This window comes from Colius striatus, chromosome 12 (assembly GCF_028858725.1).
Source record: "Colius striatus isolate bColStr4 chromosome 12, bColStr4.1.hap1, whole genome shotgun sequence".
NCBI lineage: Eukaryota > Metazoa > Chordata > Aves > Coliiformes > Coliidae > Colius > Colius striatus.
The window spans coordinates 27,582,703-27,857,240 of NC_084770.1; the positions used below are offsets into that span (position 1 = coordinate 27,582,703).

The window sequence follows — 274,538 nt, forward strand, 5'->3', positions numbered from 1 at the left end:
ACATTTGCTTCTGGAGAGCGAGCGGGTGGCGGCGGCCAGAGCTCGGCCAGATGGTGTAGGGAGAGGGCTGCATCCCCCCGTGCTCCTCCCAGCCTTCCCAGCACGGAGCTCGGCTTCACACCGGCTCCAGCTCCTGGCCCAGAGGAAATGGCTGCTGGCCGGGGCCCACAGCTGCTTTCCCCGCTTGCTTTGCTGCTTTCAATTTAACGTCCTAAGGAGCAGGGGGAGCGTTGTGGTGCTTTCCCGTGCGAAGCCTGCCTGGAAGCAAACCCTTCCCTCACACTCGGGATGGCTGCTGCCTCCCGTCCTGCCCGTCTCCAGAGGGAAAACCCTCCAGCAGAAACCCGGGATGGGTGGGCAGCAGGTCGGTCGGTGCCACCACGTCCCCGTGTCCCTCGGGAGCCGCGCCGGCAGCGGCGCCTGTCACGGCACAGCGGGGGCGGCCAACGGGACTTTCGGGAGCACGGGGCACGAGGCGGGCGCAGCCCCCGCCGCGGGAGCCCCCCGGTGCCAGGCGGTGGATGCCCGGCCCGGGAGCTGGCGGAGGAGCCGGGCGGGAGCCGGCGGCCGCAGAAGGGCTGCGGGGAGGGGAGGGGACGGGAGGGGAGGGGGCGGCCGTGCCCCGCTGCGCCCCCCCCGCGCCGTCCCGCGGGCCAGGCGAGGGGCGAGCAGCCTAATGCCTTCCAGAAGATCAGCTGTAAGTGGCCGAGGGGGTAGCTCATATCAAACTCATAAAGCCTTTATTGGTTTCCCGGGGGAGAAATCCGGATGTGGCCGTTTATTTATTTTGGATTTTCCTTTTTTTTTTTTTCCTCTTTTTTTTTTTTTTCTCCTCTCTTTTCCTTTTAACATTTTCTTCCAGGAGATTTTTAAAGGGACAGGGACTCCTGGCCGTGCTCGGCAGCAGGGCTCGGCAGGGCACGGCTGCACGCAGGCAGGGGTCCAGCCGAAGGTGCCCTGGCATCTCAGGGGGTTTGGCAGACGCCAGGGTCCGGCTTCGGGGCCGCCCCGAGGGGGCACAGGTCCTGGCACTGCCAGGGGCCAGGGCTGTGTTCCGGAGCCCCGGAGCGTTGCCCTGGGTGCTGCATCGTGCTGCCGCCAGCCCGTCCCCGAGCCCGGCCAGCCCTCGGCCCTCGCTCCCTCCCGCGCCTCAGTTTCCCCCTCGGCAGCGGCGGCCGCGGCTGTGCCAGCGCTGCTTTGGGAGCACCCTCGCACGGATGGCAGCGCAGGGCCCCCGATGAGGCAGACTTTCCACGGCAGCCTCCGCGGCTGGTCCTAACCCAGTCCTGCTGTTGTTTGCTCCTTCGTTTCGCTCTTTACATAATTTGTTCCTTGGCCCTTTTTCAAACGTACCTCGCCATCGTTACAGCAGAGGATATTTATTCAGCGGGGGTGTGGAATAACACGGAGAACCTCTGGAGCCGGGGACCGGATTCCTGCACCATCCCGGCACCGGGGGCAGGCGACAGCCCTCCCCAGTTTTGCCGGGACCCTGGACGGCTGGATGGGGGTTGTCCCGCGCATCCCCTCCCGCTGCACCCAGGCACCCGGGTGCCGGTGCCGTGGGACGGGCTGGGCAGAGCCGTGGGCGGGGGACGGGGGCTCACGGCCCCGCTTCCAGTCCTGTCACTTGCCCCAGCACCTGCGCCGTGGCGGCACAGGTAGCGCCCAGCTCTCGGTTAACTATCACAACTCACCGGTGCGTTGCAGAGGGGTCTCCTGGGGGCAGCCCCGCCGGCGTTCGGGGGGACTCATTTGCTGATGATAAACGGAGGGTGGGTGTGGGGTTTATTTTTTTTTCCCTCCGGTGAAGACAAAGAGGCTCTTGAGCCCAAAGCGTAACTTAAAACATGGCATTCCTGAAAAGAATTTCCTGATAATATTTTTAGCACCTGAAAAAAAAGGGGGGGGAAGGAAAAAAAAGCAAATAACACAATTTTTTCTATTCCAGTTCTTTTTTTTTCCCTTCAGCCCTCTGTTTTAAAGGAGCAGAGGGGACCCGCTGCTGAATTGCAGCTGAGGGACGGCGGAGCCGCGGCTGCCTCCGAGAGGGGCTCTGCACCCACGCGTGTCCCTGGGTGGCGGCTAGCTGGGGAGCAGGGGGCGGCCCGAGGTTGCTCCGTGGGGGGCTCGGGAGGCAAGGAAGCGGCTGCGAACCCCGCGCCGGGACCCCACAGCCCCCGCTCCCCGGTGAGGGGACCAGGCACCGGGACCCCATCGCTCCCCATGAGGGGACCCCGCGCCGGGACCGCACCGCCCCTCCTGGGGGGGACCCCCACCGCCCCCTCGCGCCCCGCCCCCGCTTCATTTGCATGTCCCCGCCCCCGCCCCCGCCCTCCCGGCGCGCCGGGCGCCCATTGGCTGCCCGCCCCTGCGCTATGCAAATGCAGGCGGCGGGGCGGGGCTGGCGGGGTGAAGGCGTCCCGCGCGGCGGCAGCGCTCTCCCGTTCCGCGCCGCCCGCCCCGGCTCCGTCGCGCTCCCGGCCGCGCTCCCGGCCGCGCTCCCGATCCGCCCCGGCCCCGCTCCCGGCCCCGCTCCCGATCCGCCCCGGCCCCGCTCCCGATCCGCCCCGGCCCCGCTCCGCGTGCCCACTCGCGGGCGTCCTTGCCGCGCCATGCCGCGGTGGCCGGTGCCGGCGTGAGAGGCGAGCGGCGGGTCGCAGCGGCCATGCGGCGCCTGGCGGGCTGGGCCGTGCTGGTGGCCCTGGGCGAGTGGCTGTGGGCCGGCGGCGTGGTGCCGCTGGCGGATTTCTACCCCTTCGGGCCCACGCAGGGCGACGCCGCCACGCGGAAGCAGGACGACGGCGGCTCCGAGCTGCGGCCCCTCTCTGTCCCCTTCCCGTTCTTCGGCGCGGGGCACACCGGCCTCTATGTGAGTACCGGGGGCAGCGGGGCCGCCCCAGCTTGTTTGCTTCCTGCGGTGTGTTTGGGTCAGTTTCGGTTTGTTTGGGTTTGTAAGCGCTGTTCTGCTCGGAAGGAGCCGAGCGCGTCCGGGTTTCCACGGGGGCTGTCGCCTGGTGCCCGTTTGACTCGGAGCATCGCGGCGATAACGATGCGCTGAGGGCAGCGGCAGAGCCCGCGGGGCCACGGCTCGGGGAGCGCTTGGAGGGGCCGGGGCCGCCGCGGGGGTCTTGCCGGCACGGCTGGACGAGGCCCTCCCCCCGCAGAGGGGAGCCCCGGGCTTAGCCCCGCCTGGAGCTGAGATCCCCCGTGGGACCAGTCCCCGCAGCGCTGTGCCGCGGGGGTCCCGGCGTCAGGGAGCCGGGCAGGGCTGGTGAGTGGTGAGAGATGGGAGCAGGCACGCTGCGGCTCCTGGATGGTGGCCCTTGCCGGGAAGGAGGCGGCAGCAGGCTCTGGGTGCGATGCAGAATAAACACAGCTGCCCTTTGGGCTGTGTTGCAGCTGGCTGGGCTGGCCGTTTGGCACCATCCTCTTCTTTCTGGTCCCTGCACCCGCTGAGGCGGCCGGGCTACCGGGACCCCTGCTGACATGCTCGCTTGCAGCCCTCCAGCCCCACGGAGGGGACCGTGGCTGAACCCTCAGTCATGCTTGGCCCGTCCTGTCCCTCAACGGTTGTGGCCATCGGGCAGAGGAGCAGCCTGGAGTGCCCCGTTGTTTCTGGAGCCTTTTGGGCAGCTCCGCCCCCAGATGCCTGCCCTGTGTCCTGGGGTGAGGTCTGTGCTCCCCACTCCAGCTCCTGCCTGGAGCACTGAATCCTCCAGCATACTGGTCCCTTCTCCCTGGTTTGCTCTGGGCTGACCGGTGATCTGGAGCTGCCTGGCAAAGGAGATGGCTGAGCATTGCTTCGATGCCTGCTTGGGCATCGTCCCACCACTTCAGCTAAGTGCAGGATGTCCTTGGTCCCCACTGGTGGGTTTTTTTCCCCCCCTGATAAAAGCACCAGCCCTGCCATCAGGCTGGAGGGACCAGGGCTTGGGGCTTGAGCCGCCATGGGAGGAGGCTGGGAGAAGCCAGGTGACATGATGGGTGTTCCATATGAAATCTGGGGCTTGAAGGGGCTGTGGGGGTCAGAGGAAGGTGCGTCCCCCTCTCCTGAACCGAGATGAGCCCCCATGGCTCTGCAGGGCCAGCTCGGCTTTCCCCCAGCGCCGGGGTTTGTGGCAGGGCTGCTCCTCCCCAGGGAGCTGCTGTCCCTGGGAGCTGGCTTGGGGCTTTGCTCACCTGGAAACCTCTGTCCTCGAGCGCTGCCTCCAGCCACCCCCTCCTCCTTCGCAAAAACCAGCAACAACAACAAAAAGCCCTTCTTGGCTCCAGCTCTCTCCCATCTTGCTTTAATCAGGGGAAGAATGTTCCTCTGCGGACACCGCGGGGTTACAGAGGCTTTGAGAAACAGGAATCCTCTTCCCTTTAGTCACAGCAAGGACTGCCCTGTGTTCACATGAGGGGCTGGGGACCCTTCTCTGGGACTGGGGACCCTCGATGCCATCACAGCCCAGCCTATTACTGCCTGGGCCTGCGAGTAGCCATGGTGCAGGCATCGGCTTCATCCCGGCTCCCGGTGGCACAGTGACTCCCAGTTCCTTGCCGGCACACGAGCGTGGCACTGCTGCTGGCCCCTGTATGCCAGGGCTGCTCTGTGCCAGGGCAGCTCTCTGCTCAGGAGCCTCCTGCCTGCTCTGTGCCCCTCCTTTCCCACCCTGCAGCCCGGGTGCTGCAGGACTGAGGTGTTGTGTGCTGGGGATCTCAGCTGGGGAGCTGCGTGCTCCTGCCTGTGCTGCTGCTGCTGCCGGGCAGGGAAACGGAGCGCCTGGGAGCTGCCCACCCTGCCAGGGTCTCCTACCGGGGAATTCGGGGCTGAGGGCAAGAGTGTTTCACTTTGATCCCTGTCCCCTTGTTGCTGGCTCTGCAGCAGAGCAGGCAGAGGTTCTCTTCCCTTCCCTCACTCCTGCTGTGTCCCCTGGCCAGGAGGCAGCACTCCAGGCAGCAGCATCCACATCTCCAGCTTCCTTCCCTGGGCTGAAGGCTGCCTCTGCCATGCACGCCTTGGCTGAGCATCCCAGGACTGCAGTTATCCCAGTTAATTAGTGCTGGGGCAAGGCTTGGAGCGTGCAGTGCCTTGCCCTGAGTGTCTGGCATCTCCTAGCTTAACGAGAGCAGTGTGCTGAGGCCCAGCCAGCACTGGGGGCTTTGCATGGAGCAGTGACATTGGTCACCTGGGGACCATATGTCCATCAGCTCACTCGGAGCACTGTGTGTGCTAGCGGATGGACTGCTGCCCAGCGAAATCCCCCTCCTGGCATGGGCACAACGTAGCCCCAAGGTGTAAGAGAGCGAGGAGTGACCGGCACAGCCCCTGTCCCCACCAAGAGCGCGGCTGCGAGCTGGCCAGGCTCGCTGGGCGCTGTTTGTTTAAAGCACCGGGGCCGCTGCAGTTTTCTCAGCTGTTCCACTTCCCCCGGCCCGGCTGCGGCGGAGAACAGGGCTGGGTTTGTTCAGGCAGCTGCCGCCTCACAGCCACACTCCGGCTGGGCTGGGGGGCTGCAGGCGCTGGGGCACGTCTCCGTGGCCAGGGCAGGGAGCAGAAGCGCTCCAGTGTTTGTGGAAAGGGGGGCGGGAAGGTGAGACGGGAGAGTGCGGCTGAAGCGCGGCTTCCTGATGGTGCAGGGGGACCAATGGTAGCCCCTTGTTTCTCCCCCTCTGCAGGTGAACAACAATGGGATCATCTCGTTCCTGAGGGAGGTCTCCCAGTTCACGCCCGTGGCCTTCCCCATCTCCAAGGACCGGCGCGTGGTGGCCGCGTTCTGGGCAGACGTGGATAACCGGCGGGCGGGCGACGTGTATTACCGGGAGAGCACGGAGCAGCCCATCCTGGAGCGCGCCAGCAGGGACATCGCGCAGTACTTCCCCGAGTTCCCGGCCTTCTCCGCGCAGTGGGTCTTCATCGCCACCTGGTACCGAGTGACCTTCTTCGGGGGCAGTTCGTTGTCGCCGGTGAGTGGCCGTGGCAAAGCAAAGTCAGGGGGTACCACTTCTCTCCAAGGAGCACCCCACCAAAGCCTCGGTGCCTCCTGCGTGCAGCGCGGCGCTGGCGGCAGGGCTCACTGAGCCCCGCGCCTCTGATGCGATGCCGTGCTGGGACACAGCAGCTCTGGGCTGGCAAAAACAAACTCTTCCCTTTGTGGAGGCTGCGAATCACCAGTGGCACCCCCCCCCAGGCAGCCTCTGCCCAGCCTCTGCCCAGCCTCTGCCCAGCCTCTGCCGAGCGTTTGCCAGCCTACCTGTGGCCCTGCTGAGGAGCTGGTTGCAAATGGGGTTTGATACCTTTCTCCCAGAGGCCTGATAGCCACATTTCTCCCCATTCTTTTGCCTCCCCCTGGGAGGAGAAGCAAGCTGTTCCGCTGGCTGTGGTGCTGGGCAGGGGGATCACAACACCTTAGGGTTAAAAGTAATTAAACCCAACTACCTTTTCTAGCAGAGGAGAACGGCAGGTCGAGGAAACACCCCTTTGCTAAATGCTCCTTCTGTCATTTTGTTTCCTGGCCAGTTTTTGGGTGGCTCTCCTGCCCGCTCACTGCTTTCTCCCCGTCCCCGCTGCAGGTAAACACCTTCCAGATTGTCCTCATCACGGACGGCAAGCTCTCCTTCACCATCTTCAACTATGAGTCCATCACCTGGACCACGGGTATGCACGCCAGCAGTGGGGGGGACATTGCCGGGCTCGGCGGCATCGCAGCGCAGGTAAGCGGCGGCCGCGGCCTCCGGGGCGCCCAGGGAGCGCATCTGCCCCGCCAGCCCCTGCTCTGGGGGTTCTGGAGGTGGAAAGCTTCCCCCTGCTCTGACTTCTTCTTTTAAGGTTCTTAAATATCCATGTGTGCTCTGGCTCCCAGAGCTGAGACCGTACAGGGGGGGCTTTGTTATTCCAAACCCACAGGTCTTTGCCTTGGCTGCTGCCTCCTTGTCCCTTTTCCTTCCTAACCTCGGCCTTTAAGAGCAGCTGCCGCAGCCAGCGCAGCTTTCGCTCGTGTTTGGATTTCGTCCTTGTGTGCGCTGTTGTGTTTAAGGGAGAAAAAGCCAACACCCACACCTGCCAAAGCCCCAGTGCCCGTTTGGATGTGTGAATTTACCGGCAGTTGATCCGTGCTTGGCTCGCTGCCGCGGGCAGGGTGCCGCAGGTGGAGGGGAAGCCGATGGGCTCTGAAGCCCGGAGGGGGCTGGGCTGGGCAGACGCTTCGCCCCGTCGTGTCTGAGAGGAGCCGTCGCGCCGCAGCCGCTTCCCCTGCGCTCTAGTGACGTCTCTCCACGCTCTGCCCTTGTCGTTCCAGGCAGGTTTTAACGCCGGTGATGGAAAGCGCTACTTCAACATCCCCGGATCCCGCACCGATGACATCGCTGACGTGGAGATGACGACAAATGTGGGTATCCCCGGGCGCTGGGTGTTCAGAATCGATGATGCCCAGGTGCAAGTGGGGGGCTGCAGCAATACAAGTAAGAGGACAGCAGTTAGGTTTATTTAACTCCCAACCCGACCCCACACTGTTCTCCAGCCCCGTCTTTCCCTGCCTCAACCCCCACGGAGACGGCTCAGAGGGCATGGGGAGGGAGGGGAGGCAGGGGAAAGTCCTTTGGCCTGCTGCGGCTGGGGACGGCACCCATGGGCGCCCTGGGGCCCAGAGAGCAAATGGGGAGGGGGAGGAAGACTTTGGAGATGAAAAGAGCCTGTGGGGAGCAATGAGGGAGGCTGGGGAGGAGGCGACGGCGCGCAGGCAGGACCCCACTGCCCTGCTGCTGGGCAGGGCACGAGGGGCTGGCACCCTCGGGGCATGCACATGTGTGCGAGCCCCAGGAGGCCGGGGCGAGCCGTGCCGGGGGCTGCTGAGTGCCAGGCTGCCCTGTGGGGCTTGGGCACCAGGACTGGGCCACACTCCCCATGCCAGGGGCCCTGACACATCCCCCACAGAGCCAACGGCCTCCCATACCTCATCCCCACTCCTTCCCGGCCGTGTTCTCCTGCCCGTGACCTGCGTGTGTCTTGTGTTACGGGTGCATTTACTGTACAGGGGCTCTCTCCGCTCCCCTCTGCCCTAGCTGATTACACGAGGGCACCCACAGGCTGGCAGGGCCGACCCCGTGCGGCTTCTCCGCCTGGCACAGGAGGGATGAAGCCACTGCCCTGTCCCAGGGGAGCCCGGGAGGAGCAAGCCGTGCCCCCTGTGAGGCAGGCAGCCCCCGTGGGCTTCCGGAGCAGCCGCGGGAGCCGGGCGGGCGCGGGGTTGGCGGCGGGTGAGCGCTGCCGGGGCGCGGGCTGAGCGCAGCACCGCTGTGCTCACAGCCTCCGTCTGCCTGACACTGCGGCCCTGCCTCAACGGGGGGAAGTGTATCGAGGACTGCATCACAGGGAACCCCTCCTACACCTGCTCCTGCCTGGCCGGCTTCACTGGGAAGAGGTGCCACATCGGTGAGTGCCGGCGCCGCGGGGAGCGGGTCTGGCCGCCGGCACTGCCGTGGTGTGCAGGCAGCCCGGCCACCCCTGCCGCCGCCCTGGCCCTGAGCTCCTGCCCCAACACGGGGGCTCTGTTTCAGATGTGGATGAGTGTCTCTCCCACCCGTGTCAGAATGGAGCCACCTGTCTCAATGGTGACGGCAGCTTCAGCTGCAGGTGCCCGCCGGGCTTCAGAGGCACCACCTGTGAGACTGGTGAGCACGGGGCCGCCGCGGCGGGGATGGCTCTTGGCCACGCTTGGAAGGGGGGAGGCCTTGGAGGCTCTGCTGCTCCTGGAGGGAGAGAGAGACTTTGAGACCAGGGCTCCTGCAGCAACTGCTGGGCCCGAGCGGTTTGCAGCAGCTGGCTTGGACTTCAGCCTGCTGCAGGCAAAGGGAACTTGCGCTCTGGCCACGAGCCCTTCCTGCCGGCAGCCGGCTTGGCCGAGGGCTCTGCTGAGCGCCGCCGCCAGCACCGCGCTCTGCCACCACTCCCGTAGCGAGAGAACTTGGCGGTTGGTGCTTGAACACGAGTCTCAGAGGCCCTGCTTTGCAGGTGATGCTCTGGTCCCGAGCCCCAGGAAGCCAGCGGGGACTCTCCCAGGCCCTGGCAGGGGACGTGGTGGCCAATTCCCTCCCCACTGGCCTCTGCCGGCCAGTGCCAGTGCTGCCAAAGCAGTTGGCTCCCAGGGAGCCTTTGCACCAGTGGAGAAGGCGAGCAGGGAGTTGATGTTCAGGGAAGGAAGCGAGGCAGAAACGCCCAGCGCGGCACGCTGGCACCCCAGAGGTGCTGGGGAACGAGAGGGCTGAGCTGCCCGAGGAGGGTTTTTGGGAGGGACGTGGCTGCTGTCTGCCACGGGGGAGGGTGCATTGGTGGCTCCAAGCCGTGCTGCCTGCTCCCAGCATCGCCATGTGTGCAGAGGATGCCACGTGCTGGTCCTGTGCCTAGGTTGATCCCAGCCTCTTTTTTTCGGTGTCCCGCTGCAGAAGAGTCGCCATGTGAGAGCAGAGAGTGCCAGAACGGCGGGAGCTGCCAGGCACTGAATGGGACGGCGGTGTGCATGTGCCAGCCGGGGTACACGGGGACAGACTGCCAGGCAGGTGGGTGGCAGGAGCAGTGCCATGGCGGGAGACGGTGCCCGCTCTGCTTCACCCCGGCTGTTGCTTTGGGAGGGGAGCACTCGGTGTTGCTGGTGGTGGCGCTGACCTTTTCTCCAGCCGTGCCTTCCCCCTCCTGAGCGAGGTCCCTCATGGGGAACTGGCAGCGCCTGACTGCCCCTGGCCTTCCCTTGCAGAGGTGGATGAGTGTGAGTCCAGCCCGTGCCTGAATGGTGGGCGCTGCATGGACATGGTGGGTAACTACAGCTGCGTGTGCCCGGAGCCCTTCGTGGGACAGCGCTGTGAGACAGGTGCCCGCTCTGCCTGGGGCCGCGTCCCTGCTGCCCATCATGGCCCCTCTCCCAGGCCCCCTGCTCATCGCTGCCTGGCCTTCCCCTGCAGACTCATCTTCCTGCGAGGACCGCAGCTGCCGCAACCGGCAGACGTGCAACTACATCCGCCCCGGCCGCTACATCTGCACCTGCTCCCCGGGTTATTACGGCAACAACTGCCAGTATGGTGAGTGGGGATGTACCCAGCAGGGTGCTGGCGCCGGGCAGCCGGGGGGAAGGAGCAGCGGCTAAAGAAGGGCTGGTCAGCTGCAGGTGATGCTGAGAGGCGGGGGGCAGCGTGCGGGGGGCTGCCGGGAGGGAGCCGCTTCCATCGGGGCTGCACGGTTGCAGTGGGGTCTCGGTGCGAGGCAGGGCTGGGCCAGCTGTGCCCCACAGGGCTCCCTGGGTGTCCTGCTGGGATGGCTCTGGATCAGCCCCCTGGATGTCCCACAGGCGGCCCCCGTGTGCCTGGCGCCTGCCTCTCCCACCCGTGCCAGAACGCAGGCAGCTGCCTGGAGACGGAGCAGGGATACGTCTGCGAGTGCCAGGAGGGCTACACCGGGCAGGACTGTCGTGACAGTGAGTACCGGGGTTCTCTGGTGGGTGCCATGGCTCTAGGGGAGCCCTAGGGAGAAGCAGCTGTACTGCAGAGCTTGCTTGGGGTTGCTGGGCTGAACAGTGTGCAGCCCACTGAAGGAGGCTGTGCCTGGGTGTCAGGGGGATTGTAGCTGCTGCCCACCCTGAGTTCCCCTCACATCTGGCAAGGCTGTGTGGGCTGTCCCAGCCCCACAGGCAGGAGGGGTCCTGGGAAACTCCCGTCTTCTCTCTTGCAGAGCTCTCGGAGGGCTGCGAGTGTCGCAACGGGGGCAGTTGCCTGGAGGGGAACGTCACCGTCTGCCAGTGCCCACCTGGGTTTTTTGGTCTCCTCTGTGAATTCGGTAGGTGAAGCTTTCTCGTGCACTGGCTTTTCTCCCTGGGATGCTTAAGCCAGGCAGTCTGTGGGGCAAGCAAGGAGGCAGCCTGCCTGTGCCTGAGCCCGGCACGGCAGCAGTGGCACACACTCCATTGGAGCCTGAAAATACTGTCCTTTGGTGAGGAGGCAACACTTCCACCTCCGTTTGCTTCCCCTTGAGGGGTACCTGCCCCAGCCCTCGACTCTCGGCCCCAGCCTCTGGCCTCAGCTCGTCTCTCTAGTGGAGGGAACCGCAGCCTCTCGCTCCACTCCACAGCTCTGTAGGGAGGGGTACAGAGTGTCCTGTCTCATCAGACCCTGAAAAGTTAGGAGCCCCTTGCTAGGTGCCCTCCAGCCGCTGGCTGACAGAGGCTGGTGCTGGCCCTGTGTTTGCAGAAGTCACCACCACGCCGTGCAACGTGAACACGCAGTGCCCGGATGGCGGGTACTGCATGGAGTACGGCGGGAGCTACCTCTGCGTCTGCCACACCGACTACGGCACCAACCACAGTGAGTGGGGCTGTGGGACCAGGGCTGTGCAGGGACACGGCCATCCCCGGGGAGCAGCCCCTGCTCCCCTGCCCGTCCATCCCCGCTGACGCCCTGTGTCTGGCTCCTCAGCGATGCCGTCCCCCTGCGACTCAGAGCCCTGCCTGAACGGGGGCTCCTGTGAGGCTCACGACGACTCATACACCTGCGAGTGTCCTCGAGGCTTCCTGGGCAGGCACTGCGAGAAAGGTACCCGCAGGGAGCTCCTGACAGCCCCAGGGCCTGGCGGGGTGGGGGGAGAAAGGCTTGGACCCTTGTGGGAGATGAGCAACTGCTTGCTGGGCTGTGGCTGGAGGTGGGTGCAGGTCATCCCATCCCATCCCATCCCATCCCATCCCATCCCATCCCATCGCATCCCATCCTGCAGGGTGGAGGGGTGGTTGTGTGGCTCCTGTCACACTCCCTGAGGGTTGCAACAGCCAATGCAGCAGCTGTGTTTGCTGCACACCACCATCAGCATCAAAGGTGTTTTCCATGCCTGAGTTTCTGGCCACACGGTGTGCCTGGGACCCTGGCAGGCGCCTGCAGGGCAGATGCATGGTGGTGCTGCCGAGCCCAGGGCTGTGCAGCCCCGGTGTGCTCGGCTTTGCCGCGGTGCAGGGGTTTGGGGGGCGCTGGCGGGAGATGCTGGCTCTCAGGGCACAGCAGCAGCGTGTGCGTGACCCCCCACTCCCGGTGCTGTCTCCGCAGCTAAGCCACGGCTCTGCAGCACGGGGCTCTGTCGCAACGGGGGCACCTGCAGGGAGGCGGACGGCGAGTACCACTGCTCCTGCCCCTACCGCTTCACGGGCAAGCACTGCGAGATCGGTACGTCCCCCTCCGGTGCTGGCCGCGCGGGACAGGCGGCAGCCACCCCGCTCGCCGCTCAGCCCCGCTGCCCTCTGCCCGCAGGTAAGCCGGACCCCTGCGCCTCGGGGCCCTGCCAGAACGGGGGCACCTGCTTCCACTACATCGGCAAGTACAAGTGCGACTGTCCCCCGGGCTACAGCGGCCGGCACTGTGAGATCGGTGGGTGTGAGCGGGGTGTGCCGGGCCAGGGGAGGCGGGGGGCTGCTGGGGAGGCGCGGCAGCAGCAAGTGAGCCTCGCTGGTTGCTTTGGACCCTCCTCCCTGTAATCCAAAGCGCTTTGGCTCTTCCTCGTGCTCTGCTGCAGGGGGATGGGGGGTGGCCGCCCTGGTTTGTGGGCTCTGCCAGCTGCACAGACGCTATTCTTTGCTCCGCTCTCCTTGCAGTGCCCTCCCCGTGCTTCCTTAGCCCCTGCGAGAACGGTGCTACCTGTGAGGACCTCAGTGGGGGCTACGCTTGTGTGTGCCCCGTGGGCTACGTGGGGAAGCACTGCCAGTCTGGTAAGGGCCTCGCACTGCCCCTGCCAGCTGGGGCCTCGAGCCATTGCTGTGGGCCCTGCTCACCCCCTGGTCTCTCCCCAGAGGTCGATTGTGGTGTCCCCAGTGAGGTGAAGCACGCCCAGGCCTCATTCAACTCCACCAAGGTGGGCTCGCTGGCTGAATACCAGTGTGAGCTGGGCTACACCCTCAGCCAGCACAACCACCCCCGCATCTGCCACTCGCTGGGTGTCTGGAGCGACCCCCCTGAATGCCACGGTGAGGAGTGCCGGGGAGCAGCCGAGCCCTGGGGCACCGTCCCAGCGGTCACAACCACAGCCAGGGGACGCCGGGGCACGCACTCCAGTCCTCCCCTGCCTGTGGTGGACAGAGCCCCCCCGCCCCGGGGACCCCTGCCCCGTGCTCACATCTCTTGCCTTGTCTCTTCCCTGCCCTGGCGCCTGCAGAGATCGACGAGTGCCGGTCCCAGCCCTGCCTGAACGGCGGCCAGTGCAAGGACCACGTGGCCCAGTTCCTGTGCCTGTGTGAGCCGGGCTTCACCGGCCGCCACTGCGAGTCAGGTACGGGGCTGCACCGGGCGCGCTCCCTGGCTGCTGCACACAGAGCCCTCCTCACCCCCAGCCCCACGGAGCAACGGCGGCTGTAAGCCCCACAGCCCCCGGCTGGAGCTGTGCCACTGGCCTCAGCGGCGAGCGCTCCTCTGCCCGGCGAGGGCACAGCCACCGCTCCTGGTCCCGCAGGGGCCGCTGCGTGGGCACCTCCGTCACGGATGGGGCAATGACCTCCCGGCGCCCGTTAAGCCCTGGACCTCGGGATCTGGGTGGGAAGCGATGTGGGGAGGGTCTGTGCTCTGTGGGAGAAGCCTCTGCCTGCTGCTGCCAGCCCAGCTGCTGTGCTGAGGCAGTGCTGCTCCTCCTGCCACCCCACAGATGTCGACGAGTGCCAGTCAGAGCCGTGTAAGAACGGTGGGACCTGCCGGGACCTGCCTGGATCCTTCATCTGCTACTGCCCCGAAGGCTTTGTGGGGACCCAGTGCAAGACAGGTAGAGACTTACCCTTATTATGGGGGTGGTGGGAGGCTGGGCCGTGGGCACTGGGCCGTGGCCAGGGCTGGCACTGAGTCTCGTGGTTCGTCACCCTCTTGAGCACCTTGACTCGAGCACTCACCCTGGGCAGGTGCTGCCTGTCCTTGCCTGCGGTGTCAGGGGCAGAGCTGAAACTGCTCCGGTGGGGATGCGGGAAGGAACAAGGTGTGTCTGGTGACAAATCCCCTTTGGAAGGCATCCACCCCTGCCAGGGGATGTGGCTGCTGCAGGGCTTGCGGGGGATTCCAGGTCTGGAGTGGCTGTGCCAAGCCCCAGGCTGCCCATCCATCCTGCTGCTGCTCGGGGGGTCATACCCATGCTGGGCGTGGGTGGGATTCTGGGTCTGGAGCCCCAGGCTGCCCATCCATCCTGCTGCCCCTCGGGGGATCATACCCATGCTGGGCGTGGGTGGGATTCCGGGTCTGGAGCAGCTGTGCTGAGCCCCAGGCTGCCCATCCATTCTGCTGCTGCTCGGGGGTCGTACTCACGTTAGAGTCAGGTGGGATTCCGGGTCTGGAGCAGCTGTGCCGAGCCCCAGGCTGCCCATCCATCCTGCTGCCCCCCGGGGGTCGTACCCGTGCTGGGCTGCGGGTGCTCACCGCCGGTCTCCCCCTGCCTGCAGAGGTGGATGCCTGTGAGTCAGATCCGTGCCGGAACGGAGGCGAGTGCGAGAGCTACAGGGGCTCCTACCTCTGCGTGTGCCCAGAGGGTTTCTTTGGCTACCACTGTGAGACAGGTGAGGCGGGCAGGACGGCTCGGTGCGGGACGGCCCCTCGGCCAGCCAGCACGGCTAACGCTGCCGGGCCCGGCGTCTCCCGCAGCCAGCGACCCCTGCTTCTCCAGCCCCTGCGGGAGCAGAGGCTACTGCCTGCCCGGCAACGGCACCCACAGCTGCACCTGCAAAGTCAGCTACACAGGCAAGAGCTGCGAAAAAGGTAAAGGCCCTCAGCAGAGGCAGCGGGACGTGGCGTGGGGCTCGACTGCAGCCTGGCGGCGGCCGCCACGCGCCTCGACGCCGTCCGGGACCAGCAGCTCTCCGTGAGGCAGGCAGGGCTGGGGCCTCGGCTCCGCAGGGCAGCCCCAGCGTGGCGGGCGGGCACTGGGCCGAGCCGCTGCTGCGCCGTCTGGGCTCAGCACGAGGACGCCGGGGACGGGTTCCCGTGGCCCCCTGCAGCCATCCAGGCGATCCCTGGGATGCCCTCTGGAGGGGAGGCCGAGGCGTCCGAGGGAAGCCTCTCACCGCTGGCGCTGGCCTCCCCGGGGCCGCGGCTCGCCGGTGCCCTGGGCCCGGTGGGCAACAGCGAGCGCTCGGTCGCCGGCGCTGCCGGGCAGCGGTGTCCGGGAGCACTCCCCGGCTGCTCCTGCGCTGCCTGCGAGGTCCCGGCCGGGCGCGCCGAGGGAGAGAGCCAGGGCCCCATCCTCCATCGCTGCCGCTCTGCCTCTTGCTGCCGGGGTCTGTTCTCTAAAGATTCATGGCGTTACCTCTCCCCTTTGCTTTTGCCCACACCCTGAAGAATTGCTGCCACCAACCTCATTAAAGGTGGAAAGGGTGGAGGACACTGGTGTGTTGATTTCTTGGCACCCACCTGAGGACGCAGCCGCCAGGCAACTCATTGACGGCTACGCCGTGACGTACGTATCCCTCGACGGCTCTTACCGCAGGACAGATTTTGTGGACCGAAGTCGTTCTGCCCACCAATTGCGGGCACTAGCCTCCGGCAGAGCCTACAATATTTCTGTCTTTTCAGTCAAACGCAACGTGAACAACAAGAATGATATCAGCAGGCCCGTCATGCTCACCACGCGCACTAGTGAGTAGCGTCCCTGGGGGGATGGCGGTCGCGAGCGCGCGCGGCCCCAGGGCTGCTGCCGCCGCCGTCCCACCGCTGGCTCCAGCCACGGCCCGGCCCCGCTGCCTCTGGCCTCGTGGATCCTAAAAGCCAGCCAGGGGCCTTTGGAAAGCGCTCGGCACAGAGAATTGCTGTTCTCTTTGCTGTGAGTAAGGGGGAGCTGGAGCTGCCGTGGCTCACCTGGCCCATGCCCAGGGGCGGGTAAGAGAGCCCGTAGTGGGGTTCAGAGCTCAGCGGGGCCGGGCTGTGCCCGACACACCACCCTGTCACGGGACCCAGCATAGCGCGGGTCCCCAATGCCGCGGGGCTGGGCCACAGAAGCCCCCCGGCAGCTGGGCAGCAGGGCTGGGGGAGCTCTGCCAGCCGGGAGCTGTGTGGTGAGTTGCCCCACCGTCCCGCCGGGCTCAGCAGGGAGAGGGCAGAGGCTGGCAGGGACCCGTGCTCTGCGGGCAGAGGAACGGGGCACAGCGGTGCCTCTGCGGGGATGTGGGCAGGCAGAGCAGCTGCCTCCTGAGGCAGGAGGATGTACAAATCAAGTACAAACTGAGGATGGAGAGGATTAGACCTAGAAAAGCTGCCCTCTAACAAAACTGGCACGGTGGCAGGTAAGCCCACAGGCAACATCCCCGCCAGTAGGCTGAGACTGAGCGAAGCGCAGGGCAGAAGGCAGGCACGGTGCTGGCACAGCCGCCTGCGCCCTGGGCCAGGGCGTCTGGGGAAGCCACAAACCAGGGCTGGATGCCGAGGGCAGCGAGAGCCGGGCTCGTGATGACTGCCTGGGCTGCGTGGTGGGCTAAGGGCCAGATCCAGGCACCACAGCCCCTCTGGAGCTGGAGGTAGGGCGCTGGAGCCAGAGGACAACCCCCGGGACTGGCACGAGGCCTTGTGGGTGGGCGGCTCGGAGCTGCTCCTGCGGGACCCCCGGCGTGGGGACACGGGCAAGGGCCGGCGCAACCCGCCGTGAGCCCTGACTGACCGCAGCCCTCTCCGCTTGCTCCGGCCAGGACCGCGTCCGGTGGAAGGCTTTGAGATCACGAACGTGACGGCCAGCGCCATCACGGTGCAGTGGGCTCTCCACCGGCTCAAGCACTCCACTGTCAGTAGGGTGCGGGTGTCCATCCGGCAGCCGGGGGACCTGGCGGCCCGCACCGTGGAGCTGAACAGCAGCGTGGCCAAGTACACCTTCCTGTGAGTGGGGCGGGTGGGCGCCGGGCCAGGCGGCCCCCAGCCTGCCCACGACGCCCGTCACACCCTGCCTTCCTCCTCCCCAGGGACCTGCAGCCAGGAGAGAGGTACATCGTCCACGTCACGACGCTCAGCGGTCTGGGGACGGAAGACCACCCCTCTGAGAGCCTGGCCACGGCCCCCTTCCACGTGTGGACCAGTGAGTGGGGCTGCTGCCACCATGCTGGGGCTGGGCAGGGGAGGGGAAGGGGTGAGAGCCGTCAGGCTGCTGGGGCAGCGCGGTGGGCAGGAGGCACACGGGCAGCTCGGGAAGGGCGGTGGGCTGCCCCTGCCAGAGGCCACCGGCCACCCGAGGCCGGCGTGAGCTCAGCCCTGCATGGCACCGGGTCAGGCCCGTGTGACAGCCAGAGAGTGAGTGTGCCAGCCAGACACGGGTGCCAGGGTGTGGCGGGGCCCTGCCTTGGCGAGGAGCTGGCACTGAGCATCTCCCCGGCTGGAGCCATGCCAAGGGCTGCCCGGGGCACGGCCCGAGGCGGCGTGTGAGCGAGTGGGGCAGCTGCAGCCCAACGATGCCAGCGCCAACCCCTCTTCCTTCCCTCCTCCCACCTGCCCCAGGGCCTCTTCCCCCCCAGAACCTCACGGCGTCCCGCGTGGGCGCCAGCTCGGTGTCCATGGCGTGGGAGCAGCCACCCGGCAGCGCCGCGGACGGGTACATCATCAACGTCACGACGGCGCAGAGCGTCAAGAGCCGCTACGTGCCCAACGGGAAGCTGGCGGCATACACGGTGCGGGAGCTGCTGCCGGCGCAGCGGTACCGCCTGTCCGTCACGGCCGTGCAGAACACCGAGCAGGGCCAGCTGCACAGCGAGCCCATCCACCTCTACGTCAGCACCCGTGAGTGCCCCTCAGGGCAACCCACGCGGCGGGGGGAAGCCAAGGGAGCAAGAGAGCAATGAGCGGCTGGGGACTTGCTGTCCCCGGGCTGTGGGGACAGGGCACAGGCGGGGTGGGGGGCTGCAGGGCGCTGCCTCCGTTAGGGAGCTGCGGCTCCGTGGGTGTTTGATGAGGATGGGCACTCGCAGCCCAGGCGTGTGGCGAGCGTGCAGAGTCCCTCAGAGGGCCCTAAACAGCAGCCTGAGGGCGGGGGACCGGCTGGGAGCTTGGGTCGCTGTGCTGACCCAACCCTTTGGTCTGCAGTGCAGAGGGACGGGGCTCTGGAGAGACGGTGGAACCAGGCCGGGCACCCCCGGGTGCTACGCAACAGGCTGCCGCCAGCTTTCCTGCCCGAGCTCCGCTTGCTGGCGGATCGAGACACAGCCGAGGAGCCCTCGCCAGCCCCCAGGTAGGCAGGCACTGCCCCAGCACTCCGGCCTCTCCCCAATGCAGTGGGCCAAGCACAGCCCCTTCTCACAGCCCCTGACTGCAGTGTGCACGGGCTCAGGCCACGCTCCCGCTGCGCTGGCGGCCCCTTGCCCACCTGCGGAGGTCCGGGCCAGGCAGCCCCTTGCCCACCCATGGGGGTCCGGGCCAGGCAGCCCCTTGCCCACCCATGGAGGTCCGGGCCAGGCAGCCCTTGCCTTGTGAGCAGCCTTCCCCCTGCTGCCTGCAGCTGAGCCCATGGGACTTGCCCCGAGCCTGCAAGTGCTTTGTCCCGCTGCCCCCCAGCCCTGGGTCAGGGGGTGGCCACGGCCTGAGGGACTCGTGCTCGGTGCCCTCACGGCTCTCCTGCCCTAGGTTCACCGAGCTGGTGGATGGCAGAGGCAGGATCAGCGCCAGGTTCGGCCCTGCGCTGGGCAGATCTGTCACTGTGAAGACACGTAAGTGCTCTGCTGCCTTTCTACCTCCCTCCTGTCACCCACTGCCATCTCCGTGCCTCCCCCCAGGACATGGTGGCAGCCAGGCAGGCTGCTGGGGCCAAGCCCTCCCACTTCTCCCTGGACAGGCTAACCCCTGCCCTTCTTGCTAGACTCCTCTCCAGGGAGAGGGGTGATGCACAGCCAGTCACAGGGCCCACAGCAGTGCTGGCTGGGACATGAGCTGCCCTTCTCCCCTGCCTGCAGCAGTGGGTGCCTGGGCAGGGACCCCACAGCCCTCCAGCACAGCCCCTGCCTGCCCAGCAGCCTGAGCCCCCCCCTGCCAACCACAGCAAAGAACCGGGGCAAGAAGCCCTTCACTAGCCAGGACCATCCTCCCTGCATTTGCCATCCCCAGACACCAAGGATACAAGTGCCAGCACAGAGTATCCTACCAGACCAGGGATGCCACGGGGTGGGGAAGGGGCCTGGCACACCTGATTGCAGCCCTGGCCTTGCTGCAGATCTCAGCTCTGCCCCTGCCTCCCCCGAGCCCATATCCCACAGCCCTCAGGAGGGGTGAGGTAGTCACCTTAATTGCAAGGGTGCCAACGGGGCAGGCTGGCTCCTATAAGAGTTGCCTTTGGGTCTGGCCTTGGCTGGAACTGACGTTTGATCCTCTTGTTGCCCAGAGCCAGAGGCTCCAGTGAAGCTGGAGAACGTGGAGGTTTCCAGCCGGGGCAGCCTGGCACTGCAGCTGCGGGAAGCAAAGAGCAAGAGTAAGTCTGGGTACAGAGGGATGAGGGGGAGCTGGGACACACACAAGGGGGCACAGCGTGGGCTCCTGCCCCATCATTACTCCTGGCTCTCCTTTGGGGTGTTGCAGCGTGCTGGGAGCGGTGCAGGGCTGTGCTGGGAGCCGGGCAGGGCTGTGCTGGGAGCTGGGCAGTGCTGTTGGGAGCCGGGCAGGGCTGTGCTGGGAGCCGGGCAGCGCTGTTGGGAGCCGGGCAGGGCTGTGCTGGGGGTGGGTTGCACTGTTGGGAGCCGGGCAGGGTTGTGCTGGGAGCTGGGCAGGGCTGTTGGGAGCTGGGCAGCATTGTTGGGAGCCGGGCAGGGCTGTGCTGGGAGCTGGGCAGGGCTGTTGGGAGCCGGGCAGGGCTGTGCTGGGAGCTGGGCAGTGCTGTTGGGAGCCGGGCAGGGCTGTGCTGGGAGCCAGGCAGGGCTGTGCTGGGAGCCGGGCAGGGCTGTGCTGGGAGCGGTGCAGGGCTGTGCTGGGAGCCGGGCAGGGCTGTGCTGGGAGCCGGGCAGGGTTGTGCTGGGAGCCGGGCAGGGCTGTTGGGAGCCAGGCAGGGCTGTTGGGAGCTGGGCAGTGCTGTTGGGAGCCGGGCAGGGCTGTGCTGGGAGCCGGGCAGGGCTGTTGGGAGCCGGGCAGGGCTGTTGGGAGCCGGGCAGGGCTGTGCTGGGAGCTGGGCAGCATTGTTGGGAGCTGGGCAGCGCTGTTGGGAGCCGGGCAGTGCTGTGCTGGGAGCCGGGCAGTGCTGTGCTGGGAGCTGGGCAGGGCTGTTGGGAGCTGGGCAGGGCTGTTGGGAGCCGGGCAGGGCTGTGCTGGGAGCTGGGCAGCGCTGTTGGGAGCTGGGCAGGGCTGTGCTGGGAGCCAGGCAGGGCTGTTGGGAGCCGGGCAGGGCTGTGCTGGGAGCCGGGCAGGGCTGTTGGGAGCCGGGCAGGGCTGTGCTGGGAGCTGGGCAGGGCTGTGCTGGGAGCCAGGCAGTGCTGTTGGGAGCTGGGCAGGGCTGTGCTGGGAGCCAGGCAGGGCTGTTGGGAGCCGGGCAGGGCTGTGCTGGGAGCCGGGCAGGGCTGTGCTGGGAGCCAGGCAGGGCTGTTGGGAGCCGGGCAGGGCTGTTGGGAGCCGGGCAGGGCTGTGCTGGGAGCCGGGCAGGGCTGTTGGGAGCCGGGCAAGGCTGTTGGGAGCTGGGCAGCATTGTTGGGAGCTGGGCAGCGCTGTTGGGAGCCGGGCAGGGTTGTGCTGGGAGCTGGGCAGGGCTGTGCTGGGAGCTGGGCAGGGCTGTTGGGAGCTGGGCAGCGCTGTTGGGAGCCGGGCAGGGTTGTGCTGGGAGCTGGGCAGGGCTGTGCTGGGAGCTGGGCAGGGCTGTTGGGAGCCGGGCAGGGCTGTGCTGGGAGCCGGGCAGGGCTGTTGGGAGCCAGGCAGGGTTGTGCTGGGAGCCGGGCAGGGCTGTTGGGAGCCGGGCAGGGCTGTGCTGGGAGCCGGGCAGGGCTGTTGGGAGCCGGGCAAGGCTGTTGGGAGCTGGGCAGCATTGTTGGGAGCCGGGCAGGGCTGTGCTGGGAGCTGGGCAGCACTGTTGGGAGCTGGGCAGGGCTGTTGGGAGCCAGGCAGGGCTGTTGGGAGCTGGGCAGCATTGTTGGGAGCTGGGCAGCGCTGTTGGGAGCCGGGCAGTGCTGTGCTGGGAGCCGGGCAGTGCTGTGCTGGGAGCTGGGCAGCGCTGTTGGGAGCCGGGCAGGGTTGTGCTGGGAGCTGGGCAGGGCTGTGCTGGGAGCTGGGCAGTGCTGTTGGGAGCTGGGCAGGGCTGTTGGGAGCCGGGCAGGGCTGTGCTGGGAGCCGGGCAGCACTGTTGGGAGCTGGGCAGGGCTGTGCTGGGAGCTGGGCAGCACTGTTGGGAGCTGGGCAGCGCTGTTGGGAGCCGGGCAGCGCTGTTGGGAGCCGGGCAGGGCTGTTGGGAGCCGGGCAGGGCTGTGCTGGGAGCCGGGCAGCGCTGTTGGGAGCCGGGCAGCGCTGTTGGGAGCCGGGCAGGGCTGTTGGGAGCCGGGCAGTGCTGTTGGGTGCCGGGCAGGGCTGTTGGGAGCCGGGCAGGGCTGTGCTGGGAGCCGGGCAGGGCTGTTGGGAGCCGGGCAGGGCTGCTGGGAGCCGGGCAGGGCTGTGCTGGGAGCCGGGCAGGGCTGTTGGGAGCCGGGCAGGGCTGTTGGGAGCCGGGGAGGGCTGTGCTGGGAGCCGGGCAGGGCTGTGCTGGCAGCCGGGCAGCGCTGTTGGGAGCCGGGCAGGGCTGTGCTGGGAGCCGGGCAGGGCTGTGCTGGGGGTGGGTTGCACTGTTGGGAGCCGGGCAGGGTTGTGCTGGGAGCTGGGCAGGGCTGTTGGGAGCCAGGCAGGGCTGTTGGGAGCTGGGCAGCATTGTTGGGAGCTGGGCAGGGCTGCTGGGAGCCGGGCAGTGCTGTGCTGGGAGCCGGGCAGTGCTGTGCTGGGAGCCGGGCAGCGCTGTTGGGAGCTGGGCAGGCCTGTGCTGGGAGCCGGGCAGGGCTGTTGGGAGCTGGGCAGGGCTGTGCTGGGAGCCAGGCAGTGCTGTTGGGAGCCGGGCAGGGCTGTGCTGGGAGCCAGGCAGTGCTGTTGGGAGCCGGGCAGGGCTGTGCTGGGAGCTGGGCAGGGCTGTTGGGAGCCGGGCAGGGCTGTTGGGAGCCGGGCAGGGCTGTGCTGGGAGCCGGGCAGAGCTGTGCTGGGAGCCGGGCAGTGCTGTTGGGAGCCGGGCAGTGCTGTTGGGAGCCGGGCAGGGCTGTGCTGGGAGCCGGGCAGGGCTGTGCTGGGAGCTGGGGAGGGTTGTGCCATGGCCCCAGGGACTGACAGCCCTACGTGTTGTGCAGGTGAGGGGCAGAACTGCTCCACGAACCCCTGCAGGAACGGAGGCACCTGTGCCAGGGAGGCCGAGTCCTACCACTGCGACTGCCGCCCGGGCTTCAAGGGCCGGCTCTGTGAGCTGGGTGAGTGCCCCAGGGCCCTGCTCCCTCCTGCCCTGCGCCCAGCCTGGCAGCACCCGGCCGCAGGGCGCCCAGCACACCCCGGCAGCACCCGGCCCTCCCCACTCAGCGCTCCCAGCGTGCCCAGGCTCTGCTAGAGAGGGCAGACGGGCTCCTGCCCTGCCCACCTCGCGCTCCGGGTACCATGAGCACGCGAGCTCTGGCTCCTCAGCTCTGTGGAGCCCGGCGCTCCAGGACAGCGGAGGGGAAGGCGAGGAGGCCTCCCCGACCCCAGCCACAGGGCACAGGCAGGCAGGGCCAGAGACGGGCTCGTTGATAGCTCCCCTCTCCTGTTCCCAAGCAGCCTGCAAGAAGGTGCCACACTCGTGCACGCGGCTGTACTCGGAAGCCAAGTCATTCCCTGTGTGGGAGGGAGGCACCTGCCGCTACCTGTGAGTACTGCCTGCGGCTGTGCTCCCCGCTGGGAAGGGACAGAGGGCCAGGCTGCCCCCTCCCCAGGACAGCCTCAGCCCCCAGGACAGCCTCAATGGCCTCCTGTGCCCCCAGGGCCACCTCAGCGGCTGCACTCCAGGGCAGCGTGTTGCTGCAGCGTGTCACCCCCCTCCCCGTGGCGGAGGCTGGATTTGGTGTGTGCCTCCCACACCGCGGCAGCCCCCTGCCCGTGCAGCCCCTGCCCACCTTCCCCCCCTACAAGCGGAGGGCTGGGGCAGTCCTGACACAGGGCCAGGGCACGGGGGGCTCTGCTTGCCCCCTGCCCACTCAGCCCTGTTCCCTGCCAGGGATGTGCAGCCTGCACAGATCGAGAGAGACCCCCCCGAGACTCTCCCCTCGCCCTCATAAAAGCAGACCCAGCCCTGTTATTCCCTACAACTCGCCCCTCTGCTGCCTGCAGGTACAGGAGAGTTTACAAGGTACACCAGGACGTCTGCTACAAGGAGAGCTGTGAGAGCACCGGTTCCCAGAAGCCAGACAGCAGGTAGGGCCAGTGGCACACACTGAGTGCCACCGCCAGCCCAGGGCCTGGGACAGGAGCCCGCAGCCAGTGTCCCCCTCTCAGTGTGTGCAGGGTGCCCAGGCTGGGGGTGGGCTTGGAGAGGGGCATGAGCACCCCGAGCAGAGCACAGCGATGGCTCCATCCTCAGCTCTGCATGTCCTCCCTGCGAGCAACAGCTCAACAGCACTCTCCTCCCTTCTCTTCCAGAAAACCAAGCAACAGTCACACACTGAAGGAGCCATAGTGTAAGTACCTGCTGCAGGCCCTTGGCATGTCCCTGCACGGGGGGCTGGGGTGGTGGAGGGGACAGCACAGACTCCCCATGGCAAGGGCTGTGAGGGATGGATGGCTGCTGGGCAAGGGGCTGGTACCTTGCACAGGTGAGGGTGGGGGCTGGGGTGGAGGTGTGGAAGGCAATGCTGTGCTTCCCTGCAGCTCTGTAGCCTCATGGCAAAGGGATTCCTGCACAGAAAGGAATTCCTGGGCACTGCCTGCCTGTGCAAGGCAAAAGCTGGAGCTCTGGAGGGGAGAGGTTCCCTTCTCCAAGCCAGAATAGGTGCAGAAGGTGGGAAGAGGCAGCTGTGGGGCTTCGGGGGGGACTCTGCCCACCAGCTCATTCTCCTTCTGTTTCTTCACAGAGTTCAAAGCAGTAGAAGCTTCGTCTTTCCTCATCCAAGGGCTTTTTGAAACACCAGGAAGATCAGATACGCTCGCTGGACTGAACACAGCAGGCAAACCTTCCTGCCTGGCACCAGCCTCTCCCTCTCCTCCAGCCCATCAGGGTCACACAGCCTGACCCGCACGCCCAGCCGCGCTCCCTTCCCTCTGCTGGACCAGCACGGCCCTGGCTCGGGCTTGCCTCGCTCCGGCCACCTCTCTGCCCGCAGCTGAGCACCAGACCACCGGGGCTGGCTGCCCACCCCTGAGGGGACCAGCCCCTCCTCAGCCCCCCAGCAGCTCTGCCTGGGCCACAGGCTTCTGGCTCTGCTCAGGCATCAGTGAGGCTGAGCCCAGCGCCCCGCCAACAGCATCTGCACCAACCTGTTTTCATAACCTAAGGTTATAAGTTACCTATAACCCCCAAATAAAACAGTTTAATGCAGACCAACAAGCCTCAGCCATCACCTGAAACGTGACCCACAACGATCTGGCTGGAGGAGACTAGGTGAGCAGCTTCCCTGAGCAGCGAGGCGAGCGTGGGCGCTGGAGCCAAAGCCCTGGGCCCTGCTGGAGGAAACGGAGGCAGCTTCTCCTGCCTGCCTTTCTCCTTGGGACACAACCCCTGGCTTTAAACAAATTTCCATCTCAGAAAGCAATGTAAGGCCTGGAAACAATTTGAGAAGTGACCTATAGGGTGAAGTTTGCCACCTGTGTATCACCACCCCTGCTGTGAGGCTGCCAACCTCCCAGCCCCTGCAGGGCACCATCTGCTCTTGGTGCCCAGTGAACTCCCTCAGCCTTTGCCTTCCCCAAGGCAGAAGCCCAGGCCTGGCTGCTGGTGTGGGGCTGGAGAGGGGGGTCTCACACAGCAGCTGCCCCCCTAGCTGTGCCAGGGCAAGGAACAAGTGTAGCTTAGAAACATTCCTAGTTTGTGTGAGCTTGTACAGCAACACTAGTTAAACATAGGTTTGTGTATTACTGTACACAGTGTATATTATAAATTAATACATACCAGAGAGATATCATAGCTATGGCATAGAGTGTTATTTCCTCAGCAGGGTGGGGAGCAGCCCTGGGGCCACCCTCCCCTCCCACAGACGTGTGTACAGCTGCAGCCCAGGAGACCCTCTCAGAGTAGAACAAGCCCCAGAGTTTGGGTGCTCCTGGCACCCGCCTCTCCCTCCTGCAGCAGCACCGGAGCACGGGGTCATCAGGCAGCAGCCGGGGAGCGGCAGGGACCATGTCAAGCCATGACCTGACCCGCTGGCCAGTGTGCTGCTCCCTTCTTGCATGGCCTCTAGCTCTGCTCCCGGGCGACAATCAGAATCAGATGGACTTGCCTTGTCTTCCTCCAAGGCTGCCTGCTCCTGCTCCAGCCTCCCTGCTGTACATGGGGAGAAGCCAGCCTGGAAGAGCAGGGCCAGAGCAACAGCACAACAGCCTCTGCTGTCCACCGAGGAGGGGAGTTTGGGGCTGCAGACAGAAAGCGTTTGCACCCTCCCTGCTCAGCAGCTGCAGCCAGCCCTGACGTGGGTCAGTCCCTGCAGCCCTGGGCTGTGTGGCCCCCTCGAGCCAGCCCCGCAGCCAGCCCACCATGTAACGCAACCAGCAGGTTTAACCTAACCTTGGAAAGGAACCAGTCCCTCGGGTTTGCCTTTTTTTCTCAAAAATAAACACCTTTTCCAGACCCCGCCTGTGTGTTCTGGCCGTGGGTGAAGCTGGAGGAAGAGGGGTTACTCCGCGTTCAGGAAGATGGATTTATTGCTGCCCCGCACACGGAGCCCTGCAGTGGGAGCCCAGAGCACCCATGGGCGCAGCGGGGCCGGGGCGCGCAGCCGCGGGGCAGAGCTCACGCCCTGCAGCCTCAACGCCGCTCAGCTCCCCTCGCCGTCCGAGTCTTCATCGCTGTCCGACTCTTGTTCCTCCTTCTCCTCCTCTTCCTCCTCTCGGGCCAGCAGCTTCTTGAAGACCTCGTACTCCTCGGGGCTGGCGCAGGCCATGCTGGCCAGGAAGTCTTTCTCCGGGAGCCGAAGGACGTCCTTCAGCTTTGGGTTACTGCTTTGGGTCTGGCCTTTGTACGGGGTCTGGTAGAGCCCCCGGCGCTCCAGGAAGATGTGCCGGTTCCTCAGCTCGCCGAAAGGCACTTGGAAGAGACGAGCCTTCACCATCTCCTTCTGCCGGACCCCCATCCTGAAGTACGCGTACTGCGGGCGGGACACGCTGCTGCAGGCGCGGCGCGGGCGGCAGCCCCCGCCCCAGCCCGAGCCCGAGCCCCAGCCCTCACCTGGAAGTGCAGGTGGAGGCACCGCGGCTCCTCCAGCAGCACGGCGGGGCACGTCGCCAGCACCTCCCGCAGCTGCTCCGCCGTGAACAGGCACCGCTCCCGCAGCAGCCGCTCGGCCGCCGCCAGCCTCCGCCGGGGCGCGGTGAGGAGCTGCGGCAAACGGCCCAGCGCCCGCTGCAGCGGGGCTGCGCCCGGCGGGTGAGCGGCCCGGCCAGGCGCCGGCCGCTTCCCCCCGCCCCGCTCCCCCGGCCCTCGCCCTACCTCCGTCCAGCCCCAGGCGCCGCAGCTCCCCGGCGCGCTCCCGCAGCCGCGCCGCCGGCATCCGCAGCAGCGCGGGGCTCCGCTCCAGCAGCGCCAGCGCGGCGCCGGCGCTCAGCCCCAGCAGCAGCAGCTCCGCGGCCGCCGCCTCGCCGCGCCCCGGCTCGGGCTGCAGCGCCAGGAGCCGCCGCGCCTGCTCCTCGCCGAAGCCCATGGCCCGCAGCCGCGCCGCCTCCTCGCCGGAGCCCGGGGCCCGCGGCCGCGCCGCCTCCTCGCCGGAGCCCGGGGCCCGCGGCCGCGCCGCCTCCTCGCCGGAGCCCGGGGCCCGCAGCCCCGCCGCCGCCCCGCAGCCGCCGCGAGGGCCCGGGCCGGGAAGGCCGCGGGGCGCCGGGGCCCAGCCCGCCGCTGCCGCCCGCCCGGCGCCGCGCAGCAGCCGCCCCGCCATGGCCCGGCCGCGTGGGGAGGAGCCGCCGCGGCCCCGCCCCGGCTGACGCGACTTCAGCCCCGGGCGAGCGGCCCCGGCCCCGGGCTGGCACAGGGAGCAGGGCAGGACGGAGCGCCCTCCCAACACATTCTATAGAGAATGTTCGCACGGGGATACTCACGAGGAAAGCTGGAACGCAAGAGCTCAAGGACTCACCCCCGGGATGCTGCTGCTGCTCCCCAGAGCTGCTCTCTGAACGCTACCCTCCCTTTCCCACCCCTGCTTCTTACCCAAGGCACAGGCAGGGGGAGTTAGGTAAAGTCATCCTTCTGGAAGCTAGCTTTTCTCTCCACAGTCCCTGTTTCACCCAACTCAAGGACTGTTTTCCAGGGTTGAGGACCGATTGACTCAACCCAACTTGGGGGGAAGACCCATAGGCCCTGGCCCCTGGAGTTGTGTGTCTGGGTGGTGAGGTGCAGCTTGTCCCCTCACCACCCCGAGAGCATTGCACCCAGCAACAGCTGTTGATTCATTCACCTCCCACTGTGTGAAACTGCATCTACACGAGTGAAAACAGACAATAAAAATATATTCTGAGTTATAAACAACTTAAACAAGACACCAAGCTGCTGGCCTCACAGCTTCACATCCTGTATAAGAACCGATGCTTGGCAGCGGCCCGTCCTCACACAGCACAGCTGGAGCTCACTGCGAGGCTGTGCCTGTGTGCTGGGTGCTCAGGGCAGCATCTCCCCTGCCCCAGCACAGCTGTACACCTCTGCCCAGGAGTAATCACCCAGGTTCACGGGCTGCCTCAGCCAGGGGTGCTGTGCCAAGGCCGCCAGGGTCATGCGCTGCTCCGGGACGGGGTGCAGGAGCGCGGCCGTGAGCCCCAGGAGAGCTGGGGAGAGAAGGGCACAGAGAGCAAGGTCTGTGTATCTTTGTTCTGAGGTCAAGCCATACAATTCACTCAGAAATTACCAGCTGACACATTATCACCTGTCTCCCCCTCCCCAGAGCAACGTGGCAGTGCCTGGCAGTGGTGCAAGTGAGGCAGAACGTGTGTGTGTGTGAGATGAGTGCCCTTATGGGGCTGGAAGTCAGCTCCTGGAGGGAGCCTTCCCATCAGGTCTCCTGCTTTTCTCAGGTATAAACCTCCCTGAAGCTCAACACGCTGACAGGTTGAGTCACCAGAATAAATGGGAGGCCTGGGCTCTGAAGCTGAGAACAGCCACAGCCAAGAGCTGCATTCATTGTGGGCAGGAAGAACTGCAGAGCGCACCTGGGAAGGACACCCTGGGTCACAGGGAGCAGCCCCTAGACTCACTGCTGAGCACACCTGGGAGCCTTTTTCAGCCCTACCCTTTATCTCCAGTGAATAATCACTTCTCAGACCTCCCCAAGAGCTCTGCTCCTTTAGGAAAGCGAGTGGGAGGAGCTCACCTTTCGAGGCAGGGCGAGGAGGACGCAGCACAGCCGCCAGGGCCTCCTCCAGCTCACAGAAAGGGTTCTCTCCGAACACCAGGGTGTAAAGGGTGACACCAAGCGACCACATCTCCAGCTCAGGGCCACGGTACCTGTGCAGAGACACACTCCATCAGCTCAGGCTGCAAACACCCAGCCGTGGGCTAGAGAAAGGCAAAACCACACAAGCAGGGCAGTTGACAGGCCATGCTCCCAGCTTTTGACACGGGGAGACGTTTGTGAGAGCTGCAGTATGGTTCCTGCATGATTTGCCTGTGTTACGTCCTTCCCCGTGAGGGAAAAGCAGCCACCAACTGACAGTCAGGGCACGACACAACTCATCTATCAGGCTGGAAGCTAAAATCCTGGGCCTGTTCTTGCACTTGGTGCTGCAGCAGGACAGATACTAGCACAAGGCTTTGCAAAACACCTGACTGGGATAAGAAAGCCTGTCCCCACACAGTCAGAAACAACTGTGCCTCTACTCAGCCCTTTACTAGTGAATCTGTCACTGCAGGGCCGTGCTTTACACCTAACTTCACCCCAACCTCCACGAGCAACTTGTGTCACTGCAGCCCCTGCAGTTGCTGTGCTTGGGTGCTCCAGCAAAGCACCAGGGCAGCTTGGCTCCAGCTGCTCCAGCCCCACACACACGTCTTTTCGGTGCGACAGGCACAGGAAAACGAGAGCTGGGAGGGTGACGTACGGTTTGCCAGACAGCACTTCTGGAGAGCAGTACTCTATCGTGCCACAGAAGGTATAGAACAGTTTCCCAGGCTCCAGGTAGGCAGCTGAACCAAAGTCCACTAATTTAATTGTGAAATCTTCAGCAATGACAATATTTTCATCCTTGATATCCCTGTGCAGGATGTTTCTGCAGTGGAGATACCCGACAGCTGACACAAGCTGAAAGGGAAGGAAAGAGCTGGGTGTTACCACACAGAGCTGTGCTTCTGGGTCATCCTGCTGGCACCACGAGGTCCCCACAGCCACACTCTGGCTTGTTTTGGCGCTACAGACACAAGACAAAGATCCTAATTACGGGGAGTGGGAGCTCAGTGCCTGCCAGCATCGCTGCTGTGGGTGTTGCGTCCCACAGTCACGACGCGCTCAGCTTCTTTGTTTAGAAGCGTCAGAGCTCGCTGCCACAACCCTGCAGGTTACTCTATTCTTATCCCAGCTTCATTTGGAGGGTCCTTTGATTTCTCCAGGAGGCTGTAACCCCGTGCCTCCGCTGCTGCAGGATGACAAAGCACCTGAGGGTGAAGTTTGCCATCACCCCTCGATTCCATTCTTCTCTCTGCACGATCCACGCTCCGGTGCCATAATTAAGCACGGCATCAGCATTGTGTCACCCTGGAGACAGTCGTGATCGCTGCCACAACACACGTGAGCGAGAAACACGGGTGGCTGAGGGAGAAAGGCTGCTATTTAGAACACCAAGCTCCCTGTGCAGAGAGATACTGCACAGGGGCAGAAGTACCCAAGCACCCCGAGGCACTCAGGGCTGGCTTGTGCAGCCCCGCGGGCTGCACAGCACACAGACAAGGTGCATCGCTTGGGCTGCCCTCCCCACCAGCAGCCCAGGCGAGGCAGTGTGGGCACAGGGCTGGGTTACCACCTGCAAAGTGGTAACCTCAGAGCAAGGAATCTGCTCCAGAACACGAGGGGGAGTTTCCTGGGGGCTGCTGTTGCCGTTAACTCGGTGAGCAAAGGGCCATGCAGCTCTCAGGCAGGCTCCTGACTTACAGCAAACTGCCTTGAGTTATTTTGCATGGTGTCATGTCAAGACCCAAGATGACTTCTTAAGTTCCTTTTTACCCCTGTAACCAACCTGAACCAAGCACTGGCCCCAGGGAAAGCGTGGCTCTTGCTGCAGGCTGGAGCAGCTTCCCCCCAGCAGAGGAGGTGTGGTGCTACACCAACGGGCATCCTGGTGCCAGGGGGTGAGGGCTGCTGCACTGGCAGGCCCTACAGGACACCCTCACACAAAGCAAGGCCTTGTAAAGGTTTCTCTGCTACAGGGTTCTAAGTAAACCTTGAGAAGGTGTCTGCAGGTTAGCTATCAATCAGCCCTGTGGAACAGCGAGGTCCTGCAGTATGGTGGCTCCAATTCGGCATGTCTGCTCATGAGCTAGGAAATCCTTGGAGGGAAATAGGGTCCTGGTTCTTATCCCAACCAAACCTTACCTGCAGGTAGCAACTGTACACCCCCAGCTCTCACCTGTCGGAATATATAGCTCGCTAAGGGCTCATCCAGGTTGGGCTGATTGTCAATGAACGTGAAGAGATCCAGACCAGAGCCATGCTTCTCCATCACCAGCTGGAAGAAGTGTTCATTTTCAAAGACATCCAGCACCTATAAATAGCAGGCTTTCAAAATCATGTGCTTCATCCTCAAACTGCCTCCTTCCTGCTTTTATTTTAAACAATCACTGCTCTTCTTCTCTTGGAGATGTAATCAAGGTTTATTGTAACATCCGAAGCCTCATTTCACTGAGCACAAATGTTTCTTGAGAAGAGAGCATAATGTAAACTGAGAGCAGAGTCAAAATCAAGAGGAATTCTCTTTCTGGGGGAAAAAAAAACCCCAAAACCCAAACCAACAAACCAAACCCAACAGCCCCAAAACAAAGAGGAGGAATCAAGGCAAGTAGCCAGATGAGTTACTGAACGTGCAGGTGTTCAGATGTGACACCACACTTCCAAGACATGCACCCTGTCACCTTGAAGTAACGTACAGGCCTTTTTCTGTTCAGATTCACACCATCAGATCAGCTGTCTGGGGTGAAAGTGTCAAAGCAAAGCGATACTCTGCTGTAACACAGCCTCCTAAAGAAAGCAGGATAGGTAGGTTCCCTTCTGCCCTGAACAGGTGGGTTTAACACAGGACACGTCCTCGCTCCCGAAGAGGAACACGAGACACCAAGTATTCAAAGGAAGCAGTTCAAACTATCCTGGTTCACTGTACCTTAATGATACTGGGGTGCTGCAGCTTCAGAAGGATGGCAATTTCTTGAGTAACTCTCCCCAGAAGAGGATCATCGACCCAGCAGTCCTCGAGCACCCTCTCCTTCCAGATGAACTTGACGACGACCTACACAGACAACAGCACTCAGCATCACCTGCAAACATCTGCCTTTAAGTGCAGGGGAGGTGAGCTTCCAGGAAAAACATCAGTGAACTGTACCACCAGAAGGAACCCAGTGTGAAGTGCTTATAGTCCCCTTAAACACGTTTCAGCTGATTGTGTCCTGAAAGCCAAATGAGTTCCAAAGGCTTCGACAGGCCACTTCTCTCATCACTCCAGTTACTGCAGTGGGGACTTCTGGCACAGGGTGGAGGGAAACAAGGGCTTCACATCCATGCAGGGAAACACCACAGCTTGCCTCTCAGCGCCCAAAATGCTTCTGCTGGACTTCAACAGGTCAGTTCCACATTCTTGAGCCGTGAGAGGCTTTAGAGTCTGTCACTGTCTGTACTGATGTGAGCCTAATGCCTCTAATTCTGCTCAGCCCAACGAGCAGTCTCATTCTGTGCCTGTTGTCTCAGGCATTGCTCACATCCCACAGCAGTGTGGGCATTTTGCTGTCCTCTTTCCACAAGGTTAGTGACTTTAGGTTTCTGTTTGAACAGAGGAAACCCCCAAATCACCAAACAGCAGCTTTTAATAGTGCAGCACTGACAGAACCTGAACACTCTGACCCTTTAGTTTTCATCCTCAGTGATTACTGCAATAAGAGCTAAAACAAATACTTCACCTCCCGAGGGTCTTCCTTGCTCCTTGCAGTCCAGACAAAGCCAAAAGATCCTTTGCCAATCAGACTGAGAGTGGTGTAGTTTTCTGCATACTCTCCCTCACACGCCCCCAGTCCCTCCAGCTCTTCAGCTCTTCGGGAACTCTCAAAAAGCGAAGTCGATCTGATGGCCTAGAGACAGATTAAGGAAACAGAGAAGGAGGAATAAAAAAAGCAAGCCATGGGATCTTGTTTATAAAATGGTGTAAGTACTTAAAAGGAAATACACAGCTGCAGGAGTAGCTCAAAGGAGTGACCTTTGGGTTTGACTGCAAGAACTGTGTGTCGATGCAGCTCGTCTCCTAGGGCGGTGGTTAAGCCAGCAGTCAGCTCTCCTCAGCTACAAAATGCTGTGTGATCACAGAAAGGTAAAGAACACAGGAGCATCTGCACCTTGGGTACCAGCACAAAGCTCTCTGTGTGAGTAGAAAGGTAAATTCGTTGGTGCCACTGTGGTCACATGACTTTCAAATCCATCTGACTGCGCTGGTGCAAACCTTTGTTGCAGATGCACTTAAAGCAGCCCAAGGGCAAAGGTGAAACTAGGAAAAAGCCTTTAGACTTCAGCTTAAAGCGGGATCCTACAGGGCTGGGATTTCTTACTTCTCCCAGACTGTGCGTGGAGAGGTCTGCAGCAGGCTGGGCAGAGCTTGCTAGACTGGAGAGCAAAAGCTGGGCCTTTGCTGCAGCTTCCTTCTGGCTCCGTAGAAGGTCTTTCACCACCCAGACACAGAAGAGCACGGCGGGGTCCTGCAGTTCCACGCGCTTCACCTCCAAGAGTACCCCTGCAGAAACAGGCGAGGCAGCTAAAACAGCACAACCAGAGCAGCAGGGAATGAGCACACAGGCGCCTGGGGACACCATTCTGAGCTCTTCAGGTGAATTCCCCGGTGGGGAATCATCAGAGGGGCTGACAGAAGCACAGCCGTTCTGGAGACACTGGCGGCTCCCCCCACAGCTCCCACCCCCAGCAGAAAGTTTGGGCAGTGCCCAGTTGTGATTGTTTTCACATTGCTCTTCTCAACCACAGCAAATGGGGGTTTTATACGAGGAAGGCACAAAATCCAGGTGAAGACTCCTTCACACTCCACCACACAGTTTCAACACAGGTCTTACAACAGGGTTTCTGCTTTCTGCTCAGAAGCTCTCTGGTTCAACTCGTGTAACTGTGCTGTAAGAGCATCACTGCCTATTCAGTCTGGGTTAGCTTCTTAGTGCCTGTGTGTGTTACCCCACCTGCTCCTCCAATACCCTCTGAGTAGACTTAAAAACCTTTCTTTTTAACTCCAGATGGTAGAGCCTTGTCCTTGCTCTCCAGTGAGAGCTTCTAAGCAGAACTGCCTGCTCCAGCAAAAATGTGGGTGAAAAAGAGCATCCCAACAGGAGCCCTGGGATGGGGAGAAACAGGTTTCACTTACTTAACTGCGAACCATCTCTGTGACAGCAGTTCCCAGTGTAGCTGCCTTCCAGAATCTCCAAGGCCACAGGAGCTGCTGGATTCAGCCTTTCTTGTTTCACTGGGGTCGATGTTACTTTTATCTCCATGTTTTGCTGCCCATGCCACCGCCAGTCTTCTTCAGGACTACCTCTGCTTTTCAGTGGGTTGCTGTTGATGTTGTCCCCCACATCCTCAGCGGGAGTTCCAGACTTCTCAGCAAGTGCTTTGCAGGATCCTTCAGAGTTTTCTGAAGGCCTTTGGGAGGCCAGCCACCCTGAACCATCTTCTGTGGCAGCACCATTCGATGGCTGCTTTTCCTGCCCAGCTGAGAGGCCACTGTTCTCCACACTTAGCACATTGCCTGCAGCCAATGCATGAGGGGAGGATGATCCCACAGGAGCTGCAGTAATACCTAAAGAATTGTCCAAGTTGCCCTCCACACCAATATTCAGGGCCAATGCCTCAAGACCTGAGCAAACACCGCTCAGCTCAGCCTCTGATGCTCCAACACCTCCAGAGGCTGAGACGACTCCTGGTGCAGAAGCACTGCAGCACGCTTTGTCTCCCCAGCAAACACCACAAATGGCATTTCTTCCCTGTGCAGAGGCAGATGAAGCACCGTGTGGCAGGCAGGTTCCAGCCACCGCGCGCTCAGGGCGGCAGCGTTCCGCATCACACGGCCCGTTTGGTTTCCCCACCTGCCCTGTAGCCACGGGGCTCTGGCAGCCTTGTCTGTGGCCTGGAGCTGTCCCAGGCCATGGCTCATCTACTGTTGGTGTTCCAGGTGAGTCAGGAGTAATGCCAGAGGATGTGGTTTCTAGATTGTCTTGTAGCCCAGAACAAAGAGGCAACTGAGCAGCACTGGCCGCAGCGGCTTGTCCCTGGGCATCAGTGGAGTGCTGCTGCTTCAGCATTGCACACGGTAACCTGCAGATCTGCTGGCTGGTTGCTTCCCTGAGGTCTTGATGATGAACTTGCAATTGGTTAGGCAAGACACTAGTCTTGCTGGCCTTTCCAGCCTCAGGAGCACCGGGTGCTGCACCATCGCTGCTTCTGCCTGGAGGCTCTGTGTTCTGACCCGAATCCAGCTGTTCTGCATCAGAGGATGTGGCAGAGAGCTTTGGGGAGAGTATCTTTTGAGGATAATCTGATCCTTCAGTTTCCACTGCTCCAGTTCTGCCAAGCCAGGCCTCGGGGTGAGGCTCTCCAGGGTGGGCTGGCAGCCCGCCGCTGCCAACGCTGCCCTCCCTGCAAGGATCCAAAGTTATTTGTTGACAAAAGAAGCAGAAAGCTGCTGTGCTGTGTACCACCCACTCCTCTGCTGCAATGGCCACTGTCTAAAACCTGCACCAATTGTTTTATTTTTAAGAGGAAAAGGCAGAAAGCTGTTGGCACAGGCAGCCAACATCTTAACAAACTCCATCTTGACCAAAGGGGAGCAGGTGCACTGGAACAGCAGCTCCTCCCTCTGCATTCCTCCCTTCTCTAAGCTTAATCTCTAAATATACAACCTAGATCATTTACCAGAACAAAAAGCCAGTACTTCCAGTCCTGAGAAAAGATCCCTTGTCTGGCCAACAGCAGATGGATGTCCCCATCCATCCATCTAACCGTGGCTCACAGCACAAGGTATTTCATCTCTAAATGCAGAGAGGAAAAACAAGCCAGGCAGCAGAGCATCTACAATCCAAGTATGACACAAAAGACACAAACCCAGGAGAGTGGAAGGGAACAATGAGACTGTCAGGCTCTTTAAAAAGCATCAAGAATTGTGGTGCAATAGGCTATGTATTAAGCAAGGCACTAAATCCTTTCTGAGGGTTAGAACCATCAATGTAGAGGGCTTAAGGTTTGACTGAAGAGAAACCACGTTGCATCACACAGGTGCTTGTGCAGAGTGTGTAACCTTGCAACAGGACAGAGACCTGGAAAGATGCAATGAAAAAGGCTGGACTTAAGTAACACAATACCCTGCTATAAGGACCTGGCAGTTCCACCAAGCACCAGCAGGAATCACATCCAGGATTCATTCAGGTAACCTGGCCTCAGAGCAACACCAGCTGGGAGATAAAGACCCGCCATTCCTGAGCTAGCAAAGACAGAGCCTGACTCCCTTCCCTAGCCTGGGTGATGCATTTGGTCCCCTTTAGAGGTGGAACTCCTTCACAATTGTAGTTGAACAAAAATCTAAGGCAGGCCAAACTCAACCTGTCTAGCAGAGGGCACTCAGAGAGCCAAGCAGGAAGGCTCTTGTCACACCTTCCCACTGAGAAGACAGGGGTAACAAAAAGGGGTTTTGCTAGTGATTGCCACCACAATTCTTCATTTTTGTAAGTGAATATGTAGCCCATGAGGTGCCTACCTATTGGAGGGTGTGGATGCCACTTCAGGAGGTGAGGAGGCAGAAAGCAGACTGGTCCCATTCTTTTGTTTAGTCTCATCAGGTACTTTTCTGTGTCTTTGTTCCAAGTTCTGCTCTTCATCTCTTGACAGAAGGCTTGCTGAAGATGCTGCCAGGAGGCTGCTGTCTGTACCAAACGAGAAACAAACCCACACCAACATAACCTACAGGCTTCAGAGACCACAGTGATTAAAAACAATCTTGGGACTGCTTTGGTCCATCTCATCCCAAAGGAACTGAGCACAAAAGACTTGATAAAGGCAAAGTGGTCAAGTTAAGAGCACCCCCTTCTGCTTTGGCCTGAGAAGTCATCACATGCAGGAATCTAAATGTTTCAGGGCTGCTGAAATTTGCCTTTCTATCCAAGCTCAGGGACAGATATCAGCCTCCTGGGTCAGCTGCATGGGTTGAAGTTCAAAGACCTAAGCCAAGGCCAATGACAACACGACATCTGGAAATACAGCAGTCATACAAATAGCAGCAGCAGCAGCACAAGATGCCCCAAATACCCTCCCTGTTCCAAGCACTGCAAATAAAAAGGTTTAGCCTGCATTTATATACCTCTCAGAAATTGCAGGATAAAAAGCATGCAGTGTGAACATGGCTAAGAGGGAGAATAAAGACAAAACCTTTGATTCCCCAGAGACAACAGAGCAAAAGAGAAGAATGGGAGTTTGCAAGATGAAGTGACCAAATCTGGACTCAAATCTAGAACAATCCTTCCATTTAGTAAGGGTTGAGTGCCACCAACATCTCCTCACTGAAGAACTGAGTTACTTCTGAGGCATCACTCCATCAAAGAATCACCCAAGAAATTGCACTGTCTACTAACTGTTCTTTGTTCCAGAGGAGAGGAAGATGGAGAGGGAGAGGGACCAAAACAAACAAACCAGGAAGAGAAACAAAAAGAAAACAGGAAAAAGACCCGCCCCACAACAGAGAAAATCAGCCTAAGAAATCTCCTGTGAGACAGATGCAATTTGTATTTGGTGGTGTTCTCTGTTTCAGGTGGAGCGAGCTGCAGAGAGATGGCTTCTGTTCATTCCTGTTGTGTTCTGAGAAATAAAGTTGTGATAACTTCTTTGCAAATGCTGCATCAGGAGAGTAAGCGATGCCACCAAACTGAAAGAACACAGCAAGGTAACACCCAATCTTAGCCACCAACATGAGCCAACTTGGAAGAAGATCAGCATTTGAAACCTTAGTCCCCAGTCCCCGCAGCTCTGCTGCACTTCCTGCTGTATTTCACATGTGGTAAAACATCCATAGATCCTGACAGGGAAGGGAGGGAAGCAAAGTGCTCATTAAGTCCAACACATTCTCTATTAACATTGTAATTTGCAACTTGGATATTCAGCTTCATCTTCTTAGCAACAAGGAGGGAAGCACAACCTCAGCTGAACACTCCTGTTCACCTTTGGTTATGGTAGAAGTCCCATTTCAACCCTGCAGGGAGGTGCACTGCTTTCACATGTCCACAAGCAAATGTCCTGTCTCTGTGCATTTTACCTGTGCTCCAGCAGGCAGAGGTAGTGCAGGCAGCAGCACCTCCAAAGACACACTCACCCTGTGTCCCCACGGAGCCGTCAAGAGGAGGGAACAGCAAAGAACAGTCGCTGCTGCTCTCCATGTTGTTATAGAAACCAGGGATCAGGAACGTGATGTTCTACAACACAGAGTGAAACCTCAGCAAGCCAAGCTGCCTCTCACAGACCACACAATTGTTTCAGTTGGAAAGGACCTTTAAGACCATGGAGAGCAGCCTCTGTCCCAGCCCCATCACCCACCAGCCCCTTGCCCTCAGTACAGCACCCACCCGGCTTTGAAACCCCTCCAGGGACAGTGACTCCAGCACCACCCTGGGCAGCCACTTCAAATGGCTGACAGCTCTGTCAGCAAAGAAATTCCGCCTCACATCCAGCCTGAACCTCCCCTGGTGCAACTTGAGGCCGTTTCCTCTTGTTCTATTGCTTGTCACCAGGGAGAACAGACCGACCTCACCTGGCTCCAGCTTCCTTTCAGGTAGTTGCAGAGAGTGAGAAGGTCTCCCCTGAGCCTTCTTTCCTCCAGGCTCAACAGCCCGAGATCCCTCAGCCCTTCCTCATCTGATATGTGCTCCAAATCCTTTCCCAGCTTTGTAGCTGCCTCTGGAGCCTCTCCAGCACTGTCCTTCTTGTAGAGAGGGGCTCAGAACTGGGCACAGTATTGGAGGTGCAGCCTCAGCAAAGCCAGGTGCAGGGGCACACGCTAATGACCCACGTTTGTGGGCTTGATTCTGATGCACAGGCAGGCAAAAGTGACCCACAGGACCAATAGAGAATATGTACTTGAAATCCACACTGGCTCCTCAGCACAGCAGTTATGGCACCAGAACCTGTGTGTCAGAAGCACAAGGAACACATCTTGACCAGCTTGAGAGCTGGGCAGAAAGGAACCTCATGAGGTTCAACAAGGACAAGTGCAGAGTCCTTGCACCAGGACAGGCTGGGGGTGACCAGCTCTGAAAAGGGAGACCTGGGAGTCCTGACTGATAATAAACTGACCACGAGCCAGCAATGTGCCCTCGTGGACAAGAAGCCAATGGCAGCCTGGGGGCATCAAGAAGAGTGTGGGCAGCAGGTCAAGGGAGGTTCTTCTCCCCCTCTACTCTGCCCTGATGAGGCCTCATCTGGAGTCCTGTGTCCAGTTCTGGGCTCCTCAGCTCAAGAGGGACAGGGAAGTGCTGCAGAGAGGCCAGTGCAGGGACACCAAGATGATCAGGGGACTGGAGCATCTTCATAGGAGGAAAGGCTGCGGGAACTGGGGCTGTTTAGTCTGGAGGAGACTGAGGGGGGATCTTATTAACATGTATAAATATCTAAAGGGTGGATGTCAGGAGGTTGGGACATCCCTCTTCTATAATAGCCAGCAACAGGACAAGGGGTGATGGGATGAAGCTGGAACACAAACAGTTCCACTTAAACATAAGAAGAAACTGTTTCAGTGTTTGAGTGAGGGAGCCCTGGCACAGGCTGCCCAGAGGGGTTGTGGAGGCTCCTTCCTTGGAGGGCTTCAAGACCCACCTGGATATGTTCCTGTGTGACCTGATCTAGGTGACCCTGCTTCTGCAGGGGGTTGGACTGGATGATCTCTAAAGGTCCCTTCCAACCCCACCATTCTGTGATTCTATGATCCTGCAGCTCCCTCACCCGCCCCAGGGAACACAGAGGTTTTGTGACAGACCCAAGCAAGGGAGTGTAAGAGTCAGCTTTCCAAGTCCAATGGATGTGCTGCCAGAATGAGCAGTTGTTTGGAAGGGATTCCATCTCCTATCTTACCTTTCCCAACAGCTCGTTCTTCTCGTAGCCAAAGAGCATTAAAGCAAAACTGTCCTTGATGCCGCAGATGGTTCCATCTGACTGGACAGTAATAAGGCCACTGATGGTGGAGAAGACCAGGACTGTGGCAGAGTACTGACAGCCTGTGAAGGAGCCTTCTCTTTCAGCCTGCAGCATACTGCCTTCCTGCACTGCCACTCCATCCTCCTCCAGAAGGCTTACTTGCAGCTTTAAACTGAGAGGAAAGCTGTCACCCTCTCTGGATCGGCCTACAGCTCGCTGCACCCTGAGACTCTAAGTTAAAAGGGAAGAAAAACACAACACAAAGCAGAAACACATCAGAAAACCTCTAGTTAACCAGGTGTTTTGGTTTTGTTCATGTAAAAACTACAGAGGAAAACGAGGCAGGAAAAGAAAACCAGACTTATCCTGTGAACAAAGGCTGGTTTTCTAAGGATTGGGAGCCCAGTGGACTCCTGAAAGCCAGGAAAGCCTCTGCTGCAGCCTTTCAGCAAGAGAGGCATTAATAAGGCTTCTTTCAACTATCTAGCAGCCTGTCTTCACGTATTCTTTAGACTTTCACTGCTCAGGCAGACTGAAAGCAGCTAAAGAACCCAAAGGAATGTTAAGGAGCTGTCAGGCACAGCGTGGCTTCTTAAAAAGCCAGGACTGGAGAGAAGCATCTTTCACCAGGACAGACTCCACAGAGAGAGGTCAGGTCTCAGTCCTAGTTAGGAAGTTTTCAGGCAGCAGCTCTTTTTCAGAGGACTTAGCTCTGAAAAGCCAACTGCCACACAAGGAGGGAAAACACTGTGTCCCATATGGAAGGGCGTGGAAGAACACGGTTGGTGCTTATACTATACCTTGGGGATCTTTTTGCCTAGAGGAGGGATCTGCACAGAAGGGATCAGGTCCTTTATGTGGAGCCCAACTACTTCTTCCAAAGTTGGGTAGCCATGGAGATGGGCAAACAGGAGGTCACATGATGTAATCTCTCCCTTGGGAAGGAAACGTACAGGACGGTTTTAATTTGAGCGTTTTAGCCACAGTGCAGCCAATCCTCTAACAACAGCTTCTGGAGTACCAAAGCCAAGCTTCACCCTGCAGCCTCTCTGTGGACACAGCTCCCTCAGGAAAAGCAGAGAGAGCACGGTGCCAGGCCTGCCCCACACGATGGTGCAGAGAGCCTGCCCTTTGCCTCTGGGGAGAAGCAGAGGAGTCCAACTCTCCGCACAGGACTTCTCCCCAGGAAGCTGACTCCTTCCTGGGACCATGAATAACCAACCCCTGCTCAGCTGCCACTGTTGGAGTCCCTGACATCCCCAGAGGGGAGATGGTGCAGCATTAAGGTGAGCTGCATGGGAGAAATCCGTGCAGGGCCACTTCAGCACACCCTTGGTGCCCACAGGCAGTATCGGGCTGACTCTGGCACAAAACAGCTTTCAGGCACATTCCATTTGCACATCAGCTCTCACAACCCACGGCCTCACAGGACGAGCACTCACATCAACCCTGAAGGAAACAGAAGCTGAAAGTCTCTCCACAGGTTCCAGCACAACCACACAACAGGGGTTGTCCTCGCTTCTTACTCGCCTCAGCCAGACCGAGACAGAGATCTTCTCTCCCAGGCGGCCCCGAACATCCACCTTGCCACAGGATTCACAGATGGTTACTGAGCAAGAATAAGACACTGAGCCAAGGCATCTCCCTGCCACTGCTAGAAGGACACTGTTTCTTGACCACTGGTGTCTCACTAAGTTTCTTATTGCAAGAAACCCCGTTTTAATAGAGATGAAACAGTTTTCAAACAAGTCCATAATCATACACAAAGGGTCTTTGCTGCTGTTGTGACTTCTCCCCCCTCCTCAGTAAGACATTTCCTTCAGCACAATCAGTGTGTTAATAATAAGCAATAAATGTTCAGAGAGAAAGTGCTTTCCAGAGATGCCTTATTTAGGGGATGTCCCACGGTGCTAATGAACCCTCCACACTGGTAACACAGTTGTCAGCTCCAGCTGCAAAAGCAGCAGTTTAATGTCTTGTGGGAGAAGATTCTTCTCAAATGAGAACATTTTACCTTATATCCTGCAGTGTTCATATCGAGCCTGTCCTCATCTTGACAGAAGGGGTTTATGGATTACACAGGGACTCCCAGCAAAGCACTCAGGGTGGCTGTAGCTTACAATTAGTGTCTCTGCCTGACAGTTCATTTCAATCCTGGATTTCACCCAGTCAAAGCCTGGATGTTCCTTTTCCCCCACGTTCAGTTGAGGATTTGGGAAGATCCGAGGTGTTGACAACCTCAGTACAAAAATAATACACCAGCAAGAGCTTGATCTCATTTTCCAAGAGAAAAATCCTTGTCAGGCATTTTTCACACAGTTCCCTTATAAGCAACCCCACTAGAGGCAAAAGAGCAACGTTCCCCTTTTGCAGGGGCTCGGGTGCCTTGGCACAGGCATCTCACAACACCCGAGGGACCTGCAGCTTTGTAACACGCAGGACGCAGCTTGGGATCATTGGAAAGGCATTTGTTTAAAAGCAGACACTTGGGAGCTTTGGCACAACTGGGATTTCCAGGTGAAGCAATGACACTGATTTTAAGAAGCCAAATAAACCTGGCACCCTTTGAGTTCTGGTTTGGCAGCTGCGGGCTCTCACGGGTGCCTCCCGAACCCCCTTTGTGCCTTTCGAATCCCCATGCCTGCAAACCTTTAAACCAGAGAGTCCTACGAGTGATGGAACTGCCAAATGCCCAATGATCCATCAGAAAATTGTACTGAAAGTGTTACCAAAAAAACCCCAAACCCCCCTGAGCCTACACAAATGCTGTGTGTGGTGGGGAGTGTTTTCTGGAACAAGTCACATACCACAGTTCCTGAAACCAAGGAGGAACGTGCATCAGTTCCTATGTACTCCTCATCCCCTGCTTCCCACACCTCCTGGCTGGGCTGGGATATCCATTGAGACAGCTTCTGACCAATGAGTTCCTGGCTCCTGCATCCAAGCAGCTTGCAGGCTTTGTCATTAGCTACCAGGATCTAGAGAAGCGGGAAAACGCAAACAAAACGACCAAAAGAGAAGAGGAAAAGCTGTAAGCTTTGTTAACAGATCATCACCTCCTCAGGGTGGTTGTTTTCATGTCTTATCGTGTCCCTTCCTCTTGGGGAAAAGGCAGTGTGAGTACTCAATTTTAGATTAATGTTTAATCTCAGGGCAGAACCAGAGAAATTCTCTCGCTCTCAAGGCAAAAGGTGCATTTACTGGGGCAGATAAGAGACCTTGTGCTACCACCAACCCTTCCCAAGGTTGGCACTTAACAGACAGAGGCTTCAAGCACATAAAAGGGCAACAGGTACAAGCTGGAACAGAAGAGGTTCCAAAGAAACACAAGGAAAAGCTTCTTCCCTGTTGAGGTGAGGGAGCACTGGCAGGGGCTGCCCAGATGGGCTGTGGAGGCTCCTTCTCTGGAGACGTTCCAACCCAGCTGGGCAAGTTCCTGTGTGCCCTGCTCTAGGTGGTACTGCTCTGGCAGGGGGGTTGCACTGGATGAGCTTTCCAGGTCCCTTCTAGTCCTTGAGATTGTGTGATTCTGTGTTTCTGACATTGTCTGGGATACTTTGCTAACCACAACCCGCAATGGAAATGAATGTCAGTCTTTAGAATGCTTTGGAAGACCTTTATGTAGAAGACCACTGACCTTGAGCAGGCTAAAATGCCTTCAGGCCACCCTGCAGATACGCCTAAGAGTAACAGACATTTGTTACTGGTGTCACACCCCCTGTACCAGTTACAGGCTGCCGAGTTAACAGTCGCTGCTGCAAGTACCTCTGTGGTGCTGGCATCCACGGTGAAGACGGCTTTGTTTGGGTTGCGTGTGGCAGTCGGGAGCTGCTGGCTGGGCTCCTCCCCAGCGAGGGCACACAGGAAGGAGCAAGAAGCAGAAGTTCCCATGGAAGTGGAGAGAGAGGCAGAATCCCACCGAGCCCAGGAGTTACCAGTTTTGCTGGTACAAATGTTATGAGCCGCCAGCGAAGACAAACAGTAAGAGCTCCATTTCTCCCCTGTGAGAAGACAAAAGAGCGGCTCTGTGGCTGTAACAGCCTGAAACAACTGCCAAGCAATCCCAAAGTACAATGCTTCTGGATCTTTACAGAAGTTACAAGAAGACAAAGCCTATGGCACCAACGAAAACAGAAACTATTCTAGTAAACACATCTCTTTGAATCCCAGCCACTGGACCGATGGGTTCCACCAGCTGCCACCATCCATAACATTCAGCCAGACTAGTTAGCTTGTGGTTTTCACTTTAGAGCTTAAAAGGTTTGGAAATCTGGAGTTAAAATTGAAGCTGTTATTAAACATAATTACAGGTAAGCGTTGAAGCTCTCATTGAACACGGCATTAGTCAGAAGCCAGCTAATTAACTGCTCACAAGGCGTGACACTGAGATACCTGTGCCCACACCAGTGCTGTGTGTCACACTGCCAAAAGTTTTCCAAGGCTCTGCCTGTAAAAAACATTTCCCTGGGAAGTGGCATCAGCAGTCAAATGCCATCACTCATCACTCCCCGAACAGTGAGCAGCTCTGAGGGTTGAGCAGCACTGGAAGAAGTATCATGACCAACTCATCAGAAGGACAAGGCTGCATTGTCACAGGATCTCAAGGGTTGGAAGGGACCTGGAAAGCTCATCCAGTGCAACCCCCCTGCCAGAGCAGCACCACCTAGAGTAGGGCACACAGGAACTCGTCCAGCTGGGTCTGAATGTCTCCAGAGAAAGAGACTCCACAGCCCCTCTGGGCAGCCCCTTCCAGTTATGCACCACATACCTGTGTCTGGATGTCTTGAAAACTGCCAAGCTCTTCCCCTCCTACCCACCAGGACCCAGTATAGCAATGAGTTTTTTCTCCTCATTTGGATTTTTGTTGTGTTTTACATAACAGAGCAAGATGGCAGTGCAGTCCAGGCTGCCAGTCAGGGTTGCCCGGAGACAAGTGCAGGGCACCTATCCAGCAACCCTTTGAAGTCTCCCAGACTGCAGTAACTGCTGGCTCTGATGCTTATGGAGCCACTGCTGTCGGGCTGCTACTCGCTGCCACTGATTCTAGGTTTGGGGGAAAGGAGGAGGAAGATCTGAAACCATTTGAAATACGTGCCCTTCACTGACAAACACATCTCCAGATACTCTGTGCTCACCAGACAGGGATGCTCTAAGTCGGCAGAGGTCAGAGAGCTGGCTTTTCCTGCTTTTGTTGACCCAAGGGTAAGATTTACTTAGCTTATCAGAGTCATTCAAGTGAGCAAGGTCTAAATCCACTGATGAAGGCAGAAGAGCCCCTTCAGAGGGGCTACAAGCCTCGGCTGCCATGTCCAGGCTCTGGCCGCCACGCCGCGCCTAAGGAGCCACCATCTGCAACAGAAACAAGGAACGCGGTCTGTCCTACGCTCAGGCGCCAAGGCTCGGCTGCGGGCGGGCAGCGCCGCCTTCCAGCCCGAAGCCTGCACCCAGGAGCCACGACAAGGCTCGCTGCGGCGCGCCCCGGCGCCCGGGACACCTCAGGCCCGGAGGGAGCGGCCGCCGCCGGGGCCGCCGCCGGGCCCGCCGCGCACATCGCCGGCACCGCCGCGATGGGAAGCGACTCCCAGGCTCGGCTCAGCGAGCGGCACAGCCCCCCTCTGCCCGCCGCTCCCCGCGCCCCGGCGGGGCCCCGCCGAGCCTCCGCCTCCGCCTCACCGGGCCGGCCGCGGCCTCGGGGCGCGCTCCGCGGCGCCGGCGCCCGCCAGCAGCCGGGGGGCGGGACTTGCGAGCCACGCCGCCCAATCCGAGAGGGCGCTGGGAGGATGGGCACGGAGAACAGCCAATGGCGAGCCGGCGCGGGAAGAGGCAAAACTGATCTGGCGACAAGGAGGCCGCGGCCCGCTCCGGCCGGTCCTTCCCCGCCGCCGCCGCTCCGCCGCTCCGCAGCCCGGCAGCCGCCTCCCGGAGGCTCTGCGGGTGGCAACACCGGGCCCGAGGCGCAGGGGACTCCGTGTCCCGGCAGGCCGCGGCGCGCTGCCCCGCCCCCTGAGCGCGCCCCCCAGCGGCGGCCGTTGGCTGCGGCGCGGCGGGGGCGGCTTCCGGGCCGGGCGGGGGGCGGAGAGGCAACATGGCGGCGGAGAGCGAGGAGGGGCCGCAGGAGATGATGGAGGGTGAGAGCGCGGCGCGGCCGCTGGCGGGAGGGGGCCGGGAGCGGGCCGGCCCGGCGCTCAGGCGCCGCCGCGGAGGCTGCCGGCCGCACGCCCGGGCGTCTGCGAGCGCTCCGCTGCTGGGCAGTCCCCGGCGCCCGGCGCCCGCCCCCGGCCGGGACGGGGCAGCGGCAGCGAGCGGCCGCAGGGCCGGGCCCCGGGGAGCGGCGGCGCGGCACCTCCTCCTCGGCAGCTCCGCCAGCTGGAAGCAGCGAGTTTGTGGAGATGCCCGTGACGTAAAGAAAGATGATAAGGGCGCAACCCGCGGGCACCGACCCGCTTCTCCGTAGCCGTGACACCGGAGCAGGTCCCTGGGAGCGGGAGGGCAGCCGCGGGTTGCCAGACAGGGCCGGCCCCTGGGCAGGGAGCCCACGGGCTGTGTGGGGACACCGTGGCTTTTATCTCCAGGGAGGGATTTTTTGATGCCTTCCCTCCCTTGTGTCAGCGGTGCTGTGGTACACGAGAGTCGGGTTTTTTCCCCTAAGAGCTTTTAAAATGCAGCAGTTGCGATCCCGGCTCCGTAACCTTTGGAATTGCACTTCATTGATCTAAGAAATCTCCTTTTTCCTCCAGTCTTCTTCCCAGATTGTTGGTTTTAGGAAGATGTGAGGGGAGGAAAAAGTGCATCCAAAATCAAAGTAGAAACGAGGGGTAAGAGGCCTTTTATTTAAGACTAAACCTTTCATTTAGTTAACTTAGGTTTGTGTACTAACTGCCCGGTGGTACGTGTGAGCCCTGGTTGTCGCACCACCGGCTGCTGCTTCCCCACCCCGCTGCTGGGAGCCGCCTAACGCTGCCCTCCCGTGTCTCGTGCAGTTGATAAGCGCATCGAGTCCGAGGAGTCGGGAGACGAGGAAGGGAAGAAGCAAGCGGTTTGCCTGGTGACAGACCTGAGCCAGCAGAGCCTGAGGGATGAGCAGAACGGCGAGAGCTCCACAGGTACCGCCGTGGGGGCTGGTCCCACAGCCCGGGCAGCAGCACGGGGCTGCAGGGTGCTTGGGGTGGCATCTGTGTCTCCTCTGGCTACAGGGTGCTTGGGGTGGCCTCTGTGTCTCCTCTGCCTATGGGGTGCTTGGGTTGGCCTCTGTGTCTCCTCTGGCTACAGGGTGCTTGGGGTGGCATCTATGTCTCCTCTGCCTATGGGGTGCTTGGGGTGGCCTCTGTGTCTCCTCTGGCTATGAGTGCTTGGGGTGGCCTCTGTGTCTGCTCTGACTACAGGGTGCTTGAGGTGGCATCTGTGTCTCCTCTGGCTATGAATGCTTGGGGTGTCATCAGGGTCTCTTCTGACTATGGGATGCTTGGGGTGGCCTCTGTGTCTCTTCTGGCTATGAGTTGATTGGGGTGGCATCTGTGTCTCCTCTGGCTACGAGGTGCTTGGGGTAGCATCTGTGTCTGCTCTGCTACAGGGTGCTTGAGGTGGCATCTGTGTCTCCTCTGGCTACGGGGTGCTTGGGGTGGCATCTGTGTCTCCTCTGGCTACAGGGTGCTTGAGGTGGCCTCTGTGTCTCCTCTGGCTACGGAGTGCTTTGGGTGGCATCTGTGTCTCCTCTGGCTACAGGGTGCTTGGGGTGGCATCTGTGTCTCCTCTGGCTATGAGTGCTTGGGGTGGCCTCTGTGTCTGCTCTGACTACAGGGTGCTTGAGGTGGCATCTGTGTCTCCTCTGGCTACGAGGTGCTTGGGGTGGCATCTGTGTATCTTCTGACTATGGGGTCCTTGGGTTGGCCTCTGTGTCGCCTCTGGCTATGAGTGCTTCTGGTGGCATTGTTGTCTCCTCTGGCTACAGGGTACTTGGGGTGGCATCTGTGTCTCCTCTGGCTACGAGGTGCTTGGGGTGGCATCTGTGTCTCCTCTGCTATAGGGTGCTTGAGGTGGCATCTGTGTTTTCTCTGGCCACGGGGTGCTTGGGGTGGCATCTGTGTCTCCTCTGGCTACGGGGTGCTTGGGGTGGCATCTGTGTCTCCTCTGGCTACAGGGTGCTTGGGGTGGTATCTGTGTCTCCTCTGCCTATGGGGTGCTTGGGGTGGCCTCTGTGTCTGCTCTGGTTGAGGGGTGCTTGGGGTGGCCTCTGTGTCTCCTCTGGCTACAGGGTGCTTGGGGTGGCCTCTGTGTCTCCTCTGGCTACAGGGTGCTTGAGGTGGCATCTGTGTCTCCTCTGGCTACAGGGTGCTTGGGGTGGCATCTGTGTCTCCTCTGGCTACAGGGTGCTTGGGGTGGCATCTGTGTCTCCTCTGGTTGTGGGGTGCTTGGGGTGGCATCGTTGTCTGCTCTGGTTGTGGGGTGCTTGGGGTGGCATCTGTGTCTCCTCTGGCTACGAGGTGCTTGGGGTGGCCTCTGTGTCTCCTGTGACCATGTGTGGCAGCATGAGCTGGGCTTTTGGTGCTAGCTGACAGCCTGAGCTGTGGTCACATCCCTTCGACAGAGGTGTTTGTGTCATTGTTATGGGTCTGCAAGGGAAAGAGCACAGCAGGCCTTACTCCTTTCTGACTGTATATCAGGTTCTTCTGAACCTTAACCTTGCCCCTCAGAGTTTGCAAAAGTGTTTTCCAAACTAATAAGCTACTGTGAGAATTTAAAAGCCCATCTCCTAAGTAAATGAACCCCATCAAGGTCTAATTCATGGCTGGTTGTAAACCCCCACCATGCGTTTCCAGCTGCTGTGGTGGTACCTGTCGCTGCGTGTGAGCAGCCCCCACAAACTGTGTGTGCAACACTGAGTGTTCCTCAGCTGATGCAGCTCAGCTCTGCTCTCAAGCTTTTATTTTGTATGTGGTTCCCCTGGGAATTATAGTGCTGGGGAAAGATTGGTGAGTGATGGACTTTTTTTCCAGTGGAAGCAAGAAAACCATGATGAGATGTGGTCGCTGGATACCGCCCGATGTAGTGACCGTGCTGTTAGGGCTTCTGCTCCCTGACTGTTGGGCTTCAGAAAACTTCTGCTGGGGTAGCAACCAAGCAGAGGGATCATCTTGGAACCTTTGAGTCAGTTTCTGCAGACAGCTTTGAGTTTCTCCCCTGAAAGGGAAATGAAGAGTTTTCCATGTTCTTCCACAGAGGGTCATAAACAGAAAGAGCAGAGGCAGCTGCAGTTTCAGGTTCACCGTTGAGCTGATGCTCTGAGGAACAGCCCCTCTGCTTAGGGAGCTTCTGCCTTTGCTGTTTGTGATCATTTCCATGCATATACACTTTGGAAGAGTAGTTAGGCATTCTGTTGCTCGGAGCGCTCGTGGCGCCGTGAGCTTACGTAACTCAGCAACTGCCACTGCGGGATCTGGCTTCCCTGGTGGCAGGGTTTCCTTACCCCTGCAGGGCTGTGCAGCTGCCTGGCACAGCTCACACAAACTTGCTTTGGTAACTTCCCTGCCACAGCAACGTTTTTTCCCCCTTGAGAAACCTGCTGCACTAAAGATTGTGGATCCAAGCACCTTGTACAGTTACTGTGTGCAAGTGAAACTGCAGTTCTGTGACTGTGGGTCTGTTGAGGGTGTTTTGTGTCCACTCAGCCCATAAATAAAATGTTGGCTGACAGTTCATAGGGCTGTCAGTTTGCTAGAACCATTTTTGTTTCTTTTCCTTGAGAGAAAACCCACTTTCAGGTTCTCACACTGGCTTATCAGTGTTGGCACACAGCGCTCAGGCTGCTCTGTGGAGTGTTTCAGACACAGTGCATAAGCTCTAAGTGAATTGGCCTTAATTGCATAAGTGCTGCTTCCTCTGTGTTCAGTTTTCAGTTGCTTTTAGTCCAGTGAACTCGATACCTGTACCCTGTGGTGTTTGGTTTTTGCACCTTTGGCCTGGAGTGCTGTTTCTTCTGCCCTGGCTCTTGGAGGGCTGGTCACACAAAGCCGTGTGGCAAAAATAGGAGGAGCTACCCTTTGACAGATGCCAGAACAGAGTGTTTAACTCACTGACAAAACACAATGCGTGTAAATAGTCTGGAATGGGTGCTGTGGTGAAACAACGTCATTTTCTAGAGAAGCCTGCCACCAGGCAAGGGCAAAGAGGGTTTTTTAATGGACTTTTTTGGTTGTTGTTGGAGACTTGTTTGCTCTTTTTACTGAGCACACGACTGGCTTGACTCTTGAACAACTTTAGAGTCTCAAAAGAAGAAGTGCCTTTGCTGTGAGCACTAACTTGCTGCTAGCACAGCTTAATACAAAGGGAACAGTTTGGGTTTTCATGTGATGTCTCAAATAACCGTTGTTCTGAACTCGGACTGTGCTCCTGTGGGCTGCAGATTCGACTTGTTTGGCTTGGAGAGCTTTGTGCTGGCAGCCTTTGCACCCTAGAAATAGGTCAAAGAGATGCAGCCTCAGCAGTGGCAGCGTAGGGTATCCCACTCCCCTGGCCAAGCACACAGCTCTTCAGCTGGGAGGAGGGAAAGAAGAGGGTTGCAGTGAGTCCTACTGCTGCAAGGCTGACAGGCAAACCTGTGGCTGTCAGCTTTGGTGACGTTTCTGTGCCGCTGCTCAACGCCGTGTCTTCGTGTCCCCAAAATATCACTTGTGCTCCCTGCTAACTCATGCTGTGAAGAACATGAAAAGGTGAGGGGCAGGTGATTGCTTTTCAGTCCTGATTCCAGCAGTCAGCTGAGGGAGTGCTCTTTCCTGTCTGAATGCCCCGGAAGGAGGCAGCGGCCCAAGCCCAGCCAAGTACTGGATGGCACATGGAGCAATCAAACCCTTGGTGTTTTGGGGTAGTATTACCAATTGTAGTGCTTGTGCTGTTCATCTTCACAGTGCCAAGCATCAAGAAGAACAACACTCCTCGTGTATAGGGGAATGTTTGGCATCTACATGGATGTTATAACTGTGCTGGGCCATAAAAATAGTCATCACCTGCGGGTTAACAAAGGGAGCTTGTGTGCAGCAGTTAATGCAGAGCCTGTGGGACTTGACTGTAGTTGAAGTTCCTTGGGTTTTTTGGCAGCAGGAGTTGTGCTGTGTGTCTGTCTTGCAGAGCTGAACTAGACTTGCTTTGGCAATTGCTGCAAGCAGCACACCAGGAACTGGACATGAATTATTCATCACTGGTTTACCCAGCAAACTCCGCTCCCTCTTGTGCTGTGACAGAGGCACAGCAAATGTAGGTAGTGTTGGGCTGTCCTCCAGAGCTATAAAGGCAGTTCCCAAGAAAATAAAGGTGGTGCCATAAACAATGTCTTCAAGCACATTAGTGAGTTCAAACAGAAGAAGCGAGATGGCTGAAAAGCGTGCACAGCGTTGATGGAAGCTGGCAGCTTATGAAAGAAAAACTGAAGGGTGAGGTTGCTGAGATGCTTGGCCATTCCTGGCACTGTCACTGGACAGTTTAGGTTCCTTCCTGGCAGTGTTGTATGAGATTGTCAGAGGAGCATAAACGCTTTGGATGAGGTATCTTCAGAGGGATGACAGTCCTCTGTGTCGGCCCCTTCAGAGGGATGACAGCCCTCTGTGTAGAGAAAAGGAATCCTGGCCAGACCAGTCTCAAGCCAGCATTACTGAGTGGCCACACAGGCAGGCTGGGGAAGGTGCTGCTCTTTCTTTCTCTTGGATCTAGGCATGAGATTCTGTTGCTCAGAAAGCTTTCCTCCGTGCCTGGCTCTCACCATGAAAGCCAAACAGGTGAAGTGTGTTTGTCACGCAGCGGAATGTCTGAGCTGTGCTTCTTCTGAGGAGCCTTTGTTCCTCCAGGTGTTAGTTGCTGTTGTCTTGCCTTTCGCTGTCAGGAAGCAGAAGTTTACAATGTGTTTGTTTCTGCTGCAGGAGAAGCAGAGACACCAGTGGACATGGAGACGATTAGCCTGGAACCAGAAGCTGAGGTAAAGGCAGATTTTTGTCCTTATGAGCCTTATACAAAGGCAAGTACTGAAACCTGGGTAAAAGGTCTAATTCTTCTGAAGGTACTGGCTGCCATGATCCTCTCCAGGATCCATTCAGAGACTTTACACTGGAAGTAGAGGTGGTTTTTTCTTAACCAGTAGCTGAAACAGTCTGTTGGTAGCCTAGAGCGTCACGTGAAGGCTGGAGGCTGTGAAGCTGGGGCTGTGCTGCAGGCATCATGGATGGGAGAGAGCTGCTGTGAGGATACCTGTGATGAACTGGTTGCTGCTGGCAGACCCCTGCTTTGTAATGGGCACAGTTACTTAAGCAGCCTTGTGCCTTGGCAGCCTCGGGGGCCTGGAGAGATGTTGAGCTTGGGTGGTGAAGGGCTGTTTCTCTTTGACTGACCTACAAAACTGGAACGTCTGGGGCTGACCAGGGTAGATGTGAAGTGCATCATCTGATGGCCAGTGCAGAGCTGATGTTCACAGGGCCACCAGGTTATCTGAGCTGTCAGTAGCTCCTGCTGAACCCCCCTGTTTCTCTTTCAGGATGTTGACTTGAACCATTTCCGAATTGGGAAGATTGAAGGATTTGAGGTGCTCAAGAAAGTGAAGGTAACAGTCCTAAGGAGCAAAGAGTGACCCTTGGAACTGGAGAGTTTGCATGTCTAGCCCATGAGAGGACAGACACAGGAGTGTCTCCTTGACTGAGGTCTCGCTCCACGTTTCTCTGGAGGATGTGGTGTTTGCACATTTGTCAAGTTGTAACAAAAAGCTGGAGGTTCAGCTTGTGAGTGGATGAGGGACAGAGCACCAGGGCTCGTCCCAGGAGGTCCAGCCTGTACTTGCACAGAAGCCTGAGCGTAGAATGGTGTGGATTAGAAAGGACCTCTGGAAGCCTCTGGTAAACCCCTGCTCAAAGCAGCTCCAGTTAAAACATGTTGCTTAAAGCCTTCTCCAGCTCTTGAGTTTTTCCAAGGATGGCACTTACACGGCCTCTCTGGGCTGCTGTTAAATTTCCCTCACCATCTGCATGGTAAAAACCTTTCCTTCTGCGGAGCTGGGATCAAACAAGAACCCAGCACAGCTCAGTGGGGAAGAAGCCCACCGCAGCCTCCCTGTGTGTGTGCCAGAAGGCATTGTGTGCCGTGGCTCTGACCCCTTTCCCTCTTTGTTCCTCCCTGTTAGACCCTGTGTCTGCGCCAGAACTTGATCAAGTGCATTGAGAACCTGGAGCAGCTGCAGACCCTGCGGGAGCTGGATCTCTACGACAATCAGATCCGGAAGATCGAGAACTTGGAGTCTCTGGTGGAACTTGAGTGAGTCCAGGGGAATCAGACTGAGGGTGGTTTGCCTCTCGCCCAGCTACTCGTGCTTGTCCTTCAGTATTTATACCCAGGCCTTTCTCATGATGCATTTGGGCTGCTCTGGGGATTCTAATGGCTGTTCTCCACTGGCATTTAACCTGGGCAGTAGTTTCATTGTCCTGAAGCTCACGAGGGATGGAAACAAAATGCGCTCCCGAGGCAGCGAGACCGGGGCTGCGGCCCCCGCAGGTGCAGGAGCACTCAGGCACCTCTGGCTCTTGGCAGCAGGAGCTCCACAGAGCAGCTTTTGATTCTTGCAAAAAGCAGCAAGAGGTTTCTGGTGAGATTGGTGCCTGATCCCCGCAGAGAATGAGGTTCCACACTGTCGTCGTTTGCCCAGCCAGCACAGCAGCACCACGACAGTCTCTCGCTCGGTGCCCCCATCCACCCCCACCCTCGTTAGGATGCAGAGGCCCCAGCGAAATGGGAGTAAAAAGATCAGCAAGGCTGTTGTGGATGGAGACAAGGGCAGGGAGGGCTGGCTGCCAGGTACGGTTCTGGGCAAAGCAGACTCCAGTGCTCGGCTGAGAGAGGAAAGCAGGAAAGTTTATTCTACAAGAAACAGAACAGAATAAAAGCAAAAAGGGAGCAGGATGATGAGAATTACAACAGGCACTTTAAGATCTCCCTCCCCAGCCCTCCTTTCTTCCCAGGCCCAGCTCGCTGCTCCCCAGATCTCTCCCTCCTCCCCCCTCAGTGGCTCAGGGGGGCAGGTAATGGGGGATGTGCTCAGTCTCTCACAGATGGGCTCTGCTGCTTCTCTCTTATCAGATGAGGACGACTCCTGGCATTCTTCCCCTGCTCCAACACAGGGTTCACGGGACACAGCCCTTAACGAAATGCTCTGGTGTGGATTCTTCACCACGACTGCATTTTCTGCAGCTACAGGGTCCCTCTCTCGGGACAAGGCCTCTTCTGGGCATAAGTTTAATGAACTGCTTTGTTGTGGGTTCCTCCCCATAGTTACAGCTGTAGATATTGGGTCCCTTCCTCAGGACACGGCCTCTTCCATCCATAGTTTTAAAGAAGAAAATCCCTGCCCCTGGCTCGGGGTCTGCAGTGAAGTGGTTGGGTCCCCACCATGGGACACTCCTCCAGCCATAGGCACTGTCCCTGGCTCGGGGCCTTTAATGAAGTGAATCACTGCCCCTGGTCCAGGGTCAGCTTTAGCAACATGAGTCTCTGCCCCTGATACGGACTCAGTATCAAAATGAGTCTCTGCCCCTGATGTGGGGTCTTTAAAGAAATGCAAACAAACCTCAGCTTCACCAGGTCTCTCCATAGAATGCAGGGGAGTCTCTGCTCCAGCACACCTCCTCCTCTCTTTCATCACTGACCTTGGAGCCCACATGGTTGTTTCTCTCACTGTTCCTACTCCTTGCACCACCACCAGACAGAAGGAAAAGAAAAGGGCAGAAGAAGGAAGAAGATGGAGGAAGAAAGCTCCTCTTCCAGCTTCTTCTTACAAAGTGATGGTGGAGGTGTCTCATTGACTCAGCCCCAGCAGTGGGTCTGTCTCAGAGCTGGGAGAGTTGAGAGCAACTTCTTACAGGAGCCATCTTTACAACCCCTTCCCCCTTACCAGAAAAGGCTGTCATGGCAAACCATGGCACACACCAATTTACAGGTGCCTTTTCCAGAGCCGTCTGTGCCTGCTGGACTGAAGGGACCTCTGTTTTGTTTTACCTCAGGGTCCTGGACATCTCCTTCAACGTTCTGCGACACATTGAAGGACTAGATCGGCTCACCCAGCTGAAAAAACTCTTCCTTGTCAACAACAAAATCAGCAAAATCGAGAACTTGAGCAACTTGCAGATGCTACAGATGTTGGAGCTGGGATCCAATCGAATTCGGGTAGGCTTGCCCTGCAGGGTGTTGGCTGGGCTGTTTGCAGCTCTGTGGCTTGGGATGAGAGTGCACTTCACTGACTTCAACTTGCAATTTTGTTGGTTTTGTCCTTGCAGGGTTTAATGTGTAACAGCTTTTTGCTGGGTGCGCTGGATCCTTTCAGTAGTGCTTGGCTACTAAGTTACTACTCATGAATATCATGTCTGCATTGGACTGGGCATCCCCTGTGTGCTGCCTTTTGCAGAGGGTTTCCTCCTGCTGAGAGCCAAGCTTAGCAAAACTAGAGGTTATTCTTTTCTCTTGCCTTCCCAGAGGCTGGCACTGCGTCCATAAAACCTGTTGAATGCACATGCAGTCCTGGTTTGCCTGTGTAACTGATAACCACGTCAGGCAGTCACGCTCGGGCACAGGGCTTTCCCGAGGCTTTGCTCTGGGATACCTCAGACCCTGTGAGTGTGCTGCTTGGGTTTATTGTTGGGCAGCTTGTGGCTTGTTCAATTGAGGTGATGCAGCCCCGTGCCACCTAAAGGGAAGCAGCTCTGAGCAGTGTCTCCTGCCCTGAAGGTGTGCTCCTCTGCATGGTGCCCCTGTTCTAAGAGAGCTGGTGAAACAGGCAACACGAAACGGTTGCAACCTGCAGTGTCAAGTGTTAGTTCTTGAGGAAGCTTTTTCAGGTATATGTGCTTCAGGACCGTTTGTGCCACATGGGTGCACCTCAGTCTGGAAGCTGTCAGTGTCCCCATGTACAGTCTCTGAAGAGAACTGCTTGAGGTACCTCTGTACTCCAAGCCTCGTGGAAGCACACTCCTAGAGCAGGGCAACGCTTCACAAACAGCCTTTTCAGGCAGGAGTTTGTGCTGCTGTTATGAACAGGGAAAAAAAACCCCACTTAATGTGCTCCTAAAGCTAAACTGGATTGAGTTCTTTTTTCTCCAAAGGAGTTTCTGCTTACCCTGGAGTCCACCATGACTTAGGAAGCACTGGTAGTTCTGTTCCTTCTGTGTCGGGGGGGGAGGCTGCACCTTGTGCTTCAGCTGACACATTTCAGGCTTTCTTTCTGAGGCAACTCTAAGGCAAGCAGGGCCTGTCACTCTGTGTGCTTCCCTGAGCTTTTGTCTTCCCTGCTATTACTGCCTGGGCAGCAGCCAGGAAGCAGCAGTGCCACGAGGCGGCCGTGCCCGGGCCGAGCTGTGCCATTGCCACCACGGCCTGAGCTTGCTCTGCCCTCAGGTCCCAGGGGAGGCCCTTCCTCCTGTGTGGGGTGTGTGGCAGTGGCAGGAGTGTGTTTCCTGGCAGCTCTGTGGGTCAGGGCTGCAGAGTGCCACCCACAGCTCCAGACAGGCTGGAGTTCACTCCGTCTCCGTTGGTCGTTTTGCAGGTGATTGAGAACATCGACGCCTTGTCTAATCTTGACAGTCTGTTCCTCGGGAAGAATAAAATCACCAAGCTCCAGAACCTGGATGCCTTGACAAACTTGACTGTGCTCAGTATACAGGTATTGATTCTGCTTTGTGCTGGTGTGTTTTGAACAGCTGTGGTTACCTGACCCCCCTGTGTCAGTCGGGATAAGCTCTCCAGAATCGACAGGTCCTTGGTGTGAGTCAAACTCCCGTGCAGGAGGGAAGTGTGATATTCTCTGTGCTGTCCCTTCTCATCCTTCCATAGCAAATGAGATTGACAGACACTGCTCAGTGCTTGATTTCTGTGGAAGGGAGGACAAGAAATGAATGTTGTTCTCCTTTTCCTCTTCCCATTTATTCCCACTCATCCCCACTGATGAGTGTTATTTCCCTGAGATACTGTTTCCAGCACCATTACTTCTTACACCCAGTAACAAGTGCAAAACTTGAAGGCTATGACTTCTGATGGGAAGGTCAGAGTCTGGTTCTTCTAAACATGGAGGCTTTGGCTCCCATGGAACTCCCTGCTGGGACAGGGACCACAAGAGCTGAGCTCAGGAGGTCAGCGTGGACCCGAGCAGGCTGCTTCCCCTTCCCCTCCGTACCTCGGAGCCCTGTTGTTTCTCCAGGGGCTCCCTTGGGGTTTGCTTTCTTCCAAGTGGCCTGACACAGCTGCTGTTGCCCTTGCAGAACAACCGCCTGACCAAGATGGAGGGGCTACAGAGCCTGGTGAACCTGCGCGAGCTGTACCTCAGCCACAACGGCATCGAGGTCATCGAGGGGCTGGAGAACAACGTGAGCAGCAGCCTGGGGACTGTGGCCTGGAGTCGTGGCCCTCGGCCGCCCTGTTAGCGGCGGTGCTTGTGTGGAGCCTTTGGTTGCTCAGCTCCCCCGCTTACACATGGGGGGTCCTGGGTGTCTTGACAAGACCACCAAGATCCAAGCAGTTGTTATGTTAAAATATCCTGCACAGGTGAAGCTCCTCCAGATTTTCTGGAGTAGATTTGTTGTCATGACCCCGGGGAGGGGAAGCAGTTAATGCAGCACCCTGTGTGACCTTCAGCAGGAGGCAGCCACAGCTGGGCAGCTCTGGTGCAGCCTTGCAGACAGCTCTTTGTAGGTAACCCACAAGCCCTTTTCAGTGAGACAGCAGCTGGAGCTGTGGCCTGTGACTTGCCTGTGTGTCAGTGGGTGTTTCTGGGTAGGACTGAGGCGTTTCTATCCTGGCTGGGCAGCAGGTGGCTTGCCAGTGAGCAGGGACAGTCTGGGACCTCCCTGGCTGTGTGCAAGGCAGGAGAAAAAAACTTTTTGAAACTCTGTTGAGTTTCCTGCCTGAAAAAGTTTGTTCAACTGCCTGAGAGCACTTGTGATCTAACTTTTAATGGCTTACTCTTCTTACCCTAGCACAAGGAGAGCTCTCTTCTCAGGAGCCTTTGGCTCTCAGTTGCCATCTGGCCAGTAGTTGCTTTTATTTTGGTCACAGGGCTTCTGGGAGATCAGGAAGCCAACATACTTCAAAGCAGCTTCCCTGGCTGTATTTATGCAGTTTGAGTCCTTGTGCTGGCTGTGAGCAGCTGGCAGGAGCTTGTCCCTGCTCCTGGCCATGCCTAGCTCCGGGCCTGAAAGACGTGTGACGGGGAAGATGAAAGGGAATCTGGGCTCATGTGTTTGTGTTTGCTTGTGCAGAACAAACTGACAATGCTGGACATTGCATCCAACAAAATCAAGAAGATTGAAAATATCAGTCACCTGACAGAGCTGCAGGAGTTCTGGGTAAGTGCTGCTGGAGCCGTGTGCTGAGCCCTCTGTGCCACGGGGCAGGAAGCTCCTCTGCTGGGGAGTGAAGTGAGCGTGTGTCTTGGACTGAACTCATCTGGTTCTGCTGAGCAACTTTAGGATCTTGGCAGCCTGCACAGATAGAGCATGTGGTGGTTTCTTCTAAGGAAAGAGTTGAGCTTAACAAATTCTTTGTGGGGTTTTGCTTGGTGGCAACAGCCCTGTCCCTCCCTGGGAAATAGGCCCTGCCTTCCCCTCTGGGGTTGTGAAACAGCCCTGCTCTGTTCCTGTGCTGCACATCTCTTTCTTTAAGTGAGCAGGACAGTGCAATGGGGGAGCTGAGCCTGTCCCACCAGAGCACAGTACCTGTTCAGAGCAGAGTCAATACATTCCATCTGGTTGCAGATAGGAAGAAAATGAAACCATCCTCTGTTTGACCTCCACCCCTGCGCAGCAGAGAGCTGTTCAGGGCTGCATCTGTTGACCTCCACCCCTGTGCAGCAGAGAGCTGTTCAGGGCTGCATCTGTTGACCTCCACCCCTGTGCAGCAGAGAGCTGTTCAGGGCTGCATCTGTTGACCTCCACCCCTGTGCAGCAGAGAGCTGTTCAGGGCTGCACAGCAGAGGAAGCCCTTTGTCACCCATAGCTCTGGCCAGAAATACACAGCAACTCCTGAACCCTGCAAATGAAACCAAGCTAGAGCTTGGGATCCAGGCTGCTTGGGCTTTTCCCTCGTCCTGCAGTGTGGCTGAGCAGCTGCCTGGTGCAGTTAGCTGGCTGAGCCTGGTCCCAAAGGAACCCTTTCAAGTGACGGGCTGAGAAGCTCATATACCACAGCGGCTTTGGGAGGTGGAAATGAGGCAGTGCCCTGTGGCTGGTGTGGAGTCTGTTGGGATCCTTTGCAATTTCCTCCAGCTCACCCCCTTTGCTGTTGCTCAGCCCACAGAAGGTGACATTGCACAGCTGCTGCCGCTCACTCAACAGAATTGGAGGGAATAGCCCAACCCCACTGGGCTTCCTGTGCCAAAACACTTGAGGGTTTAAAGAGTCCCCTTGACAAAGCAGAGCACTGGCCAAGATCTGAGCCTGGAAAATGCCCTCTGGGCTTTTCCCCACTTTAACACTGCTTATAAAGAACAGATGATGTACTTTTTGATAGCAGAATCTTCTTTGCTGGATGAGCGGGGTGTGGGCTGGGATGCTGTGGCAACAGACCGCCTCAGTGTGTCTTGTTGGGTCTTTCCTAGTGGACTGATTGGCCTGGACGTGGTGTCTGAAGGGCACAGCACCTGACCACAGCCTTGGGACACGTGGGGAAGCAGGGGGAGGGTCAGCAAAGCCCGTGGTGTGAGACAGGAGAGCACATCTCCGAGGTCCCAGGAGCAGGAGGGGTCGTGTGGGCAGCGGTAGGTGCGTGGGGCCCCGTCCTCCCTGGCAGCTCTGCCAGCCCGTGCTCTGTGCTCCGCAGATGAACGACAACCTCGTCGAGAGCTGGAGCGACCTGGATGAGCTGAAGGGAGCAAAGAACCTGGAGACTGTGTACCTGGAGCGAAACCCCCTGCAGAAGGACCCGCAGTACCGGCGCAAGATCGTGCTGGCCCTCCCCAGCGTCCGGCAGATCGACGCCACGTTCGTTCGGTTCTGAGCCTGCCATTGCCCTCTCTGTCCTGCCCTCCTCAGAGAAACGTCCCACATGGGTTTTTTATCCACTTCCCACTCCCCAGGTCTTCAGTACACTGACACTTGCAGAGCCAATGGTCAATAAAGCACTGGGTACCAGACCTTGTGTACAATGCACTCGTTGTTTTTGGAACGTTGTTGTTATTATTATAATTATTATTATTAAATCTTAACACGAGAGGCTGCTGGCTGCCTGTGTCTGTTGTTTGTGGGGGAGCTTTCCCCAGGAAGGCTTTGCAAAAGCCTGCAGGTGCTTAGAGACGCTTTGCTGCTTCTCTCTGTACCACACAGGTCAGGCACGTCCTTGCAAACGTCATTTCCACGTCCGGGCTCAACACGCCAAGGTGGTGGCAGTGCTGGGAGGAAGCTGGTGGAAGTGCCCAGCCAGGACATCCACGGGCTCAGGGTCAGTGCTAAGTGTCTGAGATGAGGAGCTGTGGGTTCAGCTTGAGGAAGGTGAGGGGTCCGGTCCAGGCTCGTGGTTCTTCAGGAGTCCTGGTGGAGTTTGCCTCCTGCCCTCCCAGGTTTGTTGCTGCTCTTCCCTGGGCTGGAGCCAAGGCCACTTCCCATTCCCTTCCAGGGTGGTGCTGGTGCTGGCCTGTGGCTGCAGCTCCTCTGTGATCATGTTTGAACATCTCCACCTGAAGGGAGGCTGAAGGGGCCCCATGGATCTGCTCTGGAGGGAGCTGTTGGTCCAATGCGACTTCAAACATCATTCCCAAGCCCACGCGCCTGCAGCAGCGTTTGGGCAGCGTGACAAGAGGAGGGAGCCCTGTCCCTCAGTGAGGGGCTCAGAGGGGACTCTGTCCCTCAGTGAGGGGCTCAGAGGGGGCCCTGTCCCTCAGTGAGGGGCTCAGTGCTGCTGCCCCCAGGGGCAGGGAGGTTACGGGGTGCAGGGGGAGCTGCTGCGTGTTCGGCTGCTGTGGCCCTGCCTGGTGTGGGCGGTGTGATCCCTGCTGAGCCACAGCCCTCGGGCTGGGGGGTGCCTGTGGGAGCAGTTCTGGGCTCTTCAACTCAGGAAAGACAGGGAACTGCTGGAGAGAGGCCAGCACAGGGCTACCAAGATACAAGGCTACCATCTCTGTGAGGAGAGAAGGAATTGGGGCTGTTCAGCCTGGAGAAGGCTGAGAGGGGACCTCATCAATGCTGATAAATCCCTAAAGGGTGGGTGTCAGGAGGATGGGGCCAGTCTTTGTTGTGTAGTGGCCAGTGCCAGGACACAAACAATTCCCCTGGCACAGGAGGAGAAAGTGCTTTGGTGCTGAGGGGAGGGAGCCCTGGCCCAGGCTGCCCAGGGAGGGTGTGGAGGCTCCTTCTCGGGAGGTTCCCAAACCCACCTGGACACGTTCCTGTGCCCCCTGAGCCAGGGGAACCTGCTTGAGCAGGGGCTGGGGCTGCTCTGCAGGGCACTTCCAACCTCCACCATTCTGGGATCCTGTAATGCTGCTGGTCAGCAAGTGAAGGGTTGGGTGGCAATTACTGAAGTTGTTTATGCTCTGGAAACAGTATGAACCATGTCCTGCATCTGCTAAATACAGCCCTGTGGCACTGCCCTCCCTCTGCACCCCTGTTTGAGCCAGGGAGCAGCTGCTGCCCTGGCTGCTGTGGGATGCTCCTATCTGTCCTGTTGTGTGGTTTATCCCCAGACAGCAGCTCAGCCAGAAGACATCAGCTTGGGGGTTGGCCATGGGCACAGGGACAGGTTCCACATGTGCCAGCCTTTAGGGGCTTTCTGCTCCATGAGCCCAGGGGGTACCGGGGAGATGTTTCCCAGGAGTCCACAGAGGAACCTGGCAATGAAACAACAGGAAAGCTGCTCAAGGGACACGTAGATCTGCAAGTTCTCTGGCAAAAGCAAAATTAAACTCAAGCTGCTTTTTAAGGAAGCAGATCCCTCCCCTCTGCCAGGGCTTGGGCTGGAGCTGGCAGCCATGGGGTGTCAGTGGTGGCAGGACACGTGCTGGTCACTGCACGTCAGCTGGGAGGTTTTGCTGGGCTGTTGCACATCAGAGCTGCAGTCCACCCTGCTGCCCTGGCAAATGACACAGAAAAATGGGAGGAGTGTTGGAAGAATTGCTCTTGGTGGTATTTTGAGTAGTGCTGATCTGGGGTGGGTTTGGATCTTTGAAAGAGTGGGGTGATTCCCTTTTCTTCTTCAGCAGGAGACTGGTGGCATTAAGCAGAACAGAGTGGCCCAGTGGAAGCTTTTAGAGGCTCCCATCATGAGCTGTGCTCCCTTTGCTCACAGTTCCTTTTGCCTCACTTGGCCAGGCACCAGACCCTCGGTGCAGGGAGGGCTGCAGCCCCTCACTGCCTCTCAGTGACGAGTTGCACGTGTGGCCCCAAGCGCTGATGAACCCCGTTTGATCAGGGCCGTTGGAGTCCCCACCTTCAGCTCAAAGGCAGAACCTCTTCTCCAGGCTGCTCTGAGGAAGGTGCTTGCAACCCCCTTCTCCTCTCCTCCTCCTCGCCAAGCCCTGTCCCTGTCACGGGGAGCCCGTGGCGTTTCACAAGACGGGAAGCGCCGTTAGTGCCGAGCCCGAGCTGGGCTGCCACGTCCCGCCCTCCCCGCCCGGGAGCCGCAGGGGAAGGGTCCCGGCTGCCAGCTGCCTGGGGCTGCTCCGGGCAGCAGCAGGAGGGGCTGTGCAGCTGGGCTGTGCAGCTCTGCCATGCAGCACAGGAGCGCCACGGACGACCCCCGCTGCAGCCTGGTGAGACCCGACGGCTGCAGCTCCCACTGTGGCTACGGCACACTGCACGGTGCAGCTGCCCAGGTGCCACGGGTGGGTGGCTGCGGGACGTCCCCTTGCAGCTGAGCTGCTTGGGGACAGGCAGCTCTCATCACCCCGTGTGCCTCCCTTCCAGCCCAGCAGCACAGCTCGGGACAGGAACAGCACAGCCAACGTCTTCAGCGACGGCTGTACGAGGATAGGTGAGGGACAAAGGCGGTTCTCTGAGGTCGGCTCTTTTCCACCCGGGGCCTGGATGGGGTCTGCTGGGTGGAGGAGGATGGGTAGAGCCCCGGGGCTCCACGGCTGGGGCGGGTGACAGCAGGTACCGCTGACCACAGCTGGTGTACACGGCACGTCCAGCGGGCACCAGCCCTCCTGCAAGCCTGGCAGGCACTGCCCTGCCAGGGCACTCCAGCCTTTCCCTTCTGCAGGATGTCTTATCCTCAGCCTCCTACCTCCCATGCTAGAAACACTCGGGGGAGGGGGCTGGCAGCCCCTTGCAGACCAGGCACGTCCTTCCCTCGGTGCTGTGTTTTACCGACAGGACAGCACCCGCTCCCATGAGAGCTCCGAGTCCTGCAGCAGAGGGGCCCGCGGGACAGGGGCAGCTCTGGGCTCTGCTGCCCTTCCTGGCCCTGGAGTGGGCACGAGCCCCCTTTCCTTGCCACAGATTTTGTCCTGGTGTGGGAAACCGTCCCCTGTGAGCTGAGCAGGCAGCAGCACAGCCCTGAGGCCGGCGCGGTGCAGGGGGGATCGGCCGCCATCCACAGCACCTGGAGGAAGAAGTTTCTGGACGAGCTTCATGCCGCCGGGATCCACATGGAAAAGGTACCCGCGGAGCTCGCTGCAATGTTGTACCTCGCTGGGTCGGGACGGGGGGCACCGAGCGTGGGGGCTCCGGGGCAGGACGGGACCCCGGGCTCGCAGGAGAGTGGGGCGGGACGCGGGTGCCCGGCTGCAGCGCGGAGCCAGCGCGGTGCCTCGGGTGCCGCTGGCAGCAGCCCCATGGCCGCTGGGCTCCCTCCTCCCCCCGCAGCACGTCACCCACGGCGGGAGGAAGCTGGTGCATTACGCGCTGCTGAGCGCGCCCTGGCCGCTGCTCTGCCGCTCCGCCGAGGAGCTGCGGCTCCGTGTGCCGCTGCAGGTGAGGGGCCGGAGCCCGGGGCGTGCTGCGGGGCTCCGCTGCCGTTTGCAGCCTCCCCGCTTTCCACCGGGCTCGGAATCCGCCGGCCTCAGCCCGTGCACCGTTACGGGATGGCATCTCATCCAGCGCCGCGGCCCCTCCTCCCCGGCCCCCGAGGAGCCCGTTCCGGCCCCGGCGCAGCCCCGGAGCTGCTCCTGCCCGGCGCCGCTGCCCCGGCCCCCGCCGCCTCCCCTGAGCGCTGTGCGCTGCCCGACAGGCGCTGCCCCGGGAGGGCTCCGGCCGCTCGGCGCCGGTGCCGCGGCGGCTGCGCATCCCCAGCCCCACGGCCCAGGAGCTGCCCGACCCGCCGCCGGACTTCTACACCTGCCCCTTCAAGGCCAGCAAGCTGAGCTGGTGAGCAGCCCGTGCCGTGCCGGGCCGTGCCGGGAGCTGGCCCCGGCTGCCGCGGGGTGCGGTGCCCGCGCCCCTTGCTCTGCCCAGCTGCCCCTCCGTGCCCTTCCAGCTTCCTGGGGAGTGATGAGCACGACACCTTCTTCTCTGCAACGCAGCGGCACCAAATTGTGAGCACAGGGGCCGCCGTGGCTTCTGCTCCCCGGCCCGGGTGGGCTGCGGGGTCTGGGGGCGCGGGAGCTGAGATCGGGTGCGTTGTCACGGGCCATCACGGGCGAAGACCGCGTGCTGGCAACTCCAGAGGGGATTCAAAGGCTTGGGTAGAAATCTTCATCTTCGTCGGGCAGCAGAAAAGCAGGCCGGTGGTGGGGATCCCCATCACGGGAGCGGCCGTGTCCCCCCTCACCGCTCCTGGCGTTGCAGCTCTACGAGATCCTGTCCACGACCCAGTACGGCCCCTCCAGGGAGCGGGAGGTGGGGCTGGACCGGCTCCTGAGCCAGAACGTCTTCAGCGCCGCCTTCCCGCTGCACGAGGCAAGACCCCTGTGCCCCAGCCAGCCCCCCGCCACAGCCCCATGCTCCCAGACAGCCCCCAATGCTCCCAGCCAGCCCCCTGCCACAGCCCCATGCTCCCAGCCAGCCCCCAGTGCCCCAGCCAGCCCCCAGCACCCCAGCCCCATGCCCCCACCCAGCCCCTCACTGCCCCAGCCAGCCCCCACCGCCCCGGCCCCATGCCCCCAGCCAGCCCCCACCACCCTGGCCCCATGCTCCCAGCCAGCCCCCCTGCCACAGCCCCATGCTCCCAGACAGCCCCTCACCGCCCCAGCCAGCCTCCACCGCCCCGGCCCCATGCTCCCAGCCAGCCCCCCTGCCACAGCCCCATGCTCCCAGACAGCCCCTCACCGCCCCCAGTGCCCCAGCCCCATGGTCCCAGCCAGCCCCTCACTGCCCTCAGCCAGCCCCCACCGCCCCAGCCCCATGCTCCCAGCCAGCCCCATGCTCCCAGCCAGCCCCCAGCGCCCCAGCCAGCCCCCAGCTCCGCAGCCCCATGGTCCCACCCAGCCCCTCACCGCCCCAGTCAGCCCCCAGTGCCCCAGCCCCATGCCCCCAGCCAGCCCCTCACCGCCCCAGTCAGCCCCCAGCGCCCCAGCCCCATGGTCCCAGCCAGCCCCCAGTGCCCCGGCCCCATGCTCCCAGCCAGCTCCCAGTGACCCAGCTCCATGCTCCCAGCCAGCCCCATGCTCCCAGCCAGCCCCTCACCACCCCAGCCAGCCCCCAGCGCCCCGGCCCCATGCTCCCAGCCAGCCCCTAACTCCCCAGCCCCATGCTCCCAGCCAGCCCCTCACCGCCCCAGCCCCATGCTCCCAGCCAGCCCCCAGTGCCCCAGTCCCCACCGTCCCAGCCAACCCCCAGCTCCCCGGCCCCATGCTCCCAGCCAGCCCCCAGTGCCCCCGGCCAGCCCCCAGCGCCCCAGCCCCATGCTCCCAGCCAGCCCCTCACCACCCCAGCCAGCCCCCCTGCCACAGCCCCATGCTCCCAGCCAGCCCCCAGCGCCCCAGCCCCATGCCCCCAGCCAGCCCCCAGTGCCCCGGCTGTCCCCGCAGGGTCCCTGCGAGCCACGGCCGGAGGAGCTGGCTGCCGGCAGCCTCAGCCAGCGACAAGTGCTGTTCCAGTACTGGGCCAGCTGGAGCAAGTGGAGCAAGTACCAGCCGCTGGATCACATCCGCCAGTACTTCGGGGAGAAAGTCGCCTTCTACTTCGCCTGGCTGGGTGAGTCCTGCCCTGGGCAGGGGGCGAGGGGCAGCCGGCAGCAGCTCCCGGCTCAGGCCCTGGGGTGCTCTCCGGTGGCACCACGAGCCGTGCTCCGTGTGCCCTGAAGGACGAGCTGCGCCCGGTGAGTGCATTGCAGCCCCAGGCCCATGTCCAGCCCAGCTGGTTTCAGGCTGGTGCTGTGCAGGCACCATCCCCAGTGCCCGCAGCCGCTCCTGGCTCAGTGGCCGTGGGGGAGGCCGGCAGGACCCACGCTCCCATGCCCCTGTGCACAGGCTTCTACACGGGGTGGCTGCTGCCCGCTGCGCTGCTGGGGATGGGGGTGTTCATCACAGGCGTTTTCCTGGCCTTCCATGACGTGCCCTCGTAAGTGCTGCAGCCTCCCTGCCGGCTGCCTCCGTGCCTGGGGCAGTGGGAGCGGGGCTGGGGGTGCCCGTGCCCTGATGTGCTGCTGCTGCTGACCCTGGGGCTCGTGACCCTGGGGCTCAACTGCGGCACCTGGGGCAAAACCACGGGCGAAAGGTGCAGCGGTGGGAAAGGCTGAGCCCCAGCAGGCTGCTGGCTGCTCCTTCCTTGCCCACAGGCAGGAGATCTGTTCCAGCAGAGAGCAGATGTGTCCCCTCTGCAAAACCTGTCCATACTGGCAGCTCTCCCAAGCCTGTGGCATGTTCATGGTGAGGTCCTGGCGGGCAGCTCGAGGCTGGGGTGATCTCCATCCCAATGCCAGCCACTGCCATCCCAGTCTGACCCCTAGCCTTGGCCCCTCCTGCCCCCCGGCTTCCTCTCCCACCCATCCTCCCTCTGGCAAAGGCTCCTAACTAGCCCCTTCTACCTTCCCCCATGGCTCAGGGACACCAAGGATGTTGTGCTTGCCATGGCAGCTGCCCTGCCCAGCCTCCTGCCCATGGCTCAGCCCTGCTCTGCCCTGCCTGGCCTCCTGCCCATCCTCAGCCCCATTCTGCCCTGCCTGGCCTCCTGCCCATCCTCAGCCCCATTCTGCCCTGCCTGGCCTCCTGCCCATGGCTCAGCCCTGCTCTGCCCACAGGCTGGACGTCTCTTTGACCACGGCGGGACCATCTTCTTCAGCATGTTCATGTCCCTGTGGGCAGTGCTGTTCCTGGAGTTCTGGAAGCGGACCAGCGCGTCCCTGGCTCACCACTGGACCTGCTCTGAGCTCGAGGACATCGAGGTGAGGTCTGGCTCCCTGCAGCACCTTACAAACCCACACAGCCCAGAGCCCCCGTGCACCCCTGGCGCCTCTGCCTGCCTTCCCCAGGAGCGGCCACGGCCGCAGTTCAGGGCCACAGCCCCCATGACGACGCTGAGCCCCGTGACGGGGCTGGAGGAGCCGCACTTCCCCCCGCGCAGCCGCCTCCGCCGCAGCTTGGCCGCTTCCCTGGCCGTCGTGATGATGGTAACGGCTCTGGGGGCTGCAGCAGCGTCTGCCCAGCGTCCGTCCCGGGGTAGTGGGACGTGGTGGGAAGGGGTTGGTTTGGGGTAAGAGAGCGTGGGTCAAGCTGGGGATGAACCCGGGTGCCCCTGGCCCAGGCTCAGCTGCTCACCCCAGGGCTCCCCTCGTGTTGCCCTGGCCCGATGGTGTTTTCCTTTCCCCCCACCCACTGCTCACACCCCTCTTGCTGCGCCTGCAGATTGCCGTGGTGCTGATGTTCCTGGTCTCCGGCATCCTCTACCGGGCTGTGGTCGCCGTCCTGCTCTCCAGCTCGCGGCACTTGTGGTTCCTGGCTTGGGTAAGAGGCGGCCGGAGCCGCTGCGGGCGCCGCGGGGCTGGCCGGGCTCGCTCCCACCCCGCAGCTCTGCCTCCGCCTCCTCCCGCAGCCCTCCCGCATCGCCAGCCTCACCGGCTCCGTGCTCAACCTCATCTTCGTCCTCATCCTCTCCAAGATCTACATTTCCCTGGCTCATTTCCTCACCCAGTGGGGTAAGAGGCTGAACCCCAGGGCGGTGGGAGGGAGCAGCAGCAAGGGCAGAGCCCGCACTCAGTGAGCTGGCTGCCGGGACAGGCTCTGGCTGCAGCCCCCGGGAACACCAGCCAGGGCCCGGGGGGACGGTGGCTTTATGGAGGAGAGAAGAGCTGAGACAATAACAACATCAGTGGAAAGCGTTTGGGCAGCATTAATAAAACCCAGCCACTAGAGTGTGGGGTTCAACTCCTGCTGCTCGGGCTCCTCTGGGGGTTTTGATGACAATATTCACGTTGACTTCTGGTGTCTGGGGGAGAAAAGCATGCAGAATGGTTGTGCTGCACTTAATGCTGGGCAGTGGAAGATCATTTTTGGTGCCAAGCAGACAGGGAGGGTGTGCAGACAGGCACCTGCACAGCAGCAGGGCGTGGGGACCCCGGGCTGCGGGGGGAGCCGAGCGATGGGGGTGACTCCTGCTGTGGCAGAGCATCCTGCAGCCGTGCAGGGCCACATCCCCACGCTTCCCCGTCAGAGATGCATCGCACCCAGACCGAGCACGAGGACGCCTTCACCTTCAAAGTGTTCATCTTGCAGTTTGTCATCTTCTACTCCTCTCCCATTTACATCGCCTTCTTCAAGGGCAAGTAAGGCCTTTGAGGGGAGCAGGGGTGTTCCCCACCTCCTGCAGCCCCCACAGCCTCTGGGCTTTGCTGCTGTTTGGTGCTGCTGCCAGCAGGGGCGAGGGGCAGCACGGCAGGGGATGGCCCCACCAGGCAGCGGGAGCCCCCAGGGCCATGGGCAGGTGGCCAGGAGGGCAGAGCCAGGCTGCTGTGGGCAGCTGGTACAAGCTGGGGCTGGGGGTCCCTCTCCATCAGAGGCACCCAGCGCCAGCCCTTTGGTGAGGGAAAAGAGAGCTCTGGGGGGACCGGAGAAAGCTCCTCCTTCCCTAAGGGCTGCTCTGGGCACATCCCTGTGCTCCCTGCCTGGGGTCCCTGCTCACGGCTCGGCTCTGCAGGTTCGTCGGTTACCCTGGGCACTACCTGAGCTTCCTGGGGGTCCGCAATGAGCAGGTGAGTGTGGGGTGGGACAGACCCCGGCCCCTCCATCCCCGCGTGCCGGCCATGGCTGAGCCCAGGCCCCTCCGCCCCGCAGTGCGGCTCAGGCGGCTGCTTCATCGAGCTGGCACAGGAGCTGCTGGTCGTCATGGTGGGGAAGCAGATGATCAACAACGTGCAGGAGGTGGCCGTCCCGTGAGTGTGCTGCCAGTGCCCCGCGCCGAGCGGTGTCACGGCTGCAGCGGGGTCACGCCGGCCCCTCTGTGTCCCCAGGAAGCTGAAGTGCTGGTGGCACAAGCACAAGCTCCTCTCCAGCAAGCAGGCGAGCGAGGAGGAGGGGTCAGCCCTGGTGAAGCAACCACCCTGGGTGATGGACCACCAGCTGCTGGCGTTTGAGGGGCTGTTTGACGAGTACCTGGAGATGGGTAGGGACTGGCCTCAGCACGGGGAGGGGCGAGGACCTCCCCAGAGGAAGGGACCAGACCCGGGAGCTTTTGCCCCAAGCAGCCCGTGGGCGCTGGAGGGGGACAGCCGCTGCCGCTGCCCCCCAGCCCGTTCTGCCTCCCAGTCCTGCAGTTTGGCTTCATCACCCTCTTCGCGGCGGCCTGTCCCCTGGCACCCCTCTTCGCCCTGCTCAACAACTGCCTGGAGATCCGCGTGGACGCGCGCAAGCTGGTCCGTGACCGCCGGCGGCCGGTGGCGCAGCGTGCGCGGGGCATCGGTGCGTGGCTGCGCGTCCTGGAGGCCACCGCTCGCCTGGCCGCCGTCAGCAACGTACGCGGGCGGGGGGGCTGCGGCGGGACCCCCGCGCCGCGGGGCTGCGGGGAGCCGTCACCCCCCGGACACCCCCTGCGCCGAAGCCCCGGCGCCACGCTGCGGTTTGGCCGCGGGGTGAGAGCAGGACACGGCGCATAAGCCGGGGGGTGCTGAGGCCGAGCAGCGCTTGGGGCTGGGGCGGGGGGAGGCGCCGGGCAGCCGAGGGACACGGAGATGCTGCTGCAGCTCCGCTCCCTGCCCCAGGCCCTGCTCATCGCCTTCACCTCCGACACCCTGCCCCGGCTGTACTACGCGTACGCGCAGGACCACAGCCTGCGCGGCTTCGTGAGCTTCACCCTGGCACCGGCGCCGCGGGACTTTGTCCTGCAGAGCAACAGCACCTGCAGGTGGGAGCCCCGTCCCCCGCCTCCTCCCCACCCGCCACAGCGAACGTCTCACGCGGTGGCGCTCAGCCAGCTCCAGGCTGCCCGCTCCTGCTCCTCGGGGCTTTGCTCGCCCCAGGGCTGCCGGGCTGGACGCACCCGGGGCTGGGTTAAATGGGAGGTGGTTGCCCAGCCTGGCCCAGCGCTGCAGCAAAAGCTCCTCCCGTCGTGGAGGGAGGAGAAGAGGCCCCAGGGCTGGGCTACCTCCAGCCACTCAAATCCCAGCTGAGTCTGGGAAGGGCTAGTTTTACGAGTCACAGAATCATTCCGGTTGTTAAAGCCCTTGGAGCTGCTGCAGTCCCAGCCCTGCCCAGCCCAGCACTAACCCCTGGCCCTCAGCACCTCGGCTTTGTGATCCCTCCAGGGCTGGGCACTCCCTGGGCAGCCTGGCACAGGGGCTGACACCCCTCTCAGGGAAACAGTTCTGCCTCAGCTCCAGCCTCAACCTCCCCTGGGGCAGCTCCAGCCCCTTTCCTCTTGTCACTGGGGAGCAGTGACCAACCCCCAGCTCCCTGCAGCCTCCTATCAGGGAGTGTCACAGAGTGCTCCTGGCTCCCCTCAGCCTCTTCTCCAGCCTCAACACCCCCATTCCCTCAGCTGCTCACACTTGAGCCCATTTCCTCGTGTCCCATCCCTGTCTTCTGCAGCTACAGCACAGCAAGACCTTCCCAGCTCTGTGTGGCAGTTTGCACAAGCAGCTTGGAATCATTTGGGTTGGAAAAGAGCTTGAAGGGCATCAAATCCAAGCCTCACCCTGCCCAGCCCAGCACTGACCCCTCAGCAGCTCAGCTCCAGGGCTTTGGGATCCCTCCAGGGCTGGGCACTGCCCCAGCTCCCTGGGCAGCCTGGCACAGGGGCTGACACCCCTCTCAGGGAAGCAATTCTGCCTCAGCTCCAACCTCAACCTCCCCTGGGGCGACTTGAGCCCGTTTCCTCTTATCATTGGTGGAGAGAAGGACCTCACCTCACTGCAGCCTCCTAAATTACATACCTCAGTGCTACTAAACGTTAATAACTTACCTCCTTCAGGTAGAAAATGCTCCTGTCTCTCCTCAGCCTCCTCTTCTCCAGGCTCAACACCCCCATTCCCTCAGCCCCTCCCCAGCCCCCTTGTGCTCCAGCCCCTTCCCCAGCTCTGTGCCCGGCTCTGGCCACGCTGCAGCCCCTCAGTGTCCCTGTGGCAGTGAGTGAGGGGCCCAGCACTGACACAGCCCTGGAGCTGCAGCCTCCCCAGGGCCCAGCACAGGGGACAATCCCTGCTCCTGCTGCCACCCCACTGCTGAGCCCAGCCAGGATCTATCAGCCTCCTTGGCCAGCTGGGCATGCTGCTGAGTCATGTTCAGCTGCTGTCCATTAACATCCCCCCGGCTCCTTTCAGCTCCAAATGCTTTGCCCTGGCCTGGAGCAGTGATCAGAGGCAGGTGCAGCGATGGTGATGCCCATACTGGAGACAGTAACAGCAGCCCTCTGCTCCCACAGATACCGAGCATTCCGGGACCGGGACGGTAACCTGACCGTGACCTTCTGGCAGCTGCTGGCCGTACGCTTGGGCTTCATCATCGTGTTTGAGGTACCACCAGCAGAGGCTGTGGGGTGGCCCAGGGCAGGGGCTGGGGCAGAGGTGACTGGCTGCCCTGGCAACCTGCACACACTGGCTCCCTGCAGCACGTGGTGCTCTGTGCCAGCCGTGGCATCGCGTGGCTGGTACCCGACGTCCCCGAGGCCCTGCAGCTCAAGGTGAAGCGTGAGCGGTACCTGGCCAAGGAGGCCCTGGCTGAGAACAAGGTGGGCTGCTCTGCCTCCTCCTTTGCAGCCTGTTTTGCTTTAAACCTGCACAGGGGCAGGTGAGGAGCCCTGTGAGGAGCCGTGGCAGCTCCTGCCCATGCCAGCACCATCAGCCTTTTTCTGTGCTTCAGGTCGTGTTGGAGAGCCGGGAGACACGGAGCAAGGCCGGTGTCCTGGGCCTGGCTGCAGCTGGGGGCTGGGACAGCGAGCGGTTTGCCAGCAGCTGAGCTCCGTGGTGAGCCCCAGGCCCACGGCACTGCGCTGGCACCAAGGGCTGTGGCCTGCAGCTCCCTGGGGCAGCCTGGAGCCGTGGGGCAGCCTGCAGCTCCCTGGTGCAGCCTGGAGCCGTGGGGTAGCCTGCAGCTCCCTGGAGCCGTGGGGCAGCCTGCAGCTCCCCAGGGCAGCCTGGAGCTATGGGGCAGCCTGCAGCTCCCCAGGGCAGCCTGGAGCCGTGGGGCAGCCTGCAGCTCCCTGGTGCAGCCTGGAGCCGTGGGGTAGCCTGCAGCTCCCTGGTGCAGCCTGGAGCTGTGGGGTAGCCTGCAGCTCCCTGGTGCAGCCTGGAGCTGTGGGGTAGCCTGCAGCTCCCTGGAGCCGTGGGGCAGCCTGCAGCTCCCCAGGGCAGCATGGAGCTATGGGGCAGCCTGCAGCTCCCCAGAGCAGGCTGCAGCTCCCTTGGGGCAGCCTGGAGCCATGGGGCAGCCTGCAGCTCCCTTGGAGCACTCTGCAGCTCCCTTGGGGCAGCCTGGAGCCATGGGGCAGCCTGCAGCTCCCTTGGAGCACTCTGCAGCTCCCTTGGGGCAGCTGCAGCTCCCTTGGGGCAGCCTGGAGCCATGGGGCAGCCTGCAGCTCCCTTGGAGCACTCTGCAGCTCCCTTGGGGCAGCCTGGAGCCGTGGGGCAGCCTGCAGCTCCCTTGGAGCACTCTGCAGCTCCCTTGGGGCAGCCTGGAGCCGTGGGGCAGCCTGGAATCCCGCAGGTCAGGGCAGCTGCAGCTCCGGCAGCCGCTTGGGCCGAGTGAAGGGAGGGCTCTGGCCTCCAGCCCTGGCTCTCGCTCCTCCTGCCTTGCCCTGGTGCTGGCTGAAGCCGCAGCCGGAGGGTTTGGAGCTGCCAGTGCCCACCAGTACCCCGGGCCAGGCTCTGCTGATGGACTGGGGGGAGCAGGAGGGACGGTGGCTGGTGCCTCCCTCTCCTGCCCTGCGCCAGCAGCAGCCGCTTGCCCCGCACGTCCCTCGGCCCTCACCCCTCCCCTGAAATAACACCCGTGACACTGGCGGCTGTTTCAGGTTTTATTTTAGAACTTATAAAATTCCAGTGTCATCCATACTCATGAAGCCTTTGTACATGTTTGCATATAGTCTCCAGATTCCAAAGTTAAGGCCAAGGGATCATTGCTATGGAAACGTACAATATGGAAGACGTCAGAGAGGGGAAATGGACACATGCCACAGTCTGCTGCGGGAGGAGGGTGGTGGGGGGACAGTACTGGGTACAATCACTTCATGACCTTCTCGAGAGTGGAGGGCTGGGTGAGGGGCACGAGCCCGGGCAGCGGTGCCCCCGCTGGAACTCAAGCCTAGCTGTGCGACTGGTGAGGGATGGGGGCACGAGGGGGTGACGGTGTGGTGACGAGGGACAGGCCGAAGCTACAGGGGAATAACCATCATCCGAGGGGGCTCCTGGCCCTGTCTGAGCCACCCTGTCCCTCGGGGTGCCGGGGCCCTGCGCTGGGCACGGCCCTTTGCAGGCTGCAGAGCACCGTGAGGTTTCGGTTCAACTTCTGCATAGCAGCCTCTTGCAAGAAGAGCTGGCAGGGGAAGGAGAAGTGTCCGTGTGTGAGGGCTGCCGGGCAGCGGGGAAGCAGGAGGGGGGCTCAGCCTGCCACAGCCTTGGGCCTGTGCTCTGTAAGCAGCACTGGGGAGGCTGGGGCCTGCTGCTCGTCCATGGGCTGAGGCGGCTGGGATGGAGGAACGGCTCAGACTACAGGGCTGGGGCAGGGGAGAGAGGGACCACAGACACCCCACAAAGATCTGCCTTCCTCTGCAGCAGGGCACAGCTCATCCTCCACCACTCAGACGATGGCGGCCTCGCGGAGGGCTCAGCATGCCACAGCCAGAGCAGGAGCCCGGCCCCGGCCCTGCTGTAGCTCTGGAAGCTGCCTGTGGATCCGCCTCACCGGCACCGCGCTCCGAGACTACAGCCTCACCTCTGCTCCCTGCTTCTGCTCTGGCTGCCAGGGCGAGAGCTGCACCAGCTGCTCCCCCTGGCAGAGAGGCCACTGCCGTACCATGTGAGGTAGAAAGAAGGCACCAGCAACAGGGCTCGCGGCCGCCGGTGCCCGGCCGAGCTCCCGGGGGCTGCTGCCCTCGGCTCCTCCTGGGCCGTGCCCTGGCGCTGGTGGGGGGCTGCCAGGGGCGTTTGCCTGCCCAGGGCAGCCAGACCTTGTCCTGGTCCCTTCCACCTCTGCTGCCTCTACAGCCCACTGAAGGTTTTGTTCCTTTAAGAAGCAAGTTTCTGACCTTGAGGTGGTTTCTTGGAGCTCTCCCCACAGCCAGCCATCAGCACAAACGACTTTTTGGCAGTTAAAAGGGGGGGGAAAAAAAGAACAAAGAGGTTGACTGCAGTCTAGGAAGGTGAGGCCTGGGGTAAACACAAAGGAAAGAGGGCAAACGTTTTGGCTTTAGAAAGTCAAGGAAATTTATTTCCTGAGGTCATGAGACAGGAAGTAGATTCCTAGCCACAGTAAAGGAGGTCTCCTAATGAGGGCCAGAACGCCTAGTCGGACATGCTCAAGAGAGCAGGTTGCTCTGCTAGCGCTGGGGGAGCTGCGAATCTAAGCCACTTGGAGTCAATTATGAAGTTTCTAACAAAAACACACACATTTAGTGTTTGAATCTGAGTGGAAGTCTCGTTCCAAAGGAGGAAAGAATATCCATCGAGAGATGAGGGTGGGTCCTAGCCACGGTGATAGCTGAGGGGAGCAGGATGGGCTCTAGCACTCCAGACACCATTAGGAGACCTCTTGGGGGCAACTGACTTGTGCTCCAGCCGCTGGGTCAGATTTCAGACAGGAAGTATTTGTGGCAGGTTAGTGTCAGATCAGCGGGCTGGAAGAGTTTCTGCTTCCAGGTCATTATCGTTTGGGTCCCCAGGGAAGAGTCTTGGGGGCCACTTGAGCCCCAAAGCTGGGGAAGTCTTCAGAACTGCTCATATCAGGGGCCTAGAGCAAACAAAAAGGGAACAAGTTAAGCTCCTGGCCTGCTGTGAGCCTGCACGGTGCTCCCTGAGCTGACGGGGGGCTGTGTCTCAGAGTGGGTGCTGAACCCATGGAGAGATGCCATTCTGGGGGACCAGGGGGTCAAGAGCTCCGAGGGCACTGGCTGGGCTGGGCCAGTCCTTGGGCAGAGCTGGCGTGGGGGCTGCACTGGGCGCTGCCCCAGCACACCCCTGCCCACAGGACGGCCCTGGCATGGGCCCCTCGCCCCCCAGCTGTGGTCACTGTGGGCAGGAGCCAGCAGTGCTCAGGGGGCTGGGCAGGCAGAGCCCAGGCCTGCTCCCACCCACGGAGCACGAGGGCCCTCCACCACCACGGGAGGGTGCCCTGGCCGGCCCCGCAGCGCCGCCCTCGGCCGAGGCTGCCCACGGCCCAAGCCCCCAGGCCCTCAGCACACCCAGCACTCACCTTCTCGTTGTTGACGGTGGCCCAGGGGGCGTCTCTCACCACGAAGCCCTTGGAAGGAGCTTTGGACTCTTCATGTGATGAGGGTTTCATGTACACCTGCATTGCCTCGTTGTCCACCACATCTGCGAGCTGCAGCGACACGGCCCAGTTAGGGGGGATCCTGGCAGCTCCTAACGCTGGAATGAGCCCCCACCCCATCTCACCTCACTGCAACACAACCAAGGCCACCAGCCTGTTGCACAGTGACCAAACACAGTGTTTCTGCACTACTCTGAGGGCCACCAACTCCTAACGCAGGCAAGCTGCAGCAAGGCAAGCCGATGTGTGTACCAGGGGGGTCCCGGCAGCCAGACTGTCCTCTCAGGGGCAGGCCCTGCAGTGCTGGGGGACAGCTGCACAGGGCTGACTCGCACCTGCACAGGCCTCGACTTCCCCAGTGCAGTGGGAGAAAATACCACATGGGAGTAGTTGAGCCACCCAGCTCTGTGGCAGGGGAGCTGCTCGCCGAGCCCGCTCACAGGGGTGTGGAACACTCACGTATTCCTCCTCCAGGTTCAGGATGTGGTCGATAGCTTCCTCCACGTTCTCAGGGAGCCCTGTCACAGTCACACAGTTGGGGTCAGGAGCTCCGCTCTGGGGAAAGCGAATATCCACCTGCAACACAAGGGAGGGGATGGGACTCAGGTCTCACAGACTCCTCACGCCCCTCCTCATTAGATTCACAGGAAAGACCTGATCTGTTCACCGACACGAGTCTGCTCCAGACCCCCCATGCTGGGGACATGCTGGAATGACTGGGCCTGGCCCTGAGGGAAGGCAGAGTCTGCAGTCATGACCCATCTTTCAGCAGCCCCTGCTCTTCCCACTGCCCAGAGCTCTACTGCTTTCTGTGCAGCACCTGCAGCAGAGGGCTCACGCTGCTGCAAGCATCTTCCCCACCAAACCATCAGCACGAGCTTTCTGTCTGCTCCACAGAGTAATCCTGCCTGACAATCACTTCATGGATCGGGCTTAGTGCAGCCACCAAGCCCACCCATGGCTTGCCCTCCAGATGGGCACAGGGAAGCCACTCAAGACAGGACCAAAGGCTGCTTGGGAACTCACAGCTTGTTTTGACACCTGAGCCCAGCCAAGACACAAGTCTTCAAAACCTCCTCACTCTGGATTCATGTTCACTGTTGTCCCTGTAGTACAGCACAATGCCATGGCCACATGCTGTCAGGGGCAAAGGCCGTTGCCCCTCCCAGAGACTGACTTTGCCAGATTTGGAGTCCTGGAGTTCAGTCGAGGGACTGAACAGTGGCCCAGAAGGACAAAGAAATCCAGAGGATTTCCTTGAGGTAAGTTCAAAATGAGGGAGGCCTGGGCACAGTCTCCTACCGGCACCAGCCCTGGCTGTTCACTCCCTGTAACGGCAGCAGCTGACACAACCATGTGCACAACCCTTTGAGCATCAGCTGGGACTCTGTCTGCACAAAACCCACTAAAAGGGCTGCACACAGGGTCAGTGCTGTGTGCAGGGCCAACCCAGAGCATCAACAAAGAATTAAAGAAGCATTTCCAAGTTCCTCTTCTGGCTGGGTTCCAGCCAGGCAGAGCTCAGCCTCCTTCCTGCCCAGCTCCACAGCTGAGGTACCGTGGGGATGCTTCAGCTGGTGTCTGGGTGCAGTGCCCAGAGTTCACCAGGGTGGCCTGGCCCAGGGATTCTGACCACACGCCTGTGGTGACTGAGCTGCAGGTGAGCAGGACAGCGCTGGCTTTCCTTGTGCTCCTGTTCCAACGGACACAGGACACCAGGGCCACAAGACGAGCCTCACGCTCCCGAATGCAGCCCCTAGCACCCAGAGCTCGCCCAGGAGCCCGCAGCAGCCCCAGGCCGCGCCGCCGCTCACCTTGAACTCGTCCATGATCTTGCGGATGGCTTTGCCGCGGGCGCCGATGATGCGCGCGTGCACGCGGTGGTCCAGAGTCACGTCCTCCGACACCATCTGCTCCAGCTCCACCACAATCTTCATGATGGCGTCCCGGGCGGCCTCAGCGTTCTTCTCGTAGCCAGTGATGGTGATCTGGTCTTGGGCCTGGGGTGCAGGGGAATGTGTGAGGCCACATGTGTAAGCAGCTGAGCAAGCTTCACCTTCTCCCGGCTCATCCCTTCCACCCTCCCCCTTCCCACCGGCAGTGCAGGGAGTTCGGAGCCCTAGAGTAGCTGCTGAGCTTCCCGTGCTCAGAGACAACCAGCAGCCCTCCTTGCACCCCCTCTGGCCTCTCACCTGGCTTTCGTCGTCCTTGTCAGGGAACTGGATGTTGACCTCGTGCTCTGTGCGAATCTGGGTGATCACGGCTCCCTTGCGCCCGATGATCTTGGGGTGGTACTTGGGATCCACAGTGACCGTCAGCTTGAAGCTTCGCAGGGCCTGGAAGGGGGGAAGCAGAGTGAGACACAACACCAGGGAACGCAGTGTGGCTGCTCCAGGGTTCTGGCTTCAGAGATGTGTGTGGAGCAGACTCTGCAGGGTCACGCCTGAGCGTATGTGGCTACAGCAGAGGGATCCATCCATCCACTGAGGCCTTGTGCCTTCCTCAAGTTCAGCAGGAAATGGCAAGTACCAAATACCATCTAATTCACTTGGAGAGGTTCAAGACCTGCCTGGACACATTCCTGTGTGACCTGATCTAGGTTGACCTGCTTCTGCAGGGGCACTGGACTAGATGATCTCTAAAGGTCCCTTCCAACCCCCACCATTCTGTGATTCACCCCTCACCTATTTATTCAGAGCTATGACAAGGATTCAATGAGAACAGGTGCAGACAGACTGCTAGCACACTGAGGCTCCCACCTGGCAGTGTCTGCAAGGTGCAGGAAGGTGCAAGAGCCCTGGACAATCCGGTTACTTAAAGCAGAATGCCAAAACTCCCCTGTCAGCTCACACTAGACGAGCTAAATTTGGGTAACCCACTTATGAGCACCTCACACCCACAGTGCACCTAAAGGTGCTCTTAAAAGGCAAGGAGTCTGCACAGCTTCTAAAAGGAACACCCAAGGCTGACACTTTGCTTGGATGGAAGGAGGAAGGGCAGGCACAGGCCTTACCCGATCCTCTTGTTCAGCCTGCAGCTCCTTCACTCTTTCAAGCAGCCCGGCCTTGGCACGGTCCAGGTTGGTAGCCAGCCCAGTGATGGTGATGATATCTGACTGCAGCTCAGGAGCAGGGACCTGGATGTTCACCTGAGGACCAAGCAGTGATTGTTACCCTGTGACACGGCTCGTTTCGTGTCCCCTGTGATGCCCATTGCTGCAGGCTGGCGCCTCACCCGCCTCCCCTGCCACCCAGACCAGCTCCCACCCACACAGCCCAAACTGCAGCAACACAGGAGGCTCCGGGCTGGCCTGCCTTGGACCTTGGGAGGGCACCTGGGCCAGCTCCCTGCTCACACAGCCAGCTGCCTGGGACCGTATCTAGACAGTTTTTGACCAGAACCTTGTTTTTCCAGCTATTATCAGATGGCTTTGCTGTGGAGGGACTATGAGACAAACACACGTTCACTAGTGCTGTCTGCAGCCAAGCTGCCTCGGCCCTGAGTCCCTGGGGGCAACACTCACAGTATCAACACTGATCACCCAGCTCCAGCACACAGCCCAAGCCCCAGGCTCAGGGACTAAATCACACAGATCTCGTTTTCTTACTACAGAGCCTGTATTCCATGGCCAAGCCATGACAGTCCTGAGCTTGTTGCAACCAATTGCCACCATCACAAACGTGGTCACTTGCAGGTTCTCCAGGGCAGAGGAGGTGGGAGCAGGGGCAGTAACTTACTTCAAACTCATCCATCATTTTGCGGATCCCACTTCCCTTCTGGCCAATGATGTAACGGTGAAGGTCGAAGGGAACTTCCACCTCAATGGTGACAGGAACCAGAGCCTGCAGGGAGGGAGCACAGGTTACCAGCTGCAAGACTTCTGTCTGGCATCCCTACATCCCAGGGCTCAAAGCCACCCACCTGCAGTGCCTCCTTGGCTGCCTCACACTTCTCCCTGCGGCCAGAGATGACGATGATGTCGCACTTCTTTGGAGAGCTGGGATCTGTATCCTTCCCCTCCTTGCCTTCCCCACCTTCCTCGCCATTCTCCTGCACAACTGGCTCTGCAACAGGGGCTGGAAAGATGGAAAGCCTTGTGTTAAAAGCAAAGAGCCTCCTTCTTGCTCATCATCTCCCCCCTCCAGATCCTCAGGCTCAGCCTGGGTGGTGCCACAAGAGATCAGACACCACACAGTGCCGTGGAGGCCGCTCCTGGCACAGGCAGCTTGCCACAGCTGAGCCTGGAATGCCCAGAACAAGGACAGCCCCGACAGCTGGCTCCAGCTCTCTGTACAGCATTGACACTGCCTCTGCCTGCTCAGAAAGGACCTGCAGCTGCACTGTGGAGGAGGAGGCTGCACTCCCACCTGAGCATGAGACAACCAGTAAAGGCTGTCAGTTTCTTCCCCAAGAGGGAAGTTCACCAGCACAGGAGTGGCTGTCAGAGCAGGGTGGCTGGTGCTAGGCCAGAGCATCCAGCAGTGCTGAACTCAGTACACCCAGCAAGGAGAGCTCAGGGAGACCCTGGTAAGCCTGAAGAGCCCTTTGTGTCAGGGTAAGACCTTGCTCTCCCTGTGCTCTGCAGCGAGAACACGTTCAGTACACCTGGGCCTGTGGTTTTACCTCCTAAAACTGTCCCCTCTTGCCAAGAGACACTGCAGGGAACACCTAGGGGCAGTTCTCCACAGATCTGAAGCGGACTGTCTTCACTGAGACGGAGTGTAGGCTCCCCTCCACTCCTGTGATCAGCCCAACCACCACCTGAACGTGCATCCACAGCTATACCTGGGTTCTCCTCCCTGTCAGGGAATTTGATCTGGACACCATAGTCCCGGGTGATCTGCTGGATCCGGGATCCCTTGGGGCCCATAATGGAGCGGTGGAACTTTTGTGGGATGGTGCATTCGATTGTCACTTGAGCTTCCTGTGGGAAAGCAGAGTGGCTCTATTGGGGTGCAGCCTCTTTCACACCAGAAAACAGGGTGCTTGTGCACAGTGAAATCCAGAACAGACACAGAGAGGAGTCAGAAAAGGTAACAGCTGCTGACAAGGGAAGAACTGAAAGTTTGCTAGAATCTTTCCTCTCTCAGAGAAGTTAGCAGAGGATTTCTTAATGAGGGCTGCCTCCAACCCATGATGTCAAAGGCTCCTGAGACCAAAGCTCAAGCTCTCTATTGCCCTGAAGGAGAGGAAGCATTAGAAGAAAGGAAAAAGATAAAGAAGATAAGAGGTTTGACAGTTGTCTGCTTCCAAAAGCCAATACTAACAAGCACAGGAAACCCAGAGAGCAACCACTGCCCAAGGTCAGGCACGGAGAGGCACAAGGCAGCTCTAATCTTTGAATGTCTAGAAGTGCACTGAGGAGGTGTCTCCTGTTTTCACTCCTAAAAACCAAGAAGTGGTCAGAGAAGGTGACTCCTTCATACAACACTGTCATTTTGGAGCCAGGTGCCAATCCCCAGGCTGGGATCTAAAGCCCACTGACCCTGTACGTTGGCAGAAAAGCTTCAGATCCCAGACCAACTGTGGGACTTGTTCACATGAACAGCAGATTCAAGGAAGGCTCTGCTGAAGCAACAAGTGCAGAAGAAACAGTTTCCCTGTGACATACCAGGTCTTCAATGATCTCCTGGATGCGTTTCTTGGCTGCCTCCACACAGTCCTTGGCTCCCTTGAGTGTGACTTTGTCGCTCTGGGTGCCAGAGCGCGGGAAGCTGACCATCACCCCACCGTACTCATCCGCGATCTCGCGCAGAACTTGCCCTCTCCGGATGACAAAGTGCCGGTGGTGCTTGGGGTCAACCACCATGGAGTCTTCAACCACATTATCCTGCCAACAGATGAATGCCAGTCAACCCCAGCTGTCCTGATGATTGGCACAAGTCTGCTGTACTCAACAGCAATCAGCTTACAACCTCACCCCAACGAGTGACAGCAAGGAGGATCCTCCTGAGCTCCCACCAAGGGCGGCGGACGGGTCCCCCACGCTGACCCATTACATCATGCAACAATGACAGGCAAGAAAGCAGAAGAAGTAGTTCATACCAGGTTCTTGATGAGGGCCTCCAGCTCCTTCTGTGCCTCTTTGACAGCCTCCTCAGTTCCCATGATGGTGATCAGCTCCTGATCCTTGTCCTCAGAGGTTGGGAAGATGATGCGGGCCCCGGTGTTGTCGCGCACCTTACGGATGTTGCCGCCACCTTTTCCAATCAGGAACTTGTGGTACTCTGGCTTTGCACGGAGGTCCACGGTGTAACTCTTTGTTTGCTGAAAGGAGACAGACCCCCATGGAACACATCAGTGTACAGAAAACACACATCAGTGTCAGAAGCAGGCACAGTTGAGGTGCAAGAGCAAGGCAGATGCAGTGTGCTGGCCAAGTCAAAAAGGCATACAACAGTTTAAGTTAAAACCACTACCGAAAAGATGTCCCCAGGGCTGGAAAGATAACTCTCTGCTCTGCACAGCTGGTGAGAGTGTGAGCACAAAAGATTTCCCTAGGAGAAGGGTCTGACACTCACACAAGGTGGTGTAACCATTTTCTAAGTGCAAGGCACGCAGCAGAGGCAACCAACCAGCCAGGAGAACACGTTCACATGCTGACACCAGAAAAGGTTTTTTGTTGCTATTAAAATGATCAGTCAGTCAGCCACAAGCCAGAGCAAGCAAGGGCTTGCAACCCAAACTTCTCCAGTATGCATATAGGCAGTGCAATGGAAGAACTGGAGCTGGCCTTCAGAGATCAAGAACAAAGTAAATGAGACAGGGAAGTCTTGACACCTGACAGCGCTCAAACCACAGGAGTGGTGAGCCTGAACTCTTTGAGTATGTCCCCAGCCTGGGAGAAGCATTAAGCCAGTTCTACTCACGGGGAAAGAACGTGCTATCACAAGGATGGAAGCACAGCTTTCTTCTGATCACCTAAACTACTCAAATCCCTCACAGGAAGATCAGGCTGGCTGATGCCAGAGGCTTCCCAGCAGGCAGAGGGGATCCCTTCAACTCCCAAAAAGAAGCAGCTGGCCAATCTGCCCCTTCCCCTGGGAGGCAAGGCTCACCTTCTCCTCTGCCAGGTGCAGCAGCTGTTTCTTGGCTTTCTCCACATCCTGGGCCGGGCCCCTGATGGTCACTGTGTCACTGCCAGAGCCCTCGGTGGGGAAGTGGATGTGGACCCCACCACACTCCTCCATGATGGAGCGGATGAAGCGGCCTTTGGCGCCAATGAGGGAGTTGTGCAGTTTGGAAGGAATGGAGACCTCCACCTCTGTGATGTTGGCCTAAGAGAGGACAGTACCAGGCCATCAAGCAAGCTGCAGAAACGTGTTTGTGCTCCCTCTGCTCACCCACCAACCCCCACGCTGCAGGGCAGCTTCTCAGAGCTGTGTGGGAGAAATGCCTGGCCAGAGGGGTTTGAGACCGGCCACTCCTGACACACAAGAGTTTAAGAGTCAAGGACAGACTGACATGTTTGTGTCCTCCCCCACTACCAGCATTTCTGTGTTTAAGTCTCCCAGCAACACCTTCCAGGCCCTCGGGCAGGAAGATCTCACTCACCAGCTCCTTCTGGATGGCAAGGATTCTGTGGCGAGCAGCCTCACAGTTTGCTCTCTTGCCTGTGATAACAATTGTCTCTGAGTTGCTGTTCTCTGCTGGGAGATCAATTTTGGTGTTGCTCTCTTCACGGATCTGACACAAAGGGAAAAAAACACCATCTCAGAGGTGTCCCACGTCAGAAAAGAAAGCTCTTGGAGGCTGTGGGATTTAGCTGCAGGCAGTGGCCACAGTGAGCACCAGAGGTAGGAAAGGTATCTCACCTTCTTGATGTTGGCACCTCCTTTCCCTATGATGTTCTTGTGGAATTGTTTGAAGATGGGGACAGAAATAGAAAAGCTGTTTTCAACCTAAAATGAGAAAGGAAGGGAGAACTGAAGACTGCACTGTCATGGCAAGGGAGGCCCCGTCCCACGAGCTTTATGAACAAGCTTTTGGCAATAGGCTTAGACCCAAAACAAGTGCTCTACATGAGACCTGCACTAAGCAAAGGCAACTACCTTCCCTTATAGCCCTTAAAACATGTGTTAGATCCCTGTCCCGAGCCAGCCAGAACAGTGCCCACAGGCCCCTCATCTTGAGGTATTTGAGCCCTAGCCCAGCCAGTTCACTCTGCTTTATTCCAAGGTTATCCAGGCACACAGGAGAGAACAGCAGACACGAGTCCCCCTTACCAGGTCTGCCACCATCTTCTGCATGTACTTGGTGCACTTCTCCACCTCATTTTTGGGACCTCTAAGCTGGACGATGTCACTCTTGTGCGCAGGGTCAGGGAAGTTGATGATAACCTGCAAGAGGTGTCAAACCAAGTAAATGCAACAACTGCTGTGTCAGCACACACAAAGCTTGGGGGATCCTACGCATCTTCTTTCCCGTCTGAGAAAAGGGAAACCATGTCAGCAGCCTCTGGCCAGATGAACTACCTTCTCATAGCTACAGAGCCACTGAACGCATGTACTCGGCAACGATGAGTCTGCCACCCCAGCAGAGGAATGCAAAGGGGATGTTTCCACCTCCTGGGAAGCCTCACCTCTGGGAACTTCTCCCGGATCTCCCGGATCCGCTCGCCCTTCTGCCCGATGATGGTCCGGTGGAACTTCTGCTCGATGATTAGGTCCTTGGTGCGTTCGTTTTCCTGATGGGAACACAGTTTGCACTGAGTGTCCAGCACCAGAGCCACGCACCTCTGCTCTTGCTGCCTGACAGTTTACTTGCCACCACTGTCCCTCTTTTCTCCTCTAGACAAAACTCACTCTGGGTTGACAGAGAAGGGGTGTCCAAGGGAACAGGGCAACACACCCGTGAAGAGGCACTTGCACTTGTCACGAGACCCCTTGGGGCACACATTTACACCAGAAGGTCACGAGGGAAGCTAAGAGCCCAAAGTCTGTGGCCTCCCAAGGGCAGCATCCTACTCACCATACGGGAAGCGAGTTCCAGCAGCTCTTTCTTGGCCTGTTGGACCCCCTGTGGGTCTCCTTCAATTCTGATCAGGTTGCTCTTCTCGTTGTCCGGGGGAATGCGCACAGACACCTTGTAGAGGTCCTTAATTCTGTTAACTTCAAGGCAAGGACTGTGGTGACACAGGCTGCTAAGGCCAACACTTGGAAGCAAAGCACCTTGATTATCACTGTCTAGAGGCTGTTCAAGAAGAAAGCCAGCCTCTGAAAAGGGGTCATTGGGAAGAGCTGAAACAGGGGAAAGTGCCTCTTCACCCTGGAGCTCAGTGAGAGCAGATCTGTGCCACACAAGAACCTGTACAGGTAAACACCGTGGCATTGACAGAGCCAAACACTGGCTTGCCAGAGCAAGGCATTTGGTTTTGTCCCCAGACATTTAGGTTAGAAAATGATCATTCATTTCTTGTCCCAGACTCCTTTCTGGGAAGAAATCCATCAAGCAGATTTCTACCAACCCCAACTGGATGCTAAAAGGTAAGTCATATAGAGCAAATGAAGAAAAAAAAACCACAAAGAAATAAGACAGTTCCCCAACCTTAAAGAAAATTTCCTCTGGGACACGGCAAAGTAATCCCACCGCCGTTCAACCTCCCAGGACACCTCTGCACGTTCAAGCCACCCAAAGGCCTCACTGTCCATTTCTGTCCTTCTGCCAACACCACTCCAGAAGAGCAGAGAAGACGTGATGGGGACAGGAGGCCAGATGAGCTTCAGAGCCCCTGGTATGACCCAGTGAACATGGAGAGGCCGAGCACAGGCAGCATCAGGAAGGCACCCCACTTACTGTTCGCTCCGTTCTTGCCAATGAGGTGTCGGTGGAATTTGTGGTCAACGTTGATTTCTGCATAATCCATCCGGTTGATCTGTGACAAGGTGCAGAGGGTTAGGGGAGGGGAGGTCACCACTTCTCCCCTCTTGTGCCCTCAGTAGCCGTCTACTGCCAGTACTGCCACTGACTCCCCACTAGTCAGTTGCAGCACTCCTATTCAACAGAGCAGAAGCACTCCTCTGGCTCGAGCTGAGAGCACTACACTTGTGAAATATTAAGAAGGACTTGTATGCCTCTCCAGCTACAACTGAAAGAGAATCCTTCCTTCTCTCCATCAGAAGATTTAAGACCTGCTGTTGATCTTTCAAGAATGCTATGGGCAAGCTTCACCAGCAAGGGTTTCACTCATCTGCCAGACAACTTGTCTTCTCCAAGTTCTGTTAAGTGTGTCAAGATATCCCATGGACGTGACACACCTCAACATCTCTGCTCTCTTGCCCCTTCTTCCCCTGCTTTCTTCTTATATACTGGAACTAGCACTATCAACTTACCAGATCCTTGACCATGACTTCAATCTGTTCCTGGGCCACATTCACATCTTCTGTAGGTCCTTCCAAAGTGATTTTGTCCTCTCCTTCAGTGAATTCGATGTGAACCTTGAGGCACAAGGCAATGAATCCAGGAAAAATTTGAGAAAACACAAGTCAGGCCCTACCCCACAAAGTACATCCACAGCACTCCCACGGCTTCAGACTGGGTAAACCAACAATTCTGGCCATACCACAGTGTCTAGAGCCCAAGGCTTTGTTGCTGCTCTGGAGTTACTCCAGGGTTTTGGGAAAGTTCTTCACCTCACTCCAGTGCCCTGGCTTTGGCTGAACAGCTCTAACTCTCCCCAGGCGCTGCCAGGGGCCATGCCCAGGCTGTTCCATCCCATGTGAGTCATGCTCAGGCTCCCAGGGCAGCGGCTGAGTGTGGGGCTGTGGGACTGTGGAGCAGTGACACTAGGCAGTGCTCGTGTTTCTGTGTCCCTTGGCCATCATTGTAACTGCCTACTCTTTGTGGTGCTATATTAAATTGTCCTTATCTCAACCCACAAAGTTCTAGAACTCTCTTGATTCTCCTCCCCGTGCTGCTAAGGTGGGCAGGAGCGATTAACTGTGTGGTTTGGTTATTGTTCAGCCAGAGCTGAACCACCACATCACATCCAAGTGTCATCTGATTTGCCAGGGAGAAGCCCTGTTGAAGTCAGCACTTGCCAGTACCCTACCACATCGATTCTCAAAGCAATATCACCTTTCCAGGAGAGTAACACAGGATGAGTGCTGTCTGCCACAGGAACACAGGCTCCCCTTAGCATTAACATCTGTGACATTTCCTCCCTGGTTTTGCCTGTGCTAAAATATGTTTGTCTCTTCTACAAAGAGTGATGTGGACTAAACTTTATGCTACCTCAGAAGGTGCTACACTGACCAGCTCATCCATACCTTTGGCATTTGCTGAGTTATTTTGGCCAGGTTTTGTCCTTTCTTTCCAATAATGAAACGATGAAGCCAGGAGGGGGCAGAGACCGAGGAGACGGTAAAACTGTTGGCCTGAGAGACAGAGAAAAGCTGTTTGACGCACAGACAGGAAGAGATCTTTGCAAAAATCCAGTTCCAGTTCCCATGCTGCACCCTCAGCATTGCCTTCTAAGCCTCCTGTCTACCAGCCCAACGGAGACCACCCTCCCACACACCCGTCAGAGTGTATCATGGATGCATCTTTAAGGAACTTCCAAAGAGGGCCCAGTTCATCTTTGTCAGTACCTTTGCATAGACCTCAGTCAGTGCTTGCCCAAGCTTTTCAGGCTCGCCTCGCAGTATCACCGTCTCCGAGCTGCTGTCAGTGGGTGGGATCTCGACAGAGACTCCAGTTTTCTCCAAGATCTCCTGCAGGGAATTCCCTTTGGGGCCGATGACATACTTGTGCTGGGACTTCTTCACCTCCACTGCAATGGTAGTAGTCTTCTTTTTCTGTAGGGGCAGAGGCACTGGGGCATCAATCACAAGGGGGCAGGAAAGGACAAGAGCAAAAGGAAGAGGCACAAGATGCAGTGAAACTTCACCCAGGAAAGAGCAAAGGAAAGCTGAGCACGGTGCTTCTGCGGTACCTTGGCACCCTTTGGGGCCCTGCCTACAGGAAACCTCACACTCAAAAATTCTCAGGTGAAGTACAAAACTGGTATTCTGTGTCAAGCTCTCCAGGACACTCCATGGAAGAGACTCCTTGAACAACAGGGCTCAGTGCCCAGCTGTCCCCCAGGCAGTGCTGAGTGCAACACCATGGAGGCTACTGGGCTGTAAACTGATTAGCTCTGTTGAAATCCAGACTGCTACAAACACAGGCCTAACCATGAAGAAAAACAGCCCAACTACCCACAACAAGGATACTCACAGCAATGTTGGCTGTGGAAAATAAACTGGAGTGAAATTCACTCTTCAGCAACTTCTATTTATGCAGCAACTCGATACTGTAAGCTGGTCACCACTGTAGACTTCACCCTTCCTTCACAGCACCTGGGTGACCAAGAGCCAGGGGAGCTCTTTGTGGTCTGGTAATTCCCATGACACAGAAAAAACCTCCCTGGTAGTGTCACCCCAAGTCCCACTCTGCTGAGGAAGGAAAGGGTAAGATCCAGGACCATGTACTGCAAGGGCTGCTGAGCCAGAGCTATCATGAGGATGCACAACAGAGGAATGCACAGAAAAACAGGAAGGGAAGAGGGGTTATGAGCAGCTGGAGGGAATGTGGGAAGCTTCATTGACCATCTATACCTTCTCCTCGTAGATCTTCTTAACACGAGCCACGGCCTGGGCCAGCTGCTCCTTTTCTCCTGTGAAGACTATCTCTGTCTTGTTAACGCTGGGTGGAGGGATGTTGATGCGTGTCCCCGTGTCCTGCATGAGCTCGCTCACCAGCTTGTTGTAGGGGCCAGCAATGAAGGGGTGATACACCTTCTCCACGTCCAGCCGCTCCACGGCACGCTTGTCCTGCAAGAGCCCACACGGACCTCGCTGGGAACTGCCCTCTGCCAGACACAGCCAACTTCCCAGTGCTATGCACATCCTTGGCCCAAACATCCTGTTCAGTTTGCAGGCTCGTAGATCTGCATCCATCTACAGATGCTGTTGCTGATCTACGACATTCACCTCTAATCTCCTGCCTCATCTCAGCTGGCCCCTAATATGGTTCACTTCAAATACAAAACATGCTCATCTGACTTCAGAAATGGACAAAATGGAAGCTGCAGAACTTGGCAGCAGTGCTCACACAGCCAGTGGCACAACACATATCTCTGCTCAGACTAACACATTACCCACTGACTGGCTGCAAACATCTCCTTCTACCACAGAGAAGCAAAATGTCTGTCCAGCTAATGCCACGACAGAGATGACGGCACAGAAGTACCTGCTCAGCAGAGATAAGCAAGATCTCATGTCGGGCCTTCTCAATCCCTTCTTTAGTGCCAGTGATCTTGATTTGGTTGCTGGGGTCGTCTGGGCGGGGGATCTGGATTTTAGTTGCAGTTTTGAGCTCCAGGTCCTGCAGCTTCTCGCCGTTCTTTCCGATGACAAAACGATGGTGCTCCTTGGGGATGGCAACTGTCGCCGAAGCCTGCAATGCAGGAACCAAGCCTCTGTGAGAACCCTTGTCTGCACTGGTGGATGCACAGCAACAGGGACAGGGAAAGCATGTTAGATGCTGCTTAGTGGTACCACTGAGGAGCAAACACGACGCCTTCCCAGCGCATTCTATCTGAGAACTGATACTGCAGCCAAACAATTGACCTACAGTGCCTGTGTGCCAGAAGCCTAAACCCCACCTTTCCCTCAAAACCCTTCTGTTTGCACAGGAGCAGTACTCTGAATCAGCAAAGGCCCTTAGGCACGGATGACGAGGTGCCTGTCCTCCAGTGTGAGAGCCTGGAGCAGTACCAGACAGCAACTGAGATGATGGCTTGCGGGTGGAATTTATCTGAACTCTGACATCTGCTGCCAAGACTACAGAGAACAAGACAGTCTGACTCCTAGGAAACAGAAACTCAACACCAGAAACCTATTCAGCAGGCAGGCAGCAAGGAGATGCTCAATGCTACCAAGTACTAGGTTATCTTCAATGTAGCACATGCTGTTCCTGGGACGGCTTCTAGGAGGCCCTGCTTGGAAAAGGGGTCCCAAAAGCTGCTCTTACTCCACCACTGAAGTGGTGGAGGAACACCTGCTTTGGAACAGGGGTTCCTGACTTCTTCCCTTCTCACTGGGTTTTTACTGACCTGGTGGCTCACGATTGCTGCCATGCTCTCAGTGCCTGTGAATATGTAACTCATCACAGCAATTACACCCTTTAAGATGTCAAGTTACAATGGACAAACAAGATAATAAAGAAAAGATCTGTTGCTGTGACTCTTCAGCTCTGTGTCCCTGTACTGAAGCCAGCCAAGCCTAGGAGAATCTGGCAACACAGACACACCTTTCAGACCCGGGACCAGGGCAGTAGGAGGTATATTTGAAGACAGTGGGTCACAGATCTGTGGTAACATCACCTGAGCTATTTTTTCAGATGCAGATTACATAGGGCTTGTCCCTTTCTCTTCCCTCTAGCAGGGTATGACACATGAGCTAAGTAGCACTAAGCAGACACGGTATTAACTATTGCACTAACTACCTTTGACATTACACCCTAAAACATGCTATAAGACCTGGCTGTGACATACACTAATGAGAGCTCCACCTTGGTTAGGAACTCGAGAATATGAAAGCAAGGAATCAAAACCTAGAGAACTGAAAGGAGAAGCAACTGAAACAACAGGGCTGTGGCTCCTTACCAGTGTGGCTTGAGTTACACAATACAGAATCCTGACCTGAAGCTTTCAGCTTTTGGAAGAACTTCTCTACTTTCTCACCCCTTCACATTCTCCTCTGAAAGACTTCAGAGAAAGCACAGTCCCATTCTCACACACCACTAGCTTTGTCTGAGGGGCTGGCACCCCCCTGGCACCAGCACCTCGGCACAAAGTCACTGTTTGCAATTCAAGTGTTCAGAGACTGCAGCAGACTCCACCCTTCATGCAACACCATGGCCTGTAATTAGCTCTGAACCCTATTTTAAGCCTCATTTCCATTCCAAATTGCCAATTGCTTGCTTTGAAAGTATATGGCAAAGCTGAGTTAGTCACCTAATAACACCTCTTTGGGCTTGTATGCACACACGCCCAAGGGTCTCAAAGTATTTGCCAGTCTTGAGGAAGAGCAAAGATGAAGTGAGAAACAGTTAGATGTCCTCACCTGAGTCTGCAGCCGAGCGACAATCTCCTTCCGAGCCTTCATGACTGCTTCCAGCTTGCCAGAGACCATGATGGAGAGGCCCTGGTCCTTCGCGAGAGACAGCTCCAGGTGAGCTCCCGTCTTCTGCATGATGTCAAGGCAGATCTTGGCCTGCTCTCCTTCTCCAAACTGATTCATGTCCTTGTATTTCCTCTCCTCCAGTGGCACGTGAAACACCTGCTCAGCCACAGGACACACAAAAGAAGGGGCACAGCAAACAGTCAGTGTGCTTTTGACTGACAGTGCCCCCCTCTTACTGCCACACAGGACTTCCTTGGCATCCTGAGCTCCCAGGTCTCTGCAGCCCATCAGCCCCAGCCGCGTGCTGCGAGAGCTCTGCAGCAACAGCCTGTCCCACACCAGGGGACTTCACATAGTAAGTGCCATGGGAGGATACTGCAATGGATCAATGCTTACTACTTGACTTCTGCAATGCTCCCTTCAGGCCTGCTCCTGGTGTTTGTGGAACAGGGATACGGAGCGTTTCTGGAGTGTTCCAACACATCCCTCCTCTGCAGAGCAGCCTCCCTGCTCTTAGCTGCAGTCCTCCGTGTGCCCCAGGGCACAGCACAGCACAGAGGCTGTCAATCCGACACACTCGGATCTCATACTCCAGGGAAAAGCCTCACTTCACCCACTTTTTGGAGGGAGGAAAAGAAGGGAGATAAGACACCCACTCCCACCAACCTGAGTGATGACAGAAGCCTTTATTGGTCGGATTTTGCTCCAGGGCCCAGCAGGTTCCTGGGCAGCTTCCAAACATGGTGCTTTCTCAGGGAGCGGAGGGAAGGCTTCCTTGTAGGTTGGAGGATCATTCTCTTCTTCAGAGTTTAAAGCTGTAACTGGGGTAAAAGCAAACAGGGTAAAGAGGATGCTCTTCCTGCAGAAATGCCCCTGTTCATAGGCAGTGCAACTGTATTTAGGCACCACTAACAAGGGAGAGCAAATGACATGTGCACTGCTATTAATCCTGTTACAGTTATGCTTGTGGAGCAGTCAAGTCTGGAGCACAACTGACCTCAGCCCAGCTCAGCCTGCAGTAGATGCCACGAACAACCAGCCTTGTCTGAGCTGGCACACAGATGGAGGAAGTGAATGTGGAAGAGAATGGTGGCAGCAAACAGCAGATTACTGCCAGCTTTGTCAAGAGATGCCTAATTTGGGGAGATTCGACTGAGCAGAAAGAAGTGAAAGGGACAGAGCAAGGCTGCAGGTTAGACAAACACAGATCCAGAAGGAAGGCAGAAAGAAGCACTATAGCTGGGGCAGAGACCAGGGAAGGCCTGCACCTTACACTGGACTCGGCTGTGCGCTGAGCTGTGCCAAGAGGGCCAGCTCACAGCTGCAGGGTGGGCACCCAAACACATCAGTGAGTCACTTAACACAGTTAGACTGACTTTCCCCAGCAGCTGGCTGAGTAAAGGAAGGAAATGGCAGCCCAACACACTGATGCCATGAGGATCTCTTGTATGTGCCTTGTCCCACAGCTGACAGCAGTGCTAGCCAGAGCTCTGTGAAGATCTGAGGCCTTGCACTGCACTGCTTTTGGTGCAAAGCCAGAGTTTGGCAAGCCATCAGTCTGAAAATGGAGAATGCAATGGCTGCACATTTGTGGGGAAGCAGATGCATGGAGTGAGCTCGGGTAACAGCAGGAAACCTTGCCCATGCAGTCTGTATGTAGAGACACGTCACAGGAACTCACCTTTCACCTGCTGCTGAGCCAGGCCGCTGCGGTGTTCAGCGAAGCTCTCCTGGGTCAAAACTGCCACGGAGCTCATTGTCGACTTCCCACCCACACACAATCCGGGTATGCCACTGGCAGAGACAGAGGCAGCAACACTATTACCAGCACAATTCAGGAAGCACAAAAGTCACTACAGGAAGGCAGAGTATGTATTACTGAGCACTTTTCCAGTCAGCCTCTAGAAAAGCACCTACAGTGCCAGTCAGCTGCCCAGGTCTCTTGCTTAACCAGACAGGAACTCAGGGTGATATTTCCTCACAGCACAGTGGTCACCAAAACCAGAACACATCATTAAGAAGGCAGAGGATGTGCAACCTAAGAAGGTCACTGGAAAGGGGGACACCAGAAGTTGTTGAGGTGTACTCTAATTAATCTATCAATTATTAACAGTGTGCAATTTTTAAATGAGTATCCAAAGGCCTGGATAGTCAAGTCCAGGACCATTGTATAACCCCAGACAGAAAGCAAAAAGGGCCCAGGATGCTGCCTCTTCCTGAAAAAGTCTTATTTAGAGGTGCACAAGCTCCCTGTGACTCAGGAGTACACTCAGAAAGCCACTCTGGTAAGCAAACTCAGCAACAGCAATATCTTTTGGCTCTCCCAAAACAAGAACTTACCAGCTAAATGGTCAGTAGCCAGAGAGTCCGTCCTGTAAGCTGCCCGTCTGTCAGCCTGCCAGCTTTTGCTTTAAAAAGGAATAAATAGTGTGAGTGCTCCAAGACAACAAGAAAAGATGACACCCCCGTTACTGTACGCTTCAGAAGAGCACCACCTGCACTGCAGTTCAGACTTGCACCCTATCCAAAATGTTCTCATGTGTAGGCACATCTCATCGTACTTCACCTGATGTGTTTTACTACAGCTACAGGCAACAGCACTATGTACCAAAATCTCACAATGGTAAGACCAGAGAAGCTACTCTTGTCATCACACAAGAGCAACCACCCAGTATCAGGCAAAAATACAGCCCATTTGTAACAAATGTGCAAGATAGACATGAAATTTCAGGGTTGCAAGTAAGAGTCTCAACATCTAGTCAGAGGAGAGTAACAACCTGAAAACCTGCCAACAGCACTGCCACCAGTCAGACGTTAGGAATGTAGCTTCGTGGAGCCTGGGTGAATCAACACAGACATCCTCAGAAACTAAGGCAAACACTCAGGGCTATCCACACACAGCTGCTGTCAGTCCACCTCTTCCTTTTTTATTGCAATAAGATCACGTACCAAGCACTAAACTCTGTCTCCAGGCCTAAGTCTGCAAGAAGGCCACATGGGTTTACACAGGCTATTTTAAGCACATACACAAGATGGAACCAGGGAAAAAACCATACACTGTTGGTGGGAGCTTTACATCTCCTGTATCTGGATCTGCAGATTTACTGAAAAAGTGTTTTGGAATGCCAGAAAAACCACAGAAGCTGTTGCAGTACAGACCCTCTGCCAGAGGTACAGCCCGGGGTCCTCTCCAGCAGGGACACGTGCTCTCGCAGGGCTGGCGCTCTCCTAACACCCAGCTCGTGGGACAAGAGGCCCCTCTCCCACACAAGCCCTGTAATGCTGCTTGGACTCTCCTCTGCACACCAAACTCAGACGCTTTTCAGTTGACAGTTGCCATTTCTGACCTCTCAGTGAGCCAGACAAGGCTCCCAAAACCACGGCATGGCTGATGTGGCAGCTCACATCGTGCTTTATGCGAGGGAAGGTGACAGCAGCAAGAGGAAAGGAGGGAAGAACGAGGGAAGCAGCAATGCCACTGGGCTATTAAGGCCCAATCTGAACCTCAAGGATGGCCAGAGAGTTTTCCCCTACTTCAATGCCCCTCTTACCAGTCTCAAGGCAACACCACCTGTGTGTGCTGTTAAAGCCATAGAGTGAAGGTTGCCATTCATCCTCTCGCGAGCCCTGGCTGTGAGTGGGCAGCTGCTGGGACAGGCAGTCGGCCTCAGGCTGCTGCAACACGCATAGACTCTGTGAGGTGTGTGGCTGGTGATCTGATCTCACAGAAACACCTGAGCTCTCCTCCTCCTCCCTGCTTGCGCTATGACTTGACACACGGTTGGGCTGCACGGCCCTAGCTGCTGCAGAACCGAGGGCATTGGCAGCACAGCACCTGGCAAAGCCTGCAGACCACAGCAGCGGCTCCTCCAGCCCGTTGGGTCGCTGCCGAGCCGCCACTGCCTCACGGCAAGCTGCAAACAGGAATGAGGGCAGGAGCAAGAAACATCCCAGACATGATGAGCAGCTGCCAAGGTCTGGCTAGAGCCTTGCTAATGGCACGGATGTGCTTATAACCGCCACTGCTTCAGGACAGCCCCACCTGGCTCATCCTGCACACGCTCTGCTCCTTAGAGCAGGATGAAAAAGATGAGAAGTCAATGAACGACACTCAATATAGCGCCTGCCTGAGAGCCACAACCTCAAGGCACAGCTGCTGGTTTCACTGTGTCCACACCAGCTGCAGAGATCGTCCTCACAGCCTCCACCTCAGAAAACAGACATTCAGAGGGAAATCCAAGGGCAGCATTTAGGCATATGAATTTCAGTTTCATCACCCATACAGCAAGCTAAGGACAAGCGCTCTTCATTTCCAGTAACCCCAAACACCTGGTATCTCGTAGGCCTCAGGGATTCTTCTCTGGTGAAAACCAGAGGCAGCCATCACAACGGCATTTTAAATGTGAGTTCAAACCCAGCAGCTCAGGCTGCTTGAAGCCTGCACAACCCAGACTTCCCACCTTAGGTTTTGAAACTAGGCTCTGTCACACCACCACATCGACTGGGTCAGCAAGTTTTAGACTGCCTAGTTTATGCATCGTCTGTAGTGCTGGCTTTGGGCACCAAAAGACACTTCAAAAAGTCATGAGCGTGCTTAAGGCGAAGAGAATGAAACCATCCTAAAAATACCTGCAGCAAGGGCCAGGACTAACCACAAGGGAAATGTTTGTGAGGAGAGAAACAAAAGCAAAGTCATGAGTTATGCTGCCTATAAAGTCAGTATTGTGGACAGAGACATCATGTACATGTTATTTAAAACTATATTTAATGACAATATGAGCATTTTATTAGTGGAGGTAGCTGAAAATCAGATGCAGCAGACAGGAAGAGGGCTGGGCTGGTTGTGGCAGCCACTGTCCTCTGGCAGATGTGCACTCAGGGGAAGGTGATCTCTTGGCAGATGAATGGCCACACACAAAAACAGTTGCTGTTGAGAGGCCCCAGGCTCCGTGTGTTTGGGGGCTCATACAGGCAGACAGCTTCTGTGCAGCATGATGGTTTCCTTCCCTTCACACCCATTCCCAACTTAGGACACCTGAGAGCACGGCAGGACCGGCGCCTCAGATGTAGCAGGACTTATCCCGGTCTGGCTCCCCCTATTTACATCCCACTAACAGCAACACTTGCCCGTCCTCGGCCCGGAGCCGTCCAGTGCCAGCCCGGCCGCGAACCAGGGCCCACCCTGCGAGTGCACCGACCCGCCCGCGTCCTGACGCGGGTCTGGAGCAGGACAGGCCGTGGCGGTGCTTCTCACCAAGGCCGGGGGAGGGCTCCCAACGACCGCGCAGGGAGCGGGGCCCGTCCCGCAGCCCGCCGGGGCCCTCACCGTTACCGCGCCTGCTTTGCTCGGGGAAGCGGCCCGGGCAGCGCGGCAGCGGGCAAGCCGCCGGGGCCAGGCGGAGCGGCGTCCCTCCGCTTGCGTTCGCGGGCCCCGGACGAGGCGGGGCTAGGGAACCGCCGGGCCCCGCGGCCCAGGCCAGGCCAGGCCGGGGCGGGCGGCGCCGCCAGCGCCACCTCAGCACTGCCGGCACCGGGGGCGGGGCGGCGGGGCGGGGCGGCGGCCTGAAAGGGCCCGTCCGGGCCCCGCTGTCACCTGCGAGGGGCCGACGGACGCGGGGGTGGGGGGGGATGTCCCCACGCATCGCCCGTGAGAGAAGGGGCAGCGGCAGGGCCAGCCCGACGTGGCCCCCAGGCTGCAGGCCGGCGGTGGACGCGTCACGCAAGCGGCGGGAGGTGCTCGCCCGCAGGCCCGGTGACAGCCCCGCGCACCACTCCGCGGCCGCCGGAAAGCTGCCGCTGCCGGCTGGGAGGCGGGCGCGTGGCTCAGCGGGCACGGCCTGGCCCCACGTCCAGCGTTAGCAGCTTCCCGACGCCCGCTCGCCTCCGCCGGTGACCCCGAGGTCGGGAAGTCACCCCTCTGGTCACGACACGAGCGGAGCCCCTCGGACCCCGCGACCCGGGGAAAGGCCGCCCGCCGCCGGCGCTCCGCGGCCCGATCCGGCGCTGGAAGAGCGTCCGCCGCCGACCGCTTTGGCTCGCACTAGGCACAAACCTTCCGACCGCCGGGGACGACGTGGAGCCGCCTCTCCTCGCGGCGGGACACCGCGCCGCGCCCTGGCCAGGGCCGCCCCGTCCCCGCGGGGCCCACCGTCCCCAGCAGCCCGGCCCCGGACGGCGCCGCACCACAGCTGCTGCCGGCCGGCACGGCCGCGCCGCCGGGAGCCTTCGCCCTCCCGCCGCCCCGAGAGGCCCTCGCCGGACTTTGCCCGGCCCGGCCGGCGGGAAGTTGGCCCAGAGTTTCCTGTCGGCGCCGACACGCCGGTGGCCCGGGGGAGGCCTCGCCGCGCCAGGCCGCCACCCCCCGCCAGCCTCCACGTCGGCGCCGCGGCCGCGGGGCCGCCCCCTCCCCCCCGTCCCCCGTGACTCACTCCGGCCGGTGCCCGCTCGCTCGCCCTGCTGGAGAACCGGAGCGCTCCTGGGAGAGCGGCGCGGCGCCCGCCCAGCGCCTATATAGGCCGCGCCGCTGCCAATCCGCGGCCCGCACGTCAGCGGGACCTGCCCCTTCCCGGCGGGGCGGCCGCCACGCGCCACCGGGGGCGCCCCAACCGCCCGCCGCGGAGCGCAGCGGCCCGGCCCGGCTGCCCGCGCGGCGGGGACGGAGCCGGCACGGCGGGAGCCGAGTCCCCGCCTGCCCTCCCTTAGCGGAGGCACGTACAGAGCGCGCCTCCCGGCCGCGGCAGGCGAGGGCTGGAGCTGGTGCAGAAGCGAGCCCCCTGCGCTGGCCGTCCCCCCGAGGCCGTTCAGCTCTCCAGAGCTCAGCGTTCCCACGTCGGTTGGGCTAAGGCCCGTGTCCCCCGGGGTAGCGAGCTGCGGCGGCTCAGCAGGGCTCTGAGCGCAGCCTTAAACGCACGGCTGGCCCTAGAGAGCAGCGGCTGCTTCCTTGGGCAGAGCCCGGGCCCACGACGGGAGGGGGGATGCGGAGCTCCAGCCCCTGAGGGCCTGGTGTTGTTTATCCTGCTCCAGCAGAGCCCCGTGTCAAAGCAGCAGCTCTCCCAGGCTGAGACTGCAGCCCGGAGACGGGGCAAGGCAAGAGCACGATGGAAGGAAAAGAAAATAAAATAGAAGTCCCCCCACCACACATCCAAGCTCCAATCGCTAATTTGGAAGTGGGGAAGGATGATAGAGGTGAAAGGCAAGCCAGCAAGCACGGTACCTTCCTGTCCTGCAGAGAGGATGTTTGTTAAATGAAGTTTGTGCAATGTCGATGTTTTTAATTATTAGCCCTGCACCCTCAGGGAACTGAAGGGGAACATCAGTATAAAAACACATGGAATCTGAACTGATTTTTGCTTTAGCTCACTCTGCCCATTTTCCTACACACAATTAATTTTCCTCATCATTCCTAAGTTGCACTCAGTGACCAGTTTTCCCATTCATGCCTCGCTCTCTCCCAGACCCCGACAAACTGAACACAAGAACCTGCTCTGAAGCAGAAATTTGAGGTCTCTGGAATAACTGCTTTTGATAACATGCAAGTATTCCTGTATTTATGGGAACATGGATGGTATTGAGTCTTCAGTAAAATTACCATTAGGTATTGTTATTGAACAAGAGATTTCTCTGGTTTTCCTCTTCTAATCCTGTGGCTTGGAGGACATCATTAAAGCACTTGAACTTTTGGACACAAATAATTGATCACTGTAAACAATACTCTTGTGGGTGAAATGGGGGGGCCGAGTACGTTAAGGCGAGGAGGCAAACGAGTTGTCACGAGTTGACACCCTGCCCAGGCACCACAAGGATCCATCTCCCCCTGCCCCGGCCCCTCCTCAGAAAGGCTGTCGGTCTGTGCCGAGGCAGGGACACGGCTCCGAGCACAGGGCTGCCGCTCAGAAACCGCTGCTGCCACGTCACAGACACTCCGGGAGCTGGCTCGGGTTCCTCTGACAAAAACCCGCCTGGGCTGTGGATGCCAGCAGCACCCCGTAGCACAGGCGAGCAGGCTGGTGCCTACCGAGACCGAGGTGAGACAGGCAACAGCAGAGCTCTGGGGAGCTGGGCAAACCACAGCACCCCCAGACTTGAGGCACTTCTGCTTCCCAGCAGCAGCTGGGGGTGCGGGGGAGGTTGTATATCTAGGACTTGGAGGCCAGCACTCTGAACCTCATGCCAGGTGCACATTGCTTTTCTGGTGCTTTCACTCCCTTGTGTTCGTCTCCCCAGCTCAAAGCAAGCAGCTTCCTCTCAATGCTCTAACTTTGCTGCCACATCCAATTAACTCTCACATGGGCAAGTACTGCAATCCCCACTGCCACAGAACCAGAGGAGCCTCACAGCCCCCAGACGAGAACATCTTACCAAAACATCAACATCCTTCTCTCTCAGCTCATCTCATTATCTGGTTCAGCAGGGCCCCTCTGTGGGGACTTGACACCTTGTGCCCGTGGGACAACTGCATGCCCCTCTCCTGCTCTGTCTCTCGTGTTGCTGCAGCTGCTGGGGTTGCTAGGGCATCATGGATTTCTGGCTTTAATCACAGATTCCTCTCTGGGACTGTTTGAGAGGGTATCTTCCCCATGTGTTTCTGTAGCCCTTCCTTTATCTACAGCTGCAAGTGGCAGGAGGGAAGCCTGCCAGGCTCAGAAGATACTGGAAGGCCTAGAGCATCTCACTGTGTGCCACCCTCAAATAAGGGTTTCTGTGGAAGGAAACCCATCACAGGCTGTTCTCTTTCAGGAAGGATCTTCCACAAGAGAAGAGGATAGTGGGGGGGGACGGGGAGAGCTCACCCCTCCTCTCACAGTCAGTAAGTACAGCAGTGTCCTGCATGTGGACACTATGCTAGGAGGCCCCTTTCAACCTGTCAGCACATGGACCATCTGCTTCCCACCCTGTCCCTCTTCTCCCGTAAGGGTATAGGCAGAAGGGAGCCTGCAGGGCTGCATGGTGCCTTTTCTTGTTTCCTTGCCTGTAAGTCCCATCTCACATTAAACAAGAACCAAAACACACCACCCAAACCAAGAAAGTATGTGCTTCACATTTGTAAGTCGGGCACAGGGATTTTTGGTAGCTGACAGAAAAGCAGACAGAAGGTGGCCAACCCCCTGACAAACTCTAACCTGCCCCTGTCCTTCTAGTGTCACATATTTTGGCAGCATTACAACAGGCCTTCATGACTTGTGAGAAAACTGAAAAGGAAGCCTTCCAAGGAGAGCACCAAGGTGCAAAAGAAGGGGTGAAGGACTGGGCAATACACAGTTCTCATGGCTTATCAAACTGGCAGCTCCTATCAGCAGTCTGAGGGAGGAGGACATGGAAGGAGGACATCAGAAACATGAAACACATACAGAGATAAAACGAATACTGAACAAGTTTGGGGTTTGGGTTTTTGGAACACATGTTCCGAAAGTGTGAAAGCAAAGGTTGAGAAGGTAAGAAGCTTTCCACAATCATGCCACCCCAGGACTCTTAGGGAAGGGAGAGGAAACTTTCAGTCCCTTAAACCACAGGAACAAAGACCACAAAAAGGTTGGTCTTTCCTGGCACATTCACCCTCAGCTGAGCTGGGATTTTGCAAAGGATTTCTTCTAGCCTGTTCTTATTTTCTGTTGTTATAAGAGATCCCTACTTCTCCTGCCAGCAACTGCAAGCCTTATTTGGAAGGCAAGCCAAGTATGCTCCAAAGAGTGTGTGCTGTGACTTTATTTCCTGTTAAATATAACTCCACATTTCTAAAACTGCACAAATAAGTACCCTTTTTGTACACTGACTGAAGAAAAGTGGGAGGGGATTTGGGATGCAGGACACTCATATGCCACACAGTACTGGGGTTCTCAGCCAGAGCAAGCAAGATACATCTCTTGGCTGTAAACCTATCGCTGTAGCTGGCCATGGGATCTTCCAACAGAGTATTCTTATTTCCACAGGAAAACCTCTCTGACATTGAAATGAAGTGACTGAATGCAAGTCCACCCTGCGTATGTCTCAGTGGCTCTGAGAACAGGTTGTCTTTATTTGCCACAAGGGAGGGAAGTCTCAGAGACATGCAAGTCAGAGCCCTCTCTTCTCCATTCACACATCAATACCAGGAAGAAATGCTCCTGTAAGGCTCAGTTCTGCCACTCTGTACGTAATGCAACCTCCCCATATTCAGAGACCAACTGTAAGGACCCCAGGTGAGAACTGCTGGTAGAAAGTGAAAAGCCTACCCAAGCCTAGAGACTAATCCCAACTCCAGCCACTTAGTCACCTTGAGAAGAAGGCAGATCAGTGAGTGCAGGTGTTTGAGTCACACGGGAGCCAGGTGGAGCACAAGGAGCACAGGGGAATGCAACACCACTTGCATTTCTCCTGTTAAATCTACGTTGTTTCTCTCTCACACAGGCAGAAGAGCTGGCCAGACGTTGAAGGAAGGTGACTAACCTCAGGAGGCCCTTCAGGCCAAAATGTCTGTTTAAAAAACCTTATTTCCTGGGCATCCTGACAAGAAAATTATGCAATCATCAACCAGCAAAAAATACATACCCTGCCATTCCTAGACTGGGTGCTCTATCAAAAGGGGCAAGCAAAACAGGTGGGAAGAACAGGAGCAAGTTACAGATGTGGACAGAGTTCTAGTATGAACAAGTAGCTTCAATCCCTCTAGAATGCAGAGAGAGGAAAAGCTACCAGTTAAGGGGTAGATATCCACATTGTTTTACAAGGGGATGCTGTGAGAAAATGAGGCACAGTGGATAATGCAGGCAAACCAGCCACAAGACTCAAGCTCTGCTCTTTGTTTTGCCATGGATTTGGTGAACTGACAGGTGAAATTGCCTCAGCTGGCCTGGCTGCACACACAGAGCGGGCTCCAGTTACTCTGTAGACTCATCATTTCATTGCAGGTTGTTCTGAACACTGTGATCCTTGGATGCCAGGTGCTATCACCAAACAAACGCCACTACAGAGGTGAGCAAGAAAGTTCAACGGACAGTTTAATAAAATCAGTGCAAAAGCAAAGCAAAAGGAAGCCACAGAGTCCATCCTTCCACTTGCACTGGGAGAAAAATCTGATTATTTAACACAAATGTGGCTTTCAGAAGAAGTTGGGATTTCAAATAACTAAGATAAAACAGAACAGGTAAAATGGAAAGAGAGGGGAACAGAAGCAACACTTTCACAGACCAAGAATGACTGAGGTGAATTTCTCATCTGTACTTTGGAGATTGTTACAGGAACTGACAAGGTTGTCAAAGCAGAAGCAGATTTGAGGTTCTTGGCACTGGGGAGTCAATAAACACTTTGAAGAGGAATATTTTTTGAACACGAGGGACAAAGTGAAATAAATGATCTTCCTGCGTTGCTTTACAGCTTCACAGTAAAGCAAAACACTGACTGAAGGATGGGAAAAGAGATTCAGAAAACAAAATACATTGCCTGGAAAGTGGCAATAGCACAGAGTAGCAAAAGTCGAAGAAATCACAGAAATGTGAACATGTGGCAAAAGGCTGATGGTCCCAGTCTCTGGACCAACATCCTGCTCAAAGCAGCATCAGACCAGGGCATTCAGGGCTTTCACTGGACTGGTCTTGAAAACCTTCAAAGCTTGCACAAACTTTCTTGGCAACCTGTTCCTATCCCAACGGTGAAAAAGGTTTCTTACTTCAGTCAGAATACTTAATTCCAATTTTGGTGCTTGATGCCGATCTGAACTTGGCTTTTTAATGTAAATTACCAGCTCACTGTGTGCTCATCACACACAGCGGTGCTGCAGCACTGCTCTGTTCAACCTGCACTGCAAAACAAAAGTCTTCCACAAATAATTAGCTGAGAGCTACTTCCATAAGCCTGCTGATAACGTGGTTACCCAAGAAGTGAGTATTGTGGAGGTGCTGCAGAACAAAGTGCACACTATTTCCTTTCTGCTCTTCAAAAGGAAACTTTCACTTGGTCCTACTTTGGCTACTGGGTTGGAGTTCTTTGGTTTACCTTTCCAGTGTCTCGTGTTCCCTCTCCCTTGGCAACTGTGTTAGAAAATGAACACGTGGCAGGTTTTTTTTTTTGTTAAGAGATGCTGCCAGCAGCTCTCTTGTCCTACACTGAGCACAGCTTAGGAAGGCAAAGAAGTCAAAGCCCTAAACTCTTAGGTACTCTTAGAACGATATTTGCAAGGCAGAATTTAAGGATCTACTTACAGCACAGAGACTCAATTAGGTAAAAATACACAGCAAACCAACAAACAAAAGTGGCAAATCAAATGAAACGTCCCAAATAACATATTTTCCGGAGGGGCAGGTGGACAACTTGGAACTCACGCATGCAAACTCTAATCAGACATTTATTTTTCTCTGTTTTGCTTTTTGCTTAGCTAGTTTGATTCAAGGCATTGCACAGAAAATCCTAAGCAAGGTTGTTCACAGCCCCTGAAAGATTTCAATTGGATAACAAAGGCCTGAGAGAATGCCTGAGCTCCACTTTTATAAACTTTCTTCGTGCTCTGGTATGCCAAGTCAAACTCCTCCACAAGACTCTCCAATTCTGTATTTTTTTTCCTTCACTTCCATTTTTCAGTTACAATAAGCAGTTTGAAAATATGACCCAGAAAAGTTAGCATTATAGTGACAAATCAAATCCTCGAGAGAATAAAGCACTAAACTTGTTTGGAGAGAAAAGGAACAATTTTAAATTAAAGTCTTCAGATTAGAAGTGATTCCTCTGAAAAGACATTAAAGTAAGTACCTGATTCCAACTGCTACTCTCTAAACATGATGCTAGGACTCTATTTAAGCGCAGCCTTCCCTTTGTCCTATTCATAGCACATGCAACAGGGCTCAACATATCCACAGACAAGCACTAATTCCTAATCTCTACTAGGACAAGCAAAAGGCTCTTCATGTGTTAGACAGAATTACATCACGATGATCTAAACTGACAGTGAAAAAAACAGTCTTCTCTTCCAAATCTGCAGGGCCAATCTAAGCCTGGTATGAAAGACCAGAGAGAGAGAGAGAGAGACAGCAAGAACTCAGAGTAAAACTGTTTCCACTAATTGTTACAAACAATATTATTTTACCCTTAGAACCTCTTTTCATAGCTGAACCATTTACAGTCCCACCCTGCTCATCTTTGTGCTGAACTAGGAAGGTGCATGTGCCATTTTAGGTGCAAACTTTTTGCTCTGTGCTGTCCAGTCCTCCACCCACACGCTGTTATTGTCTCTTGGATTAACAGCATAGTGCCCTAAGCAACAGGAGTTTTCAAATAAAATGGAGGGGTTAACATTTCTTAAACTTCCAAGAACCTCTAAATTTCTCTCAGTACTCACTGCTTGCTCACCTTTTTGCCCACAACTCTGCTGCAACCGAAGCCATCAACTCGGCATTTTGATTTCTTTACTCTAGGAGCTGGAGTAGAACTTTTAAATTTCCACCACGATAACCAGTTCTACTTCCAAGCAACAGTCACGTATCTACAATTCTCCACAGATGTCAAGGGTCCTGGCAAGACCAGGCACCTGAATCTCAGCAGGCTACACCAACTGCTGAAGTGTTCATATGCAGCGACAAGCCAAACACAACATATTTCTGTTCATACACTCACCCTGCCTTCTCTCTGAGTTGTTCCTCTCAGCTTTCCTTTCAACTGCTCCAACACAAGTTTATATTCAGCTTTATCACTTAAACAGAGATAACAGCAAACTTACTTTCAACCATGCAATGGAAACAGCTGGTGCATGGTTTGCCAACAGCAGAGGCCGTCTCTCCTGTCTGGGGAGTGTAGGGAGGTCAGACGGCCCACGCTGTCTCCAGTGCCTACTGGAGACACACAAACACCCCCAACTCCTCACCCACGGCTAGGGCAAGTAGCAACAAGTCCATTCCCCTCACTCCTGGCCTCTTGCTTTGCTGGGGCTTTGCCTCTGTCCCTGACAGTGGGGAAATCTTCCTTGCATTAACTCTAACCCTTATGCTGTTCCTTTTTCCCCCAAAGTGAACCGTATACTCGTTGGTGCTCAGCGTCCCTGCTCCTGCCTAGGTTGTGTTTGTTGCTCATCTTTGCCAAATATCCAGTTTATTTTGTGAAATGTCCAGTTTAATGCCCAGTGCCAGAAATGCAGGGATAGACAGAAGCACAGTCCCAGAAGCAACAAGGAGAGAACCAGCTAGGGGTAGAGCTGCAGGTGGTACCCACTCTGAAACATCAGTCGACCAAAACTAGTGATGGTGGGGGGAAAAGAGCCAGGGGAGTGTTGTCCATGCTATGTGTCAATGCCCTAAACCATGCCCAACATTTGAATGACGCAAGAAAATGATCATTCCACCTGTCCACTCTGACAAAAGATATGCTGAAGGTTAGCTCTGCCAGTCATACCTGCCTCTTGACATTTACTCTGATACCACACCTGTAATCTTCCCTCAAAACCACAGTCCTGAAACACACCTTCTCAACTGGCCCATGTCAGACTACTTCATGGGCTTTGAGAGACCCCCATAAGCAGTTTTCAGCTTAAGAACAGTGGGAAAGGCTGGGTCCCACCACCTCCCAGCTGAATGGAAATAGAAAAACAGGCCGGGGTTCCAAGTCTTTCCACCTTAAAACCCAGGCAGCTGCTGAGAAATCAGACCACAACATGCACAGCTACAGCACACAAGTACCAACTGCCATGGTATCTGCACTCACTTCCAGGTTTGTTCAGTCTCAGGTATTTCTTCTGCAGATTAGAGGTATGCTGTACACACAAATTACATGCATGGATGCTTTTATCAGAATCCCCCCAATTTGTGAGATGTGTTTATGTACTAGTCCCTTGGGGAATTCTGTTTGTTGGGTTTGGGGTTGGTTTGGTTGGTTGGTCGGTTTTCTTCCATTAATGCTAAATAACTCTATCAGTTACCATATCAGACTTTTCCCCAATGGTTCTTTCTCATGAGTGAAAAATCCTTCATAAAGACAAAACTGTTGCTGGAGAACAGTTCCAGACACTGAGGGGCTGAGGGTAAGAGAACCTGGTCCTGCATCAACAAGAAAACCCGTTTAATTTTACAATGAAATTAAACAGTGTCATATAGGAGGTCACAGCAATATTACTGTGCTCTTCAGTCCTCTCAAAGGCAAAACTCTTCCTGTGAATCATCATTTCTTGGTGTCTTACAGCTACTGAACCAATCTCTTCTTCCAGGGCTGTTTTTCCATTCATGTTAAACTCATTACGATTTCCTCTAACCCAGCCTTTTGTGGTCCATCTTTTCTCTCAGGTTTGTCCCTGTTTTTTTTCTGCCAGCTGCTTTGCAAGTGCCTATTTTGTGACTCTAGCTGGACATAGCTCCTTGCCTCAACCCCTGCTCCTCACAAAAGAGCGACGTGCCTCTGTCGCTGCCTCAGCAACACCACCAGCTCCAGTGGCACGGCAGCTGGGCCTGGGGCTGCCCTGCTCCCACCCACCCACCTGACCCTTCAGCTCTGCTCAGGGGGGCAGCGGTTTCCTCCCAAAAGTGCAACCGAAGAGACTTCACTGGGGCAAGAGCATTCCTAGGACTGTAAATATAATACCAAGTTCCACCCCTCCCCAACACCGCTACCATGGGCTTTATTTAGAGTGGTAAGCAGAGATCCAGCTGCCTTTCTCATTTATGCAGAGTCAGGTACATAAGTGCACACCCTCTGCCTTTGCAGAAGCCACCTATTTAGCCCTCCCCAAAAGACAGGAATGCACTGACACAAACCAAAGTGACAGTACACCAAGATTAAATCAAGTGTCGTCTGGTTGGGTTTTTATTAACCAGCTGAAGAAATTAACTCTGTGAAGAATAACACACCCAGGTTATTTACATGCTAATATATCAACTAGTGATTGGCAAAATACACCTTCAAAAACCTGCCAGATGCAAGATTCATCTCTCATGACCAGTTCTGTTAAGTGACATCTACCATCAAGTTCAGAGAAAAGTGTGTGTATGGTATGGTAGCTGCTGGAGAGGATACTCCTGTTTCTGAGAGACTTCTGGGAAAATATCAGAGCTTGTGTAGCACCTTCAGATCATCTGAATGATGGAAAAAAGAACCTCTTTGCCTTTAATATACATTAGTTTCTTATTAAATGAAATAAACCTGCAACACTGGACACAGCCTGACTACCTTTCCTTGTTAGAACTGAAACTCTCAACACACAAATCTTGTAGCGACACAAAGTCTTCCATACACACAAAAGATTCTGAACAAGGAAGCTTTTCCCTCTGGCTTTGGATAGGACTTTTTGTCCTTCTTTAAGTGATACATCTTTCTTCAATCTGGCTCCCTGATTCTCCTCACACCATGAGAGATATGGGGCAATGTGAGTTCACAGAAGGAAGGTGGGGAAAAGAGCCACTAGAATTGTTAGGCATGTAGGATTTTTCCACTTTAGATGGTAAATGTAAATCACAAGATTTTAATAGCAGATTTTTAGCACATAAACAGTCTTTATTTTAAAGCTAAAGGACAGCTAAATATAAAGCCTGATGCTGAATTCTCTCAGGTATAATCCCACACCCAGGAAAAGTCTGTAACTCCAAACTATCCTCCTAAACCTAGGGATTTCTGAAGTGAAAAAAATCTCTTGAAACAAGCCCTGAACTCAGGATACTAGACTCTTGCTCTTGCCTGGCACGAGCTCCTGGGGTCCAGAGATCAGCTCTTGTGTCTCTTGAGCACAATCCTTCCCCAAAGAGCCCTACTGACCAGGACCCTCCCTCCCACTCCAAATGCAGCCACAGCCCACAGTAAATACCAGATTCTGCTGGAAGAGCTTCTAGACCAAAGCCTCAGAAAAACCAGCAAGCAAAACAAAAAGCCACCAGCAAATGCCACCACACTACACAGCACAGCCTGACGCCCTCTTCCTTCAAGGTTAGACTAAATAGGAAGAGGAACAGAGGTCTAAACCCACAGTTGGGTTTTTCTTTCCTATCTCTTCTTTATCAGTTTTTGTATTTGAATACATGTAACACCCACTTAACTCTTGCACAGATCCCTGTTGCAAAAGCTTTAGAGGCTCTGGGCCTCTCAGGAAGGACAAGTCAGACTCGTTATGTCCAGGGTGAACATGCCTTTCTCAGCCTACTTGGAAAAAACCCTGTTGCAAACTTCTGCAATAGTGCATGTCTGCATCAAGACTCTTAACAGCTTTTCCATAAGGCCAGTGCTACAGAGAGGAGGCCACTATTGTGCTCCATCTCCCCAGAAGGCTTGTACCTCTCCTTAGGGCTGTGCCTACTCTTCCTCCTGAGGACAAGCACCACTGAATTGCAACTTCTCTTTTTCTGGTGCCAAGGAAAGCGCAAAGGCCCTTTCCAGACCCCGTCTCTCCTGTTTGCCAGTTTCACAACACTCATGAGGATGCTTGCCAAAGTCTTGCTGTGTTGCTTTATGGTTCATTTTATAAGCTCTGCACAGCACAGGCCTGAGGATTTCCTTTTGTAGAATTCTCAAAGGTGAAACATTGTTGAGGGACTTTTTTGAGAACCAAATACATCACATCAATCTGATGTTCTACAGAAACTCATGTTTCAGGTTGGCAGACACTCTCCCAGTTGTGGTTACCACGCAAAAGAAAGGGTATGTTTTGGGAAAGGTATTATCAGCTGAAATATTGTAACCAGTTTTCTTTGAAAAGGTGTAAACATCACAGGCTGGCTTGTCTGGGATGGCTCTCTGCTCTGATAGCAGCTGCCAAACCCAAACTTACAGATCTTTCTTCTAATAGACCACACTGTCTTCACAAGAAGCTTAATGTGATCTGGAAAAGACCAGATACTTGCCTAAGAACAACTGCCCTTATCCTACACAAAGTAAGTTATTACTGTCACCAAAATTCTAATGTTATGATCCAATTCCAGACCAAGAGGAAACCTCTTCCCTGATCACCCCATGCTAGAGAAGAGAGGTCCATGAAAACGTGGGGAACGTTAATGAACTGGAACACCTACAAAGTTGCATCACAAACTTGGACACGTACAAAGCAGCATCACAAACTTTAACATGTAGCATCACCTTTTCAGGTAGAACTGGGGGAGAGGAAGGAAAGATGACAACAAGAAGTCAGTTGACTTGCCAGGAAGGAGACAGAAGCAGAACACCTAAACAATTTCTATGGGACAGACACAAAGCAATCTTTCTTATCTGCTTCTTAGAAGTCACTTCAGAAAACTGGCTTCTGAGAATGACTGAGGCTTACTATATCTTGCCGCAGTGGAAGAGCTCAGGCTAGATGGGTATGCTGCCTGTTCCACCTTATGCTTACAAGCCTTCAGATCTTGTTACCTCCTGATCTAGCAAGATCTTTTCCTGCACCTGTCATTCTGATCTGTGAAAAACTATACTACTGGGGGCTTCTCTGGAAGGAGGAGGTTGGGACTTTTTTTGCAGTTGGAGCGTGTAGGTGGCCTTGCCTATGGTTTGGGCCATGGTGCATGAAAAATCACACATAAACAGGATGACTATTTTCTAACAGGCCAGATCTACACGGGTGAATTGTTACAGATCCAGAGTTTTCAGCAGAAACATGACTACAAATTGTGTTTCTGCTTCCTTTCCTGCCTTGCCTCTAACAGGGGAGCCAACCCCACACATGGGATAATATCTGAAGCACCTTCCAGGCTGGTTCAGGCAGAAAAAAAACAAGCAGGAAAAAAGCCATTATAGTTTCCGCTAAATTATCTTCTAGTGGGAAAAACAGAGACCAAATCAGCAGGCAGCAGCCTCACTCAACAGAACACAGGCAATAAAGCAACACAGCACCTATCTGTGTGCAGAATTTTTTCTGGCATTACACAACAGTATGGGAAAAGAAGCGACTCCAACTCCTCGAGACTTAACGTCTCTGATCTTCACTTCCTAGACACAGCGCTGCAAATTTGGATTCAAATTCTAAACTAGAGCTGTGAATTCGGGGGCCTGGGCTCATCTCATCAGTTATGAGTGAACTGTTGTTGCCATTACTTACATTCCCAGCACGACCTACTCTTTTGCTGCTCTTGCATCTCATCTTTCAGTGGAAGAGATCGCTCTTGCCAGCTGGGAATCCTTCCTACTCTTTGGGGAAGGCCATCATGACAAGTGCCACTTATCATGTGTCAGGCCACTTCAGCTACCGCCAAGCTGGGCCCGAGAACCATGAGCTCCCCACACTTAATCCTCTTCAGGTCTGCTTGGTGGCTGGGTCACCCAGCTCTAGAAATCCCCTGCAGCAAAGCCGCACCACAGGACCAGCGAGCGGTTCAGTGAGGATGCAGAATTTCGGGGCCGGCTCTGCCTCTCGAGCCACAGCTGAGGCAAAAACCCCTCCTCCGGAGTGACCTGTGACAAGAGGCCTCTCTCAAGAGGAGAGCGTGACACAGGCGCTGCAGCCGTGAGCCCGAGGCAGGGCGGGCCCCGGGGCGGGAGGCGGCCGCAGCGGCACGGTCGAGGCGTGCGAGCCCCCGCGGCCCCGGCCCCGCAGCCCCGGCCCGCGGGGCGAAGGGCAGCCGCGGCGCAGAGGGAAGCGCGGCATGACTCATCCGTTTTGTCCGCAGCCCGGCCGGCACCCGAGCGCTCCCCGACGCAGCGGGCAGCGGCCTCAGCCTGAGGGAGCGGCGGCGGCACCCTCCGCCGGGCCCACTCTCCCGTCTCGCTGCTCGAGGGGGTGGGCGGGCGGGGGGAGGTGTGGGGGGGAACGACGCCCCGGCGGCACGTGGCCCACCCCGCGCCAATCGGAAAGGCCGGGACCATAGAGCCGAGCCGGGCGCTCGCTAGATGTTCCGCCTGACGAGCCCGTCTCTCTGCTGCCGCCATCTTGTCGGAGGCAGCGGAACCCGCCCGGCCGCAGAGCCGGCCTTCGCGCCCTCCCCGCCGCTCACCCGGGGCGCCCCTCGCCACGCGTCCCCCTCTCGCGCGCCTGGCGCTACGGGCCGCCAGCGCCGGCCTTACCTCTAGTAGGCCCGCGGCGAAGCCTATGCTGGGTACGAGGCCGAGGGGCCGGCCGCCATCTTGGTGAAGAAGAGGGATGTGCGTGACCTACCAGCACACGGGCGGCCCCTCCCACCCCTGCCCGTGCCCGGCCGGTTGCTGTGGGAACGGGCCTGGCGCATGCGCGGCGGCCCCCGCGTGGCCCGGCCCCACCCGCTGGCCCGTAGCTCCGCCCCGGGGCGGGCCCTGCCGGGCGCGGCGCCTCGGCCCCTCCCCTTCCCGTGTGGGAGCGCGCGGGAGCGGCGCTGCTGGTCGCTGGGTGCTGAGGCGCGGGCCGCCAGGTGAGGGCCGGGCCGGGGCCGAAACCGGGGCCGAAACCGGGGCCGGCAGCGTGGCCCGGGCCGTCGCCGCTTCCGCAGCCCCTCTGCGGCGCAGCGGTAAAGGCCAGCCCCTTCCTCCTCTCTCCGGGGACTCTCCGGGAAGCCCCTCGGGCCCTTCCCGCCGGCCGCGCGCGTTGCCTGCGGCTGGAGGAGGGAGGGAGGGGGGCTGAGGGAAGGCGGCGAGCGGCCCGGCCGGAGGGGTGCTGTGGAGATGCCGCTGAGGAGGAAGCGGGCCGGAGGGGCTGCGGGCGGGGCGGCGGCCGGCTGTGCGGCCGGGTCAGGCAGCGCTGGTCCTCGCGGGCGCGGGGCCATGGCGGCGGCCTGGGGCGCCTGGGCCTCACTGCCGGCAGGGCATCGCACACCGCGGTTCCCCCTCTCCGGAGCGGGTGAGGTGGTTGGTCCCGTGCTTCGGCAAGGCGCTGCTCTTAGAAAGCTCCAGCCGTGTTGTTGAAACCGGAGGGTGAGGAACATGATCGACCAGCTCCAGAGGAAGGTGTGGGCTGCTCCTGCCTGTGTGGGAGCTCTCAGCCGCTGCCCTGCGGGGATGCTGCCGGAAGGATCTGCCGTGAACGATCTGTGCTTGGTCCATATGTAAAAACAGTGTAGCTGCAGCTGACGGCATAAGTAGCTGTCCTTCGTTTCTTGGTAGCTGTGAGAAACTTTCCTCGGCTCTTGGCCCGCCTCTGAGGAATAGCTATGTGAGAGACAAGCCTCGTGAGTTGAAAGAATGTCCTTCTGTGTTCTAGTGGGATCTGGTTTTGTTTGGCATTGCAAATATTTCTTGGAGAATGATGAAGCAGGGATCAATGACATCACTCAGCAGGAAACACTCTGGGAAAGAAGAGTTGCTATCAGAGCAATCTTGCATGATGATTAAAGTCTCACAGATAACCTATCTGTAGTTTAATGCTTGAGAAGTCATAGACCAGCTTATTGACTCAAGCATGGGCCCTGCAGATACTGGATTGCATTTATAACATGGAATTTCACTTGAGAAGTATGTTATCTGGATTTTATTCTGGATGTCACCAGAATCCCAGGTTTTTGTCATCAAGTTTAGCTTCATGTGAAACGACACCAAATTGCTTTAAGGTTTAGCACTTTTAATCTGTCCCTCCTGTCAGAAAGCCTTCCTCAGAGCTGACCTGTTCCTTACCATGAGCAGAGGGGGAAAACAGCTTCGTAACTCTTCACAGTAGAGCAATCAAAGTTGCATCTTAAAGGACCTAAAGGCAGATTCAGTTGTATATATACGTCTATCCAGGAGCTTTGAGGAGCAAACACTGTAGCTGCCAGAAATCATCACCAATTTAAAAACAGCTTTGCTGTCTGCCTAGCACAACAGAGAAACTTGGGCTCTTGACTTTCTGACATAGAGCAGGTTGCTTTGCCTTCCAGATGGGTTTTTGGTGGCAGGGACAGGCTGTAGGGTGCTGTACTCTGAAGCGAATTGGTGTCGTTACACATGAAGTTTGTGCTTGGAAGACGGAAAGAATTGGTTGGTGGTTTCCAATCTGTAGAACAAAAGTGGGAGAGAGCTTGAGAGATAATAGGTGGTTATGGTATATTGGCTTTGAGTGGGAACAGATACCCTTTTGGTTAGACAGCCAGCCAGGGGAGGGACTAGAAAGGGGCCTCGGAACACTCCTGACTTGAAGATACAGCATAGGCTGATAGCTTTATATAGCCAGTAAACGATACAATCTCTTGAAGTCACCCAGTTAGCATGAAAAGGTGTTGGCAGGTCTTTGTTTACCAAGAGACCTTTTTGCTTAGAGGTGTTAGATGGCAGATTTTTGATTGATTGTTTTTCCTGTCTGCTTCATATCTCAAAGTGATGCAGCTGCATGTGGAAACGTTATCTTGGCCTCAGAAGGTTCAAATGACTAAGTTTTGCAAGCATCCAGACAAAGAGAGCAGAAACTGTTTCATTTGGAAGCTGTCAGCTCTTTACAGTACACTCGAGGGCGAGAGGAAATGTTGAGGGCAAGGAGGTTTAACAAGAAAAAATAATACACAAGTTGGGGTTTTTTTAGCTTTGAAAAAACCCTGTTTCCTGTAAAAGTAAGATGCCTTCAAGCAGCGTGTTTGGTTTGCCTGGTTTCCGGAAAGGATGTGATCTGGTATTTTTCAAGCTGGTTTGTCGTGTATCTGCTGCCTTTTGCATCCCACGGTCATGTTAATTGAACTTGGGGCCCAATGGTGGCAACAGGAGCAATGGCTGCTGAAAGTTCTGCCCCTTGTCACATGTTTCTCCTCTGCTAAGCAACTGATAGTGTGTCAAAGTCTGGACATCCAACCAAGAGTGCTCCTTTTTAATCTTGTGTGCAAGGGTGGATATTGTTTTGGGGTTTTTTTCCTCATATTATTTTTAATGAGCTGAAAAACCTTGTTGTTGTTACAGGTTTGTTCCTGGCCTTCCATAAAAATGTCCAAGGTAAGAACAAACCTTTTTGTCATCCAGTGTAACAATATGAAACAGATATCTTGCTTTAAAGCATTAATCTGCAAGGCAGAATATGTCATCTTGTGTTTGATGGTGATGCTAGATGTGCAGGTCACTGTCATGGTTTAACCTCAGGCAGCAGCTCAGTGTCATGCAGCCGCTCTCTCACTTCCTCCCCACAGCAGGATGGAGAGTGGCAAAAACAAGTAAAACTTGTGGGTTAAGAACAGTTTAGTAACTAAATTGAAACAGAATATAACAGTAATAATAATAATATTGAAAGGGAATATACAAAGAGAGGAAAAACAAAACAAAACATGAAAAATCCCCAAGTGCTGTCCAGTGCAGTTGCTCACCACCTGCTGACTGATGCCTGAGCAGCCATCTGCCCCTCCCCATCAATGCTCCCCAGTTTCTGTACTGGACACCATGTCCTTTGCTCTGTGGGATAGCCCCTTGACTGGTTCATGTCGACTGTCCTCCCAAATGTCATGCTCCCTCCCAAATTCTTGTGCCCTCCCTGCTGCCAGAGCATGGGAAACTGAGAAATCCTTCACTTGTTGCTAAGCAGCACTTAATACTAACTAAACCATCAGTGTGTTATCCACATTATTCACACATGAAATCCAAAGCATGGAACAGTACCAGCTACTAGGGAGAAAATTAACTCTATCCCAGACAAAGCCAGAATAGTCAAAGACAAGAGAGAACTCGCATAATACTGAAAGTCTGAGTGTTGTAAAACGTACAGATACAAACCTCTGCAGTTAACTAATACTCTTGAAAGGATTTAATGTTGATCATGGAGTTGCACATAAGCTCCCTGGTGCATTTTCACTGAAACCTCCCTTCTGCTACTGTGTTTTGAGTGGGAAACATTTAAGAAGAGGATTTCCTTAGATTTCATTTCTAATAGAGTCAGCTGACCTTGCAGTAGAATAACGTGGTAACCTAAAACGTCATTGACATTGGTTCTTGCATTTGGTATGATGGCCAAAACATCTGTGTCAGCTTATTGGAGTGACATGAAGGGCTCTGGAGTAACGTGTTTGAAGAGGGAAGCTAAGAGATGCAGAGATTTCTCTGTACAATTTGTAGTAGTGAGCATCCTTTGAAAGAGACTCTAAAGAGGACTGCAGCAGACTGGCTGTCACTTCCATAGGCCTTCAGATTTTCCATTTGGATGTCCTAAAAACACATGGTCACGTTTGAGTCGGTAAACACTGAACACAAGCCTTTTTCTTTTAAATGTGTGTGAAGACAGCATTTAAAAAGTAGTGTGAGGCTGGTGAATGAACTTCATACTGCAATAAACCAGTGGTTGGGGTTTTGTTTCTTCTTTAGCTGAGATAATCTTGGCTGGGATGGCGAAGTAAATGGACACAGTGGGAGGTTCAAGCTGGAGGTGAATGCAGTTGTTACCTACTTCATTGCAAAGCTGTTGGGTCGTAGGAAGAACTGTGCAGTTTCCTCTCTGTATGCCGTGTTGTTTCAAAGCATTTGAAACGACTGAGGAGAGCAGTTATACCAACAGGGATGTCTTGAGTGGTTGCTTATTATTGCCTTGTTTTCTTTTTAGCAACAGCCTGCTCAGTTCAGCAATCCAGAAACTCCTGGCTACGTGGGATTTGCAAACCTTCCCAACCAGGTTCACCGCAAGTCTGTGAAAAAGGGGTTTGAGTTTACCCTGATGGTAGTTGGTAAGGGAACGTTTTAGAGTCTTTCTCAAAGTTAGTACTTGCTCACAGAGAGTTTGGAACCGAAGTGAACGTTATGTCCACTCCTGTAAGGCTTCAGCTCCCATCAGAAAGCTCTTCTGTACTGTAGGACTTAACTTGCTTTCATACTTGATTAATCCATGCAGCAGTTGTTGTTTCCCAGGCTGCAGACCATGTTTGAGTACATTCATAGATCTGTGGGTGAAGTGAAGCGATTCTGTTGTGCACTCCAGGGATCGTTCCTCCCGTCTCTCCCGCCTTGCAGGATTCACGCATGCTGTTCAAAATGTGGCTTAAAACTGTTTTGCATTTGAGCACAGTCTTTGTTTGCGTGTTTAAGGAGAATAGTATTAAGGAGGCTGTTCTATTTACAATGTTCTTTATGCTCCTGCACTTCAGAAGAGGAGAATAGTATTAAGGAGGCTGTTCTATTTACAATGTTCTTTATGCTCCTGCACTTCAGAAGAAGCTGAACGCTGTTCTTTCCACTCCTCCAGAATGATCTTGTAAGAGAAGAATGAGAATTGGATTAGTTGGCTTTGATGTGAACTGTTTTTAAACTGATCTTGATTTTCTGTTAGCAGTTATAAAGTTTATTTCTAGTCGACGTTTCATTGAGAATTTGTGTCGATATCTGGAATGGAAAGAAAAGTCAAGTGCATCTGCAGGAATACCTTGATCCTCTGAGAAGTCTGAGGTGTTCTTTTTGCAAATTAAGTAGGCTCCCAAGTCAGACTTGGGTGTCTTCTGGATCTCCCCTGGCCATACAGCTTGGGAGCTGTGACTTCTCAGTTTTGGTGTTTGAACTCTGTGATTCTCGCTTTTAAAATTGGCTTTTGCAAGAAGTGCCTTAAGAGAATTAGGTTCTTTATTACCTGGCGTCATGAGAAGTAAATCCCGTTTGTGTGTTAGGCCTATCCCAGACAGATCACAGTGAAAATAAGAAGGAGAGGTGAGGCAGCAAGCAGCAGGAGGTGTTTAAGTTCTTAATTGTTTTGGATTCCAGTAGTTACAGAAAGAGTCTATCGTCAAACCTTTCATTAGCTTTGCCAAATGACAGCCCTAGCGCTGCTTTTATCTTGTTCCTGTCTTTGTGCTCCAGTGTTGGGCAGAGTTGGCCCTTATTTTTTTGTCTTCCTAGAGTTTTGTCGTAGTTGATTATCTTTTGTTGTGTTTGCTGAGGATGATACTGTAATGGATACCTTATAAAATCTGAGGGTAAAGCCAAACTATAAGCAGATGTTTCACATTATGGTGTCTGCTGTAGCTCTTCAGAGTTTTCTAAAAGCCAAAACAGTTCTGAGAAACAAAAGATGTGCTTTCTCTGCGTCAGCTAAACCTCGTTTCCAGATCTCTCTGAGATTAATTGCAAACAGTGCCATGTGAAACAGGTCTGGCAGAAAGCTATGTAAAATTACAGAGAGCAAACAATTGTTTCCAGCCTCTTGTCAAATAGAAGACAGAGGGGGCAATGACACCATGTCAGAGCGGGAGAAAAGCAATTAACCCCCCCGCCGGGTCTCAGAGTTGCAGTTGACTTCCCGGCTGTTGTGTGACAGTACCGAGGGCTACACGAAAACCACAGGGAGAGAACTTTGACTTGAGTCATTTCATTGAAAATTTGGAGTGGTATTTTAGGATCCATTAGCAGAGGGAGGCAGTTGGTGTAAGATAAAACAAACTGTGCTTTAAATTGTTGGTTATTTCAACAGTTTGGAATGTGAATTCTCTCTCTGAGATATGCATGGGGTGTAAGGATGTTCTGCTGTGGGCCACATCACAGTGCCTGCACTGAACTATTAAGTCGCCATGCTGCTTCATTTCTGAGCAGGAGAACGTCTCTTTAAAAGCTGTCTGCACTGACAGAGTCCTAATCAATGATTTGTCTCCTTTGCATTGTTGTTTCCTGCTATTGTTTCGTGTGGTTTGTGAAAATAAGAGCTGAGGTTTAAAACAATTTGGCTGTTTGACTGTGCTGCTTCCAAAGAGATTCTGCCCACTTGTGTTTGCCAACAATTTATGTCCCTTCTCATTGTTAACCTGTGACTTCATATAGTTCTTTCACTTGAAAGTCACTAAACTCTTAACTACTGCGGTCCCTAGTTACAATAACTACTCATTTCATTAATCCTTGACAGCAGTGAGAACAAGTGGACTGTTTTACCTGTGGTAGTTACCCAGACTGAAAGTATGGGCTGTGCCACTGGTTACAATCATGCTTTAGGTTTTGCTGCAGTGATGCCATCTTGCTCTGTCTTCATCTGTCCCCATTGGTGGAGGCTGCACTGATATAATCCCATCCTGAGAGATGCATTCTGTGAGGCATTAAAAACCCCAGATTCATCAGTCAAAGCTTTAAGAAATGATTCCATCTCATTTTTTTCTGTTTGTTCAGGTATTTGTCAGACTGCTATTGCAGAACAGTCTGTGTTGCTCAGAGCTATCGTGCAGCCCATCATTTTTAGCACCTATTCGTTCTAACTAATTCAGTCAACACCTGAAATAAAGCCTTTTGTAGAATTTTAGTTCAGTGAATTCAAGTATTGGAGATTTCAAGTTGCTGTTCTTTCACATACCATAAGCATTTGTTCTCATTAAGGTCTTGGTCTTTAACTAGTTGGCTTTTGAACTTCCCTCATGGTTCACTCGGTAGCCTTGGAACAAAACTACATGTTACAATTCAGTAATGCCTGTTTCATCAGTGAAAAGTGTCTCTGTGTGTATGCTCAGGTTCTTGGGTTCTTGCTTGTCACATCAGCATAAACAGCAGGAGTAAGTGAGGGTTTCTGATGGCTGGCTGTGCCTCTTTCTTTGTTGAAACTGATGATACAGCCTAGGCAGGATCGAGCTTCTCACGACGTATGATATTGCACATTGTGGGGTGATGGCAGAAAAGCACGACTTCAAACATCAGGAGACATGAAATGGGACGTGTGAAGTCTAAATTGATCAGCTTTTCCCTTATCTAGAAGTTTTAAGTACAAGTCCTCAGTGAAAGCTCCAAGAAAGTGCGTTATAAAACTGAGGTGTAAGAATTGCTATTCAACCTTTCTGTGCAAAGTTTTCCAATACAAAGTGATGAACTGTGAATGTTAAAATGATTTACATTTAACATGAAAAAAGATTGTAGTCAGATGGTACTGTCAGGATGCACTTGAGATGATTGATGTAAACATGTGGAATTTCTGTTGAATCACAGGTGAATCTGGACTGGGAAAATCTACTTTAATAAACAGCCTCTTCTTGACAGATCTGTACCCAGAAAGGATAATCCCAGGAGCTGCTGGTAAACACACCCTTTGTTCTAGTTTCTCTGTTCTCAATGATTTTGGGGGTTGAATGCTTTTATCTTTGGATTTGAGTAACAGCCAGTAGTGATTTCTAATGGATTTGCTGATACTCAAACTCTGATAGAATTGGTTCCCTCTGTACCCAAGAGGCATGTGGGGTCTTTGTTGTTTAGTCTTCAGGTGCATTTGTACTGGCACCTAGAAAGTTGATCCCTTCTTTTACTTAAAATAAGTCATTGTGTCACAGTAAGGTGAAGAGTCAACTGAAACAGTCAGAAACTTTCTGTAACCTTTACTCCGTTGCAGTTCTGTTGACGCCTGCTTGGACTCGCAACTTGATTCCTTTGCTTTGGGTTGATACTTAGTGAATGTGAATTTCTCCTCTTTCCTTCAGTCCCTTGTCTCTTTTTTATTCTGTGAGCCAAAGCATACAATAATCCAACAAAAGAGAAATTGTAACAAAATAGGGGAAGATGCTGTTTTTCTCCCCTCCCTGCTGCTCGTTGAATGACTTGAATAATTTATCATGTTAGCTGACTATTACTTGTTGCTTCCATCCTTAAGAAGAAAATCCATTATGTATGATTTAGTATAGTTCTCCAAGTTGCTGGGTACCTACAGTTTTTTCTCAGTCCCTTTTGCCTTAGTTTCAACCTTATATTTAAGAACAATGTGAAAACTCATATAGGCTTCTAACAAAATCTGAGGAACTTAAGTACTGAGCCTCGCAGTCAAGTCACCAGGCCTCAGAAGGTAACCTGTGGAATACCATTTGTGTGGTTGTATCTGCAAGATAATCTTTTGATCTTAACTCTCAGAAATTCTCTTCTGAAAGGTGAAGTTTCTTGTCTTTCAGAGAAGATTGAACGCACTGTGCAGATCGAAGCCTCGACAGTTGAAATCGAAGAGAGGGGAGTGAAGCTGCGTCTGACGGTCGTAGATACACCAGGGTATGGGGATGCGATCAACTGCCGAGACTGGTGGGTACCCACAGCAACGTTGGTCCTTGATACATGAACATGGGAGTATACATTAGGGTGAATGACAGAGCCCAGAGGGTGGGGATCAATGGCACAGAGTCGAGTTGGAGGCCTGTGGCCAGTGGAGTTCCACAGGGATCGATTCTGGGGCCAGTCTGGTTCAACATCTTCATCAACCACCTGGATGAGGGGACAGAGGGATCCTCAGCAAGTTCCCTGCTGGCACCAAACTGGGAGCACTGGCTGATTCCCCAGAGGCTGTGCTGCCAGTCAGCGGGATCTTGACCGGCTGGAGAGTTGGGCAGGGGACTGGAACATCTTGCATACGAGGAAAGGCTGTGGGAACTGGGGCTGTTTAGTCTGGAGAAGAGGAGACTGAGGGGAGATCTCATTAACATGTATAAATTTCTAAAGGATGGGTGTCAGGAGGTTGGGACATCCCTCTTTTCTATAGTAGATAGTAACAGGACAAGGGGTGATGGGATGAAGCTGGAACACAAACAGTTCCACTTAAACATAAGAACAAACTGTTTCAGTGAGGGAGCCCTGGCACAGGCTGCCCAGAGGGGCTGTGGAGGCTCCTTCCTTGGAGGTCTTCAAGACCCACCTGGACATGTTCCTGTGTGACCTGATCTAGGTGACCCTGCTTCTGCAGGGGGGTTGGACTGGATGATCTCTAAAGGTCCCTTCCAACCCCACCATTCTATGATTCTATGATACATGAAGCCTGACATCCATTTCATATTGTGACTGAGAGATGTGGATAAGGAACTGAAGTGAGTCTTTAATAATAATGATATGCAGTTCAAAGCAGGATGGTGCTTCTAAGCACTTCCATTCCAGAGGGGATCCAAAGTGATCACACTCTTCAGTCATTAGCTTCCTGGTGGTGTGTTATGCAAAGTGCTGAGTTTCATGTTGGGCATGTTTGAGGAAGCTTAAGTGCTGTGGGTTAATTCAGATACATGTGAAGAGGCACCAATAACTTCCACACAACTGGAAATAAATGTTGGGATGTAGATATCCTGTATTTTTGATCATTTCTTAGTGAACTTTCTTAAGTTTGAGAGAGTTTTAAATGAATGGCCTTTCTTGTAGTCAAGAAACAGTGAAACCACTGGGACACAAGAAATTCAACAATGCTCTGAGAAATGAATTAACTTAGTCTTTAATGCAAGTATAAATCCAGATCACTGGCAATCAGTTTTCAGTGGTAATCCCTCTTCCCACTTCTCTTGGGCCCCTGGACCTCAAGGCAAATGAAATCCCTCCCGTCATAACTGAAGATGAGGCTGGAGACCACCTGAGCAACTTGAATTTGTCCGTGAGACCTGACAAGATGCATCCCATGTTGTCAGGTTATCTGTGGCAGATGCAGTTGCCAAGCCAGTCTCTGGCAGATTTCAGAAGTCAGGCAGGCAGGGAAAGGCCTCAGGGACTGGAAAAAGGGAAACACACTGCCCATCTTAAAATAGAAGGGTAAAAAGGAGGACCCTGGGGACTACTTGGAGATTGCAACCATCTGCACTGCATTCATTGACATGGACCTGTTGGAGCAGATCCAGAGGAGAGCCACAAAAACCATCTGAGGGCTGGAACAGCAGCTGAGAGAGTTGTTCAGCCCAGAGATAAGAATGTCCAGGGAGACCTTCCTAAGGCCTTTAAATGTATTGCAAAAGGGCTCGTAGGAAAGATGGAGTGGGACTTATTACCAGGGCCTATAGTAACAGTGCAAGGGGCAATGGTTTTGAGCTGAAAGTGGTTAGATTTAAGTTGGACATAAGGAAGGAAAAGCACGAGGGTGCTGAGGCACTGGAACATATTCCCATGGATGCCTCATGACTGGAAGTGCACATGATCAGTCTGGACAGTGTTTTGAGCATCCTGACCTGCTGAAAGATGTCCCTTCCCACTGCTGGGGGGGGTTGGAGTAGATGATCATTGAATGTCCCTTTCAACTCAAACCCTTCTGTGACTTTAAACCATTTTGGAACAAGAAGCTTGGGTTACCTTGAGCATGTGTAATTGATACAATCAAAAGATAAATACTGACCCAAGAGAAATCTGCTGTACAAGATGTGTGTTATATGTGTGTGTATCATAGAATCACAGAATGGTGGGGTTGGAAGGGACTTCCAGACTAAACAGCCCCAGTTCCCGCAGCCTTTCCTCGTATGAAAGATGTTCCAGTCCCCTGATCACCTTGGTGTCCCTGCACTGGCCTCTCTGCAGCACTTCCCTGTCCCTCTTGAGCTGAGGAGCCCAGAACTGGACACAGGACTCCAGATGAGGCCTCACCAGGACAGAGCAGGGGGGTAGAACCTCCCTTGACCTGCTGCCCACACTCTTCTTGATGCCCCCAGGCTGCCATTGGCTTCTTTCCCATGAGGGCACATTGCTGGCTCATATTTAGCTTATTATCAACCAGCACTCCCAGGTCTCTCTCTGCAGAGCTGCTCTCCAGCAGGTCACCCCCAGCCTGTCCTGATGCAGGGGGTTGTTCCTTCCCAGCTGCAGGACTCTGCCCTTGTCCTTGTTGAACCTCAGCAGGTTCCTCTCTGCCCAACTCTGCAGCCGGTCGAGATCCCGCTGACTGGCAGCTCAGCCTCTGGGGAATCAGCCAGTGCTCCCAGTTTGGTGCCAGCAGGGAACTTGCTGAGGGTCCCTCTGTCCCCTCACCCAGGTCATTGATGAAGATGTTGAACCAGACTGGCCCCAGAATCGATCCCTGTGGAACTCCACTGGCCACAGGCCTCACACTGGACTCTGTGCCGTTGATCCCCACCCTCTGGGCTCTGTCATTCAGCAGCTCTCCATCCACCTCACCTCCACCCATCCAACTCTCACTGCCTGAGCTTTCTGATGAGGATGTTGTAGGAGACAGTGTCAAAAGCCTTGCTGAAGTCAAGGTAGATGCCATCTGCTGCTCTCCCCTATGTATATCTTATCATCTTATAAAATAAAAGAGCATAGGAGTTTGTTTTTCTGGAGTTCAAGTAAAATGTTAAGATTTGTGGTCTCCTCCAGCCTTGCAACGTGAGTAAATTAACAGATATTGTCTTTGAAACATCACTGAAGTGACTGAGCCTTTGGGAACAAACATGATTTCTTGAATCCATGTTTGTTTTACAGCTTTAAGACCATAATCTCTTACATTGATGAGCAGTTTGAGCGCTACCTGCATGATGAGAGTGGTCTGAACAGGAGGCACATCATAGATAACCGGGTCCATTGCTGCTTCTATTTCATCTCCCCGTTTGGGCATGGGTAGGTGTTTCTCCACCATGTTGGTTTTTAAGTGATTTTTGTCTCAGAAAATTGACTTGTGCTGTTGACTTACATTTGTTTTGGAATCATTGCAATTGCTTAAGCAAGTGCTGGAACTGGTAGAAGTAACTGTGTGCCTTCTGTAGGAGGAGAGAGCTCTGCATTGGTGTGAAAAGAAATGGTTCATTTGGGTCAGAAGTTAACTTTTTCCATGTTTTCACCTTAGTCTTAAGCCTCTGGATGTTGAGTTCATGAAGGCCATACACAACAAAGTAAATATTGTACCAGTGATTGCAAAAGCTGATACACTTTCCCTGAAAGAGAGAGAAAGACTAAAGAAAAGGGTGAGTATTTGTCTGGCTTGCAGAAAACTCTGGCGCTGGTGATATCAGCCTGGGGAGGGATTCACGTTCAGCTCTGCTTTCTCTGTCCTAGATGAGAAAATGACAACCTCCTGCACAGTTTGTCATTGTCTAATGTGCAGTTTGATGTCTTTTAAGTTGTGTTTAGGATATTCTTAATTGAGAAACTGTCCTTAAACTGTGGTCTGTGGAATGACAGATTGGCTGTGTTCACAGTTAGGTTGAGGGCATTTTGAAACTTGGGAGAAATATTGAAATGCATTTGCTAGTGGTAATTGCTCCCTTTCCTGTTCAATTCAGTCCCAAAGGACAACAACAGTATCTGCATCCATAATGGGTTTTTTTCACATAGTCACGGTTCTGGTGATTGAAAAATGGGAGATTTATTTGCTGATGTAAGTGTTTCTTTTCAGCTCAACGAGTTTGAGGATTTTTCAAAGCAGCTATGACTTCTGAGTCAATGCTTTACAACTAAAAACAACTGCAAAGGTTTACAGAAAGCTTCATTTCTTCTGTGTAGTCCCCAGAGGAAAGTGTTTCTTTGAACACTGTTGTTTTTCTGAAAGTCTGTGGCAAGGAGTTGTTGAGTATGGTGAAGAGACAGGGTGTTTAAACCCAGCCCTTGCCAAGTAATTTGTATCAGTGAGATAGCCCCAAATCTCTCCAGAGACTGTGCACAACCCATGAAGTGATTTTACTTCAATATTTAAAAGTACTGACTTCACATGTATATCATCTCCATTTCTTATGTTATAAATCTCAGATTCTGGATGAAATAGAAGAGCATGGCATCAAGATTTATCACCTCCCTGATGCTGAATCAGATGAGGATGAGGATTTTAAAGAGCAGACCAGACTCCTGAAAGTATGACTGGCTTTGTGGGTTACATGGGTAATGCATGGTATCTGTTTGGGCTGCTCAGATGGCTTTAGAGCAAGATGCAGTGACCAGTGATGAGAACCTGGGTTGGATCACTCTGTGCCTGCCCAGGCTTCCCCATCTGGAGATGCTGGTAACAATTACTTTTCTGGTTGTTGCACCTTCACATTAAAAGCATTGCAAACGTATTGCCATAATATGCAGTGCTGAGCAGAACAAGGGTTGTTGTTTGTCCTGGTTCATTATCAGTAATTTTGGCACTTTTGGCTTGCAGGCCAGCATTCCATTTTGTGTAGTGGGATCCAACCAACTCATTGAAGCCAAAGGTAAAAAAGTTAGAGGTCGACTCTACCCATGGGGTGTAGTTGAAGTGGAGAATCCGGAACACAACGACTTCCTGAAGCTGAGGACTATGTTAATGTAAGTGAAAAACCAATCACCAGGAAGCTAAATTGCTATATTGAGGGTTTGGAGCAGTTGTGGAATCCTTGGAGACATTCAGAAGGCTGTGAGTGGCCTTGATCCAGCTGCCCTAGGCCTAGGCAGGGATTGGACCACGTAGGCTCCAGAGGTGCTTTCCACTTGGATTTACTCAGTGATTCTATGAAAATAATCTTTTGTCTCATTCTTTTGTTCAACACAGTGACTGTTCAGAACCCAGGAACATGAAACAGGTTGCTCCAGGTTGCTCCACACCTCGTGCTTATTCAAATGTGTCAACATGTAGAGAAATATATATATATATATATATATATACACACACAAATAAGTAATACATACATAAAAGTCCACTAGAGGATTTCTTTTTGTAAGCTTTGCTGCTCTGCTTGCCCTGCCCAACACTGCCATCAGAAGGATGGCTTATGTCAGGGCTGCCTCTGGGTCTGAGGTGGTTTCTCTGTGTGCTTTATTGTACTGACTTGAACTGGCTTTCAGATTAGCATGTTAAATGGGTGCATGTGCTGATCACATCGAGCCAGTCCGGTGCTGAATGTGAGAGCTGGTTAAGCAAGCTGATGTGACACTGGGATGTTTTACCTCTTCATTATTCTTCTTCCTCCAGCACTCATATGCAAGACCTTCAGGAGGTGACCCAGGATCTTCACTATGAGAACTTCCGCTCCGAGAGGCTCAAACGAGGCGGCAGGTTGTTATCTTACGGTTTCACGCTGCTGCTTCCTCTTCTGAGTTTGTTTTCTTGTCTCTCTGTCTCTCCTACCATTTCATTGCTAGGATTTGGTAGATCATGGACAGCTCTGTAGCTCCAGTTAGTACAAGGTTCAGTTGACCAGCTCACGCAGTGTAACAAAGTGTGACATAAACCTGAAGAGGCAGTTGTGGCATTAAAAGGGAAGAGTTAGATCTCTGCTTTGCTTTAAGGCTTGAACACAGGTGGATTGGAATGTTTGAGGTAAGTAGGTCAGATGCCTGTGAGAAAATGTAGTCTTAAAAAATCTGCAAGTTAGGCTGGTGTTGGTGTGTTGAAAGAAAGGTTTTCTTCAGAATTATCTGCTGGAATGTTTGTCCTGAATCTTTAAAGGGAGAAACTCGAGTCCTTCTGCAGTGCTTTGCTAAAGAAGGTATACATCAATCATTTTCTTTGCATAGCAGTCACAGGGTAATGACTTTCAACCCTGTTTTAAGGCATGGTGGGTAGGGCAGAGCCTTCCAGGTGAGCGAGACAGGCAGCACCCTCCAGCTGTAACTAAAATCACTGGCTTTGTGAGGTTGAGTTTGTGACTTCCTGTTGAAAACAGGATGTTTCCAGCTTTGTCTTTTTCAGCTGCTTCACTTTCTTCAGCCACTAGAGGGTTTCACGATTGCACAGTTCCGTGGGTTTGATACACTTTGCAAAGCTTTTTCTGTCATGCTCTTGGCTCAGGATTTGTCCCATGCCCAGTCAGCTTCCAGGAAAAGGAGTTTGTCTGGGCCGGTAGCACTGGCCTGCAAGTCGAGTTCTCCCTGCAGGGAAGAGGCCATGGTCTTCTCACCTGGGTTTTAAATTGGGTCTTTTAAAGAGCAAGCTAAACCAAGAAACTATTGCCAGGTTCTGGTGCCTGTTGGCCAGCAGGTATGTGTATGGCTTTGGAAAGAGTGCAACTGAGGCAATCAGTTCAAACAGTGCTTAGTGTAGAGGATTTAAGGCTGCCCCTGGCAAGGGCCTGTGACAGTAAGTTGCTATTAGGTTGGGGTGTATTTCATTATGAAATCAAAACATGGTTTTGTATCTTGTGGAGTGACCCATCTGTCTTTGTTGTCACATTCCTGAAGCAGTGCTAGAGTGGAGGGGACTGTCACTGAGGGTAGGTTGCATGTGAACTTATCTCAGACTTGCAGCTGCCCCAGGGGCAGTGCTTGCCCATTAGGGCTTGGTGACTGTACTCACTAATGTTCTTAGAGACTCTTAGGCACAAAGGGCATTTTGACAAGCCATTTCTCTGTTGACTTTCTAACAAGCATCAGTTTGATGGTACTTGTATGGTTGGGTCTGTTAGCAGATCTTCCCCATTGCAGCGTGGGGTAAGAGAAACCTATTAGCAAAGCGGTAGGTCATCTTGAAAATATTGTACATGGAAATACTCTTGTGTTTGGTTGTTCAGTGTAACACTGGGATGTCTCAGTGAGGCAAGAATGTTTAACATGTTATACAAAAGAAATCCTTTGGACTTGCAAAATAACCATGCAAGAAAAATAACTCAACTTCAGAGTCTGAAGTGGAGCAGAGGATAAAGAGTTCCTTCAACTGGAAGGATGTTAGATACATACAGTGGTTGTGCTGCCCCTGTGGGTTTGGTTATGAGCCTTTTAGGTGTTTGGTAACACATGTGGTTCATGATACAGATGGGCTAGAAGAGCATCACAGGAAGGTTCTGCCAAACCTCCAGATGCAGAATTTCTTAGAGCACTTATTTGACATGTTGCTTCCATGTTGTTGTTAATGACTTGTCCAGCATTACCTTGAGTTTAGTAGCACTGATTTGTTGCACCAGTGAAATGTCTTTGTCAAAACATTGCCTGGAAGTTCAAAGTCTGGAAGGTGGGCACGTCACTGAACGATACTCATCTTGTTTTAGGAAAATAGAAGATGAAGAAGTAAATAAAGACCAGATTCTGCTGGAAAAAGAAGCTGAGGTGAGATGACAGAACTCTTGCACTCTTGTGATGGGAGAATTTTTACCCTTGTACCAGTATTTTAGGTCAAGTGATTTATATGATCTTGGTAATTTATAAAGGAAAAGACTGAACTTGCTAACACAAAGTTATTCAAGGTGCAGTAACAAACGAGAATGTTAAGGGCTGGAGAGGAGTCTCAGGATACTCACTTATTGGAACAAGATCTGGTAAAATGCTTGATTCTGTTGTACTAGTGGGTGATGGGTGTAAAGCATGTTGAGTGGGAGGGACAGACATCCTCGTGTGGGTGAGTTCTGAGTTCTGAGGTGAGCCAGCGCAGATTGGGGAAAACTCAGTTCAGCTCTGCAGCAAAGGAGGAAACAGTGGTAGGAGTTGTCAGGAATAAAGAAAAAGGATAAAGCCAAGACTAGAAAAAGTACAGCAAATAGCAAAAAGTGGTCAGAAGGGCTGAAATGGAGACCTGAGGCAGGCCTTATACAAGGGGAGATTAGTTTAACGTTCTCGTTGGTGACAGAAGGGAAGGACAGAGGAAGGGGCTTATATTGTGCTACTTGGCAGGACAGGTGGGACTCTACCTTACAAGATACAAGTCCCACTCATGAGACTAGCAGATGGCTGCTTTCAAATTAGAAGGTACTTTTAAGGCAATGTGTAAGATGTGGAACTCATTGACATGGAGCTTTGAGCGTAGCAAGAGCGCAGATAAGCTAGAGAAAGCCAAGAACATGAAGAGTTTTACTTTCTCTGTCAATGTTCTCACTGAACACAAAGGGAGGGTTTTTTTCTGGATTAACAAGTTCAGAATTGAGAGATTTCCAGAGTTTGAGAGCGTGTGCCAGGCAGTACTGGGTGTGTACACCTGGCTGTGTTCCCTCTTCACTGCAAACACTTAATAGCGCGGTGGCAGCAAAGCGTCGGGTTCTGAGGCGAGACGAGGCGACGGGATTCTCCTGTGCTCCCTCTGCAGCTGCGCCGCATGCAGGAGATGATTGCCAGGATGCAGGCCCAGATGCAGATGCAGATGCAAAGTGGAGAAGGAGACAGCACTGCAGTTCACGGGCACCAGGTGTAAAGTCTCAGGTAAGATGTTCAAATAGCCACTGAGAGGGGTTTTCTTTTAGCTGCTCGTGATCGTGGCTGGTATTGAATGTTACAAAAATGTTTGGAGGGGGAGTTTGCATAGGTTTCAGCCTCAACTTTGTTCATTCTCAAGAAACCTAAGCATTGGTGTGGTTGTGTGTGTGTTTTTACACAGATCATAGAATCATAGAATGGTGGGGTTGGAAGGGACCTTTAGAGCTCATCCAGTCCAACCCCACTGCAGAAGCGGGGTCACCTAGATCAGGTCACACAGGAACATGTCCAGGTGGGTCTTGAAGATCACCAAGGACGGAGCCTCCACAACCCCCCTGGGCAGATATATATGTATTTTCACAGTTTCCAGGAAGTCAGCATGATAAATGCTGGCAAGAACTGTGGGAGGATTTCTCTGAGACTGTGTAAACAGGTGATTCTCAACTCCTGTGACTTGTCAAAGGCATGCAGTTCCCTCTGGTTTCTAAACATAAGACAGCTGACCTTAAACTGTGCTTTTCTGCCTTGTTTTTAGATGACTTCATACCCTGACTTAAAGGAGACCTCTTGGAGTACAATGGTGTTGCACCAGAAAGGATGCCTTTTTGCTCCACGTGTGTTTTGGAGTTTGCTCCAGGGAAGCTTAAGGTGGAAATACATCGTGGTAGCTCTTGTGATAGGTATTTCATAACATGTAGCCACTTGGTATTTTGTATGTTATACACATTGAACTTTGTTTAGTATTTCTTATATTGAGCTTCTTTTCAGTTTCCCATTGTATTAGGGGCACAGATAGGCACTGAAACTTTTCTAGCCCAACATAGTGTTAGGTAATCACTTATATTTTTCAATATGGCTTTATTATCTCCCTGCTTTTAACTTTGTGTTACATTTAGGGCTGAAGAGCTGTCAGTGGTACCTTGTTCAGTGGCATGTTGTTGTCCCTTCTCTAAGGATCCCTGCAAGGTTGATTTTAGGGTCTTTGCAGTATTTACAGATGAGTGTCTGATCCCACTACCCCTTTTGCTCTCTCTGCTCAGTGCAGATGATTTCCTTGGCAAATATCCAATTAACACTCAAGCATGCCTCGTGTCTTAACAAAAGAAATAAGAGGAAATGCCTCTTCCAGAGATGTTTGATGTGAGAGGCTTTCCTTCAAGCTTAACCTTGAGGGACATACATTCCTTTGTGTTTGCCTAAAGTCTCTCACTCTATTGCAGACAAGAGTTTCTTGAGATCAGTGCAAATCAATCCTGCTGTTTTCTATTGTAGCCAAATAAACTTGAATAATGCTGATATTGTTAAATGAGGTAAACCCCAGAGAGTAGTTTTCTATGCTTGAGTGTTTCTGATATCCAAATGCATAAGAAAGTCTCTACTTCCTAGTGAGTATTTTCGTACTGTTTTTAGGGCATTGCAAACTGTTAACTGTAGGATAAAATAAATACTAGCACACTTCTCTTTGTTAAAGTGGTCTGTGCCTGACAGGATCAATGCAAACTGTATTTTGAGGTCTTCCTCCGAGGTGGAGATAGCAGTATTACTTTGGAAGTGACCCTGAGAACTTACACTTGTTTTGTTTGTGTAGTTTAGGCCAAGGTCACTTTCTTTAACGCCGATAGTAAAAGGAGCCTGGTTTTTAGCTTGGCTGGGCTTCTCCTACATATCATGTCTGGTGCTGTACACAGCAACAGCTGCAGTGCACAGGGGCCTAGGTGGCAGCTGATGGGGTACTACACCTTGGCTGCTTTTTCTGGTCCTCCTGATCAAGCCAGCAATCAGATTTCCTAATCTGATCTGTTACAAAATGTTGTTATGGGAACAATTAATAAACAGAATTGCAACATTTTTCTCTGAGCTCAGGTGCAGCTGTGACTTTTATATTTCTGTGATGTTTCTGTGGAAAAATGAGCCGGATTTCTAGGGCTGATGTATCATTCCAGTGGCACTTCAGTGGCTGCATTAAATATAAACCTGCCAAGCAGCTGAACTTTTTACCCACCTGAAACTGTTTAATGAATTGGTTTAGATTTGGACTTTTCTCAAAATGTGAAGTAAAATCCTGCATCACAGCCTGTGCCAGGGAGCTCCAGCTTTCTTCTCAAAAGCAATTACAAGTTTTGCACAAGTCGTTTGACCTTCCCTGACCTTGACAGCAGTGAAGATTAGAACCTTTTTGTGTGTTGAGACTCACAGAGGTGTGAAGTACCATTTTGTCAAATATTTACATGTAAAACTTAGATGGAGAAACATACACTTCTAAGTTCTTGGCTTGCTTTTTCAAAAGAGCAGGTAAAACCAAAGTAATGTGGCAGTCTTGTCAGAGAACACTCCACAACACCCTCTTTAGTCCCGTTTTTGTGCATCAGTTGCCATCAATTTACCAAAAGAACTTGCTGTGAAGTGAAGGAACCAGATGCTTTGTCAAGTCTCATGCTGTCCTTCAGTTGCTACAAATGTGGGTTTTTCCCCCCTGGTGATGCCAGTGTTTGTCCAGTTCTAAGCTCTGTGCCTGGTAGCTCTGTTTTGCGTGTGCTGGAGGCAGCGTGCTGCTGGCGTGGCCCGCTCTGCCGAGGTGAGCAGCTCCAGGATATCCCTGTTCTCACCAGAAAGCTTGGCAGGCTATGGAAAGCTGCAGTGGTGCTATGAACCTGTACTTGAAGACAAACTGTGAAACCTGAACTGTGTGCAGCGAGGGCCTGGGCGTACACATGACTCTGTGTGTGGGGTTTGGGTGGGTCTTTGCCTCTACTTGCTGACCTGGGAACAAAAGCAGCTTCGTGTTTAGTGCTGTTTGGTGTCTGCCTGTGGAATTATTTTAAGCAATGTCTTACTCTTTTTGATATATCAGGTATCTCTTAAAATATTTGATCAGGGTAAAGGTTTCTGTTTGATCCTTGGGCAAATGGTTTCTGATCTACAAATGTGAGCAGCAGAAATAGTTTCATGTGGTTTTCAATAGCAAAAAGCTGATGACTCTGGCTGTTGGAACTGAAATACTTAAGACAGCGAATCGCTTCTTCCCAAGGCTTTAGGGCAGTCATTCACAGGGTGCCAGATGTCTCTGAAGGTCTGTTTTCCCTTCACTTTTCTCGTGGTGGTCTTGGAATTCATGGTTTCATGGTAGGACAGGAAAAGCGAGGCCAGCTTTCTCAGAATCTGTTTCAGACTCAACGAGTGGTTGAAGAAAGACTTGGAGACAAAAGGTAGATGTTGTTTGGTGGCTCCCCAAACTGGCCACAATACTTTTTCTGATAAAGCATTGTAATGGGTTTTATTTTGGGAGTCAAAATACTGTTCGATTTGTAGAGCTTTATAGTTGATAGCAAAAATTACTTGCTCTTGGTACAAAAAACTGTTATATTCTGGTTTATGTGCTGCCATTAGCCAAAACTGTAATAAAACATGCTAAAATCCTTGGTTTTGTTTGTTATGATTCTGTGTCATAATCAGCCCTGACAATATGGATTTGTTTGTGGTGGTGTGTTTTACATATAAAGGGGAAATGCAGATGTGGTTGAAAGAGAACACATTGATGCATTGTGCATAAAACATGGGCATTACACACTGTGTGCTCCAGGTGTGCAGGTCCACTTCCCTTCCCAGAGGTGTGCCCAGAGCTACTGAAGCCCTGCCCGTGGGATCCTGCCTTTGCAGGAGCTCTCACCAAGCTTGCACTTCCATTAATTGTGATGTTACATAGAATGAAGCTGCTGGTTAGGTGATGCTTCAAATGTTAAGGGTCATTGTTTTCTCCAGTGAGTGGTGCTGCACTTCTGTACAGAGTGAAAGGTTGATCTGGGTGGGCCTGCTTTGGCAGGGGAGTTGGGATAGATGATCTCTAAAGGTCCCTTCCAACCCCCACCATTCTGTGATTCTATGAAAGGTTGTTTGAGCTTTGTTCTAGCTACTCCAAGCTAATTTATGGCTTGTCTTCCTGTGAAATGACCACAATGACCCCTATGGCTGGTGCAGATGAAGGGCACCAGGCTGTGTCCTCAGGTTTGGATTCCTGAGGGAAGAGTTAACCCAGAGCATTTTACAGCAGTGCAATGTGTGGCCTTTGTGCCCTGGTCTCTTTGGGCTGTCTGCATTGGGTGGCTTTGCATTGCTGAGGGGCACACCCTCAGACCACTCCACAGGGCTAAAACTTGGTGCATAGTGTGATTCTTCACCTATGGTTTTAAGTACATTTGTGTTTCATTCATGGGAGGGATCCGGTGTGGAACTGGTATGTTGAAGGAAGATTCACCTCTAGGCTGTAGAAGTAGTGTGAGAAGAGGCAAGGAAGCAGCCTGAATGTGTCACACCTGCTTTTGGGAAGAAGGCTTTCTGTTTGTACTGATGGCATCTCTTTTTCAGGTGGAGAAGACTGCTTTTGTGGGCTTCAGATCTGGTTCTGGAAAAGAATTGCATCAAGAGTTGCCCAGTGAAATAAATTCTGGAAAACTTCCTGTTAAAACACCTCCAGATTTGTCAGCTCTGTGTACACAGACAAAAAGAACTGTGATAGTGGATGAGAGCTGAAATAGCACATCAGGCAAAGAAAGCACCTCTCACAGAACTGGGTAAAGGGGTTGTAAGGTTTGTGTTCAGGAGTGTGTGTGTTGCTGCCAGTGGTCTTCTCACAGCTTTTTGTTATACACTCCTGTGTAGGAAGAAAAAGGAAGATTGGGCTTGAAAAACAATGATGGTAGTTTAGTATAAATGTGATTAAAATGATGATAAACCTACCTAGCCACGTAGAAGATGTGCTGTGCACACTGTGCTGCCACTGGCAGGGCTAGAAGTGATAGATACACTGATGCACTTGTTTAGGCAGCATGTCAACTTGCATGCTCATGTGCTGGAACAAGTCTTGTTTTCCATTAAATCTGCTTCATAAAGCCAAGCTATCACCTTGGTTTTGGGTACTTGTAGTGCATCAGGATAGGGCTGTGCAGATACTCTCACGGGGTTTACATGCAGTAGTGTAGCAGGTGAACAGATCTGGGTGCACAGTTTCAGTGTGGCTGTCTTAACACTTGGTAATGCAGCTTTCCCTGCAGGCAGCAATCCCACTGTGCATTTCTCAGGAGTGTTCACATGAACAGTTCTGCTGACAGCTTTGTTTTTTTTCCTCTGGGTTAATTTATCATCCAATTTACAGTTGCACTTCTATGGATATTTCCAGTCCTTTTCACCCACTCGAACCGTTCTTAACAGACTTAGGATTTGTTTTCTTCTGATCATCCCTGTGCTGTTTGGTAGATGTTTCTCCTCTGTCTTTAGACTCCTACCTCTTCTTTGCTTCTTCTATTTGGTATCCTGGAAGTTGCCCACATTTTTCTCTTACTTCATCCACACCTTTGGAGCAACATGTTTGTAGGTTCTTCTCCTAGTTAGAGGGACAGCGGGTTGTCTACAAAAGTGCTCCCTCTTTTGAAGAGTAGCTGGAGCTTACTCCCTGGTCACCTTGGCTCTGCAGCAAGGAATGAGGAAGATAATTTAGAGGCTCCTGAGTACTTGTTTCGGGTCATTTGAATGTGAGGATGGCTGGGCTGGAGGTCAAATTCACACCACTTGTTCCACCAGGAATTAGTCATACCTCCCTCTCTTCATAAACGCTCCAATAACCTCAGAGACAGCGAGAAGAAAGCTGTCTGGTGATGTTAGAAGAAAAGAATGTTTAGGATTCCATTAAGAAATTGTACCAAGAAGAACTATATTCAGCTTTTCTCTTAATAACAGCTTATTGTCCTGGGCAGCAGCATCTAAAGGTCCAGTGCAAAAAGGGTGATTGTTAAACTGGAAGTTAGTGGGGTGTCCTGAAAAGCCCAAAGTTCAGACTTGTCAGTTGTAACTTTAGATGTCAGTGGAGTCTTAGTTAGACAGCCTGAGTGCAGGGAAGTGTCATGTCTTCAGGCATCCATCCTGCACCTCACATGCTCCTGTTTAAGCAGCTAAGTACTGTATGGATCTTCGAGAGCATCTGTGGCTGGGTGCCTGTGGCACTGACTGCTCCACAGCATTCTGGCTGGTTTCTCTTGCTTCTGTGCCCTGAAGCAGGATTCCCATCAGGCTTTTACTGGTTTGTTTCAGAGATTCAGTGGTTAAAAAAAGAGGAAAATATTTGCTAACTCCTGTTTCTTGAGCTCTGTAAAGAAAAACACCTTTTTTGTGTGTCTTTCTGGACACTTAGTAGTAGATCCTGAGGAGCTACATCGAAGTATCTTTATGGAAGTATCTGAAGTGTCAGGCAAGCAAGATTCTTGATTACTGGGGAAGGCACAAGGATATTATGTATATAGGCTTTGGGAAGAAATTAAGCTATTGCTTGGGAAGAGTTTGTGCTGGAATTCAGTACAAAGAGCTCCATGAAATCATCTCATCTTCCATGTTTGCTGTTTTCCCGACATTGTGTAGAGAATAGTGCACAAAGAGCTGGGCTCCTGCTGGCAAGACAGTGAGAGAAAGCCAGAAGGAGTCTCTGCAAGGGCTCCTGCAGTGGAAAGGTGGGTTTCCTTTGGGTGATTAGAACACTTGATGATTCAGCTTTTCCCACAGGCACCAATTCCAGCTTGGGAAAATCCAATGTTGAGATGAACACTGCTAACAGTGGAGGCCTGTTCCCACCATACCTGTTGCCTCTCTCTGGAGCCGCTCGGTGCTTGCTCAGGGTTGCAGTGTCCTGGGTTTGGGCAGCCCAGAAGGGGAAAGGCTGGGAATGCAGTGAGGCTGACCAGCAGGGCAGGTATTTCCCCTGTGTTGGAGCAGCTGTTGGCATTATAGCTGTGTCCTTCTGGACCAGCATCCTTCTGCAAGGCACCCTGCTGCCAGAGCATATGGGCAGTGTTACAGGGCATGATGTGCTACAGAACCTCTTCATCATCCCCAGCATGCTGTTACCTGCTTCTGTCTTCTCTTAAGAGACTGGAGTGAAGCTGAAACCAGCCTGTTGTCACAGTACCCAGGGGAGAGCGTGTGAGATGAAGTCAGATTTGGCGTAGTTCTTGGCCAAGTCCAGAAAAAGAATGGAGGGAGTATGAGGAGGAAGCAAAAGTTTGTCTAAGGAGTGGTTTGCTGGCCAGCTCTGCTGACAGCACAGCTCAGACCTGATGGGATTGCCCAGGGCTGGCCCGTAGCCACGTTAAGGGTGTGTCAAGGTTTCAGGTGTGCTGGGAAGTTTCTGCAGTGTTTAGCAAGGCAAGATCTGATGTAGCTGTAGTCTGCAAGTTTAGTTTCGGTTCTTGGGGTTGCATTAGAGACATGAAGTTCTCTTGCACCCACAGGCATGAGAGCCTGTAAATCTGGCAAGACAGAGGAGGTGTCCAGCTGTCCCAGACAGGGAACAACCTGCTTTTCAGAAACTACCTCTGGCTAGAGCAGAGGCATCCCTGCAGACAGCCTGCTTGGCTGTAAGAAACGCCCCACGAAGCAAGGACTGCTGTGCTTTGTTTGCTGTGGGAAAGACTGAGCTCCTTGATAGGAAAAGAATAGGGAGAGTTACTAACACTGCCAGCCCTGGGGCTTACTGCTGCTCGCTTTGAAACCCAGTCTGAAGGTTCTGTAGGACTGATGCAGCTAATTGTTTCTGCTCTGGTCTCAGTCCTGTTGCATCCTCAGCTTTGCACCCATCTCCTGTGGTGATGTAGCTGGTACTTGGCCTGTCAGATTGAAAGTACATCTGTGTTCCAGGAGGGATCCACGTTGCCAGACACAAACTTCTCAACCACAGAAGCCACATAAAGGAAAGTATGGCGAAAGGTCAGAGATAACTCGAGCTGTAAGACATGCCAGTCGTTAGCAGCTTCACTGTTGAGCTATCAGGCTTGAAGAGCCTCAAGCTGGTTGAGAACAAACTGAGGCTGGTGGGGCAAAGAGCAGGAATCACATCAGTTTTATGAGCAGAAGCCAAAAATTCACGGGGAGATTCCCATGTAGGAAGCAGAGGAGCTCCTGGGTTACATGACGACAGCTGGGCATGTTGTGTAGAGGGAATGAATAAATCAACACACCCTGAGAGCTGATGCAAAACACTCACTAAAACCGATACCATGCTGCTTCAGCGGTGCCTCCACTCAGAAAAGGGAAAGGCACTGGCAGTAAAATGCTTGGTTCAGAACGTGCCCACTCCTGTGCCTCACAATTTGCAATTCTCCTGTTGTTTTGATGGGTTTTGTTCATTTTTTTCCTTCTAAGAAGCTTTTCCATCGAGCAGCCCCTGTAGTGGTACTTGCTTCTTCAAGGGAGCAGCTTCAAGGGGGCATTTGGCTCTCCAGTGGGATTTCAGGGAAGCAGTTCACTTGCTGACTAGCTCTCTCTCTTTGGGAAACTTGTACCCAGGACAAGCAAACTGGTTTACATCTTCTTTTTGTGCCCAGCAAATGGGCTCAGGCTGCCTGTTATCCGTGAAAACCGCTGCTGTGGGAAGGGCAGCGCTCCCCAGGCTGTGCCACCCTGCCAGGGAGTTACATCTGCTGTTTCCTGGCACAAAGAGCTTGGGTTTGGGGGCAGAGTGGGCAACCTGACACTTCACTCTTTCTCTAGCCATCTGCCAGTTGGTTGCCTCAGTTTTGGAAGTGACTGAAGGCAGCCCAGTTAACGAGTGTTACTGAGACCCTCAGGCCAGGTTTGTTTGGCAGTAGATCTGTGATGAGTGTTTGCAGATCTTTCATTTTACATTTTGTTCTGAAGTATCCAGCCCATGAAATGGGACCAGTCCTTTTCCTCCTTTGTGTCTCAGACCCTTTTTGAAACATACATCCATATAAAGTCGGTTCTTGTGTGGCTGTGTCAACTGAATGTGAAGAAGAGGTGATCTTCTTGTCATGATTTCATATGTAGGAGTGGTTGCTGTTTGCTGATGTCTTGTCCCATCCTGTCCCTCCCCTATCTCCCCCCCAACCACTGTCAGAAGTTTTTGATGTCGATCTTTGAAGCACTGTACAAGCTGTGACTGGATTGAGCCCTTTTGCAGCTCCTCTAAGGTAACAAACACTGGCCTGATTTTATGAGTAGGGGAAATCAGATGAACCTCGATGAGATTTGGGGGTTTTGGTTTAAAAGGGAGTGGAGGGAGAGCTTTCTGACACTCCCAGTTGTACAGAGGGGCTGTTTAGGGCTTGCATGCTTGGTTAACCTCACCATGGAGGTTTTGGTCAGAAAAAAGAGGGGAAGAAACACATAGTTGTAGAAAAGACTGTTTCATGTCTGCCTCGTGTTCAGGTTGTGACAGTCAGAGAGCTCACACCTATTGAAAAGCCTTAGGATATGGTTTAAAGCAAGTTGTTGGGAGTTCAGGGGATATTTCCACCCTTCTGCAATAGGATGGGTTTGCCACATGGAGGCAATACACGGCTGGGTTGTATCTGTGCTGCCTGTCGGACTTCTGTTTTCGTGCTGTGGCTCAGCAGCTCTGTGTCTTTGCCACTTGTAGCTCGTGTATGCTGGTGATCTTCTGTGCTGTCGGTTCAGAGCTGCTGCTGGCAATAGCTGGAACCTTCTGGCTGGGGAGAACATGTTCAGACAAGTGCTGATCAGGCTGGAAGAAGCTGCAGAGCAAGCGCCGGCCAGGCTTCATTTGTTTGTTGTAATTGCCACTTTCACCATGAGAGCTAGCTTAAAACACAGACACCATTATGAAAGTCAAAGTGGGTGGTTGCAAGAAAGGATTCCATCCACTAATTTTTGCTGTTAGCAGACTAGCAGAGTTTCCCCATGTACATAAGTGCCTAGGCCTGTTCAGAGGGATTGGTCAACATGGAAAGTTTAATTCTAGGCTGGAGTGTGAGGCAAGTGGTCTTTGCACTTTATAAAGGACAATGTCACTGCTAGGTAGAGTGTGTGTAGAAGGGCTCCTGAAACGTGCCCCAGAGGGGAGCAACCTGAAAAGCTGAGGTGTGCAGCTACAACTGGAGGTGGAAACCAACCCCCCACCAAGTCTACAAAGTTCTGTAGCATGGAAATGTGTTTCCCTAGTTGATTTAGCAAGATGTGGCTCGTGAGGAGTACCTTTGACGTGGTCTCTCTGCCAGTAGCACAAAGTGCATTCAGTTTGTGGAGTTCCTCTGGTCATTGCTGGTGAAGAACAGCACTTCTGTGCCTCCAGGTCAGTGTTAACAGTCCAGGAACCCGCTGGAAGATCAGAAAGTCACAGGTATGTCTGTGTTAATTCGTTCTTTGTGCTGGTCACGTGGATCAAATCCCTGGTTACCTGGCAGGTCCTGTTTGCCTTGGCTTGAGTCTTTTGCCTTTTGTTTCTCACAGTCAGTGTATTGATCAAATTCTGTGATTTCACTCCCTTCTCTTTCATGTTTTCACCTGGGCATAAGTGGGCTGTGAGTACAGAACAACATTTGGCCATAATTGCAGAGTTGGCTTGGTTTTCCTGTTTGAGAAATGGTCTGATGCCATCCTGAGCTGTGAGGTAGGCAGGTTGAGGAGTTTCTGGGCGACCCACACATCCCAGTCCCCACTGAGCTGTCTGAGTCAGCGTGGAAGGGAATCCCGAGACTGGGTCGGTGAGACAAGGCAACTATTTTCCTGTCTGGTTCTGCCACACGAACTGCAGAGTACTTGACTCAGCTCATCTGGCATGAAACACTTTCAGATCAGGAGTGTGACTGTGAGATGGGCTCTAATTGTCATGACAATCAGCCCTAAGATGTAAAGACCTCTGTAGAAATGAGAATTGTTCCCTCAGTGGGCCTCTGAGGTGCTCTACAGCTGGCAGTGCCACCAGGTCCTCAGGGGTGATGGGAAGGAAGAGTGACAACCAGCAAGTGTAATGTCAGTGTTTGGAGTTGCTTGCCTTCTTGTTATGAGATAGAGCAGAGCTTTGGAAAGGATGTACTAGCACAATTAGCATAGGTGTGATTCTTCAGCCCACAGCCTTTCTCTCTGCTGTGATGAAGGATTTGCACAGGAAGAAACCTTTCCATCTGCTGTTTTTCTTGGAGAAGGAGCCTGCTCTGAAGGATTTCCTCCATCCACATCCAGAAAGGTGATTAAAGAAAGAGATGACACCATAGTGTAGTAAAAGGGTAATTTTAATTGTCCTCCTCAGGCCAAGAGGAGAATATGAGGTAGACTCGCTGCAATATTAGTTGAGTGGATGAGTTATACCTCACTATTGCTTTTTATCTCACAAGGATAAAATCAGCAACAGCTGATTGTCATGTGCAATGACATTCTTCTTGTTCTAGCTTGTAAAAGTGGAGCCTTGTCCTTTCCTGTCCCTCCCAATGCTTGTGGTGGAGGGAACTGAAGATGACAGGTGGTGCCATGTCCCTTTGTAGCCTGGTCCTAAGCACTCAGGTACAAACAAGGAAATGGGGGGTGAATTCTCTAACAGGGAAAAGTCACCTGTTACAGTGACTGGTATCTCTGTTCTAGTTTTCTTATCTATATAGATATATGAGAGAGAACCTGTTACAGAAAGATTTTAACATCTAGGCAGCAGTAGCTGCCAGGTACCATCAGCAGGGACAATATTGTCTGCCCTGAAGAACTGGGAAGGCAGGCACAAAGACAATCCTGAAGGCTGAGGTTCATGGCAGGTAACCTGTTCTCAGGGGAATACTTGTGCCTCCTGCTAAGCTCCTGCTGGTCTGAGAGCACAGGCTTTTTTTGCCTATGGGGCAGAGAAGGAGATGAGCTGTGTGTAGAAACAGAGGTGCTGGATACGTGGATGCTTAAACACACAGAACCTTTGGTGCCTTTTCGTCACTGGATTGTTTTAGTGCAGTAAATGACACGTTATGTCATTCACATTATGTCATTGCCCTCGTGGGCAAGAAGCCAGTGGCAGCCTGGGATGCATCAAGAAGAGTGTGGCCAGCAGGTCGAGGGAGGTTCTGCTCCCCTCTACTCTGCCCTGCTGAGGCCTCATCTGGAGTCCTGTGTCCAGTTCTGGGCTCCTCAGCTCAAGAGGGACAGGGAAGTGCTGCAGAGAGGCCAGTGCAGGGACACCAAGATGATCAGGGGACTGGAACATCTTTCATACGAGAAAAGGCTGCAGGAATTGGGGCTGTTTAGTCTGGAGAAGAGGAGACTGAGGGGGGATCTTATTAACATGTATAAATATCTAAAGGGTGGGTGTCAGGAGGTTGGGACATCCCTCTTTTCTATAGTAGCTAGTAACAGGACAAGGGGTGGTGGGATGAAGCTGGAACACAAACAGTTCCACTTAAACATAAGAAAAAACTGTGTCAGTGTTTCAGTGAGGGAGCCCTGGCACAGGCTGCCCAGAGGGGCTGTGGAGGCTCCTTCCTTGGAGGGCTTCAAGACTCACCTGGACATGTTCCTGTGTGACCTGATCTAGGTGACCCTGCTTCTGCAGGGGGGTTGGACTGGATGATCTCTAAAGCTCCCTTCCAACCCCACCATTCTGTGATTCTATGTGTGAGCAATGAAAGTCAGCAGCATACAGTGCAGCGGACAGAGCAGGGTGCCAACGCTTCTATAGGCTTTACTGCATCTGTAATTGTTGCTTCCTCCCTCTGACTGTTGTCGTAGGTGTCTTTAATCCCATTCAGATTTGTTCTTCAGCTCCTCAGCAGCTGCTTTTTTTTTTTTTGCACGGTAAACTTTTGGTGCTCTTTTTATCTCTTAGAGCCAGTGATTGAAATGAAGATTACTCCCAAGTGCCCGCACTTCAGGGGCTGTGAAACTGTGGTAGTGCTTAAGCTTCAAATCAGCTGCTGCATTTGCATGGGCTGTGGGAGCTCAGTGCAGATGGCAGGGTACCGAAGCAAGTGCTTTGGCTTATTGGGATGACAGATGCTTTTACCCATGGAGTTACTGAAACTGCTGCTTATACTTTTGTCTCTTCCCTGATTTATTCCCTTTCATATGCCTGAAAGTCTTCAGCTCCGTTTCACTTTTCTCAGGAGAAGCAATAATGTGACGTTTAACACCTTGTATCTTGTTTTCTTTTTAAGAGATGAGAATGGTGCTCGTCAGGAGTCACTCATTAGATTTGTGAGCTGCTCCTTTCTGTGGGTGAGAGTGGTGGAGCTGCTCTGGGTTGAAAGGGCTGTTCTGCACGATTTATGTGTCTCATTAATATAAAAGTCATATTTTGTTTTTCAAATCATTGCGAAAAGGTCACGTTCTCAAGGTGGCTCTTTGCATTTCACAGAGTCACAGGGCCGAGTCCAACCACTCACTTCACACTGCCAAGCCCACCACTAAACCATGTCCCTCAGCACCTCATCTGTGCATCTTTTAAATGTCTCTAGGGATGGGGATTCCCACACCTCCCCGGGCAGCCTGTGCCGGTGTGACAACCCTCTCAGGGGAAAAAATTGTTCCTCATCTCCAATCTAAACCTCCCAGGGGGCAACTCAAGGCTGTTTCCCCTTGTTCTGTCATTCATTACTTGGCAACAGAGACTGACACACCACCTCACCACAACCTCCTCTCAGGGAGGGTCAGAGAGAGCTCCTCTCTCCCCTCAGCCCCTTCCCCAGCTCTGTGCCCGGCTCTGGCCACGCTGCAGCCCCTCAGTGTCCCTGTGGTAGTGAGTGAGGGGCCCAGCACTGACACAGCCCTGGAGCTGCAGCCTCCCCACGGCCCAGCACAGGGGACAATCCCTGCCCTGCTCCTGCTGCCACGCTGCTGCTGAGCCCAGCCAGGCTGCCCTTGGCCTCCTTGTCCCCCTGGGCACGCTGCTGCCTCCTGTTCAGCCGCTGGCACCAACCCCCCCAGGCCCTTTTCCTCCAGGAGCTTTCCCGCCCCTCTGCCCCAGCCGCGAGCAGTGCCTGGGGTTGTTGTGGCCCAGGGGCAGGGTAGGAGCGCGGGGCTGAGGGGCGGTGCGGGCTGAGCCGTGGCGTGTGGGGCTGAGGGGCGGTGCGGGCTGAGCCGTGGCGTGTGAGGCTGAGGGGCGGTGCGGGGTGAGCCGTGGCGTGTGAGGCTGAGGGGCGGTGCGGGGTGAGCCGTGGCGCGTGAGGCTGAGGGGCGGTGTGAGGCTGAGGAGCGGTGCGGGGCTGAGCCGTGGCGTGTGGGGCTGAGGGGCGGTGCGGGGCTGAGGGGCGGTGCGGGGTGAGCCGTGGCGCGTGAGGCTGAGGGGCGGTGTGAGGCTGAGCCGTGGCGTGTGGGGCTGAGGGGCGGTGCGGGGCTGAGCCGTGGCGTGTGAGGCTGAGGGGCGGTGTGAGGCTGAGGGGCGGTGCGGGGCTGAGGGGCGGTGCGGGGCTGAGCCGTGGCGTGTGAGGCTGAGGGGCGGTGCGGGGCTGAGCCGTGGCGTGCGAGGCTGAGGGGCGGTGCGGGGCTGAGGGGCGGTGCGGGGCTGAGCCGTGGCGTGTGAGGCTGAGGGGCGGTGCGGGGCTGAGCCGTGGCGTGTGGGGCTGAGGGGCGGTGCGGGGCTGAGGGGCGGTGCGGGGCTGAGCCGTGGCGTGTGAGGCTGAGGGGCGGTGCGGGGCTGAGCCGTGGCGTGCGAGGCTGAGGGGCGGTGCGGGGCTGAGGGGCGGTGCGGGGCTGAGCCGTGGCGTGTGAGGCTGAGGGGCGGTGCGGGGCTGAGCCGTGGCGTGCGAGGCTGAGGGGCGGTGCGGGGCTGAGGGGCGGTGCGGGGCTGAGCCGTGGCGTGTGAGGCTGAGGGGCGGTGCGGGGCTGAGCCGTGGCGTGCGAGGCTGAGGGGCGGTGTGAGGCTGAGGGGCGGTGCGGGGCTGAGGGGCGGTGTGAGGCTGAGGGGCGGTGTGGCGCTGAAGGGCGGTGAGGGGCTAAGCCGTGGCGTGTGAGGCTGAGGCTGAGGGGCGGTGTGAGGCTGAGGGGCGGTGAGGGGCTGAGCCGTGGCGTGTGGGGCTGAGGGGCGGTGCGGGGCTGAGCCGTGGCGTGCGAGGCTGAGGGGCGGTGCTGAGCTGAGGGGCGGTGCGGGGCTGAGCCGTGGCGTGCGAGGCTGAGGGGCGGTGCGGGGCTGAGGGGCGGTGCGGGGCTGAGGGGCGGTGTGGCGCTGAGGGGCGGTGCGGGGCTGAGGGGCGGTGTGGCGCTGAGGGGCGGTGCGGGGCTAAGCCGTGGCGTGTGAGGCTGAGGCTGAGGGGCGGTGTGAGGCTGAGGGGCGGTGAGGGGCTGAGCCGTGGCGTGTGGGCCTGAGGGGCGGTGCGGGGCTGAGCCGTGGCGTGTGAGGCTGAGGGGCGGTGCTGAGCTGAGGGGCGGTGCGGGGCTGAGCCGTGGCGTGCGAGGCTGAGGGGCGGTGCGGGGCTGAGGGGCGGTGTGGCGCTGAGGGGCGGTGCGGGGCTGAGGGGCGGTGTGGCGCTGAGGGGCGGTGCGGGGCTGAGGGGCGGTGCGGGGCTGAGGGGCGGTGTGGCGCTGAGGGGCGGTGTGGCGCTGAGGGGCGGTGCGGGGCTAAGCCGTGGCGTGTGAGGCTGAGGCTGAGGGGCGGTGTGAGGCTGAGGGGCGGTGAGGGGCTGAGCCGTGGCGTGCGAGGCTGAGGGGCGGTGCGGGCCTGAGGGGCGGTGCGGGGCTGGGGGGCGGTGCGGAGCTGGGGGGCGGTGCGGGCCTGAGCCGGGCCGTGTGGGGCTGAGGGGCGGTGCAGCGCTGAGGGGCGGTGCGGGGCTGAGGGGCGGTGCGGGGCTAAGCCGTGGCGTGTGAGGCTGAGGGGCGGTGTGAGGCTGAGGGGCGGTGCGGCGCTGAGGGGCGGTGCGGGGCTGAGGGGCGGTGCGGGGCTGCGGCGGCGCGCGGCAGGATGGGGCCGGGCGGCCCGGCGGGGCCTCGGCGCTGAGGTGAGGCGCGGCGCGGCGGTTCCTGCGGCGGTCGGGGGCAGCGGGCAGGGGCTGAGCTCAGAGGCGAGGCTGCCGGCGAGTGGCCTCCCCAGGCCAGCGGCCCGGCCCGTGGCTCGGCTGCTTGCGCACCGGGCGTTTCTGCCGGCCGCGGCCGCTGTCGAGCGCTGCGGCCCCGGGCGGAGGCTTAGGCGTGGGAGCCCGGCCGGGGAGGGGGCCTGGCCGCCCGCCGGAGGCCTGCGGGCCTCGCTTCTCGACCCTGGAGCTTGGGGATCTGGCTGGTGCGGGGCTTTCCCCTTACACTGTAAGTGAGCATCTGCGCCTCTCCGCTTCCCGGCCGCAACCGTCTCCCTGCCGGGAGCAGCGAGCCCGCCGGGCGCGGTGCTGGGGGTGCGGGGGATGGTGCTGTATCGTAACGCTCCTAGAGCCCTGCTTGTCTGGCTTTCTTCCCCCGCACTGCCCTCCCCGCGCATCCGTCTCCTTCCAGGCAGGCGTGTGGTCCCTGCAGGGCTGAGCCGGGCCAGCCTCTCGGTGGTGTCGGTAACGGGAGCGCGGGCTCCGGGCTTCAGCGCGACGCGTTCTCCTGCGGCGCCTGGGCCTCAGCCTTCATCCTCCTTCCTTGCAGTTGTTGGACTCCCGATGCCACCCCTCCGTCGGTTCTGCCTTAAGCTAGCACTATTAGGAGGTTGCTCCTGTCTAGTGAGAATGGTTAGAAGAAGAAAGTTTGCTTCTGGCAGCCTGAAGGGGCTCGCTTTGAGAGCTCGTGATGAGAGTGCTTCCCTGCAGCTCAGGTGTGGGGATTCCTTCCGCCAGCAGCTGGGAAGCTGCCTCTGCTTCAGGCCAGCCTTCCGTGGCGGTGGCAGGTGGAGAGTTTCAGTCACTCTGGCCAAAAGACACTGCACTCTGAGCAGTTTCTTTGGAAGCCCTCGGTGTATCCTCACCTGTAAGCTGCCTGTCCAGATTTGCTGCTAGCTGAAAAATGGTGTCTTGTTTGTGGAAAATAAGCTTATTCCATCCAAGTAAAAGACAATCATGATTTAGAATCTGTTTCAAAACAGCAACAAAAAGTATGTAGGTACCTAAATCTGACAAGTTTTGTTCCACCTGCTCTTTCACTTGGGGCTGAGATCCATGACCGTTTTGTCAGTGTGCTTCATGGAGCTGGTTTAGCCTTGGTGCCTGGTCCTGTTTTAAGGGAAATTAGCAGCATAAGCACTCAGGGTGAAGTTCAGGATGGGTGAATGCACGCCAGATCTGTTTTCTTAGAACCACTAATACTGTGGTAACGCTGCATTTTGCTTTTGTGTTGGTGAGGAGGTAAATGAGGCCTTGCTCTGGCTTGCCTCAGGTGCGAGGCTCTGAGTGCTGTTGGAGGCTTTTCCTGCCCTGCCTGTGGAGCCTTTCTCTCCGCTGCTTGCAGCTGTCTCAGACTTCACTCTTTTTCCTTTGCCTTTCATTTAGCAGATGCTTTAACTGAAACGCTTCCCAACTCACGGCACAATGGTGGTTGGTAAGAAATGTCCTTTGTCATCCAGTTACATGTAACTGGTGATGAACCTGGAAGCAGGGCTTGTCTTGGTTTGTACCCCTCCTACTTTTCTTTTTTGAGGCAGGTGGAGCAAGCCAGGCTATCTGGGGGTTTGTGATGGTTGTAACAGCGTGAGTAGCGTGCACCAGGAGAGCACTGGATGTGGCGGGGGAGATGCTCAGAGCTGCCACACAGCGGGCAGGACGCTGCTTTTCTGGGGAATGAGCCTTGCTTCTGCACATCCAGCTGTCTGCTTCGGTGCTTGTTAGCCCTTTGAGATCTGAATATATCCTGGCTGGGGACTAGTCTAGTGGCAAGTGTTTTTAGGAACATATCATCAGGAAGATGCGAGGCCTGGCACTGTTGAGTTTGCTTTTGCTGTTAGTACCTATGAGGAGAGACACCTGCAGTTTATATTTGAGATGAATTTGGTCTCTCCTGGCTGGTAACCAAAGTTCAGAAGGGTACCCAGGAGATCCTTGTTTTGCCCAGAGTTGAGTCACCTGCCTGCCTTGCCTTTGGGAGCCAACTGGTTTCATCAACAAAACCTCTGTGCCACGGGCTGCTCTGTGCACAGGTTCAGCTGTCACTGGTCCCCTCAGTTTCCTTTTGAGGAACTGTAGTGTTTCTCCCTTCCAGTAGCTGTTTATGCAGACTGTGTTCATGGAGTGATAATTTTAAGAGCTGTTGTCTAATAAATAGCCTTGTGAGGGGTATAACTGATTCTGGGGGACTTCAGTTGCTCCTAAGCTGAACAGTAGGAGCTAAATGTTACTGTATGGTGAAGTTATAAGGGACACAGGACGCTGGGGATATAGATGCCATTATGCTATGCTTCTCTTCAGATTAGCAGTTAGAGCTGTAACCTGGGCCACTGTCTCTGCTGATTTTGTTTTTAGTTTCTTTTTGCTGTTGTGCTGGTTTTAACATTTGTGACCTAAATGTTTTCCCCCTTGGCCTGGTGGCCACACAAACTGGCCAGTTCGGTGAAAGGATGTACACAAAGGAGTCTGAGAAAGTTTCTCTCTGATAATTGGTGACCTAAAGCCTGTAGGTCAGTCTGCCCACTTTTAAGGTTGAGGTCATCCTTCTGGTCGTGTGTGTGGTCAGTGGGGAGGCTGGGGTGGCTCTGCAGTGATCTCGAGATGTGCTGCTTGGACAGGGTTCTACAGCGCTGCCAAGGGCTCTGCAGCCACCAAGCCAAGCAAGCTGTGTTGCAGGCACAGTTAGGTAGGAGGCATCTGTCTCTTCTCCTGTGGGAGTTTAGCTGTACAAGGGTAATAGAATCATAGAAAGGGGGGAGGTTGGAAGGGACCTTTAGAGATCATCCAGTCCAACCCCCCTGCAGAAGCAGGGTCACCTAGATCAGGTCGCACAGGAATGTGTCCAAGTGGGTCTTGAAGCCCTCCAAGGAAGGAGCCTCCACAGCCCCTCTGGGCAGCCTGTGCCAGGGCTCCCTCACTGAAACAGTTTGTTCTTATGTTTAAGTGGAACTGTTTGTGTTCCAGCTTCATCCCATCACCCCTTGTCCTGTTGCTGGCTACTATAGAAAAGAGGGATGTCCCAACCTCCTGACACCCACCCTTTAGATATTTATAAATGTTAATAAGATCCCCCCTCAGTCTCCTCTTCTCCAGACTAAACAGCCCCAGTTCCTGCAGCCTTTCCTCCTATGAAAGATGTTCCATTCCCCTGATCATCTTGGTGTCCCTGCACTGGCCTCTCTGCAGCACTTCCCTGTCCCTCTTGAGCTGAGGAGCCCAGAACTGGACACAGGACTCCAGATGAGGCCTCATCAGGGCAGAGTAGAGGGGCAGAAGAACCTCCCTTGACCTGCTGCCCACACTCTTCTTGCTGCCCCCAGGCTGCCATTGGCTTCTTGGCCACGAGGGCACATTGCTGGCTCATATTTAGCTTATTATCAATCAGCACTCCCAGGTCTCTCTCTGCAGAGCTGCTCTCCAGCAGGTCACCCCCAGCCTGTCCTGGTGTAGGGGGTTGTTCCTTCCCAGCTGCAGGACTCTGCCCTGTCCTTGTTGAACCTCATGGTCTACAAATAAAAAAACCCCAAAACATTAAAGCCCGCTGGTCTGCAAGCCAGGAAGATGTGTGGCCAGTCTCAGTGTTTGCAAGGATTAGAACCTCAACATCCCCCTAGTATTTAACAATGTGTGAGGCTGGCTTCATGTACATCCACAGAGCAGGCTGCCTACCTACTCAGAGCACAGAGGAACAAAGGAATGTTTTCATGATCTGCCTCTCTCTTTTTAGACAAAACACGTTTTTTGCAAGGCAATAATCTGACACTGTTGGATTTTTTTGTAATGTGGTGGCCAGGCTGAGGCTGTCCCCTGCATCAGTGTCCACACACTTTTGCTTGTTTGGGCACAGCATGGTGTTTGGAAATGCAACCAAAAGCACCACGGAGCTGATTGATTTCTGTGTGTGTTTCTGCAGAGCACCCTGTGTGTTCTTGTATTCTTCATGCTCGCCACTGGTGAGCGTGGGGCTGTAGCTTTCTTGGGCTCATTGCCTCCTGAGCATGTTTGCATCACTGCTTTGCCTTACTGCTGCTCATGTGGGGATTTTTTCCCCCATGTCAGCTTAAGAGCTCTGCAATGGCTTCCACCAAGCTGTGAAAGGATCGACCTACTCAAACTGGTGTGGATGTCTGTAATGGAGGTCTTTGCCCACTGGCCTAATCTGGGCACAGCACGGTGTTGCTAATCAGGTGGAGAACTGTTATCTGTGGCAGAAATCTGCCTTATGAAGACTCTGAGCTGCCAGACTTGGTTGGAGCAGTTAGGGGATGTGTGAGTCATTGTTTTTGGGGGATGATGGAAGTTAATCATTCCTTTATCTCGGGGTGCGGCCGGACGTAGTGCGGGCTGCAGGACGGCTCTGGAGCAGTGGAAGCCACTCCTGCCATACCCCCACTGCCTGCTCTGGGCACTTTTCCTGTGCTGTCAGCAATGTCCAGGCCGTGGTGACCTGCTTTAAGAAACTGAATTGGCAGAAAAATTAACCAGAAATTAAAATGTCAGTAGATGAGGACGGCACAAGGCTTGAGTATCCCATTTCCTAATCATGTGTGGGAGCAGTTACTGTTCTTGCCACTTGTTTTTCTTCCTGGCAGATGGGTTTTTGACCAGGTTGGTTTTGACAGAAGAGCCTTAAATAAGGACTTTGTGTGTGATAGTGCTTCAGTGGGTAGCATTTTCAAATGGGATATATTTGGAAAAGTGTTTTTCAGGCTGCAATCCTCTACTTTCTTCCAGGTTTCTTTAAACTCAGCTTGCAGTTGAAAGATGGGAGAGATAGAAGGAACATACAGAGTCCTGCAGACTCCTGGCTCTCGTTTGGGTGTCCAGAAGACCACAGGAGTGAGTACCTTGGAGCCAGGACAGAACCTCTCCACTGCAATGGCATCGTCACCTGCCAAGAGCCACGAGCGGGACCTGCCAATCAAAATCAAGATGTTGGACAACACAGTGGAAGTTCTTGACATTGAGGTAAGAGAGGTTTAAACCTGATTTCAAGCACACACCACTTCTAAACATGCAGAGCTTGCAGGATGTGCTGCTATACGGGGCTGGGAAGTTATGAGGTTCCTGCAGGAATTCCATCCACAAGTAGATAAATGAGTAGCACATCTTGTTTTAGAAATCCTTTAAGTGTAACAGGCATTTTATGTTTTTAACAGACTTTAAATACAGGCACGTCCTGTAACAAGTAGCTTGAGCTCTTATTTACTTTGAGGGAACACCAACTGCCTTCTGTTCTTGCTTACCAAGCCACATGCAGGTTGTTGCCTTGGCAATTGGGAGAGCAGAAGAGCTGCTTTTTTCATTAGAAATTATTAAAGGGATGGATAAATAGTATCCTCTTCAAGTAGACTTGGTCCTACTTGAACGTTTTTGCTTGCTGCTTTGAGGCACCAGAGGAGTGGGCAGTGTTTCTGGGAGTTGGTATTTAAGAGTATACTTGCCTGGCAGTGGGGAAATGATTCTTGGGAGAGGCAGCCCATGCTCAAATTGGGGTGTCTCTATTTTTAAACAGCAAAACGCTTCTATTTTCCAAATTCTTGTTTCCCAGTGCTAACCTCAGGCTTCTCATTTTGGCTTGCCTAAAGATCTACTTGTTGGAAAACAACTCTGTTCTACTGAAGAGACTCAGATATTCCACGTTGGCATCAAACTGACTTTACAAATAGCACTCGTAGCCTCGGTTTGTTACATAGACTTAAACAGGTTCTTACAAATAGATTGAAAAGGTGTGGAGTTCTAAAGAAGCAGTGACTTTTGGGACTAGAGATTGCTCTGGAGATCTCTAGACTGTTGTGTACAGATTGCTGTCCAGCTGTTCAGCTCTCAAACATGGAATCCTTGAGCACACCTGGAGTACAGCAAACCTGTCTGTCCCTCATTTCCTGCATACAAAAAACCCCTCTCTTATTTTTAACTTGTTAGAATGTGTTTGAAATAACATCTGATGACTTTGGTATCAGGGGAATGGAACATCTTTCATATGAGGAAAGGCTGCGGGAACTGGGGCTGTTTAGTCTGGAGAAGAGGAGACTGAGGGGGGATCTCATTAACATGTATAACTATCTAAAGGGTGGGTGTCAGGAGGTTGGGACATCCCTCTTTTCTATAGTAGATAGTAACAGGACAAGGGGTGATGGGATGAAGCTGGAACACAAACAGTTCCACTTAAACATAAGAAAAAACTGTTTCAGTGTTTCTGTGAGGGAGCCCTGGCACAGGCTGCCCAGAGGGGCTGTGGAGGCTCCTTCCTTGGAGGGCTTCAAGACCCACCTGGACATGTTCCTGTGTGACCTGATCTAGGTGACCCTGCTTCTGCAGGGGGGTTGGACTGGATGATGTCTAAAGGTCCCTTCCAACCCCACCATTCTACGATTCTCTGATTCTGAAGTGTGGTGGGTTTTTTTCCATGTTGGTGTAGATGTTTATGCTAAAACATAAAAAACCAACAAACAAACCCCAAGCAGCCTCCCATCCCTGTAATTTTGAAAGCTGGTAAGCTGATAAAATGGAGAAGGAATTTATAACTCCAATTTTCTGCTTTATTACATGAAGCCAGTGACTAGAAGTCTCCTGTATGTTAGCATAGATGCTTTCCTTCTCTTCCTTGTCAAATTTGTACCAACTCTGCTCTTCTCACACAGATCTTCCATTTGCCTCAGTAACTTTACCTTCTTCATCTTACTTATAATTCTTACCTGTCTCTTTCTGACCCAGTCAAAGCCTGCTTTGTTGTCTTTGATCTGTTACTGAGGGGAAATCCTTTGACTATGCTCACCTCTGACAACCTCAGGATCCTTTCCAAGCTCCAGGTCCCCTGATGCTCGGGTGGCCCTATGGTCCCATTCTGGAGCTCTGCACTAGCTTCTCCACTGCTCCCTAACCCCTGAGCACCCTCCCTTCATTCCCTCATTCCCCATGTGCTCAGTGTGGTTGTCTGTTTTCACAAGACCTTGTTTTCTGAAACTGTGTTGACCAGGTTCTCCTTTGCCTACCAGATCAGTCTTGGCTGTATATCCTTCCAGTTATCTCCATTGCTGTCTGGCAGGTCCAGTTTAACTGATCTTAACCCCTTGTCTTATCTTAACAGCACGGTGTTAGTCTTTCCACCAAACAGAATTTCAGCTGTGGCTCAGATCTTTCTGATGTCTTAGCTGTTGTCCCTCAGCTCTAAGTCGTCAGCCTTTGCCTGATAAAACTTGGTTTTGATACTTGTGTCAACATCAAGCTTCATATGTAAAAAACCCTGTAAATTCCTCACTCTCGTTATTTATTTGACTGCTGTGAGTCATACTCCACTCTCACCTGTCTGACCAATCATGTAGTTTGCATTCACCTCCATTTCCTTCAGCAGGCCATCTCCTGATGGTACTGTTTTACTAAACTGATAGAACTTGTCCCATCCAGGCACTCATCATTTCACACCTTCACTGCTGTGAGCACACCTTCTCATTAACTTTAGCCTCTCTAGTCTTGCTGCATGTGTACCTGTTTCACATGTTGCAGTAAGAGTCAGTGTGCTTGGTCCTTGTTCCTAACAGCTAACAATAGTCTGACCGTTGCTTCCCCTGCTCCACTGGCTTCCTCCATTAGCTTCAAACATAGGTTGCTTATCTCTGCTTTCAGGGCCCCACCTGCAGTCTCCTGCAGGAAAGTACTTTGTTCCAACTGGGCCACAGTGCAGTACCTTTGTTGTTTTTTCCCATCATGACAAGAGAGTTCCTCATTTCAGGAAACATCTCAGTTTTCTCTCAACACCTGAATTTGGGCAACTACTGTGCTGAGACCATAGTTGACATTGTACTGTTCTTCTTTACTCAGTTCTGACTGACCTTGTAACTTTCATTCATGCTATTGTTTTATCTAGAGCAGTGTGTTAAAAGTTTGGTAGAGTTACATTCCACTATCCTTTGTCTAAAATGCACTCTCTCTGTCTTGCCATCTATACTGTAAGGCTTTCTTTCCAACTGTGAGTTTTGTTCATCAAGAAAAGGGATCTGTTCTTTAAGGTGTGATGGGGCAGAGTTCCTCTTCTGGGAATCTTTTGTTTGTTAGGGGATGGAGAAATACTCAAATACTTTCTACAGTTCAAGAAACTGCAAGTTTGGTATTTATGGTTTCTCCTTTCCCTCCCAAAAAAGAACAGAATGAAACATATCTATCCAAAGCTAGGTTGGAGTATTAATTATTTGCAGGAGCTGTGGGTTTTTTCCCCTTGTTTTGGCCAGCTTGTTCAGTCAGTTGAAGTCTTGCATGTGACATGTCATGGGGAACCTGTCCTCTTCCCTCAAGTCAAGTCTGTCCAAATGGTGTTTTTTGCTGACTACTAGATTGTTGGTCAGAAACTTCAGTTTGATTCAGGCTATGAGCACACTTTGGAGTAATCAGGGTTTGACAGTAAGAAGTTCTGCTTCCTGAGCCTCTTGAGAGATTCAGCTTGGAGGCCTTTGACCAGCATGGAAATGTGGCAGACTCTTAAGGACAAGGGCCTGGGCTGGGTTTAATTCACCAAAGTGACCACTTGATGAAATGATCCTTGTCTGGTGCTGGCTGCTGAAGACAATAAAATGTGCTGCAACAAAGGGCAACTCAGGCTGTGGGAGTTTGGGGTACACAAAGTTGTGATTTATACTTGCCAAAAGCTTTTGTGTTGATTTGTGGTAGAATTGGAAGTGATGTTATTACAGTGCCAGAGCTCTGGGCTGTTGAAGCTGTGGAGTACAGTATATACACCTGGCTTAGAGGAAACCAGGAGCCATTTTGCACGGCATCGTTGCAAGGTGAGGAATGCTGATGGTAGGTAAGAATCAGGACAAGGGGTGATGGGATGAAGCTGGAACACAAACAGTTCCACTTAAACATAAGAACAAACTCTTTCAAGGTGAGGTGAGGTGAGGGAGCTCTGGCACAGGCTGCCCAGGGGGGTTGTGGAGACTCCTTCCTTGGAGGACTTCAAGACCCACCTGGACATGCTCCTGTGTGACCTGATCTAGGTGGGATCTGCTTCTGCAGGGGGTTGGACTGGATGATCTCTAAAGGTCCCTTCCAACCCTCACCATTCTGTGATTCTATGAAGCTGGTGCTGTCTTGAAGTCATGGTAAGAGAAATAGCAAAAAGTCAACACGGAGGGAGTGAGGCTTGCCATATCAGCTGCTTTCTCCAGTGCAATAGTTACTTGATGGTCTGTGGACAGGCAGACTCCAAGGTCTTCCTCTGTAACCCAATTTTCTCTTTGTACTGGCTTAGAAGACACTTAATGGAATTCCTGCCATAATGTGACATTAAATATTTGGTTTATATGTTGTTCTTTATGCAGGAAATAGGTGTGCTTACTTTCATACATGAATTGAGCTTTTATGCTATGAGGAAGTGGCCCAGAAAAAAGACGTTTAGATTATTGTGCTTCAGGTTTACCAAGCTGTGTTTGGGGAGAACTTGGCATACCTTCACTTGCAATCTCCTTCTGCTTGAGTGTAAAATAAAACCTGGGAGTGGGAAACATCGTAGAATAATAATATTTTCCTCAGTTTTCACCTGCTGGAGGACGAATTCTGTGGCACTGTATAGCCACATAAAATCATGTCAGTGCTGCCTGTTTTACCTGGCAGGAAAACTTGAACTAAAATCCTTTCATTTCATGCTATGCTTTGCCAGGTTGCTTTGAGCACACAAGTCTGTTCTTTCTTTTTAAACTACAAGTAACCTGCTTCTCAATAAAACATGTTGGCAATATGAATTGGCTTTGTGATGGCTTGAATTTGCCTTAGATTCCAATCACCTTGTGCTGAGTTTCAGTTCTGTCCTGCAGTCTCTCCACGCTCTGAAGTTGTTCTCTGCAGGTCAGGCTGGTGCAGGCATTCTGGTGCCTCAGAGCTGGTCATTAGGAAAATGTTCTTTGCCAGGATTTTTCCTGTTGTCTGTATTTCTACCAGACCTGTTGTTTCCTTGTGCAGGACTCAGTTTCTTGAAGGTGGCTGTATCTTTGCTCATTTTCTTACCACGGATGTGAAAGATGGAGCATGTTCCTCATCCCTGCAGCGCTGGGAGATGTGTCTCTCTCCTTCCCATGGTGGGCAGCTGGGAAGGAAACTCTTGACTCCACTGCTATTCATAAAGGCAGACTGGTCAAATAAGACTGCCCTTTCCCTCACTCTCTATTTTCTTGTTAGATATTACCCTCTCACTCATGTCTGGTTGAGAGTTTACTGATGTACCCTGTGACATCTACTCTTAGAGTAATATAACATTTAAGTGACTTATTCTGTACTAAACTGAGGAGTGTCTGAGGGACCTGGGGGTGTTCAGCCTGGAGAAGAGAAGGCTGAAGGGAGACAGGAGCACTCTCTGCAACTCCCTGACAGGAGATTGTGGCTGGGGGTTGGTCAATCTGTGCTCCCAAGTAAGAAGTGACAGGACAAGAGGAAACAGCCTCAAGTTGCTCCAGGGGAGGTTCAGAATGGAGATGAGGAACAATTTCTTTGCCAAAAGGACTGTGCTTAGCTATTCTGATTTTGCTGCAGTTTGCAGGCATCCATAGTTGAAAGTGTCATAAAAACAGCCCCTCTTTAGATGCCTGTAGATTCCAACCAGTTGTTTAAGCCCATGGCCACGACTCCCTGCAGCCAGGGGACTGAAATCAGGGACTGGGCTGAGACCACAGGAGGTTTTTGGGGCAGCAGAGGAAGTAATCTGACAGCTTGTCCCTACTTTGTGACTTCCCAAGTTTTGGAGAGAGGGTTTTCAGCTTGTGCACTCTGCCAACTGCTGCTCGTCATAACTTCTTGCTGTAACGTTAGTAACTCCATGAACTTCTCTGGGGCCAAAGCAGAAATTGTGCAACTTAAAATGTAGTTTTAAGCTTAAACTTAAAATGAGCAGTTTGAAGTAAGAAATATGCATCTGTTAAAAATGGAGAGCATGTTGTGGGCACTGGAAACTGTTTTTAAGAGAGGCCATGCTTTCTACAGGCCGTGGCAAGCCCCGGGGTAAGCAGTTTGGCACCATGGCTTCTCCAGCAGGACAGGACAGCTGTCCAGCAGAGCCAGGCTCTGGCATCAGCTGCCCTCCTGCCTGTCCCTTGGTTTCCCTTTGCCTGCTTAGACCTTCTTTTCATAAAGGCTTTTTTCCCCTCTGTGCTGTAAAAGTATTAACAGCTTAAATATGCGGGAAGTGGGAGGACAGGCTGCTTCTGAATCCTATTAAGCGCTATGCTGAAGGAACTGAGATGCCATGTTAGTCAGCTCAGTGTTTTTTCTTCCCTGGCTGGGAAGAAATAGTCAAAATTCCAGAAGGAATCACAGCCAGATGTTTGTCATTGCTCTGGTTTGACTCTCCTAAATATGGCAAATAAGCTGCCTTTGGGCTTATTTTTGCCTGACCTCAGAAGAGAAAGTTAGTAATTCACTGTGTAAAATTTGAAGTCACTGCAGGATTTAAAAAGAAAGTAACTGAAGCTCTGCAATTTGTGTACTGTGATTCTACTGCATATTTTTTTAGACCTGTTATTTTGTGTTTAGGGGCTTTGCTTTTTTGATGCAGGAGCGTGGTGTTGGGTGGGGAAAGGTAAAACCGCAGCCACGTTACTGACAGATGTTCGGGGTGTGTGGTGTTTGTTGTTTGGGGTTTTTTTCTTAAGGGATGATGTGAGCTTCAATTGTTTTGTAAAAAAATTTATTTATTGCCAATAATTTCCCACTTTACAGCTCTCTAAACATGAAGTGTCCTGTTATGTGACAAGAAAATGGAGATTTAGTGTAGCAAAGGCTACACAATCCCAGCGTTCCTGTACAAAGTCTATTACAGGCACATGTTGTAATGCAAAACACAGAAACCATTTAGTAAATTGGTGATTAAGTGTTATCACAGTCCTTGAAATGTGAGTGTATTGGATTGAGTTAATAATAAAGCTGTGATATGCTGTAGTGAGCATACTTCACCCCACGACGTGCAGCGGTGAAAAACATGCGGGTGGATTCAGAAGAGTGGAGTGATAAACAGTGTGGTGATGTTTCCTTAGCTTAACACTGAACTGGTGTGAAGATGAACTCTTTTTAAGCTCTTCTTAATTTATCATAAGCATACTGAGAACTTTCTGCCTGGATGAGACACGATAAAGTAAATCAGTGGGTAAACATAGTGGTCTTGGCACACGTGCAGTGGTGATGCCAATTCTTGTACTTAGTTCCTTTTAAATGCCTTCTAAGTACCCAGGTACAACCTTTTAAAGAAAACAGTTACCTCTCCTCTTCCTCACTTACTGCAATAATGTGTCATCATCAGTAATGGAGGGAAACATTGTTAGTTTCTTAAACACAATGCAGGTGTTTCTGTTCTCCTAATCTGGTGATGGAGGACGGTGAAAATCAGCTGAAATGACTCTCATGCTCTTCTATCAAAGCAGCTGTAAGAAATGTTGCATTGCAAAAAGAAAAAGGTGATTCTGTGGATGTGGGTGACATTCCCAGGGTGCACAGATAGATAATTCTGCAGAAAGGGAGAAATAAAACCCAACCCAAGAAACAATCGCCGGTCAGCTTAAGACGTCTGTGGAAGTGCGGTGTGCTGAGGCAGTTCAGAGAAAAAGAGACTTGGTGTTTGGCAAGGGTGGTGTCTCTTGGTACCCAGCAGCTTTCAGAGCAGTGCAGCCTTGTGAATCTGTGTTTCAATAAAGAGGGTTGCAAAAGCATGCCTGTGTGTCATCTGTTTCTCCCTGAGACAGAAAGCAAGGGCAACACTGGCTGCTGGTAAAAGGGAGACCATAAAAATTGGGTGGTTAAAAAGATCTGTGGTGGCATTACCTAGTTCAAAAACCAAATCTTTCACGACTCTTATGTTGGATATGGAGGAGGAAAGACCCCTCTATCTGACAGAGAAGAGATTCACTAATAAAACTAAGTTTAAAAGAAGAAGAGGAAAAGGGGTCCTGAGCTGCCCTGACCTGAGCTGTGTGGTCAAAACCCACCAGTAAGAAATACAGAAGTCAAGCTTTCTAAATTGGAATATATTGCTCTCTGGTAAGCTCTTTCTCTTGTACTTGTGATGCCTTTTTGATGTCTCTGTAGCACCATGCCTGGGCTTTGGACACATACATGCTTCTGTGTTTCGGAGCGCTCTTGTGATGGTGAAAGCAGGTCTGAGAACATGGCTTGAAGTTGACTCTTCCCAGCCTCACAGCAGAGGAGCAGAAGATTAAGTATTTAAACTATGAGTGGTTCCTCAGTGCTCAGGAGGGGGCCAGTCTTGAGGGGTGATGCTTCCTCAGGTGATCAGAAATGATGGGAGCTCATTGGCAGTCCTGCTTTCCCAGCAGGGAGATCCAGGCTGATGGGTTTGACATCTCTGTTACCTGAGCTGCTGCTTCTCCTCCAGCCACCTCTAGCAAAAGGCTTGGGCACAGCACTTGGTGGAGCCTGAGCACAAAATAGGTGAAATACCCATAGCAGTTTGAAAACAAAAGGAGAACGGGCTTTGTAGAGACCATGTTAGAGCTGTCTGACATTTCTTCAGCTGAAGTCACTGAGGACAAGCATCACTGTACCACTCAGCCTGCTGAAGGAATAGGAAAGACTTGAGCTGGCAAAGGTGAGGTTAACAAAGCTTTGGCCTTATCTAATCTGGCCTGTAGGTATTTATTAACACATTGCTATGGTATCTAAGCTCTGCTCAAAGTACAGTGATGGGTACAGCTGGTGGAGTTTCAGTTTTGGACAAAGCAAAAGGGAGTTTTGGCCTTTGCTGCCAAAATACTTCATTTCTGTAAAGGATCTCATTTCTGTCTTGTTTCCTTGGTATTTTATGTTGTTTCCTTCAGACAGGCTTCCTCAGACTGGTGTGTCAGCCTGGGGTGTTGTAACACCTCTCTGGGAAAGCCTAGATCAAATCTGGTTGTTGTGGGCATGCGTGATGGTTTTGAGGCAAAAGCATAGTTAATGGAGGAAAGACTGGTGATTTTAGCAAAGGGAAGCAAAGAATTGTCTGTGTTTAAAACCACTCAAACCCCTAGAGTTGTATTTACATACCTATACACATGAAGTGATGCCCTGCAAGTTTCTAGAGTACCTACAGCTCAAATGCATGAAGTGGAAGGTAGGGAGGTGCAGTGGTTTGCACAAAGGCATGGGGTCCTGTAGCAATGTTCAGAAGGGAGGCACTGAGATCATCAGTCCCCTAACATCTAAGTTTTTAGCTTTATTATACTGTTTCACAGCTTGCATGAACAAATTATTTGCCTAGGCTTTCTGTTAGGAACCTTAATCTCTTGAAGCGGGAGAAATGCTTAGAGAATGGCCAGTAATGGCACAGTGGCCATTCTGACAGCAGACCATTTCTATAACTAGGCACTCATATCTCTCCTTGGTTATTCCAGCCACCAAGTTGTTCAAAGGCTCGAAACAGAGCAGATGTTTAGAGCAGCAGACTGGCAGGGCCCTTTCAACCGTGTGCTCGGGGTTTGCGGAAGGCTGTCGGCGTGGCGTAGCTTTGGCTGGTTGTGGGTTATTTGGAATAGTAAGTGTTGTAAAAAAAGCCTCAGCGTTGCCATTAGTGCAATCTTCTGGCATTTCCACTGCCCCAGTCTTTGCCACTCTGTGGGATCAGCCACCCCAAAGCAGCTGCTTTCCGTGGTACCGTCACTGCTGACATCTGAGTATTTAATTATCAGCAAGTGGCAACTCTGGTGCCAAATTGACAAACTCCTGCAAAACTCTTTCCAATGGTGTGGCCCAGACTTTTAATTTGGGTGACTTACCCCTTCCCCAGGTAGTCTCAGGAGTGAACGAAGCAGAGGCGTGGGGAGGGCGCGTGGTTGTGTGTTCCTCTCCAGATAATGTGACTGAGAATTTCTGCTCAACGCCGCAGTCATTTTTCCATAGCTCTTTTGTGTGCTGTTTGTATGTAGCACTTGGGGACCACAGATTGGTTGAATGTGTGCTGCTGGTTTGGTTTTCTCTGCTCACAATGTGTTTTTGATTTGAGTGCTTCAGGTATTCCAGCACAAGAGCACTTTTGGAACTCGGGACTGTTTTTTGCCTCTACGTGCTGTCTACCTAACTATGTATTCATTTCCCAATCCCATTCATGGAATTCACTCCCTCTTGGAGACCTTTTCCCACGTCAGCAAAGTGTTGTTTTCCTACTTTGGGGTATCCAACAAGCCTAGCCACTCTGGAAAAGCGTGTTTGTTAGGTAACACTGGTTCATTTGGCAGCAAAGTGCTTTAACACCGCTTGAACCTTTAAATGATCACGGATTTTAAAGCCAACCTTATTTCAATAAGCCAGAGGCAGAATCGTTAACCTGGCTCTGGATTCTGTTCAAAAAAAAACCTCAACCCACAACAGAACCAACCACTGGAATCTTGGGACAAAAAATTACCCCCAGCATCCAGTGAAACAATATAACACAAATGTCTGAGACGTGCTTTGCTTTTGCAGATTGTGTGTTTGACTCGGTTTCCATGTGGTGTGTCATGGTATTCCTACACAGTATTTTAAAAAATGAGTGTGCTATCTGAATTTGTGAATAAGTTCCAAGCTACTTTTCATGGTGGCAGCACATTCCCAGAGCTCAGCCTGTGAGCACAAAGTCGGAAACGCCGCGTGGCTGCTGCTCCAGGGGGGACACAGGCGTTGGTGGGGCTTCCCAATGCTGGGGGCTGCCCTGCCAGAGCAGCGATGGTGCAGGCTGAGGCCATGGAAAAGGAGGTCTGGCATCCTCAGGATGAGCCTGGAGGAGCTGGGGTTCTGCAAATGGGAGACCTAAAAAGTGGTGGGATCTGAACATTCGGGGGTAACGTTCCTCCTTTCAGTTACTTGTTCCTACCAAAGCTGAATAAACTAATAAAGTCCTGAAGAAAACAGTTACTTCTTACTTTTTCAGTCTATGGATTAAAAACTCGATAGAGAGCCATGAGGTGGTGGTGTTTTAGCTGTAACAACAACAAGTTAATGAATGGCATTCCCTGACATCTGATTTCCTTCTTTCTAATAAATGTGGTTTAAATGTACACTGTGTATTCATAAATGCAGCTTTTGTTTAGATGTGGCATTAATGATAGTTATTAATAGGGACTTTTGAAGGTGTTTTTTATTTAGCACTCAGCATTTGAGCAGAGATCTAAGGGATCACCAAAGGGCTGTAGATAAACAGAGCTATAAACTTACTGCAATGTTTGTGTATTTCTGGTTAAGAAAGGAAATAACAAGCCCAGTGTATCAGCTGTGTGTAGTTGCTGATTGTCATTTCTCTAGTTTGCCAAAAGAGGAGAACTTGCTTTGTCATTAGAAAGACCACAAAAGTGCACCAAAATAAAAACCAGAGATCAATCCCTGTGGCTGGTGAAGTGCTGTTCACTTAAATCAAGTCCCTCCTCATGCCTGCCCTTGCCCTTGGACACTCGTGGGGTGCTCGAGGTTGGCCCCTTGGCAGTCACAATGTCAAATGCAAACTTCTTCTCCTCATGGTACTGTGTTTACTGGAGGATTTGCTCTCCTAACAACTGCAGTTTTGTGTGACACAGAACCCAATGTCAGCTGGTTTTTGCTGAAGTCAGGGGCCAGCGGCTGCTCCAGCCCTGCCCGCAGCAGTGTTTCCATTCCATGCCTCTGCTTTGGAACTTTCCCTTTTTCCAAACTCTCCTTTTTTTAATTCTTTCCCCCCTCCAACCTAAGTGCTGCCAGAAGTGGGTTTCATTTTTGGAAAGCTGGAGCTTGTGTGTCCATTTTGGAACACAAGAATACTACTCAGTGTGAAAACACTGGGGTGGGTTTCCTTTTGGTTTTAAGTTAAACTACATGGGAGCAGAAAAGGAGGGTGTTCTGGGAGACCTGTTTGAGAGTGATGGGAGAATAAATTGTTTTGATAGTATGATCCACTGAAAGGGTGTGTGTTCCTGTCTTCCTAAGCTAGGGTACGGTGGAGGGAGGATCTGCCACGAAGGTGGTGATGTGTGAGAAAATAGGGAGTAACAGTTGGGGTGAGAAAACAAAATTAACTCTTCTCCTGACTTCAAAAAAAGCTCTTGACATTTTACTCCTCCGTCCTAAAGATTACTAACACTGAATGTATTTACTCTTCTGACTGAGTGAAAAATACAGATGCATCCTTCAGTCAGGAAACTTCGGCTTAAAATGTTTGTTCCCGTTTTCCTGCCTGGAGTGGCTTGCTGCTGAGCCCACTCTGAAGGCATTTCTCCTGTGGGGGGGTTCTCTTCTCCTTTTAGTGGGATAACTCAGTAATATCAGTAGTTGTCGTCTTGGCAGCGTATAAAGGGCAACTGAGATGTTTGGAATGGAAAGTATGCCATGTTGTGAGCTTGTGTTGAAAATGGGACCTTTCTGAAGCACATTCAGGCAGCTCCTTGCCCTGACGTTGAAATGACAGGAATTAAGTAATTGCTCTAAAAGATTTTGCTTTGTGTTGCTTTTATGCAGATTAAACTATGATGTTGAACTATCCAACAATGTAACTTCCACCTTGTCAGCCACTGAATGTTAAAGTAGCTTTTTGGAAAGGATGGTTGTAAATGTAACAAACAATTTGAGGAGAGAAAAAACTCTCAGAGGAATTCTCCCACAGCATTTCATAGAATCATAGAGTGGTAGGGTTGGAAGGGACCCTTAAAGATCATCCAGTCCAACCCCCTGCAGAAGCAAGCTCACCTAAATCAGGTCGCACAGGAATGTGTCCAGGCGGGTCTTGAAGCCCTCCAAGGAAGGAGCCTCCACAGCCCCTCTGGGCAGCCTGTGCCAGGGCTCCCTCACTCAAACACTGAAACAGTCTGTTCTTATGTTTAAGTGGAACTGTTTGTGTTCCAGCTTCATCCCATCACCCCTTGTCCTGTTGCTGGCTACTACAGAAAAGAGGGATGTCCCAACCTCCTGACACCCACCCTTTAGATATTTATAAATGTTAATAAGATCCCCCCTCAGTCTCCTCTTCTCCAGACTAAACAGCCCCAGTTCCTGCAGCCTTTCCTCCTATGAAAGATGCTCCATTCCCCTGATCATCTTGGTGTCCCTGCACTGGCCTCTCTGCAGCACTTCCCTGTCTCCCTTGAGCTGAGGAGCCCAGAACTGGGCACAGGACTCCAGATGAGGCCTCACCAGGGCAGAGTAGAGGGGCAGAAGAACCTCCCTCGACCTGCTGCCCACACTCTTCTTGATGCATCCCAGGCTGCCGTTGGCTTCTTGGCCACGAGGGCACATTGCTGGCTCATGGTCAGTTTATTATCAGCCAGCACTCCCAGGTCTCTCTCTGCAGAGCTGCTCTCCAGCAGGTCACCCCCAGCCTGTCCTGGTGCAGGGGGTTGTTCCTTCCCAGCTGCTGGACTCTGCCCTTGTGCTTGTTGAACCTCATGAGCAAGAAATGTGTTTCATTTGGAAGTTACAAATGTTGTTTTCAAAATGCATTTCTCCAGGAGTGTGTGTCCTGTGGGAAGCAGTCTGCAACACACTTGAGAAACCTGCCTGTAGAAGGGGGAGCAAGCATGCTGTTTACTGAAGATGTGGCTTACCATTGCCTGTATCATTCCTTATTTCATTGGCATAATTCAATAGGAAACCCCATACTCTCAGAGCCTTCTGCAAGCATAGGTTTTGGCTGAAAAAAATGAACTGTGTTCTAACAAGAGATTTGTCCAGAAAAAGTCGAGTGTTCATTCTCATATAATTCTCTCTCCTTCTGTTGCTGTACTTTCCTCCTTGGTTCTAGCTCCATCCACAGCAGTGTAATTACCAGAGCTATTGCAAATTTGCAGGACTGCAGAGCCATCAGTTTTCCCCAGTGAAGTTTGGTTTGATTCTTTAAGTGGTACAGAGGTATTTAGCTAAATTGCACAGTACTAAAAATATCAACAGTTGAGCTCTTTTTCCTGTAAGAAGCAATTACTCTTGAATTTTTCCACATCTCAGTAACACAAAACAATTTCTGTATCTTTCACCATCTGTTTTACCCTTTTAACCCCTCTTTTGTTTTCCCTCAAGTGGACCATGCTTTCTGTTGGGTCTTTTCATTTGCAGACCTTATTGTTCCAATTCTGCTACTCATTTATTACAAAACCTAATAACTGTAAAAGATGCTCTGTTCTGGATTTGAAGACTCAGTTATAGAGCCGTGTTCCTGCCTTAATGGGAAACTTGTAGTCTTCCAGCACTCTGACTTTTCCACACAAACAGGAGTGCCTGAGGCCTGGATCTGAAGACTCGGTTGTAGAGCCATGGGCCTGCTTTGATGGGAAACTTGTAGAGTCTTCCAGCACTCTGACTTTTCCACACAAACAGGAGTGCCTGAGGCGTGTTCTGCTGGATGGCTTGATGCCAGACCCTGTCGCCACAGCTGCAGCATCACCAGCTCCATGGCCCCGTGATGTCTGTGACCATGCTGCCTCCCTCTGCACTCTGCTAGCTTTTGTGTGTTGCTCCATCAGGTACCAAAGGATGCCAAAGCCCTCTGAATTCATCTCAGGGACTGATCTGCAGGGTCATAAATGCTGTTTTTTCTTGTGGTGGCCGCTGAAGTCGTGCAATAGGTGCTGAGGGCGAGCTTGTGTGTTTTAATAAGCAGCCCAAGCGCAGTTGTTTTGTACAGTGGCAGTTTCCCATTTTCTCCCATGTTACTGTAGCTGCTCTCTGGTGATGTTTGTTTTGTGGCTTTGCATCTAACTTGTCTGTGAAAAGGGTTAGTGAGTGGCTTTCTTGAGGGAAGGCTTCTTTGCGGAAGGCATGGTGTGAGAGGAGAGCGTTTGGGTTCTCACTGTTTACTTTGGCAGAGAACTCTAGCCTTCCTGTTTATTTCTTCATTAACAGAGTAAATACTGTTGGCTTGGGTTTTCTTGAATACATGTAAGAAAAGCATTAGAGTGGGGACTCTTTAAAGATGTTTCTTTGAAACAGAAGATGAGTTCTGGTTGTGTCAGCAGAGGCCTTGCATGCTCTGCCATGAGCAGCCTCCTCTGCGTTAGCGTGATCCCTGGCAATGGTCAGCCTGGCACCATGAAACCCTGCATGCCCATCTCTTGCTTTCCTGCTGGGCTGGCCAGGCCTTCCTAGGTCAGGGGCAAATTCTGGTTGGATGAAAACCACCCTGCACTAGCCTTCCTCAGCTACATACATCTGCATACATTTTCGAGCATTGCTGGCATTCGGGTTGCACGTGGCCTGTTGGTGTGAGAGAGGTTTTGGGCATGTGAGCAGAGTTTTGGCAGCCCCAGCTTCAGTCCACTGTGGCTGGGGGAGAGCCACACCATCCTACAAAGACACAAACAAATGGTGCTGGTTTATTGAAGAGGCAGCAGATAGTTTGCAGTGTGGTCTCAGAGCTGACCCTGCATTAAGCAGGAGGTTGGACGTAGGTGACCTCCAGCGCCCGCTTCCAGCTTGAGTTCCTCTGCTTCTGTTTGTATGGAGCTGTGCCTGTACACTGGATGTTTGCCTCTTACAGTGACAAGAATAATGTCAAACAGCTTTGAGAGATGTGTCTGCAGCTTCTAAAGATGCCCTTTTTGTTTTCATGTGCTGTAAACTTATTCACATGAATCTCACTGATGGCTTTGGGTTTCTTTTTTTACTTCTTTAGTCAAAATATTACGGCCAGACGTTACTGACAGAAGTTTACAAGCATCTGAACTTGATGGAGTCGGACTACTTTGGGATTGAGTTCCAGAACATCCAGTCATACTGGGTATGTACAATTTTCTGACAAGTCTGGTGTAATGAAAAGGTCAGATGAATGCAGATGCTTGTGTCAAAAAATTCAGGGCCCGCTGGAGTTTGCTCCTGAGTTATATCTTTGCTTCTTGTAAATCTGCATCTCTCACCAGCACAACTACTAAAGCAGAGGGGAGGAATCAGATTCTGCTTCTTGTTAAATCTCCAAACATGTGTAACACATTTAAACAGTTGCTGATGTTCCTGTTTTCAGGGACTTAAATAAAACCCTCCTTCCCTCTTACAGGGGAAACATCAGCTCACCGTAGCCTATGGGGCACTTGGAAAATTGTATTACAATGAGTAGCCCTGGTAGTGCTCCTGTTCAGTTAATTCCCCTGAAGAGTCATTATGAACCTCCTTCTAAAGGAAAAATAAACCCCAGCAGGCATCACAGAGACATGCAAGCGTTTGAATCAGTGATACGGAGGAATGCTGACACTCTGAGAACCTTCTGGTTGTTATCCTGTACCTTGCAAAGAGGACAATGTGGCTTCTAAATACAAAACTGCCTCCCTTATGGGTTTTTTTCTCTATTACTTTTTCTGGTTTCATGACTCACATGCAGAAACTATGTGTGAGAACACAGAGAATGCTGCTGCTGGCACTAATACATGCTGCTCTTGAGCCGAGGAAGTACAGTAAAGCTCATTTGGTTTCCGTTTCATCTGCAGAACATTCAGAGTGTTTCTGCATCTATCAAGGTTCTTCAGCTCTTACTCAGAGAAGTAGTAAGGGCTAGACATAATTGTCCTGTTGTGATTTTTTTACCTGGAGACGTGGGGAAAGCCCCCACTGAGAATACTTTGCTTTAGTTTTACGGGTATCGGTTTTACAAGAGCCACAATAGTCTTTCTTTAAATCTGTGCTTATCGAAAGAGAAACGTTTGTTTAGGTGTTAGTGTCAAGTAAAAATCCTTAAGGAGATGGGTAAGAGAGATGGGCAGAGCGTAGAAAGGCAAAAAAAGTCGAACCTTGTCGTGTTCTCCAGAGCTTCTGGGTTTCTGTAGCCTGGCTCCTGTCTATGGCCGTGTGTTTTAGTCTGATTTCTGTCTTCTCAGCAGTAGTGGTCTGCTTTTGCTGACTTAGCTATCCTGTCCAGCTGAGCTTTAAACACACATCAGTGGCTTTTCTACTGATGCATAATAAACGTCAATTTGAATGAGCAAGTGGCGTTTTTTTGAAGCAAAGGAATCGCTGTGCTATTGCAGTGAGGAGGAAAGTGTCCTTGTAAGTGACTGCTGTATTTGAATGGGCTTTTGATGTTTTCATATTGTATTCAAATAGGAATGTCAGCTCCTTTTCTTTAATTTCAGATCTGGCTGGAACCACTGAAGCCTGTTATTAAACAAGTACGGAGTAAGTAGTTGTAAAAAAGGAAGTTTTCCTTAATTTGCATCTGCTTTGTGTGAGTTGCTTTCACAATTCCTACTTGATTTACTGGTTATGCTTCCCTGAAAACTCTACATGATAGAAGTGATAGTGGCTGCTGTTTGGGCATGCAAACCTGATGTTTCTAATATGTAGTATGCGGTGGGTGGAATGGAAACTTACTGAAGGTGGGATTCTTTCTCTGTGATACATATCTAGATGGATTGGGTCAGCTGGTGTTAGGTTTCAGCCAAACACATCAGTTGCTGTTTGTGAGATTTCGTCAGTTGTGTCATCTTAAGGTGGAAAGAAGGAGGGAATATTCTGCCTGGTGGTGTCTGTTTCATGGGAGGAGGTGACATCTGCAGTTGTGAGACCCTGTCTGAGAGCTGATGCACCCTTCTGCAAAAAGCTGTGCTTAAAGTTTGCTGGCAAAGAGGGAATTGCAACAGGGTGGGTGTTCCCACCTCATTTTCATATCCCACCTCTTGATGTGCTCAGGGGCAGCTTCACTAGGAGAGCAGAGGGTGGGAGCTCCCACCTGAGTGGGTGGCTGCAGTTTCAGAATCCTCTTTGCTTCAGTTGTGAAGTTTCTGGAGGTTAATGCAGTAGTGATGCTACCTCTGGCTACTCCAAAAAGTAATGTGAGATGCACTCTGAAGGCTAAAAATAATAGAATACAGTATGCTAGTTCTTCTGGTGTCAAAAGATTAGATCAGACTTGCTTTCCCCTTTAGAATGGGGTTAAGCTGGTGGCTTGTTTTCTGTTTCTGATCACAAAGGCTTTGTGGAAGCAGGAGATAGGGAGGGTGTGGTGGATTGCTATGCCTTTCAAAATCTGAATTGAAAATTAGTACTGGGAAGTACTTTTTAGTTACTCCTCTGCCTAAACCTCATCGTTGGAAAAGAAGAAAACACCGATTCTAGCTGGACTTTTTACCTTTAATTTCATGTTTTTAACAGGATTATTTTTTAAGCAGAAGAGCCAAACCAGCCATAAAAGGCAGCTTCCTTAGGAGTATAGAATGCTTTCACTAGTCCCCTCCTCAAATTGCTAGAGTGACATCTTTTTATGTACTCCATGCAGTTGGACTTGCTTTGTTTTTCCAGTGTGCCTGGCTGGAAGGTACTACACTGTTCAGTATCTGCCATGCTGTTTGGTTGCTCCTCTGTATCCTCTTCTGTACCTTTGAAATGGGGAAAACCTGGCCTGAGGCCATAGGCTGATGCCTTTGTGTTCACTGGTTGTCCATATGTTCTAAAATTGTCTAAAACACATGTGGATGTGCTTTATTTGTGGCTGCTCTGCTGCTTAGTCTGCTACCCACAGGTTCTGTCACCAGTGAAAATACTGAAAGATTTCTTTAAATTATTAAAACTCTTACTGTGTAGGAGATACCAGCCAGGTGTCTGGCACATGTTTGAGCTCTGAAATCAATTTTAAGTGCTGAGGCAGTCTGTGCCCTTCAGCCTGCCCCAGACAAGTGAAATTCTGTGTAATGAGATTTGCTGGGGTTCAAGGTAAGAAGTGCCTTGCCTTGGCATGGATGGGTGATCTGTTCCTATAGGCTCTCTTTAGGAAGTTCCTTTGAGGTTCTTTTTGTTCATTTTTGGGGTTTTTTGTGTGGTTTGTTTTTTGAGAATGTAGCCATTGTTGAGTTACGCTTGTAGCTGTTGGCCCAGCAGCAGGGAAATGCTGGAGGTTAGCCTGGGCTTGAAGGTGACACAGCTCAAACCTGTTACTTGATGTTGGTGGCAGTTGCTGTGTAATCACAGGCATGCAGTTCTGAGCCTGACATGCTCTCTGAAAAGAAAACTCCTAAATTAGTAACATTTACTTGAAATTAGTCTTGTCCCATGAACTGTCCTGATACACACAGAACTGAGATTTGAGTTTTGATTGATTTAATGCAGTCATTTCTACTACTGAACTGCCACCAAGCTGGCTTTTGGGTACCTTCCTGAGGTGTTGCCAGTTTTATGTAGCCTTGTGATCACCATATGGGTGATTTTTCCAACTTTTAGTTGTTGTTCTTGGTTTCACTCAGATTTGGCTTCTTACAATAAATGCTGCATCTTGCTTAAGACTGGTCCAGTGTTTCTCATCCTGATTAGAATAGGACTCAGTCATAGAGAAAAGGTGAGGTTAAAGAAACAACAAGGTATTGTGCTACAGAAGCAAATATGCAGCAATTTATTACCATTTAATGAAAGTGATGCTCAGAACACTGCCAAAATTGGTGATGTGTTCCAGTTGATGGGTGTGAGTAACTTGTAGGTTAGTTCTTAACCTTGTGAAACTCTTCCAAAGGCTCAGAGTATTTCCAGAAATTTGACAGAAAGTTTCCTTATCCTCACTTTTGCATCTCAAAAAGTATAAAATCCGTAGTGTGGGGTTTTGTCTCTGCTAAAAGAGACCTTTGTGCATTGGTACACAGTGTTATTTCCAGCCTACTTTGATTTCTACATATTACACTGATTAGGATGAGCATTTTAGGGGTTTCTTGGTTCACCAAAGCTTGGGTAGATCTGTGGTTGGAGGCTGTGAGCTGCTCTTCTGGCAGCTGTGACAGTCTGAGAGTTAGTTCTCACAGCTAAATAACAAAGCAGAGTGAGCAGAGGAACGCTTGGCCTGTGGAAATGGGGCGTTCCAGGCAGAAGACATTGGTGTACTTAGTGGCTGATGGGGTTAAATTGGACTTTGTCAAGCTTTAAAAGATACTAGTCCTTAAAATAAGTAAAAGCAGGCTGGCTTGGGCTTACCAACATGCTCAAACATGTTTGATTTTTTCTTCGACTGAGCTTGCTTTGAAACAGCAGCAGCAGGTCACAGGGTGGATGGGGCTGGAAGGCAGCTCTGCAGGTCAGACATAAGCAGGGCTGGCTTTGAGGTCCAGTTGGGTCATGAAATATGTGGATAGCCTGCCCATAGCACCTGGAGGAGAAGAGTACAGCAAGAAGAGGGGTTGCAGTTTGTCCTTCCCAGCTCTTCCTCTGCCTGTTTAGAGGGGACCCGCTCTCCCTTAATTTGTCCTACCTTTCTGGGGCTCCACATGGTCAGGGCAGACTGTCTTCTGTCCTGAAGATGCATTCTGGGGACAGGTCTCAGTCTGTCCCAGTGCAGTGTGGGGCTGCAGTGGGTGAGCAGTCCTCTTGACAAGAGTACACCTCTGAGTTTGAGATGGATGCTCACCAGGGTTCTGTAAGCAAAGGCTGGTGACTGCACAATACTCAGACTTTTCTGCTTTAAGCCAGGAGTGGTAGTGCACAATGGTTGTGCCCAGCAGTGGCTCAGTAGGCATCTGTGCTACCCTGTGACATTCCTCCAAAAATACTGGTGAGAGAGGACTGTGGGCATTGAGCTGTTTCAGCAGGATGCTGAAACTGTTAATGTGCTGCAGTCACAGATGTCTCTCTCCTTCTAAAATGCTATACAGAACGTTACAAGTTATTCCAAATAGTTACTCAGAGTTGTGTTTAGACGTAGAAGTTACATTAGGTTTCTCCCAGTTGTCCAGATTGACAAGGACAATGGTAAAAATGGGAAGAAATGAGTGTTAATGGGCATGCCAGGAGCAGGCTGCAAAGACACTTTTATCTCCTTGATGAGCCAGCTGGATCTGGCTGGACTTGTGGATTCATTTCATGGACAGCTCTGATGGTGGCTGTTGGCAAGAGGAGAGCTGGTGGGATGTATCTGCATGCTGCTCCCCTTTTGGGAGCCCCTCACTGGGTCATCTGCAATAGTAGTTGCAGTGAAGGTGTTGCTTTGGGGTGTTTATAAGCTTCCATGTTGCATGAAACTATTTTTACAGCATTCAGGCTGGAGACTTACCGTGGAACTATTCCTCTGCAGACTGTTTCCTCTATCTCCACTGACATGGACCATCCATAGCCTGTAGGCCCACAACAGCTGGCAAGCTGAGAGCTGTCTAGACTTCATGTGCACTGTCTCTCTGTGCATGTTTGGCAGCATAATATGCATGTGCTCATGAAGAACAAGAGGTTTTTGTGAAATGACTTAACTTTTCTTGCAGGACCAAAGACTACAATGCTGCGTCTAGCCGTGAAGTTTTTCCCTCCAGACCCGGGTCAGCTGCAAGAGGAATACACCAGGTAAAGTGTTGTCTGAAGAATTTGATTTGCATTATCTACTGCAATAGTGGGAAGGTAAGAGGAAGATGAAACTATTTGCAGCTGTTTCCAAGGGGTTTGAAGGCTGTGCCTCTAACAAGGACCTTACCCAGGATTTTGGTGTTTGAAGAGCTCATTTAGTGCTGCTACTTTTAATTGGAATTCCTTTTAGGAATCCACAGAGATCCCTTGTTATCCTTCAGACTCTTTTTAGAGCAAACCAGCATGGTAACTGCTGTGATGTGATTGTCTCTTGTAATGATAAATAGAATGAATCACAGAGTGGTAGGGGTTGGAAGGGACCTGCAGAGATCATCTAGTCCAACCCCCCTGCAGAAGCAGGGTCACCTAGATCTGTGCTTAGAGCATCTAAGTATTTCATAATGCTGTTAAGGATATGTACACTTTATTGTGAATATGTTGAAGAAACCAAGACAGTTCAGTCAGATGTGCAGAAAATAGAGAGTAGAATATAACAGAGCATAGAAATCATAGAATGGTAGGGGTTGGAAGGGACCTTTAGAGATCATCCAGTCCAACCCCCAAAAAGAGAGAAATGATACATGCTTACACCACTTTGAAAGTCTTAAAAAGCACATTCCAAATGTATACCTTTTATCATCTTTTTGCTTGAGGAATATAATGTTCTAAAATGAAATCTTAAAGGAAAAATGCTACTACCCTTCGGGATGTAATTCGGTAAATAATACTGACCAGTCTGTCAGTTCAGAGCTTTACAGCAGTGATTGTTGCCTGCTTACTGGAGTCCTTACTGCACCTTCTTTCAAGAAGAGCACAACAAACTTGCCAGTGTTACATCTAAGAAAAGATACTCAAATTGGTTTGGGTTGCTAAGTTGGTCATCCTCAGCACCTCAAACACTGCCATGTTTTTCTTCTGTCCTCCTGTGTTTTGCAGGCAGCTTATTACTTACACAAAACTGTTACCCAGTAGCCTCACAGCTACTGACACTTCACAAATCCAAGTTGTTAAAAGCCTGGTTTTCCTTCTGCTTCCTTGTTCCTGTGTGTTTGTTCCTATGTGTGTTTATGCTGATGGATTGCATTTGATTAATCACGAGTTATTTGGTTTGATTTGACTGTCCTTAGTAGCAAAGCTTCTGTGTTGTCTTGTTCTTGGAAACAATCAGGAGATGCTGCTTTTACAAAAATAGCTCTTCAATGTTCTTCAATGTGTCAGGGTGGTCCTTGTAACTCCAGTACTTGCAACTCTCTCTCAGGTACTTGTTTGCGTTGCAAATCAAGAGAGACTTGGCGGAGGAACGACTGACCTGCAGTGACAATACAGCTGCTCTTCTGGTCTCTCACCTGCTGCAATGTGAGTATCTCAACGGTGGTGACATCTGATGAGGCTGCCATTGGTAACCTGGGTTAAATGGCACACAGAAGTGTTGGCTAACTAAAGCATTTTCTGTTTCACTGTGTTTCATAGAATCACAGAATGGTGGGGGTTGGAAGGGACCTTTAGACATCATCCAGTCCAACCCCCTGCAGAAGCAGGTCAACCTAGATCAGGTCACACAGGAACGTGTCCAGGTGGGTCTTGAAGCCCTCCAAGGAAGGAGCCTCCACAACCCCTCTGGGCAGCCTGTGCCAGGGCTCCCTCACTCAAACACTGAAACAGTTTGTTCTTATGGTTAACTGGAACTGTTTGTGTTCCAGCTTCATCCCATCACCCCTTGTCCTGTTACTATATACTATAGAAAAGAGGGATGTCCCAACCTCCTGACACCCACCTTTTAGATATTTATACATGTTAATAAGATGCCCCCTCAGTCTCCTCCAGACTAAACAGCCCCAGTTCCCGCAGCCTTTCCTCCTATGAAAGATGTTCCAGTCCCCTGATCATCTTGGTGTCCCTGCACTGGCCTCTCTGCAGCACTTTCCTGTCCCTCTTGAGCTGAGGAGCCCAGAACTGGACACAGGACTCCAGATGAGGCCTCACCAAGGCAGAGTAGAGGGGCAGAAGAACCTCCCTCAGCCTGCTGGCCACACTCTTCTTGCTGCCCCCAGGCTGCCATTGGCTTCTTGCCCATGAGGGCACATTGCTGGCTCATGGTCAGTTTATTATCAGCCAGCACTGCCAGGTCTCTCTCTGCAGAGCTGCTCTCCAGCAGGTCACCCCCAGCCTGTCCTGGTGCAGGGGGTTGTTCCTTCCCAGCTGCAGGACTCTGCCCTTGTCCTTGTTGAACCTCATGGTCTGCATGAGATAAATGAATAGAGACTGGGCTGAAATAAAACTAGAAATGTGCCAGAGAACTTCAGCAGTGGGGTTGTCAGCAGCTTTCCTTCTGGCTTGGAGTGCAAACAGAAATAGGAAACATTTTGGAAGCTCTCCATGTTGCTGCTTGCTCAGTCTGTAAAGTGCCTGAAGACTTAAAAATGTGGCCTTTAGGATTGAAAACCTTGAATGGGTTCAGACACCAAATCAGCTCAAATAGCAGCCAAATGTTTACAAATCATACAATCACAGAATGGTAGGGGTTGGAAGGGAAATGTTGGAAGGGTCCAACCCAATCTGTAGCCTGAGCTGCAGAAGTGGATTTTTTTGCCTGCTTTCTGCCTTGAAACAGAAGCAGTTAGATGATACATGAGCTCATGAGCAAGTTTCAACATCTGGCCTTACCTACTAGAGAATCCAGAGTACCTCTGCTTTATCTTTTGCTGTGCGTTTTTGGACAATTCCTAAAGTGTAACTTGCCCTTTTCCCAAGTAGGCTTGTCTGTAGCTGTTTTACATCTATTTAGAAAAATGAAATAGAAATAGGCTGGGTTGGTGTGAGGCAGCTGTAAGGAAGAAATGTTGAGACCACCTCGGTCTTCTACAAGTTTGACATCTTTGACTGTAAAGAAGCCACAAACGATGTTCAAACAGTGCTGCAATGCCCAGGGAGTCTGCTTGGGATAGATGTGAGGGGTTTGTAACATGATGCTGGATGCAAAGAGTCATGCACAAATTTGAGACACTTAGAGGAAAATCCATTCTATGTCTTGGTGGCCCTAGCTCCTTACCCAGTATTTTCTGTCATTCTTACGCTGTCCTTTCTTCTTCTTCTAATGGCTTTTTTTTCCTGTAACAGCTGAAATAGGAGATTTTGATGAATCAGAGGATCGGGAACACCTGAAAGCAAACAAATATTTGCCCAACCAGGAAAGAATTGAAGGCAAGATTCTGGAGTTCCACAGGAAGCACGTGTAAGTGAGGATTAACGTATACCCCAAATGCATGCTCCTGGGCTCACTTGGTGGGGGTCAAGCATGATGGGATAGTGTTAAGATTCTGTCTGTTAAACACCATTCACACCTAGCAAGAGAGGCTGGATGTAGCCATAGCTATGTAATCAGGACAGAGCTGTTAGGCAGTAGCTTTTCCTCAAGTGAATTTTCACCTTTAATAACGTAACAAAGAAAGCTCCTGTGAGCTTGTAGTAATTGGAGGCAAAATCACCCTCCAGGATTTCCAGTGTACAGGACTTAAGTTCAGCTTGGTGTCAAATGCATAGGTCTTGCTTTTGTCTAAGTAAGTAGAAATCTCTTGCTTTGTACACGTTCTGTACTCATTAAGTATAAAGGAGATGGCGAAGGATGGAGAGAGCGTTACAGCAGTTTCATCAGAACTTGTGCAATACTTTGTCTTACAGCTGGAGCATTTTTCAAATAAGGAAATGCTATATTGGAAAATAACTTTTTCCTTTTCCTCTTTGTGGGCAAACTCATGGTTTGTTGCCAACTGATTTTTAAGACAGAGCAAAGAGGTTTTTCAGGGCAGCGTCTGTGTTTGAGGCTGAGACATGTCCTGTATTAATAGAAAATCGGTTTCTGAGAGTTTCAGTAATTAACTCTTTGCTTTTTAAGATCACTTATTTTCAGTTGTACTGAAATTTTCAGTACTGATGGAATCTCAGCTTTGGCAGTCCTTGATAAAAGCAGCTGTTTGTTACTTCTTTTCCCTGCTTTTGAACCTTCCAAGACGAACAAACAAACCAAACGCTGTTTTAAACTAATGTGGAAGTAAATCTAAATGTATGCTAGGATTCCTCACCTTGGGAGAAGACAGCTAGGGAAAGGGAACCATGAATTGCACAGAGATACTTCATTATTTGTCTCATGCCAAAAGGAAAGTGCTGAAACAATCAGTAACTTCAAGTTAAAAGGAGGAACAAGCTTTTCACACAGACCATAACAACTTTGTGAAAGTTACAGCTGCAAGATGCTATGTGGTCCAAAGCTACAATGGCTCCATGAAAGGGTTTGATGACATCATGCAGCATTGGCCAATGACTTTCCAATTTGAGATGAAATGTGTGATTTTGTATTTCTGGAGTGAGCACATCCAGGCCATGCACAGAACAGCCTTTTGTTGCTCGTGTCTGACGGAGGCGCTTCTGCTCACGGGGAATTGTCTTGGTTTGCTTTTCCCAGTGGAAGGGCTGTGAGTGTCTTCTGAGTGAGTCAAGGGCTGGTCATTTTATTAATGATATTTGAGGGTTTCTTTCAAACAATCATTCTTTATAGTAAGGAAAGTTTGTATTTTTGCCTATCAAGAAGCTGGGAGAGGGAGGTTGACAGGAGAACGTTCCTTGCTGCCTGTGTGTGCTTTTCATCAGTTTAGTGACAATTGCATGTAATACAATGCCGTATTATTAAAACTATTGCAAGTCTTGTGTTAAAGCCATGTTTTAGGGGTGTACTTTCAAACCACACTAAGATTAAAAGCTGAGGCATGTGATTATAAAGGTCACAGTGGAAGGTCAGTGATACCTGTGTGCCTTGGATGTGTGTTTCAAATCCCCTCTGTGCCTTTGGAAAAGTTTTCGTTAGAGGGATCTAATTTTGGAAGCACTGCAATCCTAAAAATAGCTGTGACTTCCTTACATGTCTCTTCTCTCTTCCCTTGCCCAGGGAGTACTGGCCACCCTTTTCCATTTTCAGTAGGAGTTGTGAAGGTCCCGTGGTTCCTCACTCTGTTCTGAGGAGCACGCAGGAGCAGGACTCCGAGCCTTCGTCTCCGTCCTGGTGAATGGGTGGTGCACTTAAATGGATAAAATGCTTCTCTCTCTTGTCCTTGAGCCTCATCTTTTCATTTTCATTTTTTGTTTTCTTCAGTTGATTTTATTATTCCCCCACTTACCTTTAGCAGACTAATATTTTCTTCCACTGACAATTGCTTTTCACAGAGACTTCTCATACAAACAGAGCCTCCGGGAAGATAAACCCATTTCTGACAGGGTGACTCATCTCAATCTCACTACTGCATTGTCTTCTTTCTGCCTCAATTTCCTTGCTTTGCAGCACTTGCTTGGCCTTCAGCACACTTACTCACACCCCAGTGTACAGGGGGTTCTGTACAGCATCGGTTTGGCTTTCTCAGGCTGAGTCACTGCAGGACACCTTCCAGCGCTGTGCACGAGTTGGGGGAGCAGGAGGATGTGTGTGCCTTTGCAGAGAGTTGCCTGGTCTCTGGGTCACTCTGTGGAGTATCTCTTCCCATTAGAAAGTTGTGGTGTGGTTTGGTTTGGTTTGGTGGTTTTTTATTGCTTCACTATAGCTGTTAGAAGTGGTAGAACTAAAGCTGAGTGAAACAGAATCTGTGTATCCAATCCCTTCTGTATCAAAGAAGAGAAAATACATTGAGAGTGTTGTATCCAGAAAGATGGGATTTAAAAGCTTATTTTCTGTTAACTTTCCTTTGTTTTCTTTCATGTTTACAGATACTTTCTTTTACTTTCAAAAGCATAGACATAAGGAGTTTGGCTCTGCAGTGATTGTAGTGACATGAAACAGGACGAGTCCTGGTTTTGGACATGACTTAGTTGCTCTACAAGGGCCTGAGTTAACTTGTATTTTATTTTGGTCATTTATTAAAAAAAAGTTTCTGTTTTGGAGATCATCTATTGGTGGTTGGGCAGTTAAATCCAGACATGGAAAATGCAATATTTGCTGCCTTCCTGCAAGCAGTACAATACTTGCTGCGGGGGAAGCGTAGTCCAGAGTTACACATAACTGCAATTTGCTTGTGTTCAAATGGCAGTAATTTGGGGTTTTTGTGTGTAAATATATAAATCAGGAAAGAAATGAAAGTTTGGATAGATTTATATTGACATTTCCTGTTATCCCTCATGTCCTATCTCAACTTAACCTCGCTGTCTGTGATTTAACTTCTTTGTAAATCAGAAACCTGTAGCTCTAGGTTGCTGTGTAGTCTAAACAATTTCTACACAAGCAGCATTTGATCACTGTATCTCTGAGGTCCTATATTAATCACTGGTTGTAAATGCTCTATAAATCACCTCGTATTTAACTGCATTTATTTTGACTTGATTGCCCCATGTGATTGTTTTAACTCACTACCACTATTTGCCTAGATGGAAGTGTGTAGGGAACCTTTATGCTAAAACCTGTTGCACTGACAGCAGTTTTTGCTGGAAAACACTTGCAATAGTCTGTTGTCCATTGACCTGGGGAAGATTAAGTAGATTTATCTGCTTAATGGATGAACAAAATTAGACCAGATTGTTTTACCAGGCTGGTCTGTGCAGCTTAATCTGCCTCAAACATCTGAGGGCAATTACTCTGAAACTGCTTCTGGTGTGTAAGGGTTTGTGGGGCAGCGGGAGCTGCCTGGCATTGCTCCTGGCCTTCCCCCCTTGAGGCTCTGCCTTCTTTGGTAGGTACAGGCAGGGTGTGTGCATGAGAACACTTCAGTATTACTTTATTGTGTCTGAGATGCACTGTGCTTTGGGTCATTTCTAGTGACACGTACAATGGCTGTCAGTGGTTCTGCATTGGTCACACTGGACTGTTTATGAAGAGTTTTTAGTGCTGTATAGTTCCAATTTTCCAGTTGCCATTTTATCCTGGATTTTAGCACCCTCACCATCCTCTCCAAAAGACAAAGTACTGCTTTAATGTGCAATGTTGCTCCATTCAGCAGAATGATAGCAGGAATTAGGGTGGGTGGGAGTTACAGTCCTCTCGGAGTGAAGCTGTGGCCAAAGTTAATACTGATGATCCACCTTTTTTGTCTTATATGTGTTTAGTCAACAAGGACCATGGTACTTCAACTATTTTGACACAGTTAAGGAATCTAGGGAAGAAAACACATAAAAGCAGTGTTAAAACACTTACTCTGGCATTACCCAGTTCAGCATGGGGAAGGGAAATGTGCTTTTTTGGGTTTAAGCACTTAGACATCAGTGGTGCCTGCTGTGGTAACACTGGTAGAAATGTGACTGTGAAGCTCTCCATGTAGTCTGGCATTTCTTTTTCCATTTGAAGGCAGGTTTTTGTTCCTCTGTGATTCTTTGCAGTCCTTTCATATGTCCACAGTTGTATAATCCTGATGTTTGGATAAGGTTGGAGTCTGCACTGAGCTTGTAAAGTCAGGAGCTGCACTGGATTGCAGCTTTCTGCAGTTGGCAAAATAAATGTGGGAATTCCTGCTGTAGTGTTTTAGATTACTTTTTTCCCTCCAGAATGAATAAGACGATACAGAAGGCTGCTGACGTCCTGTCATCGTGTGTGTGCATTCAGGCTTACTTGGTGCATCTGTGTGTATGTCTGTGTTTTAATCTAAGGAGCATTTTACTGAGAATCCAAGCAGCATTGTTTCTTCAAACAGCTTCCAGTTTTAACATGTCAGCAGGTTAAATAAGCTTCGTATTTGCACTCTGAAATGTAGAGGTGGTTCCTGCAGGCAGTTAATGTGTCATCATCTCTGTTTCTGGTACATTTAAATGTAATAATCATTCACTTTAATATTATCAATTCATATTTAAAGTAAATCTCTGTGGAGAGAAAAAGGTTGGTTAATCTACAGCATGACTATATGTAGGTAGAAGGAGGTATTTTTAAGGAGCATGACTAGCTAGGCAAGTCAGGGTAGCAGGAGGATTTATTTAGTACCAGTGTTGTGGTTGGCATTGCACAGTACACAAAAATAGATACAAATGGTTTATAATCTGTTTTAATGGAATGGCACCATTTTATGGATGGGAGGCCATTTCTTGGAAAACATGACTTCAAACGTTTGGCTTTGTGTGTGCAGCAATCTAATCTGGTTCATTGTAAACAGAGCAATAACCAGCTTTTATCCCTTGTCTTCCCTGCACGGTGTGTTTGTCCTAGTGCACTTGCACCCTGCAGGAGCAGTTTGCTCAGTGCACTAGTACAGGTGGCTCATGCAGCACTTGTTTCCAAGTAAAATGATACTTGTTATTTCTAATGATTTTCAGAGTGCAGGAGTTGCTTTGCACAACTGTGGCTACAGCAGGTCCTGTGCTGCTTGTGTTTCTGTGGAGTTAGCACAGGAGAAGGGCTGCTGCCTTATTCTCTTGGACCATATTTATGCATTAAATTGTGGAGTAGTGTTGTCTTGCAGAATGTTTTTACAGAGACTGCCACAGGCAACAGGATTGTGTTTGTAATAAGAAGTTTTACACTTTGCAGCATAACTGGGGCATGTTCATTACAAAGAACTTAACTTCCACGACAGGATTTGATTTGGTTTGATTTGATTTGATTGTCAAACCTCCTGTCAGGACCCCCAGACTGACAGAGTTTTGACTTGTAGGGAAAAGGTCTTGTCAGTACAAGCACCAGTGCTTCACTAGATCATTTCAAGGCTCTGTGAAATGATACATTTTGGGATGATCCATATTTTGGGGTCTTGACCCTCACATGTCTGGTGGCAGGATGGCTCTGCACCACTTTCTGTGTCCTGGGCAGAGGCATGTCAGGCACTGCACCTGTCCTGCTCTGTGGGTGCTGTCTCTTAGCTGCTCTGGCTCTGCCGATGGTCCATGGCTACCCTTCCTGTTCCTAAAAGCCAGGTGGAAGATGTACTGACATCTGGTAAACTCCCCCTCATGGACAAAAAAGGGGGAGAAGGAAAAATAAAAAGGATACAGGACTGTTTTGTCATGCAGGAAAATAAAATGTCAGTTGCTTGACTTCATCAAACTTGTGGAGAGGTAAATGAAGGCTGAGGCTGTGACTGCTGTGTGCCAGGCTCTAACAGTCTCTGTATTGCTCGCTTGAGCTTTGTGCATGCTCAAGAAGGAGATGCTCTACATCTGTACACCTTCCTCCTGGTTTCAAAGTCATCCAGATTCTCTGGCAAGGAGGAAATCATACAGGCAAAGAGCAGGGGGATACCTTGCACCCTATAGCTCTAGCATGACAACTGTGCTGTGATGCTGAAGCCCTCCCTCCAGAGCAACGTGCACACAAGCAAGCTGGATTGAATTTGGATTTGTCCAGCTTTTGGTGTTTCTAAAATGAAAACACCATGAACTAGTTGCCATTTGTTTCAGTGTCTGTGGGAGGCATTTTAGGTTGATCATCTGCTGTTGTTGCATATTGCTCCTATTACAAAAGTTTCAGCGTAATGCTTAACTTGGGAGGAAGCTGCCCAACTAGATGAGGCAGAACAACCTCATTTAGTGTCAGAGTCAAGGCTTAAGCTCTGTGTTGTCAGTATTGTGGGATCAGATTGGTCTTAAAACTGTCATTTCTTTTTCTTCCTCAATACAGGGGTCAAACTCCTGCTGAGTCAGACTTCCAAGTGCTTGAAATTGCTCGGAAACTGGAGATGTACGGCATCAGGTTTCATCTGGCATCTGACCGTGAGGGCACCAAAATTAACCTGGCTGTTTCACACATGGGTGTGCTGGTATTCCAGGTACAGTGGGGAGAGCAGACTGCCCATCTGTGGTTTTCCATTAGCGTGTCTTGGGACTGAACATCTGACTTGAACTTTGTGTGTCTCTGATGGTTTTACACATTTTTGTGGTCCTTTAAGCCCTCAAACTATTGTTTGGTGCAGTTTGCCCCTGTTGGTGCAGAGAGGAGAGCACCAGGACCAACAGTGACAGCCAAGCAGAGGGGTTTTGGTTGTCTGTTTGAAAGTTCTGTATCAGAGAGGATCAGTTTGTTTGGTGCAGTCCTGGAAAGGGTCTGTAACCCTGCACTTCTGGAACAGTTTCCCTTGTTTTCATGATACAGTGTATTTTTGCTGTGATAACTTTGCTCATAGTGTATAGAAGTGCTGTTTCATTCAAGCAATTGGGCTGATCAGAATGACTTTTGTTGAATTAAGTGACCTGATGGTCAGATTCTGTTCATGAATGTGACCATATAATTTTCCTCCAGAACACACAGGCAGCCGAGCTGCTGAAACATTCCATTTGCTTTGTGTCTTACCCGTCATTTTGTTACTGTGGGGCAAAATCTCTTCAGAGACCCATCAGCCACTGCAGTCCTGTAATCCCTCTCTGTCTTCAGTGGCCTCTCAGCCCCTGAGGTTTCCATCAGTTCAGCTCAGTCGGATCTTTCTCCTGAAGTACCATTTTTTGTCACCCTGTGCTTATAGAGAGCGACGGGAGAATGAATCCTCTGAGGCTTTGGGAATCAGGGGTACAGGGATTTAAGGGCTGATGTAGGGCAGCAGGGTGAAGGCAGAGCCTGCTTTTAGCCAAATATGCAGGGTTAGTGGGTGAGAGAGCTTGGGAGCATTCCTCATGCACGTGGCAAGTCCTCCTCATTGTGTTATACTACTGAATTAGAAAACGGCTTGGAGGAGAGCGTCTAGTGTCCTGTACAAAGGAAAAGGAGAGTGTGACAAATAAAATGAAACCCTCATCTGGCTTGTACCATAAAGCGTCCAGAGTGCTGTTAGGGTTTAAACATCCCCTCCAGTTTCCTAGGCTTTCATTCAGTTTCCTAGTGTCAGCACAGATGTTCCTTGCACACCTGCAGCTACCCCTGCACTGAAAGATTCAGTTGAAGGGATTGAAGGGATTATTGTCACCAGAACTAAAAATGCAACACAAGGGGTCGAGGAGGTGGTCTCTGTGTTTGCTGCTTTTACTTCTGAAGCCTCTGCCACGTGTTAACTGTCATCATTTTAACTCAGGGTAATACGAAAATCAACACTTTCAACTGGTCGAAGGTCCGTAAACTGAGCTTCAAGAGGAAAAGATTCCTTATCAAACTCCATCCAGAGGTCTGTGTAAGTTTTACTGCAATAAGAGGCTGCTCAGTGTGGAAAAGAAAAAGAGGGGTGGGCTTGGCTTCCTCACACAAGTGAGAATCTTTCCTTTCTCGCCCTGTGTGTGCCGTCTTAGGCTTTTAAGTTTCTTGTGTCAGCTTCTCCTCAACATAGACATATCCATGTAAATGTCAGTCAGTCCTTTCTGTGTGTCTGTAGAGCAGAGGTTTTGTTTTCATGCCTGGCTGATGTTCTGGTGATATCTGCAATCAAAGTTGTTGCTCCACACTGCGTGGCTAGACTGTGCCAAACATAGGGTTCTGTTGAAATGGGGAGGGGGGAATCTTTGGGCTACTATAGCGTGGCCAGCAGGTCAAGGGAGGTTCTATTCCCCCTCTGCTCTGCCCTGATGAGGCCTCATCTGGAGTCCTGTGTCCAGTTCTGGGCTCCTCAGCTCAAGAGGGACAGGGAAGTGCTGCAGAGAGGCCAGTGCAGGGACACCAAGATGATCAGGGGACTGGAGCATCTTTCATATGAGGAAAGGCTGCGGGACCTGGGGCTGTTTAGTCTGGAGGAGACTGAGGGGGGATCTCATTAACATTTATAACTATCTAAAGGGTGGATGTCAGGAGGTTGGGACATCCCTCTTTTCTATAGTAATTAGCAACAGGACAAGGAGTGATGGGATGAAGCTGGAACACAAACAGTTCCACTTAAACATAAGAACAGACTGTTTCAGTGTTTGAGTGAGGGAGCCCTGGCCCAGGCTGCCCAGAGGGGCTGTGGAGGCTCCTTCCTTGGAGGGCTTCAAGACCCACCTGGACATGTTCCTGTGTGACCTGATCTAGGTGACCCTGCTTCTGCAGGGGGGTTGGACTGGATGATGTCTAAAGGTCCCTTCCAACCCCACCATTCTGTGATTCTATTCAACAGCTTTCTCTGCATTCAAACTCAGTTCAGGCACTTTAAGTCACGTAAGAAGTGACTTGCTGAAAGAGTGCATCTCACTGGATGTATTTGCCCTCTCCTTTTCTCCTCCACTTTCTGTGCTACTTAGCTTTTGTGTTTTATCCTTAGGGCCCATACCAAGACACATTGGAGTTCCTCTTGGGAAGTAGGGATGAGTGTAAAAACTTCTGGAAAATCTGTGTTGAATATCACACGTTCTTTAGGCTCTTTGATCAGCCAAAGCCCAAGGCTAAAGCAGTCTTCTTCACCAGAGGGTCATCATTCAGATACAGGTAGGGAGAAACACAACAGCTCTATTAAAAGTGAATTCCTTACATCTTAGAAAATGAGATGAAAAGGAAAAAGTGCTCCAAAGTCATCCCCTCTGTAATCCTCATCCACCGCATTTCATAACATGGGTCATTTTGTGGGTTCACAGTGGGCGAACACAGAAGCAGCTAGTGGATTACATTAAGGATAGTGGCATGAAGAGAACCCCATATGAAAGGTAAGTACAGAGAATTTTGTAAGGTGTAATGGAGACTTTCCCAGTGCCTTATTGCTTACATTTCAGTGTTTCTAAACGATGCTGGGAGGCACGGTCCTTTACTGGCTTCTCAGTTACTGAGCTCTGCCTCAAATTTAAGCTTAAAACCAAATATTGTTGTGATGTAAAGAAGCTTGGGAACACAGTATTGTGTTCTAATGTCTGTGGACACTGTGTGACAGCCATCTGAAAGTTCAGTGTGTTGCAGTGGTTGACTGGAATTGTTAAGGACTTGTCTGTACGTCACTGTAGCTATGCAGGTGGCTGGTGGCAGAGCTCTTGATTGAGTCTGAGATCTGCAAGTCTGCAACTGGGACCTTAAATACTCATAAACTTATATGTAAACTAAGAATGCACATTTTCATTGTAAAGTTGTCATTCACTTTGGTATGAAACTGTCTTGTCTCTGTGTGGGAAACTTCATAGTCTTTCGTCAGAAACGGGATGGGAACTGAAGAAGGTTGCATTAGTAAGTGTCTCCCGTTGAGCTCCTTCTCTGTATGATGGATTTTCTGGTAAATTGTTGACAGAATGAATGTAGCCACAGGTGTGGTGCAGGATACCACTTTTTGAGGTGTAACAAAGAATTTAATCTGCCTTAAATTAGAGCTCAGTCACAGATCAGCTCATTCTGGTTTTGCAGCTGGTCATTTGTAGATGTTTATACTGATCACAAAGGAAGAGGTTAAAGTGAGTGTGCTATTTAGTCTAGCCTTCTGCCTCCAGTTGCTCTTGAGTTCTGCAGTGCTGTGCATTACCTGCATCTTGCTTTATTCCATTTCCTACACGTTTCTTCCTCCTGCCTTATTTACAGCTCTTGTAACTTATCACATTGAACTAGTTTTGAACAAACAATACAGCTTGAGACATTTATGTTGGCTACTAGAAAGGAAACAGCTGATTCATGCCCTGGGTACTCACAGTCTGATCTCTGTCCTGCAGGAGACACAGCAAAGTCAGGGCGTCCACTCGTACTTCCACCGACGTGCCAAAACAGGTCAGTTCTGCAGTGTCCCAGTCAGGGAAGCTGACAAACAGCTTTCTGAGGCGAGGCTGGAGGGAGGATGATGGAGTCAGCTGTTTGTCTTGAATTGCTTTCACTCCTCAGCCTTTGTCCCTGGTGCAACAGTTTGCTGGTGGGATCCATTTCGGTAGTTGTAGCCAGTGGAGTGGAAAGTGAGTAATATTTCCCTCTTCAGAGTTCAGCCTAACTGAAAGAAAATGTCATACTTTCTAGTATGCTCTTATTTCAGAGGATTACTTTGTGTTCAGGTACTGTGTAACTGCTTTCTGTGGAAGGTTTGAGTTCATTGTAGAGATGCCTTCTACAGCCAGCATCAGGAAACGTGTTTCCCTGAATGCACTTACTTTGCATGGAGAGGTTAAGGAAGCTTGGCAGGATTTTACTGTATTACTTTCCCTTGTGGATGCTTTTTCAGCAGAGGCTGTAAAATACATGGATTTGTTTTTCCATCCAGTTATCAGAATTCAGGAAAAAAGATCTTGTCTTTTACTGAGGCTGCTGGATCTGTTTCTTTATGCACTGTTTGCTCCTTTGAAGCACGTGTTCCTGCTGCATCAGCTTGGTTTGATGTATTATAAAAATCCTTTAATCTGTTGTGTTTTTTCTTTTTTTCCTCCTCTTAGAGTGTCCCATTCACTGAGGGCTTGAGAGCCCCAGGGTCTCCTGCCTCAGCAGCTGCCCAATTCCACTCAGTTCGTTCATCCACCGCTCCTCCTCCTGTCCTGCCCATCTTTGCAGAGAGCAGCCCTTCCTCTTTGGACCCCCGAGCACTAAACACAAGGATTCCAGAAAGAAACACAGCAGTGCCAGCAGAAGCAGCGGGAAGGAAACTGATGCAGCAGCCTGGATCTCCCGTGCTCCAAGGTGTTGGGTTTGGTAGTGTTGCAGGAAACTGTAACCCTGCTTGTCCCGTGGTTGATAGTGGTTGTGGTTTAGATCTAGATGTAGAGAGGAGTAAGGAGAGCAGGGTCGCTGTTTGTAAAAATGACAATGATGAGGATGACTTTACCACAGGTGGTTTCCTTGCTGAGCAAGAGCATCAGCATAGCAGTCGGGCTGCCCCTCTTTTCACACTGACAAACTCACAGTTGCAGGTGTCAGAAGAATTCATTGATGATGACCCAGCAGAAATCTCCTTCTTTGCTGGGGGCTCTGAGGCATTTTCATACCTTTACAGTGGTTTGGAGTTAAAGGGCTCTGATTTTGATAAGTGTGTGTCAGAGCCCCTTGGCTTAACTGCAGACACCCTTCAGCAGAATACAGCCTCTTCTCAGTCAAGCCCTGACAGGTACTCGACCGAAGCGGTAGATATGAATATGGAAGACGAGTTTGAGTTTGAAGAAGGGAGTGATTTCAATGGCAATGACAGACCATCGGATACCTCGGAGCTGTTCGAGGTGAAAGCCCAAGCCAGCAGAATGCAAAGCCTCCTGAGCCCCTCTGAGACGAGTTCACTCATCAACAACCGCTCCGAGAGCAGCTCCCTCAATAACCTGCCGCTGAACGGTTCGTCCTCGCTGCACGCGCACGGCTCCGCCGCCCACTCGGAAGCCAGCTCCATGGTGAACTTCCCCGCCTACTCGGTCCGCTCCGAGTCCAGCTCAGCCTTTCAGTTCACAGACATTATTGACCAGCTGGAACAGCTGAGCTACCCACCCACCACCACTGAAGACTCCAGCAGCACAGACACGGACTCCTGGGACTCCGAAGCTGCTCCGCCGCTGGATGTCAACCTTTTCTTTAGCAATCCTTTTACTCAAGCCACTGGTGATAACTTTGCTTTTGACTTTCAGAATAATGTAAAACATCTCAGCCAAGAAGACTGGGCAGAGAAGGCACATGTCAACTGACAGGGGTTGATTTCTGGGGTGGAACCCTCTGTGCTGTTGAGGCTCGGAAGTCAAAAGGCTGTGGTGTCAGTCGCTTTAAGCAAGAAAACTCCAGTCCCGTGGCTGGATGTTAAATTACGTGACATAGTCGGTGTAATTCCTTCTCTCCCGTACCTCTTCAGTTTCCCTCAAAGCATCCAGCTTTGGTGCTGCCTTACATGCATCACACTGCGTGCACAATGTGTTACGATGGGCTACGATGGCCACACAACACTGCATGGAGGAAAAGCCACTGATTTCAGTTAAGTAGCATCAGCTGCTTCCTGCAGACATGACAAAGTACAGCATATCGAAGGATTCCTTTGGCTACAAACACATCTGTAAGGGTCTGATACAATATGCTCTTTCTTCAGCATGTTTGCACGTTTGTTAACAAGAAGCCACGTCCAGTAAATGAGCTGTTTTCCTGCTGCAGAGTCCTCAGGTTGGGGTTTTCTGCCTGTGGGCTGGGGTTTTTTTTCCCCCAATCAAAAAAATGGACAATCTTCAACTCTGAAGGAAAGTTAAACACCAGCTAAGCACCATGCCTGCTGTGTACCTGGAAGAATGAGGAGCTGGTGTGGTAGTTCAGAAGAGGGAACGTGTCCAATGAAAACAGCAGCTGCCAAATCTTCTTGTGAAGACAATCACTGTGTTTGCTGACTTCAAAGTGCCTTCATCAGTCCAGCAACAAACAAGTACCCTTCTGCTTTGCAGCAGTTTGGAGATACGTGACTATAAAAGCACTTACTCCCCATTGCGTTTTGTCTCACCTTCTTTTCCTTTGTGTAATCAGCCTGCGTAAAAATGCTTGCAAGTTAATTCACAGGAGTGTCCTTTATCTGGGGAAGACAGGTGATGGTAAACCTGGTGATAGCTTTAACTTCTCTCTTTAAAATATGACCTGTGTTTAGAAAAATGCCTTCAGCTTTCTGAGGAATTGAGGTGTCCGAGGAAGTACAGAAGCCACTGCTCTTATAAATGCTTTTAGTCGGGAGACTTTGAGGTGGGGTCTGATCTGTAAGGTTGAAAATGTGATTGGAAAGACAGTTGCTGAACTGGCCACATCGAATCTAGCAACATTTATTGAGCTGAAACAGTGGGAGGTGTGAAACGTCCTTCCTGTCTGCCAGCCAGATGGGTTGGGGGACAAAACGCTCCCAACAGCAGCTCGTGGGAGCATTTTTTAGAGCACTTTGCTTCTGTACAGCAAGAATGTGAAATACATAACACCTGACCAAAACTTGGTGCTGGAAAGGTGCAGATTAATCCAAAACTTGGATCCTAGAAAGCATCATCTCCTTCAGCCTTTTGGTTCTGAGGCTCCCCATTGCCCAGCTTTCGGTCCTTTGCAGAGAGTGCAATACTAGCACAGTCAGTGCCTCCGAAACAGGCAGCTTACAGTTACAAGCATAACTTTATGCTTGCTGTTATTCCCATTGGTTTTCTTGAATGTGCTTGTCATAAATCAAACTGTTATTTCTCAGTTCTGGTAACTGAGACTTCAAGGGAATTCCTCTCAGAGTGTGGCAGAACACCAGGAGATAAAACCTTCTTTTGTCAACCATTTCTTCCCCTTCAGTGTGGACCAGGGTACGATTTTCCTTCCCAGCACTTGCTTTTCTGTTCCAGTTCCTGTGTTTGAACGGGATTGCTGTCATTCCACAACAAACCTCTCGCCTTTGCCAGGGGCACAGAGAAGCAAAGCACCTTTAGAACAAAGCATTAGCTTGAACCTACAGGAATATACAGCAGTAGGATTGCTCTATTTTTAAGAGCTATACAGTAGTTTTACAGTAGTCTTTTCCTTCTGTTGAGTGTGTGCTATGGCTCTGTGTGTGGGCTTATCCATACCTGTGGAGGTGAAGCTGTGGATGTGTAATGTGAGGTTTCTCAGTAGGCACTTGGAGGAAGCCTTCAGTTGTGTCTGAAGCTGTGTTTTTAGGTGTTTTGTCTGTCTTTCCCTCAACTGACTAAGCTAAGTGACTTAAGAAAACAGAAACAAGAGAGTTCTGCCCACAGGCTCTCACAGGTGGTAGAGTCAGGGACAAAAAGGTGGATAAATATTTAGAAAAAGGCCAATTTCTTTGTCTTTTAAATAATCAAGATTCAGCAATTCCCGTAGAAGTGCCCCAGTGTCATGTTCTGTGCCTTAATCACAAGCTTTCTCTCTAAATAGAACTGCTTAATACAGGACTAAAGCCAAGCAAACTCTCTAGGTTGTTGAAAGCCCTTAGGGAAAGGCTGCCTGCGTTTCCAGTGTGTTTTCTTGCACCACAGTTATTTTGATAAGGGATCTTCAGTGTTTTCCTTCTTGTATGTTGCAGCTATGCAAATCTTCTATTGGCAGTGTTAAATCTCAGGGATATTTTGTTGTTGTTAAAGTAACAAGGGTCTTATGTAACGCCCCTGTTGTTTTCTAAAGGAACAGGGAGTGACTTGTGTCTCGGTCCTTCAGCTTAGAGCAAGATGTGTGGATCCACAGTGGGGCTGGGGTGGTGGGACCAGGCAGCGAGCTCTTCAGATGAAGGTTTTGGCTACAGGTGTCACCAGGAGCGCTGATGCTCACGTCACCTGACTCCTCTGTCTACTGAGATTTGGGATACTTGTCCAAAGGTGGTTCTGGTCAGCACCTACAAGCTGATGTCCCTTGCTGGGATTGCATGCCATAGTGTACTTGCAGGTCATATATGAGTTCAGTGCTGCTGCCTGTGCCCCTGTTGCCTGCTAGTTAGGTCTTTGCTGTTGCGGTTTCTTTTTCCTGGTTTTCAAAGGTGTGTGGCTCCAGAGGACAGAGTTGCATGCTTAGCATTGTTGTTTTATTCATCATGTCTCTCAGATGGACGTAAAAGAGGAGAAAATTCAGTAGAGTTTTTATTATAGCTAGAAAGCTGTGAGAAGAGGCTCTTCATCATTTCCTCCAGAGAGATACATTCAGAATGACTTTCCAATGGAGAGGAAACCAGCCTGCCTTCACGGGAGCAGGCCAGCTCAGTGCCTCACAGTGAACTTGAACACCAGTTGTGAGTTAGTGCAGTAGAGCTGTGCCAGGCATCCTTCCCTTCCCCAGTTGCCTCCTGAGGCAGCAGGAGAAGGTGAGAGAAGGAAGGGCTCTCCATTCCCTGTCCGTGTTCTTTGTCTTTGGGTAGTGTGAGGCTTTGGGTGAGCCTCTGCGCAGGGTGTTTTGTCCCGAGTACCGGAGATGCTGTGAGGCTTTCACTCCTTGTGGTTTGGGTCATTTTCTTTTTACAGCGTTGTTACTGCTAGAATTTAGTCCCTGGTACCGATTTCTGTTTTCTTCCTGAGCACACAAGCTTTCTTTCTGAGGTGAGTAGTATGCTGGCAGGTGTGGAGTTGGTGCCAGCCGTCTGACCCTGAGCAGCGAAAGCGTGGCATGCAAAAGGGGGGAGATTGCATAGGAGTAATCAGAAGATCTCTGTCGAATGTGGCATGCATGCTCACCTGGAGAAGAAAGCATTTGAGGAGCTGTGGTGGGAGCATATGAAAGCCTAGGTGCAAACCTTCCCTTGTCCGTGGCAAGTGAGCGGCCGTCCTCTCCTCCCCCGACACGCTCACTCCTGCAGGTACGTCCTTTCACATTTGCTTTCTGGCCTCATCTGTGGGAAGGTGAGGGACACCCATAGGTGCTTTTGTTTCTAGCTGGTGTACAGGTTGTAGCACTGTGTTTTTTCCAGTACAGACAACCACTGGGGCTTCCAGTCTCCTTCTGCTCCAGCCTGTGCATCAGGCAGCTGTTGCAGTGGTAGTGGGATGGCGAGGTAGGGCTGTTTCCAACCGCTCCACTTCTCTGTTCTCCTGTGTTAGCCAACTGTTGTGGCTGTAGAGGGTATGTCAGTATTAGTGGCTTTTCCAAACAAGCTAGGCTGATGAGTTCAGCTCCTTTGTGGTACTCAACTTGCATGCTGCAGTATGACTAAGACACTAAGAAATGTGTCTTGAATGGGTAAATTAACCTGCACCTGTACTCCTGTGTGTGTACTCAGAACTGCTCTGCTTAGACACGTCTATTAGCTGTGAAGCACGACATCAGGCCATCTTTCATCTCCCCCTCTGCAGTTACTGGAACTTCTTTAAGTTGCACATGGGTCATAGAATATATTCTCTGACCTATCGACCACCCAGTTAAACTTTTGGTAGCCTTTACTAGCCTGTGTTATCTATTGTGTGTAGACCTTGTCATTTTGAAGTACTCATTCATTATTCAGGTAATCCATGCTGTGCATTTCCCAGGACTTGGCTTGTTTTCTCTTAGGGCAGCATACTGATCTGCTCTCCACTTTCACTTTAGTTTCCAGTGAATGTCAGAGTTGCTGGATTCTCCCCAGTGTTGATCTCCTTTTTCCTGTGTGTATTTGCATTGTGGTCATAGGTGATTTCATTTAAGGGATTTTGGTTTTTTGGTTGGTGACTTCAGTGTGGATTGGTGTCAGGTTTTTTTGGTGGGTTTCTTTGGTGGTGGTGGTTTTTGTTTCGTTGGAAATCTTGGCAAGGGTAAGATTTTGTGCAGACACTAATAAAATTCATTACATTTTAATGATTTTTGGTGCAAACCTGTGGGTAAGTCATTCCCATTATTGTCATTTTGCAACAAGTTTGAAGCCATAATTATCAGATATTGATTAAATGAATGGTACAGTCTCCAGTGTAGTCTTTTAGCTGTTATGATCAGTAGTTCTCAGTCAACTTTACATTGCACTTGTCACAAAGGCCAGGTGTATGTGTATGGATCCACTCTGTCTCAACATGGGGAGACTTTACCCTTCCAAACACCTATCATACAATCCACTTGATTTACTACCTACAGTGGGGTACTGTAGGATTAGCTCAGCACTGGGTGAGCTGTAGCTTTGCAGGTTTCAGATTTGGAGGATGGCTAATTGACCCTGGTTTGTGGGGGAGATGTTGCTATCCATGTTTCCAAAGTCACAATATTCTGCTGTTGCTGGAATGTGTGAGGCTTGACCAGCAGCTGAGGGCACAGCTGGCCACAGCCCTGCAAGTGGGTAAGGAACACCAAAGGTCAACACATATAGGGGTGCCTGTGCCTTGGTTAGAGTGGCTCCCCCAGTATATAGGTGCTACCCTGGTCAGGAAAGGATTGTGTTAAGAAAACCGAGAGGACTGGAATTTCTTCATTGATCTCATGACCTTTTCTATTTGATGTGGTAAGTGTTTTATTGAATTACATGCTGGGATTTTTAATACCTTTATGTCTGTTCAGATGACTGCTGGTTATGAACCTACAGATTTGTACTAATTCCTCATTTGAATTGTTTATGCAATAAAATAAGGAAAACTTTGGTATAAATGACAACGTGGGCTTTTAACTTTATTTTTCGTTACCCTTGTGTTTCAAATAGAATAAATACTCTTCTCCTAGCCAAGGCATCTTAGACTTCTATCACCAGATTTCTTCAGACAGTTTTCCTTCTGTACCCCTTTGTTGAAAGCAGAGCACAGCCGGGGCAAGTGTTGGGGTCGCCAGTTGCTGTTCAGTGCAGGCCCTTTGCTTCCAATACAAATAGGACTCAAAGCTGAGGTTTCATTGTAGAAATTATGTTTATTGTGGAGAAATTTTCTTTTAACCTGAGTGTGTCCCTCCAGTATAGTTGTTCCTATTGGAGGCTCGTCCTTTATTGCAGACACAGGGTATGGAGGCAGTTGTGTGTTCTCTAGGGCATGTGCTTGAAAAACATCCATAGTCCTTACAGAAGGGAACTGAGTGGGTTCCTCAGCTAGTTTGAATTGATGTTTTGGGGTTTTTTAAAATGTATTCTCCATATTGTGCTTCAGTTACAATGAGAACACTGACTCCAGCCCCCTTGCTTTGCAGCAAAGACATCATGGGGTGGAATTGTCTCTGACTTCCTTGCGAAGGAATCAGCAGTTTTAGAACAGAGCATGTCGTGTTGCTTCGTCACAGGGCTCGAGTTTGGTTAACTTTGCTTTGACTGGTTGTGTTAAATCCATTTTTCCATAGATGTGGGGAAAATACCTACCTGCCATCAATGAGGTTGAGAGCCCAGCTGCATTTCAGCAATGCTGCAAACAGCACAGTCGTAGTTGGAGCACAGATGGGTGAAAGCTGTCAGTACAGCCTGAAGAGCTTTCTGTTTCACACTGTGACAGCCTAAAGGATTACAATCTCCAGTCACAACAGTGTAACCTTCACAAGGGGGAAAGGTGGCAAAAGATCCAGGATGTAACTGAAACCAGGACCGATGTTAGGGCTCTCCTGTGGTGTCACATGTAGATGTGACTCCATGGGTCCATGCAGCTTCACTGGGGCGTGTGCCAAGTGCTGTAAATGTGCTTTCCTGGTCACTGTGACCTGTACTCATTGGACAAAAGGGAGTTTTCAGCCTCTCAGATAATTTTTTTGTCAAGATTCTTATCTCTCAACTATCCCTCATGTTAAAGGGAAGATGTTCAGGGGGAAGATGTATTTGTCACAATGCTTTGAAGTGCAGATCATTTGGGATGTTGCAGGACTTCAGTTGTGGTACATCAGCTTGCAGAACACTTTCACTCTAGAAGTAATAATTTGTTCCCTGCAAAGAATGGGTTCAGCTGGGCGTTGGGCAGGAGGGACTCTGAGCAGACTCACTGCAGCTGCTGGGAGGCCACTGCTGGGCTTGAGCAGTAAAAGAATCTCATCTGTTTGAAGTAGTCATAGAAGCAGTGATAATAAACAACGAGCCACATCTTTAGAGTCAAGCAATGAAGTGCAAGAGGCACTCTCTCCTGATAAGCAGCCAAGTTGCTAACATTTGAAGCCTGCACAAATTACAGCACGTCCAGGAATGCTCTTTGTTATTGGCATTCTGGTTTTGTTGTCTGCTTTTGAATTATTTTGAGCATTCAAGTGTAAAGCTTATGGAGCTAATACCTGCATTTTATTACTGTGAAGCTTTGCACTGACGTCTGGCTTTATGTACAGAGATTCAATTTAGACTGAAGAATGGAAGTAGCTTCTGGAAAATAATCAAGAAGCAATTCCAAAAGCTTCTTATATCTATCTTAGTAGCAACCTTGTTATCTTGGTGTAAGCTAAATGGTCTGCTTCTGCCTAAACTGTCAGTAAAAGCTAATCAGTGGGAATATAATTAGCAAGCCCTGTGTTGTAATAAACTGGCCTGGTTGCTTGGTGGGAGCTTTTGCCATTTCAAATGGTATTAACTGGGGAGGAAAGCCCCCCAGGCTGTGGTGAGCGTGTGCTTCTCTGAAGCCACAGGTTACCCTGGCAATGTGAGGTGTGGCAGATCCTGCATTTAACATCATTTCACAGCTGAAAAGCAAACTCTTGTCTCTTCAATTAGTGTCACTGTTTGGATTTTTTAGGTCCAGGTTCTGCCTCAGAGCTGGACCTGTTCCTGTTGGAGCATGGCAGTTTTACAGAGCCACTTTTTAAATTACAGCTCAGATACAGAGTTTTACGTCTTTTATTTCCCCCCTCATTTCCTTTAGTGGGAGTTTGAAAGCCAGAAATACTCCCTCCCTTGACTATTGTTATAAATATACTTCATTTTAGTTTGGTATATTGAAAGAAAGGGGGGTTTATGTACATATTTATGGACATCTTTTAGTATTTTATTAAAGGCATCACACACTGATTTCAGCCAACAGAAATTTTAGAGGCTCCTGATGGTTCAAATGGTAGAATTGAGTGCTGGGGTTAAGAAAAGGGCTTGTTCTCCTCTCACTCCATTTCTTCTGATTGCTGTTCATGTAACAGTTTCTTTTTACTCTCCATGTTTGAGCAGGAAGCTGGTTTTGTCTCCCCAGCACATCACCTGCTGCTGTCCCTAATGTGGAACCAAAGCTCGTTTCTGCTCGTGCAGCAAGTGAGAAGTCAGGCTCAGAGCCTGGCTGCTCTGTGTGTGCCTCCTTGCTTTCTCAGGGACTGCTGGTTGACATTGGAGGATGCTCTTTCAATATTTTTCCCTACTACTCACATCTCTGGGGTTTGCAAGGGGTAAGAGGTGTGTTCCTTGCATAATGCCTGGCAGCTTAGAGGAGATCTCCACTGTATTTCTATTAGAAAGGCAAGTAAGGATGGATTGTGATACTTGACACTAAACATGGGTATTGAGCTAAAAAGCCATATTGTGCTAACTGTAACGATGCCAGTGGGAGAGATGGGATTGAGGTACACTTGAAGGAAATACAAGGTAAGGTCATGGTTAGAGCAGCTGGCTTGCAGGCTGTTCTGTAATCCCATAATGAGCTTCTCATCACTGCTTTTGTGTAGCATTCTAAACATCACTTGCCTTCCAAATCTGAGTGTGAACCTTCACATCTGTATACACCAAAGATCCTCTCTGTAAAAGAGTGGGCAAACATTTGTATTCAGGGTTGTATCTGTTAGGTAGAGGCACTTTTATACCTGGACAAAAGAGGCAGCATAGATGGTAAGAAAATAACACAATGCTGTTACCCAGTAGCTGTGAGAGATGTGGTGGTGTCCTCACAGAGGCCATGGCTGTGCTCATGCAAGCTACAATGCTTTTGCAACCTTTTACTGGTAGCCTTGATCTTTTTTCCCCAGTGATGTGCATGCTGGTCATTTCATGGCCCAGTGGTTTAGTTTGCTGAAGGATACATGGTTATAACTGCATAGTACAATTAGGTATTAGTACTCTTAAAGATCCTCGAGTATGTGGAGCGTTTACAACAGAACTGACGTGTTTTTTGGGCGTTGCACTGGGTTAAAAGCTCTTCTGTGTGATGTGGCAGCAGGAGTCTGTGCAGCAGAAGGCAGTGGTGCCTGGGAGGGTCTGCTTTCCCTGTGTCACGGAAACCCCACCTCCCGCTTGCAGCCAGCCTGCCCCGTTTGAGATGCCTGTGTAATGACTCACATGGAGAGAACAGATTGCCACTGAAACGTGGAAACATCCCGCTCAAAGAATGGTCTCTCTTAACGTACCTGCAGGATGCTGCTGCCTTGGTGTAGCAGGGGTTGGTGTGGGAGGAATGAGGCATGCATTTTGATCTTCACACTGATGTTTCTACCTGGGACAGCTGTTGAAAGCAGCCACGGCTGCTCCAGCTGTGGCTGTGGCGTGGATTGTTCCCTTCCCATCCTTCCCCAGGAGAACAGAGAATCACTGTACATCCTACCTACTTGACTGGGAGCTCCCCTTTTGCTGCTCTAGTGTAGAAATAGTTTGAATTAATGTTTCAGTCCATGCTTGTAATATCATCTGCCAATATAAGCCACCATAGAGAGTTTATGTCAAGCATTTAAACCTTAGCAACAAAGTGAACCCAAGCTTCTCTGTGATGTTTTATGGTCCTTCCTAGATTGACAGGTTCTGGAAGTCACATTGACCTCAGAAAGTTCCTTTGCAGAGTTTGCCATTTAATTTGACAGCCTGTTACAAGTTGCATCTGTAACGGCTCTGCCTTGAGTTCTTGATTGCTTTCATCCCAGGGCAATAGCCAGGAGGCCATAGAGTGCCCACCCATGGCTGTCAGTGTGCAGGGGAAGGGCCCTCAAGAAGTGGCAGGCGTTGGCATCTGTGGGTGAGGCCCTTGGGCAGTTCTGCCACTTGTTTCAGGCTTCCAGAGGAGCTGAGTGTGCCTCTCGTTTCCACGACACACTCTGGCTTCGGGCAACGGGTTCTTCCTGACAGATGCAAATGAGAAAGTGTTTCCAATGAATTGAACAGCCAGATCCTGCTTTTGCAAATGATAAAAACTAGAACAGCTCGATGGAAATGAGCAGTGGAGTTTGTAGCAAGTTCCATCCCTTTCGTTCGCTGGTGTCTGAACTTTGCTCTGCAACTGCAGCGTCAAGTTTTGGAACGTTGTCACTACAGCATATTCAGTTCACCCCTGCAAGCCTCCTCGGTGTTAAGCTGTAGTTCCAGCGTCCCTGAGGTGTAAAAGCAAAGTTCCAATAAAGTGCTGCGAAACAGCCGCCAGATGCTGTTGCTTTCCCGTGCTGACACCCAGAGCAGCGGAATGAAGGAGACAAAGATCAGCTCCAGGATGCCTGTGCTCTGCCAGTGTGTTAATGGTTAACTGCGCAGCCCCGATGATCTGAATCTCTTCCAGGTGACCGGGTGCAGCACTGTTTAGCTTCCTGCCTTTGTCAGTGTGAGAACTCTCCCTCGCCATTGTCACACTGAGCAGCCAGCGAGCAGCAGCCAGCGAGCAGCAGCCGCTCCGCCCGCGGGCACCCAGAGGCTCCCGGCTCTGCCCGGTGCCAGGGATGATGGATATCCGTGGGGAATGATTCCCTTCCTTTCTGTTTTTTTAAGCCTTTTCTTTTTTTCAAGTGCTCTGGGAACTGATGAGTTGGCTTTTTTGGCTCTGCTGTTGGTTTTTGTGCTCGATCAGGTGACTGAGCCCATGTGTCTCTGCCAGGAGGGCTGTGAGCGGGGCTGGGTGCTTGAGCAGTGCAGGGAGAGCCGGAGGTGCTGAAGTGCTGCTGGGTACCTGGTCAGTTGCCTGACAGGACAGAGCTTGGCTGTTAATCTAGGAAAGAACAGGAAAAAAAATAGGTGAAGAGAGTTTTGTGGGCAAAGTGTGAGTGAACTGGAGTGTCTGTTGCTGGGTTTGGCCCCAAAAAGTAGTTCTTGGTATTCAATGTGAACACGAGGGGTGTCTGCGTGCTCTTTCCAGGGGGTCTGTAGAAACGGGGAGAGCAGCTACTGTCCACAGGTTGAAATTCACTGTGGTGGTGCCTTATGTGTGAGAAATCTCTAAAGGGTCCACAAATGAAAGTGACAGAACAGTTTGGAAGCCCGACAGTTAATAATCCAAGGCAAAGCAGTGCGTGCTAGCCCAGCTTCTGACAGGTTTCACTGTGCAAGACGATTGTGCCCATCCAGTCAAAGTGCTGCTGTAAGATCAGTAGATCATTGATACACTTAGAAAAGCCAGGAATGAAATGTCCTGCATGCTTCTTGTTGTACAGCAAAACGTTTTCCTCTGGCATTGGAATGGATTTGGAATGATCTGGCTCCTGACTGTTATGTTTAACAAGCTTTATCTTCTGAAGTGGAGAGCAGTGCAATGATTTGCCCTACCTTTTCCCTGTGTGTAAAGTAGTTCTTCTTTTGAAAAGGAGCAATGAAAAGCTGTATGGTGAATTACTGCAGTGTAACTGAGCAAAATGCAGTGGGATTTGAGCACCAGACACTAACACCGTTTCCCTTAAAGGCAGCTGGGGAGGTGTCTGTCCTTACTGTGCCGCCCCATTGCAGCTGGGCTGCAGGGAACACTCCGTTTGCTTTGAGATACACTTGGGCTGTCTATGCCCTTTTTCTTGTCTTCTTTGGCCTTTTTTTGCTAATGTGAGGTAGCAGTGGATAATCATCTTAGATGTGCTGTCTTTGAAACCATTTTTCCACTCCATCTTCTATTCTCTTCCCGCCCAGGCCTTGCAGAGGAGCATCCTCAGCTCTCTTCCCTCATGCTGAAGAGTCCCCTGGCCTTGAACCCAGCATTGCAGGTGAACTTGAATGCTGCTGGACAGGGTTCATCTCCTCTCCTGAGTCCTGTCCTCAGTGATGCTGGTGGTGCCAGAATAGAAGAGGAGGACGAAATGAAACGTAAGGTAAGACAATAACGCGGCAGAGGATTTGTGTCGTGAGAAGAGCGATGGTTTTGGTTGAGGAACTGTGCTTGCTGGTCACAGAATGGGGATTGCACTGTGTTTTGTGTTTGATGGTCAGTATTAAACAGATGTGTTTGGTGGTCAGTGTTAACTCCAGTGCTGAAGGTTTGGTGGAGTCTGTGTATCACCACTGTGGCAGGAGTCAGCCCCTGCTGCCTTCTTGCTGTCTGCTCCTGGGACCACCTCCTTCTGTTTTAGCAGGAACAACTGCCAAGGGCCCCACTGCAGCAGGGAGCTGTGCCTTTTATACTGCCTTTTGTACTGCATGATGGAAAGGAGAGTTCAGATTAGACATGAGGCAAAGGTTCTTCACTGAGAGAGTGGTCAGTGCCTGGAACAGTCTCCCCAGGGAAGCGGTCACAGCACCAAGCCTGTCAGAGTTGAAGGAACATCTGGATAACACTCTTAGTCATACAGTTTCAATTTAGGTATTCTTGTGAGGAGCCAGGAGCTGGGCTCAGTGATCCTTGTGGGTCCCTTCCAACTTGAGGTATTCTAAGAGACCTGGCTCCTGGGATGAGCTGTTTGGGGAAACAGTTGATAGGTATTTGACATAAAACTGTAGTGGTGCCCTGAGTGCAAAGGGAAATGACACCACAAAGCAGGTGAATTGCTCAAGGTGGTTCTCACCACAGTGGGCCACTGAGAGGCTGAGGGAGAGATGGCTGTTGACCCTGGAAGTGGCCTGTCTTTGGCTCATTCGGTAATGAAAAGTTGTGTCACTCGGTGATGTTGAGCCTGGCCTTGTCTGTGCTGAGTGCTGTGGTGTTGAACCTGTGCTGGCTCTCAGGACTGTGCTGTTCCCTTCATTTTGAAATGGAAGTTCATGTAGCTGACATACAACTGACATCATTTTTAATAACCTTGGATAGAAATAGCAGTTTATAGTAAAAGTCAGTATTGGAGAAGATGATCCTGGATACAGAGATGCCCTGTTAGTGATCAGCTGCTCCATTTGCACACAGCAAGGGGAGGTGTCTGTAAGGTTTGAGCTCATGCTTGGCAATAACAGAGCCTCTCTGTTTTAATGTGTTGCCTATGGTGTGTTGTTTCAGCGCTGCCCAACGGACAAGGCATACTTCATAGCAAAGGAGATCCTGGCCACAGAAAGGACATATCTAAAGGACCTGGAAGTTATTACAGTGGTAAGGCTTTAATGTTTTTCCTTTTCTTCACGGGTTTGTACTAGCTAATTTGGAGAAACTTGGAATTTCTTCCAGATAGCAGAGGGAAGTCCTATGGTAAAGTGTAATCTATAGCCAAGTGGCTGTTACCTTCCTTGTGACACAGGTTCCCACGTGGGAGAACATCTAGACTTCCACTGTTAGCTCCAGTGGCTACATCACATGCCTTTCTGACATCTCAGGCAAACTTTTACTGACACTTGTGGACAGGGAGCCTTGTATTGCAGGTTTAGGCACTGGGACTGTTGCATTTCTATAAGCCATTGTTTTAATTTGAGTGCCTCAGTGCCATACATCTTCAGGTGAGGTGCTCAGTGAGCACTGTCTCACTCAAATTGCTCCTACAGGCTTCCCAGCTCTTCTAAAAGATGTGGGAAACATCTTGTGGAGGTGTCAACATGGCTTCACCAAGGAGAAATCCTGTTTGACTAACTGATATCCTTCTCTGAGTGCATAACTGGCTGGCTAGATGAGGGGAGAGCAGCAGATGTCATCTACCTTGACTTCAGCAAGGCTTCTGACACTGTCTCCCACAACATCCTCATCAGAAAGCTCAGGCAGTGTGGCTGGGATGGGTGGAGGTGAGGTGGATGGAGAGCTGCTGAATGACAGAGCCCAGAGGGGGGGGATCAATGGCACAGAGTCCAGTGTGAGGCCTGTGGCCAGTGGAGTTCCACAGGGATGGGTTCTGGGGCAAGTCTGGTTCAACATCTTCATCAACCCCCTGGATGAGGGGACAGAGGGACCCTCAGCAAGTTCCCTGCTGGCACCAAACTGGGAGCACTGGCTGATTCCCCAGAGGCTGTGCTGCCAGTCAGTTGGGATCTCGACCGGCTGGAGAGTTGGGCAGAGAGGAACCTGCTGAGGTTCAACAAGGACAAGGGCAGAGTCCTGCAGCTGGGAAGGAACAACCCCCTGCACCAGGACAGGCTGGGGGTGGCCTGCTGGAGAGCAGCTCTGCAGAGAGAGACCTGGGAGTGCTGGTTGATAATAAGCTAAATATGAGCCAGCAATGTGCCCTCATGGGCAAGAAGCCAATGGCAGCCTGGGGGCATCAAGAAGAGTGTGGGCAACAGGTCAAGGGAGGTTCTTCTCCCCCTCTACTCTGCGCTGGTGAGGCCTCATCTGGAGTCCTGTGTCCAGTTCTGGGCTCCTCAGCTCCAGAGGGACAGGGAAGTTCCAGAGTGCTTAGAACGTTTGGCAAGGAGAAGAAGTCACATCTTTTCATCTTTCTCAGATTACATCTCCCCTAAATGTTTCTCCTTCCTTCCTTCTGCTGTTTCCCTGTGCACACCCTTTCCCCTCCTCCCACCAATGTCCTCCAAAGGGGAATCTGTCACCTGTGTGGTTTTTCCGGCAGTGGTTTCGCAGCGCGGTCATCAAGGAGAACGCGATGCCAGAGGGCCTGATGACGTTACTCTTCTCTAACATAGACCCAATTTATGAGTTTCATCGAGGCTTTCTGAAGGAGATTGAGCAAAGGCTGTTGCTGTGGTGAGCACGGGTGGCGCAGCGCGGGGACAGCGAGCGCGGGCGCCTTTGCACCTCGCGTCCAGCCTGTAGTTATCTACATTGGAACTGCTATTTCTGCATGAATAGAATCAAGAGAGGAGTCTTTTAATGAATTGTAGTGTCTTTAAAAGTACTCATTGCATTTTTCAAGCACTGCCTTGTCCATAATATCCTCTGGTGTCATGGATTGTACTCCAGACCAAAGGTTTTGGCTAGGGGTTCCAAAGAAACACGAGGAAAAGCTTCTCCCCTGTTGAGGTGAGGGAGCCTCTGGGAGCAGGGGCTGCCCAGATGGTCTGTGGAGGCTCCTTCTCTGGAGACATTCAAACCCTCCTGGAGGAGTTCCTGTGTGCCCTACACTAGGTGGTCCTGCTCTGGCAGGGGAGTTGCACTGGGTGAGCTTTCATGTTCCCTTCCAACCCTTAAGATTCTGTGATTTATGTTGGAAAAGACCCTCAAGATTGAGTGCAGCAGTTACTGTAACCTGCCTTTGTCCCTCCAGCCTTAGGAAAGAGAGGGAACACAGAGTCACAGAGATAAAGTGACTCCTGATATTAGCTGTCAGAGTACTATGACCATTCAAAAGGAGGTGGTGAAGGTGTGCCAAGTACTAACAAAACCAGCCGTATGAATTCAGGTGGGATGGTGCTGCAACGTTCACAAGTCTGAGGGATTGAGCTCTGAAATGGACTTCCACACAAATCCATTCCTTTTCCTTCCCTGGCTTTCCGACATGGCTTCATCTTTGTTATTTTATGCAGTTTCCCTGTTTACTGTGCCAAGTTTTCAACCTGAGTGGTGAAAGAGGAATGCCAAGCGGCTAAACCTGACAGAGGAGGCGTTAGTTCTGCTTCCCTTAACTATACTAAAGCTGACCTTAAAATACCCAGATGCCCAGGGAGTGTTTCCTAAAGGTCTTGAAGTGCAGGGGAAGGTGGAGGGAGGACACTGAAATTCCTGGATTTACTGCCCCTCCTGACTTCATCTCCTGACGTGTGTTCCAGGGAAGGCAGAACCAGTGCCCCCACCAAAGGAGATCACCAGCGCATTGGGGACGTGATGCTCAGGAATATGCGTACTCTGAAGGTAGGTGAAGGGTTGTAGTAACAGACTCTCAGGGTTGCCAAGTCGTGTTTTCCTTTTGCCAAGGATGAGAGTTCAAGGTTTTGTATTTCCACTAAACTGGAAGTGACCTGCAAACAGTTGTTATTGATGAATTAGAAAGGAAGCAAAGTCTTTAGAGCAAAGCTTTATACCAGCACAGCTTGTTTAACCTGCTTTTACCTTGAGAAAAGGTTGTTTGGTTATGGATTATTCAGCAGGAGATGTGTTATTGAACTGGCTCCACTGTCTCTCCTGTGTTTGCACAACTCGAGCTCTTCTCTGGGGAGATGCCGTTTCATCAGGCTGTTCAATTCCAAAGCACAGCTGTCTTCTAACTACGGAGCAGTTTGTCCTGAAATGAAGTCACTTTTATTTGGGTGGAGTGTCTTCATGGGACAGCTGCACTCCTGCTGTGGTAGTGGAGTCACTATTGATGAAACCCCAAGCCTTGTGTGGAGTGCAGAAGTGCGTGACGGCCGTTCCGACCCCCAGCACCCTCTGCCCCTGGCGTTGCCGGTGTCGTGCCGCACAGACGCCTCTTCACCCTGACTGGCAGCTGCCCTCTCACACAGATAACTCTCAATGAGACAGCCCTTGCAACTCACTTCTGCCTGGCCTGAAGAAGAAGTCAGTAAGCAACAGGAATTGTCTTGGAATGGCAGGGATTGGCAGGTGATGCTCATCCACGGCACAGCGAGGCGCCTCTGCAGTCAGTGCTGACCAGAGGATAACCCAGCCAGTACTTCTGATCCTGTCTTCTTTTGTCAGTTAAGCCATTGACATGTATCATGTTGCTAATACTACTTTTTGTCAGTGTCTATGGCAATATATGCAGTCTTGATATAGTCATATATGCAGTCTTGGCTTATATAGTCATAAGCAGAGGCAGAAGTAGAAAAGAGAGTGGATGTTTCTTCTTAATCCCTGTGAAATCAAGTGAATAAAGGGCTTCAAAGGTGATGAGGGAACTGATGAGGAAAGGCTGTGATACACGGGCCTGTTTAGCCTGGAGAGGAGAAGGCTGAGAGGGGCCCTGTCAGTGCTGATAAATGCCAAGAGGATGGGGCCAGTCTTCTTTCCGTAGTGCCCAGTGGCAGCACAAGGGGTAACGGGCACAGGCTGGAACACAGCAAGTCCCACTGGAACATTAGGAAGATTTCTTTGGTGCTGAGGTGAGGGAGCCCTGGCCCAGGCTGCCCAGGGAGGCTGTGGAGGCTCCTTTTCTGGGGATTCCCACTTGGAGACGTTCCTGTGCCCCCTGAGCGAGGGGAACCTGCTTTAGCAGGGGGTTGGGCAGGATGAGCTCTGCAGGGCCCTTCCAGCCCCCACTGTCCTGTGATTCTGTGCAATCTGTTCCAGACTGTTTTCCTTTGATCCAAGTAAGTTCTTGTACAATTCAACAGGAGTTCACCAGTTACCTGCAGAAGCACGACGAGGTTCTGACAGAACTGGAGAAAGCAACTAAGCGCCTAAAGAAGCTGGAAACGGTTTACAAGGAGTTTGAGCTGCAGAAGGTTTGCTACCTGCCCCTCAACACGTTTCTGCTCAAACCCATCCAGAGACTGATGCACTACAAGTTGATCCTTGGGAGGCTTTGCAAGCACTACACGGCAGAGCACCGGGACTTTGCAGACTGCCGGAGTGAGTGTGTGCTCCGTGTGCCTTCTGCTCCCACCCCCTGTGAGGCACAAACCACTGTGTCCACAAACCCAGCCTGCACACTGCTCCTCCACCCAGGACCTCTCTGACTCTCACATGCAGAGCTGCAAAATACACAGGAATGTGATTTAGACTGCTGGAAACAGCTGCTTAGTGCATGCTGCAGTTTCAATGGCCAGAATTTACAGAGCAGCAGCAAACTGGCAGCTTCATGGCAATAAGAAGCTTAGCCTACATCTCATCATGAACCTTGGTTTTCAGTACAAAGCTTCTTCACTTTCCTACTGTGCTGTAGCACAAGGCTCCAAAGCTTTTTGCCATAGAAAAATGGCCTCAGCTGCCAGTTCAGAGGCTCCAAAGTCAGCTCATAGGCTGACTGGTCTCTTTGCATAGAATAAGTGCTTTTTCTGGCATTCCAGAGAGGGGTTTTCTCATCTTGATGGATATTAACATTTCAACCAAAGCTGGAGAATTAGTCCTTTTCTTCCCTCCTGCTACAAAGCAGGGGAAAAAAGTGGTTTCTTAGGAATCCTGTTATTTATAAGTAAAAACACGTCAAAAAGCAATTGTAGGGTCACAAGCTTGTGTAGCACATTCCCCTCATGGACAGAGTAGTCTTGGACAGGAATAGTTGGCTTATTTTTTTCATTTCCTTCAGGCTACATGGTAAATACTTGTTATATGCACACAGTCATCTCCAGCAGCACAGGAAGAGGCACTGCCAAGTCTCCCTGTTGCCCTGGGTACCTCTAAAATACACTGTAAGAGGCTGGCAGTTGGACTCAGCTGTCCTTGTAGGTCCCAGTCACTTGAGCTGTTCTGTCTCATTCAAAATCTGGCTCAGAGTCTATTACAGAGTCAGCTTTTTAGGGATCAAACTGGGGGCCTGGGTTGCTGTGCTCTGCTCTGATCCCCTGGGTGCTGGTTCCCTTGCAGATGCGCTGAGGGAAGTCACTGAGATGACCTCACAGCTGCAGCACAGTCTCATCCGCCTGGAGAACTTCCAGAAGCTGACAGAGCTGCAGCATGACTTGATTGGGATAGATAATCTCACAGCAGCTGGGAGGGTAAGTACCTTTGCTTAGATTTTGATCCATGAGTGGGTTTATTACCAAGAAAGTGCCTTTGAGCCGGGTGTTTGCTGTCGCTCCCTCTCTGGTTTATGGGATGTCTGTAAAGGCTTTGTGCAGTTTTGTTGCACTTGAACACAAGGAGAAACTCCGTTGGTGCTGAGGTGAGGAAGCCCAGGCTGCCCAGGGAGGATGTGAAGGCTCCTCTGGAGGTTCCCAAACCCACCTGGACACATTCCTGTGCCCCCTGAGTGAGGGAAACCTGCTGTAGCAGGGGCTGGAGCAGCTCTGCAGGGCCCGTCCTACCCCCACCCTGCTGGGATTCTGGGATTGTCTTCATGGTAGACACCAAGGAGGTCTTGGCAATGTCCTAGGGAACAGACCCAAAATGCCTCTGCCTAGGCTCTGGTACAGTTCCGTGTGGGCAGTGCTGGTGCCGCTCCGTGTCCCGGACTCACAGTCCCCTGCCCACTCCCTCTGCCAGTGTCTGTGGGCTGAGCCTGCGCAAGGACACGGTGCTGGGCAGAGCCCTGGCACTGGGCAAAACTGGGAGCAGCCACTCTGCCTTTTTGGGAGTTTGTTTAGTTCTGTGTTTCTTTGTTTTTGATAGATGTACTGGGCATAAGTACAGGAGCATGGCGTATGCTTTTGGGATGCTATGGCAGTCTCTGCGCTGGGATGTAAGTGTAATAGCTGAAGTGCTGGTGTCCAGCAGCAACTCTGCTCCTTTTCCTTCTCTTGCCTTGTTGATTTCAATGCTGACTGCACCAAGGAGCTGATTTGGGCTAGAAAACAGAAGGAAAGGTGTCATCTGGCTTGTTGATTTCAATGCTGACTGCACCAAGGAGCTGATTTGGGCTAGAAAACAGAAGGAAAGGTGTCATCTGGCATTTAACAAATCCCTTAGTGATCCTTGCTGGGCGCCAATCAACAACATCTCTTGACTCTGGGATGGAAAGACAAGAGCCACTGAAATTCCCTGGCTTTGGGAAAGATCAGGCCTCGCCTAACTTTCTGTTTCCCACGGCAGGAGTTTATCCGGGAAGGCTGCTTGTACAAGCTCACCAAGAAGGGTTTACAGCAGCGGATGTTCTTCCTGGTGGGTGCTGCTTCCAATTCTTCAGGGTACAGTTATCATGAAAGCATGTTTTCCTGTGCTTGTGGTGAAAGTCAGCAGTTGTAACTGAAAACCTCCCCTGGGTGGGGGTTCAGCAGTGGCTGGGGCAGTGCTGTCTGTTCAGCTCGGTTCCTTCGTGGCACGGTTTTATGAGGGATACTAACTGCCTCTCCTATAAGGAAATGAAGGAGTGGTTTTAGGGCCAGGCTGACTGAGAAAGGGTGTTTTGTCATGCATCTGCAGTGGTCTTTACAAAGCAGATGTGTAAAAAGGTGGCAAGGACACTTGGCCCTGCTGTCCTCAGGTGCTGATTGGATCTCTCTGCCTTTTCCAGTTCTCAGACATGTTACTGTACACAAGCAAAGGGGTTACAGGGACAAACCAGTTCAAAATCCACGGACACCTTCCTCTGCATGGCATGTTGGTAAGTGCTTTCCAGTTGCCTGGCAGTGCCTTGAGGGCAGTGAGGCATTGAGGCTGGGGAGTGGGCCAGCACATGCCTCAGCCCATGGGCCACCAGAGACACGGCTGCAGGCCACGAGCTTGTTCCTCTGCAGTAGGCAGTGGCTGCCACACACCCTTGGGACTGTTTTCACACTGCTGAGAGGGGCTGATCTGGAGACATGGGTCTGTCCTGGCACCTTCCCCTGGGCACACACACAATCAGCCTCCTGCCTCCCACTCCCTGTTCTAATGAGCCTGTTCTTTCTGTCTTTGATTTGCAGCTGATAGTGCTTGACCCACCGGTAAGTCAGAAGGTGAATCAGAGCTCTCCTTTTCTTGCCCCACTGGATGTGGTGCTGCACTGCTAAAGATGCAGCAGTAGAAATGCACAATGTAGCTTTCCATGTAGAGTCAAAATAGACTTGAAGTAGGTGGTATTCAGAGAAGAGTAGCTGTTTGCACTTACTGCAATCAGGCTGTACCTGTAGCTGAGTCGGTTTCCTACCCAGAGGGGACTTTTAGAGTTTGTCAGTCACCAAGTAGTGATGAGAAAAACCTTTTCTTTCTCTGCAGGTGGAGGAGAGTGAGAATGAATGGGCTGTTCCACACTGCTTCACCATCTATTCAGCACAAAAAACCATAGTGGTGGCAGCCAGGTACGTTTGGGTTTTGATACCTTCTGCAAAGAGTTACTGTTGGAGCACCCGGCGCAGAGCCAGGCGGCTGTCCCACGTGTCCTGGGGAAGGCAGCACCTGAGGACAAGCACCTGACAGCTCACAGCTGCCTGATCAGTTGTGTGTCCTGGGGAGGAGCAGTGCATCTCACTGAGGGGTGTTACCACATCCACACAGCAGCAGTGACACTTTTGCTTGTGAGGTCGCTGAGTTGCCAGCAACAGCTATAAAGCGAGGGACAAACCAAAACCTAAACATACAGGTTCAGTCACGCTCTCCTGTGAATATCCATGAACTGTGGACCCTCCTCAAATGTACTCTCCTGTGCAGGCAAGCTGAGAGAGCTGGGGCTGTTCAGCCTGGAGGAGGCTCTGGGGAGACCTTAGAGCAGCTTCCAGTCCCTAAAAGAGCCAACGAGAGCTGGAGAGGTGTTACAAGGGCCTGGAGTGACAGGACAAGGGGTGATGGCTCCAAACTGACGGAGATATTAGGGAGTGCAGCCCTGTGGGTCACTGTGAGGGTGCTGAGGCTCTGGCACAGGCTGCCTGGAGAGGCTGTGGCTGCCCTGGCCCTGGGTTGGATGGGGCTTGGAACAACCTGGTCTAGTGAAAGGGATTGGAACAAGGTGGTCTTTATGGTCCCCCCTACCCAAACCATTCTCTGACCCTATAGAGTATTTTAGACAGCCCCAGAAAATCAAAGTCCAGAACATGCAAGTGGATGTAAGGAGGGGAGAGTTCCTGCATGGATCCCATGGAAGGGAGAGGAAACCAACCTCTTTTCAGAACAACTTCCCCCTGTGCAGGGAGTTTGGTGGGGTTTTAGCTTTGTGTCTGAAGTATACCTGTTTCAGATGGGTCTGAATGGCTGCTGCACATCTTTTGCTTCTTGTCATCTACTACACATCTTCTGTCAGGATCAGCTCCAGGAGGCTTTATCCCTCCTCAGGGAGCTGGAGTTGGGTGTGCTGCGAGTGCAAGATGGGAGCACTCCATCTCAACCATCAGTGTGTGGGGTTTTACTGCTTGAGAACCTCCTCTTGAAAAATAAGTGTGGCTGAACGTGTACAAATCCAGTGTGTGGTGGCACAGGAGCCAATATTCCTGGTGTGCAGATGTGGTCAGCAAGCAAAGCTTGTTATAACAAACCCAGCCCAACAGCTCAAAGTCTGGATTGGTTTTGAGACCAACTGTTCCTGAGCAGCTGGGGAAAAAAAAGTAGGAGTGAAGGCTGTAGGGGGTGAGCTTCCAGTCTGGAAAGCTCCGTGCTTCGGAGGAACTGTCACGTTGTTTGTGTTTATTGGATGGGAAAGCTCGTGCCTGGCTCTGTCACACCAGGCTGGCTCCACTCACGGCCTTTGTCTTGCAGTACCCGCCTGGAGATGGGGAAGTGGATGGAAGACCTCAACATGGCAATTGAAATGGCCAAGAAATCCACTGAGAAGTCTGACATGCTTCTGGAAAACTCAGTATGTGATCGCTCCAACAGTAAGTGGTGTTTCCTGTCGTCTTGGAGGGTGGCACTTGGCGTGGCCTTTTCCTGATGGCACAATGAATCCAGTGATGCTCTTCATCATTCATGTGCTGATGGAGAATGGTTTTGTTTCGAAAGAAACGCAGCTGTCTTCCTAGACTGATGTTCCTGGGAGCTTTAAATGCAGCAGAGCTGCCACAGTTGCAGAGCTGTTCCTTTCCTAAGGCCATTATGAACCTCTTAGGCAGATTTCTCTCCGTTTAACCATGCAGAGTGTGGTTCTTTTTGTCCAGAACTTCGGAGGTCAACAACTTCTTTTATGACCCCGTCTCTGGTTGGTGGTGTGGATGTGCTGAAACTTGTAGTCTCTCTCCTTGGGACGCTTCTTCCCGTTGGCTAAGAGCTGACAGAAAGGGAGATGTGGGGGTTTTGCTTTGCTTTGTGCAGTGCTGAGTCAGCTGCCCCAAGCAGAGAGGAGCGGTGAAGGCCAGAAGCACCTGCTCCCGGTGCCGGTTGGGGGCCGTGTCACCAGCTCTCCCTGACGTGTTTTAGCGCCGGACCATCGCAAGCGCCGTTCCTCGGGCGGCCCCGCTCCTCTCGCTCCTTGTGTTGCTCAGTTATCTTCAACCACTGCCCAATTCTCCTCCCCCAGGATCCTCTGATGAGGTCTCTCTAGAACAAGAGTCCGAAGATGACATACACTCCTCTCGTAGCTCCTTGGACAGGCAGAGCCACCACCGTGCCAACACAACCATGCACGTGTGCTGGTACCGCAACACCAGCGTCTCCATGACTGACCACAGTGTGGCTGTCGAGGTACCGGCGGGGCAGCGCCTCACGTCCCCTCGGGCTCGCGCCGCCTCGCTCCGTCTCGCTGCACCCGCCCGGGTTTGCCCCTCTCTGCATGTCCCTGCCGCCCGAACACACGCTCTGCTTCGGCACCAGGATATCCCAGGCCTGAGTCCGTCCTCAGAGTTTCATCAGGCATGCTGGAGGATTAGTTTCCCACCCAGGATGTGTTCCTTTAGAGAGTGACTGCTCGCTGCTCCCAGGCTGGGTTAGCTGCTGGGTGCTGGGCTGCTCCTCGGTCCTGTCCTCAGGACGAAGCATCACAGCTGCCATTTCACAGCAGTGTCATGTTATGCTGAACAGATGTATTGTGCACCCACTGAGCTGCTTGGGCCTTACTGCTCTGCATGGCTCAATATGCATGAGGGCAGGAAGGCTCTGCAGAAGGCCCTGGCCAGGCTGGAACCGTGGGCTAAGGGCAGAGGCTGGGTCCTGCCCCTGGGCCACAACAACCCCTGGCACTGGGGTAGAGGGGATGGAAAGCTGGTGGAGGGAAGAGGTCTGGGGACGTTGATGCTAGAGGCTGAACAGGAGGCAGCAGCGTGCCCAGGAGGGAAAGAAGGGCAGTGGCATCGTGGCTGGGCTCAGCAGTGGGGTGGCAGCAGGAGCAGGGCAGGGATTGTCCCCTGTGCTGGGCCCTGGGGAGGCTGCAGCTCCAGGGCTGTGCTCAGTGCTGGGCCCCTCACTCACTGCCACAGGGACACTGAGGGGCTGCAGCGTGGCCAGAGATGGGCACAGAGCTGGGGAAGGGGCTGGAGCACAAGGGGGCTGGGGAGGGGCTGAGGGAATGGGGGTGTTGAGGCTGGAGAAGAGGAGGCTGAGGGGAGACAGGAGCAGTCCCTGACAGGAGGCTGTGGTGAGGTGGGGGTTGGTCTCCACTCCCAAGTAACAAGTGACAGGACAAGAGGAAACAGGCTCAAGTTGCCCCAGGGGAGGCTGAGGTTGGAGCTGGGGCAGAACTGTTTCCCTGAGAGGGGTGTCAGCCCCTGTGCCAGGCTGCCCAGGGAGCTGGGGGGTGCCCAGCCCTGGAGGGATCCCAGAGCCGTGGGGCTGAGGTGCTGAGGGCCGTGGGGTAGTGCTGGGCTGGGCACCGTGAGGAGAGGAGTTTGATTCCAGGAGCTTCAAGGACTTTTCCAACTGAAATGATTCTGTGAGTCAGATCCTACAGATCTTGAGACAAATGTCTGTTACACAGAGCCCTGCCTGTCCCCACCCTGCAGTTGCACTCTGGGTGGCAGTTTGGTCAGCGGCTGGGCAGCTCGCCTCGCTGAAGGCTGGCCTGCTTGGAAGACTTCTACAAGTGGGAAGGACCCTAAATACCTTGAAGAGAAAAAGGTTGTTCACTAGACAAACATAACAGGGCAGGGTGCTGCGTCCCTGCATTTGTACCTTCCCACCTCCCTGCTCTTCAGACGCTTTTTGGTTGATGGAAGGAGTTAAAAGTCAGGCACTGAAGCTCCTGGGCTTTCACGCTGTAGGGAGAACGTCAATCAGCTCGGTGAAGGAAGTCCTGTAGTTACCTGAGCTTAGGGTCCAGAAGTTGGGCACTTTGGCTGGCAAAGCAGGTGGTTTCTATGGAGGGACCTTCCCTTCCCTGCTGGTGCCAGGCACCATCTCCCTGTTCCGTACCCGGTGTGGGCACCCCCTGCTCAGGCTCTGGGATTCATGGTGTGAGTTCTCACAGCTCCCTCTTGCTTTGTTCTAACACCATCATTTTTTTTCCACAATCCATTTGCCTTTAACAGACGCCTTTCTTGCATCACTTCTCTTACCCTAATGTTCTGTTTTTCTCTTTCTCTCCCCCTTTTCTCTGCTCAGTTTTCTGCTCTCTTGCTGTTTCTCCAGAGCTTCCTCCTCGCTATTTGCTGGGCCAGGCCCAACGGCCCAACACAATCACCCATGTTTGTTGGTACCGGAACCAGAGCCTATCCCTGTCTGATTACCTGTGCATGATCCAGGTAAAAATGCCTCTCGAGTTCTGTGCTGCTGGGGAGGAGCCCCGGGACGCCGAGGAAAGCGTCCCGCCGCTCCCCTGCACCCGGGCGCGCTGGCACGAGGCGCCCAGCAGCCGCAGAGCCAGCCCTTGCCATGTCGGCACCGGGTTTCCTCCCGCTCTGTTAGTGCCGTGTGTCCCGGCTGCTTCTCCAGCCATCCCAGCGCCGCAGGTTCCTCTGTGCCACCGACCGCCCCCGTGGCAGCCCCGTGCGATGCCCCGCAGGCCGCTTGCCTCTGCACAGCCGCCTCACGTCGCTTGGCCACGCTCTTGGCAGCCTCTTTCCTCCTCTGCTTCATTCCCCTTCTCGCGCCGTGTCTCCGATGCGGGTTCCGTGCGCGCGGGGAGGGCGGCCAGAGGGGCTCCCCCGGCCGTGGGCTGCAGAGGGGAGCTTGAGATGGAGAGAAATCACCAGGCTGTTCCTCAGGAGGTGGCTGTGACCCAGGGAATCGAAGGCACGGAGCCAGCCCGTCACCACGGTGGCCGTTAGCGAGGGGCGGCCGCGCGGCTCTGCCCGCAGCCTCGGGACCAGCGGCTTTTCCTCCAGCCCGAGGCCTCATGCTACTTCTCTTGTCGCCCTGTGCCAGAACCAGCTCTCGGGATATTTGCTGAGGAAGTTCAAGAACAGCAACGGCTGGCAGAAGCTGTGGGTTGTCTTCACCAACTTCTGCTTGTTCTTCTACAAAACGCACCAGGTGAGCGGCCGTCGCCGAGGGAACGGTGCTGGCGGGTGCTCAGCCTCTGCTCCAGCTTCTGTCGGAGGGAGGGTGACGAGTGGAGCTGGCTGGTAACAAAGGCAGTCTGTCAGACCCCGGCCCTTCTTGCAGAGTTGAGTCAGGATTTCAGTCCTGTTGCTGGTACTGAGCTGCGAGGGAGGGGAAAACAGCTCCCTGGGCAAGGGGCCGTGATGGGGAGGTTGTTGGCAGCCCATGCTCAGGCTCTGCCTGTGGCTCCAGCACAGCTGGAGAGGCTTCAAGGACTCTTCTGCCCCTGGTGCCTTGAGCAGCTGCTGGGCAATGAGCTGTGCTGCACTGCAGCCGCTTCATCCCCCTGACCCCATAAACTCTCAGTTTAGTCAGGCTCTTGGCCTGGAGGGCACGTTTCTTTGGGGAGGGATATTCCAGCTTCTGTGACAGATCTGTGTGTGGGGTTGCAGAGGGAGGGTGTGGAGGGGGGAGAGGGAAGCCCAGGAGACAGTGCTGTGCAGGGGAATAGAAGCAAATAACTATCACAACAGTGAAGGGACTCAGGGGAAGGCTTCATTGTAAAGCTGTCAGAGGCCTTGCAAAAGACAAAGGCTGCTCCTCCTCCTCCTGGTCTGTCCCACAGCAAGCCCTGCCCCGTGCAGCACAGGGCTGAGCGTGGTGGTGTGTGGGCTGCAGGGTGCCCTGTGCTGAGGGCTGTGCTTCGGGCTGTTGCAGGATGATTATCCCTTGGCCAGTCTCCCGCTGCTGGGCTACGCTGTCAGCTCCCCAGGAGAGGCAGATGGCATCCAGAAGGATTATGTCTTCAAGCTGCAGTTCAAGTCTCACGTGTATTTCTTCAGGGCTGAGAGCAAATATACCTTTGAGAGGTAATTTTCTGGTTTCTCTCTCTGTGTGTAATGTGCTGTCAACTGGTTAACGTACAAAACGTGCTGTTGGTCATGCAGAGACCCCTCTTTCCTCCTGACCACCTCCCAGCCCAAGTGACCCTACAGCACCTTCTCAGTAATGAGGTTCTCTTCCTCTTCCTTTGATGCTTGGGCAATCCCTCGTCTGCTAGAGCCATCCTCCCTGTGGAGAGAGCTGGTGGTGACCCCAGAGCTAAAGCCTCCACCTTGTCACAGGCGTCTGGGGCTTCCCCAGAGCTGGGGAGTGCTGTGGTTGGAAGGGCTGGGGGACTACAAGAAAGACATTGAAGGACTGGAGCGTGTCCAGAGCTGGGGAAGGGGCTGGAGCACAAGTGTGCTGGGGCTGAGGGAACTAAGTTATTTAGTCTGGAGAAGAGAAGGCTGAGAAGAGACAGGATCACTCTCAGGAGACTGTGGTGAGGTGGGGGTTGATCTCCAATCCCAAGTAACAAGTGACAGGACAAGAGGAAAGAGGCTGCAGTTGCCCCAGGGGAGGTTGAGGCTGGAGCTGAGGCAGAACTGTTTCCCTGAGAGGGGTGTCAGCCCCTGTGCCAGGCTGCCCAGGGAGCTGGGGCAGTGCCCAGCCCTGGAGGGATCCCAAAGCTGAGGTGCTGAGGGCCATAGGTTAGCGCTGGGCTGGGCAGGGTGAGGGCAGGGCTGGGACTGCAGCAGCTTCAGGGGCTTTTCCAGCCACAACAATTCTGTGGTTCTATGCCCAGCCTCTGTAGGTTGTGAAGTGAGTTCCCAGTTATCAAGAGTTCTGGTGAAAATGGTTCTTTTGGGTTTTCTCCCCTCTTGGTCTCTGGCAACAGGAGTTAGAACACAAGGCTGAGCAGCAGACGCCGCTGCTCATCACTGTAGTGCTTTCTCTGGGCTTCACGCGCCATCGGGGTATCCACACGTGGTGCAGAGCAAATGATGTTTAAAGGGCCTCATGTACAGGGGTTTGTAAGTGCATTAGCTGCTGAAAGCAAGTGTCCTGCCCTGCCAGGCTGTGTCAGGTGTTCCGGGAGAGCAGTTTCATGGAGGACGTGTCACATGCTCCCTGTCTCATCAGCCACCCGTCAGCAGGGTGCGTCTGGGCTGCTGACAGCAGGGCTGGGCTCTCCAACCACTGCTCTCACCCACTGATTTCAAGGAGTGAATATCAGGTTCACAGCAGAGGTTTGCTCTTCCCACTTTTGCTTTCTTGTGTGTGAACAAGTCTGTTAGGTCATCTCCCTGCTGACTAAGGCCGGTGTCACAGGGCTGGGCTGTGCTCTCCTGGAGCGCCCGGGGGCAGGCAGCCACGTCCCACGGTGTATTTGCCATTGCTCAAGCTCTTCATTTCAATAATTAGTTTCCTTAAAAGAATTGTGAAAGAAAAGGGGTGTTCTGGGAGGTGTGGGGAAAGTGGAACAGCTCCCAACCCGAAGGTGAGGTCGCACATCTGTGTGTGAGGGGCTCAGCAATTCTGTCCTTTCTTCCAGGTGGATGGAGGTGATCAAGAGAGCCACCAGCTCCCCAGCCAGGTCGAGCCTGCTGCTCCCCAAAGGGGAGAGGGACAGTCACACAGACTGAAGTGGGGCAGAGCTGAATCTGCTGCACACAGCCACAACAGGGGCAGGGGGAAACTGGCGTCTCTGGAGCCGATCAAGCCAAGGACCAGGAAGCTCATTTCCACCTGGTATGGCAAGTGGGAGCGAGGGAGCCACAGCCTTTCCCGAGGGATGGACGAGGGTCAAGTCTGCTCCAGTTGAACCTACTCACAGAGAACCCAACAAGCACAGAGCTGCAGTGTGCACACATGGTGGAAGGGTACCTGCACACTCACACCCTGCCTGCCCTGAGGGAAAACACCACCAACACACTTTGGCTGGCTGGTCAGCGGGGACACGGGCTCTCAGCAGCCAGTGCCTGGGCTGGCTGGCTCCTGGAGCTTCCCTTCCCCTGGCACAGTCATCTCAGGCTGCCAGGGCACCCACAGATGTGCTGAACACCGCTCGTTCTGCAGACACTGCAGCTCCCACACAACAGCTCTGCCCTTCACTGAGGCTGTGGCAGCAGCATGCCCGGGGTCACGCCGTGGTGCGGGGGGCTGAACCCGTCAGGCTGAACCCGTCAGGCTGTACCTGTTGGGCTGTACCCTTTGGGCTGTACCCTTTGGGGTGTGTGGCTTTTCCTCAGAACTCTGCTATGGCACATGCTGAGAGAATCAGCCACTATTTCACCACAGCTCCAGTTTCTTTCTCCTGTAGTAGGGGGTTGCCCAAGGCATGGGACAGCACACACTCCCCACCCTGATGCAGACAGTAGTTTCCAAGTCACTGTTGTTGACTCCTGAAAGTCCCTCTTCTTACATTTAAATGTGGGGTGGGATCCATCTTCTGTTTCACCTGGAGGTGTGACAGTCACTGGATTCCAGGTGGACCATTAGCAGCTGTGGGCTCTATTAAATCCCTGTACAAACCCGACACCTTCGCAGTTTGTCTTTGTACAGCTGTCACCTTTGGTTGCCTCCACAGAAGGACTGAAACAAGCCAAGTGCTGGATGGGGCTTGGATGGGCTTGAGGGACTCTGCTTTTGTATTAGATAGAAAAGCATTTGTGTACTAGAAAGGACCAATGAAGTGGTGAAGTGAAAGAAGAAGCGTTGCGTGTTCCGAGGACGGAGATGAATCACAGGAGCTCCCTGTGAGCAGGCGAAGGCCAGAGGCCACGCTGCAGGGCTGGGGAAAGTTGTGGTCTGAAACAGATGCAGGATGGGGACAGCAGGGAAAAGGTTCTGGAGGGATCTTCCATGTGGGCTTTTGCATCCTAGAGATGAGTGGCTGCAGCTCCAGCCTTCGCTACCACTGTCACAAGCTCCAGCCTTCGCTACCACTGTCACAGTCATTGTCCCTTAAGTTAAATGTGCTTAATTTATTAGTGTCTTCATTTTCTGTAATTAACTGGTGTGTGTACATGTGGGATGGCCAGACACATAACACAGCTGAATGGCACTGCTGGAAGTAAATAGCATCTTGGTGTAACAGTCTCTCGGCCTCTTATTCCTGAGCCCAGGCCTGGCCCCACTCGTGGGAGGATGGATGGCATCTGCAGGGGAGCTTTGCTTTTCTTTAGGGAAGAGGTTTTCCCACTGCTGCTAATGGGCCCTTGCACTCAGTGGCTTCCTGGGGTGATGCTGCCTGTTCCTTCACCACGGGCACCTCAGGAGTCTCTCTCAGGAGCAGTGTCCCAGGCAGCTCCTGCCCTTTGCTGCTCTGCTGTGGGGAGGCTCTGCAGGAGCGAGGTGCAGGGTTCCTCTTGCAACTTCACCCCAACCTTCAGCTGCTCTCATCTACCCCCAGCAGGGCTTTCCAGCACCAGGATTCAAAGGAGTTGTTCCAGAGTGTTTAAGTCCCTGAGCAGTTTGCCAAGCCTGTGGTTCTCTGCCCACCCAGCCTGGAGCTCTGCAGGAGCAGTGGGAGAGGGCAGAGCCACGCATGCGGGGCTGGGGAGCGCCAGGGGCTGGGGCAGCAGCTCTGGGCAGGGCTGGAGGAAGGGACTGAAATTCAGCCAGAAGAACTGCAAGACTCAGCCTGGGGGGGCCCACACAGAGGCCATGGGGCCCCAAAAGCCAGCTGTGTCTGCTCAAGGGTGCTCTGGCACTGCTGGGCCTGGCCTCTGCCTCCAGACGAGGACAGAAGAGCAGGAGAAACATGTTTCTGCAGGAGAGAGGGGGAAGCAGTTTCTGCCCCAGGGTGGAATAGTTGGCTCTTTGGCTCTGGTGCTTTTAGTTTCATTTTCTGAGGTGGCTGACACGGATAAGTTGCTCCCCCAGCCTCTCACCTTCCCCCCCAGCAGCCATCTGTCTCCCTGGCCCAGTGCAGCACAGCAGGGCAGAGGTGCTGTGCAGGAAGGGGCAGCCCTGCCCTCCCCAGCAGCACCAGGCTCGGGGCTTTCCACCCTCCTTGGATGGCTCCAGGGGAGCCTCTGCTCCCCTCACAGCTTGCTTTCCCATCTCCTCTCAGGGAATGCTGCTCTGGCCTGAACCACAAGGAAGCACCTTCCCACACCTAGCAAAAGGATCCAAGGACACGTCCTGAAGGTCAGACCACGGCTCCTCCAGACTGACATCCACCCTCCCTCTGTGCAGAGCACCACTGCTACAGCTCCTCTTACAGCAGAGGCTGGCACCAGGCCTCCTTCCATCAGGGTTTTGGGCAGCTGAGAAGACCAGCCATCCCCTTGGGGCAGGCTGGGCCGTGCTCACTCATCCTCACAGCTTCAGAGGGAAGATGAGGAAGGCAGAGAGCTCCTGCTGGCAGCTTCCACAGTCAAAGTGCAGCTTCAGTCCTGCAGGTAACCCACCAGCCTCCAGCAGAACCCACACCAAAGCATTCTCCAGAGCACAGCCCCCCCTCTGCACACAGTGTGTGTCCTGTCCCAGCAGCGCACCCACCCTCTGCTCTGCTCCCCCTTGCACAGAGGGCGCTGCCATGCTCTGTCCGTGGCTCACAGCAGCCAGAGGCACACGAGGCAGGAAGGTGCAGGGGGAAAACCACGAGGAGCACAATGAAAAGCAGTTTGAACAAACCCTTCTCCCCTCATCCCAGCAAGCTGCAGCAGCCTCAGGTGTTTTGTTACTTTATTGAAAGTGGCAGCTCCCTTTCAACGTTTTTAGAAACTAAAACCCTTGTTGCTTTGAGTACAGGACAAAGGCTGTGGGGATTGTTTCCCTGAAGAAGTGTACCTGTGACACTGCAGCACGTGTGGTTAATACTACAAGGTACCTTACTGCCACCAGCTTGATACCAGCATCACCAGCAACCTGAAAAGCAGCAGGAGCCCTTGTGCCACCGTCCTGCTGGGCTGCAGCCTCCTGCCCCAGCCACTCTCCTGTCTGTGCCTTAACTCCTTCTCCCAAGAGAAAATGGGTTTGGCCTGTTCTTCAGTGCAGGCTGTGAGACAGCTGAAGCTGAAACAGCAGAGCTCCAGCAGGAGGCACCAGCAGCACCTCCTCTCCCCTGGCCACATTCATCGTGTTTGCTGAGCCAGCGTTTCTCCGTGGGAGAGGGAAAGGAAAGGACAGTCACAAGCTAAAGTGAGCAACTGGGACGAGGGAACCTGTGGTCCTGTGGGCTCCTCATAGCCCAGCCCTTGCCCAGGGGCTGAATCAAAGTACCAAAATGGAGCCTGGTAACTAACAAAGTCACCTCTCGGGTTGGGTTTTGTCCTCAGTGGCTTTGGGGGCAGCCACATCATTCACACACCTCCCCAGACAGGGAGGGATCTAAGGTCCTGCTGGGAATACCTCTACCCTCAGAGAGCAGACCTCTAAGCAACCAGCTACCACAAGTTATTAAGACTGTTTTTCTAGACCTTTAAAGTATGCATTTGAGATCTGTGCATTTACAGCCTGGCTTTGGGCCCTGGCACCACACCGAGCACAGCGCTGGCTGGAGCTGGGGGGGCTCCATGGGACCCAGGCAGCCCCCACAGGCCCTGTGCTCCCCTCCCCTGCTGCTGGCACCCACCCTCTGCCTTGGCCAGGGGAGAAGAGCCCTGGCTCAGGGGGCTCAGATCCCAGCCTCAAAGGAGAACATGAAGGGACAAGTGGAGGAGAAGGGGCTGGGGGAGGCCTAGAGTGGCATTTGCAGCCTCTCAGCCTCCTCCAGGCTGCTGCTGCTGCTCACCTGATTCCAGCCTCGTGCACTGGACAGTTTCTTTCCCTCCAGAACTGCTCCACACTGTCCATCAGCCTTTGGGACAGCAGTGCCCTGGGCTGCTGCCTTCCCACCACCCCCTTTCCATAATCCTTCACAACATTTGGGCACCCAGGAGGTATCTGCCCAGCTGAGGGACAAGGACCATCAAACCTGCCTCTGCACTCGCTTCAGCTGCAGAAAGCACCAAGGGGAGGAACTCCACCAGCTCTGCCCACAGTCCCTGCAGACCCAGGGCAGGCTCTGCTGTTGCTGGAATTAGATGAACCAAGGGCTAATACAAAATGATGTCCCAGAGCCAAAGAGAACCCTACAGTCAGCAAACCCATCCTCCTGTGAAACAAGCTGGGGAGGAACAGCAGCAGGTTAGCTCAGCCACTGCTACACTTGAAAGCTTGTTACCAGTGTGTGAAGGAGCTGAAGCAATCCTCCAGAACCAGTGGGGAGCTGCTCTCACATCCCCAGAGGCCATGAAGCAGGGGAGAGCCCCCAGACAGACCTGCAACTCCCAGGGGACTCTCACACACACACCTTTAGCAAGAGCAGGAGGCTAAACCCACCAGGCTCCATTGGAACAGAACCTGCCTCTCCTCCAGCAGCCAGGCATTCACCAGTAACAAGCTGTGAATCAAACCAAGCCAAAAATGGATACATCCAGAGGGAAACAATTAAAAACTGCATCGATTACATGGTAAAAACAAGGAGAGCACCGGGCCGGGGTCCTGCACACCGCCCCGCTGGACTCCACTGCAAAGCCCACCCCTGGGCTGCCATGGAAACACGTGTAGCATGAAGGCTCTGAAATGTCCTGGAGTCCGTAACACAAGGTTACATCCAACAGCAGGTGGTGCTCTGGACTAGAGATGGAGTTCTTGTGAAGCTGGGAGGAAGGTTTCCCCGCCCCGAGCGCCGCCGCGGTGTCAGCGGGCAGAGCCGAGGTGGTTCCGGCTGTGTGAGAACCTGCGGGAAACAGCAGCTGAGGCTCTCTGCTTGGCAGCGTGCAACTGATAACCTGAGCTACACCAGCTTCAACCTGGCACAAACAAGTGCTTAGAGCCCAAAGCCAAGAGTGTAAGGACTGCGAGCTTGGGTTGTGTTTACACCAGGCAGCAGCCCGCAGACAGCTCCTTCACTCACTAAACACTCCCAGGGCGGGGCTGTTAAGTTTCTCAGCTGGTAAGGACGGGGTGAGATTTAGGAGAGCCTGCTGTGGAAGGGAGAAAAGCCAGAGCAATGTTAAACAAAGCTGTGAGCAGGAGCTGACATTGTGCCTGTGGCTGATCCAGGTGCCGGTGGTGGAGGCAAGTAGGACGCAGCACGGGCTGAGCAGCAAAGAACCGACTCCTCCCAGGCCCTGCTGCTTCAGTAGGTAACTCAGGGCAGAGAGTTTCCTGCTAGCTGAGGCTGGGCAAGCACAGGGAGTGGCTGCATGCAGTGCTGTAAAGCACCTGCCTTGCAGGGAAACAGACACTGCTCTCCCAAAGCCACCCCAATGACATAGCTGTCAGTGCTGGGTAGGACCAGCAGGACGTCTCATATGTGTTATGCATATGTGTGTGTGTAAGATGAAGGTGAAGTGCAGCTCTGCACTTAAAAAAAGTGACTAGGCACTGTCCTTCATAGCCACTTCCTCACAGAAGCATTCAGGCTGAGTCCAACCACTCCCCAGCACTGCCACAGCCACCACTGACCCATGTCCCTCAGCCACAGCCACACAGCTCTGGGCTCCCTCCAGGGATGGGGACCCCACCATGGCCCTGGGCACGTTTGGGTGTTTCCTGCTGTGACAGGGGTGCCGCTCGCTGCAGCTCTCGCTCTGGAGCGCACTTACCTTTGTACCCGCTCCACCATGTGTGCTATCAGTTTGTCAGAGATGCCTGGGCAGGACTCCTCAGCCAAGCTAAAGGCATTCTCCAGCTCCTCCATAGCTCCCACGTTGCCTCCAGTCTGCTTGTGCTTATCTTTAAGCTGCAACCCAGAAACGGTGTGTTAGTTCCATCTCTCGTTGCAGAAAGCCCAGGTCCAGCGGGTCCCTTTCCCTCTCTCTGTGACTCCACGAGGGCACAGGAGGGCACCCACATTACAGCAAAGGGCTCCTTTTGTAGGTCAGGAAGATGGAAACGCAATGTCTGGAGTTCAGACCTTCTTCCAGGCTCTAAGTGAGAGCCACAGACACCAAGAAGATTCTACTCACCTCCCCAAAAACCGGGTGAACAAGCGTGGAGAGACACTGTGACCGTGGCTGCCTCTTGATGGGCTCAGCAGGCTAGAAAGCAACAGGGAAAGAAGTTGCAAGCACAGGGAAAGGCTCCCACAGCACACAAACTACTAAGCCTTTGGTAAAGACCTCGATAGCAGTCCCAGGAAAGCCAGGTCTCAGGAAAGCCACAGTCTGCAGTAGCCTGACAATGGGGATCAGGCCCCTGTGGGGCAATAGCCCTTGATACCAAAGTCAGCTTCAGACAGGACAGGAGTGGGTGGCACCTTCCCCAAGCCCCTCAAAAGCCTGCACTCAGCCCATTCTGAAGGAACAGGCAGCAAACAGACCTTCTGGGAACCATGGAGAGCCATTCCTTTGTGCAGCTTGCTCAAGGAGTTGGGGCGGATGGTGGGTGGGAATGTCCAGATTGGACCTTGGTCTCCATCCTCTGTGTCTCCATCACTGCAAGTGAACAGGGAGGGTCAAGATAATGTCTCAGGTCACACACTGTGAGCTCCCTCCATGCACTCCCACGCTCACAAGCTCCCTCCCAGCTGACTGTCCTGTCACCACAGGGCTCCAGGCGTTCCTGTTCCAGACTTCGGTCTCTGCAGCCCATGTACTGCACCAGAGACATCTGAGCCTTCCCAAACCACCACAACCACCTTCCCGCTCTGCCCAGCCTGAAGACAGTTACATTTATGAGAACATCAAGACAATCCAAGCTCAGGATTTGAGGGGCCAGGCTTAGATGTTGCAAACCAACCTGCCACCAGAGTCACTGGTCGCTGCAGTCACAGCCAGCAGCAGCGAAGAGCAGCTCTGCACACCCAAGGCTCATAGCCTCAGCAAAGCAAACAGGCAGTCAAAGCTGCTGTCAGTTGCTCTTGTCTTTAACTGAATGTACATAAAATACTGGTGACAAGAGCCTTCTTTCACTAGTGCACAGACTGGAATGTTCCCTTTGACTCCTTACGCTCAGCAGAGAGGCTCCATGGGTTAAGACTGGAGGGAGCGCTGGGCCCCGCTGCTCGGGAGGCAACAGCCCGTGTGTTGAGCAGCAGCTGCTCCCAGGCTCCCTGAGCAGCCCCAGCACAGGCTGAGGTGTGGGAGCAGCTGCCTGGGGCAGGCAGGCTGCAGCAGGGTACATACATGTCAGAGTCACCAGAACTGGAGTCTTCCCCGTGGCCCTCGGACTTCCAGCGCTTGAAGCGATCGATGAGCTCCATGAGGAAGGAGGTTTTCTTGGTGTAGCGTGTGATGAACTTGTGCTTTAACAGTTCTTTAGCTGTTGGCCTCTGGAGCAGATAAGGAAAGGATGTTGCATCTAACCAGCACACCACACACACACTGAACATGCAAGTGCACTGACTCTCACTCTGCCAGGCTTGCCAGTCTGCAAGCTCAGCACTTCTGCCTCTCCAGGAGCCTCGCACCAAAAGGTCTTCCTGCTCACTCAGTCTTTGACTCCTGCCAATGCTTTACCCAGACTCCCAGGTGGACAGCAATACTCACAAATCTAGGGTCCTTGTTGAGGCAGGCTTCCACAAACTCCTTGAAGGGCTTGCTGTGGTGACCCTCAAGTGTCGGAGGGTTATTTTTGGGGATCAGGAAGAGAACTCTCATGGGATGCAAGTCAGAATTTGGAGGCTCCCCCTTTGCTAGTTCAATGGCTGTAATCCCAAGGGACCAGATGTCTGCCTGAAAGAAGAGAGAGAACAGTGACAGCACACAAAGGGCTGATCACATCAAATCCCACTGGGTTCCATGTCTAACAGACAAACATGTCCAACAGCCCCCTCACCAGAGCAGGAAAGCATCGTTCCTGCAGCCAGCAGCACTTCCAGCCCCTGTGTTAACCTCAGCAGCAGCTCACACACGGTAGCACCAGCAGCAATCCCACCCCCAGCTCACCTTGAAGTCGTATGCAGACTGTTTGATGACCTCTGGTGCCATCCAGAAGGGAGTCCCAACAAAGGTGTTTCTCTTAATCTGTGTGTCTGTCAGCTGCCCAGCCACCCCGAAGTCAGCCAGCTTCACATCTCCTTGCTCCGACAGCAGCACGTTGGCAGCTGTTCACACAAGGCAGCATTGAGTCCCCTGGTTTCTGAATCACCTCCAGCCCACACACAACTGATTGCTGACTTCCATGTTTGCGGAGTAGCATTCAGCACAGGTTAAGCAGCAGATCCTAAAGGGCTCACAAGCCCTGGTCAGGCTGAGCAGGTGGGGAGCGGTGCAAGACAGTGACACTGCTCAGGTTTTGGGGACATGGGGGGTTGTAGGACTTTCCATTCTGAGGGAGACCCCACCTTTCAGCATTCCCCCACTCTGCTGGTGGCCACCAGCCCTGTGTGACTTGCAGTGCTAGAAGCGAGTGGCCTCACATGTACAGCCACATCTTCTCAACAAGTCTCCCTGCAGGAGGCTCCCCTGCCAAGGGCCTGAGCAGCTGCCATCCAACACTGGCCACTGCCCGCCCTCCCTCCCTTGTGCTTTGGTGCTGGGTGCAGGGGCTCTCTGGGAGGCAGACACCAGGTGTCTCTGTACTGCAGATGGCCAGTGACTATAAAACTCAGCTACAGGATAAGCTGACATAAGCTGCCCCGGTTTCCTCGGGCTGTGAACCCTGTGTGAGGACACCTTGCAAGGTTGGTGCAGCACACACCTGCCTTGGGGTCCAGCAGGAGAGCAGATGTCCAGACATAACAGTCAGATAATGTTTGGGCATGCCTTTCATTGCCCCTGCTCAGCCCCCTGCCTGTCCAAACTAAAGATGCCAGAGAAGAGCTACAGATCCTTACTCTTACACCCTACAGACACCAAGGACGAGCTGCAATAAAATGACAAGCATCAGCTTCAGAAACAAGCAACCCAACAGGAAAAGCAGCACTGAGAAACAGTCTTTGAAACCTCTCAGACTAATGCACTAAAGCTTGTGTCAGTCACATCTCTGACAAGAGAGAGAGTTGAGCTCTTACCTTTGATGTCCCTGTGGATCTTCCTCTCGGAGTGTAGATAATCCAAACCCTTCAGGATTTCTCTCAGGATAGTAGCTATGTAAGTCTCCTCCAAGGGTCCTGGCTTCAGCTGATAAAAGGCAGAAAGATAACTTCAAGGAAGGTGGCTGATGCCTTGGATTTTCCAGCCCCTCAGTTTGTTAACTGGAAGCCTTGGCCAAGCAGGAAGCAGCTGCTGCATGCCTGGTGTGCACACTGCAGGCAGAACGCTGGACTTTGTGCCTGGCAACACTGGAAACCTTGGGGGACTGATTCTCTGTTAGTCTGCTGAAGGCTTTTCAGGCAAACTGCAGGATGCTCATCTCTCTTTGGCCTGGAAACATACTGGTGAGCAGAACATGTGCTCAAGTGTCTTTGCTGTTGTGCAAGACCTGAACTGCAGCCACTCTGACAGCCCAGAGGCAACTTCCACCCTCTGGCTACAGGGTATTGGATCAAAGCTCTTCTCCTTTCCTTCAGGTCTCCTCCAAACAAGTCCTGCCTTCTCAGTGCAGTAACTCAGGTTCTGACACTATGATGGCTTCTGCTGCTGATGGCCCCACCACTACACCCTCCCTCCAGGCCACTGCAGACTCAGCAGTTTTCACTGCACAGCCTCAGCTACTGCTCTGGAAACCAAACAGGCTTTGTTGTCCTAAGGACAGCTGAGCAAAATCCCGTGTCAGAATGCAGCACAGAACTTTGCCCATGTGTTTATTCTGCATTTGTAGCCCCTTAAAATCTGGGGTAACTTGTTAGATGTCATTTGCATTATCCAGCACCTGGGAATCCTGGTGGTAAGCCAGGTCTCTGCCAAGCCTGATGCCAGGCCCAGCCCAGAACACTGCACAGCCTGATGGAGCTGCAGTGCTCACAGCTCAGCTCACTGCCTCTTCCCATCACAACACAGCAGAGCAGGCTGGAGCATGGTGCTTTGACAGCTGAGCTCCCTGCAATCACATCCCCTGGCCTGGGGTGTGCACAAGCAGCAGTCTGCACTGCCCTGTGGTGGGCACAGAGCCATCAGAGAGACAGGCCCTGTGTGGCAAGGGAGTGTGTGGCTTACAGGCCCTTCACAAACCAAGGCTCCAGACAGTGTTTTTCGTGGTCCAGAGCTTACCAGGTACTTACCAAATCCAGGGCTGAACCTCCTCCTAGGTACTCCATGATTATCCACAGCTTAGTGCCCTGCAGGGAAGAGCACAACTCTAGAGCAAAGGCAGTAATAAAAGCAGGCAGAAAAGTGAAGCACCCCAGAGGCAGCAAGACATGTGAGTAGTCCTGTACACAGCCCACAAGGTGCTGCTCACCACAGCTCTCAGAGGCTCAGGGAGGGAGCTCCCAGCCCCAACTTCCCTGCTGACACTGCACCAGGGCTGGACCTGCTCTTTCTCTCTGTCTGCAGTTTCAGCTGAGCTTACTGCCCCTGCAGGCACCAGCCTACAGAGCCCATGGAGATAAGCATATCTCAGGCTGGAGCCATCAACAGATGTAGCCTGTCTCATTGACAGTGACAGGGGAGCTCTGCAGCCTCTCATCTCACTAACAGGACTGCCAGCTCGAAAGGTCAGCAAGACACTCTTACTCCTCAGAGATTTCCAGCCTGAGGCCCACAGGGCCCTGGCAGGAGACAAGCAGCAGGTCCATGAAACTACAGTTTGCTTGGAGTTTTCAGTTGAAGCCTGAGAAAGTGCTTTATGGCCTTGGAGACATCCAGAAGGAATAATCAGGACCCAAGGAGCTCTGGGACTGTTTGCTGCAGGCCTAGTGTTACACACACCTCTGGCAGCTGGCATGCAGAGGCCACTTCTGGCCAGCACCACCAGTAGCTTCCACTGAGGGCTCCTAAACCTGTTCTCAACAGAAGTGGTCACAGCCCTTCTCCAAAGACTCACTCCCTGCTCTTTACATCATTTGTGATGATCACAGGATCACAAAGCACAGCTGCCAGCTCCTTTCCAACTACCCTGAGCTGGTATCCTGGTAAAATATTCCACAACCTTCCTTCCAAGGATGGTCAAGCCAGGGAGAGGTCAGCCTGTGCAGCAAATGACCCCCAGTGAAGGGCCCTGCTCTTGGGGCCACGCTGTACCGAGCACCTCCCCACGTGCTCTGCAAGTGTCTCAAAGCCCAGACTCCTACCAAGACCACATCAATGCAGTGAGCAGAGCCACTGTTGTCCCTGCATCCCCAGGCTGGGCACCTCTCAGAGCTGAGTGGACCCATCACCTGCAGCACCCATCACCTGCAGCACCCCATTCCCGAGCACTGGCCGTGCCTCGGTCCTACCTTCAAGTAGGAGCCATAGTAGCGGGTGATGTAGGGGCTGTCACACTGGCTGAGCACCGTGATCTCCTGCTGAATGTCCTCAATTTCATCCTCAGCCTCCTCCAGATCGATGATCTTGATTGCAACCACCTCCTTGGTGCGGTTGTCGATGCCCTTGTACACCTCCCCAAAGGAGCCCTTGCCGATTCGCTCCAGCTTGGTGAACAGCGCCTCGGGATCCACCCTGGGGTGCTGAAGCAGGGAGGGGAGCAGAGGGTGAAGCCTTTGGGCAGCCTGCAGAGCACTGTGCCCACCCACACAGCTCACCTCCCTCCCTGGGTGCTCAACACAACCCCCTTGGCCTAAAAAGGCTCCACACGCTGAGAAACGCAACGCTGAATATATCCAGGGTGGGAAGGAACCTTCTGTCCCTGCACACTGAGTGGGGAGGAAGGGCAGAGAAGCTCTGAAGGAGAATGGCTGCAAGCAACTCTACAGAAAGTGTCATCTCCTTCAGGACAGGAGTGCCCAACTGCAGGTATCAAACTCAAAGCAGCTCCAGGAGCAGGCACTCGGTCCCAAAGCAGCTCTAAGGGCAAGCACTTGGTGTCAAAGCAGCTCCAGGGGCAGGCACTTGGTGCCAAAGCAGCTCCAGGGGCTGCAGACCAGGGGGGCTCGCTCTGCTCCCTGCTGCTAAAGGGCTCTTTGGGTTCAGTTCTTCTGATCACAGGTTTTATTTCTTAGAAGAATTAGTCTAGTTTGAAATAAAAACCAAGCCCCAAAGCTGGAAAATATGGGCTGAGCTGCAGGAGGCAGCAAAGCTGGGACTGTGTGTCCTCCACACCCAGAACTGCTGGGTCTCCCCTCCAACGTGTGGCCCAGGGGCACCGCTCCCTTGCAAGGGCCTTGAGCTGCCACAGGCTTTATCTGAGAACGGGGCAGCTGCCAGCAGGTTCTAGCAGCCCTAGGTACTGCTTAATGATTAAGCCAGCCAGTCACTGCAGGTTCTTTGCCTCCTGTGCCCAGCACATTGCTATCTGGAGCAAGCCAGGCCCAGAGTGAGCTTTCCACTCCACAGCGTTTCCATGTGCATTCCAGTCCAAGGCACAGAAGGACAACCAAATAATCCCTGTGCATCCATGGCAACACCCAAACAGGCTGCACTTTGAACAAACGAACTGGGAACAGGCTGGAGGGGATATGCAGAGATGAAAGGAACTGAAGATACACAACAAGGACTGGAGAGAGGGAGGCTGGGGGGGAAAGGAAGAGGATTTGAGCTTGAGAAGTGCCAGGAGACAACAGGAGAAACACAGCTGCAGTGCAGGAGCACAGGCTGCCTGCCTTCAGGCTCACAAGAGGCCAGGGGCACTTCCCAGCCTCTTGAGCAGCTTGGAGGAAGGGGCAGGAGGTGACCAGGATGTTACCTTGCACAGTCACCTACTGCACCCTAAAAATGCCACTTGCCACATCAGCCACCCCATGAAGGGAGAGCAAGAGCTCCCAAAAGCACACTGTCCACATGAACCAGGTGTGGAAGCAAGCCTGCAAGGAAACCTTCCCAAGAGGGAAGAAACAGTGAGGTTCAAGTTCCTGCTCCCCTGCTCAGGCTGGCTGCAGGCAGCTTTTGGGACAAGCCCCCCCTGAGCTGTGGGGCTCTGTAAAAGCTCCCCTCCTTCCATGCCAGCTCGTCCCAGTTTCTGTAGAACAAAGCAGCTCAGGCAGAGACAGGGGAAAAAGACAAACCTTCCTGAGAAGCTCAGGGACCTGGGAAAATGATGCCACTGATGGGCTGAAGAGACAGGCCCATGACATGAGGCTGGAACAGGGAACTGTACTGGAGTTACCTCCAAAAGTGATCTAGAAATGCTTCTCAGGTGCCAGGGCAAGAGATGACTCTACCGAGGGCCTGAGGACTTGCATCCCTGAACAGAGCTCCCAAAATCACACAAGTGGCATCAGCCAGAGGCTGGTGAGTGAGGATGGGGCAAAGTCCAGCCACGGTGGCTGCTGCAGCACCAGGCTGCCAATCAATGTCTCTGCTTTCTGTTAAGGACAGAGGGAAGGGGAAACAGGCCCCTCTGTGATCCCCACAGGTCAGTCTGCCCAGGGGAACACCTTGAGAGCCACGGCTGTGGACACCACAGGAGACATTGCCTGGTGGCATTTCCAGGGAAGCAACCCCAAACCCCCATGACAAACAGACTGAATGCTGCTGGGCTGCAAAAAAGCTTTGCTCCATTACAAAAGCTCCTGTCTGAGGTGATAACTGTGCTGGGCAGCTGTCCAGGCTGATGTGCACAGAGGCCTGGGTACTCAACCATGTGTCAGAGGAGATGCAGCTGTTCCAGGGACAGAAGAAAAGGGGAACACATCCCCAGCAGCCTGACTCTGCCCTGCCCCAGGGAATGTGTCCCTAGGGAGCACAGCAACGTGGGGGGTAATGAGCATGACCTGCCCTTTTCCTAACCGTGACCTGACCTCGGTGCCACTCTGGTTGTCACCACCTGGCAACCACCCTGGCTGCAAACCCAGGGTCTGGAGCTGCACAGCTGCAAACACCTGGAAGACTTTCTCAGTGGAATCCAGATGAAATGCTTTAAACCCATGTCAATGAGCACAGATAACCCAAAGAGGCTGCTCACCAGCTTGGCACCTTTGCGTTTTCTTCCACACTCGCAGAACCCATTTGGGGCTGCAAGATGCAGTTCCAGGCCAGAGCCTGCAGACCAGCTGCTGCTCCTTGTTCTACTCTCACACACATAAAGCCTTTAAGGGATGGTCACCTCAGTGCACCTTTTTGCTTGACCAGATGTCACTTAGAGACCAGCTGAGGAGCAGCAAACCTCATGCTGCCTCCCCTCAGAGCAGCACACACCAGACATGGCTCAGCCTGGCCTGAACAAAACACCACCTGATTGTACGTGGAGGAAGGGGAGGGAATGAGTATGAGAGGGATAAGAACAAGCTCCTGGTAACATGCTCCACTTGTGCCCTCCAGTTTGTAACCTCAGAGCCCAGGAGAGGCAGATGTTGTGTCAGGACACGTGGGGGTGTTCAGCAGCAGCTCTGGCGATGGCAGACAGCAGGAGTGAGGAACTGCAGCGTGCTGTGGGACAAGCCTGGCAGCAACACCAGCTGCTTCATGGACACAGCATGGGCTTGGCAGCTCTGCCACCTCCAGCTGCAGAGGCATGATCCCCACAGCCCTTGAGAGGAGGCTAGAGAAGAAGGGTAAATATCTGCCCTCATTTCAAAGCTACTGAAAGACAAGCTGCGCACTGGGAACAGATGCAAACACCCTTTAAACCAGCACAAGGTCTTGTCTCTGGGCTGTGTCTGGCTGGATCTCACTCTCAAAAGAGTCATGTCCATCATCAAGAGCAAGAGTCACACCTGCCTCTGCTGCATCAACCACTGAGAGGTGCTTAAACCCTTTTGGAAGTGAGAGTTCATTGGTCTGGGCCAGGTCAGGATCAGAATCACTGCTCGATGTGGGACAGGTCTGTAGCAGAAAGAGACTGTCAAGGCCACCACAGCTGAAGGTGGCTGAGACTTTGGCAGCCTCCAAAAGGTTACATGGAACTCCAGCAGCACTTGGTGCTACTTCTGACGAGAGCACCACCCAGCCAGCCAAACAAACATCATTTTCCACTGCCAGGCACAGTGGAAGGAGGAAGCTGGTTTCAACAAACCTCTGCCACTGACCTCTTTCCTTCTTTGCCTCCTCTCCACCCCAGCTTCCCGCCCAGCATGCTACACTCTGGCCTCTGGGGCACCAGCAGCAGACACTGTGTTCTCCTTGGGGAACTCAGCTTTGTATCTGGAAGCACTGGAGAGCTTCCCTGCCTGTGTGACATTGGTGCACAGCTCTTTCCAACCACCACACCTGAGATACCTTTGAATTTCTGGAGTGCAGACAAGAGGGGAGTTTGTGTTCAGCACTTGCAAACACATGAGTTGCTCTGAGACTCCCAACTTGCCTCACAGCTAGTATTCTTTTGCTTCAAGGGAGTGAAGCATTTCCTAGCCAGAGAACTCAAATGGCTTCTTCAAGGTCAGATAAGGAACAACAACACTAGAAGCAGAGCTCAAATCAGAGCTTTGAGTACTGGAGGTGCATGGACACAGCAACGGGCAGCCAGGGCAGGGAAATAGGGGAGGAAGGAAGGCAGCCCAGGGGATTGCTTCAGGTTACACATCAGCAACACAATCCAGGCTCAAAGATAAGTCTGGCCCCAGGCACTCCAATTCAAGTCCTGGTGAGACACCATTTGCACTGTTCCTCCCACCACTCCCTAAACTCAGGTGAGCAGAACTTCAGGCCAATTCCTGCTGCCCTTCCAGCAAGCCTCAGTTACACAGATGTCCAGCTCCCATCCAGGATTCCTGAAGAGACCCCAGGAATGGGCAACACAGACTGCTCTCCTCTTCCAGGACCAGAGCCACGGGATGAAGGAATCTGAGAGTACATTTGCATAGTAAATTTGGTGATGAGACCTCTGGAACTCTCATAAGCTTCATCATCAAGCGTTGTGTGGAAAAACAGCTTCAGAGCAATCCCCTCTGTAGCTACAGAACTCAATTCTCAGCCCTAACCAGACAGTATCCTCTCCCTTTCATTTCTCTCCCTGTCCCATGACTCACTCAGGAGCTGTATTTGCATTTAATTCCATTCCCACTCTGGGGAAGCAGTTTCTGTGGAAGGCAGCATGCAAACCAAGGTGCATTGCAAGTGATATCAGAGAGGGCTTGGAAGGAACGCAGCACCTCAGACCACTGAAGCTTTTGCTACTCTAAAGTTACATCTAGGAGCAGAACAGAAAAATGGCACAAACCCTCCCAAAATGTAGTTCAGCAAGGACCTGCATCCAGTATTGACATCTGCCAATGATCAAACAGGCACCACAACCACGTTCAGAAGGAAGAACGTTCAAGCCAATACTATCAATGTGGTTTAGCTCTTAGTCCCAAGGCATGACATCATCCTTCCACACTCCTCTAATGAAAATGTCATCACAGCACAAGGCTTTAACCACATCCACACACAAGAGTTAAACACCAGTAACCATCACCACCTCTTCCAGGCTACAAGCACTTCTCTTCCTCAGTCTGCTGTCGTGAACACTTGAGTGAGGTGTGTCTGGCACAGCCTGCACACACAGCTCTCCTGTGCCCGCTTCCAGGCTTACCCTCCCAAGGATACTCTGAGTGCCAGTGATTCCAGTCTCCCTGAGAAGAGCAAGAGTCAGCCTCAGGGAAAGGCACTGCACTGGGTGAAGAATTCCCTTTCTGCCTGGCTGCAACTCAGCACTGCCAGTGCCCCCCCCCACGGGATGAGACACAGCTCAATGTTCTGCAGGAGACGTGTGCAGCACAGGCAGAGGGGCAAACAGTGGTTTTCTGGCGGTGTGTTTTAAGCTCATCTCAGGAGCAAACACTGCTACAGTTTAACTCTTGATACAAGAGCTTAAAGCAAGTTTTGAATCGCCACTTACCTGGCTGGCAAATTCTCTCAAGTGAGCCATGTCTGCAGGGCGCTCAGACACCCACCTCTGCCAGGTCAGGGCGGCGCGGCACAGCGACACTTTCTCATCCACTGCTCAGCTGTGACAAGCAAGAACACAACAGCTCGAACTCAGAGCCCCGCTCCTTCCTCAGAAGAGCACCCTGAACCTTTCTACTCCTCCGTCTGCAGCTCTCCTTCAAACTACCAGCCCGTTCTTTCACGTCAGCCCCTCCTCGCAAACCCCACGTCTCAGTTCTTTCCAGACACGCCTTCCAGACGTACCAAGGAACCTCGTCCAGCGATACACACTGACGAAGCCTGCGGCCGGGCACCACCTTCCCCATCAGCTCAGCGTGCTCCCCGGGCTTACAGCTGCCCCCCGCCACGGCTCCCAGGGCAGCGTTATCCCCAGACAGCCCTTTCCTCCCCGCCGCGGCTGCCCCGCTCCCGCAGCACACCCGCCTGCGAGGCGAGGCTCCTGGCCGCCTCCTCCTTCCCCGGGAGCCCCGAGCCTGCAGCATCGCTGAGCACCGTGCCCCGTCCCCCCGGGGCTCCCCTGCGCGGTCCCGGCGCCGCTCCGGCCCACCCAGGCCTCTCCAGGCCGCTGCCCCCGCGCTCCCCCGCACCCGCAGCCCACCGGCGCCACGTCCGTTCCCTCACGGACCCTCCCCCGGCGGCGTCCCGGCCGGGCCCCTCGGCAGCCACCGCCCCGCGCGGCCCCTCAGGGCTGCTCCGACCCGGGTCCCCGCCCGCCCGGCCCCGGCCGCCGCCGCCGCACCTACCCAGGCCGCCGCCGCGCTACGGCCGCCGCTCCCCGCGCGAAGGGCGGCACGGGGCCATGCCAGCCCTGGCACACGCCGCCGGGCCGCGGCCGCTCCGCGCTGCCCTCGCACCCTGAGCGCGGCGGGAGGCGGGCGGGAGGGCCGGGCCGGGCCGGGCCGGGCCGCTCCGGGCGCAACAACACGGCGCGGCGGGGCGGGGGCGGCGCCGCGCGGGGCCTGCCGGGAGCTGTAGGCGCGGCGGGGCTGCTGGGGCGGGCACCGCGGCTCGGGCGGTTGTGCGGACTACACGTCCCATCGGCCCCCGCGGCGCGGGCGGGGCTGAGCCGGGAGGGGCGGGGGCTCGGGAGGGGACCGTGAAAGGGGCGGGGCTCTGGGAGGGGGCGTGGCCTGGGGAGCGCCCTGAGGCGCCGCTGCCCGCGTGCGCGCGCCCCCTCACGGCCCCGGCCCCGCTACCACCATCGGCCCCGCCACCGGCCCCGGCCCAGCCACCGCCACCGGCCCCGGCCCCGCCACTGCCACCGCCACCGACCCCGCCACCGCCACCGGCCCCGCGACTGCCACCCGGCCCCACCACCGCCACCCGGCCCCGGCCCAGCCACCGGCACCCGGCCCCGCCACCGGCACCCGGCCCCAGCCCCGCCACTGCCACCCGGCCCCGCCACCGCCACAGCCACCGGCCCCGGCCCCGCCACCGGCCCAGGCCCCGTCACTGCCACAGCCACCCGGCCCAGCCACCGGCCCCGCCACCGCCACCGGCCCAGGCCCCGGCCCCGCCACCGCCACCCGGCCCTGGCCCCGCCACCGCCGCCACCGCCACCACCACCCGGCACCGCCACCCGGCCCCGGCCCTGGCCCTGCCACCACCACCCGGCCCCGGCCCTGGCCCCGCCACTGCCACCCAGCCCCGGCCCCGCCACCGCCACCGGCCCCGCCACCGCCACCACCACCCGGCCCCGGCCCCACCATCGGCCCCGCCACCCGGCCCCGGCGGCTGCGGGAGCGCGGCGGAGCCATCCCGCGGGCAGGCGAGGCGAGGCGCGGTGGGTGCGGGGAGTTTCCCGCCTCCCTCTTCCCGGCGCTCGGCCGTGGGTCATTTTTTCTCCACGTGCTCTTCGACGTGTTCAGAGGAAGGAGGCGCGGTGCCGGGCGGCAGGACAGGGCCGGGCTCACACCCCCAACGCCCCGGAACAGCCGCAGCTCTCGGGCCGGAGCCGCTTGCGATGGTGCTGAGTCTCTGCTGCCTTTGTGAAGAGCTGCAGCAAAAGCAAACCCCGTGTGCGGTGCCAGTGTGGTGCACAGACAGGCCTGGCCGTGGCCAGCAGCCCGCATCGGACCGTCCTGAGCTCGGAGACACCTGAGGGAAAGCAGCGGCCACTCAGGGATGGCTCCAGACTCCCTGGAATGAGATCTTGAAGTCGTTGTGGTTAAGTGAACTGCAGCTTGACTGGAAGGCTTCCGACCAAAGGTCGTAGCACTCAGATCCCTGGATCCCAGCAGTCTTGAGCTTATACCTGCAGGACCCCACAAACACGCCTGTAGGCATCCCTATTCCAGCACAGCAGCTGGGCTGAGGAGCTCTAGGAACAGAGGAATCAAAGCTTCCTTCTGAGGTGAGAAAGGAAGGAGGAGGGAATTCTGCTCCAGCTCTGAGGGCTGAACTATTGCCTTGTCTGCACTCACACAAATCACCTCCTAGAGGGGTAGGTTGTGCATCCCTGTGTATGTCACCTGGGAATCGTTCAACAGCTCAGTGCTCCTGTCACAGAGACTCATCAGTTCAGCCATGTAGTTTCACTCTTGGCATCAGGCAAGAGGGCAAAAGTCACCAAAAATGTTAATTAGCCTGCAGAGTCTGAACATACACCAAAATGTTGGCTAACCTCACCCACAGACCTCGGGGGATAATAGTGAGGTGGCACTGCTAATCACTGCAGGGAGGAGCAGCAATTGCCTTGTTTTGTCAGCTTAATTTAGGGTAAATCTTTAATGAAGGTGATCAGCACATGGGATTAGCATGGCATGCCCATCTTGAATTGCAATAGCTGTTTCAGACATGGCCCAGAAGTCCAGGAGTCTGAGAGAGGATTCAAATGTAGGCTAGTGTTCCCCTTCATCTGGGGCTCATAGGCAGCCTGCCTTGCAGCAGGAGAGGTTGTGTGGGAATTGTCCTCTGGTCCCCACCTAGAGGAAACCATCTACAGGTTCCACCTGGACAAGTGGTACAGGTCTGGGGGTGATTGCTCTGTCTTAAGTCTCTGACTTGGTTGTGTGAGGAGAGGATTACTGATGTGCTCAAAGGAGTGCAAATCCAAATGGCTAACCCTGATTAAAATTGGTCAGAAACTGATGTCAAATGCCTATGCACAGAAGCACATGTGTTTGCCATCCATGTGTGCTGCTGCTGTGGGGAAACAAGGCTGAAAGCCAGAGGCAACTGTGGATGTTGTTGGGGTTTCTCCTCACAACAGAGGAAAAATGGACTTTTTTAAGTATTGTTTTTAAGGGGATTAACTAATTTAGTTAAGTTTTTTATTCTCCCTTTCCTGGTTCTTTGTCTTAAAGCAGGGTAATAAGCATCCAGAATACAGAGAAGTTTGGCTAGAAGCTAGATGAGGGGGGAGCAGTGGATGGCATCTACCTTGGCTTCAACAAGGCTTTTGACACTGTCTCCCCCAACATCCTCATCAGAAAGCTCAGGCAGTTTAGGGTTGGATGGGTGGAGGTGAGGTGGATGGAGAGCTGCTGAATGACAGAGCCCAGAGGGTGGGGATCAATGGCAGAGTCCAGTGTGAGGCCTGTGGCCAGTGGAGCTCCACAGGGATGGGTTCTGGGGCCAGTCTGGTTCAACACCTTCATCAACCACCTGGGTGAGGGGACAGAGGAACCCTCAGCAAGTTCCCTGCTGGCACCAAACTGGGAGCACTGGCTGATTCCCCAGAGGCTGAGCTGCCAGTCAGCGGGATCTCAACCGGCTGGAGAGTTGGGCAGAGAGGAACCTGCTGAGGTTCAACAGAAGTGCAGAGTCCTGCAGCTGGGAAGGAACAACCCCCTGCACCAGGACAGGCTGGGGGTGGCCTCTGGAGAGCAGCTCTGCAGAGAGAGACCTGGGAGTGCTGGTTGATAATAAGCTAAATATGAGCCAGCAATATGTGAATATCTAAAGGGTGGGTGTCAGGAGGTTGGGACATCCCTCTTTTCTATAGTAGATAGTAACAGAACAAGGGGTGATGGGATGAAGCTGGAACACAAACAGTTCCACTTAAACATAAGAACAAACTGTTTCAGTGAGGGAGCCCTGGCACAGGCTGCCCAGAGGGGGTGTGGAGGCTCCTTCCTTGGAGGGCTTCAAGACCCTCCTGGACACGTTCCTGTGTGACCTGATCTAGGTGACCCTGCTTCTGCAGGGGGGTTGGACTGGATGATCTCTAAAGGTCCCTTCCAACCCCACCATTCTATGATTCTATGAAGCTGATGGCAGAAAATCCCAGTATTTAACAGATCTTTCTGCTCACCAGCCTGTCCCTGCCCCCAAAAACCCACCTCGCTTCTGAAAGCTGCTGAAGAATAGGCCACGCTGCAGCCCCTGTTCCCAAGCCCAGCTCTGCCTGGCACTCTCCCTGGCCACAGAACTGGAGCTTTGTTGGAGATGAGCAGGTCAAAGATGCTTAATGTTCTCTCTAGAGAAAGCTGTTGTAACGTGCTGGGAGTGTGGCGCCAGCACTGCTGGGGAGAGCTCGTGTGATCCTCTGGTAACAGAGAAAGCTTGATGCCCAGTGAGCTGACACACCTGGAGCTGGTTCTGGGAAGTCCAGAGAAGGGCATGAAATGGTTGTTAGAGGGAACTTTGGCTGATGCGTTCTGGAATGTTCCACTAAAGTAACAGAGCCTTTACCTCCAGGAAGCGTTGAGTGGATCCTGAGGGGCCCTGGATCCCCTTCTCCTGCTGTTTGCTGCCCTTCACCTTTTGCAAACAAGAGACTTCAGTGAGACACCTCAGAGCTGCTTCCCCTCTCGATGGTAGGAGCAGCTGTATTACCTGTGCTGTGTGTCAGACAGAAAGGGGGGATTAAAAGCCGTGCTGAGGCTCGCTGGGGAGCGCTGGCCTGGAGCAGGGGCAGTGGGTAGAAGCAGAAGGTGAGTGCACAGGCAGCATGTGCTGTCTCCACAGCTTTGCCTGCAACTGCAGCTATTTCTGGCCCAAACAAACCATGAGGACAGGCTCTCCAAGAGCTCTTTATCTTATCTGCTCTGGCTTGGGGAACTCTTCCAAGGAAGCGTCTGTCTGGGGTTGTTCAAGCACTGATAGATTCTTCTGTGTGAATGACTCAAACCACCCAGATTTATGTCGTTCTGTACCTCCTGAGGAACCGGTGCTGCTGCTGCCAGACAGGCTGTGTGGGCAGCCGTCAGCTGAGCACAGCAGGATGGATGGTGTGGGCTGCTGCAGGGTGTCCCCGCTCCCCGGGGCATCTGGCACGAGGAGGTGCCCCCGGGGCTGTGGTCTGAGCCCTGGGCCGGCTCGGCCTGCTGCAGCTCAGCACCTTCCACCCTCGCTTCCCCCTCCACGCGTGCTGGGGGCTCGGAGAAGCCCCTCCAGCGCCGTCCCCGCTGCCCGGGGGCTGTCGGGTGCGCTGGCTGGTGGCCGTGCCGGCAGGTGGCCCCAGCGCCCCGCGGCTCCCGCTGCACAAGCCGCCCCTGGCACGGGAGGAGGGGGCGGCTGGGGAGCAAGGACGGGTCCCTGCCGCTGGCCGGACCCCTGCCCCGGCACTCGGAATTCCCTGCTGCACGGCCGGTTCAGCTCCTCTTGCCTGCCCGGTGTACAGCAGCAGCGGTGCAGGCGCGGTGCAGGCGGCCCCGGAGGCTGGATGGCAGCAGGTCTGGTGCCTCAGCTTTCCCCAGGCTGCTCCATCCCATCGTTATGGGACACGAGTGGCAGCAGTGGCTTAGGCTCTTTGAGCCTGGAGAGCCCGGAGGAGTGGTAGATCTCTCCTGGCCTGAGTGGGGCTGTGGCACAGCCTTCCAGGGTGAGCTCAGTGTCAAGTGCTCTGCATGAAGGCAGTTACTCAGCAGGATAGATGTAAAAAATGGAACATAAATACTCTCCCAGTGCTGCAGTGCTCGTTCAGAGAGGAGCTATTTCTGCTCCCTAAGTATGCTGAGAGGCTGAAGTGGCTTCTATATTCTACTTGAGGAGCTCAGTGATGCAGAAGAGCACCGTTGCTGCATGAGGCAGTTAAGCAGAACCACTACAAGCACAGAAGGGAAGTTATCCTCCTGACAAGATCCTTTCAATCTGTGACCTCCCCAAGTGATATGCTTTTGCTCAGTGCAAAGTGGAGCTTTCAAACCCCAGGAAAGAACACACTTGTACAGAGAGAAGCAAGAGCTGGACTATACCAGCAGTTTTCTTCTTTGCCATGGTGTATAGTTTGCACCCGGACTTGGCTGCTGAGCTTCTCTGCACCAGCTGCCACTCAAGCTCATGCCAGTCTCTGCTTGAACTTGTAAGATACTGTTACAGTTTTAAGTGAGGATGTTCTCCTCACTCACCTTTCTTTTTGGTGAGGGTTTTTGATTTGCAACAGAAGTATCATACCTGAATGTAGCAAAGCAAAGTAGTAGCCCAGTGCTCTACACCTCAATAGCCTTTAGTGAGGAGCATAGGATTGGCTGGTACTGCTCTACCTGGTTGCATCACAGCTACTGGTAAGCATAAAGTGACTGCTCCGTTGTCAGTACTGTACTGCTCTGGGTCTTAAACCTTGCTCCTTGCAGGAATGCAAGCAGTTCAAAGAGGAATCCTCACCTTTACAAGACAGATCAGCCTCAGCTGGTTCTGTGGACATCTGCTTGGTTCGCTGATGCTCCTTGTGAGATTTCTGTTTGTATGGAGACCACAGCAGACTGTCAAAGCCAAAGTAGTCTCCTTCCTGCTTTCAGACTCCATCACTACAAATCTTGCAATATTGACTGTGTGGGGCTTGCTTTCTGCTGAGATTGTGGCTCCCAAGGCTGTCTTGAGTCTTCAGCAAAGAAAAGAGCCTTTATCTCCCAGTTCTGCTGGCAAAGGGGAAGAAGCAAGAGCAAATGCAGCTGTAGAGCCCAGAGTGCAGCTGACTCTGCTGTTGGCTCAGCATCCTTTTGCTTGCCACAGTGACTAATCTCTAAATTAAACCAGGGTTCTTCCAAGCTGAGAGCATGGAGTACTTGTTCTTCCAAGCCACGTTCCTGTCCAGTGGTAGATGGATAGTTTAAGATGATGAAGCTGAAGCCTGGGCTCTTGCAGACCTCTGTGTTGTGCTGAGGCAGGAATGGCTGTGGCTAGTGTTATTCCCAGACAGATTGTTGCTTTCCTGCTAGTCTCTCTACCCTAGAAGCTGAGTGTGTGGACCCCTGCTTAACTGAGCAGTGAAGGAGAGGTGCTGGCATAGGATTTGCCTGGGGGATGAGGTGGCACTCTGAGAGCAGCTCCTGGCTGGAACCATGGACTACCTATGGAAAATAGTATAAAAGCTCCTTGAAACAAGCAACAAAAGACTCTATTGGAGCTGACAGTGTGACATTGTGCTTCAGTTACCTGCCTGGCACTGGAGCCATGTGCTTGAATCCACACAGGAAAATGAGGAGAAAGAGATGGCACTATCCAGAACAGCTGGAGAACAGCAGCTTGTTTTAATTGCCTGCCTCAGGGTGGCCAAGCACTTGCTTTCTCACCCAAATCCAAACTGGCCACAGGGGCACTCAGCTAGAGCCCTGTGCTCGTGTTTACAAAGCTCTCTGTAATTCAGCATGACAGCCCAACTCGTTCTGCTGAGATGCTTCTCACCCCTTCTGCACTCGAGCTCTCCCTGCTGAAACTTCCTCTGCATCTTCCTGAAGCTTCTGCTGCCTGAGCTGAGCAGATTTGTGAGGGCAGCCCGATGTGTGGGAGCCGTTGGGAGGCTCCTTGGGAAGAAAGCTCGCGGTTTCATTTGTGTGTTGAGAACCAGAGTGGAGTAAAACCCCCTGCACTGTGATCCCCAGAGCTTGGGTTCACTCTGCTAGATCTTACAGAGGTAAAACCCTCCTTCCTCTCAAGTGCCTTGGCAACTGCTGTTTCCCTTTGCTGACACATTGCTTTTTTCTTATCAGCACATGTTTTTCAGGCCATTAAACTAAAGTCCAACTCTAAATACAACCAATTACTCAGATGCAGGGACTTTGGGGAAAAGAGCTCCCGTGCTCTGCATCCAACATGCCTGTGGAAGGGAACCAACACATGTGTTAAGGAGAGACTCCTCTTTCTCATGGCTCTGCTGTCCAGAGAAATGTTCAGACAGGAGGGTGCTGAGTTACCTGATTGAGTACACAGTTGCTTGAACTAGGATTCCAGAAAGCTTCTTCCATCCTCTTGTAAAACAAGTAGGTGCAAAGCTACCTGCTTTCTTGTGCCTCCTTCTGATGAGGGGCTTAGTGCTGGCAGCAAACTTCTGTTTGTTAATGAACACTCCTTGCCTCTGCTGCCCAGACCAAAGCTGCCATTAACAGCTCCATCACACGAGTTTCTGCCAGGTTCAGGGAGGATTTGTGTTAGTCTCTCACAGAGGTGAAGTCCTGTCTGCTTCTAGAACTCCTTAAATCACAAAGACTGTATTTCTCCTAACATGCTCTGTGTATGTTAGTGCCAGCCAGAAATGCGCTGGTGCTTTGGCTTCTGTCCAGAGAAACTCATCTGTGGTTAGCAGGAAATGAGACATCAGACCTGAAGTGGAAATACGCCTTGAGAGTATGCAAGAGAAAGAGGGCACAGACCCTGTGCAGGTCTGCCTGAAGCAGGTTTTGCGCTGGTAACTCATGGTGAGCATCTTCCACTTCTTTTAAATCAAGAAGCAATGTCTGTTGAATGACTGGCATCCCCCTCCTTTGCAGCCCGTGCTGGAGGGGCACCTCTGTCCCTCAAACAGCAGCATTTGGCAGGCAGCACAGGCCCCTCACCTCGCAGGGGGCTGAGACCTGCAGAGCTGCTCTCTGAGCCTGGGTGGTGCTGGAAGGCTTCCTGCCTGGGAGGGTTACTCACCTTTCTGGCTCCTCTCCAATGCAGCTCTTCTTAACTGTGTCATCTGATTGTGTGTGTTATTTCTGTCTCTGCCAGACAGAGTGATGTTTAACAACCCTCCTTTACGACCATGAACCCTTCACTTGCCATTGCTGAAGTAACTACAGGCTTCAGCTGAAACCAGCTCCCCTTTAATATATTTCTACTGTGCTCTTTGAACACACTTCTCCCAATTCTAGTTGCATTGATCAACCACCTCCTTACTGCTGAAGGTCTTCAGATTTCAGCTGCCTGGAGTATTGCTGGTGTTGCCCCCCTCTATGGGTTGTGGGATGCTGCAGTGTTACTGCCAGTTCACATGCTCAGGAATGTTAAAGAGAACACTTAGTGCAAGTTTCCACTTGGAGTTTATTCATGTAAGTAATTAAATGTTTAATTTAATTAACATCTTTCATACGAGGAAAGGCTGAGGGACCTGGGGCTGTTTAGTCTGGAGGAGACTGAGGGGGGATCTTATTAACATTTATAAATATCTAAAGGGTGGGTGTCAGGAGGCTGGGACATCCCTCTTCTATAATAGCCAGCAACAGGACAAGGGGTGATGGGATGAAGCTGGAACACAAACAGTTCCACTTAAATATAAGAACAAACTGTTTCAGTGAGGGAGCCCTGGCACAGGCTGCCCAGGGGGGCTGTGGAGGCTCCTTCCTTGGAGGGCTTCAAGCCCCACCTGGACATGTTCCTGTGTGACCTGATCTAGGTGACCCTGCTTCTGCAGGGGGGTTGGACTGGATGATCTCTAAAGCTCCCTTCCAACCCCACCATTCTATGATTCTGTGTTTCATAGAATCATTTAGGTTGGGAAAGACCCTCGAGATCGCTGTGTGCAGCTGGAACAATTCTTTGCTGTAAAGCAAAGCTGTTAGAGCTGTGAGCATCTGCTGGAATTCTGAGGTCAGAGCACAGCAGTGAGATGCGAGTGCCTTGCAGAGCACCAGCAGCCAGCATTGCTTATGTTGAGGTGGTTCATGTACTAGATTTATTCCTTCCCCACCTCATAATCCAATTACAAACTGAATCAGCTCAGTACAGCTGCACCTTCAGTTTTGAGTTCATGTCTAGAAAGGCTGTTGGTCTCAAGCTGCTTATTCATTTCAACAGCTGACTCAGTTGAGGAGCTGAGTAAGGAGGTGTCCTGTGGTGTGAGGGCTTTTGTCTCCACTGTTTTCCTGCATTCTACCAGCCTTTCCAACTTGATATTTGCTGATTTAATTCAGCAGAGAGATGTCATTTTCTTCCTGATTTTCTTTTAAGTGCATTTGCACCTGTTCAAGGGGCCACACACTAGCACCATGAAGCAAAACCAGCCCATGAAACAGAAAACACACTGGGCACACTCAGCTTGCTGGTTTGTTTCACCTGTAGAGTTGCTGAAGTACACGTCACTTTCCTCCTGAGCGTTGAGCTGTGTTCAGATGCAGAGAAATGAGTCTGAGCCTCACCTTTAGAAACAAATGCAAACCCAGGTTGAGATCAGTGACCTCAGACAAGCTGCCTTCCTTGCTGAGTCCTACATATGGTTCAAATTGCCTTGAGTTGCTTTGTCTGAAGTGAGTCCACCCTGAGCCACCTTTGACAATGGCTTTTAACACCTGAAGAGTTGTGTGCTGCTCTTGTGCCCCTGCACAGTGCCAGGGTATGATGTGCTGGAGGAGGGGTGCAGCCCAAACTTTGGGGGCAGCCACTGCACTCAATTGCCTTTGAAAGTCACATGAGCACTCTGGCCCAAAGGTTTCAAGTCAAAGGAAGGAAGGTGATGGAATTCAAAGCCAACAAATGCACATGAACTCTGCTTTGGACAGAGATGGTACATTCAGTAACATGTGTCATTCTGAAGCAAGTTAGCAGAGAGGAAACAACCCAAACTGTTTCTATCTAGTTAGGTTTTCAGGCCAATGACACTGCTTCATTGAAAGCCCAGGTTTAGCTTGATGCTGCTGTGTTACAGCAGACAGCAGCACCTGGCTTGACACCTGAGGAGGAATGGTTGGGTAAACTCTTCTCAGACAACATTTCCAGAGTAAGATTGAGGGATAGGGGTAGAGATGTTCAAGACCCAGCTCTCTGCACTGCTTGCTCATGTTTGATCCAAGCCACTGTTTCCCCTTCAGGATGTTTTGCATCAGTTCTGGAGTTCAGAGATACACCATATCTCTCTTCTGCCTTTGTCAGAACAAATGTGTAGCAAGGAAGTTGTGTCTACAGACTGGTAGTGAGCACAGCAGTGGGTTAAGAGAAGAAAACACTGAGTGCAGGGACAGGCCATGTCAGAAACCCAAATAATGGGTTGGTTGCTGAGCTTGATGCCTTTAAGTCACTAGACCAATATCTTTGTGCAGGAGTCTAAAGGCCATGAAAGATAAGTCCCCAGTGACACAGCCTCTGCTGTCTGGCACATGGCACTGCAAAATCCTGCTCCAGGCTGATCCCATCACACAGCTAACACAAAGAACAGCTTGGCTTTCAGGAGGCTTTGGATGGAGCCCTTCTGAAACGAGAGAAAGGTTCAGAAAGCCTCAGTGTTTCCTTTGGGCCCCATTAAGCTGCTGCTTCCACATATTGTTTTACAGCTGGCAAAATATTTCTCTACAAAAAGGAAGGTTTCTTCTTGCCTCCCTGTTCCTCCTGTGTGGGTTTGCAGCCTAAAGCCTGCCCCTGTAGGTGTTTTCACAGTGGTGATAACTTCACAAACACGGGACTGAAGCATTGCTGCGACAGGCGGACGGGAAGAGGCAGTGGGGAGGAGATGGGATGTTAATGCTGGGGGAGGTAATGCAGAAGAAGGTTCAGGGGTGATTTGCTACAGAATCACAGAATCATTCAGGTTGCAAAAGACCTTTAAGTCCAACTGTTAATGCAGCACTGCCATGGCCACCACTAACCCTAAAGTAGAAGGCTTTGGTCTGGTGACAGTGCCAGCCTTTTGCCATCTGCCCTCTGAGGGGACATCTCTTGTAGCAGGCAGGGGCCAGTGGGGTTGTTTCCCAGGCTCTCTGTCTGTGAGCTGTGTCTCTGGCATCCCTTTGCTTCCCTGAGCCCTTATAACCCTGTAGGTGTTGTAGAACATCAGATCTCTGTGTTACACTGCCTGGAGTAGTTGTAGGCTGCTGGGGTTGGCACAAGGGTGTGAAACAGAACAATACCTCTGACAGAAGCCAGGCTATGTGAACACAGGGCTGGAAATTACCTCCTAGGGTACTCTGGGTTATTCTGGTGCTGTGGCAGGAAACCCTGTCGTGCAGACCCTTTGGTAAGCTTCATGTGCTCACAATTAGCTGTTTTGCTTCCACTGCAGCTGTTCAAAGGCCTTTGCAGAGACTGACTTCTCTTATGGGCAGACTACTCAATACCGAGCACAAGCTGCCCACGTTCAGGCTGTGGCTGTGTTCTTGCTGATGTGGTTTCTCCAGGGCTTGCTTCCACCTGATGTACTTACAAAATGTCCTGTGGTCCCCTGCCTTTGATGGATGAAGGCTCTCAGCTCTCTTGGCCACCCCACTGGAGACAGGCAGGAGCTGGCAGTAGTGGGCTTGGGTGGCACAAGCAGTTTCCCCACTCTTCTGTGATGCTCCATTGCCACGAGGCTTTTTCCAGCCTAGATCCAGCCTCCAAGTGTTGTAGCCTAAACATACTGTGGGAAAAGGGGCTCAGATTACACCAGCAGCTCCTTGGATTGTGACACACTGGGGTTTTTCCCCCTGTAGGTTGAGCACTGCATGCTGTGGTTTCATTTGTTTCCACTTGCAGAGCTGTGTTTCAGTGTGAAGCTGGGCTTCACAATGCAGGTAGAATGCCATGCAGCATTGGTTGCTTTTCAATGCTAAGCTGGGTTTATTAAATGCAGATTCTTGTTTTGCTGTGCCCTTGCTGCAGGGGGGAAGTCGAGGGGGTGCTGTGTGCTGTGACAGCCGGGCAGGGAACACGTGGGCTGGGTTTGGCACCTACTGCAGGGCTGGCAGCCACTGGGCAGCATTGCTTCCAGAGCCCTCCTGAACAGGGACAATGTAACTTGGACTACTGTTCCAAGCTGGCAGCTGCTGCAGGAGGCTGGGATGTAATTTTTAAGGATTTTCTTCAGCCATCAGAGCTGCAAAGGCAAAAAAAGATGATTTTGCAAGAGACCATCAGGCGCAGGCTGCAGAGGAGGGCTGGGCTAGGGATGGCCAGTAGCACAGCATGCCTGGAGTCTTGATCTCAGCTTCTGTGGGACTGGCCTCTGTCTCCAGCAGCTATATCTAAACTGGAGGAACATTAGTGGATAAAAACCAATTTCTGAAAGAAACCTTGAGCAAATGCACCTGGTACTGTGGCCATCTGAGCAGCACCATGCCAGGCTAAGCCAGGGTGCCCAGCTGACTGCTGCTGCACCCAGCAGCGCCTCTCCTCTCCCAGCTCCTCTCTTGGGGCAGCCCAGGCAGATGGGGACCTGCAGCCAGAGGCTTTACACAGCCCCTTCCCCAGGCAGCCAGGCAGTCACCAGCAGCCCAGCTCAGGGCAGAGAAAGGTGTAGGCTCTGTGTCCAGCCTGTGCTGGGTGTGGGATGCTGCCCAGGGTGTGCAGTACAACAAGCAATAAGGCTTTTTCCTGCAGCTCCTTTGCACGCCCCAAGTCTGAGCCCAGTAGTGGTGCAGGTTGTGCTTGGGGTGGTTTTGTGACCAGCACCTTGGAGAGGTGTACTAGCCTCTATCTTTGCTCCAAGGTGACAAACAAGAGATGACAACAGTTCCATCCTGCTTCTGACCTCCTCTGGAGAGGTTGTGCTTGGAACACACCATGGCTCACCTACAAACCATTTGATGGGGAGAATTTCTGTTTGAGCTGGTAGAATCCCTGCTCTGCAGGGAGCTGCTATTTCTGAAACCTCTTTTGTTTGGAATCATAACTCGAGAAGGAGACATTTGTGTGTGGTCTGGTGAGTTGAAAAGGGGAGGCACATGGACTAAACATGCGCTCCATAGCATCCTAACGTTGCAACAAGAAGCTGCTGTTGAAATTCATATCTAAGTATGCTGGAACAAGATGAGATGTCTCTCTTAAACTTTCTGTGTCAATTTTCTTAGCACAGAGATGAAATGGATGTGTTCCTGCAGAACAGTTTCTTCTGGATGAACTATGTCCTCTCAATAAACCCACTTTGCTTTTATTTTCTTCCAACCAGATTGCTCACAGTTTGGGGAAGGACAAGCAGTGCTCACTTTAGCCCCGAGCTGGAGCTGGCTTTGTGAACTGCCTCCATCATTTGGGACTGAGCTGAGGTAAGCATGGCACCCTGCAGCTCCCCAGCCCCAATGCACCCTGCAGCTCCCCAGCTCCATGGTACCCTGCAGCTTCCCAGCTCCATGGCACCCTGCAGCTCCCCAGCTCCAATGCACCCTGCAGCTCCCCAGCTCCATGGTACCCTGCAGCTTCCCAGCTCCATGGCACCCTGCAGCTCCCCAGCTCCAATGCACCCTGCAGCTTCCCAGCTCCAATGCACCCTGCAGCTCCCCAGCTCCATGGTACCCTGCAGCTTCCCAGCTCCATGGTACCCTGCAGCTCCCCAGCCCCAATGCACCCTGCAGCTCCTCAGCTCCAATGCACCCTGCAGCTCCCCAGCTCCATGGTACCCTGCAGCTTCCCAGCTCCATGGCACCCTGCAGCTCCCCAGCTCCAATGCAACCTGCAGCTCCCCAGCTCCATGGTACCCTGCAGCTCCCCAGCCCCAATGCACCCTGCAGCTCCTCAGCTCCATGGTACCCTGCAGCTTCCCAGCTCCAATGTACCCTGCAGCTCCCCAGCTCCATGGCACCCTGCAGCTCCCCAGCCCCAATGCACCCTGCAGCTCCCCAGCTCCAATGTACCCTGCAGCTCCCCGGCTCTGCTCCTGCCTGGATGTGAGATGCAAAAGCCACCGTGGGGGTTCACCAGGAGCTCTTTTTCAGCAGTGCAGTCATTACTGGCCGTTGCAGAGGTGACTTGGGCCAGAAACTACGCTCCTGCCCTCAGCCCGAGGACGAGCCCTTGAGCCAAGCCCCTGCGCTGTCAGTAGGACAACACGGAACCTCCTTAAGAGAGAAGAAAGGGGAGGAGAAAGCGTTGCTCTGGCTCTAAGAACCCCACCTCCCGCTTATTTCATCTTCCTTACAAGGCTAAAGCTGGGAGCTTTCCCCTGCCGCCTTAAAAGCAGCGGCAGGAGGCGCGGGGATCCCGGCGGGAGCAGCCGGGCGGGAGCAGCCGGGGATGGGGAAGGAGGCGCCGGCGGGAGCCCTGCGGGAGGCGGCTGCTCGCCGGGGCAGGAGTGTGGCGGTAGCCGCTGAATCCTAAGCCGGGTGTTCGTGGCTGCAGATCTCCTGAAGGAACGTGAAACCAAACCCAGAAAGAGATGACTGAGGCGGGAAAAGCGCAGCAGGAGAGGTAAATGCATTTTGTCGTTGAGACAAACTGTAACTGGCTTGATTTTGTTTGAAAATTGTTACTGTGGGTGGGTGTCTGGGGGCTGAGAAACGTGTTGTACTGACACCTGAGTGCAGACTGGCCCGACTGACTTCAAAAGCAGCACTGAAGGCAGGTCATCATTCAGATGCCTCTGAGGAATTGGTGGCTTTTCTCTTTGAACACTCACACCTGAAAGCTTTTTAGACCTCTGCTTTTCTGCCTTGCTCTGTACTGTTGCTGAAGGTTTTCAAGAAGCAGTAGGCCCGTTGCTTGGGGGAAAAGAGAACGAGGCAGAACCAAAACCTCTGCAGGGAATGGGGTAAACTCCCTGTACCAAGACATTGCAAATGCTGCTGTGCCCCTGTTCTTGCAACAGCGCTGTTTCTTCAGCAAGATCCTGGGCCCACTGAGCTGGAACGTCCATTGCCATCTGGTTGAGGTTACTCTAGAGGGTATTTGGGATCCAGGTTTTGTTCCAGTTTAGCTGAAACAGGCCCAGATTGTCTGCCCTGCATTCTGTGACTTGTTCCCATGCTCTGACCAGCCAGTCTGTCAGGAGGGTCGGGCTGGGACTGTGGAATCTGAACAGGGGAAGAGGAAACACCTTGATAGTTCAAAACTGGAGCCAGTGAAAGTCAGAGTGGCTGAAAGACAGAACACTCAGTCTCTTGTCTGTGAGATGCACCGAGACAAACGTTTTGCCACTACGGTCCTGCTGAATGTAGCGTAAGTGTGAGGTAAATACAGCTGATCTGCACCTTTGCAATGCCAGAGGACTCACAGGTGCTTTTATCCACCAGGTAAAACGAAAAACTGGCCTTTTGAGGGTAGCTGCTGGGAGCTGTGACAAAGACACCAGAGGAGCACTGCAGAGCTCCTGCAGATTCCCACCGGAGGCATCGGCGGGCAGCCGAGGATGGAAGTGCTGCGCCGCTCCTCGGTCTTTGCTGCAGAGGTCATGGAGGTGTTTGACAGGTCTCCCACTGACAAGGAGCTCGTGTCCCAAGCCAAGGCTCTCTGCAGAGACTACATCAACTCCAGGCTGATCCGAGCGGGCGTGAGCTGGAGCAAACCCGAGTGCAACGTGCCGGTGCCGGGCGGCAAACTGGCCGAGGTGTCGGCCATCCTGCTGCGGCTGGGTGAGTGCCGGGGCTGCGCCAGCAGCTCAGCCCAGAGGCAGGCTTTGGGAACTGATCAGTGCCGAGGGGCTTGTCCAGGGCCGATAAAGAGGTTTTTCTTGCCCTCTCTGGGCGTTTTGGTTGCCTTTGGCGACCTTCCCTGGATTGCTGCTGTGCCTATGCAGCCCCTTGGAGCTCTGCTCAGCGCAGGGTTTCTGCAGAGCTGCTTCTTTCTGGGGCCTTGCAACAACTTAAAGGCATGATGCAGCCCAAGAAAGCCCAACAGTGAGTGCATTTTGCCTGTGGAAGGCTCCAGCTGTGTAACAGTGTTCGTGGTAGTTCCATTAGCCTTTCTCAGCTTGGCATTTCAACAGGTCTGGAAGTGTTTCCTCCTGACGCCAGGTGACTTGGCTGCCATGGCACAACCCACGCTGGCGTCTGGTAGAGCACTGCTGTGTCTAGACCTGGGCTGCATCAGCTGCTCACCCAGCAGGGAGGTTTAACTTGGGGGTAGTTGCTCAGATCATGTGCATGGGACAACTTATAAAAGCTGTTTTTCAATGGCAGTGTGGTTAGTTTTCCTTGCTTAATCGTTCAGCGAGACATGAGTCCTCTTGCTTTTCCGTGGAGCAAGGGAGAGCTGGCTGACGTTGCCTGGCATAGGCTGCAGTCCAGTGCCCAAACTAGCCAGTCCTGCTGATGGCCAGGTGACTGTCAGGGTTATGCCCCAAGGCTGCAACATGGAGACATGCTCTGGAGTTGTGCTTGTGCCAGGAGCACCCTCTGAGTGCTGAGTTGCCTTTTGCCTTCAGGTTTTAGCCTCCTGAGTGCCCAAGTCTAGCTCTCTGTCTTTTGGGGCCCTGAACCCTCATACCTGGGAGTCGTTTCCAACATCCCTCTTTGCCTACAGCCTGGTATCTCGGTTCACGTCTGGAACTATCACAAGCAATTGCACCTGATTTAATTACACCAAAGTTCAAATGGGTCTGTTGAGGGTCTGTTTAGCTGGGCCTCACAAACTCGGGACTAGCCTGGTCTCCCTGTTTTTTCTCCTGTGCTGACTTTACATCTGTTTCTGTTTCCAGTGGTTCTTTGGTCTGGGGTATTTTTGTTTGTTCCTTTGTCAATCTCGCTGCCTCTTTGTCCTCCATTTCTCTCCTGCCTGGGTTGGGGGTTGAGAATCATTTGCTTTCAGCCAGATCTTCAGTGGGTGGTCAGGAGCACGTTGAAGGGCAGGCAGGTGGCAGGCTGGATCTGAAGGCGTCTCCTGGGTGACTCTCCTGTCACTTACTCGCATCCAGATGGAAAGATTTGGCTGATAGTCCCAGGAACTTGGCACTTTCTCTGAGCAAATCTGTTTGGAGAGCCATGCAACAAGAAGGCTGAGCAATTCTCCTTGTTAGAATCAAAGAGTTGTTTCTGTCCTGTTTGTTCAGAAATGCTGCCTGCCACCTGGCCTGTCCCTTTCTTTTCCCCATTGTGTCTACAAACCAGTACAAGGCCAGTAGTATCCAGCCACTTGCCACCTTAGCAGCCAATTAGAGCAATTAACAAGTCAGAGGTGATAAAAACCTGATGGTGTGGCCAAATGAAGCACCACAGACCAACCTGACACCTGAACTTGTCTCTCCTCTGGCCAAGACCCAGACAAATGCTCTCTCGCTGCTGCACGGAGCTTCTGTGTGTGGTGACTGTGGCTGCTGCCCTGCTTGTTCCTGTGATTGCCACTGGAGGAGGGAGGAGAGGCACAGACATTGCTGTAAATGTAAGGTGTAGAGTTGGGCATCTGAGCATAGAGGCAGACAACAGGCACCCATGTAAGGTGCTGCTGGGGAGGCCCTGGGACAGCCAGGGCAGGTAGGCTGCCTCAGCCCCCTCAGCCTGCCACTGCTCTCCTGGGCTTTTCTTCCCCTGAGGCTCTTCTCTTCCCTGTGCATTGCTGCAGGGCAGGGCTCACTTGAAAGGCATGTGTGCCTCTAACCAAAATGAGCCCTGATCTCATCTGGGGCCCCTGGCACTGCTTGTTGAAAGCTGCTAACAGCAGCAGGCTGCCCAGGCCTGCCCCAACCCCAGTGCCTCCCTCTGGGCTCACCACGGGCAGGGCTATCCCTGTTTCCTGACATTTACTGGGAAACCTGCAAGTTCCCTGCCAGGAGAAAGCAGCTGTTGAGTCGAGCAAGGAAGACTTCCCCTTATCAGGGCTGACCATGTGCTGGCAGGTTTCCTCTTGCCATCAGGCCTGGTGGGACAATCCCACACACACAAAGGGCCCCGAGAGCTCGTCTGTGGCATTCTGTAGAGCTGGGCTTTTCCCATGCTGTGCTGAGTGCCAATGAGCTGTTAGATTAATTAAGGGCAAGGAGCTAATGACTCTATAACAGGCCCCTGACTTGGGAGTCACTTTGCTTCTCAGTCCCCATCTAAATGTGATTTCCAGGAGGACAGGTTGCCCTCTGACAGGGGCAAGTCACCTGGGTCTTGTCGCAGGGTGCAAAGCTGTTGTGACAGCTTTCCCCTTCCCCTGGGTGCTCCTGAGCATCCCTGTGCAGGAGAAGGACACGGTGTCTCTCTAAACAGAAGCCAAGCAGGACTCTCATGTGCCCAGGGCCTCGGTCCCACGCCTGTTTGCCTTGTCCTGCTCCTGCAGCCCTCATTAGGTATCCCTGGTCTGCCCCAGAAACAGAAACCCGTTGAAAACTGGGCTTTGGTAATTCCTCTGCTCAACAATGGCTTGTTTTGCTACAGAGGAAAAGCTTTACTGCTGTTACCCCACAGCACAAACCCATGAGAAGAGATTCTCTGCTTGTCCTTGGTGTCCAAGCCAGCCTGACGCCTCCAGCCCTTCCCTGCTGGGGAGAAGACAAGCGGGGCATGAGGGCACAGGTCTGCGTGTGTGTCAGGAACCTTGTTGCTGAGGGGTCAGCCAGGCAGATGAACATCTCTGTAACCGTTTGGAGGAGAGAAAGAACTCCAGGTCCTCACTCAGTGTGAGCCCAAGATAGCTGAGCCAACAGTCTGTGCAGCTCTGGGTGGATCCTTGGCTTTTGTCAGCCTCCGGCATTCCTGAGGCGCTCCCATCTTGAGGCTTTTCTGCACAAGCCTGAGGAGGGGCAGTCTCTCAAAAGCTGAGCTGGATGTACACGCCTCCTCTTCCCCTCTGAGGAAAAATGAGATGGCTTTGCAGACCCAGGGCCTGTCTCCTGTGTTGGAGGAATAACATCTGTATCAATGGCACAGAGTTGGGTTGGAGGCCTGTGGCCAGTGGAGTTCCACAGGGATGGGTTCTGGGGCCAGTCTGGTTCAACACCTTCATCAACCACCTGGATGAGGGGACAGAGGAACCCTCAGCAAGTTCCCTGCTGGCACCAAACTGGGAGCACTGGCTGATTCCCCAGAGGCTGTGCTGCCAGTCAGCGGGATCTCGACCGGCTGCAGAGTTGGGCAGAGAGGAACCTGCTGAGGTTCAACAAGGACAAGGGCAGAGTCCTGCAGCTGGGAAGGAACAACCCCCTGCACCAGGACAGGCTGGGGGTGACCTGCTGGAGAGCAGCTCTGCAGAGAGAGACCTGGGAGTCCTGGTTGCTAATAAGCTAAATATGAGCCAGCAATGTGCCCTCGTGGACAAGAAGCCAATGGCAGCCTGGGGGCAGCAAGAAGAGTGTGGGCAGCAGGTAGAGGGAGGTTCTTCTGCCCCTTTACTCTGCCCTGATGAGGCCTCATCTGGAGTCCTGTGCCCAGCTCTGGGCTCCTCAGCTCAAGAGGGACAGGGAAGTGCTGCAGAGAGGCCAGTGCAGGGACACCAAGATGATCAGGGGACTGGAACATCTTTCATAGGAGGAAAGGCTGCGGGACCTGGGGCTGTTTAGTCTGGAGAAGAGGAGACTGAGGGGGGATCTTATTAACATGTATAAATATCTAAAGGGTGGGTGTCAGGAGGTTGGGACATCCCTCTTTTCTATAGTAGATAGTAACAGGACAAGGGGTGATGGGATGAAGCTGGAACACAAACAGTTCCACTTAAACATAAGAACAGACTGTTTCAGTGTTTGAGTGAGGGAGCCCTGGCACAGGCTGCCCAGAGGGGCTGTGGAGGCTCCTTCCTTGGAGGGCTTCAAGCCCCACCTGGACATGTTCCTGTGTGACCTGATCTAGGTGAGCCTGCTTCTGCAGGGGGTTGGACTGGATGATCTCTAAAGGCCCCTTCCAACCCCCACCATTCTGTGATTCTACGGCGTTACTGCAGCCAGAGCTGTAACCAGCCAGCTCAGGTGGAGCTTGGGGCCGAGTCCCCGTGACCCAAGGGCTGCAGTTCCCGTGGGGTGAGCACAGGGCTGTGCTGGCTGTGCTGACCCCTGGCTGTCTGTTCCTGCCAGGGGACGAGCTGGAGTACCTCCGGCCCGCCGTGTACCGCAACGTGGCGCGGCAGCTCAACATCTCCCTGCACTCCGAGTCCGTGGTGACAGACGCCTTCCTGGCCGTGGCCGCCCAGATCTTCACGGCAGGTACGGGGCTGGGGGCAGGGAGCAGTGTGCAGCCCCCTCCTGGGGGAGGCTCAGCCTGGGAGGTGGGGCCTGCTCTCTGAAGGGGCTGGGGGCAGTTTGGCAGCGTGCTCCACTTGAATGATTTCATTGAGGGCTCCTCTGTGCTCAGCAGGGAAATGCCTTGGTTTGAGTAGGCAGATTCTCACTCATTCTAGAAGGCATCTCCTGCCCTTCCTCACTAAGAGGTGGTGTTACCTCATTGCCCAGGGAGGTCACTCATTCCAAGCTCCTTTGCTCATCGTTGGCAACTGGAGAAGATTCATTACATGGGAGTCTCCCTTGTTCCAGCAGGAGCCAGAACCAGCTCATCACAAGGGAGTTCCTCTCCTCCTGGCTTCCCTTTCTCCGCTGCAGTGGAGCCTGCTGCTTCTTCCTCATACCTGGAGGCAGGAGCCTCAGCCCCAAGGCTGGCTGTCCTGCCTGAGCAGGTGCTTGGAGCTTTCTCACAGCTTAGACCTAAGTGTTCTTTTGCTTCTTTTTGACTGGTCCCAGACATCAAAAGCAAAGTTACAGCCTGTGCTGTGTTCCTGTGTTCCTCAGCCTCCCCAGGAAGCAGTCCCTGCCTGCAGTCGACTCCCCCAGGCTGCATTCCCAAGGGGACAGAAAGATGTTGGGATATTTTTGATGTGGAGATTTGTCAGGCAAGTCCTGACATCGCTGGAGGCTTTCTGCAGTGGCTTGTTGTGTTGTCCATGGAAGGGACAGAAGATGTTACAGACTGGAAACAACACACACCCAGAAAACTGAAGTGGGGTGGAGGAACTTGCTTGGCAGCAGAGCAGGGTAAAAACACTGGCTCCAGTGCCTTTGGCATGGGAAGTATCCCAGGAGGCAGAGATTCTTGCTGCTGTGGGACCTGTTGCTACAGGACAGAGGTCCAGGTTTCTTTCCTACTTTCAAACAGGCTTCCTTGCCCAAAACCTTGTTACCTTCACAGTCAGCTGTGCTGCTTTGTGCATGTGAGCTGCATGGGAGCCACTGGCCCCCTGGAGAAACCCTGTGCTGGATCCTGTGCTCCTCAGAGCATTCCTGGCCTGCAGATTGCACTGGCCTGGCAAGGGGGTCCACATGGGCTCTGAAAGCAAGAGCTGAGCAAGTGTGGCAGGAAAGTCTGAGGGTGTCAGTATTCAGAGTGCAGGTGACCTGTCTTGTTCCTTACTGCTGAGCTTCACTTGCATCAAGGCCTACAGAAAAGTGAAGGTCAGGTTTGCGGGCTCAGGTATTTGTCCTGCAGGTAAGTAGGTTATCTTCTCAGATGGCTAGAGCTGGCTGCATCTGAGCTGCCCTGCCTCCAAAGCTGCAGTGACGTGGGGAATTAAACCAGAGAGGTGGTGGCTGCAGGTGGAGCAGCCTGAGGAGAAAGCCCTGCTGGCTTTGACAGGCCAGCTCTCACCAAGGCAGCGACAGGGTCAGTGAGAGATGCCTGCTTTTGGTGCTCCTCAGCTCAGTCAAGTGAGAAGTGGCGATGGCTTCAATCAGTTTTCTTGAACGTGAAGGTAGAAATGGTGACTCTAACTTCTAAACTTGGGGTTTTCAGGGGAGTAAGAATGAGATCTGGACTTCGGGGGCTGGCAGTGCTGGAGACGTTGGGAAGGTGGTAGAAGCCCAGGGTCCAGCTCTGTTGCTGGTGCTGCCCCTCGCCTGGGGACGCCGGCAGCAGGCTGGCTGCATGGGAAGAGGATTCAAACCCTCCCACTGCTCCCTAACCTCTCTTCTTTCTTCTTCTTCCCTCCAGCATGAAGCTGGGGCTGTGTATCCAGCTGCTGCAATCGGGTTGTTACTGTTGTTTCTCTTGCTAGAAGGCTGCTGAGTGGCAGAGGGGGAGGAGTTGTCTGATTTTTGACATTCCTGGATCACCAAGGCTCAGCAGTTAATGCTAAATCCAGCAAATCAGAGTTGGCTGTGGCAGCCAGACATTCATTCCTCCTTTTTTTTTCATAGTTCAGAGGAAAGAGGCTCTTATTAAGCAAAGGAAACCAGAGACTCAAGTGCAGCCTGACTTGTCATGCAGATTACCAATGACTAAACCATCTCAGCTTGGTTTTCGCTGTCCAGTTCATGAAGAAAGCAGCTAGTCTGACACTGGGGTGCCTAGACAGCCTGGGGAGCCCCAGTAGTTACTCACAATGCCTTTCTAGCAAAGGAGTGGGGCATTTTGACCCTGTCTTGCTGGTTTTCTTCCACACTCTGATCTGGTTTTGAGTCCCCCTACGGCAGCTCTGGCTCTGCTCGCTCCCCAACCACGCTGTCCTGACTAAGCAGAAGCCCTTGATGGACCTCTCAGAAAGGCAAGACTGAGGGCATCTGGTTGGTCCCACTGCAAGGGTGCCACATGGACCTGAGAGCCTTGTGTGTTCCACTTGTCTCAGGTTGGGTGTTTCTCTGGTGTAGTGAGGAGAGCTGCGATCCCAAGTCCAGCCTGATTCACATCTGGAAATACAGGCAGAAATTGAGCAGCTGACATGGTGAGGCTCAAGCTGGATTTTGCTTCCCTGTTTCCATACAACCTGTTAGTGACTCAGGGCCACGAGAGCCCCTCGGTGTGGAGTCTGGCACTGCAGAGCCCTGACCTGCTTTGGGAGCCAAAGGCTCTGCAGCAGCATCACCCCTGTGACAATGCCACTGATTCTGGTGTGTGGGCCAAAGCTGCTCAGCAGCCAGCAGGAGACTTTCCACTGGCTTTGCCAGGCTTTGGATTGGGGTCTGGCTTGAGCTGGCTTTCACATTAGCTGTTTAAATCATTCCCAGAAGGAAGGGGTCACTTGGTGGAAAAGCAGAAGCGGGAGATGCACTTTCCTTTCCTTGAAGGAAGCACTTCCCTATAGTTGGTAATTGCTGCTTAGGCATGAGGGCTCTCTGAAAGCTTTCCTCCTGCTTTGGTAATGGTTTAGGTGCTCCTTGGTTTTTAATCAAGAGTGCTTGGGCTGAAGTAACCCCATACTACAGGGATGTGTGGTCAGGTGAAGAGAATTCCTCCTGCAGGAGCAAATGCTGTTAGAAATGCATCCCACTGCTTCCTTACAAGTTGAGCTTCCTGCCTTGTCCTTCTTGGCTTCTTGCTCTCCACCAGAGGAAAGCACTTTGTGTCTGGCTGTATTCTCATGTTTCCCTTAGGTCTGATTTGCAGGTTGGGCTTTGATGCAGGGAGAAGTTTATTTGAGTCACCTTGGGTAGTGTGGTGCCCTGGGGCTGTGTCTCCTGGCTGCTGGAGCCCTCCCCTGGGGCAGGAAAGCTGAAGTGCAGTGGCAACACTTGCAGGAGCCCTCCTCTCCTGCTAATTCCTTTTCCCCTGGGCTCACCAGTGTTTACAAACCTTCAGCTCCACGACTGAGTCTGCAACTTGTATTTCTTATTTTCAAAATGCTTTCTAAGAAGCTTTTCACTTTCCTCATGTCCTTTTGCTCCATCTCTGCGAGCAGAAGTTGCAGAGCAAACTCTGTTTGATCCCTCCTTTCTGGACCTGTTTTCCATTCTCTCTCCTTGTTAGCTCCTGTGCCTGCTGTTCTGCACAGTGGGCAGCTGTAATTGGTGGGTTTCACCCAACCTGGATGGCAGCCAGACCTTTTGAGGAGTCTGCAGCAGGACAATGTGTCTTCCCTGCTGCTGTGCACTGTCCAGATGCAATTGCAGCTCCTGCCCAGGGATACACCAAGCTACTGTCACCCTGGCCTGGACATCACAGGGGGCAGAGGCTCCTCTGCTCCTGCCCAGAGAGTCCTTGAGAGAGAAAAGTCAATGGAGCTGGTGTCCTGGAAAAGTGCAGATGGGGGCTGCCAATAGTTGGCCTCTTCCCCTGTCCTGGGCAGCTGCTGGAGCCCTCCTGGGGCTGAGAGTCTGTCCCCAGGCATGGCATGGCCCAGCCCCAGGCACAGCCCTGGGCACAGCCTCGGTGTCAGCAGTGTCTGAGCTTCCCTCACCTCAGGACCCAGCCAGCTGCCTGCATCTTGCACCTCCAGTAGTGGCCATAAGTTTCCATGCAGAGATATGGGAGGGGATTTCCTGGCTCCCAGCCCTGTGGCCCAGCTCTGGCAGCAGCAGGAAGAGCTGACTGAAAGATTGCTTTGACCCTTATAGACCTGCTCTCTGAAGAGGAGGGTAATGGGAAGTGACCACTGAGCCCTTCACATCCATCACCACCATAAGCATCAGCCAGCAGCTCACCCTCTGCTGCTGTCACAGAATTGGTGAGGTTTGAAAAGCCAACAGTTGGTTGGAGTCCAACTGTTCCCCAGCACTGCCACAGCCACCACTGACCCCTGACCCTGAGCCACAGCCACCCCTGACCCTGAGCCACAGCCACCACTGACCCATGTCCCTCAGCCACAGCCATCACTGACCCATGTCCCTCAGCCACAGCCACCACTGACCCCTGACCCTGAGCCACAGCCACCACTGACCCATGTCCCTCAGCCACAGCCACCACTGACCCATGGCCCTGAGCCACAGCCACCCCTGACCCATGTCCCTCAGCCACAGCCACCACTGACCCCTGACCCTGAGCCACAGCCACCCCTGACCCTCAGCCACAGCCACCACTGACCCATGTCCCTCAGCCACAGCCATCACTGACCCATGTCCCTCAGCCACAGCCACCACTGACCCCTGACCCTGAGCCACAGCCACCACTGACCCATGTCCCTCAGCCACAGCCACCACTGACCCCTGAGCCACAGCCACCACTGACCCATGTCCCTCAGCCACAGCCACCACTGACCCATGTCCCTCAGCCACAGGGCTCTGGGATCCCTCCAGGCATGGGGACCCCACCACGGCCCTGGGCAGCCTGGGACAGGCCTGGACAGCCCTTTGGGGAAGAAGTTGTCCCTCATCTCCAATCTAAACCTACCCTGGGGCAACTTGAAGCCATTTCCTCTTGCCCTGTAGCTCTGTGGGAAAGGCAGAGGGGTTGTGTCTGTGTTGGGGAAGTGTTTGCCTCATGCAAGTCCTGCAGCACACATCATTACGTAGCAACCTTGGCAGAGAAGCCTGAGCTGAGGGACTTTCTGTCCCTCCTCCCTGGGAGGAGACCCCTGGACTGACATGTCTGTAGAGCAAACTGCTTCCCTGTGTGTTAGGGGAAACCTGGGCCTTTATATTTCCTAGGTTGTGGATACAGTTTTCTTCTGTTGAAGAGAGAAACTTGGGCTTAAACCAAAGTTCATCAAGACTGCAGCTGCCTTTCTCCTACCAGGGTGGCCTCAGCCCCCCTGTCAGTTACTGCCCTGTAAATATCTCAGGCTTGCTTCAGATTCGTAGAAAGGAGTGCTGTTAGTAAAAGCTTGGGAATAAGCCAGTGAACTCTTCCCTGGAGTTCTGGGCAACTTTGGTTCATGTAACTCAAGGAGCCATGTTTCCCCAGGGACAGAGACTTTAGAGCTGAGCATAAGCCAGGTGAGGCTCTGGGCCCCGAGGTTGTGGTCAGCCAGCGTTGTGGGGAGAGGCATTGAACTGCAACAGGGCAGCATCTTTCTTGCCAGGAGAAGCCCTCTGTCTGGTGTTTTCTCTCAGTAGCCTCTTCCTGGCCTGCTCTGAGATCAAATCACAACAACAGCCACTAGAGCTGTATTGAAAGCTTCCTGTGATGCTGAGGGGCAGAGGATCACAGGAGCCTGAGCTGCTGCAGTTGCTACAGAGCCTCATGTGTAGATTTTGATCCCACATCAGCCATGAGTGAGAAACGGAGCTCTTTGCAGAACAGGATGAGCAGTTCCTGTGGCTGAGATCTGAGCAGTTTCTCTACAGTTTGGCACTTCTCTTACTTAAAAACAAATCTGGGGGGTGGGAAGGGGGGGGAAAAGCAATTCCCAAAAGTATTGGTGTGTGTCCCTTTGGAGGCACCAAGTGGAGGCTGTGGGAACGTGCTGTAAGAGTGGGGAGCTCTGCTGCGGTGTGAGGGCTCTGCAGCTCCATCCCAAAGAGATGCATCGTGGTGCCTGGGCGTCTGGGAGTGCAGTGAAGGGAAGAGGGAAGCTCTAACTTCATAGCTGATAGATTGCTGAGCACATCCTGTCTTCTGATCATGTATTTAACCCCTCCTGGTCCTCAGATCTGGTGAGTGAGCTGATCTCTCCTTCCCCTCGCCTTGTTTCCTGTCTTGTTGCAGCCCCAGGGAGAATGGTTTGGGTGGTTTTCAAACACTCACTTCAGCTGCCTGCATTTGGGAGATACACCTTGGACAGATTCCCTAGAGGCCTTACACAATGTGCTTGTGAAATACTGCTGTCCAGAAGAGAAAGGAAGGGGAAGAAAGTCCAGCTTCTTCCCAGATCCAAAGGAAGTCCCCGTGCTGTTGTGCTGTGGTAGTTCAGGGGTGCAGAGAGGTGGCATTCCCAGGCTGCTGCTCCCCACAAGGGACTGCTGGCTGCAGTGTTTAATCATGGAGGATTTATGCCCAGTGGTGCTGGCAAAGAGCAGGGAAGACCTGGGGGTGTTGGCTGGCACCCAGGGCTGAGCTGGAGCACCCATGGCTGGCACTAACATGAAGGTGACTGCCGTGGGACAGCTTCCACTCCCTGCTCAGCCTGGCAGGAGGGCTGTGTGCTGGGAGATTAGATTACAGCCTGCTCCTCCTTCAGTGGCACAGGACATGCAGTGGGAAGGACTGAAGGCACAGTGGCAATACTCTACAAGCTACCTGGTGGAGACTGGGGCTTACTGCCTGCGTCAAGCCCATTGGCCCTGCAGCTTCACCCCCCTTTTTCTGCTCCCGTGCCATGGTAGAACTGACTGCAGCTGCTTATCCCCTGTGTGCTCTCTGTGCCACATCAAACAGCCTCCTCTGACCTAGAGAAAAACAGGGGTGCTTTGTCTTAAGGGTGTTTAAGAGGCTGTGCTGGTGGCAAAACCCTCAGGTTGCTCAAACTCCTTGAGCTGAACCTCCTGCCGTGCAGCATGCGCGTGGCTGAGAGTCAGTGCCCATGACACCACGACGGTGCACATCTCCCCGGCTCTGACAGTGCCTTTGGGTTCAAAACCCTCACTGGGTTTTGCCACCCAGTGCTGAGAGGGGTTCAAAGCATGACCTGGCCAGGCCATCTCATCGTGCCTCTCAGGGTGCAGGGTTTTGCCCAGCCCTGGGGCATTTGTTTCCACGCAGAGCTGTGGCCGCACCTCGACTCGGAGCAGCATGGGCACGTGGAATAGAGGAGAGCTGCTTCCTTTGATTGTTCAGGGCTGAGCCAGGTGTGTGTGTGTAAATCAGCACCAGCTTTCTTCTCTCCCCAGGCATCACGTGGGGCAAGGTGGTGTCGCTGTACGCGGTGGCGGCGGCGCTGGCGCTGGACTGCGTGCGGCACGCGCAGCCCGCCATGGTCCACACCATCGTCGACTGCCTGGGCGAGTTCGTGCGCAAGACGCTGGTGCCGTGGCTCAAGAGGAGAGGAGGCTGGGTAAGAGATGCTGCCTGGCCACAGCAGCTCCCCCCTACACACACACACACGGGCTGGATGGTGTCCAGGGTGACAGAAGCAAGCGTGTCCCCGTGCGCAGGGAACGGGGAAGGAGACTCTCACTCCCGCAGCCCTGTGGCCACCACTGTCCTACTGACACCTCTGCCAGGCTCCACGGAGCTCTGCTGCTGCCTCCTGGGCCTGTCCTTAATGACGTCAGTCTGGTCCTCAGCTTGCTGTGTACCTCTGCCAGAGTAATTCAGCCCTGACCAGGGCTTCTGTTCCTGACCTGCACACGCCTGGAGCTGCAGGGATGACTGTGCAGGGGGATCAGTTGCTTGGGCAGCCCTTTTGTGGAAGCTGAAACAAATAGGGCTTGTCAACTTGATTCCCTTTTCACCTGCTCCACAGTTCCCCAAAGCTTAGCATGTGAACAGGGCTTGACACCATGAGGCATCTTTAGGAGGTTAAAGAAACCTGGTAGTTCCTGCAGTTCCCTGACCTGACTCTGAGGGTCTCCACAAGCAACTTGTGAGGTGGCTCACGCTGTGGCACAGGATGCTCTGAAGGGCACTCCTGACCCCAGTGACAGCGGGAGGGCTCGTGGCTGTGGCCCTGGGCTGCTCTGGGGCCGTGGGTAAGGCACAGTGCTGCTCTGTGCTGGAGCCTCAAAGGGCTTCAAGCAGATGATTTCATTGTTTCCATCTATACCCCATAGGAAATCCACAGTTGGAGATGTATTTTGGTGCTGTGAAAGAGACAGAAACCTTCCTAGGGACCTTCCCCAGAGGCTGAGCTGCAGGATGGGCCATGTTAGCAGCTGGCAGCTGGGTGATGTACCTGTCTGTGTAGCAGGATCTCTGTGCACCACACAGCCAAAAGCACGTTGGTGTACTCCCTGGCAGCTGCTGTCTGGAGCTGAGCGGTGCCACGGGGCACCCCTGAGGTGGTGGGACACCTTGTTCCCAAGGCATGCAACCTTTCCAGACTGAGCCACAGCAGCAAACCCTTGCCTTGGTGGTATTTACTCCCCAGCCATCAGGAAATGGTCAGACTCAGAGAGAGTGGGGATGTCTTTTTCCAAACTGAGCATTGCTTCTCTGCTGAGGCTTCCCAAGCTGCCTGTAGCTGAGCCTCTGACCTTCAGGAGCAAAGGGCAGCTGGAAAAGTAGCACTGCTCTGATTTTGAAGCCCTTGCATTTACACAGTGTCACTCACCATCTGAAATCACCCCTGCCCTCTCTCACACTGTGTGACCCCGAGGCCAGCCCAGTCAGGAAACTTGGGAACTTGATTGGAATGCCCTGAGCTGCCTCATGTTGTGTCTGCACAAGTGACTGTGCTGAGGCAGGTGGAGGGCACATCCCAGCAAGGCAGCTGATGAAGCAGCAGTGTGCCTGCCTGTCAGAACCCTGCCCCAGGATCACCTCAGGTTTGCTGTGGCTGGGTACCTGTACAGCTGGTGGAAATGTGTTCTCTGAAACAACTTTTCCTTTGGAGAGAACATCCAGCTTTGTTCAAATGTAGCTGTGGCATAGGAAAGTGTCTCCTCCTGGTTGCCATCTCTTGTTTTTCCTTTGTTTTGGTAAAAGATGTGTGTGCTGGTAAGTCAGCATGTTGTCTGAGTTTTGGTGTGATAGGATTGGGTTCAGAAAGGAATGTTCTCATAGTTCCAGGTGGGTACTTGTTGCCAGACCAGAAGTGGCTCTCTGCAGCTGAGGAGATAAGTGCTGTCCCCTGCTAACTCCTGCTGCACATCCTCCCTCTGGATGGGCAGCACATTGCTGCTGGAGCTGCTGAGCCTACACTGCTGCTTTGGGGAAGGGAAGCCTATCTCACTGCCCCTGGTCAAACTGGGAAAGCTGCTGGCTTGTGCTGCTTGCAGCCTGCCTCCAGCACCTTTAGCAGCAATTCTGGGCTGCAACAAGGAGGTATTTTCCCTCTGGAAATGAGTGGTCCCCTCAGTCAGGGGAAAGACTGCTCATCCTCGTGCTGTCTTGTGCAGTGCTTCCCTGGATGTTCTTCCTCTTGCTCCAGGCACTGCAGTGTGACATCCCCTGGCCTTGGTCACACAGGGGCCAGATGCAACAGCTCTGTAGTGGGGACTCTCTCCTCTGCTGCCTGCCCTGGCTGCTGGTTACATTCCCTTGGCAGGGAGTCCTGGAGTGCTCCTGTCCCCTGTGCACGTGCTCCCAGCTCTCACACATCAGCTCAAGTCGAGGTGGCCAAGAGGAGTCACTGTGCTCTGAGCTGTTCCAGAGAAGCCACCCTGGAGACCTTGGAAAGGCATCTGGAAGTGTCTGCTCAGCAGTAGGTTCCCATGCTGCTTCCATGGAAATAGGGGGGAGGAATACCCTACCCCAGGGCTCAGCCCAGACCTCATGAGAGAAACAAGAGATGTTTAACCCTCTGAGGCCCCTGGGGAGAGTTTGCAGCCTCAGAAATGGCTTTTACAGTAGAACAGGAAGATGTCTTGGGTTTTTTAGCAGCCCTTGCATACATTTGCTACAAAGAGGATGGGACTTGAACTTGTCTGAATAACAGAGACCAAGCTGCCATTGCAACAGTTTATCAGTGCCTCACCAGAGTCCCAGACCTGCTTTATTAAGCAGCTTTGAAGCCTCTGGTTCCGGTGCCTTATCACCTGTGCTTTGCTTGGACAGCAATTAGTGAAGGGCACTGCTCAACAGCTGAGCAGTTTGCTTTATCTGAGCAAGCACCATGCACATTGGTAAGAGCTTCTGACCACAGCTGCTGGCTGCAGGGAGGTCATGGCCTTTGCAGGGCACAGCATCACTTGCAGGGGCTCACACTTTCTTAGCTGAAAGTTGACCCTCTGCAGCTATAAGTGACCCAGGGTGCATATCTGGGCCTTGGACTGGTTCACACAAGGCACTAAAGCCCTCCAGAGCTTGGGTGTCTGTTGACCAGCTGCCCTAACATTCAGACAGGTACCTGCACGTCATGACTTCTGTTGGCTCAGCAGACACCTTGACAGGGCTGTGTTTTAAACATGACACCAGGATGGTCCCTGAAATGGGACAGGCTGAATCTGAGGCTTTTTTGCTAGGGCAAATAGGGCAGGTTTTGCTGAGCCATGGCTGAATGCATTCAGGCAGGCTGCTTTTAGCCTCCTCCACAATACAGCTGAGGGCAGGCTGGGGAGCACCCCGTGTGCTGATTCAGCTTCCTCCTGTCATCCTGTTTCTTCCCAACCTTGCAGTCCTGTGTTCATTCCTCCTGCAACCTCTGCTTGTCAGTTACTCAGGGTCTCAGCATCTCCTGACAGCAGTGGGGGGTGATTCAGCATGCCAGCTCTGTGGGAGGCAGGAACTGTGGTGCTGGGGGGGAGGCTGTTGAGGTCGCTCTCAGCAGCCTTGGTGGCTGTAATCACTCACTGGTCACAGGGAATTATCCCTCCAGTCCCCTTTTGTTTCTTCCTCCTTCTCTCTGTGGTTGGCTGGGGAAGGCTACCCCATGTCCTGACCACAGGTGGAAACACTGGAAGAGATTCAGCAGCTCTCATGCCTTGTTGGGTGTGAGGAACACCCCAGGGCTGAGCCTGGCTGCCCTCAGTGGGAGACCACTGAGCAAAGCTGCTAAAGAAGCAGCTCTTTGGGCTGGTGCATGTCAGCCCTCCTTGAGACCTGACTCTTGTTCACATTTGCCACCCAAAAGCCACTTCTCAAACCCATGTCAGGTTGATGTGCTGAGGTTGTTTGCTCCCTCTGACCAAACCAAGCTCAGTATCTCCCCGTGCCACACTGAGCCTGAACCACCTCAGTGATACTGCTGGCAGCACGTCGTTTCCAGACAGGTGATGTAATTATCTACCTCTGTCTTGTCTCCAGACATTTCCCTCCTCCTCCCCCCAGTGCCAGCTGAGATCCTGCCTTCATGAACTCGCTGGGCTGTTGTTTTTCCCCGTTGCAGACCAGCTTCTCTTCTTGTTCATACTTGAAGCCAGCTGCCCAAGCGATCTTCAGATCTGGCCCACACGTCTGGGAGGCTCCTCTGCCAGCACACATAGCTCCTCAAACAAAGCCTGCATTGCTTTAGCTTTAACTTGGGGGTTGGCTTCCTTGGCTGAGTGCCAGCTAAAACATTAAGGCAAGAGAAAAAGTGCAAGGGACTTGAGCTGATGTTAAACAGGCCAACCTCTGGGATGCATCTCGCTTTGCAGGAGGGGATGAGACCGCTGGTATTGCCAAGGCTCTTTTGGGAAAGGGGGAGGAGGTTTCTTTTATGTTGCTATTCAAAATGCATCTTCCTGCAGCACTCCTGTCCCCAGGGGTGGCTGACAAGGGGGTGCTATGCCTTGAGGTGCCATTTCACAGAGCTCTTGAGCCCGATGCAGCGTGTGGTGGTGTCAGAGGCAGCGGCTGTGGCTGCTGGCGGGGTGGCAGAGCGGTGCTGGCACGGCACCGTGGGGTTTGGGGCCAAGAGGGGCTGCAGCCGTGGCTGGTGTGGCTCTGGGCACCTCTCCCTGATGATCTCTGTTCCCTCCTCATTAGGCAGACATCACGAAGTGTGTGGTGAGCACTGACCCCAGCCTTCGCTCCCACTGGCTGGTGGCCGCTGTGTGCAGCTTCGGGCACTTCCTCAAGGCCATCTTCTTCGTTCTGCTGCCAGAGAGATGAACTCCAGCCCCTACCCCATTCCTCCCCAGCTCCAGCAGCAGTGGCAGTGGCAATCTCTGAAGAGGAGGAAGAGAAGAACCAGGACACACAAAGGGCCTGTTCTCCTCTCCCTTCAGCTGGGAGCAGATGACCAACCACAGTCTCCTCTCCTGCAGCCGCAGGAGCCCTTCTCATCACTGATCCTTTCAAGAGTCTTCTTGCCCCGGGTTACTTGTGTGTGTGGGCTGGATGTTGCTGGTCCCTGCTGGCAGCTGCATGCAGTGTGGACTGTCAGGCAGCTGTCCCTGGGGCTGTGTTGCATGCTAACAATGGTGCCAGGCAGAGGGGAGAGGGAAGGAGGTATTATTGGATATGGGATGTGAAACAGGAGGTGGGGAGAGTCCCTCCTCCACTGCTCCACAGACTCACCTTGTGTTGGTTCTTGTCATTACATTTGTGCTCAAAGTCCTTTACCCCAAACTCTGACTTGCTGGGCTCTGCAGCTGCAGGGGGGTTAATGTGGTAACAACAAATGTGCTGCCACCAGATGCTTCTCCTTGAGATACCTTGGGAACGGGCCTGGAGGGCTGAGTGAGGGGCAGGACTCCAGGGCAGCTGCATGGGAGGCACTTTGGGAGTGTGGTTCATTGAGCTGTGCCCACACACTGCTTCAGAGAGGAGAGTGAGGGGCAACACCTTCAAGAAACAACTCAGGGTCGAATCTGATACTGAAGACAGCTGTTTTCTCCATGGAGGTCTCATCATGGCCAACCATGTAAGTAGGAAAGGCTGGGGGTGTGGGCAGGGGCTGGGGACAAGTGAGGGACCTGTCTGGTGCTGGGAACGGGGAAAAGCTGTGTGGAAAGTAGCTGATTTATGTTTCTCCTTTACTGTCTTTGGAAGTACAAGTCCCAGTCTTCTTTGTGGCAAACAATAAAAGAACATAGGTGGTGCTTGGCTGTTGCAGAGTATTGTACTTGCTTCCAGCCTCCAAAAAAGGCCAGAACAGCACAAACACTCGGGCCATGCTAAAAATACTGCAGCTTTTCCCCTGGTAGAATGTGTTAATGTGTTAAAACTACAACTGGTGTGGCTGGTGCTGGGGATTAACCCCTCCTGTTGCCAGGTCAGAGCCTGGCAGCCCCTGGCAGGGAGGGCCAGGGAGCCTCTCTCTGCCCAGGCCTCAAGGGATGCTCCCTGGCCCTGTGGCTCCCTCTGGAGAGGGTGGCCTGACAGGAAAGCTCTTCTGGATGAAGAACATGTGGCATGGCAGGAGTGTTTGCTGTTGCCTTTTCCTGATTTCCCTCCCACATGCTGTGTTTGGAGGGGCTTTGCTCTTTCTGTCCACAAGTTACACAGGGGTTGGAGAGCAAAGCCAAGGCCATGCTTGTGGGTGACGTCTGAGATGTGTCCTGCCAGCAGTGAGTGGCACTGCCCTCTGGCCCATGGAACCACTGGCATGCCAGCTCTGCCCTTGTGCTGCCTCTGCCTCTTAAGTAACACATGATAGGATGAGAAGAAACAGCCTCAAGTTGCCCCAGGGGAGGTTTAGTTTGGAGATGTGGAACCATTTCTTCCCCAAAGGGCTGTCCAGGCCTGTCCCAGGCTGCCCAGGGCTGTGATGGGGTCCCCATGCCTGGAGGGATCCCAGAGCCCTGTGGCTGGGGGACGTGGGTCAGTGGTGGCTGTGGCTGGGGGTCAGGGGTCAGTGGTGGCTGTGAACTGAAAGGTCTTTTCCAACCTCAACGATTCAGTGGCTCTGTGATTCTATATCAGCATTAGAGCTTTGCTGGCACCTCTCCCACTTGGGATTTTCTCCCTTAGGTTCCTGATAGACCTGGCTATGGGCACTTAGCCCAGGTACCTGTGTTGTATGTGGTGAACTGGCCTGCTCTGAGCAGCACAGAGAAGGTCCCCTCTGGTCTGCAGCAGATGCAGCAAAACCCCTGTAGTTCATTGCTGGGGGATGCAGCTTCATCATCTCAAAGGAGCTTATGACAAAGCAGACTGTGGGTTTCTGGAGGTGCCCTGGTTGTGTGCAGGCTGTGACCCAGGCAGCTGTGCAGCTCACAGCCCAGCTGGCCCCACCATGCCTCGTGGCTGGGAGTTAATGGAGTGAGGGCAGTGGGATGCTGGGACTGCCAAGACCTTCCTCGATGCAAATGTGGTTTGAAATGTGGTGTTTAAGGCCATGTCTGCTTTTTTGCAGTAAAGGAGTGATATCGGAGGGACTATTAAGGAATATAAAGAGTTAAATGCACTGATTAAGTGGGTTTAACAAACAGATAATGATGAGCCAAATAAAGCAGCATTGCTGGAAAGGAATGTGTGTGCGTGGGAAGGGGGTTACAGAGGCAGGCAGAGGCCCAGTCTGGCAGCTGCTGATAATGAGGAGGTGGTGGAGATCCCCACAAATAGGTTTCAGACTTCTCTGGCTTTTGTCTTTCTCCTTGCATTTGCTGTTCCCTGCAAGGACCGTGCCTGGGCCCAAGGGTGTGCTGCTGGGCTTGTCCTTAGCATCAGACCACCCTAACACTGCTCCCCCTCTCACCCCTCCTGCAGTAGCACACCAGCTCCAGTCCTGCTGCCAGCTCCAGTCCTGCTGCCACAACAGACAGCAGGCAGCCATGCACATGCTGCAGCCATGCATGCACCGCAGCCATGCACACGCCACAGCCATGCACACACCACGCTGCAGCCATGCACACACTGCAGCTATGCACACAGCACAGCCATGCACACAGCACAGCCATGCACAAGCTGCAGTCATGCACACAACACACCACGGCCATGCAAACACCCCGGCCATGCACAAGCACCACAGCCATGCACAAGCACCACAGCCATGCACACACCACAGCCATGCACACACCATGGCCATGCACACACCATGTTGCAGCCATGCACACAGCTCAGCCATGCACACAGCTCAGCCATGCACACACCATGTTGCAGCCATGCACACAGCTCAGCCATGCACACACCATGTTGCAGCCATGCACACAGCTCAGCCATGCACACACCATGTTGCAGCCATGCACACAGCTCAGCCATGCACACACCATGTTGCAGCCATGCACACAGCTCAGCCATGCACACAGCAGCCCGATGCATCAGGGACTGATGCTGCATTCAGCTGTGATATTTGGGCATTTCAGAGCACTGCCAGAGCTCCTTTACACACTTGGCAGTCCCCTTCCTCTGTGGTTCGTCTTTTCCCTCTTCTCTTCTGGCCCATCCCATGTTGCTGTGAGGGCTGGTTATCACCCCTGTGACAGGCCTGGTGAGGGTCCCAGCAGTGGGCCTGATCCATTGAGCTGTTAGACAAAACCACCAAGGTAAGTGCCAAGGTTAGTACTGTTGTGTGGCTTTGTCCTGAAGGCCTGCCTGTTGTTCCTTGCTCAGCATCAGAACCTGAAAAGCCCTGAAGCAGCCCATCTCTCTCTCTTCTCCTCCTTGGTGTTTCTCATCACCTGCTTGAGACAACTGCTTGCAGGGAAAGCTCACCTCAGTTTCTTAAGCTGTTTTGCTCACATTGAATATTCTAAGTGGATGTATCTCTGCATCAACTGTCTTGGGGGCTGCTCCTCCCCACTCACCTTTCAGGCCACTTTTGCTGAGGGGCTGCAGTCACACCAGGGGCTGGAAGCGTGGCTGCTCCTCGCCCCGTTAAGCACACGTGGAACCCAGCCCCGTGTGTCTGCCTCCTCTCCTGCCTCCCTGTGGCTCCAGGGCTGGATGGAGCAGCAGGAGGTGGGCAAAGGGCACCTTCACCATTGCAGTGCATGTGGAGCCCTGTGCAGACCAGAGGAGCCTGTGTGTTGTCACACTGAGGAGTGTCAAGGGCAGGGAGCTGAACCTGCAGGAACCCGAGCTTCGGGATTGAACCCCACAGCCACCAGTGCACTCTTGGTTCCCAGTTTCTTTGTATCAGACCCACACTCACTCAGGGGCAATGTTTGCTCTCTCAGAGAGGCAGGGAGCAGAGGAGCCAGGGGCAATGTTTGCTCTCTGAGAGGCAGGGAGCAGAGGAGCCAAGGGCAGTGTTTGCTCTCTCAGAGAGGCAGGGAGCAGAGGAGCCGTCTGGGCTTGGGCATCTCCATGGCAAGTGTTTGAGCTGTGCTTATCATGTCCTAGACCTGACATTGCTCAAACCACAGCCTTCCTCAAACCTCTCCCTTGTCAAACAATGGCAGCAAGTTCACCTTCTTCAAAGCAACTGGAGGAGCTGAAGTGGTCTCAGTCTCGGAGCAGACGTCACTTGTGTTCCTGCCCTGCTTTTTCTCCTGTAAATGGAAAGCAAACAATCTGGGAAGCCCTTCATTTGTCAGCCTTGCTCTGTGTTAAACACCCAAGCACAGGACAGGATTTGTCAGCCTTGCTCTGTGTTAAACACCCAAGCACAGAACAAAAGCATCAGGGAGAGACATTGAGGTTCCCTGGAAAATGGAGATGTCCAAAGCCTGCTCATGGGGGTTTTTGTGCACAGGTCCCTCGGATGGCTCCCCGAGGCGCTCTGGCCCTGATGTGGCTCACACCAACCTGTGTCTCCTTGAACTCCTTGACTGTTGTTGTTAAAAAACTTGTATTTATCATTTGTACAGGCATCAAGTTGCCACAGATTGATTCTTCTCCTAGGGCAGCCTGAAAAGAATGGCTGCAGCTGGGCTGAGGGCAAGAGCACCGTGGTCTCACGTACTGCTGGCTGCTGGCAGAGGCTGTAAATCTCCCTTGTGAGTGGTTTGACAGATGGGGCTTAAATACTCCCTCAGAAAAGCCTGTAACCTCTCTAACTCCAAACATTTTGACCCCTTGGGATTAGGAGCCCCTAGCACAGCTAAACAGAGTGAGCTTTGCTTGAGCTTTACACCGGGCCCTGGAAGTGCATTGGCGGGGTCTGTGGGAATCGTCGCGCTGCCGGCTCAGCCGCCCGACACGCGGCCCCTGGCCAGGCAAGGTCACGGGGAAAAAGCTTCCCCTCTCACAGGGAAAAGTAAACACACAAATAAGAGCCTTGGGAAGGGAGTTTGCAGCTTCCTCATGAGCACAGTTCAGAGCTTCAGCTCGGAAGAAACTTCCTTTCCCTGCCCAGAGACCAGCAGACAGCACGAGAGCTTTGTCTTCTCCCTCGCTGCCCTGCTGGTGCACCTCTGCTAATGCCAGATACTGGGTTATGAAGCTGAGCTCAGACAACAGAAAGCCCTGAAGGCATCAATTCCCTGCTGTTTAAGATTTCCACTCATGTCCCACCTCATGATCTTCACTCATACTGTTAAGCTCCACGTGTGTGTGAGACCTGCAGAACATCCCCATCCCCGCCGTGACAGGCTCACGCTGGCAGCAATCTGGAGCCCCTTTCAGTCAGCTGCAGGGCCCCTGGTTTGGCCTTTGGAGCACTCTGAGCTGTACTGAAGAGCTTCCCTGCTGACAGCTGAGTGGGAGCTGAGAGGCCCAGGCCCTGCCATCACTCACTGCCCTGCAGCATGTACTGCTCCCCTGCAGCATCTGCCTTGCCTCCCTGCAGCATCTGTCTGTTTCCCTGCAGCATCTGCCCTGTTTCCCTGCAGCATCTGCCCTGCCTCCCTGCATCATGTCTATTTCCCTGCATCATCTGCCCTGTTTCCCTGCAGCATCTGCCCTGGCTCCCTGCAGCATCTGCCCTGACTCCCTGCAGCATCTGCCCTGACTCCCTGCAGCATCTGCCCTGTTTCCCTGGAGCATCTGCCCTGCCTCCCTGCAGCATCTACCATGTTTCACTGCATCATCTGCCCTGCCTCCCTGCAGGATCTACTGTCTCCCTTCAGCATCTGCCCTGTTTCCCTGGAGCATCTGCCCTGCCTCCCTGCAGCATCTACCATGTTTCACTGCATCATCTGCCCTGCCTCCCTGCAGCATCTACTGTCTCCCTGCAGCATCTGCCCTGCCTCCCTGCAGCATCTACTGTCTCCCTGCAGCATTTGCCCTGCCTCCCTGCAGCATCTGCCCTGGCTCCCTGCAGCCAGTCCCTGCAGTGCAGATCCATTCTCCTGACCTTCTCTCTGTAACATTGTCCACTTAAGGTAAAACCACATGAAAACTGAACTTGAGGCCCTCTCAGCACCCCAGGGACACCGTTTTTCCCTGCCAGCAGCGAGGGGCGAGCTGGGGGCTGTGCAGAGGCTGCAATGGGACAGTTTGTTCCTGTTTCCCACCAGCTCTGAGCCTGGATTTTCTGGTAATTTAAGAAGACGATTAAGAAAAAAACCAAGCAACACCAAAACAGCCCTTTACTTTGATCTTCTTGGCACTTCAAAAGTAAAAGTAAATCACCAGTAAGCTGTTAGAACAGACTTTGCTCTCAGTTCCTCAGCCAGGAGATGACCAGACTGCTCTCTTTAAGCCCAACAAGCTCCTACTGGCAAACCCTCTTGTGCTGTCAGCTCTGGCTCTCTGCCTGAAGCACAGGTTTGGTGCCAGAGCTGCTGAGGAAGGGTGTCTGACTCCCCCTGGCCACCCAACCCAGAGAAGAAAACCCTTTCCAAAGCATCTGGTGCTGCAGCAGTTGGGTGCATCCTGCACAGCCACCTCTTGGTGTGTTTTCCTTCCTTAGGGCTGACAGTGTGTATTTATCCAAGGTGGAAAAGGAGAAAGCATAGCTGGCATTTGAAAGGGAGTCAGCAGCCCCCAGAGTGCTGACAGCCTCTCCTGCCTGCTGGGAGGCTGCTGCTGTGGGGGTTTGGGAGCAGGCCCTGGGCTCCTGCCCGTGCTCACCTGTAACTTGTGGCCAATGGCCCATCACCTGCAGCTGGGCAGAGATGCTTGGTCTGTCTGTGCCCTTGCTTTTTATGGCTTAAAGAGCACAGCACTACTGCAAATACTTCAGCACATTCAGTCTAACATTTTTGTCTCTGAGGGAGAGCAAGGGGTTCACAAAGTGAAGCCAAGGCTGTGTGTTGTGACAAGCAATGAACCTGCTGGAGTCTGTAACCAGGGAGGGCTGAGTTGTGAGACACCCTTCCCAAACCCTGCAGCACATCTGCAAAGCAGCTTGGCTGGAATGCAAGCACTTGGGTTACACAAAAGAGGAGTGAGTAGCATTCCCTGTGCTGTTTTGTGCGGGGGTGATGGCTGGCTGGAGAGGGGAGGCTGCGTGGGGAGGCTGCGAGGGGAACCCTCTGTTAACCACACTAATTTCTGCTCCTGTGAGCCCCTGTGGAACAGTTACATGTCTGGAGCTGTGAAGGCCTGTGAGGGAAGGTAAAAGTCAGGGTGATGCTGTGCTGCAGTGTCTGGGCTGCACAGACAGCCTGGCCTCCATGGGGACCAGCTCAGGGCTGCCTGGAGGCTCAGGGGGATGCTCTGGCCTCGGAGGTGTTTGCAAGGCAGCCCCAGGCTGTGAGCCTGCCCTCAGCCTGCCCCCTGAGCTGGGTGAAGGGCTGCCCTGGCTGATTGAGGCTTCAGCTCCTTTCAGACACAGAGCTGGAGGAGAAGGGGTGTACAACCATCCAGGGGATGGGTAAGGGCTGAGCAGCTGCTGCAGGGAGAAGGCAGCCTGGCACCCGCTCCAGGGCCTGGCACCCACCTTGGGGCCTGGCACCCACTTCAGGGCCAGACACCCACCTCAGGGTGGCTGCAGCATCTCTGCCAAAGAGTTGTTTATATTTGCTGTCTGGCAGGGCAGTTCCAGGGCTGAGCAGAGACAGCCTTGGGGACAGCAGGAGCCTGAACTGACAATGTGTTAAGGATGAATTGGCAACTGACAACTTGCTGAGATGGAATGGACTGAAGGCAGCCCATTTGGGAGTTCATAAAATGTAAAGCACTGAAGGAAAGGAGAAGGAGAAGCTGGAAGGAGAGCAGCACAGCCCAGTAGTGCCCCGTGGATTCCCAACATGCTTTCCAAGACCAGTTCTCTTGTGAAGCCAGCTTCTTACTAAGAAGCATTTGTTGACTGCATATGTTTGTGTTTGCAGACATAAAGATTCCAATCAGACCCCCTTGAAGGGAAAAAGAGCAGCTGAGAAAACATTTGCCCTGTCTCAAGGAGCTTTATTTGCGCTGGGATCAGAGTGATTCAGCGTGGGGGCACCAGCCGGGGCTGCAGCAGCTCGGCGCTTCCCCGGAGATGGGCTGGAGGATTATACCCAAAGAGCAATTTCATCCTGCTCTCTTTCACTTCAAAGATGTAGCAAAGTGCCTCCAGTTTGCTTCAGCAACAAGGACAGTGGTGTCCTGAGCTGGGTGTGTGCAGGGGGCCGGGGGCAGCAGCCACCCTGCCTGCACAGGCCGTGCTCTGCAGCGTGTCCTGGCTTTGTCAGTGAGCAGAGGTGAAGGAGCAGCACAAGGAAAGAGCTACAAGAGCACCTCATTCATCCCCATTACACTCACACTGAAATTGTTTCATGGGGCCCTGGGTTTCTGCACAGTCTCCCTGACCAGAGCTACAGGCTACAGAACATGGAGCTCTTGCCCCAAAGGAGTGTGATGGGAGCTGCCCCTGAGCTCAGAGGAGCGAGGGCTGTGCAGGCTCCTGCAGGTCATGGGGCTGCTCCTGCCCTTCCAACCTGCTTTTGAAGAGGAGAAAAGGCACCAGTGTGAGGGGCCCCTTCTCTGAGGAGAGGGGTGCCCAGCAGCACCGTGAGGGCTCCAGGTGAAGCTCATTTCAACCCAACAGCACAGCCCCAGAGAAACCTTCTCTGCACCAGTTCTGGTCAGAAACAAGACACAGCTGGCAGAGCTTGTTCCATTTGCTTCATTTATAGACAACCCAAACCCTGTAATTAAAGACATCACTCCTTGTCTTTGGCCCTGAGCAGGTTAGAACATTGCTCAGCCCAGATGATGTGAAGGGAATCCAGGACCCTCAGTTCAAGCTGGCAGAGCTCTGAGCCTCAAGGAGCTGCTGCTCTTTCATCAGCCTGGCTCCAGCACCCCTTCCTTGCCAGGCCCTTGTTCACACACACACACACACACACACACACAGAGATGGTTTGAGGTGAAGAAGGGTCTGCAGCAGCCCAGAGCTGGCTTTGCTGTGTCACCCCCAGCTGCTGTGGCACGAGCAGCAGTGAGACAGTGAGTGTGGATCAGAGCTGGCAGCAGCAGCAGAGCCACCAGCCCCAACCAGCTGGTGGGACCGGGGCCAGGAGCAACACGTGGATGCCCTGGAAGGTCAACCAGCTGCCCAGGCTTTCAAAAGCTCAGAGACCTGGCTGTGAGGAGAGCCAGCAGGAGGGGAGCACAGGATAATTCCTCTGGGCAGCCAGGTGTGAGAACCCCTGAAATTCGGGGTTTGGGGTTTCTTCAGGTCTGCCAGTTTTCCAGCAATGGCTGAGATGGCCTTTGAAGGCCAGAAACAAAGTCCAGTTAAAAAGCTAAACAAAATTAAACCTTCCATAGCAAACAATCCATAAGAGAGAGAGAGGGGTGGCCACAAAGGTGTGACAGCATCCCTGCAGCAACGGCCCCAGAGCAGGAGTCCGAGCTTGCTCCCGGGCTTGTGCAGCTCCCACGTGTGCTGCAGCAAGGCAGCCTGCAGGAATCTGGCACAATGTACTCAGAAAACACAGCATAACACCAAGAAGCTGGTTGTGAAGTGGAAGGGCTTGTGGAAGGGCCTGGAGACAGCTGGAGCTCCAACGGCTGGGAGCAGCATCTGCCCGGGGGAAGTCAGCGCCTGTGTCCAACAGCTCAGCCCCTGGCACGGATGAGGCTGAGCACACCCCAGCGAGAGCTGCTGCTGGACACCCCCCAGACACCCCTGTGTGCCCCCAGCTTCCAGTCCTTCCAGCAGACCAGTGCTGGCAAATGCACTCAGCTGCCCTACCAGGGTGTTAGAGCAAAACTTTGCTGTGCTCTTTCCAGGCTGCTGCTGGAGATGGGCCAGGCAGCTCTTTGGCCTGGCTCAGCATGGCACTTCTTGCTTTAGTGATCCCTTCTCCTCTGGTAACCCACGAAACAGCTTCAGAAGGCTGTCACAGAGAAGGTTGAGCGAGGACACTATGCAATACTGCCAAGAGCTCATAACTGGAGCTGATGGTTGGGTATCATCTGAGCCTCAAAGCTCTTCCACTCGCAGTAGCTGAGGGGAAATCCTTTTCCTCGTTCAAGGCACCACTTCCAGGCACTGAGAGATTATTTCTCCCAGCAATCCCAGCCCATCATTTCAGGGGAAGAGACCTGCCTCGTGTCTCCCACGAGCAACACTCTGATTTGTTATGACCAGAGAGCTGCTGAGGCAAATGCTCTGGGCAGGGACACGCAGCCAGTCCTGGAAACATATGGCTTTGGGCATGAGGTCATTAGTGCCAGAAAGGGGATGCTGAGCCCACTCAGCCACTGAGCCCTGAGTAGTTTTCCACATGCTGTTGAAGGCTGTGCTGGAGCTCAGCCCTCTGCTGACATGGCACTGCTGGTACCCCCTGCACCAAAGGCTCAGGGGCCAAAGGGCTGTTCCCTGGGCTCTGATGGTGCCCATTGCCCCCGTGGCAGGTCTGAGATGGATGAATCTGCACTTCTGGCTTGTTGTTTTGCTGGTGTCTGGCTGGATGCATGGAATCCAGTTCCAAAAAGCGCCCTGGGGCTGCAGGAAGCCTGCTGTGCTTAGCCTGGTCTTGTCTCAGAGGAAATGCTGTTTCATTTCAACTCCATCAACCCTAGCACTTGGATAATGAATGCAGGATTAAGACGAAAAGCATCCATGTCTGCACACACCAGGGCTTTAGGCAACAGGAGAACAATGTTTCAAGGTTGGGAGACATAAAGGTGCCAAAAAGAAGCTGGGTTTTGTGCACAGCTGGTGCTGGCAGCCAGGCTCAGATACTTGTGTGCAGGATCAAGAGACTGCTCTGCTCCCCAGAGCCTGGAGCAGCTGCCTGAGGAGCTCCCCTGGGCAGCCTGAGCTGAGGCTGCACTCTGTCCCAGATACATTTCTCAATGCCTCATTTATGCTTTTAACAGTAAGGACTTTCTGCCTGTCCCTTGCTGAACAGTTCCCTTTCTTTCTCTGAGAAAACAAAGACTTTTGGCTGCAATACTTGATCATTCCCCACCAGCCCTCACAGGTGGGTGTTTGGCCACCCACATCACACCTGATAAACGCTGCAGAGGAGTGAAGATGACATTACAGTGCAGAGATGCTGAGGCTGCCCAGGGCTCTGCTGATGGAGGAGGCTGGGGGGAGACATGAGCTCTCTCTGACAGGAGGCTGGGGTTGGTTGCTGCTCCAAGTGACGAATGACAGGACAAGAGGAAAGGGGCTGCAGTTGCCCCAGGGGAGGTTGAGGTTGGAGCTGGGGCAGAACTGTTTCCCTGAGAGGGGTGTCAGCCCCTGTGCCAGGCTGCCCAGGGAGCTGGGGG

General features: G+C 53.3%; 10 protein-coding genes across 22 annotated transcripts; 6 read left to right on the plus strand and 4 right to left on the minus strand.

Moving 5' to 3' along the window:
• Nucleotides 1-2,552: 2,552 nt before the first annotated feature.
• SNED1 (sushi, nidogen and EGF like domains 1) lies at nt 2,553-25,718 on the plus strand. Of its 4 annotated transcripts, XM_062005656.1 has the most exons (33): nt 2,553-2,872; nt 5,665-5,952; nt 6,559-6,699; nt 7,284-7,446; nt 8,291-8,416; nt 8,542-8,655; nt 9,427-9,540; nt 9,735-9,848; nt 9,940-10,056; nt 10,323-10,448; nt 10,703-10,807; nt 11,218-11,331; nt 11,443-11,559; nt 12,061-12,177; nt 12,262-12,378; nt 12,603-12,716; nt 12,798-12,971; nt 13,160-13,273; nt 13,643-13,756; nt 14,421-14,534; nt 14,620-14,733; nt 15,313-15,609; nt 16,653-16,836; nt 16,920-17,032; nt 17,449-17,727; nt 18,031-18,175; nt 18,568-18,650; nt 19,319-19,405; nt 22,272-22,388; nt 22,729-22,816; nt 23,278-23,361; nt 23,587-23,624; nt 24,018-25,718. In XM_062005656.1, the coding sequence occupies exons 1-32, from the start codon at nt 2,669-2,671 to the stop codon at nt 23,621-23,623; spliced, it is 4,335 nt and encodes a 1,444-aa protein (XP_061861640.1). In that variant the 5' UTR covers nt 2,553-2,668; the 3' UTR covers nt 23,624; nt 24,018-25,718. The 4 variants fall into 4 exon arrangements, with proteins under 4 accessions (XP_061861640.1, XP_061861641.1, XP_061861642.1 ...); XM_062005657.1 differs by lacking the exon at nt 22,729-22,816; XM_062005658.1 differs by lacking the exon at nt 15,313-15,609.
• A 64-nt stretch (nt 25,719-25,782) lies between these two features.
• Nucleotides 25,783-27,026, minus strand: MTERF4 (mitochondrial transcription termination factor 4). Its single transcript, XM_062005319.1, has 3 exons — nt 26,585-27,026; nt 26,324-26,508; nt 25,783-26,243 (listed from the first exon to the last, which is right to left on the minus strand). Exons 1-3 carry the CDS (start codon nt 27,024-27,026, stop codon nt 25,914-25,916), a joined length of 957 nt encoding a protein of 318 aa, XP_061861303.1. The 3' UTR covers nt 25,783-25,913.
• A 514-nt stretch (nt 27,027-27,540) lies between these two features.
• PASK (PAS domain containing serine/threonine kinase) lies at nt 27,541-44,909 on the minus strand. Of its 3 annotated transcripts, none has more exons than XM_062005648.1 (16): nt 44,621-44,909; nt 43,251-43,486; nt 42,293-42,463; nt 40,928-41,068; nt 40,286-40,420; nt 39,423-39,716; nt 37,672-37,771; nt 36,067-36,232; nt 33,685-34,952; nt 32,870-33,051; nt 32,231-32,398; nt 31,441-31,566; nt 30,694-30,792; nt 29,176-29,375; nt 28,449-28,582; nt 27,541-27,906 (listed from the first exon to the last, which is right to left on the minus strand). In XM_062005648.1, the coding sequence occupies exons 1-16, from the start codon at nt 44,790-44,792 to the stop codon at nt 27,743-27,745; spliced, it is 3,756 nt and encodes a 1,251-aa protein (XP_061861632.1). In that variant the 5' UTR covers nt 44,793-44,909; the 3' UTR covers nt 27,541-27,742. The 3 variants fall into 3 exon arrangements, with proteins under 3 accessions (XP_061861632.1, XP_061861631.1, XP_061861633.1); XM_062005647.1 differs by having other exon boundaries at nt 30,694-30,828; XM_062005649.1 differs by lacking the exons at nt 27,541-27,906; nt 29,176-29,375; nt 30,694-30,792; nt 31,441-31,566 and having other exon boundaries at nt 28,475-28,582.
• Nucleotides 44,910-45,532: 623 nt separating this feature from the next.
• On the plus strand, nt 45,533-59,638 carry PPP1R7 (protein phosphatase 1 regulatory subunit 7). 2 transcript variants are annotated; one of them, XM_062006038.1, is made up of 11 exons: nt 45,533-45,613; nt 46,223-46,300; nt 46,466-46,588; nt 51,392-51,447; nt 52,000-52,065; nt 52,639-52,769; nt 54,509-54,671; nt 56,044-56,160; nt 56,756-56,860; nt 57,752-57,838; nt 59,310-59,638. In XM_062006038.1, the coding sequence occupies exons 4-11, from the start codon at nt 51,415-51,417 to the stop codon at nt 59,484-59,486; spliced, it is 879 nt and encodes a 292-aa protein (XP_061862022.1). In that variant the 5' UTR covers nt 45,533-45,613; nt 46,223-46,300; nt 46,466-46,588; nt 51,392-51,414; the 3' UTR covers nt 59,487-59,638. The 2 variants fall into 2 exon arrangements, with proteins under 2 accessions (XP_061862022.1, XP_061862021.1); XM_062006037.1 differs by lacking the exon at nt 46,223-46,300 and having other exon boundaries at nt 45,555-45,613.
• Nucleotides 59,639-62,190: 2,552 nt separating this feature from the next.
• Nucleotides 62,191-71,745, plus strand: ANO7 (anoctamin 7). Its single transcript, XM_062005320.1, has 23 exons — nt 62,191-62,304; nt 62,387-62,453; nt 62,924-63,081; nt 63,290-63,397; nt 63,654-63,790; nt 63,900-63,957; nt 64,211-64,321; nt 65,392-65,557; nt 65,833-65,923; nt 66,141-66,231; nt 66,603-66,746; nt 66,834-66,971; nt 67,207-67,305; nt 67,394-67,496; nt 68,012-68,123; nt 68,495-68,549; nt 68,632-68,729; nt 68,808-68,959; nt 69,103-69,308; nt 69,555-69,697; nt 71,213-71,303; nt 71,399-71,518; nt 71,650-71,745. Exons 1-23 carry the CDS (start codon nt 62,191-62,193, stop codon nt 71,743-71,745), a joined length of 2,658 nt encoding a protein of 885 aa, XP_061861304.1.
• Nucleotides 71,746-74,185: 2,440 nt separating this feature from the next.
• HDLBP (high density lipoprotein binding protein) lies at nt 74,186-110,480 on the minus strand. Of its 2 annotated transcripts, none has more exons than XM_062005634.1 (28): nt 110,361-110,480; nt 92,781-92,848; nt 92,122-92,234; nt 91,107-91,261; nt 90,381-90,596; nt 88,504-88,710; nt 87,870-88,085; nt 86,862-87,068; nt 86,541-86,648; nt 85,605-85,709; nt 85,069-85,147; nt 84,244-84,383; nt 83,855-83,959; nt 83,499-83,612; nt 83,088-83,174; nt 82,828-82,959; nt 82,332-82,550; nt 81,319-81,540; nt 80,885-81,103; nt 80,059-80,197; nt 79,195-79,349; nt 79,011-79,115; nt 78,287-78,421; nt 77,466-77,609; nt 77,088-77,273; nt 75,733-75,849; nt 75,196-75,324; nt 74,186-74,733 (listed from the first exon to the last, which is right to left on the minus strand). In XM_062005634.1, exons 3-28 carry the CDS (start codon nt 92,195-92,197, stop codon nt 74,647-74,649), a joined length of 3,804 nt encoding a protein of 1,267 aa, XP_061861618.1. In that variant the 5' UTR covers nt 92,198-92,234; nt 92,781-92,848; nt 110,361-110,480; the 3' UTR covers nt 74,186-74,646. The 2 variants fall into 2 exon arrangements, with proteins under 2 accessions (XP_061861618.1, XP_061861619.1); XM_062005635.1 differs by lacking the exon at nt 110,361-110,480 and adding an exon at nt 96,869-96,955.
• Nucleotides 110,481-110,621: 141 nt separating this feature from the next.
• On the plus strand, nt 110,622-131,293 carry SEPTIN2 (septin 2). Of its 2 annotated transcripts, none has more exons than XM_062005636.1 (13): nt 110,622-110,680; nt 113,124-113,156; nt 114,745-114,865; nt 118,083-118,169; nt 119,030-119,153; nt 122,286-122,420; nt 122,647-122,764; nt 123,546-123,647; nt 123,937-124,082; nt 124,726-124,809; nt 126,737-126,794; nt 127,765-127,877; nt 128,407-131,293. In XM_062005636.1, exons 2-12 carry the CDS (start codon nt 113,148-113,150, stop codon nt 127,867-127,869), a joined length of 1,089 nt encoding a protein of 362 aa, XP_061861620.1. In that variant the 5' UTR covers nt 110,622-110,680; nt 113,124-113,147; the 3' UTR covers nt 127,870-127,877; nt 128,407-131,293. The 2 variants fall into 2 exon arrangements, with proteins under 2 accessions (XP_061861620.1, XP_061861621.1); XM_062005637.1 differs by lacking the exon at nt 110,622-110,680 and adding an exon at nt 110,759-110,776.
• Nucleotides 131,294-143,215: 11,922 nt separating this feature from the next.
• FARP2 (FERM, ARH/RhoGEF and pleckstrin domain protein 2) lies at nt 143,216-214,034 on the plus strand. 5 transcript variants are annotated; one of them, XM_062005859.1, is made up of 27 exons: nt 143,216-143,246; nt 148,373-148,606; nt 164,211-164,315; nt 165,658-165,700; nt 169,750-169,828; nt 171,087-171,184; nt 172,946-173,060; nt 179,400-179,547; nt 180,781-180,876; nt 181,933-182,096; nt 182,243-182,311; nt 183,293-183,347; nt 183,998-184,238; nt 196,651-196,829; nt 197,945-198,034; nt 199,434-199,567; nt 200,590-200,671; nt 202,093-202,330; nt 203,285-203,415; nt 204,449-204,517; nt 204,870-204,959; nt 205,553-205,635; nt 207,023-207,141; nt 207,780-207,943; nt 210,557-210,664; nt 211,391-211,542; nt 213,051-214,034. In XM_062005859.1, the coding sequence occupies exons 2-27, from the start codon at nt 148,403-148,405 to the stop codon at nt 213,139-213,141; spliced, it is 3,147 nt and encodes a 1,048-aa protein (XP_061861843.1). In that variant the 5' UTR covers nt 143,216-143,246; nt 148,373-148,402; the 3' UTR covers nt 213,142-214,034. The 5 variants fall into 5 exon arrangements, with proteins under 5 accessions (XP_061861843.1, XP_061861841.1, XP_061861845.1 ...); XM_062005857.1 differs by lacking the exon at nt 143,216-143,246 and adding an exon at nt 143,493-143,569; XM_062005861.1 differs by lacking the exon at nt 143,216-143,246 and adding an exon at nt 143,493-143,569 and having other exon boundaries at nt 180,781-180,870.
• Nucleotides 214,035-216,173: 2,139 nt separating this feature from the next.
• STK25 (serine/threonine kinase 25) lies at nt 216,174-231,154 on the minus strand. Its single transcript, XM_062005863.1, has 12 exons — nt 231,027-231,154; nt 230,234-230,342; nt 224,757-224,987; nt 223,599-223,655; nt 222,450-222,558; nt 221,383-221,540; nt 220,984-221,169; nt 220,621-220,766; nt 219,816-219,930; nt 219,463-219,534; nt 219,100-219,236; nt 216,174-218,228 (listed from the first exon to the last, which is right to left on the minus strand). The coding sequence occupies exons 2-12, from the start codon at nt 230,261-230,263 to the stop codon at nt 218,189-218,191; spliced, it is 1,281 nt and encodes a 426-aa protein (XP_061861847.1). The 5' UTR covers nt 230,264-230,342; nt 231,027-231,154; the 3' UTR covers nt 216,174-218,188.
• Nucleotides 231,155-245,090: 13,936 nt separating this feature from the next.
• On the plus strand, nt 245,091-264,154 carry BOK (BCL2 family apoptosis regulator BOK). Its single transcript, XM_062005733.1, has 5 exons — nt 245,091-245,514; nt 246,336-246,674; nt 251,027-251,155; nt 258,419-258,582; nt 263,097-264,154. Exons 2-5 carry the CDS (start codon nt 246,452-246,454, stop codon nt 263,220-263,222), a joined length of 642 nt encoding a protein of 213 aa, XP_061861717.1. The 5' UTR covers nt 245,091-245,514; nt 246,336-246,451; the 3' UTR covers nt 263,223-264,154.
• The last annotated feature ends 10,384 nt before the right edge of the window (nt 264,155-274,538 follow it).

Excerpts from the sequence above, each read along its gene's own strand:
- FARP2 (XM_062005859.1), top strand. The coding sequence starts at position 148,403 with ATGGGAGAGATAGAAGGAACATACAGAGTCCTGCAGACTCCTGGCTCT. Across the intron at positions 179,548-180,780 it reads TGGGTGTGCTGGTATTCCAG|GGTAATACGAAAATCAACAC; the intron begins GTACAGTGGGGA and ends ATTTTAACTCAG. Across the intron at positions 196,830-197,944 it reads AGGACGAAATGAAACGTAAG|CGCTGCCCAACGGACAAGGC; the intron begins GTAAGACAATAA and ends GTGTTGTTTCAG.
- BOK (XM_062005733.1), top strand. The coding sequence starts at position 246,452 with ATGGAAGTGCTGCGCCGCTCCTCGGTCTTTGCTGCAGAGGTCATGGAG. Across the intron at positions 246,675-251,026 it reads GGCCATCCTGCTGCGGCTGG|GGGACGAGCTGGAGTACCTC; the intron begins GTGAGTGCCGGG and ends TGTTCCTGCCAG. Across the intron at positions 258,583-263,096 it reads TCAAGAGGAGAGGAGGCTGG|GCAGACATCACGAAGTGTGT; the intron begins GTAAGAGATGCT and ends CCTCCTCATTAG.
- SEPTIN2 (XM_062005636.1), top strand. Across the intron at positions 122,765-123,545 it reads GAGAAAGACTAAAGAAAAGG|ATTCTGGATGAAATAGAAGA; the intron begins GTGAGTATTTGT and ends TATAAATCTCAG. Across the intron at positions 124,083-124,725 it reads AAGCTGAGGACTATGTTAAT|CACTCATATGCAAGACCTTC; the intron begins GTAAGTGAAAAA and ends TTCTTCCTCCAG.
- PASK (XM_062005647.1), bottom strand. The coding sequence starts at position 44,792 with ATGGCAGCCGAGGCTTGTAGCCCCTCTGAAGGGGCTCTTCTGCCTTCA. Across the intron at positions 32,399-32,869 it reads CCACGCACAGTCTGGGAGAA|GCCATCAGATCGACTTCGCT; the intron begins GTAAGAAATCCC and ends ATCTGTCTCTAG. Across the intron at positions 30,829-31,440 it reads AGCACCCCAGTATCATTAAG|GTGCTGGATGTCTTTGAAAA; the intron begins GTACAGTGAACC and ends TGCTATTTATAG.
- MTERF4 (XM_062005319.1), bottom strand. The coding sequence starts at position 27,026 with ATGGCGGGGCGGCTGCTGCGCGGCGCCGGGCGGGCGGCAGCGGCGGGC. Across the intron at positions 26,509-26,584 it reads GCGCCTGGGGCTGGACGGAG|CCCCGCTGCAGCGGGCGCTG; the intron begins GTAGGGCGAGGG and ends CGCCGGGCGCAG. Across the intron at positions 26,244-26,323 it reads GCCTCCACCTGCACTTCCAG|TACGCGTACTTCAGGATGGG; the intron begins GTGAGGGCTGGG and ends TCCCGCCCGCAG.
- PPP1R7 (XM_062006037.1), top strand. The coding sequence starts at position 45,571 with ATGGCGGCGGAGAGCGAGGAGGGGCCGCAGGAGATGATGGAGG. Across the intron at positions 56,161-56,755 it reads TGACTGTGCTCAGTATACAG|AACAACCGCCTGACCAAGAT; the intron begins GTATTGATTCTG and ends TTGCCCTTGCAG. Across the intron at positions 57,839-59,309 it reads CAGAGCTGCAGGAGTTCTGG|ATGAACGACAACCTCGTCGA; the intron begins GTAAGTGCTGCT and ends TGTGCTCCGCAG.
- ANO7 (XM_062005320.1), top strand. The coding sequence starts at position 62,191 with ATGCAGCACAGGAGCGCCACGGACGACCCCCGCTGCAGCCTGGTGAGA. Across the intron at positions 62,454-62,923 it reads CGACGGCTGTACGAGGATAG|ATTTTGTCCTGGTGTGGGAA; the intron begins GTGAGGGACAAA and ends TCCTTGCCACAG. Across the intron at positions 63,082-63,289 it reads CCGGGATCCACATGGAAAAG|CACGTCACCCACGGCGGGAG; the intron begins GTACCCGCGGAG and ends CTCCCCCCGCAG.
- STK25 (XM_062005863.1), bottom strand. The coding sequence starts at position 230,263 with ATGGCTCACTTGAGAGAATTTGCCAGCCAG. Across the intron at positions 223,656-224,756 it reads ACTATGGCTCCTACTTGAAG|GGCACTAAGCTGTGGATAAT; the intron begins GTAGGACCGAGG and ends TCTTCCCTGCAG. Across the intron at positions 221,541-222,449 it reads GATCCACAGGGACATCAAAG|CTGCCAACGTGCTGCTGTCG; the intron begins GTAAGAGCTCAA and ends TTGTGTGAACAG.
- SNED1 (XM_062005656.1), top strand. The coding sequence starts at position 2,669 with ATGCGGCGCCTGGCGGGCTGGGCCGTGCTGGTGGCCCTGGGCGAGTGG. Across the intron at positions 10,808-11,217 it reads TGGTCTCCTCTGTGAATTCG|AAGTCACCACCACGCCGTGC; the intron begins GTAGGTGAAGCT and ends CTGTGTTTGCAG. Across the intron at positions 12,717-12,797 it reads GGGGAAGCACTGCCAGTCTG|AGGTCGATTGTGGTGTCCCC; the intron begins GTAAGGGCCTCG and ends GTCTCTCCCCAG.
- HDLBP (XM_062005634.1), bottom strand. The coding sequence starts at position 92,197 with ATGAGCTCCGTGGCAGTTTTGACCCAGGAGAGCTTCGCTGAACACCGC. Across the intron at positions 87,069-87,869 it reads AGAAGATCTACGAGGAGAAG|AAAAAGAAGACTACTACCAT; the intron begins GTATAGATGGTC and ends CTGCCCCTACAG. Across the intron at positions 82,960-83,087 it reads GAGGTGCCAACATCAAGAAG|ATCCGTGAAGAGAGCAACAC; the intron begins GTGAGATACCTT and ends CCTTTGTGTCAG.